The sequence below is a fragment of the Canis aureus genome, chromosome 16 (genome assembly GCF_053574225.1).
Source record: "Canis aureus isolate CA01 chromosome 16, VMU_Caureus_v.1.0, whole genome shotgun sequence".
NCBI classification, from domain to species: domain Eukaryota; kingdom Metazoa; phylum Chordata; class Mammalia; order Carnivora; family Canidae; genus Canis; species Canis aureus.
The window spans coordinates 43,070,635-43,358,992 of NC_135626.1; the positions used below are offsets into that span (position 1 = coordinate 43,070,635).

Below are 288,358 nucleotides of genomic sequence, written 5' to 3' on the forward strand. Positions count from 1 at the left end.
GGCTCTGTGAACATACACACCCCCATCCAGCCCAGTGGTCCCCAGTCCTCTGTGTGTCCACACTAGAGATGTCCATGACAGACAGGACAGAGTTTCCACCTGGATAGTGTCCCCTTTGTCTCCTCTCTATGCCCACATCCACTGCCTTAGTGAGGACCCTTGCTTCTCTTTCCCAGTGGTCTGGGATCACATGAAGTCCTGTGGTCTAATGTGGAGACTGCCATCAGACATCCCAAGTTCACCTGGTGCCACCACTCCTAGCCATGTGTGGCAGTTCTAAAACATGTCCACAGGGATGCCTGGGTGGCTCAGCGGTTGAGCGTCTGCCTTTGGAGCTGGGCGTGATCTCAGAGTCCCGGGATCGGGTCTTGTGTTGGGCTCTAGGCACGGAGCCTATTTCTCTTCCCTCTACCTGTGTCTCTGCCTCCCTCTCTCTGTCTCTCATGAATAAATAAATAAAATCTTAAAAAAAAAAAAAACACGTCCACAAATTCTTTGGCACTGCACCCATTGAGAACTGGGGTCTGTGTCTTCTCTTCTTGAAGCTGAACCAGCCTTAGAGAGAGTATGGTGACAGTAGGGTAAGATAGAAGTGCTGTGATAGGGCTTCCCAGGCGAGGTCGGGTGGACACTTCAGCTTCCTTCAAGTTCTCCAGGGACATTCATCATTGGAGCTCTGAGCTGCCATGTGAATGGTACAAAGTCTACCATATTGTAAGGAAGGCTGCACGTAGGTGCCAACAGTCCCGGCCAAGGTCTGTGCTGCCAATGAGCATCAGCTATAGACAGTGGGGGGAGCTGCACTTAGAAAGGGATGAGCCGGGAGTGCCTGCCAGGATGCTGGAAGCTCCTCAATCAGGGCCCGCTGAGGAGTGGAAGCTTGACTGGCCCTATGTGGCTTGCAGGCCCAGAAACTCAATGTTATTATGATCTTCGGAGATGGATGGGTTTGGAGGGCCAGAGGCCCCCCCCCCCAAATCTGAGCTCATAATAATGAGAGGCTTTGGCTCTGGGGGCTGCCCCCACCTCTTGAGTCAGCACCCTCCCTTCCTATGGGCTCCAGCGTGGGCAGAGTGTTCTCAGGGTCATCGGGTTAGAAGGAACCAATGATCTGGCCTGTTAAAGCACACCCACTCTCTAATCTATGTTTCCTTTATTTCTTTGTTACTTAGCTTCCAGTAGAGTAGGAACTTCATGAAGGCAGGAGCTTATAGGGGTTTATCTGTGTTGAATTCTACTACATCTCCAGTACTTACAACAGTGTCTGGCACATAGTAGGTGCTCAGTAAACACTCACGAGGGAAGTAAATGGATGGATTGTGTGTCTGTTACTGTGAGATCAGACCAACTGTAGACTAAGCACTGCTTGCTTCTCTGTGAAATGCCCCATGGATGAGGCCTATCCATCAGAGGCGTTGGTGGTGACTAGAGAGGGTGGAGTAGCGCTCATGCCGAGTATGTTGCTGAAGCTCAAGTGGGGATTATGGGGATTGTCAGCATTATTGGCTGTCACAGGTTGAGTCTCTTCAGACCAGGAAGATAAATCCAGGCTTCCTGCTGGCCCTTGGCCCAGGCTCCATGAAGATTCCCAGCCTATGAGCATATCTGGGCTTCTGGGCCTCCAAGCAGAAGGGGCACCTCCTTGGAGTTCCCATAGCCACCCCCCTCCCACCTTGTGTTCCCCAACACTGGCTCTGGCACACTGATCACTTGTCAGTCTGGGAAATCCCCCAGTTTGAGGACCGGGCCTCACCCCTTGTATCCCAGGGTCTAGCCCCACTCCTGCCCAGTGAGCGCTGGGGAACGGACAGTGAGGGGATTGAGTTGGTCAGAGCTTCCCCTGAGATTGTCCTATACCTTCCCATTCTTCAGATTTTGACTGGAAACACCAGAGCTTCAATCTGTGACACTGTAAGGATTACTGTTCTGTAACAACCAAAATGGTGGGCCACAAGGCCAGTATCTTCTCTGTTTCCTCCCCAAGCTGGAGCGCCATGGGAGCGTGTCGGGAGGAAGGTGGCAGTACTGTTAACCAGGTCCCACCTGCACACAGGGATAAGGTAGTCATGGCCCTCTGGGAGGCACCTGCTTTCTCCCCAGCAAACACAGTGGGGAGACTGCAGGGGTGCCTGATGGCTAATCTAGTGACCGAGGCTCCCCACCGACCCTCCTCGTGGTTGAGGAGCATTTCTGCACCTGCGCTGTTAGGCAGTGCCCCTCTGCTGCCCACAGAGGTTATCTGTAAAGGAGCAGGGGTGGGGAGACAGGGGGCCTGCCCTCTCTGGGCCCTTCAGGTACTTGCATCTGAGTCTGTGCAGCCTCCGGCCTGGCTGGGAGGGGACTCCCTCCCCCAAGAGTGGGGTAAGGAGGGAGGGGGCTTGGGGAGATTGTTCTGCAGTTCTAGAAAAGCTCGTTTTAACCCCTGTTCCAAGCTAGTTAACTTCTGCCCTGCTGGGGACCCTTCCTCCCTCCACAGAGCCCTCTGCTACCGCAACGCACGGTTTCCACATCCTTCTCTTCCTGTCACCTTGCTGCCCAGCTGGCTCTTTCTTCTACCTCTGTTAGTTGAGAGGTGTGCCAAATGTCCGCTTGGCCCACCTCCCTGTCCAGGCCTCTCTCTCGAGCCCTTTGCAGCCCTTTCTGGGGACCCTGGGGTTCCAGGGTATCCCCTCCACTTCCTGGCCCTGGGGAAGACTTCCCAGCATCCCCCAAGAGGAGGCAGCTCCGGGCTGGGAGGTAGAGGTGGGCATCCTTCTGGTTTTCCTATCTGTCTTAGAAACCATTCCTTGTCCCCCTTCCTCCCTCAAGCCCCTGGATCATTTGAATATGCACGATGAACCGGCAATCTCCCAGGCCCCTGCCTGCAGGTGCCAGCATCCACCACCTCCCCCCCACTCCCCTGCATTCTGGGGGTGCTCACTGCCTGCTTTCCACCCCAGCCTCCTCCCCTGTGACTCTAGCACTCACACCATGCCCCGTCAGTACCCCAACCTCCTCACCTCCAGAAACGACTTTCTCCATTCTGCCCAGCTGCCCACTCCCACAGTCACAGCCTAGACCTGTCCTCGGTGCTAACAGTACCATCCCTGGATTTCCACCCTGCCCACGCCTCTTATCCTTCCAGCTCACCTCCTCTCAGTAGGCTCCTTCTATAACCCCCCACCCAGGGACTCTCCCATTCACTCAGCGGCCATCACCCTGCCCTTGCCTTGAAGTCCAAGGTCTACCACTTTGATTATTGCAAAAAACCTGACTCTTGTTCCCTGCCCCTCCCTTGTCATTTTTGCCTGACAGAGCCTAACGGTGGTGGAAGCCAGCTCTCTGCTTTCTCCCCACCTGCACGGAGACAAGGGAGGTGCCTGAGACCCCCCCAACAGTCTGCCTGGGCACACCTTCCCTCGGATGGGCCCTCTGCCGTGCCTGGAAACTGCTCCATTTTCCTGGTGCAGACAGGGACAGAACTGGTTGGGTGTTGGTGGGGTAGAGAAAGGATAAGGTGGACTTAGAGATTTTTGGCTGGAACAGGAGGGTGTGTGGTGGTGCCCGTTTGTTTTCTGAGATGGGAAAGATGGGCCGAAACAGGTTTGGAAGAGAAACCAAGGCTTTTTGCAGATGGTTCTGACAGTCTTGCCTCCCTTGTAGATCTTTTTTTTTTTTTTTTTTTTTTTTTAAGATTTTATTTATTTATTCATGAGAGACACAGAAAGAGGCGGAGACATAGGCAGAGGGAGAAGCAGGCTTCCGGAGGGGAGCCTGATGTGGGAATTGATCCCAGGACCCCAGGATCATGACCTGAGCCAAAGGCAAATGCTCAACCATTGAGTTGCCCAGGAGCCCCTCCCATGTAGATCTTAAGCCAGTGAAGGTCTTCCACCATTGCTGCCTCCAGCTCGGCCTGTGATTTCATTGAAAACCTCCATCGGGGGCACCCAGGGTGGCTCAGCGGCCCAGGGCCTGATCCTGGAGACCTGGGATTGAGGCCCATGTCAGGCTCTCTGCATGGAGCCTGCTTCTCTCTCTGCCTGTGTCTCTGCCTCTCTCTCTCTCTCTCTGTCTCTCATTAATGAATAAATAATATCTTAAAAAAAAAAAACCCTCCATCAGAATGCATCAGCTCGCTTCCCCAAACCCTTTGAATGCGTTCACATCTCATTGTAGAATGAATCCAAATGTCTACAAGCCTTTTTCATAATCTGGCTGCTGGCTTCCTCTTCTCCCTCCATCCTTTCCACTCCCTGTTTTACCCCCATGGAGCTTTCCAGTCGTCTAGCTATCCAGAGCACCTTCTTCTGCTTCCCAATGCCCCAGGCACTGTCCCACCCTAGTACCTTTGTACCTGTTGTGCTCACAGCTTGCCATGCTCTTTCCATGGCTGGTGACTTCCCAGATGTCACCTTCTTGGAGGGCCTTCCTTGACCACACATCCAGGGCAGCCCCACCAAGTCACTCCATGTCACTCCCTGTCCATCCCCGTGTTGGTCATCTCTTTCACAGAATTTATCATAATCTAAGGCCACCTTGTGGATTTGAGTTTATCCTTCCACACACCCTGAGAGGGGGGTCTCGTGGGTCCTGCCTGCTTTATGTTCCAGCCCCTGGCACATACTAAGTGCTCAATATGTGAAGATGACTTGTGATATGTGGTAGGAAAATCACTCTGGAAACTGGCCTGCGCTGCACATGGTAGGTGTTCCACTCCAGCACCACTCTCGGCATGTAGTAGGTGCCTAGTAAGTGCTAATAAATGAACTCATATGCCACGAGGCAGGATTTAGGGTGTGAAAGAAGTGCCGACAAAGTGCCAGGAGTGGGTATTGCTCATTAGAGAAGCAGGGAGAAGGCTTTGCTGCCCTGCCTGCCCTGCCCACTTTGCCCCTCACCAGTTCCTCTCTGGCTCAACCCCAGATGTATCACATTCCCTCCCAAGTCCTGCTGGTCCTGCCTCCAGCCCTTGGGTCACAAAGCACCTCCTTCCTAGGTAGGGTAGGATACCTCCCGAAGGGCCAGCTTCCACTGATCCCTCACAGAGGTGTTCAGCAATTACCTGATACTTTCACAGACATTCAGACCATGGGAACAGCTGAGGACAAGCATGATGTCTCTGCCTTCCTGAAGCTTACACAGATCAGTAATCAAAACATTCACTTTCTTCCAGAAGGCCTTCTCTAATCTCTCCTCCCCAAATCTGGTGCCTCTTCTCTGACCACCCTGTGCCCCTCCCCCTGTGTCCCTCCTCCAGTGCCCTTCCCCCACTATAGGCCCCACCATGTACTGTGAATTTCCCTGGGGATCTGTCTCTACTTACAAGACAGGAGGACCTAGATTCATGTCTTTTCCATCTATTAGCCTGACTGGCATGGCTCTTAGTTGTAATTGTACTTTTGGGTTGCATTCCAGGGGCTGAAAAGTTGAGGTGTCCCTGCTGAGGGCCATAATGAGGCAGAGCCGCCTTGTCGCATGAGTGCCTGTGTGCTTAGGAGACTGTGGAGGGCAGGACGATGGGGTGAAGAGGCATGTGAGTTGGTGCCACATCTTAGACGGCTGTATAGGTTTCAAATGGGGTTCTGTAGGACTTGTCTTGCTAAGGGATATGTCCCGATTTACTAAACCACCAAGGAACCACGGCCTTGGTCACATCTGAGGCCACGTCTGACCAAGTTGTCCCACTTTCCCAACTACCTGGCTAAAAACTTATAATAGTTTAAAACTAAGTGTGACTATCTCACACGGCAAGTGCCTGGCGTGGGGAACCTGTTAGGCCACCAAGAGGTTAAGTAGCAGTTAGAGGCAATGTCATGAGTGACCTATCCATATAGGGTGGTAAAGGGAACTGGGATGATTTGGGGACATCCCTAACCTTTGAGGCTGACGTCATGGTGATAACCACTCACCCACAACACATCTCGTGGTGCCAGTTCTCCATAGAGGTGGTTGAGGTCCCTAATGCAGGGCTACATGGTTGATACTCTTGTGAGCACGCAAAAGGAACCAGCATAGAAATTAGAACCATTTCAAGAGCTGTTCATTTTTTAAAATTTATTTTTCTAAAATATTTTATTTATTTATTGGAGAGAAAGAGAAAAAGAGAGAGAGAGAGCAAGCATAAGCAGGAGAGAGGGAGAAGCAGACTCCCTGCTGAACAGGGAGCCCGACGTGGGGCTTGATTCCAGGACCCTGGGATCATGACCTGTGCCAAAGGCAGATGCTTAACCAACTGAGCCACCCAGGTGCCCCAAGAGCTGTTCATTTTTTCATGTAACAAGTATGTATCTACACCCTCTTGTATAGCCAGTTGCCAGAAATAGCAAACCATATAAACTATATGTGCTCATGAGTGGGATGGTGAAGAGGGGGCAGGGTTAATCTCATGTGGAGCGGAGTATCACAAAGGAGGAGGTGTTTAAGCTGGGCATCAAAGGATGGACAGTGTGATCACGAGGTGGAAGGGCATTCTAGAAGAGGGAAGAGCATGCACAGACACTTGGTATGAAAGAGCAGGGCTTGTTCAGGGGTGCAGTGGGCAGTTGGATGTGGTTCTATTTATCAAGTCCTCCTTGTGTGCCCAGTGCTGGACCACTTCATTCCATTGATCAAGCCCATCACCCTCTAAGGTGATTTTTGTAGATGAAGGTGCTGGTGCTTAGAGAGGTTACATAACTTGTTTCAAATCCCAAAGACAGCAGCAGAGCTCAGGTTCAAACTCAGATTCATCAGATCCCCAAATATGTGCTCCTAACCACCATATGGAACTGCCCCATAACATGATATAGGATCTGAGGAGCCAAGGGTGGCCAGTTGGACTTGATTCTAGAAGGCAGAGCCTCCCAAATGCTTGCCATTTGCACTCCATCTCCAAGAGAACTATCATGGTTTTTATTTTGTTAATGCTTGCCTTTAAACGTTTTAATTTTAAAAAATTTAGATGATTTTTCTTGATATATAAAATACCTATGAGGAAGTACACAGATCAATTAATTTTCACTCTTGTTAAAATCAGTAATTTTTCACCCAAGTCAAAACCAGAATATTCCGAGGCCCTTAGCAGCCAGCCTCATGCCTCCTCCCAGACACAAACCCACTGACAACCACTCTCCCGGTTGTAATGGCAGAGATTAGTTTTGTTTACTTTTGAACTTCATATAAATGAAACCATAAATACTGTTCTTTTTTTGTGTGTGTGGCTCAACATTTGTATAGTTTAATTTATTCATTCTCACTTCTATACAGTGTGCCATTATTTGCATGTACCAGAATGTATTAATCCACTCTGCTGCTGACATATAGATTGTTTTCAGTTTGGGGACTGTTATGAATAGAACTGCTATGAAGATTCTTGTACATGACTCTTGGTGAACGTTTGCACTCATTTCTAATGGAATTATAACTCAAGGGTTGAGCTCTTGGGTCAGAGAGTAGTATGGGTATGCTCTGCTTCAATAGATCTGGCCAGCATCCCAAAGTACTTACAGTTTACAGCCTACTACCAGTGAATCAGAGTTCCAATTGTTCCACATCCTTGCCAACATTTGATACTGGAAGTCTTTTTCATTTGAGTCCTAGTGGGTGAATGAGGATATCAAATTGTAGTTTTAATTCACATTTTTCTCATGACTAATGTGGTTGAGCTTTTCATCTGTTTATTAGCCACTTATAAATCCTCTTTTTATGAAGTATTTAAGTCTTTGCTCATTTTTCTCTCTCTTTTTTTAAAGATTTTATTTATTTATTCATGGGAGACTGAGAGAGAGAGGCAGAGACATAGACAGAGGGAGAAGCAGGCTTCTTGTGGGGAGCCTGATGTGGGACTCAGTGCCAGGACCCCAGAGTCACTACCTGAGCCAAAGGCAGATGCTCAACCACAGAGCCACCCAGGTGCCCCCTTTGCTCATTTTTTTATTTGATTTTTAATTTCTACTGATTTTTCTTTTCTTTTCTTTTTTTAGAGAAGGAGGATAGAGGGAGAAGGAGAGAGAGAATCTTCAGCAGGCTTCCTGCCTAGCATGGACTCGGTCTCAAGACCCTGAGATCATGACCTGAGCTGAGATCATGACCTGAGCCAAAATCAAGAGTCAGACGCTTAACCAACTGAACCTCCCAGGTGCCCTATTTTTTCTTTTTGCTAAGGAAGAGTTCTTTATATATTCTGGATGTTAGCCTTTTGATGGACATATGGTTTGCAATATATTTTCCCAAATAAAGTATTTTATGGACCAATATTAGCATAACTAAAAAAAACCCAGAACTACATGTCATAGATAGTAGGCGACTATAAAATATGTAAAATAAAAATAAGACAATGTCATTAATATCTGCTAGCAGCATGGCTAGAGTCCTGATCCCTGGTAAGTGATTAGCAAGTCAAAAAAGAAGTGTTAAAGACACTAAGGTCAGAAAGAATTAAAAAAGAAATAGCTACCTCATTCTGCAACTCCATATTAATGATCACCCTTCAGTACCTTTTGTCCTTGAACCTTCTGTAGTTATGCCATCTGCCACCTACTGTGTGAGGTCTACACTTTGGGAAACACAACAGTAGGGGATAAGAATGCAAAAAGGACCTTAAGTAAGGGTTGACATAGTGAGATGGATGTGTTAGAAAAATTGTTCAGGTGGCAACTCATATAAAAGTAAAAGTAGAGGTAAGAGCCCAAGTTAGGAGCAGTTGAGGAGGCCCAGGTGTAAGTACTAAGCACTGGGGTGGGTGTGAGGATTGGAAAGACAGGAGAGAGAATCTGAGCAACATAGTGTCTGATGGATGTGTTAAGAGAGGAAAAGATGTCTGTGTGACTCGGATTTCTAAGTTGGAGGATTGGGAGGAAAAAGGTAACAAAGACTGGAGAAACAAATTGTGGGATGGGAGGAGTTGAAACCAATCTGAGATATGTTGCTTTTGAAGGGTCCTAGTGAGATGCCTGGGTGGCTCAGTGGTTGAGCATCTGCCTTTGGCTCCGGGTGTGATCCTGGAGTCCCGGGATTGAGTCCCACATTGGGCTCCCTGCATGGAGCCTGCTTCTCTCTCTACCTGTGTCTCTCATGAATAAATAAATAAAACCTTTAAAAAAAAAACATTAAAAAAATCTTATAAAAAAGAAAAAAAAGGATGCCTCGGTGGCTCAGCGGTTTAGCACCTGCCTTCGGCCTAGGGCATGGTCCTGGAGTGCAGGGATGGAGTCCCACATCAGGCTTTCTGTTTTGGGCCTGCTTCTCCCTCTGCCTGTGTCTCTGCCTCTCTCTCTCTCTGTGTCTCTCATGAATAAATAAATAAAATCTTAAAAATAAAACATTAAAAAAAGAAAGAAAGAAAGAAAGAAAGAAAGAAAGAAAGAAAGAAAGAAAGAAAGAAAGAAAAGAAGGGTTCCAGGACCTCAGAGAGTTTCCCATTCATTCATTCCGCAAATACTGAGCATGCGCAGTTGTCAGAGGTCATAGCCATCAATCAGACAAGATTCCTACTCTGATGGAGCTTATCTTTCCTGGGAAAGACAGTGGGGAAGACAGATAAGGACAAGCAAGTTATGCAAGGGGCGTGGGGCTTTGGGCCACAGGGTGGCCTTGGGGCCTGTCGGGGACATGGTGAGTTTGCCTAGGGAGAGGAATAGAGTGGCAGGGGAGAGGGTGGAATGCCACCCATTTAGATTCAGGGAGGAAACAGCGGCCCAGGAGCGATTAGAGGAGGAAAAGATTGGAAGCAGATCATAAAGAGAGGGTTTCAAAGATCTATCAACTGATACATTCACTCATTTATTCAATCAGACTTGACTTGGCTTCTGAGTGCCAGGCTCACAGGATTCAGAGATGAACGAGAAGTCTCTGGGGGACACAGGTGTGTTAAGGATGAATTATTAGGCAAGGCTGCTCGCGGAAGATTCTGTCACGGAAGTACGCATGACATGGGTTGTGGGCACCCAGAGGCTGGGAATTCACACTTTTGGAACCTACTGGCTATTAGACACCGGGAAGACTTCCTGGAGGAGTGGGCACAGAGGTGGAGAACCGACACAGAGCCGGGCAGGAGCAGGGACTGTCTTGAGCAAGGGCGCAGAGGTGGGGAGCTGTGGGGTGTCCGGGCATCCAGGCATCCGCCAGCACGTGAGGGATGGAGCAGCCAGAGGACAAGGAGCCTGGGACCGGGCTCAGATCATGAAAAGTGGGTAGAATTCAGAAGGCAGTGGGCCAGTGCAGGTTTTGAAGACTGTGCCTGCACCTCGGCACTGTTCTGCCATGGGGGCCAGAGTCCCTGGGAGTGCTGTTTCTCTTCCCGGGGCCCCGGGCCAGCAGGTGCCACACACAGTAACTGCCCATTCTGTGTTTCACAAAGCGGGCTTTGTGCAGCCCAGCCCTGGATCAGCTTGGTGTTGGGGGGCCAGGGAATGGCGAATGGCGGGAGGCAGCTGGCAGGGCCGTATGCAAGAGAGAGACAGAGTATGGGGACAGGGGGATTAGCACCTGTTCCGGGGTTCTGGGAGAGTTCTCTGGGAGGACAGAGCAATTGTCCTGGGTGGGGAAAGGTGGTTAGGACGGGGGTGCCCAAGGCCCAGCCCAGTGCCCTGAGCTCAGAGCCACGCTGTGATGGGCAGCCTTGGGCAGGCTGAGGGCCAGAGACTCTCCCTCGGCAGCTCCTTCACTGCACCTCATCGGCCTCTTCCCCCAGTCTTGGAGCTCAGGGCAGCCCTGAAGCTTGGGGCTGGGGTCCGGAGGGGAGCAAGACTCCAGAGTTCTGTGGTTAGCACGCACAGCAAGCGGCCCAAAGTGCCCGGCAACCCTCCCTGGCGGTCCCTGCGGAGAATCACCCTTTGGACAGAAGACCTCTGGCGCCCCCTATTGTCAATTGCGCTCCAACAACCCCAATGCCTCCCCAATCCGGCTCGGACACATCTAGGGCTAGTTCCAGAGGCGGGGAGCCCCGCAGGGATGGAAGTCTGACTTGCGATATTTACCTGGACTCCAGCAGCTTCCTAACTGGTCTTCCTCCCTCCGTCTTCCACCGGCAGCTGGGAGACCTCTTTAAATATACTACTTAGCAATAACAAGCCATGAACTATTGATACCCAGGAGGACTTGAATGGATCTCAAAGGCATTACACCAAGCCCAAAAAGCCAATCTCGAAAGATTGCATAATTTATGATTCCATCTATATAGCGTTCTTGAAATGACATAATTATAGAGATTGAGAGCTGACAGGGCTGTCAGGCATTAGGGAAGGGAAGGGAGGGGTGTGGCTCAGAAGGCGCAGTGTGAGGGATATCTTTTAAGGTGATGGAGCAATTTGAGATCTTGTGGTGGTGGTTATATGAATCTTCACATGTGATAAGATGTCTGGAGTTATACACAAAGACATACAACAAAAGGAGTGCACATAAGAAATGATGAAATCTTATGGTGCTAATCCCATGATTAATCGTTCGGTGCTAATCACTTTCCTGGTTTCCATAGGCTACAGTTACTGAGTTGCCACCACTGGGGGAAGCGAGGCGATGGGCACAAGGGACCTGTCTGTGCTATTTGTGTAACTTCTTGTGAGTCAGTAATTCTTTCAAAATAAAAAGTTTATGAGAAGAAGAAGAAGAGTTCCTGGCCTTATCATCCACCTGGCTCATTTACTCAGGGGCAGCCAGTGACCCGTGGAGGATAAAGTCCATGAAAGGAAATCTGTCAACTCTTTGAGTGAACCAAGCCTTCCTCTGAGGCTGGCGACAGAAGAATGTCCCGTCTTAGAAGATACCGAGGCTGGGCCTTAGAGCCAGGATTCTAATTCTACCCGGTAGGGCTGCACTTGTTGTCCCAGTGGGTCCCCTCCTGTACTGGCCAGAGGGGGGGCGCTGTCTCCTCCTCCTCCACCTCTTCCTCCTCCTCCTCCTCCTCCTTCTTCTCCTTCTCCTTCTTTCTCCTTCTCCTTCTCCTTCTTCTTTCTTCTTCTTCTTCCTCCTCTTCCTCCAGCTCCTCCTCCTCCTCCTTCTGATGCTGCGGCCCCAAAATGGACAAAGGACCCTTCCCTTGGCTCTGCTGAGACTCAGGCTGAAGTCATGAAGAAACACTGCTCTGGACCTCTGGGAAACAAAAGGGGCCCAGTGCCATGTGCTGTCCTGCCTACCAGGTCTTCTGGCTGCACCTGGAGGCACTCAGAACACTTCTGCTTATGGCTTCCACTGGCCTCACCACCGAGGCTGGCTTACCCCAGGACCCAGGACCATCCTCAGGCCTGAGGAATGAAGACTAGCAGTGCTTCACAAGTGTTTCCTGTACCGGCTTCTGGGCTATGTTTATTGCACACATCTCATTTTATAATCATAAGAAGTCTCTGAGGTAAGCCATGAATGCCTTAACTTTACAGATAAGTCCACTGAGACGAACAACTTGCCCAAGATCACTTGATAGAAAATGGCAGAGCTAGGGTTTGAACTCTGACTGTCTGCCTTTTTACATAGTGCCTCATCGACAATTATTTATTGAACACTTGTCTGGTACTGGGCACTTTGTCAGCTGCTAGGCTTACAAAGGTGAGCATAGAAAAATGAAACTGAGGTTTATAGTATCACAGAGGGCAGACAGCAATACATAATCAGGGTCTGTGGTTGTAAAATGATAAGCTAAGATAAGAGAAGCATGTGGGTCTCAATGTATAACACAGGAAGCTGACCTAACTGGGTATTCAGAAGAGATGTCTGAGGAAAGGTTACCTGAGCAAAATGCAATAAGATGACTAAAGCAAAGGGAAGAAGAGAACTGCAGAGTGGGTACAGCACATGCAAAGGTCCTGGGGCAGGAGGGATCATGAAACACTTCAGAAACTAATGGGAGGTTAGTGTAGTTGCAGTGCAGAAACCAGGAAAGCAAGTAAGACACAGGCCAAGCAAGTGTTTACTGAGTGTTTATTCTGGGAGACTCATTCTCAGAACCTCAAAAGTAGTCCCTCCTGTAATCTTTACAATTGTGCTATGAGGTTGTTACTGCTGCCGGCATCCCCGTTTTCCAGATGAGAAGACAGGGACACAGAGGAATAAGTCAATTATTCAGAAGCATCTACCAGGGGTTTTGTGGACTTAGATTTGAATCCAGATAGTTTGGCTCCAGAGCTAACCACTAAGCAGTACGGCTCCATGAAGGGGAAGCTGAGAAGAACACAGGGGACAAAACAGGCAGAGGCCTGGAGGCCATGTTAAAACTCGTGGTCTTTTCCTAAGATGAGCCAAATGCTTTTTAAGCGAGGTGATAATATAATCAGGTTTGTATTTTTATTTATCCTTTCATTTAAAAATTATTATTTATTTATTTATTTATTTATTTATTTATTTATTAAGATTTGTATTTTTTAAAAGATTTTATTTATTTATTCATGAGATGCGCACACACACACACACACACACACACACAGGCAGGCAGGCAGAGACACAGGCAGAGGGAGAAGCAGGCTCCATGCAGGGAGCCCAACGTGGGACTGTGGGACTGTGGGACTGTGGGACTGTGGGACTCAATCCTGGGTCTCCAGAATCACGCCCTGGGCTGAAGGCGGTGCTAAACCGCTGAGCCACCGGGGCTGCCCAAGGTTTGTATTTTTAAATGAGTGTGGGTGGGGTGAGGGGGGAAAGAGGATGTGGGGAGGGGAGGGGCTGGGAGGTACTGCAGGGGTCCAGGCAGGAGATGTGAGCCTCTGAGATGAGTGGGCCCCAGTTGGAGAGATGTGGGTGGAAGTGAGAGGTAGAATGGACAGGATGTAGGCATAGATCCGGTGTGGAGGGTGGAGAGAGGGGGACAGAGAGGGAGAGGGCCTTACTCCCAGGTTTCTGACTTACCCAGCTTGGAGGATAACACAGCCATTTCCTGGGACAGGAAGGGCTAGGTTCGGGGAAGATCATGAATCCAGCCTGAGGACCATCCCAGGCAGGTGTCAGGTTGTCAGGCAGACACAGCGGCCTGAAGCTTCTAGGAGCAGATAGGCCTGGTGCTACCCATGAGTGAGTCACCGATGCCCTGGGTGTGGATAGTATCACCCAGGGAGGGAGTACAGAGAGCGAGGGGTGGCTGGGCCCAAGGACACTGACCTTTCCAGCTGGGAGGAAGAGAATGAGAAGCTGTGGCTGGAGTGGGAGGACCACCAGGAGAACGTGGTGGTGCGCAAGCCAAGAGGAAGAGGATGTTTCCAAGGAGGGGGTGGTCAGATGGGGTGTTCCTGAGGGGACAACTAATATGTCCAGCAGTTATCGATGTGGGGTCATGGGTGAGTTTTGAGGGAAATTCAGGAGTCTGATGGTGTGTGTGGGTCAAGGAATAAGGAGAGGACAGAGCTCGCTGGATGCTGTAGTGGGTGCCCTGGGCACTTATTTTCCCTAACAGGTCCCACCTGAGGGGCTCTCTAGGACATGCCTTGGGCTGAAGAGAGTCTTTTTGCCCAAATTCAAGGGCTCTCCCCTAGCCCTCCAAGGAGGTCTCTGGATGATAAAGGCAGTTTAAAGGTCTGCCCCCCTAGCCACAGTGTGGGACAACGCTGAGGCTAGCCCAGCTCTAGAGCTACCCGTGGGCTCAGTGGAGGCCTGAGATGGGCCTGCATTTGGGTCAGTTCCCCTCAGCTGGATCCTGCGCACCCCCCCCCCCCCCCCCCCCCCCCCGCCACACCAGGTGTGGTCCTGAGAGCACTCCCTCCATGAACTTCCCACATGCTTCTCTCTACTTCCTAGGGAGTTCTGCCTGAGACAGCAGTTCAGTGAGGAGGAGAGAAAGGTGGCCATGGTGGCAGATACTTTCCAGAAATGGGAAAAGATTAGCAGAGATGTCTGCTCTGAGGTACCAGGGGCAGGGAAGCAAGGGAGGATGTGGTGGGGGAGCTGCGATCTTGGCTGGTGGGATGCTGAGGGTTTCCATTATTTCTGTGAGGTAGAGGTGAGGTCATCAGGAGGATAAGAGGGAGTGGGAGAGGGAGAGGGAGAGGCAGGCAGGGCCGGAGGTTTGAGGAGAATGAATCCCTGAAACAGTGGTTGCGGAAAACGGGAGAGAACAGAAACACGCGTGGCTGATGAGAATGTAAAATGGTGTGGCCACCATAGAAGACTCTAGTTCGGCAGTTCATCACGAATTTAAGCACAGAGTGACCGTCTGACCCAGCAATTCCACTAGCAGGAATGTACCCCAGGGGATTAAAACATATGTGGATGGGCTGAATGTTTGTGGTCTCCCAGATTCATATGTTGAAGCCCTAACTCCAATGTGGTGACCCTGGGAGGTAGGGCCCACAAGGATGGGATTCCTGTCCTTATAGAAGAGACAGTCAGGCGTCAGAGTCTTGGTTTCGGCTCAGGGTCCTGGGATGGTGGTCTGAGATGGGCTCCCTGCTCAGCGGGGAGTCTGCTGGAGAGTCTCCCTCTGCTCCTCCCCCCTCGCTCAATGCACGCTCTTTCTAAAATAAATAAGTCTAAAAAAAAAAAAAAAGAAGAGGAAGAAATGAGCTCTCTCTTTCAGCCAGAAGGCAGCCTGTCTGCAGGCCAGGAAGACAGCCTGCACCAGAGCCCCACCACGCTGGTGGCCTGATCTGGGACTTCCAGCCCCAGGACTGTGAGAAATGATTTCTGTTGTTTAGGGTGCCCAGTCTATGGCATTTTGTGTTGGAAGCTGGGACAGTGTGTCCACATAAAACCTCGTACATAAATAGTCACAGCAACATTATGCATAATAGTAAAAAAATAGGAATAAGCCAAATGTTCATCAATGAATGAATGAAGAGAGAAATGTGTGTCTCCATACGATGGGGTTTACTTGGCTGTAAAGAGAACGGTGAAGATGTGCTGGCCTACAGCCTTGTGAGGAAGAGCTGGAGGTAGAAGCACACTTATAGTGCGGGGAGGCCAGTGTGCTGAGAGCTGGGGGGGTGGTGGTGAGCTGAGAGCAGCGAGGAGGAGGAGGAGGAGGAGGAGGAGGAGGAGGGGAGGAGGAGGAGGAGGAGTGGGGGGAGGAGGAGGAAGAGGGGGAGCAGGAGGGTGGGGGAAGAGGGGGAGGAGAAGTCAGCAGGTGAAAGGGAGGAAGGCAGGGTGAGTGGCAGCCCTGGGCATTGAGGCGGGGACAGCGTGGCTGGGAGCTATAGGCAGGGGCACAGCTGGTGTGCAAAGAGGTGGGAGACGGGCTGGAATGGCCTTGGAAGCTACAGTCAGATGGCTGCTGGGTGGAGGATGAAAAGGGAAAGAGAGGAGCCCATTCAGAGGCCACCGTGTCACCCAGGTGAGAGACTGAGGGGGATGGGAGGCAGATCAGGGAATAGTTAGGAAAGGATGGTGGCTGCCTGGCTATGGGGGAGGGGGAAGGAGACTCTGGTAAACCTCTGTGCCTGGGAACAGGGAGATAGGCTGGTTTCAGGGTATTGTGGGCAGGTTGCACTCAGGGTGTCTGGCAGCCATCCAGGCAGAGATGTCCTGTAAGCTGGAGGCCACTTGCACCTGGAACTCAGGAGAGTGGTCCTGGCTGGTAAGAGATTTAGGTGACCCATGCGTAGTCCTGCTGCCTGGGTCCCCAGGATGGAATGGGTGAGGGCCCTTAGGGAGGGTGGAGGGGAAAGGGCAACAGGCTGAGGCCGCCACCCAGAGGGCATCACCATTTACAGGGTGGGCGAAGACCCATGATGCTACAGGCAAAGGAAGAGCGTGTCACGGCAGGACAAGAGTCACGTGTCCACTTGCGTGAGGTTTGGGAATGTCCGCCAGACTTCACGACCAGGCGGGCACTGGTGACCTTTGCTACGGTGGCTTTAGGGGCAGATGCCAGGCTGCAGGAGGGTCTGGAGCATCTGCTGAGAGGGGGCAGGCTTGGGGACAGGGCCCTCTGCGACAGCCCTTATCAGCTGCGGCATTTATTTTTAGGTCTATTCCCCAACCAGCTGGTGCTTCACGAGGGCAGATGCTATTTTTACATCTTTGTGTTTCCACACAAAAGCCAATTTGTTCCGAACATAGTCAGTGAGCACCAACGGCGCTCCTTGAGCACTGCGCTCGGTCTTGATCTATGGCTGAGCCCACACTTCCGGTGGCCCTGACTGCAAATGAAGCTCTGGGCATGCTCTGCCACCCATCTGCCCTGTGACTTCCGGTGAGTTATGACATCATCTCTTGCAGTGTTTCCTCATTGGCAGTGGCTGATTTCTGAAACTGGTGACAAATCATGATGATTCTGGGACTTCTTTGGCTGCTGCTGCATTGTTTGCTGACCAAGGCGTTGGCAGGGTCAGAAGCCTGGGGTGGGGTGAGGATCAGACGGGGGAGCTGACACTTCCCAAGACCTCCCTTCCCAAGGGTCCTCCTGCCAGCTGTCCTGCCACAGGTCCCCATTCACCGTGGCCCACAAGGCCCCGCACACCCTGTCCCCTGCCAGCCTCTCTGGCCTCACCTCACACCCACGCTCACTGCTTATGTGGGTTCTTTTCAGATTTGTTCTCTCCTCGAGCCTTCCTGCCGCAGAGCCTTTGAACATGCTGTTCCCTCTGACTAGATACCCTTCTCTTAGTTCCTCACCTTGAGGACTCCTCTTCATTCTTTAGTGCTGGGCTCAAATGGGGCTTCCGCAGAAGCATCTCAGGTTCCTGAGGAACAGTGACCTCCGAGTGGGCATACCTTCAGAGCACCCTGTGCTTTTTCGTAGCTTTTGGAGGGTGTGAGGGCTCCTTGCCCTGCTGTGAGTCCCCGCTTTAGAAGGCTCTACTCTTGACCTTGTCTGTCTGCCTCTCCCCACAGGCTCCTTGGAGCCTGGGCCCTTCCCTTTGGACCATACCCCTAACATGCAAGACCCCAGAATTCCCTGCTCCAATGGCCCCAGGCCCCTTCCCTTAAGGATGGATCATGTGGGGTGGCCACGGGGCAGCAAGTGGCAGGGGGTGTGGCAGTTTGTGCTAGTGGACGGGACTGTCCACATATGTGTATGTGGACCTCCCTTGGGCCAGGATAGCTCTGAGGGTGGCCAGCCACAGGGGGCAGGCTGACAGCAGAGCCAGATCTTATGCCAACCTACCCACATATAGGATTCAGAAGAATCAAAGAAGTTTAGTCTTCTAGGTCATTATGAAAGTATATTTGTCAGAGTAGGAGAATAGAACATATTTTATTTAACAGTTATAACTTGATTTGTAACTTTACAGTATTGCAATGTATGGTGTGAGGCTTCCATTTGTACTCTTGTCCCGGCCCTGCTGGCATTTGCGGTGGGCTTGGGCCTACCACCAACCGCAGGCTCTACCAGTGAGGCTGCATTCACAGTACCCCTACCCCAGAGCACTGAGCCTGGCACAGAAGAGCAGATAATAAATATTGGCTGTGAGAAACAAATGAGATGATCCAAGTGAAATGCTTGGCAGGGTGCAAATGTCAATAAATATTAGCTATTATTGTTTGTTGAACAGACCAACAGTTTGTGGGGCAGGTGGGCCAAAACCCAGAAACTGAAGGGGTTTGTGCCTGAGGAGAGAAAGGGCATAGCTGCTCCTTCCTTCTTCCAGCCCTGTAGGCCTCTCCCAGCTCCCGAGGGTAAGGTGGGCACCGGGCAGGTAGCCTGACAGCAGAGATGCTGAGAGCTGGGGGCTCCTGCTACTTGCCCACCCGGCAGAGCAGAAGAGCTGGGCAGGTTTCCTGTCTGCCTCCAGCATCTCCCCAGGCCCCGACAGAACCCATTTGCCTTAGTTTCTTTTGCTCTGCCTGTGAGCACATGATGGGGTGTGGAGGGGTGCGGGGTGGGGGTGGGGGGGAGGTAGCTGAAAGAGCTGAGGTGGCCTTCCCGAGGCTGTGCTGTGCTGTGAGAGGAGCCTGTGAGGCAGTCAGGTGGCCCACAGGACCCCGAACAAGTCACTTTGCCGCTGCCACACCCTCTTCACTTGTCAAATGTGACTGCGTGTGGAAATGGTGCATGTCTCGTAGCCAGTGTGAGGGACACAGTTAATATGAACAGCCGGTGCACAGAACACAAGTGGGTCAGGGAGGGCGGAGGCCTGCCCAGAACAGGAAAGCAGGTGAAAACCGTCCACCATCAGCCACTGAGGGTGTCAAGCAGGAGTCTGGCCCCGAGACAAGGCAGGGCAGCAGGGGAGCTGTAGGCCGCTGTCCCAGGGCTGACACCGGGGACTGGGGAGGGGCGGAGGAGGGGAGGCAGGCCTGAAAAAGCCAAGAAGCCCCTCACCCAAGGCTCCTCCTCCAATAGAACGATCCCGAAAAACAAACTCTCACCCCAACACATTCTCACACGCACACAGCAGGTGTCGCTGTAATAAAGAACAGAACCCAAGTAAGCTCCGAAATAGGACAGGCCGAGGGTGGGGGTGGGAGTGGGGGTGGGGGTGGGGGCGGGGAAATCACATTTTGCAAACGCCCACCAGGGGTCTCCATACTGCACCAAGGGGCGCAGATTACACTTCCGCCTGCGGACCTGTGGGAGGCCGAGGGCCTCACCGGTGAATCTGGCCAAGCGGCCTCCAACCATCCAGCTTCTAAGGCAGGACCACTGTCGCTGCCCTCAGTCCCAGGTCTGCAGCGCCAGCCCCGAGGGTGGGGATAGGGGCCCGCGGTCAGTGCGGCGGGAAAATGTCTGAGCACCGCTGCAGGATGAGTTCCACCACCTGGTTCTGGAACACCATGGTCATGGGCATGCTGGTCTCCTCGGTCTCGGGCCGCAGCAGCGTGGGCCCGAACACTATGGCCACGCTCTGCACGGACATGCGGTTCTGATTGCCGTGGTCGATCACCCTGCAGAGGGGAGACGAGTGAGGGTGGGGGTCAGGGCCCAGAGCTGGAGGGGGCTTTGGCGGGTGTGTGTGTGGGGCGCCGCCAGTACCCGCCTCCCCATTCCCGCGGCTGGCTCTCAGGCTCACCTGCACAGGTGCTGGAAGAGCAGCCGCAGCGTGTCGTGGTTGGGGCGGGCAGCGAGCGCACCAGGTCCCGCACACACCGGCAGCGCTGGGCCTGGTCCTGCAGCTCTGGGGAAGGGAGGGTCGGCTCGGCGAGGGGAACTGAGAGGCTGCAACCCGGTGGGGGGAGAGGGGTCCGCCCAGGGGGTGGCCGCGGCTGGCCGGCCCTGTCCTAACCCCCCTCCCCTCCCCCCCAGGCGCTCACTGATGGCAGCGATGAACTGGCGGAAGTGCGAGAAGGGGAAGAGGGGCTCCGGCAGCTCTCGAAAGAAGAGCTTCAGGGCTCCGGTGATCACGTGCACGTCCTCCCAACGCCCGTCGTCCAGGTCCAGGCGCTCATCTGCGGCAAAGGGGGGAAAGGGGGTGGGAAGAGGTGGTCAGCGCCCCCTTGGTGCCTTCAGGCCCTGGGCTTAGCGGCGGGAGCCGGGCCTCACCGTGGTCCACCTTATAGCGCAGCTTCTGGATGGTGGCCAGGTTTCCACTGATGCGGTACAGGCCGTCGATGTCCAGCCCTGGGGCAGAGGGAGGCGCTGACCTCGGGCTCGGTGGGGGTGGGTCCAAAGCTCCCGCGGAGATTCCCACTCAGGGGCTCCCGTTCTCCCGCACCCCCACCGCCGCCCCCGCGCCCACCCGGGGAGGTGTCCAGGCGCCGCGCGTACCCCGAGCCTCCACCGTGCGGATGCACTGCTGCACGAAGCGCGGCACGGAGCTCCTCTCGCGCTCACACAGCGCGGCCAGCGGGCAGCCGAACACCTGGTCTGGGGGAGAGGCTGGTCAGCGCCGCCCCGCCCCGGGCCCCCGGCGCCGCGCTCCGGCTCCCTCCGATACCTTTGATGTAGCCCTTCTCCCGCAGCGACTGCAGCGTGGGCCGCTTCAGCAGGAACTTGCGGAGCCTGTGCCGGACCTTGCTCAGGTCGCCCTCCGCGGCGGCTGCGCCTGGGCCAGGGCAATGCGGGACTGAGTCACTCGCCCGCGCCGGGTCAACCCCCGGGTGCCCCGCCCCGTCGCCCCCAAGAGATGCCCTCCACCCCGCCCCCGCCCCCATTGCCCCCAGGAGATGACCCCCGCCCCCCCCCCACCCCGTGCACACCTGCACCCAACCGCGCCTCGTCCTCCCGCCAGCTTCCCAGGCGCTCGCTGGACCCGAAGTCCGCGCCGCTGCTCTGGCTCTCCTCCTCCGGGGGCAGGTCTGCGGACTGGAATCACACGGACTCAGAGAGGCAGGGCCCCTGGCCTGCCAGGGTCCTTCTAGGATGGGGCGAGGGGCCCCACGTGTCCTCCCGGCCGGCCTGGCGAATCCCAGGCAGAGTTCACGATTCCCTCCTCCAGTTAACTCCCCTGACCTCCACCAACGGACCTCAGGATGTTCACCGCCCCCAGCGGCACGGAGCCCTTCAGGTGAACACCGTCACCCTGTTCTCTCCCACTCTTTGTTATCCCGGTCCTCCTGGCCCATGTATTCCTAGCTCCTCTGTACACACTCCCTAGGTCAGCATTCCTCAATATGTGGCTCCTAGCTCTGAACTTACAGTTCCACCTGAGGCCTCAGCACTGCCAACAACAGCATCAGCATCACCACCGGAGATCTGGATTCCTACCTCTAGTAATACAGCCAAATTCTGTACTCAGTGTTGGCTCCTAGGGAATTGAGGGTCAAGAAGCCCCAGGCTGTTTCCAGGTGAACAGCTGTCAGAGGGAGCCTGTCCCATCTCTATTGTGGATATTTTGAACCTAAAAAATGGTAGACTCTTTGATTTTTACCTTCTGGTTTTAGCCTGTCATTCTAGCCTGAAACTCCTGCTCAGGTATTTCCTTTTCTTCCTGCCTCCCTTGAAATGGGACATACCTCTAGGATGTGCCCCCCAGCCGGACCTGGAGAGTCCTTCTGCAGGGCCAACCCCACAGGCTGGATTTGCATACTTAAGACTATTTCTTCAGCAGCCCATCTGCCATAAGCCGTAAGTATACGCCAGTAAGTGGAGCCTCATCTGCAAGGAGGGCCACTTACACTCTGATGTCCCATCCACAGTGGGCACAGCTGCTCTGCATAATGGCTGACCAGCCCATCCCCCCACCAGCCCTGGAGGCCCCAGGCTCTGCTTACCACCTCCTGGATGCCCTCACTAATGGCCTTGTGCCAGGTGCTGATGATGGCCTCGGAGTCGTGCTGGATCAAGTACTCTGAGCCATCTCGGCTCTGCAGCTGGAGAGACACAAGTCACTCAGTAATCTTTGATTCCCTGGGTCTGCCCTGGGGCCAGGCCTCAGTGGTGGGCGGTGGGCGTGGGGGGAGCTACAGAAATGGTGGAGATGATCTGTCCTTGTCCCTCAGGAATGGAGAGCATAATAGAGCAAGGGCTTCACCCCAGGTCAAGGCATTCTGCATCATTAAAAGCAATAAGTGACAGCATATCTGTTACAGATTGCAAATTGAGGACCTCTTAAAACATAATCAGTTCATATCTGAAAGTTTTGTACAGAAGGAAAAGCTATATAGCCACCTATAGTTATAGCTTTGGGAGGACTAAAACTGAAGTTTTCTGTGGCTCTGAAGTGACTAGGAAGACTCGCTGGGAAAATCTGCAAGGCCCAACTAACCTGGCCATGATAGACAATGTGGGACTCTTTTTTTTTTTTTTTAAGATTTTATTTATTTATTTGAGATAGGGATGGAGGAAGATAGATAGCATGAGAGGGGGTAGGGAGAGGAGGAGGAGCAGAGGGAGAGGGAGGAGCAAGCACTCCACTGAGCATGGAGCCCGACTTGGAACTTGATCCCAGGGCCCTGGGACCATGACCTGAGCCAAAGTCAGATGTGTAACCGACTGAGCCACCCAGATGCCCCTGTGAGGCTCCTAAGAAAAATCCTAGAGGTGCCTGCAGGCCACTGCCTGAGTGAAGGGAGGATGGCCACCTGCCAGCCAGGAAGCAGGGGGCTCCTCCATTTCCATTCAAGACTTTCAGCCTTTCCAACATCTTGAGTAGCTTCCAAGAGTACCATCTGCCTTCTGGTTCTTGCCAGAAAACACAACATATAAGCATTTACTCAGAATCGTTCTCCAAAGGCAAGACAAAGAGATGACATTTATAGAGCAGTGGCCGAAGGATGTCCCTCTAGGTCAGGGAAGGGACACGCCTAGCAAAAGTGATGTCCATCTTCAATCTGACACCTGTGACAACCATTGCTAATGGATCACAGCACTTGACCCTGCTGGGCCTGGATAAGGCTCCAGACTTACTGATCAGAGCAGCTCATGAGACCAAACTGGTTTTCCAGCCCTGCTCTGTGGATAAGCTGGTTCTAGAACTGAAGGAAGCTTGGTGAATCTTCACAAAACTACCCTTTCAAGCGCATTGTGGAATTGCTTTTTCTGAGACGAATTGACTGGTTATGCCGTTGAAGCAGCTCCGAGGGTCCCTTACTAAACTAGACTGGAGCTGTACATAAAAATTGCTTCAAGAGCTAAGGGTTAGGAAAAGCTTTGGTTTTGCTCAGAATTTGGCAAAGTCCCTCCTCCAGCCCCATAATAAGAGCCATGTAACTGATCCCCCTTCTCTTTTCACTTTGGGTACCAGGAAAGCTGAACAATTTTTTTTCAGCAACAACCCAGCATCTGTACATCATCTGCCCCCAATCCCTGTCCACGCTGCTTGCTGGAACTTGTGCCTCGTCCTGGCTTCTCATTCTTAAACAGCTTACCTTATGTTTTTGTTGTTGTTGTTGTTGTGAGCTTCCCCCGAACTTCTGGGGACTGAGGTGATGGTAATTTAAAACAAGACAACACGTGGAGAGTGGAGGGTGGTGGCACCAGGAGGGTCCTGGTTGGGATTCCACCTGGCCCCTGTATTCCTGCTAAGGGAGCCTGGGAAACTAGGGACCTAGCTTCTTCACTGAGAACCCAGTCCAGTTGGAAGCTGGGTTCTGACCGGCCAGAGCAGGTATCCAACCTGTCAAAGTGAGTAGCAGGGGGACAGGGGGTCTCCTGTCTAGGATGAGGGCTGCCCTGCCAGACACTACTCCTCACTACCCTCCAAGGCCAAGAACTAGTAAACTGGGTTCCTGGAGAGGGAACTGCAGATCCATGATGCCAGAAACACTGTGGACAGATCCCCAAGGTGGGCACAACTTTGGCTTTCAGTCCTGAGAATTCCAGTCCCACTTTCCCCAGGTTCCCCTTCTTGGGGCTGGCCTAGTGAGGACCTCAAGCTACCAGTAAGCCCCCTCTCCTCCCAACCCATACCACTCACCTCCAGCACATTCTTCCTGCTAGATTTCTCTTTGGGGGCCCAGGAGAGAGAGGCCCCCCTCAACTCCACTGTGTACTCAGGGGTAGAGAGCTTGGGAGGCTGCCTCTGTGGGAGAAGCATTGGGGGAAGCAGAGTTACAGGGAGCCCGCAGTTCAGACAGGCCTGCCACAGCCCCTGCCTCCAATCCACCAGGCTCCCTTGGCTCAAGGGCCAGAATGGGGAAGGGGCACCCAAGGGTTCCTGGAACCCAGCGGTCCTGGGCTCGCAGGTCCTTTGCTGCCTGCCCACCCAGGAGAGGAAAAGGGAAAGGCACAGCCCTTGTCCCGGGGAGCAGGGGCCCCAGTCCCCAGTCCGCCTGCCTCCCAGGCTGGAGTGGCCACCCTCAAGGACCGCTCCCCATGCCCAGGGTGGCTGGAAGCGCTTGTCATGGGCTGAATCCACTGTCATCACCCCCTGCCAAGGCCCGGCTCCCTTGTCACTCATGATCCACTATTGCAGACCTAGCCTCTGACAAGCCAGATCAAGTAAAGAGCTACACGAGTCAGGAGCAGATGGGGCTGGAGGTGGGGGGCAGGCAGTGTCCCTACCCTGGGAGCCTGGGCCTTACCAGGCCGCCTGCAGCTGAGGCCTTCGAGTCCTTGAAGAATGTCAGGACGCCACCCTCCAGCACCGTCCAGGAGGCACTCCAGTGCTTCTTCCTAGGTGGAGGTAGGGAAGTGGGGGGGTGGGGGGCTGAGCTTGCATTTGGCCCTGAGCTGAGGCCCCCTTCCACCCCCAGGAGCAGGGCACAGAGCTTAAGAACACAGCTCAACTTGGGCCATCCAACGGTGAGGGCTGGACTCCCAATTCTAACACTTGGTAGCCAAGGGACCCTGGGCAAGTTACTATCTCTAGGTGCCTCAGTGTCCTCATGCGACTTCTTAGCAAGCTGCTATAAGGATTAACAAGAGCCGGGAGGGGCTCGGTAAATGTCATCGTTAAGGCCCACTCTGCCGTGGTCTGGGTGCAGCCGCCTCTTACCGGAGCCGCTTCCCCTTGTCCACCGTCTTGGTGCGATGAAGCACACCGGCCTTGTCCAGAGTCTTGATCTTAGAAAGCCAAGGGGAAAGAGGAGGCAGTTAAGGGGCTGGGCCACAAGGGGGCAGAGGCTAGTCTCCTCCACAGCCAGCAACTCCTTACAGGCTGGGCCTGAGTCACCACTGAACCCTCCTTGCCGCTGGTGCAGGTGGGGTGCCAGTTCTCAGCCCAGGAGGAGAGATTTTCTCCCAGTTCCCAACCTCACGCATCCCTGGGGGGTGGGGGATGACCCAGACCCAGGCCCAGGCTAGTCGCTGGGGCCTGTGGGGGAGACATGCCCAAGTCTGTCCCGGCCCCCACAGCCTTCAGGAAGCCCCTGTGTCTTCTGTGGGGGTCCTGCCAAGGCCTACGAGCTCCTTCCCTTACCTTCTCCTCAGGGGGGCTGGCCTGGGCTGGGGTCTCACTGTCCTGGTTGGATCTGCAGATGCTTCGAGGGGCAGGGACAGGAACCTGAGGAGAGAGAGACGTCATCTATAATCCCCTCCTCTCTCCCCAAGGCTCTCCCTATCCCAGCTGGTTACCTGGGGCAGCTCCCACTGAACTGAGGTGTCTTCTGGGTTGTAGAAGTAGGGCTTCCCATGTTGGTCCTCCAACCGCACCCACTGTGGGAAGAAGGATGGTCAGGGCTCTCAGCCCACCTCATGGGAGGCAGGCAAAGTTTCCCCCTGTACCAGAGCCCAATTCAGCCCCAAGGAGTTTGGAGGGTCAGGTGCAGGCTACCGGCCCAGGAGCTGCGGTTTATGGTGTTAAGGGGAACTACTGGAACTACTAGTGAGGACGAGGTGGAGGAGTGACCGGGGGGCTGTCCGGGCACATCTGCCCGCTGCCCATACCTGCTCTTGGGTGTAGTGGTTGGTGTAGAGTGTCTGGCCCTCGGGGCTCACATGGCAAGACCAGCCCGGGGGCGCGGCCAACGGAGAGGTGGGCCGAGGCTCACTCAAAGAGCCCACGGGGGAGTAGTCCTCCTCGGGGTAACTGGTCAGCGACTCGGGGTAGTCCGTTTCAGGGGTAGGGGGCTGCAAGGAGCAGGAGACAGAGTCAGACGCTCTCCGAGCCAGTAGGGACCCTGGGCCCTGCCCTTTCATACCAGGCCACGCCCCTCTATAGCAGTCCAGGGGACTGCGGGGTGCAGGAGGCGGGGCCTGAGGCCTGAGTCACCCCGCACCCCCCGCACCCCTCCCCCCCCCCGCCCCGCGCCTCACCCTCATTCCCGGGGGGCGGGGGCAGGAGGCGGGGTCTGAGGCCTCAGTCACCCCGCCCCCCCTCCAACCCCCCCCCCCCCCGGCCCGGCCCCGCCCCTCTCCCTCATTCCCGGGGGGCGGGGGCAGGAGGCGGGGTCCGAGGCCTCAGTCACCCCGCCCCCCCGGCCAGGCCCCGCCCCTCACCCTCATTCCCGGGGAGGGGCAGGAGGCGGGGTCCGAGGCCTCAGTCACCCCGCCCCCCCCCCAACCCTTCCCCGGCCCCGCCCCTCTCCCTCATTCCCGGGGGGCGGGGGCAGGAGGCGGGGTCCGAGGCCTCAGTCACCCCGCCCCCCCCGGCCAGGCCCCGCCCCTCACCCTCATTCCCGGGGCGGGGCAGGAGGCGGGGCCTGAAGCCTCAGTCACTCCGCCCACCCGGGCCAGGCCCCGCCCCCTCACCCTGCGGTCCCCGGGGTCCAGTGGGCTCAGGCCTGGCTGCATGTCCTCCAGCGCGTCCTCGGGCTCGTCCTCGGGCTCGTCCTCGGGCTCGTCCTCCGGCTCGTCCTCCCAGACGGCCTCGCCCGTCAGCGGGTTGTAGAAGAACACCCTGCGGCTCTCCTCATCCCAATACTGGCCCCAGTCTGTCTCGAGGCTCTCGCGGCTGCCCACCGAGGCCGGAGAGGTGGCTGGGCTGGCGGCGCCCTCAGAGGCCTCGAAGGGCGACTCCCAGGTGGTCACGCCCGTGTCTGGGTTGTAGTAGTAGCGGCGCCCGCTGCCCGCGTCCCTGTGCGTCTCCCATGCGGGGGGGCGGGGGACCGAGGCGGTGCCGGGTGACGTGGGCAGGGGCTGCCTCTCGACGTTCTCGTACACGGGCTCCGGGGGGTCGTCCACCTGTGGGAGCAGGAAGGAGGCGTGACCGTCAGGGCAGCTCCGGGGTCACCCAGTCCCGACCCAGCCACTTCCCACCTGGGCGACCTTGGGCAAGTTGGAGTACCCCCTGCTTCAGTCCCGCCGCTGCACAATGTCTGCCCTGCCCGCTCCGGAAATTGTAGTGAAGAGAGAATGAGGAAATATTCGTGAAGGGGCATTGTCAAATATGAAATGTCCCAGATGCGTAGGGCACTTACATTATTTATTAGCAATAATAAAATATCGATATCTTGAGTTCTCCCAGCTGCGCACTCACTGTGCACTCCAGGGGGCCAATCAGAGGTTGGGCAGGAATAGAGACATGGCCTGGGCCCCATTCCTTTTCCTCCCCATTCAGGTCACAGAGGGGCAGGGCCCTGCTGCACTCTACAGCCCCCACCCCTCCTTCCTTCCTGTCCCTGAAATCTCTGGGACTGGAATCCGTACCACCTCTGATCTGGGACTGAAACTTCCTGAATGTGGTTTTTGCAGACCTCAGGATCAACTGCAGAGAAGGGAGAGAGGCAAGCCAGATGGGAGGAAGGAAGGAGGAGCTAGGAAAGAGGAGCCCCTCGTGCCCTCCAAAGGAAAGCGAGGTGGGCTGGAGGGTCCGGCCACACACAACATACCTCTGGTCATGCTCAACACCCCACTGCTCCTTGCGGCCTGCGGGGCAAAGTCTACGCCTTTAACAGGGCACCGGAGGGGCCTGTCGCCTCTCTGTCTACTTTATTTCCTGCCATTCCTGGCCCCCTGCCTTGAACTTTATGCTCTAGTAGCCTGGGGCTGCTGGAGGCTCCACCCTCCCTGCTGTATATCTTTTATGGGCCTGGATCCTTCAGAGTGCCTAGGCCCATCCCCACCCCTTTTTTCACCTGGCCCACTCCAATTCCTTCTTCAGGACTCAGCTCAGGTGTCAGGGTCAAGACCTTTCCTGAGATTCCTCTGGCGTGCCCACCATCGCCTAGCACCCTCAGCTGGCCAGAGGGATAGATAAGGACACTCTTAAACCCCAGGCAGCAGAAGAGCACCAGAAGATTAAGACTGTTTCTAGGATGATCTAATGCTACGGGGGAAATGCAGACTTCGACATGGGGAGCAAGTATATAGTTTCAAATCTGTGTTTTTAGAAACCCTCCAAAATGCTAACAGAGATAGTTATCTCCTCTGGGCAGTATAGTTATGGGGATGGGGTATTTATTTATTTATTTATTCTTTAAACTTTTCTCAAAATTTTGTACAATCACCCTCCCCCCCGCCCCGCCTTTTTTAATCACAGAACTGCCTGTGATGCCTTCACTAAGCTGTAAACTTCCCAAGAGGGGAAGCCGGTCATGTCAAGGTGGCATCTCCCTGGGCCTTAGGAAGGCGCCTAAAAACACACTCATTTGTCCCACAAAGATTCACCTGTCCGGTGCACGCACTGTTCTAGGCACTGGGGAACGCAGCAGTGAACAAAGGGACTCACATCCCTACTGGGCAGCCTGTGTAAATGGTCAGGGAGCAGGGAGGGAGATGAGCAGGGTGAGAAGTGAAATGCACAGCACAGCACGTTGTCCGTGGTAGTTACTGCTAGCAGGAGACAAAGTGTCAGAAAAGCAGTGGTACAGTTTTAGATCATCAGGGGCAGGTCCCAGGCATGGAGGGAACAGGAGGAGCTGGATACACCAGATCCTCACTCCTCTCCCTCACCCTGCAAGCGCTTGTGTGGCTGAGACAGAACCCCCCACCCCACTTCTCCTTTCTCTCTGTCCACCGCAGCCATCCCATATTCCACCCACACCGGCCCATGGACCCTCCCGCAAACACAAAGCCACCTCCTATCTCTGCACCTTTGCTCCAGTGGGTCCTTCAGCCTGGAACTCTCTGCTCTCATACCTGCCTACCCAGATCCTGCTCCTCTGCTGGTGCTCTGCTCCAAGCCTCCGGGAGAGGCCTTCTCCCTCAGGAGAGACGTCTGGCGCACGGACATGCTGTTCATCCCTCTGTTCAGGCCGGCAGCATTCCGCCTTGGGTTGTCCACTCATCTGCCTACCTCCTCTGACCCCAAAGATGGGGTTTTGTTTTTGAGCAGGGGACCCAGGATGATGTACTTGACCCCAGTTGCCCTCTAGCTGCTGGCCCAATGCCCTGAAGCACACATCCAATCCACCAAAAGTACTTATTGCTTGAGTACAAAAGCCGATTCCAAGCCACATTTCAGCAGCAAACAACAAACAAACACACCTGACACCACAGGAGACTCAAGTTAGCTTTGGACAAGGACTTCCTGGGAGTGGGGGTTCAGCACAGGAGTCTCTTTGGGAGACCAGGATGGAGGCAGTGGACAGAGGAAGGTGGGTGACCAGACACATCTCCCACCTGCCCCAGCTGGACCTGCTGAGGCAGGCACCTTCCCCTCCTTGGGACAGGGGCTGGGAGGTCATGTGGGGCATAGATGAGCTGAGGAAGGAGCCAGGCTCTATGGAGCGGGGATTTCCACCTGCAGGCTGCTAGTCTTGGCTGTGAGTCCATGGGGAGTCCCAGGCTGGCCAGGGTGATGGGGATCTCACACGAAGTAGCCCTAGTGGGTACAGAGGTGAGACCTAGGAGCTGGATGTTTAGGCTCTCAGCATGAGGGGGCTGTCAGAGGAAGAGAAGATGCAGAATCGCACTGTGGGGCTCCAGGCTGCAGACCAGAGGCCAAATGGGGGCAGGGCAGGGCCCCTGGGAGGGGCTGCCCCAGAGACACAGGCTGCTTCAGGAGGTAGGAAGGGGCTTTCACTGGACGTGAGCAGGCAAAGTCCAACCCCCTGTCAGTGATGCTACAGCCCTGTGGTGGGAGCTGGACCACACGCAGCGGCCCTGAGGCCCCTTCAAACTCTAGAACTTTCTCCCTGTAGAGCCCCTCCAGTGCTAGGATAAAGCCAGGATCAGACTGGAAGCCAGGCAGGGCCAGTCCCCCTGTGCCCTCTGGCCTTCAAGGGGAAGCTCGTGCAGGTTAGAGCAGGGTCTGCCACCCTGCCCACGACTCCTGGAGGTCCAGGCAACACCCAGTGACAGCCCATCAGTGGGGCCCTGACTAGGCACCAACAGCTCTCGGGGCCCAGATCCCAATCACAACAGAGACACGGGGGACAACAGTAGGAAAGGGGAAGTGGTCTCCTACCTCAGCGGCAAGAGGGGCTCTGGCTCTCACCACGCCCAGCTGCCCAGCCCCGCAGCCCTCCCCTTGCCCACAAGCAGGTGGCAGGCCTGCCTCTGCCCCTGCGCTGATCACCATCTCTCAGGGTCCCCCTGCAGCCCCTCCCAGGCAGGCGAAGGCCTTGGCAAAGGGAAGAGGAAAGCAGGGAGGAGTCCCCGAAGTCTGAGAGATGTCCTGCTCCGAAGCTCCGCTCAGCCAGCCCCTGAGAGGGCCAGAGAACAGAGGCCCACTAGTGGCACCTTGATCCAGAGCCCTCGGCCGTCCCCACCAGAGGCTGAGCTTGCCCCCAAATGCCACGGCCCCCTACCTGTCCCCGCAGGGCCTGACTCCGCCTCCTGGTCAGCCTGGCAATCATGTCCACCATCCTGTCCCCTCAGAGCTGCTGGGACGAAGCCCTGGGCAGGCTTTAGGGGTGGAGCCAAGGGGCACAACCCCAGGGCTGGCACAAGGCAACAAGGAAACAAGAAGTGGCTTTGAGATGGCGGGAGGCTGAGCCTCCAGCCCATTTCCTGTCAGGGCTGCGGAAGTGCTGCCTGAGACAGAGGCTGCCTGCTGTGGGGGGAGGGGGGTGGGGTGAAGTGGGGGGGGTCTTAGGTCGGGGGTGTTTCTATGTGTCCAGGGAAGCGCCGGCCTTCCTACTCCATACTCTGGTCACCGGCAAGGTCTGAATCCCAGGGCAGATACAGCCAGGGAGCAGGATGGCGCCAAACCGAGGTTGGGGGAGGGGAGGCCAGACAGCTGGGAGAGGGCAGAGGGGGCAGTTGGGTGCTGGGGCCCCAGGCTGGCGTAGACAGGACACGGAGTGGCCCTCAACTCCCCCAGTGCCCAGGGCGATGGGGAAGAGGAAGCTTGTGTGTGGGGTGCCGGGGCGGGGGCGCAACGTGTCAAAGAGGAAGGGGTCTGGGCAGCTGTGGCATCAGACGGAGTCAGTGTCTGGAGTTCTGCAGCCTCACAGAGGACAGGAGGGATTCTGACCACACCACAGTCCACTCGCCTGACTGCCTGAGCCTGTCCCCTCCCGGTTCGCTCTCCAAGATGCACGCATGCACCCTCGCCTGGGTGTCTAATACGTGCACAAGTATGCCTGCGTCCCCACTCTCTAAGGACCCGGAGAAGGGGACAGGGACTAGCCTCTCCACAACCCCACAACCAAGAGCTTCCCCTGGGCCTGTTCTCTCTCCTGCTTCAGGCTCTGACCCCACCTTCCACCAGGATCCCAGACCCATTGTCTCCTGCTCTTCCATTCCAGTAACCCTCCTGTCCCCAGCCCTGGTCTTACTTCCTCCCCTGCCCATGCCCCCCCAGACCACTCCTTCCCTGCACCCACTGTGGGCCCAGGGCAGGGACACCCAAGGAGAGCCAGGCGTGGTGTAGATTTGGAGTGTGGGCCCTTTGGGCAGACCGCATCCAGAACAAGCCAGGGATTCATGCCCTACTCTGCTCTCCAAGCTCCTGTATTGCTCCCCTCCCATCCCAGGTGGGACTCAGAAGCCTGGAACACTGAGGGCAGAGAGGCCTGGGGTCCTCCCACTTGTCACACACATGACACATCCCACTGCCCCCGCCCTGGGGGACATGGGCCACACGCAAAATAGGTCACCAGGAGAGATGGAGCCAGGCCCAGAAGATGGGAAAGGCCAGAAACTCTGAGCTGGCAGCAGGCAGGAGCTGGGGAAGGAGAGAGAGGACATGGGTGTGGGGACCTGAGCCCTCAGCACTGCCCCGCTGGAGAACTAGGGAGCAGGGTCTTCCTGTGGCAGGAACCAAGAGTGACAGTACAGGAGACTGGGACCACCGAAAAGGCAGCCCACGTGCTGTTCCTCCTCTGTAAGAAGCTGGGCCCCCCAGGCCTGGGGTCTTCCCAGGGGGCTCTGGCCCCCCACCACAGGGGCTGAGCCAAACCCACACAGCTCTGGCCTGCTCTTCTTGGTCAAGGAGCTTGGTTCCTCAGGCTTCCAGTCTAGGCTTCCCCTCAGCAAGAGGAGGCGTGACCACAGCAGCTCCCCAGTGGTGTCCTCCTCCCTCAACCGCATCTTCACGCCTGGCCTGGCCCTCTAGAGGCACACGGTGGAGGAGGGGACAGAACAAGCCGGCTGCTCTGTCCTCACCCCTTCTCCCCAAAACCCTCACAGGAGGCTTGTGGCAACCAGAAAAATCCTATCAGCTCTCTGAAGCCAGAGGCAAAAGAAATGCCTGCAAACCAGTGACTGGAGCCCAGAGACTGGCTCAGGGGGGCTGCCGCGGGGTCGGGACCTCCTTTGCTGACTTCAGTGCCTCCAGAGCTGAGCGGAGGGAGAGTGGAGGGTGGGTTGTGATCTTTGCCTCAGGGAGCCTTGCAGGGTGCCCAGAGCTGGCGTCCTTCCCTTCCCTGAGCACGCCATCTCCAGGACGGAGTCCGGGCCTCACTGTACCCACCCCCAGCCCTGAGCCACAAGTCCACTGATGTGCAGTGGGGGAACTGGGGGTCCCCTCAGAACGGAGGGAACCACGCCTGGAGCTGTCCCCAGAGTCTGGTGTAACAGGTTTGGGCCGGGGCTCAGACCCCTCGTTTTGTACTAAAGCCCAGGTGAGGCTCAGTGTAACCTTACTGCTCGGCCTGTAGCCTGCGAAGACGAACACAGTAGCCCGAGGTCAGGTTCCTCTGTGGGGCTTAGAGCAGAGGCATCATCATTTGATTAAAGGGGGGCGGGGAGAATGACGCAGGATTCAGAGAAATGGCTTCTTGTGTCGCTGGTGCCCTAGCTTCTCCCTGGGCAGCCCCTTGAATCTCTGCGCCTCTGTTTCTTTATCCATAGAATGGTGCTGTCATTCTCTCCCCGCTCCCAGGGCTGGCTTCTGTGGAGGCGTCAAGCCGCCCCCGGGATCCTACACCCTACACTCTACACTCAGGGACGTGGGAAAGAAAGCGGGGTGACACTTCCGTTTTTTTGGTTCTGGGTTTCGATTGAGTGCCCTCGGCTCTGGACTCTGCCCTCAGCCTCTTGGTGACCTCATGGGACTGTGTGCTTGGCCTGCTCCTCAGGGTAGGTGGGGTGGGGGGTGGAGCCCCTTTGCCACTCACATGCTCTGTGCTCTGGATAAGGCTGGCTGATGCCCAGGAGGAATCAGAAACCGTCTGTCAAGGAAACTGCTGGCTGGCAAAGGCTGTCATCGTGAGCCAACCGAGGGAGAGAGATGTGACAGGGGCCTGTCCCTCCAAATGTGTCTGCACCTGTACCCACCGCACCTCCTCACTTCCCCACTGGAGGGACCAGGTTCCCCCGTCCAAGAGGGCCTCCCGAATATGGGCCCCTGAGGATCCCACTGCCTCTTGCTCAGAAGCTGCCTCTCCACAAACCTCTCACTAACCCTCCCACTTGATGGCTGCAGGCCCTTTGGCGTGGCAACAAATTCCAGGTCTCTCCATCTTAAAAAGAAAATGTGTGCTCCTGGACCCAGCTCATCCTGCCTCCTTTCCGGAGCCCACCTGTTGAAGGTGTGTGTGTGTGTCTGCCGTCCTGCTTCTGACGTCCAGCCCACTGCCCGGGGGTCCTACAACTCCTTTGATGACAGCAGTGGTCCTTGGAGGGTCTGACTCTCCTCAGGACTTAGTCCTTACAGGCCTCTCCCTCCTCACCCTCTGGTGCCTCCTGGGCTGTGAGCCATGCTCCTCTTCCTCCGCTTAACTCCTTGATACTGGGTCTCCCATTTGCTTCTCACTCTCCTGTCCCGGGGAAGCCCAGCCGGATCTGTTAGCTTAACTACCTGCAAGACCATCTCCAGGAGCAAAAACCTGAGTGGAGTCCTGGGGGTCCTTGGTACACCCTACAAGCTGCATATCCCAGAAACCAAGTTCACCTTCCTCCTCTCCTCCTTCCCATCTTGGCATCATCTTGTTTTTGTTTTTTTCTTTTTTTTTAAGATTTTATTTATTCACGAGAGACAGAGAGAGAGGCAGAGACACAGACAGAGGGAGAAGCGGGCTCCCTGCAGGGAGCCCAATGTGGGACTTGATCCCAGGACTCTGGGATCATGACCCAAGCAAAAGGCAGCCGCTCAACCACTGAACCACCCGGGTGCCCCATCTTGGTTGTTCAAGCAGAGATCTAGAGTCCCCGAGGCTGGGGACCAGCCTAAGCCTTTCGGACCTATCAGTCCCCAGGTAACACAGGGGCTAGGGGAACATGGCAACCCCACCACAAGGAAGCAGAAATTCAAATCTAGAATAGATGTCCTATGGGGCAACCACTCTGGTCCCTGTCCAGGCAGGAGAAGAGGGAGGGAAACAGCAAGAGAGATTTAAGTGACAAATGAGATGCATGGTCCTTGAGCTGATTCTGGTTCGAACAAACTGACTGTGAGAGATTTGTTTTAGGACAATGAGGGACATTTGACTATGGCCTGGATCTTAGCTGATATGAAGGAACTAATATTAATTTTGTTAGATATAATAATGGGTATAGTATTGTGGTTATGGAAAAAAAACATTTTTAAGACATACAGGCTGGGGCACCTCAGAAGCTCAGTTGGTTAAGCGTCTGCCTTTGGCCCAGGTCATGATCCTGGAATCCCCGGGGCGCATAGGGCTCCCTGCTCAGCAGGGAGCCTACTTCTCCTTCTGTCTCTTTCCCCCCTTGCTCATGTTCTCTCTCTCACTCACTCAACATCTCTCAAATAAATAAATAAATAAATAAATAAATAAATAAATAAATAAATAAAACCTTGTTAAAAAAAGACATACAGGCTGAGTTTTTAAGGGATGAGATAGGATAAATTCTGGAATTTATTATTTCTCAGCAAAAAGAAAAAAAGAGAGAGAACTAACTTGACAAGAATTGTTAAATCTAAGTAATAGGTATAATTATATTAATTATAATATTCTTTTCACTTCTTTGCATGTTTGAAAATCTTCATAATAGGGACACCTGGGTGGTTCAGTGGTTGAGTACCTGCCTTTGGCTCAGGTCATGATCCTGGGGTCCTGGGATCGAGTCCCGCATCAGGCTCCCTATAGGGAGCTTGCTTCTCCCTCTGCCTCTCTCTGTGTGTCTCTCATGAATAAATTATAAAATCTTTAAAAAATTTTTCATAATAAAAAGGGGAGAAAACCTCCCTTAAACTTGTTTACTCTTCTGGATTCTCAGTGTTACTACTCCAAGGTGTTCACTGTTTCTTATCCAGAAAGACAGGCCCTTCCAGCTCTCCCCTACCCCTGGTAGTAATTTCTCTCCTTTATGACGCAGCTCTGGCTCTAGGAATTCTGGAAACATGGCAGCTTAAACATGTCCTGCTTCTTCTCTTCTCCTGGACGCTACCCTCAAGGAAGGGGCTGTGCCAGCTCCTGGGCAGGGCTGGCTGGCCGGAGTAGAGGGCCTGAGATAGAAGCTGGAACCCAGGAGACCCCGGGGCAGACCAGGCCACCATAGGACCCTAGGGGGAAAGCAGGGTGACCCCTAGGAGCTGACAGGGAGTCAAACAGGTGGGCTCAGCACTCTCTGCCCAACAGGCTGGGGATGCCGAGGAGGCAGCAGGCAGGGAGAATTCTTGATGGTGTCTTAGAAGAGGCTGCCAAGCCCGGCTGGCCCACTGGCAGAGACCACCATTCCTCTGCTCTAGGGCCGCGCCTAGTGGGGACACTTCAACAGCTCATCCCAGCCCCAGTGAGAAAAGACACATAAACCCCACTCCTCTGACAGGACAGTGGCTGGAGAGAGGTGGAGCAAAGAGAACAACCAAATCTACCTGGGCTGCAAGACCCTAATACAGCAGGGTCAGGACGTGCTAAAGACCAATCACCAATCCGGGTAGGAAGAGGAGTTTGTCAGTAAAAGGTGGCAGGATAGGTGGATGGCCATCCAGAAAAATAATTAAAGGTGGGTTGACATCTTACTCTGTCCACTCGGATATACCCCCAAATAGATCAAAGATTCAGACATAAAAAGCGAAACCATAAAAATACTTAAAGAGAAAAACATAAGCAAAATTGTATATTAAAAATAAAAAAGGCAGAAGGGCACCTGGGTGGCTCAGTGGTTGCGCATCTGCCTTTGGCTCAGGCAGTGATCCCGGGGTCCTGGGACTGAGTCCTGTATTGGGCTCTCCCTGCAGGGAGCCTGCTTCTCCCTCTGCCTGTCTTTGCCTCTCTCTGTGTGTTTCTCATGAATAAATAAATAAAATCTTAAAACCAAACCAAACCAAACAAACAAAAAAGCAGAGACTCAAACTCTAAAAGCCATACATTTGACCAAGTAAATGCATCTTAAGTCATTTGCGTGGCCAGAAAATAACATTAGCAAAGTCAGAAGAGAAACTTACATGACAACTCCTGTAAGAGATAGAGGGCTGTTTTCCTTCGTATGGCAAAACCTCCTAATAACCAATAAGTAAAAGACCAATAAGTCAATGGAAAAATGAGCACTGGCTCTGAACAGGTTGTTAACAGAAAAAGGAAAACAAACAGTCCTTAAATCTATGAGAAGATGCTCACTCTCACTGAAAAGAGAAATGCAAATTCAAGCTATCCTAAGATCATATATTTTACTATTGGATCAGCAGGAAACGACATCTTGTTGACACCTGGTTGGCAAGGCTGTGGGGGATCAGACACTCACATTTGTGTTGGTGGGAATGTAAATTGGTATAAGCCCCCAGGAAAGGGACAGCAATTTGGCAAAATTTAACAAATATCCATCGTTTATCCTTCCACCCAGCAATCCTACTTCTGGGATTTATCCTTGATTTATCTGCACGTGGGGTGAAAGATTATCTATTACAGGATTGTGCATAATAGCAAGAGATGGGAAACGATTCAAGGGCCCATCACCAGCGGACCAGTTGAAGAATTTCTGATACATCCGTACAGTGAAAACCATGTAGCTCTAAGGAAGGAGACTGATACTCTCTCTGCACAGACTCCAAGATATATTGTTAAATCAAAAAGGCAAAGAAGAAGCAAGATGTGGTGTTGTGTGTACTGCATGTTACCTTTACGGAAGAGAGACAGAAAAGCAAGTAATCAAATGTGTTTTCATATAGGTTTGTGTTTGCATAAAGAAACTCTGGCAGAATCGAGAAAGAATTAATGAAAGTGGTGACTTATGAGTTGATGGAGAGAACAGGGCACAGAAGCAGGTGTGTGGGGGGGAATTTTTACTATATACTTTTTAATATTGCTTTTATTTTTATTTTATGTTTTAAAGATTTCAGGGCAGCCCGGGTGGCTCAGCGATTTAGCGCCGCCTTCAGCCCAGGGTGTGATCCTGGAGACCCAAGATCGAGTCCCACTTCGAGCTCCCTGCATGGAGTCTGCTTCTCCCTCTGCCTGTGTCTCTGCCTCTCTTTCTGTGTGTCTCTCATGAATACATAAATAAAATCTGAAAAAAAGATGTCATTTATGTATTCATGAGAGACACACACAGAGAGGAAGAGACACAGGCAGAGGGAGAAGCAGGCTTCCTTCGAGGAGCCTGATGTGGGACTGTATCCCAGGATCCCAGGATCACTACCTGAGCCAAAGGCAGGCGCTCAACCACTGAGCCACCCAGGCACCCTATTGCTTTGATTTTTAAAAACCGTGAAAGTACATTATCTAATTTAAAAAAAAATCTTGCTATTAGCAAGATAGAAGGGCTGGAAAACACAGTGACTACTGGAACAACAACAAAAGGGAAATCTTCAGGAGATTCAAGTAAGACACTAAAGAAAAAAAAAAGACTACTACTTTAGAATTTAAAATATATCATGTACTACTCATTGAAGGTGAGGACAGTCCCTTTCCAGACTCAAATTTGTGGCCTGGAAGAGAAAGCAGGAGAAATATCTCAGAACTGATGTACGCAGAGGCAAGACATAGAGGGGGCAAAGCTACAAAGCTGGAGACGCCAGTCAAGAGAGCTAACGTGCAAATGAAAGAAAAAGGCAAAGACCCCAATACTCATGCAACAAAGAGATTTCTCTAAGCTGAAAAAAGACCCACGGCTATCCGGAGACTGACGGGGTTTTATGAGTTCCAGGAGGAGGAGTGTTGAGAAAAAGCATCCCTCCCTTCTGCACATCCTAGAGGGGATGTTTGATCAGGAGCCGCGGGGAAAAGCAGAAGCCACGAATGAAATGCAAGGGGTAGCAGGACAGCAGAGGAACAGGACAATCAGGAGCAACCTGATAGAAGGGGGAAAAGGAAACCTGTTAAAGATTCTGAAAAGAGTGCATTATCCCAACAAAAAGACTGTCAGTTTGGGTTTCCAAATTCAGTGGTAGGAGATATATATATGAAATAGACGTAAAATCATGATAATGTTGAATATAGAAGGATACTGAGAGATACCAGCAAGTGCAAAAAATAAAACCCAATAAAATAGAAAGAGTGGCCCTGCTTGTAACAGCAAGATGGTGATTCAGGTTGAAACCACCCACCGGGTAAAGAGGGACACCAGGGGATGATACAAAGGCACACTCTGTGATGCCAGGACAGTCAAAATCTGTGTGCACTGCCAACAAAGTTGTAGTTAAATATAAAAAGCAAAACCTGAGATGCCTGGGTGGCTCAGTGGTTGAGCATCTGCCTTGGCTCAGGGTGTGATCCCGTGACGTGATCCCGGGGTCCTGGGATTGAGGGATTGAGTCCTCCCCGCAGGGAGCCTGCTTCTCCCTCTGCCTGTGTCTCTGCCTCTCTCTGAGTCTCTCATGAACAAATAAATAAAACCTTAAAAAAAAAAAAAAGCAAAACCTGCTAAAAGTACAAGATCTTTACAAAGAAAATCTGAGCGAGAGATGTAATAAACCTCTATTGGAACTGGAGTAAAAGACAAAAACAAAACGAAGTCTACAAAGGAAACACAGGTTTCAATAACGTAATCAATCAGCTTGGCTTGATATATACCAGACCTTATGTCCCTTAGATGGAAAATATACGATTTTTCCACTATGAAAAACTTAGAAAAACCATTTATTTCTTCGGTCACAAAGGAATCCATAGAGAAATTTAAAAATGGAGATTTTGCAAATCTAGGAAAAATGAATACTTTCCTAGGAAAAAGGCAAAATGGCCAAAGTGAACAAGAAGGAGTGGAAAACCTGAAAAGACCAAACTACCGTTGATGAGAAAAAAAGTCTGCCCCTAACAAAGCACCAGGTAGGTCCAGAGGGTTTCAGGGAGGAGGCTGAATGGTAGGAACCTCTCGGATTCAGCTGCTGTTCCCCTTCCTTGGCCAGGAGGCAATCCTAAGTTTCTCTCTAGCGACTGGCGGGATTCTGGGGACTCTGGGGACAGCTCCTCCAGCGCACTCCCACGGCATCCTGCAGGCACCCCTGCCACACCAGATCCTACCTGTGGGTCTGCTAGCCCATCTCTCTTCTGGGACAGAAAACTACCTGATGGCAGGGACCATGCCTTGTTTCTCAGTGGCACCTGCCATGTACTGAATCCATGACACAGTAGGTGAAAAATCGCAGTGCCATTGTCAGTGTACCGGGATGCCCCGGGGTCTGTAAAAACTCTCCCACACAGAGTAAAGCAGAATGGATGAAAAGAAGCCAAAATGCTAATAGTCATTATTATTTTAAAAAAGATTTTATTTATTTATTCATGATAGACAAAGAGAGAGAGAGAGAGGCAGAGACACAGGCAGAGGGAGAAGCAGGCTCCATGCAGGGAGCCTGACCTGGGACTTGATCCCAGGACTCCAGGATCACGCCCTAGGCGGAAGGCAGGCGCTAAAGCGCTGAGCCACCCAGGGATTCCCTCTAATAGTCATTAGAGTGAGATTGCACATATTCGCCAAATATTTGCAATGGCGTTAAGCTATTTAAAAAAAAAAAAGATTTTATTTATTTATTTGAGACAGAGAGATAGAGCACGAGTGGGGATAGGGGCAGAGGTAGAGTTCTCTATCCTATACTAGGATCCTGATCTGAGCCAAAGGCAGATGCTTAACCTAGGGAGCCTCCCCAGAGCCCCTCCTTAAGCTATTTTTATGGGGGGGGGGGGATAGTAATTTACAAGTTGAGAAGATTCCAGGAGCACTCCAGTTTCGTGCAGCAGAGGCAGGAAGGCCCCCCTCTGGCACCTTTCTTGGTTCCTCTGGCTTCCTCTCCTAGGCCAAGTTGGCTCAGCCCCCAGGACAGACATGGAAGCCCTGAGAGGGACCCCTGCCCTGCTCACCCAATGCCTCACGGTGGACCTCCACTCGGAGGACCCATAGGAGCCCAGAGCCTGGGCTAGGCAGAAGGGTCCTGCAGGCTCTGCTGTGCCTAAGCAGCTGCTCTGGAAGTCCCCTCAACACCACAATCCTTCCTCAATTTGGCAAGAGAGCCTCCTGCACTTGAGCAAGGACCCCTATGTCCCTCAGACCCAGTCCCTGGCAGCACCATTTCCCTCAACGCCAATCAACCTCAACTGTACCCTGACCTTCTAGTCTGGAACCCTGACCATGTTTGCATCAGCTGGGCCTGGCCCTCCCCACTACTGGACACAGACAGCTCCAGGAAAGGCAGAGACAACAGATTGAGTGAGAAGCCGGCCCCTGGCGCTCAGGAAGGAAGTGGGGAGGCAGGTGGACCCGTCTCAGGGGGGCTGGGGACTGAGAGGTGAATCATAAGGCTCAGGTTCTGGGGAGATCACCCAGGGGACTCCACAGAGCCATGGGGGCTGCCAGGGGCCTGGGAGGTTGCTCCTTTCTGCCCTGGGAGCTGTGGATGGGGAGGACTACTGGTGGCCAGGAATGTGGGCTGGGTTGGGAGGGGGCTACCCAAGAAGCTGCTCTTTCATGGGTCAGACCTTAGGCTGGGCAGTGGGGCTCTAGGGTCAGCCTGGGGCTGCAGGTGAGTCATGGGGAGGGAAAGGTCAAGCCAGGTGTGAAGAAACCAGCCGGGCCAGCCCAGGGCTGCTGTTCTCCAAGGGTGGGTGGGGGGAGGTAAGACAGTTGCTGGGAGGAGGGCATACAGACAAGGGCGCTCACTGCCCCCCCTCCTTGGCCTCAGCTCCCCTGCTCCTCCTAGAGGGCCCCCTGGCTGGTCCCAAAGGGGGATTCAGGTGGAGGGATCCCTAAGGCCAGTTCCTTTGCCTTAATCACCGCTGCCTAGGGCGGCTCTTGGAGTCTGTCCCAAGGGGTGGGTGCCAGGCCTGGGATCCAGAGAGGAGGGTGAGGTGCCTGCCCGCCAGGCACCTGGCAGGGGAGTTTCAGCATGAGTGCAGGAAAAGACCAGGTGGAGGTCAGGGAAGGAGGAGAGAGGGTGGGAGAGCTGCCAGGGCACGACCCCGCCTTCCCCGGGCCCCATTGGGAGTTGAGGGGTCACTCACAGTTCTCAGCACAGGACAGGGAACCAGGGCCCCAGAGGCTCCTTCTAGTCCGGCTGCCTACTCAGGTGAGTAGGGCTGGGCTGGCTGCATAGGAGGCTGCCGAGGCCTCTGGCTGCACCTCTTTCCTCCCTGTGGCCAATGTCTGGGCAGCAGGGGCGGGCTCCCGTCCAAAGGGCCGGCCTGGGCCTTTCCACCTCAGAGGCCCTGGGGTGGGGATGGTGACCACACCCTGAAATCCCCAAGTCAGCAGGTCCCCCTCCCCCACTCCACCGCAACCACGGGGGAGGAGTCTCAGAGGCCCCTCCTCCTCCCTTAGAGGGGGTGGGGGCAGAGTGCTCCAGAAGGTGTGCCTCTGCCCTCTCCTGGGACAGCTTCTCCCACTGCGCCCTGGGTAGCTGGGTGCTGGCTGGTGGACGAGGGCTGGGAATTCCTGCCTCCTTCCCTGTGGCCGGTGCCCACCGCTGGGGACACGCAGGGTGCTTGGAAAGTGAATACTTGTTTGCCTTCCGATTGTCCTGTCCCTGCTGAGGGGAACAGGCTGGCCAAGGCTGTGGCCACCCAGCTGAGACTGCCTTCCGAGCTGCTGCGGGGATGAACCTTTGAGTGAAAGCCCATGGGACCACGAGCCCCTTTGGGACAGGATCGTGTCAGGTGTAACATGCTTTGCGTCCCCAGGGTCCAGCACTTTGACCAGCACACAGCAGGTGCTCATTACATGTTAGTTGAGTGGAAGGTGAATGACGAGGCTATAAAATGCCACACAGTGCAGAGGCTTCTCTCCTCTGGGGTGGGTCCCTGCCTCTGCTGATTCCTCCCCCCGTGCCACCCTCTCCCCTTGTCCACTGGTCGACTATCCCCAATGACCCAACCCTGATCCTATGTCACCTCCACCCTCAGATCATTGCCCCTCGCCTCAGAGGAAATGGGTCCCTCCCTCTCTGCCCGGGGCACCCCACCCCCACCCTGTTGGCCTCTCTCCCTGCGTCCCATCTCCCCAACCACCTCTTCACCATCCTCAGCCTCCCACTCTTCTGGCTCCTGACTGTTCGCTTAGATTTGGGGAGCCTCCCCCCTTGACCTCCACCTGCCTCTGGCCACAAAGCATCTCTCCCTTCCCTGCCAAGCTCCTGAGTTGTCTACGCTCAGCCGGTGTCCTTACCTCATCTCTCTGGCCCCTGCCTTGAGCCCTCAGTAACCCCTTGACCAGCTCCTGATAAGGTGGCTGCTGACCTCGCAGTCACCGTTTCTGATACATGTTTAATGGCCTTTATCTCACTTCTCCTTTCTTCTGGACGTTTCTCGGTGTCTGGACAGGCACTCTCCTGTTCTTCCTCCTTGTTGCCTATTCCTTCCTCTGGGGCTTCTCTTCCCTCCCTTTGTCTATTACCCGAATGTGGTGGGGCCTGACTGTCTCAGGTGTTCCCGGCCCCACGTCCACGCACTCTGCCCGCCCCCGGTCCACATGCTGCAGGCCACATGCTGCAGGCCTTCTGCTGGGCAGCAGGCCCCCTCTCCAGCTGCTGTCTGGACCTGGCGCCACCGAATAAACAGACCACTGTCTGCGGGGTGTGCGACTGGGAGACTGCGACTCATTCCGACTTCTCTCCCACCTTCCTCAGCCCGTCGGACACTAGATTCCAGGGAATCGACTTCCCAAATCTCCTGTCATCACTGTGTGCCTGGGAGACCATGGAGGTCTGTCCTCTGCTATTCTCAAAGTCCCAGCCACGGGGGTCTTTTCTGAACCCCCTCTCTTCTCTGCTGAGAATCTTCCAGCAGCTGCAGGATTAAGTCCACATTGCTGGTGAGAGTCCATGAGGCCCTGCCTGGCCAGGCACTGCCCATTCCCCACAAGAGCCCCAGCAGTACAGGATGGGAGTGGAGCTGCAAGGCCTCAAGGGTGCCACATCTCACACCTGCACCCATGCCTCGGCACCACGGCACGCTGGGTGTCCTTCTATCCCAGATGGCCTGTGCCACGCTGGTCTGAGGCATCTGCCCTCTTGCCAGGCTCCTGACTCAGATGGTAGCTCTCCAGGGCTGGCGCTGTGCCTCATCAGATGCTTGGCAGGCAGGTGGGAGGCCAGTTCATGCTTAGTCAAGGAGTGAATGAAGGGGAAGGGTAGGTGCTGCCTCTCCTGCCTCCTCTAAGAAGGAAACAGGGAGGCTCACCTTTCAGGAAATTCCCTTCTCTAAATTCTGCCTTCGGGTCCCCTGGGTGGCTCAGCGGTTGAGCACCTGCCTTCTGCCCAGGTCATGATCCTGGAGTTCCTGGATCCAGTCCTGCATCGGGCTCCCTGCCTGGAGCCTGCTTCTCCCTCTGCCTGGGTCTCTGCCTCTCTCTCTGTCTCTCGTGAATAAATAAATAAATAAATAAATAAATAAATAAATAAATAAATAATCAATCTTAAAAAAAAAGAAGGCTGCCTTCAATAACTAAGAGCAGACTGGGGATCCTTCCCAGGAGAGAACCAACTCCCCACCCCTGGAGTTTGTAGGGGACAGGGGGTCAGGGAGACCCACACATGACACTGGAATAAAGCAGGGTCACAGGGGAAACAGGAACAGAGATACCAAGCCTCTTGTTGAGATCGCACGGGGAATTAGGGCCAGAAGGGGGAGCAGGCTGAGCGTCTCGACCAATACCCAGGTCTCTCCGCGGACGCCCGGTTCCTCCCGGCGCGAGCACCACCCCGCCATCACGTGTGTCCCCACCCCCTCACTCCCCGGTAACTGCTGCTGAAGAAGGAGAAAGAGAATATGGAAAGGCCCCGGAATGCGCCTCCGACGGCCTGCCTGGGAACGGAGGGGCGCCAGGGTAAGGAGCGCTGGCATCCAGCCATCTGCCCCGGAGAAGCTGGCCACCTGGCCCCCAGGGACGCCGGGCGCAAGATCCCCCTGGCCCCCGCCCCCGTTCCTTCCGGGCGGAATCTGGGTCCGCGTCCTCACCCGCAGAATGCTGTTCCCCGCCATGGCCAGAGGGGGGCGGGCTGCTCCTTGCAGAAATCAAAGCGAAGGCGGCGCCGAAGGGGATGCTAAATGCGACCCGGGTCTGCCTCCGTGCGGCGCCTGCTACGTGCCAAGCGCTTCCACGCCTCACCTCGTCGAAGGCTCACAACGCTAATCCTTTACACAGGAGGACACTGGGGCTGGGGCAATTAAGGGATTCCTCAGCAGCTGGCAGGTCACCCAGCAGGGTCAAATTCGAGTCTCTCTAGCTTCAAATCCTGAGCTCTTTGCACTGTAACCAGACCTGGTGGTGGGAAGACCCAGGAAGTCCCCGAGCGGGACGGTGCCTCCTTCCGCGGGGCATCCCAGACTCAGTCCTGGCATGTGCCAGGCAACCACGCTGACATCAAGTACATCAAGGACAAAGAAAGAAACCAGAGACACAAGGTTGGGGGGTCATCCATTCACCCTTTCCACCCGTCTTTGGGCCAAGGGACAAACTGAGACCCTGAGAGAGGAAGTGAATCTCCCATAATTACCCAGCTGGTGGCAGATGTCAAAAAGATGTTTGTGCATCCTCCCTCCACGTCTCCACACCCCCCTTCCCCTGCCGCAAGTTCCTAAAGCTCAAGATGTCAGGGCCATGGAAAGGATTCTGGGGATGTAAGAGCGTTTTAAAACCGTGCTCTATTTTCGGTTGCCCAAATCAACACAACCGGATTCGAAACGAAACGAAAGAAAACAAAACAAAACAAACAACAACAACAACAAAAAACCCTCGCTGTAACCAGACCTCTTCCTGAAACAAAAAATTGGTGTGCGTGCGTGTGCGTGCGTGCGTGTGTGTGTTTAGAGGGGAACTGAAATGACTGAAATGTTGGAAGAAGCCAAAACGGGAAGCAGATCCCTGACTTTCACATCCATTATCTCATCTGATCCCCAAGCGTCTATGAGACAGGGGAGGCGGAGAGATCCTGCAGGCCCAGGATCCCGACGCCTCTCGGAATGGTGCGGCTGTCAGGCAGGTGAGGTGGCGCGCACCTGCCAGCACGGGGTGGGCGGCACACCGTACTCCAGGTCATCTGCATTTCTGCAGGAAAACGAAGTGTAATAAATAAATAAAGACCACCAACGGCTTCACCCGGGCTCAAGTCCAACTTTGTCACCAACTGAGTTACGGAAAACACTCGCGCTTCGGGGAGCTTTGGCATTTCGGAATTGCAGATGTGATTGGGAGCCTGCACCCCTCTCGTTTCGTGGTTGAGGAACGTGGGGCTCCGCGTGAGGCAGCCCGTCCAGAGCCGGCGGACGCTAAGCGGAGCGGGGCTCCTGGAGCCCGGGCGCAGCCCCCCGCCCGCCTCCTCGCTCCCGGGCGCCCCATACCTGCTGCGGGCGCTCGTCCCGCGCCGGGCCGCGCTCGTCCAGGATGGCCTCGTAGACGTTCCCCGAGTCGCTGCGCGCCAGGGGGCGCGGGCACACCCAGGAGCCCGCCACGCTGCAGGCCTTGAAGCTGCCCGCGCTTCCCAGGAGGCCGGCAGGGGGCGCGACGGCGGCGCGCGCCAGGTCGTCCAGGGACTGCGCGGGCCGCACGGGCGCCGCGGGCCGCGTGTACAGGCAGGTGGGCAGGCCGGGCCCGGGGCTGCCGTGCTGGGTCGAGGCGCCGCGCCGCGCGGGGCCGCACAGGGAGCTCACGCGGCCCCGGGGCTTGGCGGCCGTGCCGTCGGGGCCCGCGGGCGCCGGCGCGCTCACGAAGCGGTAGTCGTAGGCGAGCGGTTCGGGGGCTGCGGGGCCCGGGCGGAGCGCGGGCGGCGGCGAGGAGGCGGCGGGGTCCCCGAGCGCCGGCAGCTCGCGCACGTACTGCGCCGGCAGGTAGAAGGGGCGGCCGCCGGGCTCGCGCCGGACGTGCCCCCAGTGCTCCGTGCTCCGGCGCAGCAGCCGGTAGCGCTCGTTGGGCTGGATGGCGACGCGCCGCCCGTCCTTGCCGGGGTACTCGAAGGGATGCTCCACCAGCACGTACACGTCCCCCTCGACGTCCGCCGCCATCGCCATCGCGGCCGCGGAGTCTCCCTGTGGGCACGAGGAGGAGGGGCGCGGAGGTCAGGGCCACCCAGCCGGGAGGCGCGCCGCGCTAGGGGGACAAGAGACTTGGTTGAGTCCCGAAGCCGCGTTCCTCCTGTGCCTTAGGGCCTTGGTATCTCCAAAACGGGGCACTCGGATAAAATAATCTCGAAGGTTCCCATGCCCACAGTCGCTGATGTAATTATGCCAACGCTGATTCTGTGGCATTGCTGATAAGATTTGAGCCTGCATTCAATCCCCCGGTGGGGAGGTTGTGGGTAATACTGGTCCAACTTTGCAGCCAAGGAAGCCTTGACTCAAAGAGATGGGGTTGACTGGCGGCGGTAAGTCGACACCACACTTGCCAAAAAGTTGCCTGAACCTCAGTTTCCCTGTCTGTGAAGTGGGAAAAAGAGCTCATTCCTTCCGCGCCCGCCCGCCCCCGCCCCCGCCCCCGCCCCGACGCCACCAGCCCTCAGGAAATCCGGGTCCACAGAGCCTCTTCCCTCCAGGATCCTGCGCCCCCCGCCCGGGCCCTCGGGGTCAGAGTTGAGGCGCGGGGCTCTAGGAGCTGCCCCGGCGCCGCTCTACCCCGGGAGTGTCCCCGCTTCGCGTAGACCAAGGGCCTTGGCATGAGGCACCAGGACTGCCAAGGCCGGGGAACCGGTTCTCTTGGTTTCTCTTTTCTTCCCCAGCGGCTCTGCGGGGAACGTGAACTCGGAGCCTGGCCCGCCCAGAGCGGCCCGCACCGCCCCCGACTGCAGATCCCACCTCCAACCTCCCGAGAGAGGCTGGAGGGCCTGCCCACCTGCCCTGTGATCTCCACGTTGCCCCACGAGAGCAGAGCGGCCCCTAGAGAATGCACTACCCAGGCGGTGTCCTCCCCAAAGCTGTCCTGGAGTGATGGCCCCAACCCACCCCTCTGCATGCCAGCTTAGCTTGGCTCTGGGTGGGGCAGCCTTGGTCAGAGCCTAACTGTAAAGCTGCCCAGGTCTCACCATCAACAAGATGAATGAGTGACTTCTTGCGTGGCTGCTCCCTCCCGATCTTTACACTGACCACATCTCCTGCCCAACTGGGTCTCCCCGGGGGCAGCAGGTAGGAGCCCCTGTGGCTTGCTGAGGCTGAGGAACCCAAGGAACAGGGTCTGGCCGGCAGGGGTCCGGGTAGGGGCTCCTAGTGCCCCTTCCCCACTTTCTTAAGCTCTCCTCGATGGGGAAAGGGGTGCACAGTGGGCCCTGGAGGCGCAGTCAGTAAGCTGCCTGGAGCAAAGGCAACAAACCCTGGGAGGATACCCCTTCTCGTCACCTTCTCCTGGACCCCTGGCACTCGCTCACCTTGGCAGGGCAGGTCTCTGCGGGCCCATGGGCTAGATAGACCTTCCAGCCAGCAAACGATGCAGGTTAGGCCCCCATCTCGTTGGGCGGGGCTTCTGAGGGCTGGGTCGGGAAACCTCGGGGAGCAGGAGCTGCCAAGGGGAGCAAAGAGGCAGAGGGAGGCTCCGGAGGGCTGCCCCCAATTCTGGGAGGGGCGAGGAGGAGCCTGAAGGAGTGTCTGGGCCAGTGGAGACATTGGGAGCGGGCCCAGGGCAAGAGAAGGCAGGAGGGAGGGGCGGCAGCTGGCAGGGCTGCGACTGAAGGTGTGGTGTGCTGCCTGCTGGCAAGCAGAGCCCAAGGTGGGTAGACTCCCACCCTGCGCCCTCCACCAACGCCCCCCCACCCCCCGCGGGATTTGTTGGCCTCCAGCCTCTGTGTCCCCTGGGTGCGCTGCTCCGGGGCTGCTCCACCCCGGATCGTCGTCTCCAGGCGTCCCCTTACGGGTGAGGCCATTTGCACCCTGAATCACCAACTGCCAACCGCGAGCCCTCTCCAGCCCGATTGCTGGCACTACTCGCTTCGGGCCCACCTCCGCCCTCCCCAGGCCCTTTCCCCACACAGCTTGGCCGGGCCTGGAAAGACTCAGGGCGGGGGTCCCAAGGCAGGGATGCCCACCAGAGCGGGGGTCTCGGGCTGGGTGGGGAGGGGACCCGGACTCGGCTCCTTCCCCAACTCAGGGGAGAGCGGAGGTTCCCTGAAACTCCAGGACTGATCCGTCCCCAGGAGCTGCTTTGGGTCCACTGGCCTGGGGACGAGAGCCACAGCGGCGCCAACGCCTGGGTCGGCGCGGGGGGCCTGCACCTGGGCCCGTCCTGTCCCCGGACGGAGGGCAGCCTTTTTCATCTCCGCTCCTCGCGGGGGGATCCGAGCCGCGCGGCCCTGCTCGCGGGTCCCGCAGCTCCGGCCCCAGCGCCCCGGGAAGGGGAGCCGGCGAGAGAGAACCCGCCACCTGCAGCACCGCACCCCCACCGGCCCCCGGCTCAGCGCCCCCCGCCCGGCCCGGCCCCGGCCCCCCGGGGTGTCCGCTCACTGGCTTCGCCTCCACTCGTCCCCGGCAGGGCGCGTGGTTTCGGCGTCCGCGCTCCCTCCTCCACCGCCCAGCTCCCGCGCAGCCCGGTTTCCTGCTCAACAATACAGCGAGGGAGGCACCAGCGGAGAGCGCCGGGCAGAACTTCCTCCCGGGCCGAGGCTGGGCTGTGGCTGCTAGAGACAATCCCCGGTGTCCCGCTTCCTGTCCCCTCTGGGCCCAGGGAGCGCAGACGCCACCGCTCCCCCCTCCCCCCGCCGCCCCCCCCCCCCCCCCCCCCCGCCCTTCCTGGGCCACACCTGGCTGTCTCCCGGAGGTGTAAGCAGGAGGGCGAGGATGGTGGTGTGAGGTGGGGGCTTGGGGGGGGGCGTGGGGGGGCAGCCTCCTCGACTACTTCTGGCCAGATTTCCCTCCCACTGTTTGATTCCGTCCCCCTGCTGCCTGGATCCTCCTCTGGAAGAGGGCCACCCTCCAGTCTGTAGGGTAAGCCCAGAGCAGCCTGCTGGAGCTGGACTCCTAGCACTTGAAATTTTCTCTCCTGTAAACTGGGGACAGTGACACCTACTTCCCAGGGTAGTTGGCGAGATTGAATGAGATGCACTAAGCACAGTATAGTATCACATTATTATAGGAGCACACATTTGTTATTATGAACATTATTTTTATTAGAAGATGAGCTGTCCTCTCTGGTGTTGGGTTGTCTCCAACCCCCCATTCTCCTTCAGGCAGGAGGGGGAAGGGAGAAAGGAATGTCCTCAGAGGCACCTTGCTGAGGATGAGGCACCCAGGTCGCCTGGCCCTGGCCTCCCTGTCCCTAGGCCTCAAACCCAGTTCCTTTTGTCTTCTCAGAGCCCACTTCCTACTGACCTGGAGAGACTTGAGGCCCCTGAGGGAAGCTGGGGCTCAGGGGATGTGCAGAAGGTGCTCCCCCAGGGCCAAAAGGCATCTTCAAGGACAAGGAACTGCAGACAGAGCAGAGTGTTTCAATCACATTTTCCCACAATCTGCCTTCCCTGGAACTAGTCTGTTTCCTTCTTCTGGCCTCACCACGGGCAGTGGTGGGCTTCTCCTGGCACTTAGAGGAAGGTAGTGGCCAAGTCTAGGCCACTGGGATCCCTGATTCTGGTGCTGCTCAGCCTTTTCTAAGCCCCCCTCTTGCCTTGGAAAACCCAGTAGGAAATAGTCCCAACATTCTTCATGTTCCAGTGTCAGGGCTCTGTGCTTTGACAGGCACAGGGAAGGTGCCACTCTGGTGGGATTTCAGGCAGCAGCTTCATCTGTTATGCATGAGTGTACGTGAGGAGACCTCCAGCAAGGCCCCGAAATCTCCCCCTGGCTCCCTGGCCAGGACTCCTAGTGGCACCTCTTCTCCCCTGCGTGCCCGCGCCCCTTGCTTGCAAATGTTTACTACCAACCCTCCCTCTCCAGGCCTCCCCAGCTAATGAGGGGGGGGCATCCAACCACAGGATGGCTGGTGGCCTCCCCCAGCCAGTGGCAGCATCAGGATTCAGAAGCAAGATCACAGGTGAAAAAGATCAGGTCTTTACTGCAAAATCACCCAAAATGCACACGGTAGCAGTTCCTTCCATACATTGCAAAGCGCTGTTCAGGGCCAGCGTCCCCCCCCCCCCCCCCGCTAGAAACAGTTTATTGCATAAAATGGCATTTTAAAAATAGTGTGGGCACCACTGAGGTTCACATCAGCTTTCCATTGGAGGTGAGAGGGTAAAAGTCAACTCATTTGATTAGCAGCTTTCTGGTGCTGGGGAGAGGGTCAGTTCTAATGCTACTAGTCCCTGGGAGGGCGGCGGCGGGGTGGATACCCAACCTAAGCAAGCTCCCTAGGGCCTCACTCCTGCTGCCTCCTAGGGCACCTTCTGGTGCACATAACATACTCACGGGCCTGAGGAGCCAGGGCTGGGCCTGGGCAGCACTGCCCACCCCAGGCCAGCCCCTGTCCACTTGGGGACCTGGGGCACCTGCAGCTCTGCTTAGGCTGGGTCTGTGGGGGAGCATTAATGCCGGCTATGGGGGTGCAGGATGGGGATAAGGACCCACTTTCCCATTTAGGAGGCTTTGGCATGCTGGGCCTAGGTGTGCACCATCTTCCGTGCCGGGGACAGAGAAGTTGTGGGGCAGCCCCCTGTTACAGGCACCCCCACCCCCCACCACCTCCTCTGTTCTATTGCACAATTTATCCAGCTTCACAGGGCTGGGCAGGTGACTCAGCAGCCGAATCACCCCCAGGGAGAGGTGGGAGTAGATTCAGCTCTTTACAGTGACAGGCAATCTCCACCTGAGGCCCCCAATTCAAGCTGAGAGCAGAGAGGATGGCCAGAGGACCCAGGGCTGCAGGGTGGGGGTGGGGGCTGTGGGTCCAGGAAAGATGGGATAAGGCAGCAGAGAAATCAACCCCCAAACCCCAGGGTCTAAAGGTCACTTTGAAAACAATGGCAGGCTCCTGCTCTACCCCAAGACCCCCTTGAAAAGGCAATCATGCTCCAATGACATTTTCCGGTCTCTGGTAGGGCCCCTCCTGGGCCAGTCCAGCAAAGCTTTGTGAATTCATGGCTTTGTAAACTGAGGCTCAGTGTCCTTCCAACAGGTGGCTGCTCCCACGTGTCCCTGTGCGTCTCTGCAGCAGGGCCGGCACTCTTTGTGGAAGGATGGGGTCACCACTCCACAGTGCGGGGCCTGGCAGTCCCGATGCCCGAGGCTGGCCGCTGGCCTGGGCTTGTTGCCCTCTCTGTGGGCCCAGCCTGCCTCTGTTCCCACAGGGCTCAGTCATGCGGTGGGGGAACAGGGCGAGAGTATGTCTGCAGCCGCCCCCGGCCCATCTGGCTGCGGGTCTGTGGTAGGATGGGATGGCGAGGGGCTAAGGGGTAGGCAAGATGACCACCCTGCCCTGAGCCAAGAAAGGCTCAAAGTGCTGACAGTGCGGGTTCCAAGTCCCTCCCTTCTCCCTCAGGGACCAAGATCCCTAGCTACACGAGAGCTGGGGGGCTCTGACATGGAGAAAGGGGATGGGGCTTCCAGGTGAGGTGGACAGGGCAGGGCAAACAGAGGGAGAGGGAGAGGACGGTCATCGAGACCCATCCCACCAGCCCCCGGGCAGTTTGGCACGTCATACTTGAGCTGTGGGCAGTGAGCGCCCGGTGTAGGAGAAGGAAAGGCACCCAGTCCAGCTGGCAGGCTCTGGCCCAGCAGTGGCCTGCCTGTCCAGCCGCCCGCCTGCCTGCGGGCCAAGTGTTCCCACACATTTGCTCAGCATGAGAAGGCCTGGATTTCTTGGGTGACTTGTGTAGGGTCAAGAATAAAAAAATATTTTCCGTTGAAATATGAAGGGGAAAAAAAAACCTGCCTTAAAAAACTAGACCTTTTAATCAGGAATGTGGAATTGAGAATGCGCCCAAGTCTTGTTTCCACAGTGTTTGAACAGCCCTGATGGATGTGCCATGTCTGTGAGGTGAGCTGGGGCCTGATTAGTGCAAAGTTCCCCCTCCCTGCATCCCCTGGAATGGGGGCATCTGATGATGTCCCCATGTCCGGGAGCAGACAGGTGGTAGAGGGACTGGGTGACATCATCGAGGGCTTCCTCTGGTAGGCTCGTGCTCTGGTCACATCGGAGTCTTCGTGACAGGGGAGACAGCTGTGACACCTTGAGAGGATCCGGACTGACGCCAAACCCAGCTGAGATGGGTGAGCCGAGCTGCCACCCCGCAGCCTTGGTGGGGACAGCTCGCTGACTTAGGTGAGAGTGCTCTGTTCTTGGTACTTGCGCCGGCGGGCACAGCGGGGGCAGCCCTTCTTCACCACGGCCTGGCAGCTCTGGTGGAAGACGGTCTTGCACTCGCCACACCTGGGGGATAGCAGCAAGCACCGCCTGTGCCATGGGCCGGGGGGCTGGCCAGCCTTCCTGACCAGAACCCGCGGGGAGGCTGAGCGGCTCCCGCCACCCAAGGCACCTGTGCGCTGCCCCTGCATGGTCAAATAAAACCTCGCGACAATGCTTACCCTCCTTCACACCACAGGCACTGCTGACACTCTCTGCTCAAATTCACTTTTTAAGATGCTGCTTGAGACTCATGACATGACTTCTTGCCTATGTTGAAAACCCTCTGCCATTTAAAAAACTCAGCCTAGGGGCTGAATCTAGGCCATGAGACACCTACTGAACATGAATGAATGCTCCCACCTGCTCAGTTTTCCCCTCCCACACGGGCTGGAATGGAGGTTTGGTGGATGAATTTTTCCATTTAGAGGCTTCTGATAATGAGTGATAATCGGGTAAGATCCATCATTACTGCAGGAGAGAGGCAGGCAGGTACCACCCACAGGGTGCCCACTTTGTGTCTGGCCTGTGCCAATGCTCCGGGGCAGTAACTCATTCAGTCCCTCCTCACCCTGTTTGTAGATGACAAAACTGAGGCCCCCGCTCAAAGAGGCAGCAAGCCACCTCCTCTCTAGGGAGACAGACAGCTTCCTTGATCTAGGCAGGGGCCTTTGGAGGGCTCTCTGAGCTGGACCGGAGCCTCCGTGACTGCTCAGGGCATCGGTACCGGCACAGACAGGGTGTCTCTGTATTTCTGCACAATGGCACTGGGCCTGCCTTCCTGGATAGCTGGGGCCAGCTGTGGATAGGGGTGGGGTGGCAGGCTGGGTGTCCCGCATACCTGACTGTGGTGTCAAACTCGAAGGGGAAGATGATGTCGTGGTGATGGCAGATCTGGCAGATGAAGCCACGCTGGGTGCACAGGTCACAGTGGTAGACGTGCTGGGAGGCAAATCCAATCAGGGTGTTGAGGAACCCTTCATACACTCCGTCCGCGATCTGTGGAGGGCAAGTGCAGGCCGACAGGCCTTTCGGGTAGCTGTGCTGAGGCTGAGGCCATCTATAAAATGTGGCTCCACCTTGCCTCAAGAACTCCTATTCCCAAAGAGTATCTTCCCACTTGGGCAAGAACCCCCCCTCCCCGGTCCAGGCTGAACAATGCAGGTGTACAGCTCCCCCACATGGAGGTCACTGGGGGTAACTGGCTTAAGGATGAGACCCAAATCCACAGTGCCCTCCCTGAAGGAAGGAATGTCCTCAACTTTCAGGCCTGGGGCCTCTCTTCCTGCTGCCCTCTAGCTGGGGACGAGGCCAGAGGCAGGGAAGGGGCCAAGGCGCTCCTGTTCCCCAGGCTTTGCTGGACTGCCTGCTAACTGCAGGGGGCTGGCGCTCAGTCACCGCCCAGGAATCCTGGGACAGCCAGACACATAGTCTGAGGTGCTGAAAAGCTGCAGCCACCCCTCCCGTCTGATGTCTCCAGGAATGAGGCCCCTCTGGGGGTAGAGAAAGGCATTCTCACCTGCTGGAGGTCGGCAACACTGTACTTGTGGGGAGACTCCAAGAGGTAATTCCTGTGGTTGAGCCTTCAAACAAAACAGAAGAGGCCCCTTATAAGGGTTTCCCGATCCGGGGCAACCTGTGTTTGTTTTCATTCCTTCAGCTGCTCACTGGGTATGAATGCCTGGCCAGGGCGGTGCCTAAGAGCGCGGTCGGGCGCCCGGGTTGGGGATCTGGTCTTCCAGGTGACCCAGGGCAAATTACTCAACATCTCTACAACTCAAGCTTCCTCACCTGAGAAATAGAGCTCTTTGAGGATTAAATAATTTATTTAAAGCATTTGGCATAGTGCCCAGCACACAGTAAACAACGAATGATTATCAGCTAGAGTTGATAACACTGTATCGTATAACTGAAATTTGCTGAGAGTAGAACTTAAATGCTCTCACCAAAAATCTACACCTAAGTAGTGAGGTGATGGATGTGTGAATAAACCAGATGGGAGGAACCGTCTCACAATGTATATACATACACCAAATTATCATGATATCCACTTTCAACATGTTATAATTTTATCAGTTATGCCTCAATAGAGCTGAAGAATATTCCAAAAAAATTTAAAGGTTATAAAACATAGAACGTCTTTAAAAAAATTATAATGAGGAGGAGGATGACCAGAGCCAACATTTATACTGGGAACTGGGCTTAGAGGTTTATATCCATTAACTCATTGCACTGTCCTGTGAGGTTGGTACTCTTATAATCCCCACCTCGACAGGAGAGCTGGAGACCTGAATGCAGAAGTCAGCCTCTGGAGCCTGCACCCTTATCCATCCCAGTGAATGCCTGAAGGTGTTAGCTGTTGTCATTACTGCCACCATTCCATACTAGGGACAGTGGGACAGAAATGCATAGGAGGCAGCCTCTGCCCCCCTATAGCCCCTGGGCAAGCGGAGGGACACAGTCAAGCATCCAGTTTCAGTGCTATGTGAGAGTCATGGCGATGTGGTCTAAGGAAGGCAGATCCCATTTCACAGTGGGGTGGGGCATGGGGGAGACACGATGAGGGTGGCTCTACTTTCAACCTCAGTAGTGGCAGAGATCTGAGGGGTTCCATCCTCAGGGATAGAGAGTAAATGGCTGCAGAAATCCCCCTGGGACACCACCTGCCTGGCCTTGCTATGTGTGCCTGTGTGGGGGCTGGGGTTGGGGAGAATGCTCCAAGCCTAAGGCAGCTGCAAACCTGCCCCAGGAGCATCTGGGATGGGGGCTTGGCCATGCTCCACCCTATGGCCTCAGATGTGATCTGGAGAAACCTGGAGCAGGGTGACAAGTCCCACCAAATAGCCCGGCAGGCCACGCTATGCCACGAAAGGTGAGGACACTACTGCTCGGTTCACCATTCTGGTTTCCCCAGTAAACTTCCAGCTTTCTGGGAACAGGAAGCCGCCATTTATCACCAGGAAAACGCAGGGGGCGGGGGGCGCACAGGCCGTCCCTGAACTGGCAGGAAGGGTGGGGCTGATCTGGATGGAGAGTCATCTCTGTCATCCCTACACAGTCATGGAAGCCCTGGGGACCAGCCAGGCACAAGACTCTCCCTGCAAGCCACTGTACCCTGGGCCTGCCATACTCTCAGTGAGGCCTCACAGTTGCTTCCTCCACAGTACTCAGTCCAAGCCACAGGGGACAGAGCACTGGCCCAGGGGTCAGATGCCACTGCTGTCAGGAGAGAGGTCTACACCCTAGGGCCTCTCTAGGCCTCTGTTCTCCACCCCACAATCGGAAAGTCCTTTCTGTCCTCTCCTGGTGTGAGGCTGGAAAGGGGCCAGAGAGATCTGTAGGGAACTCGGGAAGAGAGAAAACAGAGGCGAGGTTGCCCCTTTATCCTGTAACCAGTGATGAGGTGGGAAAGGGCGCTGGCAGGGCTGGCAGGGTGGGCAGGGCTGGGTTCCAGGCCGAGGCTCTGACTCCTTTGAACTTAAGTGCCTTCTCTGCCCACTCCTCCAGGGCGTTTCTAATGGCTCCTTCCCAAGGGCAGAGAGGGAGCTCTGAGGCTTCTCTGGCCCCTGGAGATGTGTCCAGGCCTGTCTGAGGATCTCCTTTCTCTCAGAGAGCCCAGCCAGAGGGCTGCCACTAGCAGAGGGGAAATCCTCCCTGACTTCACCACTCATACTCAAGGCCTGCCCTTCCTTCTCAACCATTCCAGTCCTCAGCCTCCACTCTGGCCAACTCAGGCCAGGCCTCCTCGCTTCCCAGGGCTAATTACTACATCGGCCTCTGTGCCCCCACTACTGCCAAACACAAACACATATTTTGTGTTTAGGTAATCTCTACACCCCATGTAGGGTTTGAACTCACAACCCCGAGATCAAGAGTTGCATGCTCTACTGACTAGCCAGCAGGGCACCCCCTAAAGTGGCCTTTTGTAGACCCTGTTGAGAACATCCCTTCAAAGGGCTCCCTACTGCTGGCAGGATAAATCCAAACACCTTTAGTGTGGTACCTGGGACCTTTGAGGTCTGGCTCCTGCACCCACAGTCCAGCTGCACTGAACCCCTTCAAGGGTCCCGATGAGCCACAGTCCCATCCCTTTCCATATCACAGGTCCCCTTTGAACTAGGAAGGCTGGGCCCTCCCTTCCCCTTTCTTCTCCTAATTCTTTTGCAAAATCCCAGTTCACTACATGCCTGTGTGAGGACAGAGTTCTGGAAGCATGCCCTAATAGGACTGATGGTGGTGGGATTGGAGGAAGGGTGATTGGAACTGCCTGCTGGATTCTTTTATGCTGAATATTGACTGACTTTGCAAAGAAGAAACACCTTTTTTTTTTTTTTTTTAAGGAAAGAAAAGAAGAAAAAATCCTGCAAACCCTCAGCTCCGATGCCATCTCCTCTGGGAGTTTCCTTGGCCCTCTGGCCCTGACGAGGCTGGGTCTGGTGCTTTCGCTCATGGCACGAGCCATACTGACCCAGGGCCATCTGTCTGCCTGTGTGTGTCCTTGCTCAGACTCTGAGCCCCTCACCGGCCCTCACCACAACTCTGGAAGGCCGCATGGGCACAGGGATTATTGGCCCATTTTGTAGACAAAAAAGCTTAGGCTCAGAGAGAAGTAAACCAACTTCTCAGTCACACAGCAAGTCTGAGGCCGGGCAGAGGCTGCTCCTGAGCTCTTTCACTTGCCCCCACGTTGCTTCTAAAATGGGACTTCCACTGACTGAACCTTGCTCTCTCGAAGGCTGGTAGGCTGCACAGTAGGTATGCAGTGCTACTACCCAAAGATGGGAATAGCAGAGGCAGGGAGAAAGGCATGGCTGCCTAGCAGGTCAGCCCAGACAGGTCAGTTAGGTTGATGACCAAGCAATCTGAGCAGGGTGAGTGAGGTAAGTGAGGTAAGGTGAGGTAAGTGAGTAAGTGAGGTAAGTGAGGTAAGTGAGGTAAGGCCTCAGGTAAGTGAGGCCAGCACCCAGGACCACCCTGCAGGTACCTGGTCTGCTGAGGTCTGCAGAATATCCCCTTGACTGGAGGGTGATGACAGGGAGATTTCACCACCCTGGGCAGTGAGGGCAGACTTTCTGGGTCCCAGGATATCAGAAAGGAGGGCAGTGAGTGAAGACCCAGGCATCCAGCTAATGATCACGACAGGCAAGGCCTCCCCGGGAAGCAGACTGCTAGGGTCCCTCATGGTGGCCGCCAGAGGGGCTTTCTGTCCTTTCAGGTCCCGTGGAGACCAGGGCTCAGCTGGCTGCTCTGGGAGCCTAAGAGGAACCAGCCTCTCCCTCATGTCTAAGAGAGAGCTCCCTGCAGCAGCCCCCTTGTTGAGAGTCCTGCGGGGCCTATACTGGGCACCACTTGGGGCCTCAAGCAACCATGCAGGAATGGCCCTGGGAGGACAGTAGCCAGGACTCTAGAGCTACAGCCCATCAGAGTGGTGGTCTCTGTGCCATGCCTGTGTGGAGGAGTGGCTGGGGGCACGGGGGGAATGTGAGGGGCTTGTGAGCTGCTCCAAGTGCCCAGACACCCAGCAACAAAGCCCAAGTGAACAGGAGGCACCAGCTCATCCACCTGGGGTCTGCCCTTCTGAGGGCCCTATGGGTGAGGAGGTTTACAAAGGGCCCAGAAAGATCCTAAGTTCATGCTGCAGCACAGCATCACTTCCAGACCCTGAGTAGGTCCCTAGGCTCTGGGGGCTGAGAAGCTTCTCAAAGGACATCCTGAGGGTCCTGCCCCAGTCTTGCCCCCTTCTGAGGATTTGAGGAGGGATGCTGTGCTGGATAGCAACAAAGCAGCCCTGGATGGAGGACTGGGTAGGAAAGGGCCAGGCTACACCGCCCTTGCCTCCCAGCCTCCCAACCACACTCACTTTCCTCCTTGCACCCTCTCTCCATCCAAGTTCTCTCTGTTCTTTCCATGTATGCGGCCTTTGTTCATGGCCTGTACACACTCTTTTTTCTATCTGGATCACTCACTCTTGAGTCTCTTCCCCTTTCTAAATTTCTACTCATTCTTCAGGTGTCACCTTATTTGTAAGTTCCTCCTGGAAGGCTTCCCTGCTCTGCCCTCCTCCAATCCTCTTAAAGTGCTCACAGTGGTACTTCTAAGCATCCTGCCTCCCTCCCAGCTCCCTCCCTGTTGTAGCCATTGGCTTATTCATCTGCCTTCCCCTCTAGAGAGTAGATCCTAGGTCTGCCTTGCTCAGCGTTGAGCCCACAAGCCTGGTAACTTTGAATGTTCTCAGTAAATATCTGTTGAATGAATGAATGAATGAATGAATACATGAGCAGGTAAAAGCCACTCTCCAAGTATGTGATCATTTCCCAAACCCAATGGGAAAGTGATTTCTGCCCAGCCCTGGCATTTCTCCCAAGAGGGCATCTTGTGCTGGTGCTAGCTGTGTGTGTGTGTGTGTGTGTGCGCGCGCACACGGGCGTCCAGGATGCTCACCTCTTGCTCAGCTCTTTCAGAGCTCCGCTTCGGCACAGGCTCAGGTAATCCCCCAGAAGCTTCAGCTGCTCCCGGCATCGCCCGATGAGGCGCATCTGCTCCACATGCTCATACAGTGAGGCATTCACCAGCTGCAGGTTGATGAGGGGCTGGGCCCGGATCTGCATCAGGAACTTCAGGGCCTGCCGGCAGATCTGGGGCACACCACATAGTGGGGATGGGACAGGATGGTGAGTGCCTCTGGGACGGGCATGGTCTTACCTACTCACTCACCCAGCCACCCAGCTCCAAGGGACATGGTGCCATCTTCATTTTACAAATGAGAGAACTGAGGCTCAGGGTCGAAGTGACTGGGCCTATGTCCATAGCTCAGAAAAGTCAAGATCTGAACCCAGTTAACCTAATGCCCAGACCTATTCTCCCTCCATGGCACCAGCTGCTGCCCTTCTCCCCCTGGGCCCACAGACCCTTCCCATTCTTTCCTGTCTTCCCAGCCCCCACTTTCCTGCCTCATGGAACAGGCACTGCCTGAGGCCAAGGAGGCAGGAACCAGGTGACTGTCTGAGTCAGGCTCCAGCCACAGGAAGCCACAGATCAGAGCCGGCTTAAGGAGGTTTTCCAACTTCCCCAGCTCTTGCCAGCAGCACCAACCCAGGCTCCCCCAAGTCCCTGTGTGGAGGTGAGCGATGAATCCCAGCCTTTCCCAACTGATAGGGTGTTGCAGGTCCCACCCTCAGTCCTGACCCTAATGCCAAAGCCAGTTACTGAGAACCTACCATGTGCCAGACAGAGATCCTCAGCCCCATCCTTTCCTCATGCTTATGACAATCCAATGGGGAAGGTGTCATCATCCCCATTTTATAGATGAAGAAGTGAAGGCTCACAGAAGCTAAAGTGGCCTATCTAATCTACCTGCAGAAAGTGGAGCCCGGGTCTAAACTGAAGTGTGGTCTTTGCACAGATGGCTGTTTCATCAACTAATGAGAAGCCTCTCTCCCCTTCAGTGTCCTCCTCACTGTGACGAGAAGGACGGAGGAGCTGAGACGTTCTTCACCATCAACTTGGAGTTGGGGTTTCAAGTCAGAATTGAATTTGAATCCCAACTCTATCACTTCCTAGCAGTGTGACCTTGTGACAATTACTTAACCTCTCCGTGACTCAGTTTCCTTGTCTGTAAAGTGGGGAAAATAAAAGCACCTCCCTTATGGGATTATTTTGAGTTCAGATAAAAAGAAAATCCATAAGCTCCTGGCACATAGCATATCCTCAGGAATGGGAGCTGCCTTCAGACTCTGAGTGTCCGTGTGGCCCAGCTGGCCCCTGAAGCATCGGGAATGTGACAGGGTCCTTGGGAGATGGTCACACTGGGGGCTTAGGAGACTCTGGCCTCCTGTCATCCAGTTCCACTGCCATCTCTTGCCTTTCCCAGCAACAGACAACTCCTTTTACCATTTCTCAGAGCCCTGAAGTATCAGCCTGTGACCTGATGGGCAGTGGAGCAGCAAAGGCCCGGGGACTCCTCTCAGACTGTTCTTCTCCATATCGCCTGGCCCGTCCCATGACTCGCTTCAATCCTTGGGCGAGGCTCTGATGAAATCACACAGAGGAATGCGTGCTGAAAACTGCCAAGTGCTATGGACAGGCAGGAGCTTCCTGCTCCCCTGGACTGTTCCTGGCCTGTGGGCTTGCAGGAGACAGGCGAGAAAGAATCCCTAGTCCTGCGCTGACATGCTGCCAAGTGCCAGCCAGACCCTGCACAAATGGGTCAGCCAGCGGTAACAGTGAACAATAAGGCCCCTCACCCACGAGCCACCCACTTTCTATTTCGAATGTTCCTGTCTTTCCCAGGCCAGAGATCTCTGAGAGAGCGAGAGCTGGATATTTCCTGATCTCAGACATACCCAGAAAAGTACTGTCATTTTCTGGTAGGGAGAAGGAAGTGGCACAAGGATTGCAGCAATAAATAAGAAGATGGCTTAACCAGTGTCCGGGTGTTGTAAATAGTGAGTGTGTTTTACGGCCAAAGAATGATTTGCATTTGTGGTGGTTCTGAGTTTAATATTCTATGTGTAGTTAGTTAAATACTTACCACCAAGGGCAGGAGTGAGGACAAGGTAACCAACCAAAAAGCCAAAGTGAAGCTACTGTTCTTGGGGTTCCAGTCCCCAGCACGGTGGAGGCTGGGGTGATACACAACCCTTCCCTGCACTCTGAGGACACATCTGCACATCAAGGTTGCTCAGCCAGTTGGCCTGGAGCTTGTGAGAAGCAAATCACTTCCTTATGCTTCTGTGTCTGTCTTAAACAGAAATCTGTGCCTTTGGGGTGAAGCCAAGCTTGTGTTCTTGGAAGCAGGCCCTGACCAAGTGAACCAGGGGCCAAAGGTGTGACAGGCCTCAGGAGAAAAAAAGGGCTCTGATGTAGGGGCTCTGAGAGACTGGGCTCCTGTCTCTGTTAGTTCTTACACAACCCTGAGGCACACACTTATTAATTCCTCTTTAGAGACCAGGAAACTAAAGCTAAATAATTTGCTAATGGTAACACAGTTAGGTAAGTGGTAAGCTCAGGTGTAGAGGAAGAAATGTGAACGATCCTGGGATACATCCAATTAAAAAGCACTTGGTGAACATAAAACAGTACCCAAGACTAAGTGATGCTAAGTCGACAAAGCACGTTATAAAGCGGTATGAGTCCAGGATGATCCCAACTTTACAAACGTATGGAAACAGATCCATGGAAAAGGCTGACTGCTCCAAGGGGAGGTGCAGCTGGTTGGCCAGCCCACCCACCCACCTGTCCATCCACATCCATCCACCATCCGGTTATATATGTAATCTATCCTAATTATCCTTCCTTACCTACCTATCCTTGTCTGTCTGTCTCTCTATCCATCTGGCTGCTGGTACCTTAGTTTTGTCTGTAGCCATGGGGAGCTGCAGAGAATCATCCTTAGACCTCTACCTGAGGATCAAGGCAGACACTGACAGAGCTCTGCTCAAGGCTATAGACCAGCACTGCATTTTTTGCTTGCTGGCTCCCCCTCCATCATGGGGCCTGAACCAGTGACCCAGGCTTCCCGAGAGCCAGCCTCCTTTACAGAGATGAAGAGCAGCAGCAAAGAAGTATGATCATTCGTCTGTCACTTAGCAGCCTTGTGTGGCCACAACAGGCCGGGCTCAGGGCTTACCGGGCGCTTGGTGAGGTCCCAGTTGTGGATGATCCTGGCTGGAATCACCGAGGCATCGTCTTGGTGGCAGATGTCACAGTAATAGAGGCCAGAGAAGGCACAAAGCTTGGGTCGTACAAATGAGAAGCCAATCTGTCGGGAGCAGCCTGGGGAGAAGGACAGTGGGAGAGTGAGCAGTGGCAGGGCCAGAGTCTGCAAACAATGCAGAAGTTACTAAGCAGAAGGACCAACTCTTTAAGGGAAGGATAGATTAAAAAGGATAGAGAGATAAAACACCCTCACTCATACGCACCCCACCAAATAACCCTATTAATTAGTCTTTATAGCAGAACACCATTAGCAATTATTGTTGCCATTTTACAGCTGAAAACATTGGTGCCCAGAATGGTGGAGACCTGCCCAGTCATGGGACGATTACACAGCATAGCTGGGCACTGGATTTGGGTTAGGTTGCTGTTAGAGCCCACATCCTCTTCTGTGTAGCTGTGTTTAGTGTTTCCACTGCTTGCTCACCGGTGCCAACCTTCTGTAGGTCTGCCCCTCCACTGAGGCCCAGAAGTAGAAGCAACCAAGTCTGGGCCTCGGTAAGCAGGGTGGGAGCTGGGGACCTGGGGCCGGCCACAGGGAGTGGGTGGGGAAGCCAGCCGAAGGCAGGGGCTGTCTGGACATTGCCTGGGGCCAGCCTGGAGTCAGAGATGCCTGGCCCCGCAGGATGGTGGTGCAGAGCCCAGCTTCAGCCCCTCTGCTAAAGGTCCTTCCACAGCAGCAGGTAGTGAGAAGCGGAGTGGGGTAGGTCCAGGGTAAAGCAAAGGCCTGGCTCAAATCCTGAGTGCATGCCTGTCTCCCACAGGGCCAGGGGAGAGTCTAGCCTTGGGATTAGAAGGGCCACCTGTTCTGTTTAATAGCTGCCTCACCCTAACCCTTCACTGAATTTTTGCAAGGTTCTGTTTCAGTGTCTATAAAAGTCTGCTGTTACTTGCTTTCCTGTGGAGAGATCACAAAGTTTAAATGAGAGGAGATTTTGAAAGTGCCTTGCAAACTATGAATACAGCCAAATGTCAATGGTGGGTATCTGCTTAGCCACAGAGCTGTGCTTGCAGCAAGAAGGAAGCCCAGCTCCTCAGATTCAGTCTCGCCCCACGAGCTGGCAGGTGACAGGCACAGTAAGAGCCGCCCCCTGCCAGCATTCACACCCACTGGGGAATTCTCCTCATAAGCCTTGGGGTTCTGGCCTTCACCCTAAGCCTAACACCCACAGGCTGAAGGTACCGAGTGCAAGTGTTAGGGGTTTGCAGGGGGAGGGGGTGATCTGGGACTTGAAAATGTTTTCTGCAGGAAGAAAACCGACCACTTCCTTCCAGATGCCTGAAGCAGACTTTCCTCTCAAGTCCCACAGGCTCTAGCCAACTCTAGCCTCAAACCACTCGCAGCCATGTCTCCTGTTATGGCACTCTGCAACAGGGCAAAGTTTTCATGGTTCACCTGGAGAACCAAGGTGATGGAAATGGGTGTCTGGGTCCCTGTGGGGGCCTGGCTGGAGCAAGGTTCTGGGACTGTCAAGGTCCTCATCTGGCTCTACCATGGGAAAGGTATCGTGAGGAATAAATGAAATAATCCAAATAAAGCAGCTGGCCCAGTGCCCCCACAGGCGAATCAGATTTAATGATGGCAATAATATAGCAAGTGTACTGACTTAGAATAATATCTATAATATATTCTTAAGTAGAAAAAAAACCAAGTTGCAGAACAGTATAAATAGCTGTGCTGTCTCAAACAGTGGCCATAAGCCACAGGTACCCATTTCAGTTTAAATACCTTTATGTTAAAGTGAAAATTCAGTTCCTTCCATCATAATAGCTACATTTGAAGTACTCAGGAGCCACATGTGGCTTGTAGTTACCATAGTGGACAGCATAGATCTAGAACATTTTCATCATCAGAGAAGTTCTGTTGCACAGAACAGAGTAGCATGAGCCCATTTTTGTAGCTGAAAAAGACTGTGTGCACTTGCAAAAGCATGCAGAAATATTTGGAAGGATGCCATGTCCCTGCTCCAAAAGAAGCTAAGCATATGGTAATATGATAATGAAAGGGTGGAGACCAGAGCTCCCTGGATGGAACTCCCTAAGCAGAGAGCAAGCAGCACTTTGAAGAGCTGCCACCCACAGGTGCCAACCCTTGGCAGGGGTGCTGGCCTCCGTGGGTGCCGGGGAGAAGCAGGGGCAATTTGCCGCAACATCCCAGGGGTGGCGTGGGGGCAGAGGTAGAAAGCCAGGAAAGGGCAGAGTGCCTAAATTAGAAAGCCGACTCGAGGCAGAGGAGGTGAGTGCACTGGGGGTGGTAGGACGGCAAGCGGGCACCTGCACAGAAGCAGCCCTGGGAGTCAAGGCCTTTCTCCATGGGGATGGCCACCAGGTACTGCAGTAGGAAGCCGTTCTCCCTCGTGGCGAACTGCAGCACCTCCTGACAGTTCTCGTCCAGACTGCCGCCCAGTGTCACCGCCTCCTCGGCTATCTCCAAGTAGGACGCCAGGACCTTGCGCACCAGCTCCCTCCATAGAGTGGCCTCCTCAGCATTCCCAGCCTGCAGCTTCAGGACAGCCTTGGCCGTGAGGATTTTGAAGCAAGATGGGCCCCCAAGGCTCGTGTCTGGCAGGATATCTCGGATGGTCTCAATTCCATGACTGTCACTTAACATCTTCTCATTGTTTCTCACTCGGAAGCATTTCAGAGACTCCAAGGATAGGGAGAAAATATAGGGCATCCAAGTCCTGTCAGTGTACAGGTACAGAAGGGATTCTTTAATAGCATCTGGCTCGGGAACTTGGGCAGAAGACCAACAGAACTGTGTGCCCTGGAGGGTTTCAGGCTCGGTGAGCAGGTCTGGGCGGGAGGGGAGGCCACCCTGGGGGGTGTCTGGGGGGTCCTCAGGCTGCTCTGGATACTGGATGTTCACCCACTCATCCTCCTGCTGGGGCCGGCACTTCTGCAGGGCCTCCCGCACCCGGTCCAGCCAGTCCTCAGCTTCATCCTGGGAGGAGGCCCGCAGTGCCAGCTTCCTGCCAGAGAAGACCAGCTCAAAGCGGCCATCGCTGTGCGCCGGCCCCACAGACTCACAGCGCAGCAGTGAGCAGTTCTCCACGCAGGTGCGCTCCTCGGTGTTCAGGTAGAGGCGGAACTCCAGAGGGGAGAGCTCGCAGAAGAGCTCCTTCCAAATGCCCATTGCCCCTCGCCGCTCCACGGTGCCCAGCTTCATGAGACCCCGGAATGGGTTGGACAGCCCTGGGGGCAGAAAGGGGCACTTTAGACAGTGGGCCATCCCTCTTCCTCCTGAGGCCCTGCAGCGGTGTGGACAGTGGCTGCCACCAGAATAAATTTGAGCACTTTCATCCCGTCCTCACCCTCAGCTTGTTGACCTTGTTTCTGAATTGTTTATCTGAGACAAAAAAACACTCAAAAGATGACCTCCACAGACCCCTTGCTACAGCATCTGTACCCACACTCTGACATCCCCATTGTCACCAGAGATGAACTGACAGCTCAGTCTGAGGCCAACCCCTCTGTTTGATTGAGCAGAGGACCTCCGCCCCCGCCTATTCAGGGATAAGGGCATCTCTCCAGCAACCCATCCTCCCTCTCCCGTGTCACTGCTTTCTCCCTTCCCTCCTGGATCATTCCCACCAGCACACAAACACACTGTTATTTCTGCCATCTTTAAAAATAGCCTTCTTGACGGCCCTCACATCTCTAATTACCACCCTGTTCCTTCGTCCCCCAAGGAGGTATCACAACGATCTCAAGTTCCCCAATTCCCATTCCATCTTGAATCTGTTCCAGTCAGGCTTCTGTCCCCTCCTTCCACTGAAACTGTGCTTGGAAAGCCCCATGCCCTCCTGGTCACCAAATCTAAAGGCTAATCCTTAGTCCCCATCTGGCCTGACCCATCAGCATCACTGGACACAGCTGAGCCCTCCTTCCCTCATGAAACACTTCCCTCACTCGACCGCTGAGGACTGCCACTATGGGTCCTCCTCTGCCCCAACGGGCCACTCTTCTGTCCCCTGGGCTTGCTCTTCCTTCTCTCCCTGACATCTCAACATTGGAGCACCTTAGAGCTCAGCCCTGGGGCCTCTTCTTCAGCGATACCCACTTCCTACATGATCTTACCCACATTCAGGGCTTTATGCCAACAACGCCCTGGTTTTTATCTCCAGCCTGAACCTCGCCCTTGAACCTCAGATTCAGATCTCCACCTGCTGTGTGTACGTCTAATATCTAGCATGTAATATCCCCTCAAAGTTAACATGCCCGAAATGAATTCCTGACCCTCCCACTGCAAGCCAACTTCTCTCCCAACATTCCTCATCTCATAAATGGCACACTGCATTCTTCTAGCTGCTTGGGCTAAACACCCTGCAGTTATCCTTGATTCCCTTTCTTCCACACCCCATCTCCAGTCTATCTGCAAATCCTGCTGGCATAGCCCAGAAACCCCATTTCTTACCACCTCCATAGCCACCATATGGGCTCAGCTGGCCATCACCCCTGGCCTGGCTTATGGTGAGAGCCTCCTGACTGGTCTCTCTACCTGAGGTCCTTCAACATATGAGCCAGGATGCCCCCCCCCTTAAAGGAAGTCAGACCATGTCCCTCTGCCCCGAACCCTGCAATGGCTGCCATCTTCCTCAGAGCAAAAGCTAATGGCCCTTCTGTGGCCCGAGAGGCCCTCTGTCACTTGGCCCTCATCTCCTCAGTTTCCTGGGCATGTGCCCAGCACAGGTGCTTTGCATTTGTTTCCCTGCTTGAGACACACAGGTCGCCCCATGCCTTCTTCCCTCCCTTCCTTCACATCTCCTCACATGTCACCTTATTTATGAGGACCCCCTTGGCCATCCCATATAAAATAGTATACTCCCCATCTTGGCACTCCCCAGTTTACTCTTCTCCATGGCAATGATTATCACCAGCCCATACTGTACCTTTACCTGTTAATTTTCTTATTTCCTGTCTCTTGCACTAGGACAGAAGTCTATGAAGACAGAGACTTCATTTCACTTCCTGCATGTCCCCAGCACCTAGAACAGCCTGGCATATCACAGATAACTATCTGCTGAATGAGCACATGTAGAAATGCTCCCTGTTTCATAGGGGGTCTGCCCCTAACCGGGGATCCGAAAGACACGTAGTTTTCTCTCTCCCAGCCTGGACTAGCCTTGGAGATTTCAAACAATTGTATAGGGTCTTCCTACCCTTCAGGGAACCTGACAGCCTAGGTGTGAAGCACATTCTCTGGCATGGTTACAATTACCACATGGACATAAAGAAAAACCTAAAAGAAGCCAGCATGGAGACCAGGGCTCTACCCATACCCCTCAAGCCAGGAACCTGGCAAGAACTGTCTGTTGGGTCACTGCAAACACAAAACGAAGCGAGAAAGAGATGGACTCTAGGACTCCAGGTCATACTTTTTTGTTTATGCGGATTATGGAAAAATTAGGTTATGGTTATTGAACGCATTCTAGAATTTCACAGGGTATCACTGTAAACAGCACATAGAGGACACTAACTAGAGCTGATAACACCCCACCAGAGCCATCAAACAAGCCAACTAAGATGAAGGCCTTGGGAAGGGACATTGAGATGCCTTCAGGAGGCACGGTTTGCTCTAGGCTCCAGGTAGAACCCAGAATTTTGTATAATCATATGACTTCAGGGGAAAAGTTTCAATATTTCAATATATGAAACAGGTTTTTGAGTATTATTTTGTCGAGATATTATGAGAAAACGTAGTACTTCTCCTGAAATGCTTTCCCGAATTACTCAGCATGGGTGCTCCATATTACATTTGGGGAAGAGGTTGTGCTTGTAAGGAGAAGACACCCCCCCCCACCCCAGCTGGTAATGGATAAAGGGCCTTTAGCCCTGCTCTCTGGAAGGCCCTGTGCCTGCAGTGCGAGGTCGCAGAGCCCTGCGGCCACCTACCCATCTGCCGGCGGTGCACAACCCTGAAGTTCTTATGCTCCTGTGCAGCGGCTGCCTTGCTTCTCCTGCTTCCTGGGGAAGGCACACAGGCTTTGTCTAAGGATCCTGTGGAGAAGCTTTTCCTTGGTCCTTGGGAACAACGCCTGAGGAGACTAGGCCTTGACTCGGGCGACCCTCCGAAAGGAGCCGCAGAGCGCTCTGAGGGGCTCTCTGTGGGAGGCTCTTGGGGAGGCCTGTAGAAATCATCCTCTGAGATCCAGCTCTTGTTTTTCTAGTGGAAAAGAGTGAAGACAGAGGTTGTTTTCAATGAACATCTTTATCAAGACACAATTTGCCTATCATTAAATTAATCTTTGACACATTTGCAGTTTAAGAGTTTCAGTGTGTTCACAGAGTTGTGCAACCATCACCACAATCTAAGTTTAGGATGCTTTCATTACTCCAAAAAGAAAGCCCATGCCCATGAGTGGTCAATCACCATTTCCCCTCAACTGCTCCGGTTCTAGGCAAGCAATAATCTACTTTCTGTTTCCATTGATTTGTCCATTCTGCATGTTTCATTAAAATGGAATCTTCTAACACATGGGCTTTGCATCTGCCTTCTTCCCCTCAGCATCAGGTTTTCAGGGTCTGCCGTGTTACAGTAGCTGTGAGTACTTCATTCCTCTTTATTACTAAATGGTATCACGTGGTACAGATGTACCACACTGTTTGCTCACCAGCCGATGGGCATTAGGGTTGTTTCCCCTTTGTGGTGATTATGAATAATGCTGCTGTGAACATTCATATCCAAGATTTTGTGTGGACGTATGTTTTCCCATTTCCTTGGGCACATACCTGTAAGTGGAAGTGATGGGTCATATGGTTAACTGTGTCTAACTTTCTGAGGAATTTTTCTTTCTTTTTTTAATTATAGGAGTCAGGTCACACAGCTCTTAGAGACAAATGAACCTGGATTTGAGATCCTTTTTTTTTTTTTTTTAAATATTTTATTTATCCATTCATGAGAGACACACAGAGAGAGAGGCAGAGACATAGGCAGAGGGAGAAACAGGCTCCACACAGGGAGCCCGATGTGGGATTCGATCCTGGGACTCAAGAATCACCCCCTGGGCTGAAGGCAGGTGCTAAATTGCTGAGCCACCCAGGCATCCCATTTTCTGAGGAATTTTTAAACTGTTTTCCGAAGAGGCTCTACCATTTTACATTGTCACCAGCCACATATGAGGATTTTGATTTTTCCACATCCTCTCTACCATTTTTTGTTATCTGTTTGATTATAGCCATCCTGATGGGTGTGAAGTACCATTTTTTGGTTTAGGCTTGCAATTTCCCCAATGTCTAATGACACAGCAATCTTTCTTACGCTTAGTGGACATTGGTAGATCTCCTTTGGAGAAATGTCTATTCAAATCCTTTGCCCATTTTTAAATTGGTTTGTCTTTTGGTCCTTGTGCTATAGGTTGAATTGCATCCCCCACAAAGATATATTAAAATCCTAAGCCCCAGTATCTCAGAATGTGATCTTTTTTGGAAGTAGGGTTGTTGCAGATGTAATTAGTTAAGATGAAATCATGCTGGGAGAGGGTGAACCCTTCATCCAATGTGATTGGTCTTCTTTAAGAGGAGAAAAGACATACATACAGAGGAGAATCCCAAGAGAAGACAGAGACACAGAACAAGAAACCCATGTGATGACAGAGGCAGAGCTTGGAGTGAAGGGTCTCTGAGCCAAGGAACATCAAGGATTAACATCAAAGATTGCCGGCAACTCCAAGCTGAGAGAAGGGTGCAGAACAGATTCCTTTTCAAAACCTCCAGAAGGAACCAACCCCATCTGAATTTTGGACTTCTAGCTCCCAGAACTATCACAGAACATGTTTCTGTTGTTTTGAGCCCTCTAGTTTATGGTATTTTATTACAGAGGCCTTAGGAAACAAATACAAGTTGTAAGGGTTCTTTATATATTCTAGGGTATATGGGTTACTAGGCTTATAGCATATTTATGGTTTGCAAATAATTTCTCCAATTCTGGGGGTTGTCTGTTCACTTTCTTGCTGGTGCTTTTCGAGGCATGAAATTAAAAAAAAAAAAAGCCCAGCAACAGCTTTTCGAGGCATGAAATTAAAAAATCTTTTTTGAAGTCCAACATATCTATTTTTTTCTTTTGTCTCTGCCTTTGGTGTTTTTTTTTAATTTTTTTATTTATTTTTATTTATGATAGTCACAGAGAGAGAGAGAGAGGGGCAGAGACACAGGCAGAGGGAGAAGCAGGCTCCATGCACTGGGAGCCCATTGTGGGATTCGATCCCGGGTCTCCAGGATCGCGCCCTGGGCCAAAGGCAGGCGCCAAACCGCTGCACCACCCAGGGATCCCTGCCTTTGGTGTTATAGGTAAGATGCCATTGCCTAAGCCAAGGTCACAAAGATTTGCTCCTATGTTTTATGCTAAAAGCTTTATAGTTTTAGCTCTTACACTTAGGTCTATCATCTATTTTAAATTAATTTTTGTGTATAGGGTGAGGAAGGGGTCCACCTTTATTCTTTCACATGTGGATATCCCCTTATCCCAGCATCAGTTGTTGAAGGGCTGTAGAATTTTTCAGCCCTGCTTATCAGGTTTGAGATAAGGGAGGCATGGGTGAGCAGGACCCAGAGTCCTCACTGACCACCTGTGCTGGGGCTCCTCACTTCTGAGCAGGCTCCTGAAGCCCCAGGGAGCCAGGCCCTGCCCCTGCCCTTCTGTTGCTGTCGAGTCTGAAGTTGTTCACTGGCTGAGAGAAGTGGGATGGGTCTAGGGTCAGGGGATTGTGGGATTGGATTTTTTTTTCCCACTATTTGAAGCACTCCCTGATTTTCTGTGCCTAAGCATGGATGAGCAGAGGCAAGAAGAAAGCTGGTTGGACTGCCCTAAGTGGCTGTCTACACAGAGGAAATGACTCACACAAGGGGTGGGCTCAGCCCAGCTGTTTTGTTAAGTGTCACCAACCTCACCCTGAAGTTGCTATTTCCAACCCCTAAATCAGATTGACCGCCTTGCCCTATAGACAAGGAAGGAGAGCAGGGCTGTGACTGCCCTAGAAGGATTGTTTTGGACTGTTTAATCCACTCAGATACTATATACTATATAGCTCCTTAAGCCACGAGTGAAGAGCTCTGAGTCAGGAGCATGGGGGCCTGACAATGCTGAGTCTCCAGGGCTTCCTCTGAAAACCCTCAGAATTAGCAGGTGCTTCCTTCTGCCAGTGACAGGATAATGTGTCAATCAGGGTGGCTACTTGAGGACCATCTGCAACAGACAATTCTGAACAAAGCCTGCCTAGGCCAGAATGACCCAGGGGAGGTCCCTGAGGAAAATGGGCAGGAGGAACCTCACCGAGCCTGGGGCACATACCTGGGAAGTCTTGTGGCCTCCCAGCTCCAGCTGATGGCTCTAAAGGGAGAGACCACTATTTTTTAGTCTCAGCTCAGGGGTTATCTATCACCTCCTCCTGAAAGCTTTCCTTACTATTCCCCAGTCTACACTCCTCCCACATTCCACCTGAGTCAGGGACCCCTTTGAGCTCCCATGGCATTCTTTGCTCATGCCCAGCCTAGCACCCACAAAGCTGTTTACAAGTTTTCATTTTTCTTTTTGCCTGGCACAGAGTTATAACAGATGAGGGAATAAATCTTGACTATCCAAACATCTGTAGCATAAAAGAAGAAGGGTGGGGCGAGGGGACTGGAAGGAACGAGCCAAATGTGAATTGTGAGGTGATGTATGTTCATTGGTGAGGGCTTCTCTCTCTCAGGAGGTGAGGCTGACTACTAGGAAATATTCAGACACAGTCCAGCAGCCACAGCTCATCCACCAGGAAATGATACTCCAGGGAAACATCTTTTGTTCTCTGAGGCAATAGAGAAAAACAGTTGGAACACTAGGTCCTCGCAGCTTTTGTGCACAGGCCTGAATAGAGCTCTGTAGCTGTGACCCAGCCAAGGCTTCTCCCTCATGAAGTGGGAAGGGTGAAGTGCACCACAGTTGCCCTTCTCTCTCCCCTTCCTGCCACCTTCATACCTTCTGCTCACTCAGGGTCCCTCATCTGGCCAGTTTCCTGCCCCTTTAACAGTGGGGGAAACCACCACTGACCAAAGGTCGAAGCCCATGCAGCGCCTGCCACTAGGAACCCAAGACACAGGAATGCCACTTGAGTTACTAAAGGTACAGGATGCTGTAAACAAACAACTTTTAGGTCTCAGAGGGGAGTTGGGCTGAGGAGGGAGATACTAGGGGTCTGGATTGTTTTCAGAAAAAGTGCTTTTTGTCCAGTCTATCCTCATATCAGGCAGAAAAATGTTGCCTATACTCTGGCCTGGAGGAGGGGACCACATGCTATAGGCAGGTGGTCCATGAAGGCAGTGATTAGGATGAAGTCTTAGAATTCAGACTGTTCCCTGGAGTGAATCTGAGAAATCAATTCAAAACCTCCTAGATTCCACAAATAAAAGTTCCCCTACTCCTTGCTCCCTTCCTTCCCAGCACTAGTTGCCAGTGTAATTATGATGTGGGTAATGACTTGTCTAATGCAGTGTCTGCCCCCAAGAAGCAGGGTCCTTGTCCATCCTGTTCCATCACCATACCAAGCATGGTGCTTGGCCCAGAGCAGAGCCTTTGTGTCAAGTGAATTTAAAATAATTTTTTTTTTTTAAAGAAAGACTGAATGGCTCTCCTGGTTACACAACTGGACAGTGACCACCCTTTACTGCCCCCACTGCCCACCCCATGCTGCCAAAGTGTCAATAAATAGCAGTGACTAAGTGACAGAAGCATAGAAAGATGAGAGCTATAGAGGTGACACATAGGCCAGGGCTCCACCCTGACCAAAGGCTGGGGGTCCACCAGGCCAGTGTGAGTAGGTGCGCCGCATGGTGGTGCCCAGCAACTATCTACTGAGTGGAGGGATGAGTGGGTCCTGTAAACTAAGCAGGCTGACTCCCCTGAGGCCTGCAGGGATGCATAGCCTGCTCTGGTCAGACCAACCTGTCACCCCATGCACTAGATGGTATATTTCTCAGTGTAAACTGACAAGCTGGCACCTCGAAATCTCTGAGAGTTGAAACTACTAATTATGCCTAGACTCTCCTGGGTACAGTGCTCGGAGCTGACATTACAGAAGGCAATAGACATGTTCTTTCACACGGAACTGATATTGGAGTCCAGAGGCAGAAAATAAATCGAAAGACGATATGATTTCATACAGTGACATGTATTACAAAGAAAGTAAAGCAGGCAAATGGGAAGGGGAGTCACTGGGGACAGTGCTTTCGAGACAGGGTGCTCAGGAAAGGTAAAGACAAAGGCGAAGAAAAGGAGCCGTCTGGGAAAGGGTTCAGGCAGATGCAACAGCAAATGGAAAGGCCTGCGGCTGAAAGGAGTCTGTTGTGTCAGGAGCTGCAAGGGGGCCAGAGGGTCCATGCTAGGTGAGCAGAGCAGGAGCCTGGGTGAGCAGAGGAGGAGCCTGGGTGACAAGCTGCCCTGTCCCATCAGCTCTTGGACCCTGGCAAGACAAGATGTCTGAGCCTATGCAAGACAAGTCAGATCCTGGACAGGAGCGAAGTTGACTTGGTCAATGCCATTCTGTGGAGCTCTGCTGGTACACGCAGTCACCGACCCTAAGGACAGCCCTCTGCTTCAAGCTCAAGCCAAGGGCTGTGGAGACTTTCTTCTTCACCCCTCCGAAAGTGCTGACAGTTATCTGCTCATAACCTTCAGGGTCCTGTGACATTCTGGGCCCTGAAGCAATTTGCAGGATAGCAAAAATGGAAACTGTGACCCTCACTTATACACAGTGGCATGATTTATATACTCATAGTCAATAGATGGTGCTGATCATTCAGATATCCATAATGGAAAACATGACTTTTGATTCCTACCTCACACCATACAGAAAAGTTAATCCTAGAGGGATCATAAACTTAACTGCAAAAGGTAAAACACTAAAGCTTTTAGATGAAAATACAAGGTTTTCACAGCCTTGCAGCTTTGAGTAGACAAAGAGTTAAAAAATAGACACACAACATATTAACCATAGAGAGAGATTGATAAAGATCATTAAAATCAAGAACTTCTGTTCCACAAAAGATACCATTAAGAGATTTAACAGGCAAGCCATAGACTCAAAGAGGAAATTTACCATATGTATATCTGCTTTGTATTTTTTCTCTAGTAAAAGACCATACCCATAACACATAAAGAGCCCCTATAAATAAATAAGGAAAATACAACTCAAGAATGAAACAACGGGGGGCTCCCTGGGTGGCTCAGCGGTTTGGTGCCTACCTTTGGCCCAGGGCATGATCCTGGAGTCCTGGGATCGAGTCCCACATCGGGCTCCTTGCATGGAGCCTGCGTCTCCCTCTGCCTGTGATTCTGCCCCCCGCCCTGTGTCTCTCATGAATAAATAAATAAAATTAAAAAAAAAAAAGAATGAAACAACGGGGGTGCCTGAGTGGCTCAGCTGGTTGAGCATCTGCCTTCAGCTCAGGTCATGATCCTGGAGTCCTGGGATGGAGCCCCGCATTGGGCTCCCTGCTCATTGGGGAGTCTGCTTCTCTCTCTACCCCTTACCCTGCTTGTGCTCACTCTCTCCTTCTCTCAAATAAATAAAATCTTGAAAAAAAAAAAGAATGAAACGACTTAAACACTTCCAAAAGAAGATCAGCCAATAAGGAAATGAAATAGTATCAAAATTTTTGGTCATCAGGGAAATGCAAATTAAAACCACAGTGAGGGGTACCTGGGTGGTACAGTCAGTTAAGCATCTGACTCTCAGTTTTCGCTCAGGTTGTGATCTCAGGGTCCTGAGATCAAGCCCTGCATCCAGCTCTCTGCTCAGCACCAAGTCTGCTTAAGACTCTCCCTTTCCCGCTCCCTACCCTCTGTCGCCCCCAAAACCACTTGCATGTGCGCACGTGCTTTCTCTCTAATAAATAAAATCTTAAAAAAAAAAAAACCAACACATGCTGAGACATTACTGCACACCTGTTAAGGTGGCTAAAAGTCAAAAGACTGATGACACCACCAGCTAGGATAAAGAGCAACGAAAATACTCATATATTGCTAGTGTGAGTACAAATCAGTACATGCACTGTTAGAAAATGCTTGGCATTATCTGCTAAAGGTAAACATATGCCTATACGATGACAATGGCAATTTTATTACTAGATTATATACCCACAGAAAAGAGTATAAAGGCAAGAGCAAGAATGTTCACAACAGCTTTCGTCATAATAGCCAAAACCTGGAAACAACCCAAATGTCTGTTGGCAGGAGAATGGATAGATGCATCAGGATATATTCTTACAATGGAATATTACAGAACAATGGAAAATGCACAGGTGACTCTCACAGACATAATGCTCAGTGAAAGAGGCAAGAGTACATATTGTATGATTCCATGTACATGAAGAGGAAAAATGAATCTATGGTGCTAGAAGTCAGAATGGACACTTCCTACGGAGGGGAACAATGGGAGAAGGCATAAGAGAGCCTTGTGGTGGGCTGGAAAGGGTCTATGTTTTACTCTGGATGGTGGTTACAGAGTGTAATCGTAGATAAGTACTTACTGAGATATGTACTAAGGATCACTTTACATCATTTCTCAAAAAAACCTTCTAAAGGAGGAAATTATAGTCTTTTTAACAAATGGTGCTGGTACAATTGGATATCCCTATGCAGAAGAATCAAGCAGGACTTCATCCTTATACCATATAAAAAAAACAACTCAAGATGGATCATAGATCTAAATATAAGAGCTAAAATTATAAAAGTTTTATAAGAACACATAAGAGTAGATCTTTGCGACCTTAAATTAGGAAATGGGTATAGATATGACACCAAAAGCACGAATGATACAAGAAAAAACCCCCAGATATATTGGACTATATCAAAACTGAAAACATTAATGCTGTAAATAATACCACCAATAAAGTGAAAAGACAATTTACAGGATGGGAGAAAATAATTCCTAATTATGTATCTAAAAAGGGTAGAGAACTCAGAATATATAAAGAACTATTATGACTCAATAATAAAAGGACAAAAAAAATCCAATTTAAAAATGGGTCAAGGTTCTGAAGAGATATTTCTCCAAAGCTGATACACAAATGGCCAAAAGGCACATAGAAAGATAATACTCGGGGCAGCCCCAGTGGCGCAGCGGTTTTGCCCTGCATGAAGCTCGGGGTGTGATCCTGGAGATCCGGGATCGAGTCCCACGTCAGGCTTCCTGCATGGAGCCTGCTGCTTCTTCCTCTGCCTCTCTCTCGCTCTCTCTGAATAAATAAATAAATAAATAAACAAATAAACAAACAAACAAATAAATAAATCTTAAAAAAAAAAGATAATACTCGACATCATTAGTCATTAAAGAAATGCAAATCAAAACCATAATGAGATACTAGTTCTCACCCCTCAGGATAGCTATTATAACAATTTTTTAAAAAAACCATAAGATCTGTTGGTAAGAATGTAGAATACACTGCTGGTGGGAATATAAAATGGGGCAACTGCTTTGGAAAACAGTTTGGCAGTTCCTCAAAAGGTTAAATATAGAGTTACCATGTGACCCAGAAATTCTACTGTTAGGTATGCATCCAAGACAATTAAAAACATATATCAGGGATCCCTGGGTGGCTCAGTGGTTTGGCGCCTGCCTTTGGCCCAGGGCGCGATCCTGGAGACCCGGGATCGAATCCCACATCGGGCTCCCGGTGCATGGAGCCTGCTTCTCCCTCTGCCTATGTCTCTGCCTCTCTCTCTCTCTCTCTGTGTGACTATCATAAATAAATAAAGAAAAAAATATTAAAAAAAAACATATATCAACACAAAAACTTGTACATGAATGTTCACTGCAATATTATTTGTGGCCAAAAATGGGGAAAAACCCAAATGTTTATCAACCGATGAAAGACAAAACAGAATGTGACATGTTCGTACAAAGGGATCTACAGTGAACTATTAGTCATTGAGGTACAGACCAGCCTACAACAGGGATGAATCCTGAAAACAGTATGTTAGTTGGAAGAAGCCAGTCACAAAAGATTACATATTACATGATTCCATTTATGTGAAATGTCCCGAACTGCAAATCTATTGACAAACATTAGTGGTTGCAGGGAATAAGAGGAGTGAGGCTGGGGGAGGAGAGGCAGATGGGAAGTCACTGCTAATGGCAAGGGATTTCTTTTATGGGGGATGGAATGTTTTCAAATTCAATTGTAGTGATAGCTGTACAACCTTGCAAATATATGAAGAAAAGCTGAATTATACACTTTAGTTAGGTGAATTGTAAGGTATTAGTTATAGCTCAAAAAAGCTGTTAAGAAAAGTGTGTGTGTGTGTGTGTCCTCATCTATTTCATGGCCTTGGCCCCATCCTGAGTTACAGGATCTGGAAGCTACAGGCCAGATGAGAGACACGCATGAATGGAGCCAAAAAAGCAAGACTATAACCCAACATGAACCCCAGACAGAGCTGGGGTAAACTCGGGGCTTTGTGTGTCTATGTGCATACAACTCCTATCTGGGCTGTTCATGACACAAGAACAAATATGCAATGGCAAAAGAGTTTGGGTCCACAGCTTTGATGATTGTTCTTAAGCTTCTGACCCATGGCTCTGCTTAGAAGATTCCCAGGGTTAGTTTCCCTTGGATTATCAACAAAGTAGACTGGCTTATTCTAGAACAGCACTGCCTAACAGAAATAGAATTCCAGTCACGTGTGTCATTTTAAGTGTTCTACTAGCCACATTTTTAAAATGTAAAAAGAAACGAGTGAAATTAATTTTGATAATATATTTAAGCCAATATATCACAAATATTCTTATTGTAACATGTATGTAATAAAAAATTATTGAGATTTTTTACTTTCTTTATACTAAACCTTCAAAATCCAGTGTTTATTTTTATTTATTTATTTATTTTTTTGAGACAGAAATATTTCTATTTTATTAAACCCCTGACATTTTAGCATTTATTTGTTATAGCAACTAGGATTACTTTAATATAAAAATCTTCACATGGCTAACTCTTGTTGCAAAAGCCTCTGCTTAAATGTCACCTCCTTACAGAAGCCTCACTCAACACTCCAACTGTTTTAGATCTCCTGTCTCATACTCGGTATCTCTTTTTATTATTATCTCAAAACTTTTTATGACCTGGTGTGTGAGAGTGCATGTGTGTGCTGGATGGTGCTCTTCACCACCACTAGCACAAGAGCTCACCGTTGGTCGGAACTTTGCTCAGTTTGCACTATCTCAGTTTGCACTAGCCACATTTTAGGTGCTCATTCAGTAGCCACGTGCAGCTAGTGGCTGCCATATTGGACAGCGCAGTTCTAAATCTGGTTATGTTGCAAGATGAGTATTCTCAAAGCCTGGTATTTTAGAAAATATGAATAATAACAAGCGCTAAGGAGGAAGGCTTAGTGAGGTGAAGCGCCTGGCCTGAGGCCTTAACACTGATAAGCGGCAGTGGTTAAGAGCAGAGTCTATCATCAGATGAGAATTATCTTCTCCATGGGATTGATGCGAAATGACAAGAGACCCTCATGGGAAGGGACTGGCACAGTGTCGGGCTCACATCCACCATGAGAGATATGAGGGGCTATTGGAGAGGAGGTAGAGGTCATTCGGGGTAACTAGGGTAACTAGCTGGAGGCACCGTGCACCAGGGTAACTAGCTGGAGACACCGTGTACCAGCTCTGAGATATCTCCCCAAGATCTCCCCCCTGAAAAACTTGTATCACTCACTGGACTGGTGGGTGAAAACACTCCAAGGCTCCACATAGATCCGTCATCCTCCGGGGGCTCCTGCTGGCCATTCCCCTGGCGCACTGCTCTGGCCACCTCTCTCACACTTCTGGAAGACTGCTGGTCCGAAGCACTTCCTGAAGGGACAGCTTGGGCAGGGCCCAACTGCTGCAAACCGAGGGTGTCAGGTGCCTGCACAGGCGGCTCTTGCTTGTGGTACCCATCTTGGATCTCAGGGGATGCCTGGGCCAGAAGGGGCTCTGCGGGTACATCAAACGGGATGCTCGTTTCCCGGCTGGGGAGGGACAGCGAGGCTCGTCCTGTGGGAATCTCCACTTCTCCGCTTAGTCTGTTGGTTGGCACAGAGTTTACCCGGGCTTTGGTGAATTCCGACAACACCCTAGAAGTTTTTAAACAAAGAAACCTGTGTGACAGGTTGTCTGTGAGAATGCTCAAGGCTACTGGGGCAGTGGTTATGAATGGAAAACTGCTGTTATGTGATTTTAAAACCAAAATAAACAACACTCTCCTCATCATTCATTGCTCCCTTGTTTCCACACAGCCCTCCTCTGACACTCCTCATGAAGCTTCTCCCCAGCTGGGACTTAGGCAGAGTGGACGGCCAAGTGACCCAAGGTCCCAGGATCTCCAGTGACAAAGCTCACAAAGCTGTGGAAAGGACTGATGTGAACGGAAACTACCCATTGCTTTTGCTTTCTGAACAGGCTACTGCGGGCCTGGAGAGCTTGCTCGGCCAAGCAAATGGCTGTGTAGGCAATCATTTCCTCATGCTATTGTGGCAGAGCCCCAGGGAATAGTGTGTGAGAGCCGGGCTCCCCAAGAGCACAAACAGCTGAGCCCCAAGAACCCACTCCCCAGGAAGTGGACTTAGGTGAAGTGAGAACCCACTCTGTTCCTGGAACATTCAGTGGACAGCAGGGTGGGGGTGAGTGCAAGGGCTAGTGTACCTCAGACCCAGACTGCATGTAGAGTCAGAGAAGCCTGCTGTTCTAGGAACTGCTACTGGAGATTGGTGTACACAAGGTACACGAGTGTGTACACAAGTATATGTGGGGTGTGCACCTGCTAACTCCTCCAATGGGACTGGCTCTTCCTGCCCCTCAGTGGTGCTTCGGGGCTATAGGGAGCCTTCTGTACACATACACACACATACTCACACGCACATGAAAACATACTTCTGGGCCTTCTAAAAGGCCCACCGGCTAGTGGCTGCTCCCCCTTCTCCCGAGGCTTCTGGGAATACAAGATCTATTTCTGAAGTAAACCCATTTGCTGTTTCCTCCTCTGCTTATGAACCCAGTCGAGTATGTCATAGGCAAATGAAGATTTAAAGCTATCTGGTACCCAAGAGATTGCACATATCTGCCCTAATGGCTTAGACTAGGTCAGAAGATATGTCAAACTCCCTTTAATGTCACCTTATGGAAATTTTTTACCTTAATGTCTTCTGACTGAGCTCTGCTCTTATCTACAACATCACAACCCTAAACCACATTTCAAGACATGGTAGCTAGTCAAGTATTGGTGACCAACCCGTGCATTTAGGGGCAACTGATTTTTCAACCCAAGACATTTCAGTGGAGGAAGAATAGTCTTTTCAACAAATGGTGCTGGGATAAGTGAATAGTCTCATGCAAAAGAATGAAGTTGGATTCCTATCTCACAGCATGTAAAAAATGAACTCAAATGGTTTAAAGACCTAAGGTTAAGAGCTAAAGAGAGAAAACTCTTAGAAGGAAACAGGTATAGATTTGGATCAGGTGATGGTTTCTTATATGACATCTAATAGATAAGCAACCAATAAAATATAGTTAAGTTGGACTTCATCAAAACTAAAAACTTTTGTGCTTCAAAAGGATACTATCAAGAAAGTAAAAAGACAACCCAGAGAATAGGGAAAAAATTGTATATCTGATATATAAGTATTATCATATATCTGATAAAGGTCTAATATCCAGAATATACAGAGCTCTTAATAATTCAACAGCACTAGAACAAATAATCCAATTGAAAAATGGGCAAAGGATTTACAGAGACATTTCTCTAAAGGTATACAAATGGACAGTAAGTACATGAAAAGATGCTCAATATCATTAAATAGTAGTAAAATAAAAATCAAAACCATAATAAGATACTACTTTGTGCCACTTGGATGCCAATGATTAAAAAAAAGAGAATACTAAGTGTTGGCAAAGATGTAGAGAAAGTGAAACTCTTACACACTGCTGGTGGAAATGTGAGATGATGTAGCTTTTGTGAAGAAGTTTGGTAGTTCCTCAAAAAGTTAAACAAAGAGTTACCATATGACTCAACAATTCAACACATGGGCATATAGCCCTGAGAATGAGAAGACAATGTCCACAGAAAACTTGTACATGAATGTTCATAGCAATATTATTCATAATAGCCAAAAAGTGGGAATAAAATAAATGCCCACTAACTGCCGAACAGACAAACAAACTGTGGTATATCCACACAATAGACTATTCAATCATGACTATAACACAGATGGACTCTGAAAACATACTAAGTGAAGGCAGGCAGTCACAAAAAGCCACATATTGTATGATTCCATTTATATTCAATGTGCAGAATAAGTAAATCAACAGCTAATGGGTACGGGGTTCCTCACAGGATGAGGAAACTTAAACCACTGAATTGGACACTTTAAAATGGCAACTTTATGCTATGCGAATCATATCTCAAACAAGTGAGTGACCTATCAGATGACAGTGTAAATGTTTTGGTAGAATAGTTATGGGGGAAGACAGGTCGGTACTGGTTCTTACTCTCAGCATCACTCTAAAAATAGACCAATGAGAATCCAAGAGCACAGCTTGCAGCAAACAGGCACGGGACACAAAGGGGTAATTTCCACAGGCAGCGAAGGAAGGGACATTTGCTAACCAATTGCATGTGTCCAAACCATTGTGACAGAATGAGGCCAGTTTCTGAAATGAACTAGGGAGGCAGATTTTTGACAGATGTCCCCTGTGAGGTCCCAGGTCCTCATGAAGTCCTGAGAGGTTGGGTGGCAACTGGTTAAAAGCAGAGCCCCAGCATCCTGGCTTTGGCTGGCACACTGCTGTGGCCCCACATAGGTTCCTTAGTTCGTGGACTTTATTCCTTTACCCATAAAACAGGCATATTAACAGCATCCACCTTTTGTGACTGTGGTAAAGGCTATGTGAGATAACAGGCAAAATGCTTAGGAGAGTGTCTAGCACAAAGTAAGTACTCAATAAACAGTAACCTCAATTTGTTTCTGTGGCTGTTCTTATCATCACTGGTAAAACTGCTTAGCTTCCATGTTCATGAATATTAAAATGTAAGGAAAGGAGAATTATGGAAATATTCACTTGCATTATGAAAATGCTTATCAATGAATCCTAATCTGTAAGACAAATTTTATTTATTTTTATTTGTATTTTTATTTTAAAGATTTTATTTATTTATTCGTGAGAGACACAGAGAGAGAAAGGCAGAGACACAGGCAGAGGGAAAAGAAGGCTCCATGCAGGGAGTCTGACGTGGGACTCGATCCCAGGACCACAGGATCATGATACTGCCCTGGGCCACAGGCAGATGCTCAACCGCTGAGCCACCCAGCGTCCCTGTAAGACAAATTTTAATGACAGAGTAGACTGGGTGTTGGAATAAGAAATGCCAAGCTTGTGTGATAATTTAGAGCTTCTGACAAATCAACACCAAGGTCAAGGTCAAGTTCACAGAGCCTCACCAGAATCAGTGCCAGTTGTCAGGACCCAAAGCGAATAAGAAAGATATACATCAAGTGGAGAAAAGTGCTAGAGATGAGGGTCTTTTTTGTTTTGTTTTTTGTGTTTTTTTTAGAGATGAAATTTTGAAGAACAGGCAAAAGAAAGAAAAATTTCAAGACCTTTGAAGAAAATGCAACATTGGACTGAAACCACTCCAGTCCTTCCACTTTTGTTCTGTCTAGCTCAGGGCAGTGTTTTTCAAAAACTGTCTATTCAAAAATTCGAGAGTGCCTGGGAGGCTCAGTAGGTTAAACATTTGCCTTTAGGTCAGGTCATGATCTCAGGATCCGGGGACTGAGCCCCACATCAGGCTCCCTGCTCATTGGGCAGTCTGCTTCTCTCTCTCCCTCTGCCCCTCCCCCCTTTATGAGGTGGTCTAGCACCACTGCCATGCTCTTTTCCTGAGCATGTGGACTAGCGTGTTGCAGTTCATGGCACTGTCTGGTGGTCAGGGGCACTAATAAAAGCACAGAGGAGGGCTGCATATGCAAAAAATCATTTCCCCCAAGAGCAGGCCTTATAACAATGACATTTGACAAATACCACTACCCACAGTTTTGCAGCTGTGTATATAGAGATGAACAGTGGGAGAACTGATGTCACAGGATGCCAGTAGTAAAATGACAATGATACCACCTACTGGAGCACTCATCCTATGTCTGACACTGCTCTAAGCACTTGACATACCTTAACTCATTAATTCTTCTTAGCATTCTTATCCCCATTTTGCAAATGAGAACATCAAGGTCAGAAAGGTTGAATGAATGCCTTGCTCAAGTCAGGGAGCTGGTTGATGGAAGACTCCAGTAGTGTGGCTCTGACTCCACACTCCTAACCTTTGGACTGGAGTCGTGCTACTCAGTGGTCGCTGTAATTCAGACCCAACCAACACAAAAGAAGCCATTCAGGGCATCAATCCTCTATTCACAAAGCAAACTGCAATTTGATTTCCAGAAAACATTAAATTAATACATCTCATTTAGAATGTTACATGTTTTATACTTTATGTTTAATTTGTAGAGTCGTGATTTTAAGGTTATAAGAGTTATAAGCACATGGTATACATGCCTAATTTTAAGTCACAAATATAATAAAATTAAGTGAACTCTTAAATGTTGATGACAATCTTTACCCTTAAGACATACCCTCTAAGAAGAGCTGGTGTCTGGGGATACGCAAAGACCAACTTCAAGCCCAGCTCTCAGAGGGATGGTGCTGGATGAGTATTTGTTCATTTGCATGTGTTCAGTGATTGCTGCTTCCTCACACCACTGCCCAGCACTGGTCTGTACATCCTGACCCTCTTCCCTCGAGTTTTCCCATCACGCCCAGGACAACACTTCCCACCCAGGGTGGACAGTCACTGATTCAATGAGCTGCAGCTGGAATTTTCCAATCACAAGACTCATGAAAGATAAAAGCCAGACACATGACAAAGACACATGGCTGGCCTATGGGAGGAGGGAGGGAGAACGAAGGGCTCCAACAGGTGAATGAATGCCACCAGCCCAGTGGATAGGTAGAGATTGCTCCTTTCCAGTATGTTCTATCTAAATTCTCCCATTTAGGGGTGCCTGGGTGGCTCAGTGGTTGAGCGTCTGCCTTCAGCTTAGGGCATGATCCCAGGGTCTTGAGATTGAGTCCCACATCAGGCTCCCTGCAGGGTGCCTGCTTCTCCCTATGTCTCTGCCTCTCTCTGTGTCTCCCATAAATAAATACATAAACTATTTTAAAAATAAATAAAATAAAAAAATTCTCCCGTTTGATGTTCAAAAGTTCTATCTCATGTGCTCAGTGCTCGGAAGCCACTTCAGGGGTCTACCAGACACTGTTATGTGTGCAGCACACTCCCAGGCATCTGACTGGATTCTCAGACAGTATGAGGGAGTCTCCATTTTAAAGATGAAGAAACAACTTTGTAGAGTTAGCAGTTTTCCAGCTGTTATTGAACTTGTAGGTGATGGAATAAGGTTTGAAATTAGATGCACTGCAAGCCAGTCCATACCAGCACCCAATTTGGTGTTATTTCTACACCAGCTGGGAACCCTATGAAGACCTGAAGCAGGAGGGTGGGGGCACCCAGGAGTAGGTAAGAAGGTCCGAAACACAGGTGGGGGAGCATGGGTCTGGCTGAAGGAAGTACTCAATAAAATACACCATTATCTACCTATTAGATGAACAAATATCCAAAATTTTTTTTTAATATCCAAAAATTTGACAAAACCTTTTGCTGACGAAGCTGAGACAACACAGGTACATTCCTAATGGAGAGTAAATAGGCAGTATCTGTGAAAATCACAGATTAATGTATCCTTTGGCTCAGCAATTCTGTTTCTGGGAATTTACTGAACAGAGATCCTTGCATAGAATCAAAAGATCACATGAACAGAAAGATCACATGAACAGGCTATTTATAGAAATGGTGAACTCCAATGTCCATTAAATACAGGGCTGGTTAGATAAACTAACCAGTGATAGAAAAATATGCAATAAAAAAAATAAAGAAGCTCTGATATGACACTCCAAAAAAAATACTCTGATATTATCTCTTCCAAAACAAGGTGTCAAACAGTGTATTTAAGATAGCTTTTGGAGAAAGGGGTCAGGGATAAGAAATAAAAAACATTAAAAAAATCTGTATATTCATATTTGTTAGATGCATTTAGAAACATCAGAAGAAAATGTAAGGAATTAATAATTATGGTGACAGAGGTGTGAAAGGCTTTTCACTGTATACATTTTTAGACTTTTTCCAACCATAAAAATAGATTATCTATTTTAAAATTACTGTTTAAAAAGCCTGGATAAAGAAGGCTCTGCTTGTGGTAAGCATGGCATAACATAGAGGGATGGTGAATCACTTTGTATACCTGAGACTAATACAACACTGTATATCAACTATACTTAAATAAAAAAAAATTTTTTAAAGAGAAGGCTCTGCCCAGGCTCCCCCTCTAGTCAAGTTCATTGCTCCATACACTCTTCCTCCACACATCTGCTTGGCTCCTTTTGTCTACTATCTCCTCATCATTCAGGGTGTGTGTCCTCCCAAGGCCTTCTGGGAGGTCACAGAGGAGTACCCTTATCCATCATGCTCCATTGCATTTTTGGAATAGTATATATAACTCTGAACTGTTAGTTCAGTCACTGTGCTTCAGAGAAATGAGGTAACTTGCTCAAGTTCACCCAGGGGCAGCGCTGGATGGAGCCTGATCCAGGTCTGAGCCCCACCTAAATCCATTCTCCCCACTGCCCTATATGGCCTGCAGTTACAGGTCCCAGAGACTCTGGTCCCTGAGGGAGAGAGACGATGTCCTCTGTCTCTCTTTATGCCCTTATAGAGGTCAGTGCTCAGTAACAGACAATCACATGCTCGAGGAAGGGAGAGAAAGAGGAAGAGAAGGAGGAAGGAAGGAAGAAAGTGGGGGAAGGAGTGGGGAGGGACACTCACTCTTGCAGAGAGGGGTCTGAATCATCGGCATTTGTTGTCCCCAGGTCTGAGTCGTAGGACATGGGCTCCTCGGAACGGTATGGGTCTGAGCTCTTGGAGCCATTCTCTTGGAGCAGACAGCTATCAGAATTTAGGCTGCAAGACAGCTGGGACGAACTGGCTGTGTCCAGGCTGAGGGAGGAGGCAGTGAGCTTCCTATTCCGTCGGGTCTTATGGCCCGAGTGCTGGACTTCGATGTCCTCTGAGCCTGAGGAATGGGAAATTGAATCCAGAGACTCTTTCCGCTGTAGTTCTGTCCCGGAGGCAGTGAGGGGGTCAAGCTCAGAGAGTGGGCACAGCCCAGAGAGAGCCAGTGGGGTAAGCGTCCACTCGTTCAAGATGGCAGACTTGTAGGAGAGCTCGAATGATAAGGATGTCAGTCCCTGCAGGAAGCTGAGGAGGAACTCCCCCTCCTCGGCATCTCGAAGCAGGGCTGTGGGTTGATAGTACTCGCACAGGCGGGCTGGCTCCTGGAGGAGCAGCTTCAGGTAGCACTCCATCAGGCCATCGTTGAGGGCCAGTCTCAGCCAGGCCCGGCAGCGGCCCACGTCCGTGCTCACGAAGATCAGGTGCTCCAATTCTGAGATGATGTGTCTGGGGATGGGGAGGGCAGACTTGTTTTAAGAAATGATTTCCAATCACTGAGGTCTTGTTTTATCCACTGGATAACAAGAGCCGATAATAATAACTGTAAATATATAGAGGCTGGAAAAAAATCTTGGATAATAGTGCTCTACAAGGAATTTAGAAATAATAAGCCATAACCCCCAGCTTTTTGAGGTCGCTGTCAGGAAGGATAATTGCCATTTTCATTACAACTACCTGGGGGCCCCTGACGTCATGCGCTCTTCCAGCAGATGTCTGATGAGCCCTTAAGTACAAGATCTTTGGAGCTGTGAAGATACAGGGTAAAGACATGGTCCTGCCCTCAATCCAGGTAACTACTTCTCACGGGCACACTGAGGTGAACCATGTTGTCAGGAGGGCTGGGGTGGGAGCCAGCAATTATTTCCAGGTCTTGGTAAGAGAAAGGCCATAGAAAAGGTAGGATCTGAGCTGGCCAAGGGGATTTCGTGAGGTGAAAATGGCAGTGTAACCTTCTAGGCCCAAAGGACTGACAGGAAAAAGGTACCAAGGGCAGGGGAGTGACAGCTCTGTAACAGGAGCGGCGAGCACTCCGATTACAACATGGGGAGGTAGGAAGGGTGGTTGGGTTGCAAAATCAGGTAACACAGGGTCTTGAGTACCCAACTGGTGGGGCAAAGCGGAGGCAGTGGTCCCCATGCCCGGCTGTGCATCAGAATCACCTGGAAACTTGGTCAGGATACAGATTCTGTGGCCCCCAACCTAACCAATCAGACTCCAGGCTAGCATTTGAGAGCCTGAGAGTTTCTGTACAGGAAAGTGATTCAACCACAGTGGTGTGCCACTCTGGATCAGATCAGATCCTACAAGTACCAAACTGAGTTCCTGAATCCTCGGTCTGATGTAAACGCCCCTCAGCGTCCTGCGCATGTCTTGCCCGTGAGAGTGCAGACCAGGTTCCACAGTGCTCAGTGAATGAGCTTGGGTTAGCTGAAGCTCAGTCAATGCTGCCCCACTGACTGAGCTAAGGAAAGACAGAATGAGATAAAGAGGACAATTAGGAAGCCACTGTTACCCAGGAGTGGGGTAAGAGCCTGAGAGTGGGGAGTGGCAGTCAGCAGGAAAAGAGAGATAAGACTGACAAGGCACCTTCAGGCAGAAGGTAGCATTAAGTAGCCCGGGGAGGAACAGTACCAGCTACTTGCTCCACAGCCCAGGCACTTAGCAGCAGGGCCACAGAGGCAAGTGTCCTAGGGTCAATATTCAGATACTCTGGATTCCACTTTTTATAAAAAATGCCATACCTTGTCCTGAGTATAATATAGCTGTTGAAACATTCTAAGGCAGGGTCAGCAAACTTCTTTTGTAAAAGGGCCACATGGTAAAGGTTCTAGGCTTAGTGGACCACACATTCTCTGTTGCAACGACTGAAGTTTGCTACAGTGTGGTATAGAGGTGGCTCTTGCTAAAGGTGACCAGCCATGGGCTTGAAGCACCCCGAGCCGTTGCTGAGGGCTAAGGGGCTTCTGAGGCTTAGTCTAACAAAACCCCTACCTCGCCCATCTCCGTTCTAGAACACAGAGTGTCTCTGTTGCTTTCCCATGCAGCTGGACAAAGGAAGCCCCAAGTCCCACACTCTGAAGTTCCTCCCCCACCCACAGGTCCCCAGCTGATCTCACTTGTGGGTGACAGCTTTCAGGAGGGGCCAGAAGACAGGCTGAGGAAGAGGCTTCTGGTGGGCGCTTTTCTTCCTTTTCCCTCCAGTCTCAGCTCGGATGTGCTTGGCGAGCAGGCCGTGGATAAATACGGCCTCCAGGGCACTGCACATGGTGTTGGCATCTCCATCCTCGCTAGTGACCACTGTGTCCGAGGACACGTACTGCTTCTGCAATGCCTTCACGGATCCCACTAGCTTCTTCTTGATGACCTAATCAGTGTCAGACATAACACAGGCTTTAGAAGATCCTGCCATGTAACTGCTTATTGCCAAATACACACCCACAAATGTGTATGCATCTATGCAGTACATAGACATGGAGCAAAACTTGCATGGCTAATTATAGAAAACAAAGACAAGGCATGGAGAAAAAAAGGAAAAATCACATACTTATATCATCCAGAGATAGTTTTTTTTTTGCAAAAATATTTTATATTTTATATTATTAAACTGAACTTCAAACAAAAACAACAACAAAAAAAGGAACTGAACTTGAGTGAATTGATAGCCATACATCCTGTGTTTAAGTACTGGTTCCATCACCTTTACAGCTATTGGAGCTCAGGCAATCCACCTACGGCAGTGGTGAGGCTTTTTATGACTGACTCCATCAAGAGGCACCAAGTGCTGTTTTCAAACATGAAAATAAGAGCATAGGGACGACACCTGGGTGGCTCAGTGGTTGAGCACCTGTCTTCAGCCCAGGGCATGATCCTGGAGTCCTGCGATTGAGTCCCACATTGGGCTCCCTGCATGGAGCCTGCTCTCTTTCTGCCTATGTCTCTGGCGCTCTCTCTCTCTCTCTCTCTCGCATGAATAAATAAATAAAATCAAGAAAAGAAAGAAAGAAAGAAAGAAAGAAAGAAAGAAAGAAAGAAAGAAAGAAAGAAAAGAAAAAAGAAAAGAAAAGAAAGAAAAGAAAAGAAAAGAAAAGAAAGAAAAGAAAAGAAAAGAAAAGAAAAGAAAAGAAAAGAAAAGAAAAGAAAAGAAAAGAAGAGCATGGTCTACACTGAGAAAGATCCAACACCTGGCATAGGCCCAGGTTAGTGTCAGCTTTGTCTGTCACCAGCTGGGTCACCTCAGACATTTCACTTAACCTCGCTGAGCTTAATGTCCTCATCTGTTAAATGGAAAAAATACCTCCTGAACTTCAGCACTGCAGGGGATTACCCTGAGGGCAGGACTTGGCTTTTAATCATCTTTGTGTTCTCGACACTTGGCACAGTTCCTGGCACATATATAAGTACTCAGTGAATATTTGTTGAGTAAGTAAATTTTAAAATACATATACATAAAATCCTTTGGAAATTTAAAGGCAGTTCAGTCATAATCTGAGCATGTCAAAATGTCCTGAGTGTTTTGAAAAGGACTAGAAGGGAATGCAGAAAAACTGGTTGGAATTATTAACTGATAGAGTTATGGATATTTTACTGTTTTGTTTTTATTTTAGCCCAAACAGTTCATGTTTTCTGAAAAGTCCAATGTTCTTTTTTTACAACAGCTTGAATGAGGCATAATTTACATAGCATAAAATTCACTCATTTAGAGTACACAGTTCAATGGTTTTGCTATATTCACAGAACTGTGAAACTATAGCCACTACCTAGTTTTAGAACATTTTCATTGCCTCAGAAAGAAACACTGTGCCCATCAGCAGTCACTCCCTGTACCTCTCTCCCCCCATCACAAGCAACCACTCATTTACTTTCTATCTTTGTGGATTTACCAATTCTGGACAGTTTCCCTAAGTGAAGTCATACTGGGTGTAGCCTCCTGGATCTGGCTTCTTTCACTTGGCATGTTTCCAAGGCCTGTCTATGCTGTGGCACATAATAGGACTTCATTCTTCTTTACTGCCAAATAATATTCCATTGTGTGGACACCCCACATTTTATTTACCCATTCATTGATTAATAGACATTTGGGTTGTTTCCACTTTTTGGCTATAATGCTGCTATGAACATTCAAACAAAAGTTTTTGTGTGGACAGAAGTTTTCAGTTCTCCTGGGTACATACCTAGGGGTGGAACTGCTGGGTTGTATGTTGACTCCAGGTTTAACTTTTTGAGCAACTGCTAAACCTTCCCATAATGGCTGTACCATTTGACATTCCTGCCAGCAGTGTGCCAGGGTTCTAATTTTTTCTACAACATCACCACTTACTATTATGTCATTTTGATTTGAGGCATCCCAGAGAGTGTGGAGATGTCTCTTGTGATTTTGAATGCATTTGTCTAATGTCTAGTGATGTCAGGCATCTTTTCATGTACTTATGGGTCATACCTAACTCTGCTTTGGAGAAATCTTTGCTCTTTAGGTTCTTTAGGTAGCCTATGTTGAATCACCACCATTTTTTTTTGTAAATTCCCATTTTATCACCAAAAAGATGTTCTAGAAAGGGCAGGATATCCTCAGAGCCTGCTCCTGCTATAGCTTTCTCAGCCTAAGGCCTCACTTTCTGGACAATACTCATTCATTTCAAAGTGAGAAAAATCAATGAAATGGCTGTCCTGGGCATTCTTCCCCACCGTTGAGCCTCCCTTGCTGCCTACCGGGATGGCAGCCCGGGGGTCCATTCTCCAGCACTGAGAGCATTTCCACTCACACAGCAGCTCCCTCGGAGAATCACATGATACCTGCAGAGACAGATGGTGGCCAGATGAGCAAGTTCCAGCTCACCACCCCGAGCCAATTCTTCCCTCTACCCGGAGCAGGTAGCAGCAGGTCAGCCCATCTTCCTCAAACTGCAGTGCAAGGGCCTTTGAATACAAAAGTAAAATCTAAGAGTGGATTTGAAGGAAGGAAATGAGGAAGGAAAACAAATCTGAGGACTTGGTACACTCCAAGTAATCACGGAAAGGGCTGTGGACTCCACACCAAATGGCTGCACCAAAGGTAGGCATGAAAGGCTGATTCAGACACAGAGCTAAGGATGCAAGGGGGATACTGCAGCAGAAGGTGCTGAGAGCCCACAAGGACCAGGAAGCAGGGGCTCACAATTTATACTCGGGGCCTGGGCCCTGCAACTGCCCCCTCTGACTCCTGTCCCAGTCTAGTGTCTGCCAGCTCAGACAGCGACAGGGACAACTGAAACAGCTTCTGAAGGTGGGCGGGGAGAGGGGGGCTCTCTTGCTACACATCTGCCTCTCCTTTAGGCACAAGGGTCTAGGCTTGAGCAGCACAGCGACATGTCTAAAGGGAAAAATATGGGTCTGACTCTCAATTTGCCAGTGACCAGCACTAGGCATGCTGGGCCACCGATAACATCAGACCTCTCAAATGCAGATATAAATGCGGAAGATGCCTAGCACAGGGCCTGAGGATACCAAGGAGAAATGCCATCTACAACCCTAGTGTACGTGGCCATCCCAACCTGCAGGCAAAAGAATGCCAGTGCCTGAAAGAGTAGGTGCAAATAATTGGAAGTAGATCCCTCAGGGTAAATTCCTCAGGGCTCCAGCTTCCTGGGGTGGGGGTGGGGGTCTTTGAGGTGGGGGAGACTTTAACCTGAGCCTGAGGAGGCTGCTGGCTGGCCTGGCTCCTCCCCAGCCACTTGGATTGACCAGGATGGGGCAGGCACCTTCCCTTCTACATAGATCACTAATGACCCCACAGCTGAGCATGAGGGGGCACAGAAAGATAAGTCATCGCTATCTCAAAAACTCATGGCCCAAATAAGTTAATAAAACCAAGGCATGGTTAATGGATTTTGTACTCTTTACGTATATTGCTTCTTGCATTCCTCCTAATCACCCTAGGAGAGCTGTTTTATTATCTTGATCTAGCAGATAAGAAATAGAAGCAGACTCAGGTCAAGGAACTTCCCAAGGTGCCAGGGCTGATAAGTAGCAGGTTCCAGCACCTCCCACCAGGGCAACATCAATCCTTCTGGAAGAGATGAGTGTGAGCCGGGGTAAGGGGTGGGTGGGATGAAGCAGAGGGGTCTGGAAGGAGGGCTTTTCAGTTGGGGGCCCAGGTGAAGGGGTGCAAGGGAATACCAAGGTCAGTTTGGTGGCAAAGATTTACAGAACAGTGGAGCAGATAGAACAGCAGAGTGGCCCTAAATGATGTTAGATGCTCTGACTCAAGCCCTGGCCTTTGGAGCTGGCCAAGGACCCAGAGCCAAACTTCCTAAGGAAGGACACACAGACGGAGGAGGTGTGTGTGAAGGATGGCCCCCACAGAATTAGCTCTGGCCAGCACATGACAGACCACCAGCAACCTACCCTCCTCCCCAGCCACATCCCCTGTCTGACTGCCTCTCCCTTCACCATATTCCTGGCTCCTATTCACCTGGAGTCCTATCCTCCTCTGCAGACCAGCTCCATGCTCTGGGCACCACGGCGATGGGAAAAGAGGATGGGCTGCAGTCTGAGTCCCTCCTGAAACTGTGTCTGATCCTAGAGGCAGGGTTCCTTCAATGCTACCCCGTGCAGCCCCGCATCAAATCAGGTTCTCGGGCTCCAAGACCCTGGCATCCAATCCCTTTCAGCAATTTCAGAAGGCTAGGGCCTCCCTTCAGGCCTGTCCTTCTAGACAGAGACTCAAGTTCCAAAGATGCCATTCCCTCAGCCAGCCTTATGACTTGGACCTCAACATACTGAATAGTAGGTCCATTAAGGGCTCATTAATTAATTAACCAAAAATAATAGAGTATTCATTGGAGGGATGGAGGCTTATTAGTGAGTGCATGCTCTGGCCAAGACAGGGTCTGCTAAACAAACAGAGTCAATTGATGATGAGAGGTCAGAGCAGGACTGGATAGGAGACAACTGCAGCCTAAAACAAAGTGTCAGAAAAGTCACAAAATGACAACAGCACAGAGAAATCCAGGAGGCCAGCCACTTGACAATTCACAAAATAGGACTGAGACTTTGGGGTCAGGCAAAAGTTAAGGGTGTACCTTTCTTTGCAGGTAGCCAAAGCACCCTACCTAGACCTGTCCCACAATGCCTCAGGGAGGCAGGAAACTGGCTCAGAGGCAGGAACGTGACAATCTATGACGTGAGATCTCTGGGCTTTGGGTCTCCTGACTGCTAGATCAGCATTCCAGCAGGCTCTTGGGTGGCCTAGACCCCCAATCTACCATCCTATGAGACTAGCACCACTTCCTATCCTCAGAATAATCTTCACTAACACCAAGAACCAAACCAAAGAGGGGGTGTCTCTTCAGGAGACCAGAGCTTCAAACATACCTGGTGCCACCCTAAGTCTACCTCTGCCCCTCAGTACGGATTTGCCGTGGCATGGGATCTCATTCTCTGATATTTTTTAATTCTTAAAACAATCCTGTGAGAGGAGGATGATTATCCCACATTTCACAGAGGAGAGAACTGAGGCTCAGTACAAACAGGCCTCAGGTAAGGGACAGAATTCTCTGATTTCCTCATTCCAGGTCCTGTGCCTTTTACCAGATCAAACTGTCTCAGGTCCTTGGTTCAAAGAGTTGCAGGCAAATTTATTACTCATAGACCCTTTAGAGGCACTCAGAAGCTCCATTTTATCAAAGAAAGCCTAAAACCAACAAGAAACAATCTTGCCCATCAGATCTGTAGCGTACCAAAGGGGCAGTCCCAACACACTCAGGTGCCACATCTCTAACAGGAGGTTTTATAAATGGAAACTGGCACTGGGACCCCAACTTTCCCAGAAAGGACCACGGAACTTGCTTCTAGATTAGTGGAGCTTGCTTCCAAGAACTGCCCTGTTCCCAGGCCAGCCCTGTGGACACTCCCAAAGTCCCCCTGGAGCACAGGTCCTTTCCGTGGTGGCTAGGTTTAAGAGCTGTCCTTTCTTAAATGTTCCAACATGAAGTTAGGAAGGAAGTATTCTGCATGATTTTGTTACATAACTTATATAAACATCCAATTTCACTTCCTCCAGAGACTAAGGAAGAATGAAAAGAGGAGAAGGGCTCAGATGAGACTTACTTTAAAAGAAGAAAGGGATGACCTGGCTTCACCGCTTTTGAAACACTCCATTCATCAGTAAACAGCAACCTCCTCTTCTCGGAGACTTCCCCGCCATCCGTGACAGCCTCGTCTCTAAGGCCTGAATCTGATCCTGCACCTGGCTGTGCAGAACAACAGGCTGGTGTTTAAGCCCTCCAGCTGCTTTACCAGGTGATGAGTCAGGGTTTTCAGTTGGAAATGAATGACAAAGTTATCATCTGATTCAGAAAGGCAGCTGATCCTTAGACGTGTGAGTGCTGAGTGAGTAAACAGTACCTCCTTCTACCTGAAGAGAGCTGGGGTTCTGGACAGGAGTCCTGTGAGGGGTGGGATGGGTGTGTGTGTGTATGGGGCCAAAGGCAACTAGGCCTTTGAGGCAACTGAATATCAGCTGGAGGGCAAGAAACTTGTAGCTCATGATTCCCAGTCTAAAGGCTAGTGGGTGAGGCCAGAAATGTGAAGTCTATGAACACTGGGTATCTTTCTTTCCTCCTTCCCTCCTCCTATTCAACAACACCGACATCTCCCATATTCTTCTTCTCCTTCTCCTTCTTCTTCAATATCTCTTTATTTGAGAGAGAGCAAGAGCGAGCACACTCACATGAACGGGAGGAGAGGCAGAGGGAGAGGCAGAGAGAGAATCTTAAGCAGGGTCCATGGCCAGCATAGAGCCCAATGCAGAGCTCAATCTCATGACCCATGATATCAAGATCTGAGCCAAAACCAAGAGTCAAACACTCAACTGACTGAGCCACCCAGGTTCCCCACATCTCCCCCATATTCTTGTTCCACATCCCTTAGGATTCTAGTAAGGACTAAACTCTGAATGAATGAAAGCAGAAACTTTGCCTGACTCATTCAGCATTGCATTTCTAGTGCCTAGAAGAGTGCATGGCACACAGTGGTGCTCAAAATATACTTGATGAATGAACAGATGAATAAAATAAAAAGGCTCAGGGCAGGGTATCTCCATTTCAGACACTAAGAAGTGGAGGTATACAACTTTTCAATGGTAGGGTCACTGTGGAACCCCTGCCATTACACCAACCTGCCAACTGGCTGAAGACCCTTTCAGATATATCACGCCTCCACGAAGGGATACCGAAGGTAGACAGGCATTCAATTTTCAAAGAAGTGAGACTATAAATGGCAAGCAAAGACAATGGGTCCTCTTTGGGGCCCTTTACAATTACTGTCAAACAGCCAATCTCTTGGGGCCTGGTCACCAGAACTTAGAGGGGATGTGAATCCAAAAAGCCCAGGAAATTATAAATGTTAACAAATGGGCCTGGGTGCCTCAAGAATGTCTAGCTACTCTGGGGGAACTTGGCTCTCTCAGTTCAAGGGCAATCAAAATGGTCAAAACTTAACGATCCAGCACCTACAAAAAGAGGAAGCAACTCAAAAGCCTCCAAACCCACCTAGCCATCAGCTTCCCCAGGATCCACTCACCTACACTCTTCACAACATGTAACATCACGTCTAGTACTGTGTTCCCTGTGTTCAGTACTGGGACTAACTTGCAATCAGCTCTGGCTGGGAGGAGCCCCGGTGAGGGTCGTCTCTAAATGCCAGGAAAACCTTCATGGGCATGGGTCTGTGACCACAGCCAACCCCACATAGTGCAACCCCCTGGGTTTCTACAGATTACAGTCCAAAAGGAAGTGATAAGCTTCCAGTGTCCCAGGCTGAATGAGTAGCCATCCCTCACCTTCCAGGTATTTGGATGATAAGGTACCATTGCAGCAGCCAACACAAGTAACATAATATGAATGCTAGAAACACAATCCTTGAGGACAGGTGCAGGAGAGCAGACATTCAGGAAAACCTCTTGAACCACGGGACATAGATCTCTACTCCTCCACACTTACTTACCATCTGAGGCCCTGTAGCAATGGAGCTACTCAGTAACTACCCGGCTCTGAAAAAGCACCTGGATTGGCTGTTGGGGGGCAGCAGGTGGAGCTGGCAAGAGACTGCACTAAGTTTTCAGATCAGATGGGGACCGCATTAAGGGAAGAATGGGCACAGAGCTGAGAGGAAGAGATGGGGGCATGGAGGCCTCATTTTAAGAAGATTGGGTTGGGGTGGTAGGAACTGGGGCGGCAAGAGTCGGGGGCAGTTTAGCAAAGATGAAGTGTTCTCAGGATGGCTGCAGGTGGAAAGAAAGCATGTGGTGGGCTGGGAAGTGAGGGCTTGAGTCGGTGTGGACAAGAAGATGCATCGAAGACTTGGGATAGGGCAGAGATCAGAGCTATCAAGAAGGGGGTGAGCTCAACAGGGCATCCGCTTGGATGGCAGGCATTGAATAAGGGTGGGTGGAGGTGGGTGTTAGGGCTGAGCAGACCTTCCGGGACTGGGATAAGAAAGCTGGGTCAGAAAAGGGGAAAGCCATAGCGGTGGGGCTCAGGGGAGGTTGGCGTGGAGCACCGGGATTGCCACAGGGGTTGAGCAGGGTGAGGATGTGATGCCTCAGAGGGCGGAGGAGGGATGTGTCTGCGCTCGGGGTTGGAACTGGACTCCCAGGGGGTCAAGAGTGTGGCTGCATTTACGCGACGCCAGGGGCGAGGGGGTGGGGGTACGTGCTGGGCTCGGGTCCCCGTCGGGAGAAGATGGAGGGGGCGGTCAGCAGGGGCTGTGCGGGCTGAAGGCTCGGCTCCGAGGGGGTAGGGCGCGGGCTTACAACGGGGAAGGCAAAGGGTTCTGAAGCAGGACAGCGCAAAGGCGACCAGGGGTCGGGACCACGGAACGCGCCCGCCGCCCGTTCGCATCTCGACCCCGCCCCCCTCCCCCCTCCTCCCCCTGACCCCGGACTCACCAGAGCGAGCGGGGAGGGGGCGGGGTCGCTCCTGGCCGCTGCAGCCTCTCAGCCTCCGACCCGACGCTCCGGCCTCTCCGCCACCGACGCCCGGAAACTGCGCTCGAGGCGCCTGACGCCAACCCGGCGGTTGGGCGCTCGGCCCCGCCCCCGGCCCGCGGAGCCAATGGCGGGGCGGGAGGAGCCGCGGGGCGGGGCCAACGTTCCCGAAGCCGAGTTCCCCAACGGCCAGCGGGTGAGCGGTCTGGGAGGCTTGGACTCCACTAAGGGGAGAGGGAGATCCGCCTGCAGAGGTGAGGCCACTAAGCGAGGTCACCGACCTAAGAGGAGCTTGGCCCAAGGCCCGCCTCTAGCAGTGTCTGCGTCAGACTAGATCCCGGCTTCTGGGTCCGTGATCTCGCCTGGCCGCAGCGCCATGCGTGTAACGTTGGCCTCCTGAGGGGTAGGTTCCCACTGGTAAAATCAGACCAGTGACGTCTACGCTATTTTTGCCTCCCTGAGGGCATGGGCGCTGGTGGTGCTTGCAGCCCGGGGGCTCTGAGGGAAAAAAGTATACGTGTTTTGACCCTATCTTGTACCAACAGGGCGTCTTCAGCTCACCGCTCCCTCCTCCTCGGGACTTTCTCAGGTACCTGCCCATCAGCCCCTGAGGCACAAACCTGGAGGATCTGGTTCTTCTCATCTAGCCAGGTACTTGTGTGTCTGCTTTCCTCGGTAGAGTTGACATTTCTTTTGCAGGTGGACTCAGAACAAAAGGTCCAAAGTGTGTGAGAGGGGGGATGTCTGCTTTGGTCACTTCTCACCTGCAGGCTTTGGTCCAGCGGGGAGCGTAGGGCCTGAGTGTGGGGACAGTGCCCAGAGGCAGAGGTACTACTAACTGCATGTCCAGGGGGACTTTGGGAGTATTTATAGGGCTGGCCTGGGAACAGGGCAGCTCTTGGAAGCAAGCTCCACTGACCTGGGCCAGGGGTTCTGTGACCGTTTCTGGGAAGGTTCGGGTTCAGTGCCCGTTGCCGTTTATAAAAAAAAATGGCTGGTGGAGATGTGGCACCTGAGTGTGTGGGGGCTGCTTCTCTGGTAATAATCTCTCCGGGAGTGAGAACCACTTCTCGGTTTCAGACTAGATGAGGCTGAGTGCATTCAGTATGGGTAATAGTTGAGGACGGGGAGCCTCGGTGTCCATCGGAAGATGAATGGAAAGAAGAGGTGGTTCATGTATACAACGGAATATTCCTCAGCCATTAGAAACGACAAATACCCACCATTTGCTTCGACGTGGATGGAACTGGAGGGTATTATGCTGAGTGAAGTAAGTCAATCAGAGAAGGAAAGGGAGGTGGGCGGGGGGTGGGGGTGACTGGGTGACGGGCACTGAGGGGGGCACTTGATGGGAGGAGCACTGGGTGTTATTCTGTATGTTGGCAAATTGAACTCCAATAAAAAAATTTAAAAAAAATAAAATAAAATAAAAAAATAGTTGACGTGTGGGTAGCCCGGTTGGCTCAGCGGTTTAGCGCCACCTTCAGCCCAGGGCCAGATCCTGGAGACCCGTGAATGAGTCCCCATCAGGCTCCCTGCATGGAGCTTGTTTCTCCCTCTGCCCGTGTCTCTCATGAATAAATAAATAAAATATTTAAAAAAATAGTTGAGGAGGAAGTTAGAAATAAAGAGATAGAGGCAAAGTATTTTCTGGGTGTTGAACAAGATGGAAAGTAAGGGATTTACTAGGGAAATCCCATTTCCTAGGCAAAAGGATAGTGTTTCTGGTAATAATTAGCACATTCAATACCATCAGTGTCTTGACTCAAGCATGCCCTCCCCCAAATGGAGCAAGCAAGCAATATTCCTCAGTTCTTCCAGTTTTAGTATGTGTGCTGCCGAAGTGAGCACTATTCCTCAGTTCTTCCAATGAATTTTTGCACAGCCACTGTCTGCAAAAGCTGTGGGAACCCCACATAGTAATCTTTTGTCTGGTTTTTCAGGAGCCCAGCCCTTGTCTCTTGGTCTTCTCTTACTTCTCCGGCCTCTCAGCCCCGCTGCTTGTCTTCCTCTCTTCATCTTGCTCTGTTGCACATTTTTACCATTCATGGGCCATGAGTCCACGAGGTAGTTTCCAGCCAGAAAAAAAAATTCACACTGCTCTATCATTTGAACAGTAATAAAGTCACATGCAAAGAGAAGAGAGCTTGAAGGTTATCCTGGAAGAGGCAGCTTTTATCTGAGTCTTGCAGGTGGATAGAGGAAGGGGCATTGCAGGTGAAGAGACTGGCAGAGAAGTGGCTGGTGGGTAGGAGTGCAGGCTGAGCTCAGGGGAGGTCCCCAAGAGTGGAGAGGAAGTTGGACTTAAGAACAGAGTAAGGGGATGGGGCTAGGATGGGAGGGGAGATAAAGACAGATTGGATGAGGGGGGAAAGGAAGGATGCAGACACAGCTGGAGGCCTGTGCAGGAAGGGCTCAAACACTAGCAAACTCAGCTCACAGGCCACTGGTCTGTCAGCTTAGATTTCAAGAACTCCACAGACTTATTTAAAAAGCCAGGTAGGAGAACTGCAGGTATCTGAATTCCCTGCAGACAGGTCCAAGGTGTAGATTCCTGAACCCCATCCCTTCCCTGGAGAGTCACTCTGGGATGGGGTCCAAGAATTTAGGCCTAACCACCTCTGCTGTCCTCTGCCCTCAGCACCAGCGGATCCAAAGCATAAGAAAATATAAGAACCTTTGTCTTATTTTAGGAGCTGAGGGGTAAGGGATTATTAACATTTGGGCAAAAGAGAAGCTTCTATTGTTTGCTAGATAGGAATTGTGATTGGTCCTTGTCAACCACTGGGAAGGTAGGTTGCCATTGTTATCTTCAATAGCACAGATAAGAAAACAGGCTTCAGAGAGAGGCTAAGTAACTTGGGGTCCCAGGGCCTCAGAACTAATAAATAAATGGTAGAGGGAGGACTCTCACCCAACTCTAATTCTAATTAGAGAGTTAGCATAGTTCAGTGGCAGAGCAAGTGGGCTTGGTAGGCGGTAATGCTTAGGTTTGAACACCAGCTCTACCCCATACTGTTTACAGGACCTTCCCTACACTAGTGTGGGCGTTCAGGACAACCAAGCAATGTGAAGCTATGGTTTTCACAGGCCCCTTGAGATATAGCACTGAAGATTGGCAATTAGAAAACAGAAGTAAAGGCACAACACACTATGGCCTCCTAGCCTCAGGCAGAGGGGCCAGAGGGTGTGACTTCAGGTAAGTTCCCAAAACTATCTGAGCCTCAGTTCCTCATCTGTAAATTGGGGAAAATATCAGTTGACCTGAGGATTAAGATAATATCCTTAGGAGAGTTTCTGGCCTGCTGGAAGCACTTGAAGATGACTAGCTATAGGGCACCTGGGTGGCTCAATTGGTTAAGCCTCTGCCTTGGGCTCATGTCATGATCCCAGGGTTCTGGGGTCCAGCCCACAACAGGCTCCCTACTGAGTGGGGAGTCTGTTGCCCCTCCCCTGTGCCCCCACCCTCGCTCGTGCCCTCACTTGCTCTCTCAAATGGATAAATATTTTTTTTAATGATTTTGTTTGTTCATGAGAGACACACACACACACACACACAGATGCAGAGAGACACAGGTAGAGGGAGAAGCAGTCTCCATGCAGGGAGCCTGATTTGGGACTCGATCCCGGGACTCCAGGATCACGCCCTGGGCTGAAGGCGGCGCTAAATCGCTGAGCCAACTGGGCAGTCCTGGATGAATAAAATCTTAAATAAAAAAAAAAAAGACTAGCTATATTATTATTATAGTTTGGGCTAATTCTCACCTTCCCAATCCAGTCAGATCTGTTTTTAACTGCTTTCTGAACACTGGAGTGGGAGTTTTTTTTTTTTTTTTTTCCATTTTTTGAGAGCCTTTCTTATTTGAACCCCAGATATATCCTTACTTGGCAGCTGACTAAAGTCATCAAACAAGGACTAATGCAACCATTTCTCTCAAAAGTGGAATAGCTAATGTTCCCCCTGGATTCTGTTGTAGGAAGTTGGTTCTTCCCACTCTTTTAAAATATGGCAATTAGAATTAGGTGCCCTATAGCTAGTCATCTTCACTGCCCTAAAATATATTTTCCACCCACATGCCCATGTCTGGAATTCAGTGGTGATGGTGGCATTCTTTAGGATTTATCCTGGCTCTCTTTTTAATTATTAATTTGTCAATTATACCTCAATAAAGCTGGACAAAAATAATGAATTTTTAAAATTCCCCAATAGTTATTATTATTATATATAGTTTACAGTTCAAATAGTATGACATCAAATGGTGAGGAAACATAATGACCCACAGCAGTTTCTTCCCCTTGACCATCCCCACCTTCCCTCCTGAGCCAGCTCACTGGGCATGCTTACTTCTAGCTGAATCTTCTGGTGCTTATCTCCCCACCTATCTTGGTAATTCTAGCTTTGGATTTATCCATTTTAGACACTGTCTGTGGACTTCCTATTATCACAGGCAAGGAGTTAGTTCTTTAACACCCCTGTCCGTTCTTGGGGTTTAGTTATGCCACTCTTTCCTGATAATTGATAGTGTTTACAGAATTGTGATTATGTAACTATTGTTCGCCTCCAAGATACAGCTCCAAGCAACCCAAAAAGATGACTTTTGAGGATGGGCTTTCTCTACTTTGGTGTAGAGTTAGAATGATGAATGACCATGTTTGCAGTCTTGGAGTCTGCGTCCTTCAGAGCCTGAAGCCAAAGGAAAGCACAGTTGAGGGATAGATGGGGAGAAGATGACTTGTTTGAACCCTAGATGCAGGCAGCTTTAAGTACTTAGGCTTCCTGGTTATATAAGCTAATTCACTGTATGACATTTTTGGTTCAAACATATTTTAGTTGGATTTCTTTCACTTGGAGCGTACAGAGCAGTGACTGATACATATGGTCTTCATAAATTTGGGCAAGTTATACAAAACGTATATGTATGTATATATTTACGTATGTATATGTGTATATGTATATGTATGTGTATATGTATGTGTATATGTATATGTATATGTATATGTATCCTGACCAGCACAGCTCACGACACTAGGTTCCCTCTCCCTCTGCTTTTATCAGCCAGAGCCTGAGGTAGCTTGACATTGAATAGTACCATTTAGGGACTGGAGGAAGCAACTTACCATGAGTCACTGCCCTAAAATATATTTTCCACCCACATGCCCATGTCTGGAATTCAGTGGTGATGGTGGCATTCTTTAGGATTTATCCTGGCTCTCTTCAAGTGGTTCTCCTTTGCAGTGAGAAGTCTGCAGGGAAAGGCAGCATTAAGGTAGAGCATCTTGGGCCAGTTCTGCTTTTGCCCTGAGATCTAGCAAAACAGATGATGAGGGGGCCAGGGACCTTGTGGAGCCATGGGAGCTCTGATGGTCAATTTCACTGTTCTTCAAATTGTCCCAAGTCCATGCAGATCCCCCACTAGAGTCGTGCCTTTTGACAGCCTCCCTCTGAAGATATTTCAGGCAATCAGAATCTTTCCAGTTTCAAAAGACCTATAGAGAAAGAAATTTCACTACCCTGTTGTTTAAGATCCATTCATTCATTTATTTATTTATGTATTTTGAGAGAGAATGTCAGGGGAGGGGTAGAGGGACAGAGAAAATCCTCAAGGAAACTCCCCACTCAGTGCAGAGCTCCACACAGGCTGATCCCAGGCCCTGAGATCATGACCTAAGGTAAGATCGCTCAACCAACTGAGCCACCCAGGCTCCCCTCACTACCCTGTTTTGATGTTTAACTTGTAGAAGCCCTTACTTCTGGAGGTCCCTGTAGGAGGCAGTGGATACAGTTTTTGGTGTAGACAGGATCTAGGTACAAATTCCTGCTCCTAATGGCACAGTCCCTATGCAGGCTATGGGGCAAACTCATAGTACTATGTGTTGACCTTTAGGAGGTCAGTCTGTATTTCATAAGGAAATCATATGTGGAGAATGAAGAAATGGTCTAAAATTCATCCAGTAAGATCCCTGAGGCATCACGTGGGCAGGGTCCACTACTAGGCATTGGGGAGAGGAAGATGGGATTCTTGCCTCGTCAGGGTTCCTGACCTAACAGATAACTGCGGTGGGGCCTTCACATTGATGGGTGCTATCTTTCACTCTGTTGCATTTACAGGGACACCTAGAAGAGCGGGGCCTTGGTGTGTAGTCTCTAAACCAGGACTCAGTCACATCCTGAGTAGACAGGATTATTGGCCCTCCCTGCACCCACACTCTTGCTGTGTCTCTCTGTGGGCAGAGTGTACTTTCCTGTCCCCTGGCTCGGGGATTGGCCATGTGACTTACTTGGACCCATGGGCTAGGCAGAAATGAAAGTATGACAGTTCTGTGTCTAGGCTTGGAGAGGCCCAATGAAGTTTCTGGTTGGCCTCATATGCTTCCCTCGGGTTGCCGCTGCCTCTTCAGCCTGGGCCCCAGAGCCCACCCAGGTGGAAAAGAGCTAGCTAGCCCTGCTGATCTGCAGACTAGCACGGAGAAGCAGTGCTGACCCAGCCAGCAGAGCATTCAAGTACAGCTGGACCAGCCATCCTGTGAGAACCGGTATTCCAGTTCACTGAGTTTGGGAATGGTTTATTAGTTAGCATTGTTGTGGCGAAAGATAACCAATACACGTTATTGGTTATAACGTTATTGGTTAACCTTTATTAGGCTATAGGTTCAGCCACTGTAGTAGAGACCCAACACAGCAGTGGGTTAAATAAAAAAGAAGCTTACTGATCTCTCATATAATGATCTGGTTAAGTACTGTAATCCAGGGCTAGTTTGGTGGTTCATGTGTCAGGGAGCCAGGCTCCTCCTATTTTACTGCTCCACCATTGTAGGGTGTAGCCCTCTCTACATGAAGCCTTTGTATTGTTCACCGGTTGAAGTCTTCATTTCCCTTGGCCCTGTAAGCTGAAACACTCCACAGTATGGCGCCAGACCCCTCTCCAGTGCTACACTGGAACACATTAAGGCTCACCTTGAAGCACCATTCCTGCTTCTGCTTCAGACCTCAGGACCTTTCCTCTTCTTGAATGGGTGTGCCTCCTCCCACACCCCCAGGGGGTGCCCCACCACTGTCGCCCAGGTCTCAACAACATCTCACCCTGACTAGGACCTCAGGAGCCAGAGCTGGTCATGCCTGGCGCTTCCCAGGACTGAGAGGCCCTGATTTCCATAGTGGCAGCAGCCAGCCAGTGTGACTCTTTGAGATGCCAAGGGTGAGAATCTCAGTCGTGCCTTTTGGTCATCTTCAGTCTGTCTTGCCCGCCTCTCACACCCTCAAATCCCTGCTGACCTCTGGTCCTGAAGAAGCCAGGGAACCTCTGCTCCACCTCCTGGTTCTCTTTGCACTAACTACGCCAGTAGTTTGGTGAGCATAAACAGTCTTGTTAGAATGGTCCCTCTGTTTTGGAGATCAGCTCAGGAGGGGTGGGCATCTGAATGGTAACAGATTCTTTCTCTAAACTCTAGCCAGGCTCCTCTGAGCCCTCTTCTTGATTCAACCTTATTTGGCCTGTGAAGACTTGAACAAACACTAACGTAGTTTTCAGCAGCTCATGACCACTGCCCTAGTAAGACCCCAGTCTCCCTTAAAGTGCCTGCCCGTGAAACTCAAGGCTGTCTAAAGAATTTGTTGCTTATTCCAGCCACCACCTGAAGATAAGGCCCCTGTTTCCCAGTTTCTGTGAGAGAGTAGGAGTCTAGCTTTGGTAAGTGCCAGTTAGCAAATCCAGATGGTTTCATATGGGCTAACCCCCTTCCTGCCTTTTGTAATCTTTGGCTTCTGACTATGGAGCCCCTACTCATTCCCTTCCCTAGTCCCTCAATCTCCCTGTGCAATACTCAGTCACCTCTGTACTTATCCCAGTTGAGTTCTGTTCATGATGAACTCTTTTCCCTGTGCCACTGCAATATTCTATTACTTTGGAAATCTGTCTGGACCACTTTAAGTATGCCTGGTTTGGTTTGTTTTTGACAGGGGAGATGTTCAGGATCAGCTTTTAAAATTAATTTGCTTATTTTTCAGGATCAGCCTTTTATTATTTTTTTTAAATTTTTATTTATTTATGATAGTCATACACACACACACACACACAGAGGCAGAGACACAGGCAGAGGGAGAAGCAGGCTCCATGCACCGGGAGCCCGACGTGGGATTCTATCCCAGGTCTCCAGGATCGCGCCCTGGGCCAAAGTCAGGCGCTAAACCGCTGCACCACCCAGGGATCCGAAGATCAGTCTTTTAAATAAGCATCCCAAGGATGTTTGAGTTTAGAGGTCCAAAGGCCATATTTTTTTTAAAAAGATTTTATTTATTTATTCATGTGTGAGAGAGAGAGAGAGGCAGAGCACAGGCAGAGGGAGAAGCAGGCTTCATGCAGGAAGCCCGATGTGGGACTCGATCCCAGGACTCCAGGATCACGCCCTGGGCCGAAGGCAGGCGCTCAACCACTGAGCCACCCAGGGATCCCCACAAAGCCACATTTTTAGAAACTCTATTTCCCTATGGACACCGTTTCCTCTGGCAGCCCTTTTGAATGGGGGCTATGTTTTCTCAGATACCTCACTGCCATTAGTCCATCCAGCTTTCATTCCAGTGAGAACATTCTGGAGGCCAAACTAAGAATCAACTCCAAGTGCTTCTCCAGTCACCTCTGGGGATGACTGCATGTGATTGGTATCCAATATCTGGTACCTTAACCTGCTGCCCAGCTAAAATGACACCTTTTGTGTTTCTGACTTAGCTAGCTCTCCACCATGTTACTACTCCATGTAGACAACACCTTCCTTTTAGAAAGACTTTAACACCCACCCATTTGTTAGATAGTATTGGTTGGCTCTAGCTACCCACTTCTATCCCTTTCTTTGCAGGTGCTAGAAGCCCACAAACCACATTTCACAGATTCCCTTGACAGCAGAGTTCTGCCATAAAATCTAGGGGGTGAAAAGGAGGTGGAAACCATTCTTTCCTCCTCTGCAGTAGCAGATGCGCAGGCTACATGTTGGGACTCCATGTTGCCAGTCACAGGCTTGGGACCATGGAGTGCTGCAGTGACTTCAGCAGTGGGTTCCCAAAATGTACTGACTTTTGAGTGGCAGCAGCAGCTTTGAATGTATGGAAAGCAGCTGTGGTAAAGTAACCTGAAAAAAAAAAAAAAAAAAAAAAATAAAGTAACCTGACATTCACCACTGCTAGCCCCACAGTGGTGAGCATCCATTCCTTGTAAGACATTATGACTGGAGCTGATACCAAGGGATGGATGCTTAACCATCTGAGCCACCCTGGCATCCCAGAAGTGGAGGGAGTTGTGCTTCTTCCACAGATTGTGCTTCATTATCCCTGTGCTTCATTATCTGTGTTGGTTGAGGAAGGCAGTAGTAGGTTTGGTGGTGGGCGGCGTTGGGAGAGAGCCTGGTAGCACACATCTGACCCTTAATGGAGTCAGGAGAGGCTAGTAGGGTGGTCCATGAGAATGGGTAAGTGGCACCACCAATATATTTTCTGAAATAAAGGAGTGAGGAGGGCAGTCTTGGGTAATTACCACCCTCACACATTTTTCTTTACCCTAGCCCTCCAGCCCCTCCCTGCTAGCTATCCAAGGGTTGGGATTATTATTTTTTTTTAAAGAAAAGGAACAAAATACCCCAATGTGAATTATCTATAGCTTGTAACAATGAAGAACCCCCTATGCCAAGACAGGGCATATATTTTGTGTATGAGTTTGAGTGCTTGGGAAGAAAAAGAGGTCTTAGCCCTACTGTGGAGCTAGGCTCAGTGATCCAAATATTCTGGTAATGCTAAAAATCTTACAAGAGGGGCCAGAAACAGATGATCTTCTATGGGCAGGTCAAGCATGTTGTGAATAACTTGTATTTGGTGAACCAGGGGGGAGAGCACCAGAATAAACTGCCAATTGATTTAATAGATATGTTTTCCAGTTTTCAGACACTGGTTTTATTGGGGAAACGAGGGGAAGATACCCCTATTCATCCTTCCTTGCGGGCACTGCCTCTTGTGGAAGTACAGTCTCCCACGAGGGATTCTAGATTCAGGTCTGTTTCTCTCACCAATGTCCCCTGTTACCTGTATATACATGTTTATTTCCATTTTAATTCCTTACCACATGGCTAGAATTGGTTATTAATTTATACATTTTTAATATGAGAAAAATAAGTATTTTACAAGCAATGCTGAGAAGCCATTATCAGAAAATAAACTTTATGGTGGGAATGTGAACTAGTGCAGCCACTCTGGAAAACTGTGTGGAGGATCCTCAAAGAGTTAAAAATAGATCTGCCCTAGGACCCAGCAATTTCACTGCTGGGGATTTACCCCAAAGATACAGATGCAATGAAACGCCAAGACACCTGCACCCCGATGTTTCTAGCAGCAATGTCCACAATAGCCAAAGTGTGGAAGGAGCCTTGGTGTCCATCGAAAGATGAATGGATAAAGAAGATGTGGTCTATGTATACAATGGAATATTACTCAGCCATTAGAAACGACAAATACCCACCATTTGCTTCGACGTGGATGGAACTGGAGGGTATTATGCTGAGTGAAATAAGTCAATCGGAGAAGGACAAACATTATATGGTCTCATTCATTTGGGGAATACAAAAAATAATGAAAGGGAATAAACGGGAAAGGAGAAAAAAATGAGTAGGAAATATCAGAAAGGGAGACAGAACATAAAAGACTCCTAACTCTAGGAAACGAACTAGGGGTGGTAGAAGGGGAGCTGGGCGGGGTGTAGGGGTGACTGGGTCACAGGCACTGACGGGGGCACTTTATGGGATGAGCACTGGGTGTTATTCTATATGTTGGCAAATTGAACACCAATAAAAAATAAATTTTTTAATAAAAATAAAAATAAACTTTATAGACAGCCTGAGGCAGGACAAAGTCACTTGAGGACGATGACGGTGCGGAGTTCACTGTCGCTCTCCTCACCCAGGTCTTCAGCAGCTGAATTTGTAGCCTGAGGCTTCTCTGCTGGCGCATCACCTTTCTCTCTGCAAAAAAGAAGAATGCCTTTAACTCTGTAAAGGAACAATTAAACTTTTCATAATTAACTCATTTTAGAAAAGAAGTATAAATTGTCCCCAATCAGGTACCCTGGTTCCTTGTTGAAAATCTCATCCTCATCAGAAGAATCCCTGTCGTGTAGCTTCTGTGCCATGTTTTTCTTCCGTGTGGCATTGAGAGGTCTGTACATGTCCCGAAGCCAAAGTGGCCGCCTTCTCCAGAAAAAGCCCTAGAAAACAGAAAGGACATTGTTAATTCTGCATTTCCCCTGCTCTCTCCAGCCATGGGACTTTATCTTCCTCAGATTTACCTGATTCTCCCGTTGGATTGAACATCTCTTATGCAGCAGAGAATTAAAGAAGAGCCTTGGAGGAAACACATATGCAGACAATTAGTGATTCACGCCATTTCCCATGCCTCTCACAATGTGTATCTCTGGTCCTATTAGGACATCTCAGTCCATAATCACAGGAAGCAAAATCACTACAGACCTCGGATCCTGAAAATAATCCCACGCATGCTACACTTCCAGAATTTTCCCATGTCTGTCCATAATGGCCCCACAATTTCTCTGGGGAGGCCTTTGTATGTGGCTTGGCATTGAGTATAAGCAAGATTTTCATCCTGCTCACCTGGGCCTATGGCCAAGTGCCCTCGTGCAGTGAACAGACTGTGCAACTATAACACAGAAGCACCTTACTCTCTCCAGAAGCAGTTTACTTTGGTCCCCTTTGGACTTTGTCTCATAGGCATCATTTGCTGGGGAGGAGGAGAGAGAGGTGTTTCTATTTTCCTAGCTGCTTTATCCTACAAGTTGATTCACACCAAATAAATGCACGAGTCCAACCAACAAAGTTACCTAACTCACTGACTTTCTCATTGCAGGCAGTGGCTAATGAGTGAGTGAGGAAGGTCACAGCCAGCACTAAAACACAAAATATTATTTTTGAATATAAACAATATAGAAAGAATCAGAATGTATAGTAAGTTTGTCTTAGAAACTGCTTATGTTGGCTCGCCCAGGTGGCTCAGCAGTTTAGTAATGCCTTTGGCTCAGGGCGTGTGTGGTCCTGGTCTGGGGATGGACTCCACATTAGGCTCCATGAGAGGAGCCTGCTTATCCCTCTATCTCTCTGCTTCTCTCTCTGCGTCTCTCATGAATAAATTAAAAAATATTTTTAAAAACCTGCTTATGTCTTGACAGTATGTATGTACGGAGTTGTGACATAAAATGTAGCTCGCAGCCCAAGAACAGTATAATCAGAGGAGAAGTGCCCCTCTGGAAAGGAACCATCTTCTGACACTCAGTAGCAGTATGCCCATGGGGCAATTTACCTTCCCTTTCTTCTCCATTTCCTTATTATAAAAGGAAGAGACAAACTATTACCTAAGGCCTCTCCCAGTTAACAGTCTATGGAGTCTGGACAAAGGGAATGGAGAGTGGTGGGTCAAAAACTAGGAGGAGGAGGGAAGTTTTCCTGCCACTTTACAGGAAGGAGTCCTATTTTTCTGCCTTCCATCAGCCTTGAAGACTAGGCCTCTTAGCCCAAGACTCTGTAGCCAGGCCTGATGGTCACTACCAGCAGGAACAGGTGCACCCAACCCCTCTCCACCCTTTTTCTTTAAAGGAGTACTGACAGTAGATGCTCTGTGTCAGTTCCATTCTAACTCAGATTTGTCTGGGAAGCTAATTTTGCTGGATCCAGGCAAAGCATTAGACCAAATCAATATTCTTTCTGCCTTTGGTAGTTTCCTGGGTGTAAAACAAGGGGAGTGAAATAGGAGTTCTAAAATCTAGTTCTGAAATTCTGCTTTAATAATTGCCAATTTACCTTGAGCCTCCTTCTTCATCTTCCACTGGTGCTGCTCTATGAGAATAAATCTGTTTTGGAAGAAAACATATCACAGGTACCCATCTCAATAACCATGCCTCCAAATCTGTATTCATTCCTTTGTATTTTAAGTCTTATTCAGCCTTTTTGGAGAGCAGGAATTCTATTTTTTAGTAGTCCTTTGACTCTTCCATAGTCCCAACTTGGGAACTTGTGTGCAGCTGGCAATACATTTTATTGACTGTTTTAGATGACATCCAACAGGTAATTCCTAATAAAAATTCTTAGAAGTAAGAAAAGAAAAGTATCTACCAGAAACCTAAATAGCAACATTGTTTTAAAGTCAAGGACAAGAGTTCAATGCCTATTATTCCTGTTACTATTCATCACGTTGAAGAGGTCCTAATCAATGCAATAGGAAAACACTTCTTTTAAAGATTCCAGGCATCTCAATGCAATAGGAAAAATTAAGTATTGGAAAGTAAGAAACAAAACATATTGGCATATGAAATTATGGACAACCTAAAAGGCCCAAGAGAGTCAACTTAAATTTTACTGTAGTGGGATGCCTGGGTATCTCAGCAGTTGAGCGCCTGCCTCTGGCTAAGTGCATGATCCCAGGGTCCTGGGATCAAGTCCCACATCAGGGTCCCTGAATGGACCCTGCTTCTCCCTAAAAGGCCCAAGAGAGTCAACTTAAATTTTACTGTAGTGGGATGCCTGGGTATCTCAGCAGTTGAGCGCCTGCCTCTGGCTAAGTGCATGATCCCAGGGTCCTGGGATCAAGTCCCACATCAGGGTCCCTGAATGGACCCTGCTTCTCCCTCTGCCTGTGTCTCTGCTTCTCTCTCTGTGTCTCTCATGAATAAATAAAATCTTTAAAAAAATAGAAAAATAAATTTTACTGGAAGTGCTCTGAGAATTCAGTAAGATGGCTAAATACAAAATCAAGAGCTCAACATGCAAAATGCAATAGCTTTTTTACGTTCCACAAATAACTAATTAACAAATGGAAGAATGGTTCCATTTATAATATCAATAAAAGGAAGGATACCTCGGTGGCTCTATAGTTTAGTGCCTGCCTTCCGCCTAGGGTGTGATCCTGGAGTCCCGGGATCGACTCCCACATCAGGCTCCCTGCATGGAGTCTGCTTCTCCCTCTGCCTGTGTCCCTGCCTCTCTCTGTGTGTGTCTCATGAATAAATAAATAAAATCTTAAAAAAAGATTAAAAAATATCAATAAAAGACATAAAGTACCTAAGAATAAACTTACAGCAAAGAATGGGGAAGACCTTTGAGATGAAAACATTAAAACTCTTCTGAAGGACTTTAAGAAATGAATACATGATGATACCATGTTCCTAGAATATTGCAAAGATGTCAATTCTCCTCAAACTCAATGCAATCCTATTCAAATCCCAAGATAGTTTTTCTTTTTTTTAAATAAAAACTGGCCAGCTGACATTTGGTAAAGGGATATGCAAGTCTAGCTATGAAATGTATGAAAAAGGAGATCAAAGAGCATGAGCGTAACTCTACCAGACATCAAAATAGGTTATTATAAAGCAATTGGAATTAAGTATATAGTGTGATATGGGAAAGGAAACTGGACTGATAAGAATCCAGATAAGAAAAGTATTTTAGAGACGCCTGGGTGGCTGAGTGGTAGAGCATCTGCCTTTGACTCATAGGGTGAACCCGGGTCTGGGGATCAAGTCTCACATTGGGCTCCCTGAGACGAGCCTGCTTTTCTCTCTGCCTATGTCTCTGTCTCTGTGTGTGTGTGTCTCATGAATAAATAAAATCTTACAAAAAAATAGTATTTTAGATCTGTTAAGAAAGAATGAACCATTCAATAAAAGATTTTAAAGTAACTGGGTATTTCTTTAGGGGGAAAATGTTAGATCCCCTACCTCAACCATACCTAAAAACAAAACAGATCTATACAGGTTGAAAAATATAAATTATAACAAATATAAGTATAGACGAAGACAGTATAAAGGCAACAAAGGCCTCGCTAACAAGACCCACATCCCATAGGCCACAAGGAAAGAACTCGCATATATGGTGACAGACTCAAAACATCTCCCATTTCTTGTAGTCTCGCCCCCTTCACCCTTGGATTGTTGGTCATCTTCTGGTGACTGATAAAACTCTTTTCATATTAAATATATTAATCCTTTCAGTGGCTTCCACTGAATTTCAGTGTTTCAAATGCTGGCCAGTGTTTTCATCTTTAAGGAGACAGAACAGTGGAATAAGAGCACAGGATTTGCAGTTAAGTAAAACTGGGTTCTGCTTTGGGTTTTGCCACTGGAGCCTTAAGCTGATCCCCTTTTATGTATGAAAGAGGGATGGTAATATTGTCCTCCCAGGGTTGTGGGCATGAAATTGGATATGGAAAATTCTTCTTCCTATGCTTGGCATAAACCAGTGCCAAGTCATTATGGAACTGAAGAAAAGGTAAACAGGCAACCTCCAGCACAGGTGACTATAAACATGACATGCTTTGGAGTAGCCTGATGCAGGATTTTAGCTACAGTATTTTAACCAAAACTATTCACATAATTCAGTGTGTGGAAAAAGCTGCTGAGTAAATCTAATTAATCAACAAGATGATATTTTTATCTTTAAGCCATGTCCTTTTTTCCAGGATGACTGATATAGCTCCATGAGGGTGGATACTATCTCTCATCATTTCAACCAAGGAAAGAAATCAGTGGTAGTCTGAAAGTGGCTGGTGAGTACATCTAACCACAGAATTTTGAGTTGAGGAAATGTTACTATCATGTTAACTTGGCCTTCTTAAACCTAACGTCCCAAAACAGTCTAATGGCTTGTTGCCTTGTTTATAATCCATAAATCACCTGGCAATGGAAAGTTCCTTTAAAAATCCCCAGAATAGGGCAGCCCCAGTGGCGTAGCAGTTTAGCACTGCCTGTAGCCCATTGTGTGATCCTGGGGACCCAGGATCAAGTCCCACATCAGGCTCCTTGCATGGAGCCTGCTTCTCCCTCTGCCTGTGTCTCAGCCTCTCTGTGTCTCTCGTGAATAAATAAAATCTTAAAAAAAAAAAAGAATTGCTTCTCTTTAAAAAAATAAAATAAAATAAAAATCCCCAGAATATACTTTGCAATAAAAGAATGAAGTACATGTCAGTCTGTCAGACAGAAGAGAAATACCAAGTATCAGTAAGTGAGAAAGTGGCTTTGATTTTAAGTTTGTAAATTCTGAATCTATTATAAAGACAAAAGATTTTCTGGAAATCTGAATTAATGGTTGTTCTTACCTCAATGAGACAGAAAACTATAATCAAAATCATTACTACTACAGTCACAGATATTGCCAAGATGAGTTTGTTGTTATAGCCATAACCTGGAACTTCTTTTGTTGGCTAAAAAAACAAAAAACAAAAAACAAAGAACAATTTTTTAGAAATCAAAGAAAAGGATGAAAGCTAACTATTCTTAAGCTACTCTAAAACCTCATTCTTTCAGTGGAGTGGCGTATAGGTTCTTAAGAAATATACCAAATCTAATGTGTTATATAATTTTATCATTGGCCCTTTCTTCAATAATATATTTATCTTGTATGTTAAGTCCTCTTCTCATCTACCTGGGAAGAGTGGCACCATTCTCTAAATGAGCAAAGTGGCAGATCACTGTCTCAGCCAACATTAATGGCTAAGACAAGACCCAGACTGGGAGGCCCTGGTCCTTGTGCATGGGTGCTTTAATTGCATGTCCTAAACTGACTAAAAGTTCAGACCCCATCTTTCAGGAGTTATCCTCACCTCACTTGACTTCTGCTCTTTCTGTTCACTCTGGGCTTCTGTGCTCTCATTGATATAGTTCTCAGTCTTCCATTGGTCTGTATCCCACTCTGCCTTGGACACCTTTACTTCCTGCTGCTCGCTGAGAAGCTTCATCAGGAGGCCTGTTCTGGAGATAAGCTTGGCACAGGCCAGTTGCACATTGGTCTCAGAGCAGTCCATTTTCAAAGTCCGGATAACATGAGAAATGAGCCTTCTCACGTCATTATTCGGGATGAGGGACCGTAGCTGCTGGTTTAGCTGAATTTCAAATAGATCACCTGCGGATGAGAGCTTTGCAACACTGAAGCCTGTGGGCTTTGGGGGCAAGTCAGTGACCAAGTTGTGGTATTCCCATTGTGTTTCATTGGTTTGTTTAACAGTCGGCACAAAGTTGTCTCTGGTGGTAGTAGAATATGTATTGGAAAGATTCCTACGGTTTGTGAATTCAGGGGGAGTTTGTTCTGATACAGTAGTGCTTCCTGGAGAAATAATTTCTTCAGAAGCATTCTGTGCAGTAGTGTTTTCTACAGTAGTGTTTTCTTTAGAAGGTTCTGAAAGAGTAAATAATTCTGGAAAAGGATTTTCCTGAATTCGTTTTTCTGAAGATGAAATAGCCTCCTGTGAAGGGGAATCGATGAGGCTCCTGACGGCAGGCAATGGAGGCCTCTGTGCAGGCATCAATCTATTCGAGAGTGAGTTTTTCTTTCTGAACTTTTTACTTTTTTTGGTCTTGGGTGTTCTTTGGACTATACGTGAGCGAATTTTATGGAAAATATACTTTTTTCCAGAATGCGAGACTGGTCTGGAAGCCTCCATTTCCCTAACTCTAGCATTCGCATCTTCTAAAACAACAATGGGGTAGGTTGAGTCTTCTGATTTGTTTTTCACCTTAGGTAGGGATTTTGGAGCAGTGGAGGCAGAAGGCTTGCCCATTATGTTTTGCTTCGGGAAAGAAGAGGCTGCTGCCTTGTGCTCCTTTATGAATGAAGACTCTGTGTGGACGGAGTTTCCCACTAATTTCCTGGGCCTCTGGGCCATGTGAAGCTCCTCCAGCTCCCTTGGGGATGGTCCACTGAGCCTTCTTTCTTTGGCCATGTTCTTCACAAATGACTGGGCACTCTGTTTCCCTTGGGTGCTCTGAACGTCCACTTCCTTGTAGTGCCTTTTCTGTAGGTCCTTGGGGCCCTTGAGAACACTGTTTTTTCTAAACCACCTCTTCCGTAAATTCTTAGCCTTGGGAAGGGTCTTTTCCTGTCCTTGGGCAGTTTCCAATTTCTTAAATTTGGGACCTAAAATCCCGGGAGGTATAAGCATGGCAGTTTTTTCTTTCTTTTTTACCTCATCAATTTTTTCTTGAATTTCTGCATCTAACAAATTTTCCAGGAAAGAGAGTTTCCTCAGTTTATTTTTGTAAGTTGAATTGTTGGGTCCAGGTTCAAGAGAAGGGCTCTTTGTGTTGTTTTTCAAGTAACCCACAGGCTTGTCTCCATCTTGAACATTTGAAAACAGAGTTTTAATGAATGGTAGTAATGTTGATTCTACATCTTCTACATTTCCCTCTGAGAAATAAGGTAATATGTAATTCAGCGCACTGATAACATCACTTTCATCATTAAAGTCTAACTGCTCATTCATAAAGGCTGACAGACCGATGCCATTTTTGTCTGAGGATGCCTTCTCTGGCTCAATTGTCAGCTCAGTACTGGTACTCTTCTTCCGGGCTTTTAATACCTTCATGAATGATCCTTCTACATTCATTATAGATGCTTTTTCATCTGTCAGAAAAAGAAGAGACTAGTTTTGATAATGAAAGGCTGATAGCACAGTTTTTGTCAGTCCGCAGTCATACATCCCAGTCATAAAAATTAAGAACCAGCAAATATCTGAGTACCATTATCAAGGACACAAACTCAAACTTGAACCTATATTGGCAACAACAAAAGGAGAAAAGGGTATTTTTTTAAATGGCTATTTCTTCAGAACCTTTCACAACGTGAATGACTACATTTAGGATTATTCCATAATCCTTGGTCTCCAAGGGCCAATTATCTAGTACTTAAGAAAAGCCAAGTCTGGAAGACACTCAGCTAAACTGTCTGCAAATCTACTGTGACTCCTGGTATTCATATACCCTGTCCTGTACTGCTTCAGATGCAGTGGGAGCAGGGGGTTTCCTCCTTCTATCTCTTCAGTGTGCTTGTTTTCTTGCTACTATCACAGATGCCCATGAAAACACCCACTGCTAGTAGGGCCTCATCTGGACATGCCCTCTCCATCTACCCATCAATTACTATGCTTGGTCCCTGCTCCCATATATTGCAGCTCACACAAAACATAAGCTCTAGACAGAAAAAAAGCACTAAGTCCACCCTGGCTCTTTGCTTAAATTGGGCAGGGAACGAGTGTAGGCTAAGAGATTTTCCAGGTATGAGAGATATGCCAATGTGGAATGTTCGATAAATCAATGGAATAATACTTGAGGTTTTAAAATGCAGAAGGGATAAAGAAATTTTTTGTCAGAATGTGAAGAAATATACTTCACTTTCATTTCTAATATTTCTAGCTTTAGTTATTAGGGTACCATCCAGAGCTTCCCACTACATGAAAGTCAGCATATGGCTTGTGTACATGCACAGTATCATCCAACCGAGTTTCATTTCCAGAAGAATTAGAAGTATTTTCAGCGGTGTTGATGAGAGTCAGAGGAGGAGGTAATAAAGGTCACAAGAAAGGAGGAGCAACGGGCTTGTAGAGAGCCCTAAACGGGACACTTGAGTGCTAGGCAACAGTACTTAACACCTCTGATCTAATTTTTCCTCACCTGTAAAAGGAGGCTAAACATGCCTATTCTGCCCACCTCTAAGAGATAAGGGAGTAATTAGTAAAAAATTGTTTTGAAAAATAAGCAACATTGTATTTACAGAGGTAGCAAAGTGTTATTTATGATGTACCCTAGATCATTGATAGGGAACCATATTCAAGCTATCTGGGTGCAGAAGCACATTTTGGAAGTCATGAAGTTAGTGCCAATAAAACATAGTATACAGAAAAATACTTAAAAGTATCTGAGTGTTTTTGGATAGAAAAGCTGAGGATTCAGAAAAAGTTCAGAGTTGGACAGTCCAAGAATAGAAGAGTGCTCTGTATCCATAAGAAGGCAGCAGCTTCTGGTTAGGGAACAGGAACTCTCAGGCTCTGAATAAACTTTATCTATAAATCAGCATCACTTTTACTCTTGATAACTTGTAAAAACAAACAATAAACAAAAATATATCTCCACCTGTCATATAAGACAAGGGGGACCTGAGTTCTGATACATATGAAATTAGTTTACAAATTATGATGCATATGTTTTCATTTGGGAGTAATTAATTTAATAATGTAACTGAGAATCTGACTTATAACAAAGGAATAGTTCTTATAAATTTAGGGATTTTAAGGGTGCCTGTGTGGCTCAGTGGGTTAAGCATACAACTCTTGGTTTCAGCTCAGGTCATGATTTCAAGGTCATGGGATTGAGCCCTGCAATGGGCTCCACACTCAGTGGGGAATCTGTTTGAGATTCTCTCCCTCTGCCCCTCCTTCGACTCACATCTCTCTCTCTCTCAAATAAATCTTTGAAAAAAAAAAGAAATTTAGGGGTTTGAACTGTAAGTGAATAAAAATAATGCAGTGACATCATTAGTTAAAAATTGATCATTGTTGATTAAAAATAAAAATTAAAACATAAACAAAATTTAAAATATATCATGAGGTGATTCCTGGTTGGCTCAGCGGTTTAGCACCTGCCTTCAGCCTAGGGCGTGATCCTGGAGTCCTGGGATCAAGTCCCACATCAGGCTCCCTATATGGATCCTGCTTCTCCCTCTGCCTCTCTCTCTCTCTCTCTCATAAATAAAATCTTTAAATATAAATATTATATATATATCATGAGGCAATTCAAACTCACCACAACGTGTGGCATTTGTCAAACATTCACCGTCACAATGCAGCTTGACTGTCTTGCAAACAACCTCAATATTATTTTTGAGTTGGCAGAGACAACAGGACATACGGCTAGGTAATATCCTATAAATGGAAACACAGAGCATTATATTAGTGGTAAAGGGGTTACTTGAGTAGAAGATTCAGGCCAAGGTCTTCACAGGGCTCTGCATAAAGGAATTCTTGTGGCATATGATGGTTGGGTAGGGTTGAGTAGGGACCAGTTGGCCAATTGTTGCTCATGAATATTATAAATAAAGAGAAGGACAGAGGTGCTCAACCAATAGGTAAGGATGGTAGGGGGTATGATATACCTAGAATAAGACAGAGATAAGAACTGGGTGACATTGATCAGTAGTTCAGTTCAGAAGTATCTCCTTCTGACCCAAAAGTCTCACTTTGGGTTAAGAGCATACAGGAAGAGGGTAGACTTCTAAGAAGAGTCTGAGTAAGTCTAAAATATGGCCCACATCAAGGATAGAAAGCAATCAATCAAAACTAACCCAAAATCTACACAGGTGTTACAACTAGCAGACAAGGATGTTTAAAAAGTTACTATAACTGGGGTGCCTGGGTGCCACTGTTGGTTAAGCATCTGACTTTTGGTTTCAACTCAGGTCATGATCTCAGGCTCATAAGATCAAGCCCCTCACTGGGCTCCTAGATCACTGTAAGTCTGCTTGAGATTCCTCTGCCCCACCCACGTGTGCTCTCTTCTTTCTCTTAAATAAATTATAAAATCTTTATAAAAAAAGTTATAACAATATTTCTTATGTTAAAGAAAACCAGACTGATGAGGCACCAGGGTGGCTCAATCAGTTAAATGTCTGCCTTCGGCTCAGGTCATGATCCCCGGGTCCCAAGATCGAGCTCCACATCAGTTTTGCTCCTCAGCAGAGAGCCTACTTCTCCCTCTCCTCTGCTCCCCCTGCTTGTGCTCTCACTCTCTGTCAAATAAATAAAATCTTAAAAAAAAAAAAATCCCAGACTAAGAAACCCATGTCTCTACTTAGTGAGTTATACAACAACTTCAAGTGGCCTAATATATGCATACATAGAGTCTACAAGGGAGAAGAAATATAATTTGAAAAATAATAGCCCCCAAATTGTCCAAACAGGTAACCCTAATAAACCCACAAATCCAAGAAGGTCAATGAACTCTAAACACAAGAAATATGGACAAAACTATGCCAAAGCACATCATAATCAAACTTCTCAAGCCATCAATAAAGAGAAAATGTTAAAAATAAGCCAAAGGAAAAACCTCCACACAACATATAGGGAAATAGAGATAACAATGGTAACATATTTCTTGTTGGAATTAATGGAACTCAGTAGAGCAACATCTTTAAAGCAGTGAAGCGGAGAGGGGACCAACAACTATCAAACTAGAATTCTATATCCAGATCTTTCAAAAATAAAAGCAAAACAAAAGACTGAGACATACAAAAGCTGAAAGAAGTCATCATTAGTAGATTTACACTGTAGAAAAGCTAAAGAAAGTATTTTCAAGCAGAAGGAAAATGATTGCGATAGAAATGTGGATCCACACAAAAGGAAGAAGAACATTAGAACTGGTAACTCCAAAGGTAAATACATAAGGTTTTTCTTACTATTTAAATATCTGAATACAATATGATTTCACTTATATGTAGAATCTTAAACAAATGAAAACTGACAACAAAAAGAAGAGAGAAACAGATTCATGAATACAGAGAACAAACTGGTGGTTATTAAAGTAGAGGGCGGGGATATGGTCAAAATGAGTGAAAAGACGTAAGAAGTACAAACTTCTAGTTATAAAGTAAGTCTCCAGATGAAAAGTACAATGTAGGGAATATAGTTAATAATACCGTAATACACTTATTGTGGTATTAATTCTTCAATCACTATGTTGTACATCTGAAACTAATTTAATATACATCAACTATACTTCCTAAAGGAGTTAACTTATTGTTTAAACAAAAAAATAATATAGTGTGCTGTTTAGAAGTAAAGCAAAATGTATGAAGACATTAGCACAAAGGCCAGTAAGGGAGAAATGAAGTACACTATATATTGTAAGGTTCTTATGCCAATCATGAAATCATATATTATTTGAAGATAGACTGTGAAAAGTTAAAGATGAACACTACAAGCCATTAAACTACTGCTAAACTAACAAAACCTGAGTTGTAATTAACTAGCCAACAAATAAAATTTAATTTAATTTAATTTAATTTAATTTAATTTAATTTAAAAGTGTACTCAGTCATCCAAAAGTAGGAAGAAAAAGAAAAAAAATAGCAAAACAAAGAACAGATGGGACACATAGAGAGTTTAGTAGCTTTAAATGTAGTCATGTTAATAATTACATTAGGTGTAATGGTATAATCACCCTAATTAAAATATAAAAAAGCAAAAGCCAACTATATGCTGTCTATAAGAATCATCTGCAATAGAAATATACAAGTAGGTTAAAAGTATAGAAAAAATTGTGCTATGCTAACAGTAATCAAAAGAAACCTTGGGTGGCTACATTACTGTAAGACAAAGTGCATTTCAAAGTAAAAAAATATTACCAAGGATAAAGGAGGTTATTCCATCATTATAGGAATATCAACTAATAAAAAAGACATAACCTAAAAATTTATGCATCTGATAACAGAACTTCAAAATATATGAAGGAGAATGGCAAAGAGAGACAAATAAATACACAATTATAGTTGGAAATTTCAATATTGCTTTCTAAATAATTGACAGAAAAATATATAGAAAATCAGTAAAGATATAGCAGACTTGAATAACACTATCTACATACTTGACCTAACTGACATTATAGAATGCTCCACCCAAAATCAGAGTACTCATTTTTTTCAAGTAGATACATAATAGTTACCAAAATAGATCATAGGCTCATCTAATACCAGAATTCATGGGTATAACACAAGCCTCAATAAGTTTAAAAGGATTTAAGTCATTCAACATATGTTCTGTGACTACAATGGAATTAAATTAGAAATGAACAGATTTGAAAAATCTCCAAATTATTTAGAAACTAAACAACATACTTCTAAGTAACCCTGCCAGTCAAAGAAATCAAAAGAGAAATTAAGAGCTATTTCGTACTAAAACTGAAACCATGTCAACATATGGGATGTTGCTAATGCGGTGTTCAGCTTCCCCAGTATCCACTTTTAAGAAATTAAAAAAAGAAAAGAAAATTAATCATTGAATAAGGAGAAGAAATAGCATAATAGAGATCAAGGCACAAATAAAGAAAACGGAAAACAAAAATAGAGAGGCCAGTGAAATGAAAAGACAGTTTTTATTTATTTATTTTTAAAAATTGTAATTATTTATTCATGAGAGATACAGAGAGAGGGGCAGAGACATAGGCAGAGGGAGAAGCAGGCTCCCTGTGGGGAGCTTGAAAAGGGACTCGATTCTAGGACTCCAGGATCACGACCTGAGCCAAAAACAGATGCTCAACCACTGAGCCACGCAGGTGCCCCAAAAGACAGTTTTTGGAGAAGATAAATAAAACTGATAAACCTCTAGGCAGACTGATTAAGACAAGACAAGAGAAGACATAAATTATCAGTATCAGAAATGAGAGGGGTCAGGGATCCCTGGGTGGCTCAGCAGTTTAGCGCCTGCCATCGGCCCAAAGCCTGATCCTGGAGTCCCGGGATCAAGTCCCACATCAGGCTCCCAGCATGGAGACTGCTTCTCCCTCTGCCTGTGTCTCTGCCTCTGTCTCCCCCCTCTCTCTCTCTGTGTCTCTCATGAATAAATAAAATCTTAAAAAAAAAAACAGGGGGTGACATGTCCCTTGTTTCTTTTCTTTTTTTTTTTTTTTAAGATTTTATTTTTATTTATTCATGAGAGACACAGAGAGAGGCAGAGGCAGAGGCAGAGGGAGAAGCAGGCTCCCTGCAGGGAGCCTCATGTGGGATTCAATCCCAGAATCCCGAGGTCATGAGCTGAGCCAAAGGGAGATGCTCAACCACTGAGCCACCCAGGCATCCCTACAGATATTAAAAGGATAAGAAGGGAATATTATAAAATAATTTGTCAATCAATTCAAGGTGAAATGAACAGATCATAAAAGATGTAAACTACTCAAAAATAAATATGTAACTTAAATATCACTATTAAAGAAATAGAGTGTGTAATTTGCAACTTTCTCACAAAGAAAGCTTCAAATACACAGGGCTTCATGAGTGATTCTACCAAACATTTAAGGAAGAAATAATGCCAATTCTACACAAACTCTACCAGAAAGTTGAAGAGAAAAGAATATTTCCCCACTCATTTTTAAGGCCAGCTTTTCCCTTATCATAAGTAGGCAAAGACAGTACAAGAAAAGAAAACAATAGACCGGGATCCCTGGGTGGCGCAGCGGTTTGGCGCCTGCCTTTAGCCCAAGGCCCGGTGCATGGAGCCTGCTTCTCCCTCTGCCTGTGTCTCTGCCTCTCTCTCTCTCTCTCTCTCTCTCTCTCTCTCTGGGTGACTATCATAAATAAATAAATAAATAAATAAATAAATAAATAAATAAATAAATAAACAATAGACCAATATCTCTCATGAACACAGATGCAAAATTCTAAACAATGTTTCACCATATCAAACAATATATGAAGTTTCTGTATAGTAAAGGAAACAACCAAAAAAAAATAATAAAGACTACCTATCAAATAGGAGAAGATATTTGCAAGTGACATATTCAATATAGGTTTAGTATCCAAAATATATAAAGAATGTCTACAGATCAACACCAAAAACCCCCAAATAATCCACTTAAAAACTGGAAGACACAGACATTTCTCCAAAGAAGATGCACAGGGGTGCCTGGGTGGCTCAGTTGGTTAAATGTCTGCCTTCAGCTTAGGTCATGATCTCAGGGTCCTGGGATCGAGCCCTGAGTAAGGCTAGGTACTCAGAGGGGAATCTGCTTGGGATTCTCTCTCTCTCCCTCTTCCTCTGCCCCTCCTCCTGCTCATGTTCTTTCTCTCTCTCTCAAATAAATAAATAAAATCTTAAAAAAAAAGAAGACATGCATATGGCCAACAGACACATGAAAAAATGCTCAGTATCATCAGGGAAGTGCAAATAAAAACCACAATGAGATATCACTTCACACCTGTCAGAATGGCTAAAATAAAAAACACAAGAAACAACAAATTTTAGTGAGGATATGGAGACATAATAACTTATGCTCTGCTGGCGGGAATGCAAACTGGTACAGCCACTGAGGAAAATGGTATGGAGGCTCCTCAAAAAATTAAAAATAAAACTACGGTATGATCCAGTAATTGCACTTCTGGGTATTTAACCAAAAATTACAAAAACACTAATTCAAAGGGATACATGCACGTCTATGTAGCATTATTTACCATAGCCAAGTTATGGAAAGCAGCCTACCAGTCCATTGATAGGTGGATGGATAAAAAATAGGTGGTATATATAAACAATGGGATATTATTCAGCCATAAAAAAGAACGAAATCCTGCCACCTGCAACAACATTAGAGTACAATGCTAAGCAAAGTAAGTCAGTCAGTGAAAGACAAATACCAGGTGATTTCACTTATATGTGGAATTTAAGAAACAAACAAAAAAAATGAGCAAAGGGGAGAGAGAGAGTCAAGAAACAGACATTTATTATAGGGAACAAACTATAGTTGTCCCCAGAGGGGACAAGGGGTGGAATGATGGGTGAAATGGGTGAGTTCATCAAAATTTAAAAATTAAAAATTCTGGTCTTCAGAGATAGAACAGAATGAAGACAAGCCACAGCCTGGGAGAAATTTGCTAAACACCTGAGAGAAAAGACTTTTTCCAGAATATATAATATACTCTTAAAACTCAATAGTATGTATCCAACTGAATGATGGATTTGGAGGCACCAGGGTGGCTCAGTTGGCTGCGTGTCTGACTCTTGATTTTGGCTCAGGTTATGGTCTCAGGGTTGTGGGATTGAGCCCCAAATCAGGCTCCAAGCTTGGTGAGGAATCTTGAGATTCTCTCTCTCCCTCTCTGACTGCCTATACCCCCCACCCCCCACCACATTTGGTCTCTCTCTCTCTCTGTCTGAGATAAATAAATCTTTAAGAAAAAAATAAAAGGAAAAGAGATTTCAATAGACACATCATTTAAAAAGATATTGGTACATGAATAGACACTCAACATCATGAGCTATTAGAGAAATGCAAATTAAAGATACAAAGTCTAGGGATCCCTGGGTGGCGCAGCGGTTTAGCGCCTGCCTTTGGCCCAGGGCGCGATCCTGGAGACCCGGGATCGAATCCCACGTCGGGCTCCCGGTGCATGGAGCCTGCTTCTCCCTCTGCCTATGTCTCTGCCTCTCTCTCTCTCTCTCTCTGTGACTATCATAAATAAAATTAAAAAAAAAAAGATACAAAGTTTGAAAAAATTTTTTAACTAAAATATAAAGATGTCATACACTGCCGCTTGGAATGCAAAATGGTACATCCACTTTATTTTTTTTAAAGCTTTTATTCATTTATTATGAGAGACACTGAGGGAGGGAGAGAGAGGCAGAGAAACAGGTAGAGGGAGAAGCTGGCTCCATGCAGGGAACCCGACATGGGACTAGATCCTGGGTCTCCAGGATCACGCCCTGGTCGGAAGGTGGCGCTAAACTGCTGAGCCACGGGGGCTGCCCTACATTCACTTTAGAAAAGAGGTAAGCAGGTTTTTTGTTTTTGTTTTTGTTTTTTTTTTTGAGAGAGAGACAGCAAGCACATGTGTATGAGTGGGGTGGGGAGGAGGGGCAGAGAGAAAGGGAGAGAAAGAATCTTAAGCATGCTCCACGTTCAGCATGGAGCCCCACTGGGGGCTTGATCTCACAACCCTGAGATTATGACCTAAGCCAAAATCAACAATCAACAGTTGGACACTTAACTGACTAACCCCCCAGGCACCCCTAGGAAGCATTTTCTTAAAAAGTTAAATATACACTTAGCACATGATGTAGTAATCCTACCATTAAGTATTTCACCTCCCCCAGAATGAAAGCATATGCTCACACAAAGGCCTGCACGTGACTGCTTTTAGCAGCTTTATTCATCATAGCCAAAAGGAAAATCAGAACAACTCAAATATCCATTAAGTGATGAATGCATAAACAAACTGATATATCCACACAACTGTAACACTACTCAGTAATAAAAAGGAGTGAATTACGGGTTGATGCAATCACATGGATGAATCTCAAAAGGATTATGCTGAGTCAAAGGAGCCAATCACACAAGACTGCATACTGTATGATTTCATTCATAAGACACGGTAGAGGGGCGCCTGGGTGGCTCAGCAGTTGAGCGTCTGCCTTTGACTCAGGGAGTGATCCCGGAGTCCCGTGATCAAGTCCCAGCTCAGAATCCTTGTATGGAGCCTGTTTCTCCCTCTGACCTCTCACTCTCTCTCTCTTTGTCTCTCATGAATAAATAAATAAAATCTTAAAAAAAAAAAAAAAAGACATGGTGGAAAAAATACTATAGGGACAAAAATGAGGTTGATGGCTGTCAGGGGCTGATAGTGGCAACAGGGGATTAACTACAAACAGAAATGTTCTGTATCTCAAACGTGGTGGTGGTTACACAACTATATATTTACCAAAGCTCATTAAAAACTGCATACTTAAAAAGAGTACATATTAACTGAAAATTATGCCTCAATAAAGCTGACTTATAAATAAAACAAACCTAAATACACAACGAAGTGATAATAAACATAAGAAAAATCAACTTACAGTTTTTCCAATTCAAGGGTCATCATGAGAATGCTCTCAATTGTTGAAAGTGACACCTGTGTTGTTCCCATGTCTCTGAAAGAGAACGCCCAAACATGCATGATACCAAAGACTAAAATTTCACACCAAGTACAAAAAGGTACTTAATAGTATGTGATTATTTAAATTCTGGCTTCTCTGTCAAGCTAGCTCAAGAGTTTACTTGCTATGGAAGATAATTTCAGAGCATTCTTATTGAAGAAATTAAAATTTATGTGCATCACGAACATAATCACCTTGGTGCTAAACAGTACAATCTCCTTTTACCCTTTTTCTACTCATTCTCAGTTGCATCCACCTTTCTTGATTAGTCTTTTGTTTTAAATAAGGTATACCTTATTCCAGTTTGCTTTTTGAGATAAATGATATTTCTACATATGTGGTAAATATTTCGCTATACACCTGCATGTTCCATATCTCTATGTGTTCTTCAATACTGCTCTCTTCTACTACAGGCTGTCTTGTCCATATACATTCTTTCTTTGCCAATAATTCTTATTGCAATAACCCAGCTAAAATTTAAATTATGACTTTTTATTCAAAATGCAAAAGATTTAATCTTTGACAAAAGTAAAAAAGAGCAGAAATCATCTCATGAGCCATGAGATTGTTGTAATACTTACAAATATTTTAATGCTGGCAATTTAAAAAGATATGAATCTTCAACAGTTGTCAGAGGGTTATGACTGAGAATTCTGAAAAATGCAATGGAATTAAAATTATCTGCATTTTAAGTAACTAGATGAAAATTTATGTTCTTTTTTTTGGTATGGAACTTGAAGTTTAAAAGCAATCATTTTCTGCCTTTGCCTATAAAATCACCCTTAGAATCTGTAAAACATTCTTCCTTTGGGCACTACCCAGGTCTCTGAATGATAAAGCAGGAAGAGAAAGAGAAAAAAAATTTTTTAAGTGGATGGCAAAGAAAAAATATGCCAAAGAACATTTCAGGTTGAAAACCTCAGAAGTGACTATACCAGTAGGAAGTAATTTCTGTAGGAAATACTATTTCTAGTGTCCTCCATAATTCAAAGTGCTTTTCTTTTATCTCTAGAAAGTTTAAAAATCCTACAGTTTAAACCACCCAGTTAAAGACAAAATGGTAACCAATTCTTCAGTTTTGGAGCCAAACAAGAAGGGCTAAATCTATGAGCAGCCGGTGAAAGCTATATTCCCACCACATAGCCTGTGTGTATTCTTGCATTACAGCCTTTGTCATGGCATGTATCACCTGTTTCCTTATCAATCTCCTGGATTCTCGGCTCCTGGAGGGCAGGGACCATACTTTATTGTCATGTTGTCCCTGTGCCTGACATAGTATAGTGCTTGTTATTGACTATTTAATGTTTGTTGAATAAAGGACATCTTGTCATCTTTTTGACACAAGCTTTTATTCCAAAATGCTGAACAGACCTTCTTCCCAACTCTTTAAAATGAAAAAAGGTAAAAGAAATAGGAAGAAAAGAAAAGACAATCTGCCTTGAGGTTGACTCTACTCAAGAATCATTAACTATACTTTTACCAAGTATTAGATAGATAATCTTCATAACCAATACTATTATTGGGCTGTAAGGCATCTGTGATCAGCATTTCACATTTAATCCTTATAATAACCTTATGTGATAGATACTATCATCACCTCATTTTACAAATGAGGAAACTGAGGTACAGAGAGGTTACATAATTTGTCCGAGTTTGTCAAGCCAGTCAGAAGCAGAGCTGGAATTTGAACTGAGTTCTGACTCCAAAGCCTGTGTGTAACTCACATGAAGAAAAGGGGGTTTATAAAACAGCTGTTACCATAAACTTTGAGAGCGCTAAATATAGAAACTGTATTCATGTTGAACTTCATCTCTCCACCTGGGAGAGCTCCTCTGAGAATTACATTTTCTATTTTTATTCCTTTTCTCTAATCGACTCCCATGATGAAGTATTTAATTAGCTGATGGTCATTGAGACTTTAGGTATTTTAAACCATGTTATAGGCGAATCAGTGAAAACGGGAAAGTGAGGACATTTGAAACTTCATCCCTCCATAAAAGCAACGACAATGACAAACACTGGCAAACATAGAATCAATGTTTTAATCATTTTGGAAAATTTAACCAATGGGTCTACAGCAACCCAGAGAGCATTTATTAAGGGAAAATGTATTAATTTCTATAAGAACAGTGAGATCTGTTGTTTTAACTAGTTCTAGACCTCTGCTCTGTATCCTGATGGTAGCCTTGAAAAATAGCCCACATCCCAGGGGAGCAAAATGGAGCTGGAGTTCCTTAAAGCCTCCTTCCCAAAGAACTGTCATTGTTTTACCTGTCTAGTGAGTTTCCTGGAAGACCTCAATTGAGAACCTTGTCCTTGACCTCACTGAGAACTGCACAATGCTAGAAGCCTCTTCTTCTCAAGGGGCATTTTAAAAATATCATTATTTATTTATTTATTCATGAGAAAGACACACAGACAGAGAGAGAGAGGCAGAGACACAGGCAAAGGGAGACAGAGAGAGGCAGAGACATAGGCAGAGGGAGAAGTGGGCTCCCTATGGGGAGCTGGATGTGAGACTGGATCCCAGAACTCCAGGATCATGCCTAGAGAGGAAGGCAGACACCCAACCGCTTAGTCACCTAGATATCCCCAGGAGCATTTTTAAAAACACTTACAGGTAAATGTTTTAAACTGGCAGCTGTGTAAGGCAATGGATAACAGTTGGGACAAAAAAAAACAAAAAAACAAAAAACAACAACAACAACAACAAAAACCCTAATCTAAAAGTTTAAAAGAAAAAGCTGAGAAATGAGATATCCACAGAGAGTTTGAAATGCTCCAACATATTCCTGAGAAACTAGAAGACCACAAGACATATTCCTAGGAATGTAGAAAAAAACCTTAGCACTAACAAATGGGTTCAGCAAGGTTGCAGGAAACAAGATCAATATATAAAAGTTAGATGTATTTCTATGTATTAGCAATGAGTAATCCAAAATGATATTAAGAAAAAATTTCCATGTATAACAATATTAAAAAGAATAAAATACTTAGGAAAAAATGTAACCAAAAAGTATAAGATCCATACACTGAAAGCTACAAAACATTGTTGAAATTAAAGAAGATTGAAATAAATGGAAAAAATGCCATGGTCATGGACCAGAAGAAAATATTGTTAAAATGGCACTATGCCCCAAATTGAACTATGGCTTCAGCACAACCCTTATCAAGATCACAGCTGACTTGTTTCCAGGCTAATTCTAAAATTCTTATATCAATTCAAGGGACCCAGAATAGCCAAGAAAAATCTAGATAAAGAACAAAAAAGTGGGAAGATTCACATGCTCTGCTTTCAAAACCCAATTCAAAGCTACAGTAATCGTAGTGTGGCACTGGCATAAAGATAGACATATATAATCAGAGAAGGACAAACATTATATGGTGTCATTCATTTGGGGAATATAAATAATAGTGAAAGGGAATAGAAGGGAAGGGAGAAGAAATGGGTAGGAAATATCAGAAAGGGAGACAGAACATGAAGACTCCTAACTCTGGGAAACAAACTAGGGGTGGTGGAAGGGGAGGAGGGCGGGGGGTGGGGGTGAATGGGTGATGGGCACTGAGTGGAGCACTTGACGGGATGAGCACTGGGTGTTATTCTGTATGTTGGCAAATTGAACACCAATAAAAAGTAAATTTATTATTTAAAAAAATAAAAATAAAAATGCTAACACTGGAAAACAATGTAAATCTCTGATGTTCTGTAAATTAAAAGTGAATAAACTGAGGCTGAAGATTTTAAAAAAAAGGATAGACATATAAACCAATGGAACAGAACTGACAGTCCAGGAATAAATCCTCACATTTATAGTTGGCTGATTTTCAACAAGAGTGCCAAAGCAATTCAAAGTGGGAAGACTAGTCTTTTCGAATGGAGCTGGGACAACTATATATTCATATACAAAATAAGGATTCCTACACTTCATTCTATATATAAAAATTAACTCAAAATGGATTAACCTAAATGGAAGTGCTCAAGCTATAAAAACTCTTAGAAATCTTTATGACCTTGGATTAGGCAAGAGTTTCTTAGACATGCCACCAAAAGCACAAATAATAAAAGGAAAAATAGACAAATTGGACTTTATAAAAAATTAAACAGATTTTTGTGCTTCAAAGGACATTATCAAGAAAGTAAAAGACCACTCACAGAATGGGAGAAAATATTTGCAAATCATATGTCTGATAAAAGTCTAGTATCCAGAATATCCAGAACACATAAAGAACTCTTACAACTCAATAAAAAGACTAATAATTGAACTTTTAAATGGGCAAAGGATTCAGAGAGACATTTCTCCAAAGAAAATACACAAATGGCCAATAAGCACATGAAAAGATGTTCAATGTCTTAAGTCATTAGGGAAATACAAATCAAAGCTATAATAAGATACTACTTTATACTCACTAAGATGGCTATAATCAGATGGAGAATGATAAGCGGTAGCAAGATTATGGGGAAAGTGGAATCTTCATACATTGGTGAGAACATAAAATGGCATAGTTACGTGTGGAACACAGTTTGGCAGTTCCTCAAAAGGGTTAGACATAGAGTTACTACGTGACTCAGCAATTCCACTCCTAGGTATGTACCCAAGAGAATTAAAAACATATGTCCACACAAAACCACGTATGTGAATACTCATAGCAGCATTATTAATAATAGTCAGAAGTGGAAACAACTGAAAAGTCCAATAACTGAGGAACAGATGAACAAAAGGTGATGTGTCTATGTAAGGGAATATTATACAGCCTTCAAAAAGAATGAAGTGCTGGTATATATGCTACAACATGGAAAAACTTTGAAGCTAACAGTTATGTGAAAGAAGCTAGACACTCATTTGTATGAAATGTCCAGAAGAGGCAAATCTAGGATACAGAAGGGGAATTAGTTGTTGCCTGGGAGGAGGGAAGAAGGGGGTGGTCACAGCTGATGGGTACGGTATTTATTTTGGAGGGTGATGAAACTGTCCTGGAATTAGGGTGGCTGTGGTCTATCGAAGTATACCACTGGACTGTATACTTTACAATGTTGCATAGTCTATTATGTGGATTATATCTCAATTAAAAATAAAGAACTGGGGATCCCTGGGTGGAGCAGCGGTTTAGTGCCTGCCTTTGGCCCAGGGCGTGATCATGGAGATCCGGGATCGAATCCCACATCGGGCTCCCGGTGCATGGAGCCTGCTTCTCCCTTCTCCTTATTAAAGCCAAAGAAAACAAAAACCTCCAAAGGTGGTACCTCATTAATAAGCTCTTGGCATGTCTTTGAGGTGGATTTCAGATTCAAAATAGACTTTACCACACTGCTAACTTGTTCAGTCAGTATTTATCAATAACTTAGAGGCTTCATTCAAGAAGCTTACTGAGTTATAATTACCTGAAACCCAGGGTCAATCAAGGTCTTGTGGGGCCTGAACCTCATCTACTTTGGGAAATCCTGTCTAATAAAAACATGCAACATTATGAATATAAAAATTGCTAGGACTCCTCTCAAGACCTTTGAAGGGGCCTATGGAAGTGAGGAGCCCTGAAGTTAAAGCTTTGGTCAGTTCAAAATAAATCCACCTCAGCTAGGGCCTATACATTTTACAGACTTCTTTAATGCCAGAGAAAATATTGTTTCAACTTATAAACACCTTGGTAACATGTCACACAGGTAACATGACTAATTCAAAGGGTGGCATCTTCCCTTGGCAACTTGCCTTTGGAAAGAAATGCAATGAAGTTTATATTTCACTATGGCAGAGATTTCCTAAAGCAGACTAGCTTTGTCTATTAGAAAAATTTGACCTCAAACAAAAAAGGAGCCTAACCCCCAGTACACACTTACTGTATCGTGATAATCTTTCAGAAGGAACTGTGAATTAGTTTTCGAAGCTGTATTCAAGTCCCATGACATGAGTATTAATTTATTATCAATACTGGCTAGCTCTGGTTCTTTAATTACCTTTTTCTGTTATTTAAGATGCACACAGAAACTCAACACAAACAAGCTGTTGCTTCATCCATTAAGAGTCTTTTCTATCCCACAACCTGTTTGTTCCCTACTTTGTCAACCCCCTACCTTGTTACCCTGCTGCATGGATGCCCGCACGGCTCCCGTGTGTTTTCCTGTCAACATCTTTCTCCTTCCAGTATGAAAGTTTCTTGGGGACAGTCCCTGTCTTATTCTTTGTACCCCCAGTACTTAGTACAGTGTTGACATGTATTGGACATGGCACTCAGTGAATGTTTTTCAATGAATTCATTGATTTTTATCAACTGATTCCCCCATATTCTTTCTTGTGTTGCCCATATAACTATAATGAAAGTCAGATTCTTTCCTTTCCTTTCTTTCTTTCTTTCTTTCTTTTCTTTTTTTCTTTCTTTCTTTCTTTTCTTTCTTTTTTGGAAATTCAGATTCTTCTAAGAGACTCTTGGTGTGATAACATGCTTAGAAATAAAGATGGTGAGTTTAAGACAGTATATTGATGCACCAAAACCTCCTGGTGCAGAAACCCAATGAGCCTTTTCTCCGGGGTGTTCGCAAGCAAAAAACTGACCCTCTGTAGTCTTTTTCCAAGTTAGGCATCAGCAAATTAATGGGAGGAGAGAGGAGCCTTCAACAGATAGGCATCTGCAGGAACTGTCCCTCTAGCTCCAGACACACCCTCAACACCTTCATCTATCCTAAAATAAACTGTGTGAAATAATATTTCTGAACTACAAGACAGGTAAGATAATCTTTTCCAAAGTCACGTTTAGAGGAAGATCTTCACCTTGAGTCTAAAATCCCCCTCAGGCCATTGAACATCCCCCACTATGATTTGTTTATATCACCAGGAAATCACAGAATTTTCCAGCCGAAAGGGAATAACACACTTCTTATTGAAGAAGAGTCAGGAAATAGCCACATGGAATTATGCTACAGCAATGTATTTCATGAACATTTTTCACACAACTTAACACAAACAATATCTTTTACCATACCTCAAAGGTTCTTATGGCCCCCAGATGATTTACTCAGAGGTATACATTTTTTGAAAACTAATGTTCTGGGTAACTGGTGAGAGAAGTGCCCTGTGGCAGGTTCTCAGCAGTTCTTTCTGCTTTACCATTTAAAAGAAGCTGATGGCTGAGGAAGCACCCACACTTTTGCTCCCTGGAGAATTCCCCTACACTTAGTTCTTTGAAGCTTTATTTTGCATGCATTGAAGCAGTTAGGAACTTTGCCCATTAGCAGGAATCAAAGTTAAATTCAGAGGTGGAATTTGAAGGACCATGCCCCTATTGGAGAAGCATCATTGTCATGGATTCCCAGGATAGTGTTGACTTGGGTGTTATTTGCTTGGGGCCTTTTATTGCCCATACCAAAGCTGAGTACAGGGAAAGCTGAGAGTGCCATTTATGAGATAGACAAGCCTCTTGGCCTCTTTGTACCTTAGTTTCCTCATTTGAAAAAAAAAAAAAGAATGGATTTTAAGACATACTTTTCAGAGTTCATACTGGGCTTAACATCCACTGAACCAATAAATGTATGATGTTTTTACATATTGTTTGTCTGTTTATTTTTTACATGTGTTTATTTTCTATTTCACTTACAGCTTATGTAAAAACTGCATTCCATGCCAGGCCTGAAATGTTCCAAAGCTCACTTCTGTCAGTACATTGCAACTAACATTTCTACAAAAAAAGACACAAGCAAAAGAAGAAGGAAAAAAGGTATTCTTTCAGAACATTTATCCTTTGGCAGTGATTCCAATTTATATAGGATGAAACATAATCTCAATACCCTCTCCATATCCTGAAACTATCTCGCTATGGAAGATATGCCTTTTAAAATTTTTTTAGAAATTTAAATTTAAAAAATTTGCATGAAAGATTTATATTTTCATGTTTCTACATGTGTTGCATTAGATACAAATCTGTAAATGCTCAATAAATACTTGTGTTAGGTAATCTTTATTTCTCTAGAAAAATATTTCACATCAGCACTATTGACATTTATGGTTGGATCCTCTTTTTTAAGAGGGGCTGTCCTGTGCATTATAGGGTGTTTAGCGCCATCTCTGGCCTCTGCCCACTAGATGCCAGTAGCATATCTACAGTCTGACAACCAAAAATGTCTCCAGACACTTCAAATGTCACCTGGGTGCAAAATCACCCTAGTTGAGAACCACTTCTCTAGAATGATTCAGTCTGATCTGTATAATAATTCTTACACTAATCTTTGCTACAGACAAAAAAGATTCGCTACATAATTTTAGTAGCTTTCTACTAATAAAATTACAATCATATTTCAAAATGATTGTAGCAAAGAGGTTTACAATTAAGTTTAACAAAAATCCCAAATATAATGAAATTTGTATTTGTAACTTACATAAACTTCAAAAAAGGTAGTGGTTCAAATGTCCGTCTTTCAATAGATTGTATCTTATTGCAGGATAAATCTCTAGGAAAAGTAAAAGGAAAATATTGCCTCAATTAGCTATTAGATACCTAACTAGTAGGCTGATAGTATTGAATAAGCAGCTTTTGCCTAAACTCTGAACTTAAGGACTTGTTATTTGAACCTTCCAGAGCCCCTAACTCTCCTCATCTCTCTTAAAAGAGTCTCACTTTCATAAATGAAAGAAGTAACTACAGCTCTTGATAGATTCTGGAAGTAATCTTTCCTGAGAGCAGAAGAATTAATTAGAGGACATTTGAGGCCTCATCAATTTCTAGATTATGAGCTCAAAGTTTTGACCTCCACATAGAATTTCTTTCTTTATTTTGTAAAAGATTTTATTTATTTATTCATATAGACACACAGAGAGAATGAAAGGCAGAGACACAGGCAGAGGGAGAAGCAGGCTCCATACAGGGAGCCTGACATGGGACTGGATCCAAGGTCTCCAGGATCACACCCTGGGCAGAAGGTGGCGCTTAACCGGTGAGCCACTCGGGCTGCCCCTATAATTTCTTTTTAAAAAATATTTATTTATTAGAGAGTGTGTGTGCATGCACATGCACAAGTGGGAGGAGCAGAGGAAGAGGGAGAGAGAATCCCAAGCAGACTCCTCACTGAGTGCAGAGCCCAACAGGGGGCTCCATTTCAGGATCCAGAGATTGTGACCTGAGCCAAAACCAAGAGTCAGATGCTCAGCCAACTGCACCAACCGGGCACCCCTATAATTATAATTTCTAATATTAAAAGGGATATTCTCATTTTGGAACACCTTTTTGGTTTAGTTCTATTTTTCTAGGCCAATTCAATACCAGAAAAAATAAAAGATATCCTTTCATTTAAATTGAAAGGAAGTTACCCCTCTAATCAATACATAAATTTGAACTAACTCAGAATCATATCATCATGTTAATAGAAATTCATTTTTGGTTGTACATTTGCCTTAATATTCCATGAATTTATTAACTGCTTCAGTTGCAAGTGGTGAGACAACAAAAAACACCACATAGTACTGGATTTTTATTTGAAAACACCCATTCTTGATAATAGTTGACCCTCAGACTTCCATTGATTCCAGCTTAGTCCCTTATTTTCCACCTACTCTTCAGACTGGCATTGCCATCTCTAGTCTCTCCCTTTCTAATCCATCCTGCACACAGTCACCAGAGTAATTCTCCACAAGTGGTTCTCGAATGCCAGCATCACTTGGGCACTTACTCAAGATGCAAATTCTCAGCCTTACTCTATAGACTGAAGGAATCAGTAACTGTGGAGGTGGAGCTTATTTTCTGACAAGCCCTCCAAGTGACTCTGTTGCAGATTATTTATTTATTTATTTTTCTATTGCAGTTTAAAGCTTGTCCTGGAGCACTGCTGTGATAATCCAGTAGCGTGGCATGTTAATCCACGGCCTTCAAAATCCTAGAAGACTAGCTCTAATCTCCTACTCTACAGGTACTCAAGATATTTTTCCTGTATTTTGCCTTTCTCCCAGTCTCCTTTGTAAGCTTATTCGCCCTACAATGTCTTTCTGATGATACCCAATAGCTCTTCAAGGTCCTGTTGAAACAGCATTGCTCTAATAGCTTCCCTGATCCAATGTGAAGTCTTTTCTTCCTCATCTGTATTCCAAAACCAATTTATACCTCTCGTTGCCCATATCCATTTCTTCTTCTTCTTTTGAAAAAAACATTTAAAGTAGGCTTCACACCCAACCAGGGGCTTGAAATCATGACCCTGAGATCAAGAGCCACATGCTCTACCAACTCAGCCAGCCAGGCATTCCAATTTATTTTTAATATAGTTATTTTTGCATCCTTTTTCCTCTGAGCATAAAATGCTTGAAAGTATGGACTAGTTGTGTTCATCTGCATTGTCTACCATGTTTAAAACTGACACATGTTTCTTTCGTGTTGAGTTTAATGAGTTCTTTATAGATCCTGGAAAACTAGCCCTTTATCTGATACGTCATTTGCACCAAAGAAACAAACAATCCAATCATGAAATGGGCAAAAGACATGAACAGAAATCTCACAGAGGAAGACATAGACATGGCCAACACGCACATGAGAAAATGCTCTGCATCACTTGCCATCAGGGAAATACAAATCAAAACCACAATGAGATACCACCTCACACCAGGGAGGATGGGGAAAAGTAACAAGGCAGGAATCCACAAATGTTGGAGAGGATGCAGAGAAAAGGGAACCCTCTTACACTGTTGGTGGGAATGTGAAATGGTGTAGCCACTCTGGAAAACTGTGTGGAGGTTCCTCAAATAGTTAAAAATAAACCTGCCCTACAACCCAGCAATTGCACTGTTGGGGATTTACCCCAATGATACAGATGCAATGAAAGGCCGGGACACCTGCACCCCGATGTTTATAGCAGCAATGTCCACAATAGCCAAACTGTGGAAGGAGCCTCGGTGTCCATCGAAAGATGAATGGATAAAGACGATGTGGTTTATGTATACAATGGAATATTACTCAGCCATTAGAAATGACAAATACCCACCATTTGCTTCAACGTGGATGGAACTGGAGGGTATTATGCTGAGTGAAATAAGCCAATCGGAGAAGGACAAACATTATATGTTCTCATTCATTTGGGGAATATAAATAATAGTGAAAGGGAAGAGAAGGGAAGGGAGAAGAAATGGGTAGGAAATATCAGAAAGGGAGACAGAACATAAAGACTCCTAACTATGGGAAACGAACTAGGGGTGGTGCAAGGGGAGGAGGGCGGGGGTTGGGGGTCAATGGGTGACAGGCACTGAGGGGGGCACTTGATGGGATGAGCACTGGGTGTTATTCTGTATGTTGGCAAATCGATCACCAATAAGAAATAAATTTATTATTAAAAAAATAAAATTGACACATGGACATAAAACAAACTCAAATATTTAAAAAATAAATATAAAGAGCTGGGTAGTGAATAGCAGAAACAAAATGACTGTGTAAAAAGAAATGTGGTTTTATGACTTTATGGCTCCCTCTTCTGCACCTCTTCAGCACTTTGTCATCCACTTAGTGCTTAGTGCATTATGGTTTGAGCTTCTGTCTATTTTCCTTGTGAGATCATGAGTTCCTATAGGGGTAGGAAGCCTGTCTTAATCATCTGAGTGCCTATGATACTGGGCATAGTGCCTGTCATATTAGCTTTTGATTGACCTTTTTTTTTTTTTTAAATGAATGAGAACACTTCAGCTAACATAAAATAATTGGCTTACAAAGTATTTCATAGTAGTAGTAATGAAGTGCCTAATCCTTTGAGCAGTTTATCTCATTTGATTTTCTACAAACGGTGTTTGTAAAGTTTAGAGTCCAGATCACAGAAGTAGCCAAGAAAACCAATACAAGAGTGGCTGTCCCCTAAGACTTGGAAGGTTTGATAACTTAAAGGACTATTCTTAGTGTTTAATCATGCTCTTGCTCTTTTTTACCCACTATCCTTAAACCTTCTACATTTGCAAGAAGACTCTATTTGCTCAAGAGCATCATTAATAGGGATTAATGACTTACACAGCTCTGGATGCCACAGACAAAGATAAAAATTGAACCTTTATAGCAAAGAACATGGTATCTCTGTATGTATACCTAGAAATACTAAAGAAGCATTTCCTCCTTGACAATGAGGCTGGAGAGATTTTATTTTATAATTAGTTAAATCAGGGGCATTTCTGATATGTTTGCTTAATGTAAACATTTCTAACCATAATACTTAACCATCATTTTATTTTACTTTAAAGATTTTATTTCCTTAAGTAATCTCTATACCCAATGTGGGTTTCAAACCCACAACCTCAAGATCCGAAGTCACTTGCTCTATCAACTGAGCCAGCCAGGTACCCCTTAACCATCATTTTAAACATCTATTTTTAATACTGGTGCTAGAATTCCCACTGAAATCCTTAATCTGCTCTCTTGGTAACTTAATAGGTACTTGATGATACTGCTTACATAATTAACCTGCTTAAATATTTAATATTTAAATGTTTAATTTAGATTAAATATTAAAAACATTCTGGGTTAATGGCATTCAAAATAATGTAAGTGTTCTATATTTTCTTGTCCTGTAGGTGACAATTTGAGGTTAATTTTAATTCCTCTCATTTTACTAAACCAACTTTTTCAAACCTTTTCTGTAAAGGCCAGATAGTAAACATTTTGGGCTTTGCAGGCCATATATGGTCTCTGTCATATATTCTCTTTCTCTTCTTTTCTCTTTTACAGCCCTTTAAGAACGTAAAAATCATTCTTAACTCATAGGCTGTATAAAGACAGACCTGAGCATGATTTGATCCATGAGCCATAAATTAAGTATAAATGTAAGCACACGGTATATGAACACTTACAAGACAGGTTCATATGTGCATCCATAATTGCTCAGACCTAATTACCCCTTTTGCTCTATAACTGAAGGGTCTTTTTCTATCTTTATCTTGTCTATAGAATTAAAAAACTGAAAATGCATATGAGATATTTAATAATAAGGTATATTACCCAGATATCAGTATCACATAGACATCTTGTATGAAATATTTTGTTGAAGAACTTTTCTGTAACCCTAACCCTGAATTAGGGATTAAGTTGACAAAGTAATTTCTAAAATAAAATGCCAATGTTCTATATATTGAATGTTAAAAAAAAATAAATAATAGGAGCAAAGAATGTGTTTCATGTCATTAAGAACTTAATTTGGGGCTAGAATTCTGATTATTTAACTAACTCCGAAGTTGCAACATTTGTTTTGAAAGGAAGAGAGTAGAGAATGAAAAGATGGTTACTTTCTGAAAAAGCATTTGAAGTTTTGTCTGTGCAAAAATTCTTCTAATTCAATTTAAATCAAGCCAGTCAAGGAAATTTCAGACTTATCCAAGTTTACGCTTTAAGAAGTCTAGCTTCCTGTGAAATGTGAGAGAAAGAGATTCAGTATTGATGCTATAGATTTCAGAAACCTGACTCTAACAACAGATCCATTCCTAAATAAGACCAGTTATGGAATTAGTTCCATTTAAAAACCATAGTATGTGCTAGACACTGGGAATAGGATAAAATCCGTTCTCTCCAACAGCCCTGGCGGCGCAGCGGGTTAGTGCAGCCTGCAGCCCAGGGTGTGATCCTGGAGACCCGGATCGAGTTCCGCGTCGGGCTCCCTGCATGGAGCCTGCTTCTTCCTCAGCCTGTGTCTCTGCCTCTGTCTCTCTGAATAAATAAATCCTTGAAAGCAAAGCAAAACAAAAACCTACGTTCTCCAGAGCTTGTGCCAGCCCATAAACACGGACTAAAATGAAAGAGATTATAGAAAGGACAGTGAAGGAAGTAAACGGGGCGCTAGTTACAGTATTTCCAGAAAGTTTAACATGCTGACCTCAACATTTTAAGTGCCTTCTCCATGCGTGCACACAGGGTAGACCTCAAGGTTACTTGTTCTAGATTGACAGGTGTGTTGAGTGTAGGTGGGACGCGGAAGTTTTCCATACTAATGTAAACGGAGGGCTAGTCCCTTGGTTTCAGACTCTCACTCCCAGAATGAATTGCTCACCTCTCCCCTCCCCCCATGCCCCCAAGCCCCTCCCACAGGAGTTTGGAGCCATCGCTGATTCAGTGGTAGGTAGCCTCCTCCTAACACAGTAGTGAATTAAAACTCAGACATGCGTATTGAGAACTTAGAGGAGTCTACGGCCATACCACCCTGAACGCGCCCGATCTCGTCTGATCTCGGAAGCTAAGCAGGGTCGGGCCTGGTTAGTACTCGGATGGGAGAACTTAGAGGAAATGGCAACATTCAGAGTAACCGTGAAATGTGCTCCCCTCCCCACTGTCCCTGTGCTTATTCTTCAGGTCAGCCTCTTTTCTTAGAAGCAGTACAGCCAGGGGGAGGAGGAATGTGTCTCGGATTTAAGCTTTGAAGAGGACAAGTTCGATCCGCCAGAAGTGGACTAGCATTTTGAATCTCCGGGACGCCAGGTCTTCTGCTTCCTGGGGAAACTGCTCCACACCCCGACCCTACACCTCAGAGCGGCTGGAGTCTGGGTCCTTGCAGACTCCAGCAGCCCAAATCCTTCCCTGTAGCTCGGCGGGAGGTAGTGGTGGCCTTTGCAGGGGAAGGGAGGCTTGGCCTGGGGATTCTGGGGAAGAGGCTTGAACCAGGGGCTTCGGAGCCCAGCCGCACCCCAGCTGTGCCAAGCTCACAAAGGTGGTAAATAAAGGGTGGGACGCAGGCGGGGGAGGGGCGCGCAGTTGCTAACAATGGGGGCGTCACCGGGCTCCCTGAACATTTCGGTTTCTCTGGCGAGACCGAGCGCCCCACTGGCTTGGGTCTCTGCTCCGCAGAGTATCATGTCCAGGCTTTGCTTCTGCGTTTTATTACTTCTCTTTACCTGGTAACCATTGTGATTGTTGGGCCAGGAAGCTCCACTTCCCGCGTGGGCCCGTCGGACCTCCGGCCCTCGGAGATCCCCGGAACCCCCGGAACCCCCGGAACCCTGGTCTTCGCACTCTTCTGAACTCCTGCATGAATCGCTCCAGGCACTTACCCACCCCGCAGAGGCGGGGGGGGGGCTTTAATAACTTGAGGTCCTCTGCTCCAGCCCAGATGTCGGCCCCGCCTAAGCAGTTGACTGAGACTTTGGTTCCATTCCTGGACACGGATTCAAATGGTGAGCTGCCCCCAGAGACAGATCAGTATCTGAATGACAAGCCAACCCTGCACGAAAGGCTCTTACAAGTGGTTCCAGCGTTGGGTGATGAGAATCAGGCCATAGTTCTGCCTCCTCCACTCAAAAGTAAGATGAAAACTGGAGATGAGCCAGAAGATCACCAGTCATTGGAAATACTTGCTCCACCTCTGGACAGTCAGAGTTTAAACCAAAGAAAATTTTGTTTCATCCCCAAACCTGGACAAAGATCTAGTTCAGCATCGAACACTTGCCAAAGTTGTTATTGGAACTCCAAACCAATTTGCAAATAAAGAGCTCCTAGAACAACTGCAGGACGATTATTCAGATTCTGGTATGGATATCATATACCCTGAGGAAAACCGACCAATGGATTTCCCAGGGGGACCAGATCAACCCCCAGAGCTCCCTGAGGAGCTTGAAATTTCTTCACTCCTGCAGGAGACCCCTGCAGGACCTCTCCAGTCCACTGTAGAGGAACCTGAACCTTTTGTGCCTGGAGTGGAGGCCCAGGCCAAGCATCCAGAGTCCCCTGAAGAGACAGAAACACCTCCACTTCTTCAGGACGCTCTATCTCAGCCTCCAGAGATCCTTAAGGAAGCTGGAAATTCTGTAAGCCCACAGGAGGCCCCAGCTGAACCTTCAAGTACCCCTGAAGTCCAACAGGAAGCCTCAGCTCAACCTACAGAGGCACCTGAGGAAGTAGAACCTTGGACCCCTCAGGAGGCCCCAGCTCAGCCACCAGAGGAGAAGGTACCACCTCAGGAGGTAAATGTGCCATCTCTGAGTCAGAATGAAGCTCAGCGGCCAAAATTACACAATGTCACTGTTAAACCTGTAGATTTGGCACTTACTGTAACTGTGACTCAGCCTCCACAGCACCCCAAGAAGGCTGAGCCTGCAATCCTGCAAGAACAACCAGCTCAGCCACCAGAGCTGTCTTTGGGGGAGGTGGAACCTATTCCAACCCAGCAGGAGCACCCAGCTCAACCTCTAGAGCATCATGAGGTGAAAGTTGCACCTCCAGGTCACCATCAGGTTCAACAGTTAAACCTGCCCAATATCACTGTTAAACCTGCAGGCGTGCAGGTTACTGTAACACCAGAACCCACTACAGAGGTGGGACCTTTGCCAGTTCAACGTGAGTCTGTCACTCAGCCCTCTGTGCCCCTTAATGTGGAACCTTTTGCAACCCAGCATGAAGCCCCAACTCTGCCTCCACAGTCCCCTGAGGAGAATGAACATTTGCCATTTCAACAGGAGACTCCAACTGAGTCCCCAGAATCTCCCACACAGGAGAAACCTCCAACACAGCAGGAGACCCCTGTTCAGACCCCTGGAGAGGTTAAACCTTCCACAACCCAGCAGGACACCCTGGCTCAGGATTCACAGGCTCCTGAGGAGGGTGAATCACCTTCAACCCAGGAGGAGGCCCTGGCTCAACTTCCAGGGACTCAGGAAGAGAAGGAACCTTCTCCACCCCAGCAGGAGGCCCCTGCTGAGCTTCCACAAATCCCTGAGGAGGGTGAACCTTCCTCAATACAGGAGGAGAGCCAGGGTCATCATGCACAGACTCCTGAGAAAGCTAAACCTTCCTCAATCCAGCAGGAGGCCCCAACCCAGTATCCACAGGCCTCTGAGGAGGGAGAACCATCTCCAGGTCAGGAAGAGGCTTCCACTCAATTTCCACAGATTCATGTGAAGAGTGAATCTTTAACCCAGGAGGAAAGCCAGGGTCAGCATCCACAGACCTCTGAGGAGGTTGCACCTTTTCCAATCCAACAAGAAGCCCCAGCTCAGCACCCACAGTCCTCCGAGGGGATCAAACCTCCTCTAACCCAGGAGGAGTCCCCAACTCAGCACCCTCAGACCCCAGAGGAGGGTGAGCCTTCTCCAACCTAAACAGAGACCCCAGCTAAGTATGCAGAGTCCCTTGAGGGCACTGAACCTGTTCCGGCCCAGTCAGAGGCCACAGTTCAACATCCAAATCCCCTAGGGGAGGTTAAACCTTCTGCAACCCATCAGGAAGCCCCAAGTCAGCATCTACAGACCTATGAAGAAGTTAACCCTTCTGCCACTCAACAAGAAGCCACAGCTCAGTATCCAGAACCTTCTGGTGAGGTTGAACCTTCTCCAATCCAGCAGGAGTTTCCAGAACAACATCCAGCCCCTGCTGAAAATGTTGAACCTTATCCAGATCAGCAGGGAGTACCAACACAGACTGGAGATCTTCCTGAGGAAACTGAACTTTCTCCAAGCCAGCAGTGGAGCTCATCTCTGCCTCAGATGCCTGTCGTAGGTGTAGAACCTTCTCCAGTCCAGCCTGAGCACCAGGCTCAGCCTCCAGAGTCCTCTACAGATATTGTAGCTCAGCCTCCAGTACATCATGAGCTTCCATTTATTTGATGTGTCTTCAGCTCAGAGCCACTGATCTGGAGCCTCTTTCCCCTCCCACCCCACCCCTGCCTCCCCACCCCCACCCCACAGCCCTCCCGCCCCAGCAAAGTGTCACGCACTCTCTTTGCCTGGCATTCTCCCAGACAGCTAGGGAAGCAGCGTCCCTCTTGGGTTCACCCCATCTCTGGTGTAACAACTCTCTTAGAGGTCGTGCGCAGCCTGGATCTCTCTGGCAGGGCCCATCTCCCTCCTGTCACCCCCCACGTGTTGTCCCTGCCCCTGTGGCTCACCTGTGTCATCCTCCCTTCTTGGAAGCCCGACCTGGTGCACACCAGCCACCCATCAGCTGGTGCTCCTGTCTGCTCTCACCTCCCGCATGCCATCCTCAGCTCGTCACCCACCGCACCTCCTGGTAACCGTGGCCATCATCCCCCTAACAGCACCCCACCCAGCACCCCTGTCCCGAGTGCTTCGTGATCATTACCCCATTAATCCTCATAAGTGTGTGTGCTAACTATAATCTGCCCATCGTACAAGTGAAGAGACAGAGACAGAGAAGCTAAATACCTTGCCTAAAGGTGCACAGCTAATGTCTAGATTGTACACTTGGAGAGAGTGTTTCGACTTCTCTGACTTACGTAATATTTCATTCATTCAATGGGCATTGACGTTTCTGAAGGAAGGGAAAGGACTCCAGATGCATGCAGGCTCTGCACTGTGCCACCCCGGACTATTATCCCGGCCTTGCTTCCATCTGGGGGATGCTGCTTCCACGTGGTGGCCCTCCTGGAGGGCCTGTCTCTGCTTGTAAACTGGGGACAATCTGACCTACCTCCCAGGGTCCTCTGGGTGCTCAGTGAGATAACGCTTCTGAGCCCAGGGCTCAGTACACCACAGGTGCTCAAACAATGCTCACTCTAATTACTACAGCTGCTCACAAAGGCCAGTCCCCAGCGCAGCCCCTCCAACAGCGCAGCCCCTCCAACCCTTCTGGTGGCCTCAGAAACCTACAGGTGGGGCAGTCCAGTTGGCTGAGTGGTTTAGCACCACCTTCGGCCCAGAGTCTGATCCTGAAGACCCGGGATTGAGTCCCACGTCGGGTTCCCTGCGTGGAGCCTGCTTCTCCCTCTGCCTGTGTCTCTGCCTCTCTCTCTCTCTCTTTCTCTCTCTCTCTCTCTCTCTCTCTCACACACACACACACACACGAATGAATAAAAAAAAAAAAAAAAAAAGAAAGAAAGAAACCTACAGGTGTCATCCCTAGGAAGATGCATGGCAGAACGACCAGTCTGTGTTTGAGGCTCATACCCTGTTACCTTGGAGCATCAAAGGAGGAGTCATCCTTCAAGTCCATACAAGGAAAAGACACCCACAGGTAAACAGAGGCCCTGGGACCCCCCGCACCCTCTGCCAGCCCCTTCCCAGAGCTGCTGTTCCCCCCAGGCTTGGTCTCCTAAGGGGATTTGCGAGCCTCATTTACTGCATAAAATAGAAAGAGTAGCCCTCACGTTTTAGTCAAAGGCATTCATTTGGCTTTTATTTATAGTCTCGCACATGTTTGCACACAGATATGCCAGCCAGGAAGCATGGGCTCAGGTGTACACACACACACACCAGGAGCAGCAAGATTCGTGTGTAGATAGGCACCGTTAAAGATAAGTCCATTCATGGTTTCTGCAAAACAAGAAGCTATCAACCCGCGCACTTTCCATTCTAGAAACAACCTTAAAATAAATACCGAGTCAACTTCATCAACTCTCAGAGCCACCCACGGTAGTGGATGTGCACACACTCCAGCGTGCTTCCTCCTTTGCTCTTTTTTATTATTAAGATTTTATTTATTTATTCATGAGAGACACAGAGAGAGAGAGAGGCAGAGACTCGGGCAGAGGGAGACGCAGGCTCCCTGCGAGGATCCCGACGCGGGACTTGATCCCGGGACTCCGGGATCACACCCTGGGCCAAAGGCAGATGCTCAACCGCTGAGCCACCCAGGCATCTTTCGCTTTGCTCTTACTTAACCTGATAATTTGGAAAATGGAAGGACAGTGAAGAGAGTAACAGGTGGCCTCTGAAACATGCCCGAAGCTGCCCGACCCTGGCAGGACGAACCTCCCGCCCCTCGTCTCTTGTCCCTCTGCTATTTGGGAAATGCTGGGTCTGCACGGCCCACCGAGGGACCCAGTGAGACTCGGTGTTTAGATCATCTCACAGGGGGGCTGGGGGACAGAGAAAATATTCCCTAATATTTTTTTTTTCTGCTGTGGACCAAGAGGCAGCAGAAGAGATACACCAAGCGGAGGGAGGACGCACATGAGGTTATTCTTTGTACTGGAAAACACGACTCCCCCATTGGCCCAAATCCTGATGCTTCAAAGTAATTCTCTGTCAATGCATTTGTTTCTTTCTTTCATTTTGATTATCTTGCAGGAGGTGGACTCCCTGGCCATCCTGTTCCTTGCATTTCCATCTCGCTCCTTTCAAGAGAAAAGGGAGGTCCTCTCCCTTCCACCCACGCAGGCACTTTATGAACAAACAGACAGACAGACAGACAGACAAAGTCTCTTTGCTGGAGCTAATCTGGAGCCCCAAGATGTTAAGAACGAAGCCCGAAACAATGTTGCCGGTTGCGGCCCATAAGTCACCCAAACGGTGGGAAGATTTTTGTTGAGTGGCAGGAGTCAGCTGAAAGAAAAGGAGAATGTTCTCTGGCTACGAGGGTCCCTGCCTTTTAATTAATTAATTTAATAGAGAGGGGAGGTCAGGAAGGAAGCGCCCTTTGCAACTTCTCAGGCGGGGCTGGGGTTTGGGACAAGAGGGCACTGGAAACACACAATGGGTATACTGTGAAATGTGACATTTCACGGGGGAATAGGTTGCAGAATTCCCAGGAATTCTGAGAATCAATAAAGGTGACTTCCAAGAAATAGCCAAGGCTGCAAAGAAACAGCCAAGGCTGCAAAGAAATGTCCGGGCCAAGTCGCTAGACATCCTGAGACGATCCCTGCCTGTCCGTGTCTAAAAATCTCCCAGGAGGCTTTCGATGTTAAAATTTGAAAATCAAAAAAAAAAAAAAAAAAATTGAAAATCATTTAAAGGAAGAGATGGTCTTCTGTACCTTGGCTGTGTGTCTCAATTTCAAGCTCCCGTCGGATCCACCCACTCTGGCCTGTCCCTCGACCTCAGCACCCCCCAGATAAAGCCCCCCCCCACCGCCCTCCCAACCCTGAGATACGTAGGAACGCTTTCTGAGAGGTTATTAGCCTAACTCAGTGTGCGTGAGAGCACAGAAGGCGTGAGAAGCAATTTAAAAACACATTTCTTTCTTGCGTCCAAGCCCGCCGGTCATCCGTAATAATGCCACGTCTCCAAAACTCGGATCCCAGCCACACTTTATCACCATCGCTCTCGAAAGGAGACCTGTCACATCCGTCCAAAACAACACACTCCGTGAACATGTTCAAAATACATCCGAAGTGTCACGAAAACAGTACTGATGTCAGGTTCTCTCCTTTGACAACGGTCATCATAACATTTCTCGTGTTATCACAAAAAAGTACGTTAGGGGTCCAAAACGAAGGAAGAAAAACTCTGACGGGATGGCTCAGTGGCTGAGCGTCTGCCTTTGGCTCAGGTCATGATCCCAGGGTCCTGGGATCGAGTCCCGCGTTGGGTTCCCTTCGAGGAGCCTGCTTCTCCCTCTGCCTATGTCTCTGCCTCTCTCTGTGTGCCTCTCATGAATAAATAAATTAAAAATCTTCAAAAAAAAAAAAAAACCTCAGACAAGTGGTGAAGAGGGAAGGGATGATGTTATTTTAATAGCAGAAAGATGGTAAAAGCAGACCTTTCTTTAGAGCATTACTTCCTAGGACTGCGCTCTGCACTTTACCTGCACTATTGCGTGTTCTCGTCCCCAAAGCTGAAGCTCGGGCGTTCCTATTATTCCACTCACTATCCCTTAACCTCTCTTCTAAGCCCCGGGGCCTCTGCACACGCTGTTCCCTCTGCCTGGAATGCCCTTCCCCTACTCAGTTCCTCCATCCAACACTCGTGGAACACTCTCGTCCTTTAGAGCCCATTGAACGAAACTCCCTGGCCGCGTCTTCCCGCTGACCGCGTCCCACATGGCCGGGCGGACCCCCAGGAGCCCCACACTTCCCTCCCCAGCCACTGACCACACACCACTTTCTGGCCCACAGGTCTGCCTACCGACTATCTGAGCCCTGCCCTGGAGGGCACGTATCTGCATGCATCTTTGTAGCCCGGGCACACAGCACCTGCCAGGCCGATAGTGCAGGCCCAACAAATATTTGTTGAATAAATTAACAAATGAATAAATTCCTCTCGTGGAGATCTGCGGATAAGAGGTTTTCTTTCTCAAACACAAAACAGGTATCCAAACTCATTCCAGGTGCGGATGTTTACAAGTGTCAGACCTGCACCCCCGCCCCGGGGCAGTCTGCGGGGTGGTGCTGGGCCACGAGTTGCTCAAGCAGAGGCTCCGCTGACAAGCTAGCTCGCCCCGCAAACAACTGGTCTGCCTTCCACTCGCGCTTACTTGCAGTCTGCAGAAGGTGACCTCTACTACGTGAAGGCTGAAGGAGCTCGGGGAGAGGCAGGCCGGGGTGCAGGCCCACGTGTATTCACCCGAGGCTTGAGTCCGAAGCCCAAGCAAGGTCATCTTGGCTTCTCCGTCCCTCGCTCCGAGGAGAAGAGAGGCTCCACAAGCAGGAGAACCCCGGGCAGGTGAAGTCAGCCCCCGGGACCCGAGGCAGCAGGCGGGAAGGAAGGCAGCGAACTCTTCCTGTTTGCGACATCCAGGGATGAATGGACTCAGGTATGTGCACATGGCTGTCACCACGAGGCAGGTCAGTGGGTTGTGTCTTAGACACCTTCCGGCTTGCAGATCCCATGGGGAAGCAGAAACCCCAGAGGGGTCTGACCACAGCACGTAGCTGTCCGGCTGGTTTTTGAACAACTGCCAGACAGCAAAGATCAGATCTCAGAAGACAACCACATGCTCCTCTGTCATCATTGCCCAGAGGGCTAGCTGACACTTCCCTCTTCCTCAGCATCCCCGGGGAGCAGGGCAGTGGGCTGCGGTGTCAGTCCCACGGGGCATTTCTAGCTGCAGCAGGCTCTCAAGGGGGTCAAGTTGAGCATATGAGCCCTTCCGGTGGGGGGGGGGCAGACCCCTGGCTCTGGCCCCCAGTGTCACCTGGCACTGAGCAGGAAGGGCACTTTCTCTCTGGAGAGGCAGACAGATAGATGAGAATCAGGTTCTCAGTTCTGCCCGAAACAAGCTGTGTGACCTCAGGCCAGTTGCTTAACTTCTCTGAATATGCTTCTGCATTCCCACCATGTCAATGATACCTAGCCATCCGCCCGGAATTGTGAAAGGTCTCAGGATAACCCATGCAAAACACCATCTGGGCACAGCACACGGGCAATAAACACAAGCTATTGCTTATGGGATTTACATGAGTGTTTGACTCTAAGCCCCAGGAGGGCAGCCTCTCACTGTTTCTATGAAGTACCGTTCTGGGCATCACACGCAGCATTACTGGAATACCCTGCATCACTGACACACACCTGCTGATGTGTGTGTCAGGGGTGCCCAGGGGTCTCCGGGAAAGGCCCGCGAGAGGCTCCTGCTGACACAACAGCAGCCTCAGCCTCACCACCCAAGAGCGATAGGAAATGCCAACATCCCCCCAGGACCACTTCCCTCATGCCTCCCCAAATTAGCACCGGTGGGGGGGGTCATTTTTAGAGCTAAAAGAAAGGCCAGGAACTCCAACCTGGCGGTAAGTCCTCAGGCCAGCCACCAGCATCGTAAGGATGAAAGAGGTGATGGTCCCCACTGAGCAGAGTCACCTGTGGGAACATCAGGGGAATGTGGGGACCCCCTCCAACCCCGACGTGGGTTTTCAGGGTGGGACCTGGGGGTATGCAAGGGGCCATCTCCATCTGCCACCTGTGGCTCTCACAGGCTGTGGCCGCCTCCCATCTCAACTGGAGATGAATTGTGTTAACAACCCGTGTGGGTGTGTGTGTGCACACGTGCGTGTGCCCTAAAACTGAGCTCTCTCCCACGCTTTGTCACACAGGATGGAGAGACCCCTCAGACAGCAAGTCCTAGGGAGAAAAGCACAGTCCGGTGGCCAGCTCTAGAAAGGAAACAGCTCTCTCACCGGGTCTATCAGAAAGTCCCTCCCCAAAGACACCTGGCCCAGCAGAAAGTAAATAACGTCACCCTGGCCGAGTCGGGTCCCCACGTTTGCCATGTGCCTGCCTTCTCTCTTGCCTTCCAGCGGGCAGCAGCAGCCCTTCATCGCCACCGTCATCCTTGCCACGGCTGGGCCTGAAGGCACGCATGCTCCCTCCACCAGAGACACTGCTTCAAGTGATACCCACTGGCACTCAGGTGTCACCGCAGGCACTGCCCTGGGGGGCCAGCCCCTGAGAGTCAAATGAAAGGACCTTTTCTTCTTTGAAGGGTCTGAAGGGTCGATGTTTCTGGACTTACTGGATAAGAAAACCACAGCAGCAAGGACGCAAGAGGCACGTAGGCAGGGGAGCCCCAGAAGGCACCCCAGGCCTTTCATCCTGCCCTGGAAGGCTTGCTCTGCCGCCCTGCTTCTCCCCACCTGCCCCCTGCACTCCCCCACCCCACCCCTGCCTGCCTTCTGGAGTGATGCTCCGTCTCCCAGCATCGCCCCTACCTGATGCCTTGGGTCACGCCATCTGGCTCCGGTGCTCTTTCCACCTGCAGGGCTGAGGATTCCCCACCTACTCAAGTGCATGTTCACACACACACACACACACACACACACACACACGTGCATCCTCAAAGGTTTGCTCTTCCTTAGTGGAAACGAGATACGGCGGAGACGTTTTTCATGTCTTATGACCACAAACGTGCATATCCACTACCGAATACGCTGCTCCTTTCTTTATTCAAAGCTCCAGGGTGGTTTCTTGTGGAGTTTCAGAAACAGGAAGTGGATCCCATGACTTCTGGAGGAAGAAACCCGCAAAGCTCCAAACCCGAGGTCCTTGGCAAGGGGTGGGATGAGCCGCCATCTGACTGGCTGCCTGCCACGCCGGAGCACACGGGGAAGGGGCATTAGAGGAGAGTGGTGTTGGGGAGGCGGCAGGAGGGGGGGCACAGCCACCAGGCAAAAGGTGTCAGGGTCGAGCTCGGAGGCTCCAGGGCCTGGCATCTGGGGGACTGTGGGCACAGCGACAATGGCCTGTCTGGGTGTCAGGTCCCCACCACAGGGACCATGATAACATGTACGTTGTTGGGGTCTTGTGAGGATTAACATAGCATGTGGCTCATGGGAGGCATCTGGTAACTACCAGCTTTTTTTTTTTTTTTTTTTTAACTACCAGCTTTTAAGAAGGGATTCTCCAGGGGCGCCCAGGTGGCTCAGTGGTTGAGCGTCTGCCTTCAGCTCAGGATATGATCCCAGGGTCCTGGGATCGAGTCCTGCATCGGGCTCCCTGCATGGAGCCTGCATCTCCCCCTGCCTGTGTCTCTGCCTCTCTCTCTGGGTCTCTCATGCATAAATAAATAAAATCTTTGAAAAAAAAAAAAAGAAAGCGCTCTCCATTACTTCAGCTGTCCTCACATCAAACCTATGGATTGGTCGATGTTTCTGGACTTTCTAGATAATAAAACCAAAGCCAAGAGGGTTGTGGGATTTCTCCCTGCCCCCAGAACACAAAGCTAGAGATGGGCCAAGCTGGGGTGTGAGTTCTGGTCAGTGTGGCTACGGGATGCTGTGCCCCCACCACCCCCATCACCCTGTCCTGCTCCAGGGCCACTGCAGGCACAGAGGACCTCAGTGTCATCCGGGCTATCACAGCTCTGATGACCACAGTGCTCTGTTTCCTCTATCCCTGTCCCCTGCGGTTTCTTCCCTGCGTCCTGAGAAACCACAGGACCCATCGTGCCTCCAGGGGCAGCCAGGCAGGGTGGCATAGAGGAGTAGGAGCAGGGGGAAAACAAAAAGAAAGAAAGAAAAAGAAAAGAGAGAGAGAGAAGACAAAATGAAATTTCACTTCTCCTGGAGCTAAGTGCCCCGCTGCCCTCAAAGCAGGGAACCAAGGGGTGCCAGCTCCAGCCTTTTCCTGCCCCTGCGCTTTGCTGCTGCTCTAGGTGGGGCACACAGGCCGGTCAGCTCGGGCAGCCTTGCTGCTGCCCCCGCCTGGGAGAGGAAGCCCGACCTGGGACAAGCAGCCCGACACCCCCTGCGACACACACACACACACACACACACACACGCACGCATGCATGCACAGGCACGCACACATGGGTCTCCTGCCTCTGCCCAGGATCTTCCAAAGGGACAAGGGCCTGAATCGGTGATCCCTGAGCCCCGCCCCTCGGTCCCCAGACCTGGGCAGCCTGGAGAAGCTGTGGCTACACACCAGACCCCGGAGGTTCTGCGAGGCAAGCTCAAAGCCCGGAGGCCTGGTCACCCCGCTCCGGGGGCTCTAAGAGCTGCTGAGTTAAGTGGGGGCAGCTCGCTTTGCAAGTCGAAACGGGGCAAGTGGGGCCTTCACCACGTGCCACATCTCCCCAGCTCTGCCCCCCGGAAGCCACACTTCCATCACCCTCTTCCAACCGTCTGAATCACGGCTTCAGGGAGATCTTCTCGCACAGACACCTAGCTGAGAGCCGTCTGCACAGAAAAGCTTCAAAAGTCGACCTGCTTGAGTTCAGCTTTCAAAAAAAGCCAGCTTGCCAAGGGGGGAAATAAAAAAAAATAATTAAAAAAAATTAAAAAATGTACTTGATGTATTACATTAAAAAGCAGACAACCAAACCCGGGAATCAATGGATCCAATTTGGGGGATTAGGGAAGGCAGATCCGTGCGATTGACAATATAGCTGAGAATAAGATACTGAAATAGAAGTCCGTTCGGGGTGAAAAATCATGAAAGCTTTCTATTTCTTCCTCCGTGTTTTTCACGATTTTATAAAAGCGCCACTGCAGCATGTTTGGAGTCAGATAAAAAGTCCTCTTTTAAAAAGCTTCCTTTCTTCTTAATTTTTTCGCTTTGCATTCCACGCTAGACAGCTCGCTTGAACTTTATATTCAAACACCTTTCTCTCCCAAGCACCAGCCCTAAGAAGGACTTTTTTTTTTTTTTTTCTCCTTCCTTGGAGCAAAATCAGAGCCACAGAAAAGCTTGAAAAGAGGAAATAGGCCAGCCCGGCCATTTCTTCCTTCCATTCCTCCACCCCAAATCAGAGCAGAGATTAAATGAAATTATAGTTCTTGAGCAGGCCCCGGGGCTTGGGGCAATGGACCCGGTGAAGAGCTATTAGTGAGACCGCAGAAACGTGGTGCAAGGAGGCAGGTAAACAAAACAAGAAAAAAAAGAAACATGGTTTAAGGAGAATAAAAAGTCCGGGGTGAGCTGGGTCGTCTCTGCCAGGCCGGGGCCTGGGCCAGGGCACCGAGGCCGGGGCTTCTTGCCTCGCGGGGCGGGAGCGGGTGGTGCTGGGCCAGGCCCGGGTCCACGCCGGGAGCCCGCAGAGCCACCGGCCCCGCCGCCCGCCGCCCGGTGGAGCCACAGCTCCATCAAGCGGCCTCCCGGGGAATGGCCACACGGGGGCCCGGAAAGAGGTCCCCGACGGGCCCTGGGGGAGGGTCTGGAGCGCGGTGGCCCGGGCCTGCCAAGCTGTCACTCCAGGCCCCGCAGGCAGGAGCCCGCAGACGGACACCAGCTGTCGGGGTGCGCTCCACACCCGGGGCCGGCCAGGAACCGGCTGCCCTGAGGATGCTCGGGGGCTGCGTCTGCAATCGCAGACCTACCCTCTCCTCCAGAAACTGGCTCCAAGTGACAAAGGATTGTTTCCCCCAGAGCTGCGGGGCCAGAGGAAAGGGGGAGATCTGATGGGCAGCAGGGCTGCCGGTCACACCCCTGGGGGTGGCGCAGAGGCACACAACCGCAGTGAGGAGGGACGTGGCCTCGGGCCTGTGCGACGGGCCACTTGGTACATGTGATCCCAGAAGTGGGCTTGGGTGGTCGCCCACCACCCTGCAAGGGCCACATGTCTCCTGCGAAACAGTGTGTGCCTCCCAGGACAGGATCTGACGCTCCCAAACAAATCATGGGGGAACACAAGAGGCCCTCCATCCACGGACCACAGCAGGACCCCAACACAGGAAAATTACAAATCCTGAGAACACCAACCAGGGAAACACATTTTTTTTTTTAAAAAAAAGATTGATTGATTGATTGATGAGAGAGAGAGAGAGAGAGAGAGAAAGAGGCAGAGACACAGGCGGAGGGAGAAGTAAGCTGTATGCTGGGAGCCCGACTCAGGACTCGATCCCGGGACTCCAGGATCACACCCTGGGCCAAAGGCAGTCGCTAAACCGCTGAGCCACCCAGGGATCCCCCAGGAAATACATTTTAACAAGAATATTCTATAACAGGAAATCAGAGCAAAGGCACGGAGTGTTTGCTACGTGCGAATGATGGCGCTAATTCCGTTATACACATTATCTTATTAAACCTTGCAAACCGCCCGAGGGGATGAGCACGTTCGTGATTTTTGTTTTACAGAAAAGGAAGCACGCAGAGGTTCAATGACTTGCCCAAGGTCTGCGGCGGGTGAGTGGCAAAGCCTCGCTCGCCTGGATCTCAGAGGCCAGAGCCCCCCACTCCCTTGCTTATTGCCTCCTGAACCCCCTCTTTCCACCCAGCCCCTGTCTCCCAGGGGTGGATTCAGGTTTTGTGGGACCTGAAGCTTGTACCGTGTTCTGGAGGGCGGGGCAGTGCCTTTAAGAGAAATAATGAGGTTTAAAATACACATGAGACGAGAGACACATAGTTCGGTGCAGGGCGTAGAGGGCCCAAGCAGGTGAGGGGCTGCTGCTTCACCACCTCCAGGGTAGGTCCCCCTCTGCTCCCCCCACCTCCCCTGCAACTCTGCATTCCCGTCTCCCAGCCACTGCTCTGGCTTCTGCGATCCACCGCCACGCCCCACCTGTCCCTCAAAGCGCTTTGACTCGAGGTGGCCAATGACACCCCAACTGCCAAGTCGAGGAGTGCTCTGCCGCCCCTCCCCCTGGAAGAACTGTACCCCTGGCCTTTCCCCTCCTACACACCCCCTTCTCCTCCAGCATCCTGGACACTACATTCTGGTTTCCCTCTCAACGTCGCCCACTGTTTCTCTATGTTCCTCCCTGGTGGAGCTCCTGTCACCTGCTCCTTCCACACCAGGTGAGCCTGACAGAGGAAAGAGCACAAGCTCTGAGAGAGCCAGACCCAGGAGGCTTTGACCCCCTCGTCCCCACGTAGGAGCTGTGTGGCCATCAGCAAGTCGGTCACCCTCTCTGAGCCCATTTTCTGCTCTGTATAATTGGGATGAAACGCCGTAAGTTATTTAAAAGATCAGATGACATCATATATGCAGAGTGCTTAGTAGGATGGCCGGGCTCCATGGTCACTGAGAGCCAGTGTCACCCCGAGGGCCAGTCCCTCTCTCTGTCCAAGGAGCTAGATGACCAGTTCCAGGGCCTGCAGAGTCGCCTCATCCATGATCCCCCTGAGGACCTCGTCTTGCTGGGAGTGCTCGCGCCACCGCCCTCAAGCCTGTGGCCTCCTCCTACAGATTTTTGAATGGCACAGGTGTCACTGCGTGGAGACAAGAAGTCTAGGCTCCATCCTGGACCCACCTTCCACTGCACCCACAATGTCCCTGGCATTCATCAACCGTCCGAAGATGTCCCCCATCAGCCGCGCCCTCCTCTCTGGTGGGTGCCCAGGTCCTCCTGGTCTTGCCCAGACCTCTGCACAGCCTCCTACGTGATCCGCATTCCCACGGCCCCCGCTCTGCACCGCCCCCAACCCACCTGCCTCCCCAGGAGGGCGAGCTTCCTCAAACACATTTCAGATCATGCTGTTTCTCTACTTGAGTGAGATGCACTGTCTTCCCTCCTCCACCAGGGTAAGGGCCAACCCAGCCACAAAGCCCAGGATTATCGGACTCCTGTCGTCCCTGTGCCTGCCTCATTGCCCCCCAAGGCCCCCTGCACGGCGACGATTCCCTCAGACATCCCAAACTGTCTGCATTTCCCAAACATGGCACCATGTGCCTCTCCGCTCTGTGCCTGTGCACACTCGATTCCACCGCCTGGAAGGCTCACCCCTTTTCTCTGCCAACTACCGTCGGAGCCCGGTGCAAATGTCACTGCCTCCTGGAAGCCCTCCAGGATGCCTCCTCAAAAAACTAGACCAACTCCCTCTGTATCCTGCGCATGCCCCAATCACAGCACTATTCGAAACCTACAACATTAGTATTTATTTCCTGCTTCCCGGGCTACACGGTGAGCTTTCTGAGAGCAGTGAGATCTTGAAAGGCAAGAGAATGCAGTGGTCAGAAGGGTGAGTTCTGGAACCAGACACCCTGGGGACAAATTACAGCACCTCTCAGTGCCTCTGCTCTGTCATCTGTATCATGGGATAAGGGTGGGTCCCCCTCAGAGTAGGGGTGGGGGATAAACTGGCGTAGGAAGACCTCACATAGGCCAGCAGTGAACAGGAACAGCAGACCATGAGCCCCACACGTCATTTAAAATGTTCTAGCAGCCACTTTAAAGGGCTCAAAAGAGGGACGGCCTGGGTGGCTCAGTCAGTTGAGTGTCTGCCTTTGGCTCAGGTCATGACCATGTCCTGGGATGGACCTGGTGTAGGGCTCCCTGCTCGGCGGGGAGCCTGCTTCTCCATCTCTCTCTGCTCCTTTCCCCCCAATTCGTGCTCGCTCACTCTCTCTCGCCCACTCCCTCTCTCTCAAATAAATAAATAAAGCCTCAAAATAAAAAAGAAAAAGCTCAAAAGCAGCAGCCAAGGTTAATTTTAATAATGTTCATTTAACCCAGATATAATGGTATCTCACATCTTATCACCTCAATATGAAATCTATTTTAAAAAATATTCATGGGCTACGATGCTCTTTTTTTCATGTGACTCTGAAATCCAGCGTGCATTTTTGCACTGAGACCACCTCTCGATTTGCATGTGCAGCTCCTGCCTGCTGCCCTGGGCTGCGTGCTCCGGGTGGCTACCCTGGGAAAGGATGCTGGTAGCCTGTGCCTGGTCTCCCCCAGACTGCACACACACCCGTTTCCCTTGGCTGGTTTTGCTTTTTCTCCTTTCACTGAAATCATGCGTAGCTGTGAGTGCAGCTCTATGGTGAGTCCTGCGAGTTCCAGTGAACCACTGGGAAGGGGGTGAGGGGTGCCCGGGTGGCTCAGTCGGTTAAGCGGCTGCCTGCAGCTCAGGGCATGATCCCAGGGTCCTGGAATCGAGCCCTGCATTGGGCTTCCTGCTCAGTGGGGAGCCTGCTTCTCCCTCTCCCTCAACTCATGTTCCTGCTTGCTCTGTCTCTGTCTCTCAAATAAAATCTTAAAAAAAAAAAGAAGGAAGGAAGGAAGGAAGGAAGGAAGGAAGGAAGGAAGGAAAAGAAAGAAAGAAAGAAAGAAAGAAAGAAAGAAAGAAAGAAAGAAAGAAAGAAAGACAAGGGAAAGGGAAGGGAAAGGGAAAGGGAAAGGGAGAGGGAGAGGGAGAGGGAGAGGGAGAGGGAGAGGGAAGGGAAGGGAAGGGAGAAGGGAAGGGAGAAGGGAAGGGAAGGGGGAAAGGAAGGGAAGGGGGAAGGGAAGAGGGAAGGGAAGGGAGAAGGGAAGGGAAGGGAGAAGGGAAGGGAGAAGGGAAGGGAGAAGGGAAGGAGAAGGGAAGGGAGAAAGGAAGGGAAGGGAAGGGAGAAGGGAAGGGAGAAGGGAAGGGAGAAGGGAAGGGGAAGGGAAGGGGGAAGGGAAGGGGGAAGGGAAGGGAAGGGGGAAGGGAAGGGGGAAGGGAAGGGGAAACCAGAGGTGGTCTAGGGGTCCTGGACTCAGCTCCCCTGCCAATGTCCGGGTACCATGTTCACCAGGCAACCATCCAACCCCCAGTGCAGCGTCCCAGGGACCCTGACTTTGGGGGAGAATCTGTACAAGGGAGTCTCCCCCTTTTAAGTGAATAGGCAAGAATCCTTCTCTCTTCCTTGGTCACTGCAGATTTAGATAGTTTTCCTTGCGTGTCCAGAGTCCAAGCAGCCTACAAGTGTGTGCAACGTGAAACACAGAGCATAATTCAACGGTCGTGGCAAAGTCACTTGCAACACTCACTCACTCAGTACCTCCTAAACGCCAAGCACACGAGTCCCTTCCTTCATCAAAAAACAGACAACTGGCTGATACGGTGTTCAGCTCTTAAAATTGCCTTATCTTCTACGATGTAGTAATAGAGTTGCTGCGTCATAGGGACCTTCCACGAGTTCCTCCGCGGGGACCAACCCTAAGGCCATGTGTACCTTCTCTGGGTATTCTCGAATTTGACAGTTCTAGACTTTCAGGGCCGGGGCCACCTCAAAGGCTAGCATGCACTTACGGGGCTGCATTCTGACGCTGGTACACACACTTCTGGCTCTCAGGGCCATCTCTGTCATTTAAAAAAATTATTTTAAAAAAACATTTTAATTGTATCTTATCACTGTGTTGGTTACATAAAGGTAATCCAGGTTGGCTGCATTACTACATATAATGTGCTATATTCACTTTTCCTCTGATTTTGAAAGAAACTGAAATATTTTTGTGGCCCTTGTAAAGTATCATGAGCCCTGAGCACCAGGCCTCCTGCACCTACGGGATGCACTGGGCCTGCCCAGGTAAGGCCCTTCCCGGGTGGGGGACCCTCAGGTTGTCATCTGTGAGTCAGGTTTTTACAGATGGAAAAATGTACGTATTTCAACCTGCGTCCTCTTGCTTTCCCACCACACGGGAAGCCACAATCCTACCGACGTCCTGTGAGTCATACAGGAGCCCCGTGAGGCCACGACCCAGTCCTTCAGGCCAATACACTCAGGTGAGGCAGCGGGGGGTCACATCCCCCCATCCCTGAAGCCTGCAGGTGGACTCCTCACATTTGGGTTTTTCACGAGGATGGCGTTTCCGTGCCGGTCTGCAAAACCAGTCGGTCCCTCCTGCCTCTGTGCGCTCCCCAGGGCTGATGCAGAGCGGAACCGCAACGCACACCATCGGGTGCAATAATCCAATTAAATATCTGCCTCCCCCACCAGCACGAGCTGAGCATGAGACACGATTTCACTTTTATTCATCTCTGCTTCCCAAGGCCCAGCCCACCATTCAGGAAGGAAATGAAATATTTACTACGTATTGATTATAAATGCTCTCTAATTACCTTTCTATGTGAAGATGTGATAAGTGAACAGAAAAGTTTTTAGCATTACGGTGCCATCAGCCAAAATGCCTATCATTTCTCTCCAAGACACACACGGCAGTCTATTTTACACCCGAGGTCTCTCAGTACATCCTGTCCAAAATACGTTTATTACGTGGCAAACGCTAATTACTCTTATTTTAAAGCATGCAAAAGGAGAGCATTTACTGTCTACTAGCTGTGCGGGATTCCGTGAACGCAGGTGCCAAGAACGCAGCCCCGAGGCTGTGGCTTCCATGGTGCTGCTCCTTCTCTCACGCTCTCTCCTGCTCCCTTAGCCAGCTGCCACAGTGTGACCAGACCTATTCAGAGGCCCGTGTGACAAGGACCCAGGGCCCTCCCTCTAACAGCTCATAACGAACCAAATCTGGCCGACAACCTTCGAGTGAGCTGGGGAGTAGATCCCGCCCCACTTGAGCCTTCGGATGGCTGCAGCCCCGGTCACTACCCTGACTGCAACCTCTGGAGTCACCCTGGGTCAGAGGACACAGCTGCACCACACCCAGATTCCTGCCCCATAGACACCTGAGAGGACACATGTTGTTTCGAGCTGCAAAGTCTGGGGTGACTTGTTACTCAGCCGTGAGGTTACGAATATAAGTAAGTACTGCGAACAGTGCCTGGCACATATGAGCCACTTGGATATTTGCTGAGTGAGTAAAGAAAAAGAAAATTAGATGCGAAGGTGATGACTTATGACCTCGACTCTCTTTTAGAGGAAGGTGGTTAACAATTGTAGAAATACGGAACTCTGCACCAGATCTGGACAACCCCCAACATGACGGCCAGCCTGCCCGGTTGCTACTGTCCTGGTTACGGTTTCACACTGCTGCGTGGCGACAGCAGCATCTGCCCAATTCCCTCACCTCTCCTCATCCCCAACCCACCCTCACAGACCGGGTGCTGGTTTATCTTCCCCAAAACCCCTTGTCCAAAGCCTTCCCGGTGCCTCCCAATACCAGCATCATCAAGGCAAAACTGTCACTCAGCAAGGAAGCCCCTCCCAATGCTGCCCTCACCGCCCTCCTCCCCGCACTGCCCAGCAGTGTCTAAAGCGTAAAATTCTACATTGTGCACCAATTCTTCTGCCACAACCTACTGTATACAATTGAATAAGTTATAAGTCTACTATATACTCACGGAGCCCACTTAACCATGGAAATCTGACTCTTTTCCTTGGGCTGGCAAGCTCACTCCCACTCCCACTCCCACACTGACCCTCACCTTTCGGTCCATAAAGTTAAGCAGGGCAGCTGCGCCTGACACTCCTCCCAGCTAGTGATCGTCCCTCTGCTCTTTGCAATCTGGCTCCCTTGCTCAGAATGGCCTAAATGAACATATTTTTATGGGCCCCTAGCCAGGACACCCTCTAAACTGCTCTCCACCTCCTCATTTAAGTCTTTCCTGCTGGAAGAACAAATTCCTTGGTGAGGCCTGAGAGGCGACACCACATCACCTTGGTCAGTACTGGCCCTTCCACTGTTAGCCAAACCCTAGCAGGACCTTCCCTTACACTGCTTGCCCTAAACACCTTCCCGATCACCTCAACCCTAGGCCTCCAGTGTCGCCCCTAGATAAGTAGTCTTGGGGGATGCCTAGAGGACCATCCCTAACATCCATGTCCCTAACCCCACTGCACACGCAAAGGTCCCCGTTGAAATACACCAGCAGGCTGTGACTTGATTTCCCCTCCCATCAACCCCATAGAAGCTCCATACCTATTGGCTCCTCCTTCATCTCCCCACTGAGAGAGGTCAGCCCCTTCTCTCCAGCAAATTCCTAGTGCGTTTTACATGACATGTCTGTGACTATGTCGGCTTTAGACCAACCATCCCATAAGCTCCTGGGGAGCTTGGAATCCCTTTCCAACTCCTAAAGCCCCTGCCTCATCCAGTTCTTCCCTCACCCCCTCAGATCCACCTAACAGCATTTCCTCCTTTCACACTCACCTGCACGTGTGGGGGTGCACACGCACACACATGCACACCTATGCACACAGGCCCCACGCTGTCTCTTTCCCACAACTTATGAGCCAATCAAGAAGGACATTAGCATATGCCCATGTGTGTTTAGTAGAAGGGAGATTTTAGCTACAGGAAAATAACAGGGCTCGGGGTGGGGGGAAACACCTCTGTGTAAGTGACCCAAGGGATGGTCACAGGAGGTACCTCCCAAGAACCTTGAAAACAATCAAGAAGAAATGTTTCTGGTGAAGTCAAACTCATTAAATCAGCAGATGAAGAGAAAAGACAGTCCTCTCGATGAGTGGGATTACGACACCTGGGGGGTCACACGGATGCATCTAAAGAAGGCACCACGTGGAAGCGGTGGCCTTCAGACCACAAATCAGACACACGCAATCACACATATATGCACACAGCCCACACATGCACACGTCTACACAGCCGCAAGTATGCACACACATATACCTGCACCCATACAAACTCACACATGCATGCACCCGTCCCCATACTTGTGAACACGCCCCACATGCATGCAGGCTGGCGCACGTGTGCACACCTGCATGCTCAAGCACTCATACTCAAAGCACATGCCTACACATTCGCACATGTGCACGCACACACTCATATACCTGCACTCATGCACATATACTCATGCCACATATACAGGGACACACCCATGTACACACTTCAATGCGTATGCCTGTACATCCCCTGCACACATGCAATCACAAAAACACACCTGTGCACACGTGTACTCGTGCTCTACATACACACACACACACACACACACAGCTGCTCTCTGCACACATCCCCACCCTTACACACACTCACCCCTGGTTCAAAGAGTTGACTGAGGCAGTGCCTGGCCAGCTCCACCCAATAACAATGAGGCGGACTCCTGGACAGAGGGTCAGGGAGAAGGACAAGGGGAAGGGGGAGAGGTGGCCCACACTTATCCGAGGTCAGCAGCCCCCGCAAGTTGCCACTGTGGGTACCATGGAAACTGTTCAGGCTGAAATGTGATAAATGAGTGACGGTCCAGATCCAGTCCTACCGCGGTTCGACTGTGACGGTGCAGGGGCCCCCGAGCAGTCTGACCTATTGGCCCTCTGCCTTTGCGGGTGACAGAGCTGCAGCAGGGCGGTCACCCACCTAGAGGTACACTCGGTCGGAGCAGCACCAGGATTTCTGTGCAGGAGCAGGGCCCATGCCCTGCAGCCTCCCCCAAATGACATGGCCAAAGCCCTCAACCACTGCAGGGGCCCCGCGTCGCCTGCCACCAACAGACCCCCATACAAAACCTATTTCTCATTTTACCAAACAACCCCACAAGTCCAAATCCAGGTGGTAATTATCCATATACATTATCGTGAGTTTTTTAAAAATACGGCACTAAAAGAAATGCTAAAGCGTATTCACCCAAAATCCTAAAACCAGAGCTGGGGTTACTCTCTAAGCTTGGAAAGAGTTAATCCATGATCAAGACAAGGAAAAATGCGTTTCAAGAGGCATTCATGAGCCCATACTGGTCTAAAAATAAACAACCCAACAGATATAATAATGGGAGGGGGAGGACAAAATTCTCTTAGAGAAGATTTCCAAACAATATATGCAGGTACTTCCCCCTCCAGGAAACGAGCTGGCTTCCCCTCCTGCGGAGCGTGGGCTGAACGTGGGGACTCTCCTCTCATGGACAGAGTGTGGGAGGGAAAAAGAGCAAAAGTGCAGTGGAGGCACCTGGCCGAGCCGCCTTATCGAGTGATGAACGTCAGTGTCTCCAGGGAGAAATCACACTGATATCACGTACCCCTGATGGGAGGCAAGGAGAACACTGCACCTCTGTGCTACTCTGCCCCAGACCAGTCTATTGTTAAAAAAAAAAAAAAAAAAAAAAAGAAAAAAAAAACGGTTGAGCCAAAATTGAAGGACATTCTTCAAAACGCATGACGGGCACTGTCCAGAATCGTCAAGGTCATTCGAAACTGCCCAGACCGGAGAAGGCTAAATGCAGTGTGGGATTCCAGACTGGATCCTCCCCCAGAAAAGGGTTATTGGGGCAGCCTGGGTGGCTCAGCGGTTTGGTGTTGCCTGTAGCCCAGGGCCTGATCCTGGAGACCCGGGATCGAGTCCCACGTCGGGCTCCCTGCATGGAGCCTGCTTCTCCCTCTGTCTGTGTCTCTCATGAATAAATAAATAAAATCTTTAAAAAAAAAAAAAAGAAAGAAAAGAAAAGGATTATCGGTGAAGAAACGAAGGAAATGCAGATCAAGTCTGTAGTTCAGGTGCTGGCACTGCACGGATGTTAGTCTCTTAGTTTGAGGACTACCCCAGGGTTACGGAAGATGTTACGAGAACTCTCTGTACTAACTTTTCAAATTCCCCGGGAAACCCAGAATCATTACAGGACGATTAAAAAGTTTATTTTAAACACTCTACTTGATCCGACAGGTGGATAACTGGCCCAAACCATTATCCACCCTACTCCCCACCCCAGGAATGATACAGTAGGATGGGGTCAGCAAGCTGTATACGCACAGCTTCACTGGCCCCAGGTCCACGGGCCATCACGAAAGGCAGTTGAACAGCTACTGTGTGCCAGGCAGTTTATTTCCTCTAATTCCCAAACCACGTCGAGCACCAGTTTGCCTATAAATGGGAACCGGGCGGTGGGGGAAAGTTAAGGAACCTGACCTCCAGGTCACAGGGCGCTCAGGGGTGCCTCGGATCCAGGGCTGGCCCTGAAGCACCGGCTGTCTTCCGTGAGCCTCCTGGCCCCTTTCAAGACCGGAACCATAGAAGACCGCCCCCTCGCCCTATCAGAGCCCTTGGGGTCCTCTTGTAAGAGATGAGCCCCCCCCTGGAAGGGGTCCCAGTCAGACAAGTTCCTCCCTGTCCCAAACATCCCGGTTATTTCAAGAGCCGATACAGCACAGGACCACTAGGTGGCGACAGACCCCACCCATGTCAAGGAGAGGTGCACAGGTGAGGACAGAGGCCACCCCTAGCTCGGACTCTCTTCTTTGCCTGAGACTTCCCAAGAGCCAAGCTTCTTATAGGCCACTCAGTGCACCCCCCTCACCCCTGAGATGACCTGTAGGCTCACCCTTCAGAGCCAGGGCTAGCAGAGCTCATCTCGACAAGCGTGCTAACCATCCCCACTGTGGGGAGCAGAGCTCCTGGCCCCCATCTTTTAAACCTCAGAGCTCCAAAAGCAAACAAACAAACAAAAAAAAAACAAAAAACAACCAAACAAAAAAACCTCAGAGCTCCAGACAGACAACCCGACAGCCTGGGCTTGAACCTCAGCTCGGCCACTCCCTATATGCATGACCCCGGGGTCCCTGGCTTAGCAGAGGGCCTGGCCTTCCTCATCCAGCTCCTGGATCTAGTGATGCACAGCAACTATTAAGTAAGTTAACAGGTGTGGGGAGCCTGGGTGGTGCAGTCGGGGAAGCATCTGACTCTTGGCTTCGGCTCAGGTCATGACCTCAGGGTCGTGAGATAGAGCCCCATGTTGGGTTCTGTGCTCAGTGGAGAGTCTGTTTGGAATTTCTCTCCCTCTCACTCTGCCCCTCCTGCTTGTGTGCTGTCTCTCTCTCCCAGATAAATAAATCTTTAAAAAAAAATAAGTTAACAGGTGAAAGTCATTTAAACCAGTGCTTCAGAAATGGTCTGCCAATTTTTGGTGGTGGTTTCTCCCTCTCGACGGGGTATGCCTACCCACCCCCCTGAACCCCCAACCCCTATTCCGTTATATGGAGAGGATATGATCTTACTGTGGTAACCATGGAAGGAGCCCTAATGGACACCTGCCCTGGTGTGTATCCAGTTCCAAGAACTGAGGACTCTGTTTGTGGGAGATTATCTTGACCTCTAACCAGTTTCAAAGAACCCACATGGCGGACCATCCCCTTATGCAGGGAGGTCATTGGGCAGCCTGCATCGTGAGGAAGACACCAGGAGTCTGCATGGCAAACTTGCTTTACTGAGATGTGGGGTTTCATTTCCGTTTCTGAAAAGGTCAAGGTGAATGTTTAGGAACAACAGCTTTAAAGCTTTTTCTAGGCTCTGGGGGCACTGGGGTGGCTCAGTAGGTTGGGCATCCGCCTTCAGCTCGGGTCACGATCCCAGGGCCTGGGATCGAGCCCTGCATCGGGCTCCCTGCTCAGTGGGGAGTCTGCTTCTCCCTCTCCCTCTCCCCCTCCCCTTGCTCTTTCTCAAATAAATAAGGCTTTTTAAAAAATAAATTAATTAAATGAAATAAAATTTTTTTTTCTAGGCTAAAATACGACAGCCTGTAGCCAAACCTTGGCCCTCGAGCTTGTAACTCCTGTTACTCGCGTGTGCAACAGCTTTCTGGTGACCGTCAAGCTGCAGCACAGCAGAGACAAGGCCTCCCATTCTCGTGAGTCCCTCCATCTTCACATGAAGGTGGCAGCCCCATCTCAGCAGGGCCCTCCGCTTTAACACCCGCATGGAAGAGCCACCCTCCTGGGCCTGACAGCGCAGAGCTTTAAAAGCTTGTGCCAGCGAGTAGTCACCAAAAAGCTCTGCTGCCTGCAAGCATTCATGGAAAGATGTGGATTGACCTGTTCCCAGTGGGATCCCTAGACGGGCAGCATGAGCATCGCAGGAGCTTATTAGAAATGCAGATCCCCGGGCCCCACCCAAGAACTACCGCATCAGAAACTCTGGGGGCAGAAGAGGGATCTGTGTTCTAACAGCGCTCACGTGGCCCAGATGCACTTAGGCTGGAGAACCACCACTCTGGATATTCAAGAGCATCCTTGGTTACACCGGGCTGGCCCTGCACCATCCCGCCTTCCTCCGAGTCACAGACCTGCTCTCTGATGCTTACACCTCCGTGGAGAGATGTGACAGGAGATGAACCCAAACGTACCTTGAAGTTCCAAAGTCTCTGTAAGAATATGGTGTTTTGGGGGGTGGGGGGAGCCCAGAGGGCTGGGGCATCTCTACCAAAGCACGTAGACAATGTCATCTACCGAGAATTGACTGATCTGGAAAGCTCTAGACCACCCTAGACCATATCCATGCCACATTTAAGGATTATAGCAGACCGTTTTATCCTAGCTTTGTTCGTGGTTTCATCTTATTTTTTTCTACCTTTATTTGCCTTACTTATAAAAATAAGGTTGCAAGCAAACTGCCTTACGTTCATTTGGCGACAAGGCCAAGCGTACTAAGCCTGTTGAACATTCTGCAAAGACCCACAACGTCTTTAAAGCACCGTCCAAGCCGGGGGAGAAAACGCAGTTTGGATTTTCAGGTCTTCAGCCCCAGCCTCCAGTTGGTACAATGTGGAGAAGCGCCTGCGATACTCTCGATACCCTCGTCTACGCACTAGAGGGCACCCTTGCCCTAGAGTCGGGCTGGCCGTCACCAGGCCCTGGGCAGGCTCCAGGGGCCGAAAAAGTGGTAAGAAAAAGACCCACTCCAGACCCCAGAACCATCTGAGCTGCAAGATGCTGCGAGATGCAGGCCCCTCTCAGCCTGGCTCAGTAAGCAGGGACCTGGGGACACCAGGAGCTGCAAACCCGGGCCACTCGCTCTGCATTTGTAGAGATGCCCACGCTTGCCGAGTGCTATGAGGATAAAAAAAGACGGTACCGCTGAACATCTGAGATCACATCACTTTACAGAACATTCTCCCCCCACACGCAGACATGCACAGGTGCTCACCACCTCGTGACAGCAGCCCCAGCCCCCTGGATGGCTAGTTCCATCACCCCACTTGCAGATGAGGAGTGTAAATCCCCAAAGTGCAAAGTGACTTGCACGACCTGATGTCTGGGCCCATTGCTGGCAGAGCCTGGGGAGGTGTCACCCGGCCAGGGTGGTTTTCATGTTAGCACAGCACCTCCCCAAAGGCAAACATGAGCCTGTTCTCAGGAGCGCCGGCCTCAGTGACTCGGAGCTGGGATAAACCTGGGGTGAGTGTGGCTGACGGAGCCCAGGGCGCGTCCCCAGGAGCCCTGGCCCATTGCACACAGCGGTGGGGGGAGTCACGGCTGGGAGGTCTGCAGCCCCTTTCTCTGCCTTGAGACTTCCCTCCGCTGTTAAGAACCTCATCAGGTTATGCTCCACATTATGTTACATCTGCTGCTGTATCTCACCCTATTACCAAGTGAGGTAGGAATGGGTGTGGGCCTCAGAGCATGTTGCCGGTGGGCCCCGAGGGACCTGCCTGCACCCCCCTCCCATCCCGGCATCACCCAGCAGGGTCCTGCCCCGGAGGAGTTTGGAAAATACAAGAAAGAGACAAGGCACCTGCCCCAAATCCCCAGAGGCCTCCCCGCCCAGAGGACAAGCGACCCCTCCGGGTGGTGTTCCTGCCCCAAGGCCGACGGTAGAGCGTGGCCTCCCTGCCACCCAGCCCGACACCCCCGGCACCCCTGACAGCGGTCCCTCCAGGCCAGAACTGCCCTCACACAAATGGCCCAACAAGGAACAGCCGCCAACTTGCACAGCCACTTCGCATCAGGATCAAAAACATGGGCTAAATACACCAGCCCCAATTTTTCTCTGTACTTACCCCCTTTCTGTCCTGTCCTAATAAATATTTTATGTCAAAAGCAATCCCCAACAGGGTTTCTGGGCAGACAATGACAATGTGAGCCTTTCCTACATCCACAAGAAGGGGGAGTCTGTTGAAACCTATGTACGACCCCAAGGATACGTCCCCCCTTCATCACGAAAGCTGCCTCCGTTCCAGCCCCGGGTGTCTGTGAATTCCTGCCTGGTCCACACGGGCGGCCCGCAGCGCACGCTGCCTTCAGATTCCAGCTCCGTCGGCGAGGACACACCATCGTCCCTGCAAGGCGGCAGCCCTGCCTCTCCCTGTGTCCCCCGTGGTGTGTGAATCCAAATGCTGGGAGAAAGGGATCTGGAAATAAGCTTTGCTTTGCGTACATAACTATATTCTCTGCCCCAGGAGAACATCCACCCAGTGAGTGAGCCATGGCTCAGCAGGGCTCGTGCGTGGAGCCGTATGAGCATCCCTTCCCAGCCACCACCCTCGGTTTTCCCCCCTCGGTTGTCCCTCCCCGAGGACGAGAACTGGAGGGGGGGCAGGCTCCGTGGCTGAGCCCCCGGGGGGAGCTGTAACCACTCCTTGGGGGACCTTCATCTCGGGGCAAGAGGCCTGGTCATGGTAACTGAGGCCGGGGGCACAGAGGCAGGCCCCATGGTATTTTTAAGGGCCATGAAAATGTTTTAATTTATTTTAAAATCAGAAGAGATAAAAAAGAACACGAATTTCTAGGCTGAAGGAAATGTCTTACTATATAATGTCAATGTGGTTGTATGGAAACCAACACAGCTTTTGGTTCTGTTATACAGTTTTTTGTTTGTTTGTTTGTTTGCTTGCTTGCTTGCTTTGTTTTGTTTTTTTTAGGAAGGAAGAGGCCCATGAAGGCCAAAGCACCTCGGACAGTCTGCATGAGGCCGGGAGCAGCCCCGGAGGAAGGGACCTGTGTCCCCAAGCAGGATCCCTTAGGCACCCCTGCAAGTGGGCCCCAGGAAGCCCCCCTCTCCGTGGGAGCCCCTTCTCCGCCCTGAGGGTCGAGCTTCTGCACCCACCACCCCAGGACGTGGGTTCTACATAGCTCACGTAGTTTCCCTTTGCCAAGAGACTCTTGAAAAATTGGGGGAACTTTGCAAAGGGCCTCCTCCTCCAATTCTGGGTCCCAAACGCTTTCCTACGAGGCACAGAGGGCCGGCCAGGTGCAGAAAGCCGGGTAGATGAAACTCTGAGCCTTTCCCTGAAACAAATCCTATGGCCAAGCCCCAGGCGTACCCTCCTTTCCGTCTTTCTTATGATAATATTCACCTAACAAAACTCTCTAGGATTCAGCGGCACCGAGCCTGGCCACACTGTGGTGCTGCCCTCCCCACTCTCTGTTCTAGAACATTCTCACCCCACTGAAAGGAAACCCCGCCCCCATGAAGCAGTGGCGCCCTCACCCCCACCCTATTCCAGGCCCTGGCGATCCTTACCCCGTTTCCTGTCCCCTTCATAGCCGCAGAATCATACAATACGTGATCCTTTTGTTTCCAGCTCCTTTCACGGGCATAATGTTTTCAAGACTCAACTACCCTGTAGCATGTCAGGACTTCACTCTTTGTAGGGCTGAGGAACATTCTACTGTTCCCTTCCTTTTATTTTATTTTTTTCCCTCCCCTTTGTAGGCAGGAGAGCACTCAGATGGGAAAGCGAAACCCTCCGTGACGGACACCGTCCAAGCCCACTGGCAAGCCCTCAGCTTGGGACATAGGGACAGGGACACAGGTCCTGTCAGCCCCAGGACGGCGGCATGCACAAAATCAGACGCACGTACATGCACCGCAGGATCCTCCCCTCTGCTCCATTCTCCGGGGCCCAGGAGTCCAGGGCTGATTCAGCACTGACATCAGAGGATTCTAGAAGCAGCATGGCAAGCGGGGTCTCCAGGGTCTTGGCCATCAACCCATCTTACTGACCCTCTGGCAAACGCTGGGGCCTGGGCTTCCTGTTCCCCCTCCTCCATGAGGCCAGGGAGGACCAGCCTTGGGTCCTGGGAGAGGCAGACTCAGGAAGGGGGAGGCAGGAGGGAGCCGAAGGAAGGGGACGGCCTCCCCAGGAGCTGAGGGAGACCAGGGGATGGGCAAGCGGAGGACCCGGCCCTCCTGGGGCTCAGTGTGCAGTGCTGGGGGAGCAAGGGCAGCAACGAGGCTCCACGCTTTGAACACTGCGAGAGCTTTCCCCGCAAGTGAAGGAGGGTGAAGAGAGGGAGAGGGCACGGCCCCGCGACGGACAGCCCCCCAGGCCTCTCCGGCCACCGCGAAGGCCGCTTCCCGTTGACCAGGTCCCACCGCCGCCCCACCTCCCAACGGCGAGGGAGCAGGGGCCACAGCTCTGCTCCTCTTCCCAAACTCACCACAGTTTCAAAGCAACGGGGACAAGGGATCTCGAATTGTCAAGTCAGGAGACTCAAGTCACTGCAGATGCTCGTTATTAAAAAAAAAAAAATGCACAAAAGTACAAAGATGTTCATGACAGCCTTGGGGTGAGAAATGGAAACCCAAAGACCCAGCACTGGGGACATGCTGAGGCAACAATGGTCCACTGAGTCAGTGGTCCTCGTGCCACGAAGGATCGTGAACAAGGTACACTGTGACGTGGGTACGTCTCCTGTCGTGTAAAAGTGACGGAAGAATGGAAGGGACCCGCTACTGTGGCTCTGTCACATTGCTGTGATACGGATATCCGGTCGAGCGTGGCAAGGGGACCTCAGACATATTTCATCCCCAGGCCACTGCCAAAGGCTCGAATTTTCTGACACCGTTTCAACGTGTCCCTTGCGTGAAAATGAACAGTAACAGCCTCCGTGCTCCTCGCTGTCACGTTTACCTCCGTGACGTTTCCCATCACCTCCCCTCCTTTCGGGACAGGATTTGGAAGAGCTTTCCTGGAAGAGAAGCTCGGCCACCCCTACCACAAACGTGTTCGTGTGTATCCACGTGCACATACACACACACACGCACATGCACACACGTGCGCACACGCACTTGCATCCTGCAGGGCCACTTAGCAACTCTCAAGTCAGGGCAGTTGGTGGCACTTGGGGCCAGGCCATCAGTGCTGGGAGCACACAGCAGCTCTCCCCTTTCAAGGGCTGTTTGCTCAAGGCTCAGAGCTGCAGGGCAGGGCTACAAACAGAGGAAGACTCTTCGATGCCCAGAAGGAATCCCTGTTTTCCATCCCCTCCCACACGTGCCCAGTGGTCCTTGGAGGATGGGAAGGCAGGAGGAGAGGGGGAGAGAGGGGTGCAGCCAACATGGGAACATGGACAGAGGGATCCCCCCGGCGACGCGGAGCAAGGCTGAGACTCCAGTTTCTCCTCCAACTGTGAAGATTTCCACACCCCACCTTGAACCTGGAAATCCACTTATGGGGACCAACGGTCCTTCGGTGGCAGCTGGGTGCCAGGCAGGCCCAAGAACATAACTGAAGAGTCTCCAGGTATCTCCAGGATGTGCAGCTCGAGAGGAGAAAAAAAAAAAGTGGAAAGCGGAGGCCAGGAATGCACCTGCACTTTGCATCTTACGACTGAAATGCCCAGTCTGACCGAAAGGTAAAATGGAGAAAAGGCGGTTTACAGGCCTCGTCTATATGAGACGAAGCCAAAGCCGGTGGTCGTCTGCTGGGTACTGCCATTCAGCAAACCGTGATCCTGGGGTTTTTTTGCAGGTATTATTCGGGCGAGGAAACAGAACAAGACGAGAGATGTCGGAACAGGAGAGAGAAAAGGAACACGAGAGGCTACGCTGGAAGGAGGATCAAACCACCTGCTGTGAGATCAGGACTCTCCAGGATGTAACGTGGGCCTGGAACAGGGGCCGGAAAGTACAAGCTGATGGCAAGGAGGCAGGATGCTGCAGAGAGGGCTGCCAAGTGCCAGGGGGTTCGGAGCAGCGAGTGCTTGGAACGGTGCTGGAGAACAGAAGGAAACCCACCGGAGCACCCCCGAGGGATGGCAGCTGGGAAAAGCATGGACTGTGTGGCCAGGGGTGCTTGAGGTGGGGGTGGGGGGCTTCCCCAACAGCCCACACCCACCTCGAGGTTGCCACCAGGCATCTACCCCCCTGCCTTCTCCCCCCGATGGCAGCAGCCACAGCCCTGCGGCCTCCCTGTGGCACATCTGTGGGCCACCGGCCTCGGAGCAAGGGCTTGGTCACCTGCTCTGGCCACACTGTGGCTTTGCCCCCTCTCCCCCTCCGGCCAGCCCGCACCCCCATGCCCTGGCTTCTGCATCCACTTCCTCCTGGCCGTTCCGAGCAGCAGCACCCCGGTTGCTCCCCTATCTGGAGCGGGTGCTACCGTCCACCCAGCCTCAAGCTGTCCACCTTGTATATTCCCTTCCCTGCCCCTTGGGGAGCCTCCGAGAACCAGACACCCCAGAATGTGCTGGCTGAATGAATAAATGGCTCCTCTCTGTCTCCCTGCCTCCTTGGATTGGGGCTGGGGAGGGAGGAAGGGAGGGAAAACCCTGAAAATACATCTAAATGGGAAATTTAGAAAATACATCTAAAATAAAAAAAATTTATTTTATTATTTTATTTTATTTATTTTATTTTATTATTTTATTTTATTATTTTATTATTTTATTTTATTTTATTATTATTTCTTTATTTTATTTTATTTTTATTTTTTATTTTTTATTTTTTATTTTTTTACCTTTGCATAGAACAGCCCTGAGAATCAGCCAGGGAAGAGAAAAATCAGCTGCAGCCATGGGGAGCGTCGGAGAGAGGAGGGAATTTGCCAACATCCTCCCAGATGCTCTCTGGGGAGCAGGAGCGAGGCCATGGGAGGGTCAAGTCCTTCCTGGCTGGGAGGAGGGTTGGCACAAGTTCCAATCTTCCACTTGCTTTAATTGCCAGGAAACAGAGCTTCTCCGTCTGTCATTATGACTTAATTAAGCCGAAACCGCCCGGAAGGAGGAAGCCAGGTCCATTAAAGCTGGCTGGCAAGGTGGGGTGTACAGCTTGGGAGCCCCCGGCGGGAGGCACAGAAGACAGGGCTCAGACCCCCAGGTGGGGCCCCCGTCCCTCCCAGCACACCCCCCAACCAGGTGCATGCTTCTGATCAACCCATATTGGGGCCCGCAGTTAAGTCTGGGGACACACACACACACACACACACACACACACACACACACGACTCAACGAAAAGTCAGTGGTGGCCCCTTGGCCACTTCTCAGAACCCCCGAGTGAAGGAAGCCAGATGTCCTATGACTGCGTGGACACAAGATGCCCCCATAGGGCAAATTTGCAGAGCAGATGACCCAGGGCTGGCCAGGCAGCAGGAAATCTGGGCCCGTGTGAGGAGGGAGACAGAAATGTCTCGAAACTGCACTGTGGTGATGGTCACACGACTCTACCTATCGACTGAAGTTCACGGAGTCAGACCTTTACAGAGGATGAATTTTACTGGATTTAAGTTATTTCTCAATAAAGCTGTTCTTTTGTTTAAAGGTTGGTGTCCACGTAGGCGGCTCATAGGAAAGAATGAAGCTTCATGTTCGGAGCCACCACCTGCCCCCCAGGTGCCCAAGTCCCCCGCTGACGGTCGTGGGCTGCACAGACCGCAGGCTCCCAGGTCAGCTGTCTGACCTTGGGTGCGCTTCTGGGTTTTCTCAGCTGTAAAGTGAGGCTAATAATAGTCACCTGCTGGTGTAATATCACCAGAAGGTGGCATGTCATACACACGCAAGTGCCACTTCAGTGCTTTTCCTTCCAAGTTAGCAGGTACTTAAAGAGATCTCTGCGGTGTGCCTGGCCCTGTGTCTGATGCTCCGGGCGACAGTCCTGTTAGAGAACGTGCTCTGGATTTTCAAGTTTGCCGCCTTGTAGATGCACTCAAAAGGCAACTCAAGGTAGCTGAGAATAAAACCTCGTAACCAAGGTCTAAGGAGTCAGGGCTGAAAAATCCAAAGGTCGAGCCACGGCCTGGAGGAGACGGGTCCCCAGGAGAGGCTCTCAGGGGAGCTGGGGGCCGAGCCGGCTCTGAACAGAGGCCGGAGCCTCAGGGAAGCACACGGCCTTCCAGTCCTGGTTTAAAATCCCCGCTCTGCCCCTCACCAGCCGTGACGGTGGGCAGGACAACACTGAACATCTCAAGCCACATCAGTAAAACCAGCTGCAGAGTGGAATCCCTCCCAACGTTGATGTCAGGAGCAGTGACGCTGCACGGGCAGAGCCCGACACGCAGTAGGTGCGCAGTTACCATCTGGCATCTGTGCCTTTAAGGAGAGGCAGCATGCGAGGGTCAAGGAGGCAGGGGGGAGGAGGAGGGAGGAGGGAGAGGGAGGACAAGAAAGGGGAGGGAGAAGAAGGAGGGAGGATGAGGGGGAGGAGGGAGGGAGGAGGAGGGAAGGGGAGGAGGGAAGGGGAGGAGGGAGAGGGAGGAGTTGGAGGGAGAGGAGGGAGAGGAAGAGGAGGGAGGATAAGGGGGGAGGGAGGAAGAGGGAGGAGGAAGAAGGAGGACCCCTTAAAACAGTGAAGGAGGCCCCTCCTAAGTGGGGCAGACTCCAAAAGATAGGGAAGACAAGACAATTTCCTTCAAGGCACAACGGGTCCCCCTCGGCACCGTCTCAGCCGCTTCATGAGGCGGATGCGTCGTCAGCAATGATGAAAACTGAGGGCGGCCCCCCAGGGTGGGGGCAGCATGCCAGGCCCAGGGCTTGGGGCCTGCGGGGCCCGTGGGGGCTGGGCCGGGAGAAGAGCAGGGGAGAGCCCCCCCGAGCGAACCCCGTCCTCCTCGCACCACGCCGGCCTCTCGGTGACACGGGCAGGGACACGCTGGCTTCTCCAGGCCCTCTGTCAAACACAAAACATACTGATTTACTGATGCAAACTCTCCCGCAAGGTGATCTGCTGACAGGTGGCGGGAACCACACCGAGTGTCTGCGAGGGAGCACCCGCCTGTAGGGTCAACGGGGCCCCACGGGCCACCGGGTGACCCTGAGCAAGTCACTAGACCTTGCTGAGCCTTGGGCTCTGCTGCTGCAAACTGAGGACAAACAAAGCCCTTGCAAGGCTACGCAGCCTGGTGCTTGGAGCACGACGGCTGAGCCCAAGAGCTCGTCTGGGGCCCCTCTCTGCATCTGACCTTGCTCCTTGGTAAAACCCAGATGATGGCTATGCCTTCCCAAGGGCCACCGTGAGGACCGTGAGCGTGCATGTCTGTGCAGCCACGTGTCTGAGCAAGCTTCTACGGGGGCCGATCTGGGCATGGGTGCCCGCGCACCTCACCGCGAGAGGCGCCTGAACACGGAACGAGCTAGTGTGTTAGCAAGTGCCCCGACCACCCAAGAGTGTCAGCACAGAGAACCGACGGCGCAGAAACTCCTCTCTCAGAACGGGGTGAACGGGCCCTGGTGCGATGCTGACCCCCTGCCTGCCCCCCGACGTGCCCCCTGCGAGGAGTGGCTCAGAGCCGAGTGTCCACACCTGCCACCAGGATTCTCCATCACGGCTCCCGCGGGCAGGTGGCTGGCAGTCCAGGTGACCCAGCTCCGGGCTCCTGGGGGGCCGTGAGGGCTGCCGTCCTGGGAACAAGACCCCTCAGCAGAGAAGGGGCTGTGCCACTCTCCCTCTCCCCGGGACTGCTGCACCTGTGGGCCCCACGAGCTGAGGTCTACAACCAGTTGGGGGTCTACAAGCCCCTGTGGCTAAAAACCAAGAGGTCGGGGTGCCTGGGTGGCTCAGTGCTTGAGCATCTGTCTTTGGCTCAGGGCGTGATCCTGGGGTCTAGGGATCGAGTCCCACATCAGGCTCCCTGCATGGAGCCTGCTTCTCCCTCTGCCCATGTCTCTGCCTCTCTCTGTGTGTCTCTGTGTCTCTCATGAATAAATAAATCAAAAAGAAAAAAAAACAACCCCCAAAAGCAAGAAGGCATTAGTTAGAAACCAAAGTGAGTCACTGGGTTTGGGAAGACCCGTCCACAGAGGACAGCAGGGCGTCTGCAGAAAAGACGCAGCTGGGCAAGTGCACAGGGCTGGCCGTGGAGGGTCCGAGGCGGAAAGCACTGGAGCAGGAAGGTCTCTGCACGGCCCCCTGCCGCCCCCAGACACCCGAGGTCTCCGGCACTATAGTGAGGACAGGTGAAGGGCGCCCCACCCCTTGCCCCCACGTCCCCCAGGGCCTGCCTCCACTGGGAGGGCTTCTCTGCTCGGTCAGACCCCCCCCCATTAGGCTCAGTGAAGGAAGCAGAACCGCAGCCCACCAGGAGCCCCCAAAGGAAGACAGAGCCCTCTCTCCATCCTCCCTCCCAAACCCCAGGGAGACTCTCATGCGGGATCTTCTCTCGGGCCACCCTCACGGAGCAGAGCAGATGAGGGATCGATTCCCCCAAATCTGGCCCAGAATGCAAACCATCAGGCCAGCCACCCCGCCAACTCCCACGCAGCTGGCCGTCCTCGCAGGGGCCCAGGACCCCGACACAGAGGCTGCAATCCGTCCGGCGCGGGAGTCCTCCTCGCACGCCCTCTCCCTGCCTCCCCGTCCCTCCTCGCCCTGACCTTCCTAAACAAAGGTGCTTTTTTCCCCTGCTCCTCGGGGTCACCACATTTTCGTCAGACCTGTGCTTGTTTTCTTTCTGCTTGGGCCCATCTTGGCTTGCCTCCCCAGGCACCACCGTCCCCTGGAGACAAACCCCGTATTGTTTTCAGGGACCTAATAAATGACAACACTCTCCCACCCCCTGCCACTTACCCCACCAGCCCGCCCAGCTCCCCCTTTGCCCGGTGAAGCCTGCCTTGTACTACGTGTGGCCCTCCCCGCCGCCCCCCCTCCCACCCCGATGCAAGAACAGGAGGCTTATGTCCAGGGGAGAGCGAAACCTGCCCGGACTAAGGGCACCTCCCCAGCCGCGTGTCGTGCCGTGAAAGGTGCAGTCCAGGGAGAGGCCACGGGGGCGGGCAGCTCCAAAACTCAGCCCCCCGTCCTCCGGTTCAGGCCGAGAACCAACGGGAACACACAGACATGGCCCTTAACGGTGCGGATGATAAAACAGGAGGATGCGCGGTCCATTTTCCAAAATGCACCTCTCGTCACCCAGAAGGCTCCCTCGCCCGCTGAAAAAGTCAATGCCAGGAGGGATTAAACCGAGCACAGGCCGACTTTTTTCCTGGTCAAATTGTTGAGGTCGACCAGGCATGCTCTGGGAGGGTATGTGGGCGCCCAAGGAAGGTTGATCACCGGTTAAAAAAAAAAAAAAAAAAAAAAGGCTTCTGAGCTGCTTGAGTGTGGGCTGCGTCAAGTGTGCAAGAGCAATGAGCCAGTGACAGACACACATCATCCTGCTTGAACATAGACCCGCACGTGCGTTGTTCCAAGCCTCCAAAACAATCCCCAGAGCCTCCAGCCTTCCTTGGGTGTGAAAGAAGCCGGAAGGGGACAGCAGCCCCACCACCCTATGCCCTCAACCACGTGCTCTGAGCCCGGACCTCATGCTCGGTGCTGCCTCGTTGACCAAGCACCCAGCAGGGCCGACACAAGAGCTCAGCCACCCAGGAGACCGGCATCTTGACTTCTGACTCCCTACCCTTCCCTGCCGTTGGCCTGGCTGCCTGGGGCCAATGGGTTCTCGCATTTCCACTGGTGGCAAAGGTCCCACCCTCCTCTGGGCAGGGGTCGAGAGGTGGGATGACATCCTACCAGGGCAAGGGTGACCTGGGTCATGGGGAAATGTGCACGAAGAACCAAGAGACAGGAGAGTCCGTGTGCACACCCAGGCACACAGGGCCGCGGGTATGCCCATCGTAAAACACGTGGTTGCATTATTTCTAGAGCAGGATGGACTCTGGGACACGTCCTGGTTCTCTGCCTACAACACAAGCCAAGGCTTAGAGAGGCACGGCAAGCTCTCCAAGATCTCCCTCCTGGGAGGCAGCAAGCTGATACAGAGACCCTGGACCCAAGACAACGTGCGCCCTCCTTTAGATGGCCCATCCGTAGACGGTGGCACCGAAACCTCTGTGCTCTACGTCCTGCAGTAAGTAGTTCCAAAACACTCACCTGTAGGAGATGAGGGCTCGCGTTGAGGCAAAGGTAAAGAAATAACCAGGGCACACCCACCAGCGCCGCTGCCCTGCCCGGAGTGACCCCGATCCCCCAGCCCCATCGGTGCTAGTTGTCACTGTGGTGTGAATGTTCCCTGGAGATTATTCTGGATCCCATGGCTGGTGGCGACTTCAGGCCGGTGATGCTCATTTTCTCCATCCAGTCCTGGGAGCCTGGTCCAGGAACACACCAGGGATGCAGAGGCCCACCCTCCGACTGTCCGAGATGGGGCTGTTGCTTCCCCTTCTTCCCCACCCCACCCGTGCCCAGCGCCTGCTTCTGAGACCCACCCAGCCTCCTCTTGCAGGAAGTCCACCTGCAGAGCCCGGAGCTCCTGCTGTCTGTCCGCAGAAGGTCAGGTTCTCACCAAGGTGGCCCCTCCATCACTTTAGTCCCAGCGATCCGGGGCAACTGTTGCCCTCCTGGTTCACACTGTAGGCAGCCTCAGCGGGGAACCAATGGCCCATGGGCAAGGCAGGCTCTGCCACGAGGGGAAGGCCCAGGAGCCTCCGGCCCTGGGATGCGGGTCCCCTGATTGCCCTGGCAGCCGTGATTTGTGAACAGGGACCTCACCTGGGCCACGAAGCCCTGCTGGAAAGGCCTCTCCGGCTGCCGCTGCACCCCCACCCGGCCTCCCGCAGGCACCCACTCCTGGGGCGGGCAGACATGAGACACAGGCCACCTGGGAATTTCAGGAGCCGACCCTCCTGCCTTCCCCTCCTCTCACCCCGCCAACCCCCACCACCAGGGTCCACCACCCCGAGGAAAGAAAATGGGGAGACAGTCACAGATTTAGGGTTCAGGGGGGCGCTGGGAACGGGGTCAGGGATCCTCTCTCTCAAGACATTCGTGGGGAAGGTTCCTTCTCGACCACAGCTCCCTCCAGCAAGGGCCCTTAACTCAGCTTGTTTGCTGCAGCAGCCAGGTGGGCAGCAGAGGCTCCAGCCTCTCTGCTGTCTCCCCGCTAGGAGGGGGCACCCGTGCGAGACAAGCACTCCGAGGGCACGGGGTACAAGGGGTGCGAGAGGCTCTAACGCACAGCTTCGCTTTGCAGCGCTTCAGGAGCAGCTTTCCAGCCGGAGCCACGTAAAGGGAGCGAGGAACAGCAAAACCCAAACCAAAGCCAGGCCAGGAGGCGAGGGCCCGGCGGCACCAGCACCCTCATGCTGCTGTGACCCCGGCGCCCTCAGCTTCTCCCCTGCACCCCCTTGAGCTGTGCGGGGGGGGTCCTCCTGCTGGGCAGCGGGCAGAGGCTCGAGGCACAGACACTCCCTTGGTGATGGGAGGCCCGGCGCTGTCCTCTCGGCCTACGTCCCAGGTCTGCAGAGCACTCAGTAGCTGTTCAACTAACAAGACTCCAATTCCAACAACCAATCACGGAAACGTCTGGCTTACATGACTGAGTGAAAACATCTCGCCACGCACAACAAAGGCTACGCCCGAGTTATGGCAACGGCCACACGTGAGGGGCCGGGGGTGCCCGCAGACCCCCAGATGGGGTGCATGCACGCAACCTCGCCCAGATGTGCAGGCGCATGCACACAGCTGGGGCCTGGCCCACCAAGTGCACAAGCGTTGCCCTATCCAAATAGGCTGAAGAAAGAAACCAGGGATTCCTCTTGGCACAACCAAGGCGAATCCGCCCAAGGGTTTCTCGGGGCGCTGCAGGGGACAGCCAAGGTGGTTCCAGCAGAGTCACAGCCCACTGTCCCCTGCTGAGAGTCCCCCTAAAGATAAGCTGATAAGATAATGGCCCTGGAGGCTCTCCACTCCCCCCAGCCCAGCCCCACCACAGACCCCTCCTCTGTTTGCTCAGACCCCTGCTCTCAGCACAAAGTCCTTATTGGTCTCCCCGCAGGGGTGAAAATAAAGGGGGTTTTGTCCTTCTCCCCGCGGGTCTGAGTGAGTTTATCTGACGCTGCAGCGGGCTTTGTAAGCTGAGTGTCCCAGGATAAACGCTCCCTTAAGAGTTGCTTGGCTTGGGACAGAGGGACCCTCTCCAGAGGAGAATGGGGAGCTTGTTCCGATGGTCTTTTAATATGGGGGGCGGGGTGTCACGGAGGACAGGCCTCCAGCAGACTCTCACAGAAGGGTCTCTGTCCCGGGGCTACAATGCAGGGAATTCTTAAAGACACAGATGCAGAAAGGAAGAATGATTTTTTTTATTTTTTTTTCCTCCCCTCCTAGGAGGAGGGGAGGGTGAGGAGGGCGGGAAGGAAGAGGGGGTGTGGCGAGGACTTCTCCCTCCCAGAGCAATTCAGGTTATTACCAGGCAGCTCTGCCTCCAGGATAACAGAAATGCAAGCAGGGGGAGCAACCGCTGCAGAGCAGGATTCTGGTGGTGGGGCGGGGGGGGGGGGGGGGGGGGGGGGGGGGGGGCGCTGTGAGCCCTGCAGCGGGGTCGGCCTCCCAAAGCCAGGTCGGGAACCCCCAGCAAACAGGAATCTCATGTTTTTTTTTAAGATTATATTTACTCATGAGAGACACAGAGAGAGAGGCAGAGACACAGGCAGAGGGAGAAGCAGGCTCCATGCAGGGAGCCCAATGCAGGACTCGATCTCAGGACCCCAGGATCACACCCGGAGCTGCAAGCAGATGCTCAACCACTAGGCCACCCCAGCGTCCCAGAAATCTTATTTTTACCGAAACGAAGGGCCTCCATTCCGTCGTCATACTAAGAGGATCAATCCCTCGAAGGCAGTTTGAGTCCAAATGTTGGCTGTGGAAAGCGGGGAGGCAGGACACCCCCAGGCCCTTCAATAAATAAAATTCTCTCCGGCCCCAGGGCGAGGGGGGTAATTTACTCCCCCCGTTGTTGTTGGTTTTTTTTTTAATAATAAATTTATTTTTTATTGGTATTCAATTTGCCAACATACAGAATAACACCCAGTGCTCATCCCTCGTTGTTTATTATGGCCCAAGGTCACCCTAGCTTACGTCTGAAGACATCCCAAACTATCATCACAAGTGATGTTTTATAAAGAAGGGCCCACGAGACGGCTGCGTGTTATTTCGCTTATAGTTTCACGGAGCCCTTGTCCAGGAAGCTGTGCGGTCCGTACGGCAGAAAGAGCTGGAGCGACGCGTCCGCCAAGAACAATCGGGCGTTTCTTCTTGCCCACCTTGCTCCCGCGCATCTGCCGAAGGCAGCAGGGGAGACAAGGAGACGCCTTCTATGCCGGGATTAATCAAGGAACCGAGTGTACACTCGAAGGTACACAGGCAGGAGGCTGAGGCCCCAAGATGTGGTAAAACCCGTCCAAAGCCACAAGGCAAATTAGTAAAACCAGCCCCCTTGCCGAAGCCACCAATTCTAGGCACAAGGGACGGAAGCGTGCAACGGCCAGGGCCACTTGGAGCAGAGACCTGTAACCCCTCCCCAAACCAAGATGCGTACCCATCTTCCCAACGCAACGTGTCTGGGGGGCCTTGCCAGTCCATGGGTGCAGCACCCAGGGCCACACACAAAGGGCAGAGTGGCGTGGGCCTCTGACCTGTCACCTCCCCAAGATATAAACTGCTTATACCAGAGTCGGCCTCAGGCCAGGTGCCGTGAATGGACGCTTCTGACTGTGCCGAAGGAGAAAAATCCACGTATGTGAACCAATCACCGGTACATGTTACATTGTCAGTCATGCAGACATGAGGGGAAGGGAAAGATTGGGTAAAAGCAAAAACAGAGAGTGAGTTTAACCCGAGGAATGACTGGACAGCAATATTGGATTCTAGGGTTCTTGCCCCCCCTCCCCGTGAGTGTCACTAAGTACAGGGAGAGGGACACAGCCCCTTGGGAAGGTAGTGACTAGCAGGTTGCAGGGAAGAGTGAGGGCTGAGTGAGACGAGCCCACTGCAGACCCCAGGAAGGAGGACCATCGGGGGCACCTCACTGCACCCCAGTGCTGTCTGTCCACTCAGGCCAACAGAGCTCGGGGGGCTGGTTACACTTGCCTGCACGTCCGAGGACACAGGCCACCTTCACATAGTCACCGCACTTAAGCCAATGGAAGCCCAATCTTGCGCTTCCCAAATCCTACCCTCTGCAGCCCAAGCTCTGGGCTTCCGAGAAGAAAACCCAAAGTGGACTGGAGCTCTGGACTAGAAAGTGGAATTTTTTTTCTCCCAAGTTATATCCAGCGACATTGGAGCAGAGAGACAATGGCAGCCGAAGCACATAGAGCCATGAACATGCTCTCCATTTCTGTAATGCTTGCACAGTTTTATTTTTTTTTAAGAATTTATTTATTTATTCATGAGAGACAGAGAGAGAGAGAGAGAGAGGCAGAGACACAGGCAGAGGGAGGAGCAGGCTCCATGCAGGAAGCCCGACATGGGACTCGATTCAGGGTCTCCAGGATCAGGCCCCGGGCCGAAGGCAGTGCTAAACCGCTGAGCCACCCTGGCTGCCCCTGTTTACACAGGTTTTGTTTTGTTTTTTGTTTTTTTTTTCACACAGGTTTTAAGCCAAGAAGAGGCAAGCAAAGAAGTGGGAGGAAGAATCCAAGATTCAGTCCACGCGATCCGCAAACTAGACACACCTCGACTGCCACCCCTCCCCAACCCCAAGGCCACACAGGCTCCATTCTCCACTTTCCCAATGACATCCTGTGAGCAAAGGACAGAGCACGTGGTGGCTAACGGGAGCGCGGCCCAGATGGGCAAGGGTCTCTCACCTGCCCTTAAACCCGGGCGGAGGTGACGTTGGCCCAGCCCTGGACGACTCTGTCCAGTTTCCAAGCACAACATCAGAAGGGCAGGCCGAGCCGCAGGTGTGGTGTGAAAGCTCAGCTCAGCTTTGAGCTCAAGGAGTAAAGCGCACAGAACACCATCCGGGGGATGAAGCGTCACAACCCTTCAACACAGCATTTCCATCGGAGGCCTCCATCGTGGGCCAGTCTGCCTCCCTGTCCCGCTCACACGTGTGCACCCAACCTCATAAGGTTCCTCTAGCGAGGATGCTAGACCACCCCTGAATCACCGCTCTAAATGCCAACGATCGCAGGAGATGGAAAATGCGACAGGACTCCACCTGGGCGGGCCGAGGCCTGAGCATCCCTCCCGGGATTTCAACAACACGGGGACTGATGACGTCGACGCACGCCCGGGACACGGGCATCTCCTAAGTGCACAGACTCAGGACAATACTGGAGGGAAATGCAGGGGTTTAAAAACGAAATAGACCTGCGTCCGGATCCCGACTCCACCCTTGCCAGTCGGGAGCTGGTGCGCAATGACTTGTAGCTCTTCCAGCGGGATTTTACACCTGCAGGGAGCAACGGGAGGATGGCAAGACAGGAGGGGGAAGGCGAGGAAAGGCCTGGAACCCGGGGAGCAGTTAGTGATCGTGTTTTCCTCGGGGTAACTCTAGATGAACCTTTCCATTAATTTGGTGTAAATTTGTTTTAACTCTTGACTTCACTGAGAAGGGAGAAGGAAACGCTGTTTTAAACTTGTCCGTGGTAAGGAGGAAGAGGGGAAGGATGAATCATCGCTATCGAGATGTTATCAAGTCCATGTGTGACTTTTGGCATTTTCCAAAAGAAGCTGGGACGCAAGCTGGCAGCCAGAAGCCAGGTGGATGCCGTCATGTGCCAACCTGGAAGCAGATCAAGGTTGGGCTCCAGGAGGGCAGGGTGACTTCGGACAAGTGACTTAACTCTTGGGAGTCTCAGCTTGCCCATCGATTAAATGGGGGCAATACTGAACGAAGCAGCTAGCACACGTCCTAGGACATGCATCACTTGAAGACACGACAATCACCCCTCTCCTCCACTGCACCACCCTTCCTAAAGAGGCTATTCACATTCCAGCTTCAGAGCAGAAATAATTTATCGCCATGATAATGAACCTTTTTCCTCGCAATAACAAATGAGGCCAGCTGGGAGCACCTGCCAGGACAGCATGGCTGCCTTTAAGAGCTCACACGACCCATGAGCATGAGTCACTGCTCCCCAGACAAAGCCTACCTGTGTAATGTGCGGACAAAGCAAGCAAGGAGGGCCCCCACCTGGAGCTCAACAGCCTGGAGAGCAAAGCCATCCCTCTAACACGGAGCCCCCAGAAGCTGGGCCACAAGCTGGCACCTGTACCTGTGAACACATTGGAGCCATCTACATCAGTCTACGTGTGTGGCTGCTCCAGGTCGAGCCCTCTGTCTGGTCTGACTGGGTGCTCAGTCTCCTCCCCAGGAGCTCAGCGAGAAGCCTGTACAAACCCACTAGCCCCTGTTCCCATCACTGGGCTTTTCACACCAGGAATAGGACAGGATTTGCCTCTGCCAGGTAGGCCAGGAGCAACATCCCTAGTCTGGAGGTGCTCAGAATGGGGGAAGGTGTTTTCCTTCATTTTAAAGGAATCTCAGGCAAGAGCTGCCATTCCAAGCATCAACTGGCTATGCAGGTAACAGCCCTTTCATGCAGGTAAATGAAAACCCAGCCGTGAGTGATCCCCTGCAAGGCTGGTCTTGGAGATCCCAGAGCCAAAGCCCTAGCTCCCTGATGGAGCAAGATGATGTCCCCTGAAAAAAAACAGACTCTCGGGTTCAGAGACTCAGAGGAGGGAAGAACTGGTAAGGTTCATCCATTTGCCACCTGTCACTGAGCATTACCATACCTTTCCACCCTCCTAGGTCCCTAGCTAGACAGTGGGAAACACAATCAATTCCCTGCCCACCATTCATTCTGGTGGATTATCCACTGGTCCAATTCATTCGTAGCAAATCTGATATTTCTCTGTATCCCGCCCTGCTCCTAAGGCCCTAATTTCCGTCTGCACATCCCAGTGGCTCTGGGGAGGGAAGCTGCCTCGACCCACAGATCAGCTGTGAGGCATGTGACCAAGGACAGCTAATCAGGGCATCCCACCTCTTGGCACACGGATGGATCACCTCCCAGGGGTGAGCTCCCACAGGGTCAGCCCTCTGGAAAGCTGCGATCAAGGCATTCTCTTACTCTGGGTCTGTGGAGGCAGGGGTCTGCAAATACTCCTGCCGTTCTGCTTCTACTGGGAAAGTAAAACACAAGAATGAAACGAATTGGAGAAGAGCACCTAGGTGGCCCAGTGGCTGAGCGTCTGCCTTTGGCTCAGGTCGTGATCCCAGGGTCCTGGGATCGAGTCCTGCATCAGGCTCCTTGCAGGGATCCTGCTTCTCCCTCTGCCTGTGTCTCTGCCTCTCTCTGTGTGTCTCTCATAAATAAATACATAAAATCTTGAAAACAGATAAAAAAGGAAAAAAAAAGAATTGGAAAAAAAAAAAACCAGAGAGCCCAATCACCCCCCAAATCACCCAAAAGCATAATGCATAGACTCTCCAGTCAAATTAACAACCCAAAACTTGATTATTTAAGCCCATTAGAATTGGTTTCTCTGCAATTTGCCACCAAAATCACTCAACCTAAAAATAGATTCGTTTTTTAATGAATGAGGAATAGAGCCCAGAGGGGCCCGGTGACTCATACAATGTCACAAAGATGTTGGTGACCGGGCCAGGATGGGACCCCAGGGTTGGGCACGTGTTAAGACCCGAGTCTGAACCACGGCTCCATCCTGCAAAGCTCTGGCGTCTTAAGGACATTGCTTAAAGTCTCTAAACCTTTTAAACCTCTGATGTCAGAGATGATGATGCCCACCCACAAGCAGGCCTATGAGGATGAAGAAAGAGACGCTGGAGCCATCTGCTCCCAGCCTGCAGAAGGCGGGCTTCTCTCTCCTTCCCGACGTAACACTGCTGCTCTGGCAGCCGGCACGGGTTGGCGGCTGTATTTGTTGAACCCTCATCCAGGGAGGCAGAAGGAACAGGGCAAAGGCCTGCTTTAGGGCACAGGTGATATCAAATGGCCATTCTGACCACCACCCATGAAGGCAGCCACACAGGCATCTTCCCCAAGTCATCTTCCCCTACAGACAGATGCCAGGATGACCAGGACAGAGAGAAAGAATCTGGAAACGAGGAAAGGCTTTAATTCAAGTACAACATGAGGCGGGTGGAGGAGGAGGACAGGATACAAACAGGTCAGTGGAAAGTGACCAGAAAACAATTCCGGGAAAGGCGGAAAAGCCCAGTGGCCAGGGTGGAATTAGAAACTGGGACCATCTCAGCTCTTTGGTTAACCACATTCCTGGTTTCTACTTAAGAAATTTAATTAAAAACCCAAACATCTAAATTTCCCAGCTGGCTTGCCAGGGGCCACGGATGCCCTCAGATTCAGAGAAGCCTCCGCCAGGGTGACCCTGGGGCCACTAGACGTGTCCTGTGTGAAGTCAGAGGAGGAAGGGGTCACAGGCCGGGGCCGGGGTGGGGCGATGCCATAGGCAGGCACCTCCTCCCTTTCCCTCCGAGAGAGAAGAAAGCCTCCTCCTCGAGCTTGGGAGCACCCTGTTCTTTCACCCCATCCACAGGAGTAAGAACTTTGGTTCTTGTTGCTTCGTTTTAAAAAATAAAAAGAAACATCAGAATGGAAAAAAAAAAATTGAAATGAACTAGAACCACATTCATGATGCTTCCAGGGACACGAGGTCGCTTTCTGTCTGCAGACACAATCGGTCCCCAGGCCACTAAGACCACTTCCTGCAAACACCTAACCCCCGCTGAGGCTGGATGCACGCTGGGGATGTCCAATAACCAGCCGGAAAAGAGTGAGCTTTGGGGGATCACACACAGTTTCAGGAAAAAAAACCCAAAGAGGGAGCTGGGCAGCTGGGCATTCTGACCCAGCCTCGAACCAGGGCTCTCCACGGGAGCCGAGACGGAGATCTATCACGGCACCACGGTGCTCCAAAAGATGTTTCTTAACCCATGTGGCTGTGCAGAAGAGTTTCATAGAAAAGTTAATTTTTTTTTCCCAAAAACAAAACAAAACAAAAAACCACGGCCAGCAAACTTCATATATGAAATCTGGCCACCTAAAGAAGGCTCCCCCTGGAGTTCCCTCCAATGGAGACACCAATCTCCATCTTCCCAGCACCCACCCCCACCCCCATTGTACCAACACTTCCAAAATCCTCCCTGTGCACGGTGTGTGCCAGGTGAGGAGTCAGGAGCTGGCTCCTCTGGGTCAGTGTCCACCTCCGGCACATCCTTCCCTCACCTGTGCCTTGATAACCTCTTCCGTAAAATGGGGAGGACACCTGGCTGTTTCGCCGGGTTGGGGGTGGTACCAGACGCGATAGGGACACAAAACCACTTGTAAAAACTCCCATGGCAAATAATCAGGATGGAAAGAACTCACTAGATCATCAATCCTTTTAATGCACAAAGCCGACTTGGGCCGAGCGCTGCCCACGTAAACCCCACTGCTCCTCATTTCCCCGGGGTGCTTAGCTCCCAGGGAAGATTCTCCCTGGGAGAGAAAAGGAGATCCACAGGCATCCCCGAGTGTAAAACCAGGGTGGGAAACATTCTCACCGTGGGGGTCGACCTGCCTTTATAATTAAAGTGCCACTTCACACTCGGTGGGATGGCTGTGATCAAAAACAAAAGCCAGGGAGTGAGTGGGGAAATCCAAACTTTTCTGCCTCACTGCTGGTGGAATGTGAAATTCTGCAGCTGCTTTGGAAAACAATCCGATGGTTTCTCAAAAAAAAAAAAAAAAAAGAAAAAAAAAAGTAAAAGAAAAAAATCACACATGAGATGACCCTAGAGTCCAGCAACCCCACTTCTGGGCATAGGCACAGAAGACCTGAAAGCGGGGACACCAACAGGTTATTTGCACACCCATGGTCAGGGCGGCAGTGGTCACAGTGGCCACGAGGCGGAAGCAAATCCAAGTGCCCATCGATGGACGGGTGGATAAACAAAATGCGGTCTCCGCACGGTGGGAAGGTTTTAAGCTTTAAAATGGGAAAGAATTGGGACACCTGTTACAACATGGGCCAACCTGGGGGACGTGATGCTCAGTGACGTAAGGCAGACACGGGAAGGACAAATGCTCGGTCCCCGCACTTCCGCAAGGTCCCTATCGATGGAGACACCAGAATGGTGGCCGCTGGGGTGTGAGACAGGGGGACAGGGAGTTGGTGTTGGGAGGGCAGAGAGTCTCGGTCGGGGTCGGGGCTGCTCACCAAGCTCTGGAGACAGATGGATGGTGGCAGGACGGAGAGGCAGCGTGAGCGCCGTTAATCGCACCCATAAGAAATGGTTACCCTGGTAAAATCTGCCACCATAACAAACAAAAGGTGAAAAATGTTTAAATTAGCTAAGGGAGGGGGACGCCTGGGTGGCTCAGTGGTTGAGTGTCTGCCTTCGGCCCAGGGCGTGATCCCGGGGTCCCGGGATCGAGTCCTGCATCGGGCTCCTTGCAGGGATCCTGCTTCTCCCTCTGCCTCTGTCTCTGCCTCTCTCATGAATAAATACATAAAATCTTTAAAAAAAAAATGAGCTAAGACAGGAAGGTAGGACAGCCGAAACAGTCATGGTCCCGGGAGCTCCTGAGGCCTTCACCCACACGCTGAAGGTTGGGCCCCCGAAGGCCAGGCTCTCGGAGACCCTCCCTTCCACACCCAAGAAGCACCGCAGAACCTTCCTCCGCAAAGTCAGCGAAATCAAGCGCTTCCCGCCAACCCGAAGGCCACGGGAGAAGGCGGCAAGGGGCTGCGGCAGTGTCCAAGGAGGCGTCCAGCAGGCACTCAGCACCTGCAGAAGTTGGGAGGGAGGCAGGGCGTGTGCTGGCGAATGACGGGCCACGCGCCGACGGTGAGGGTAATGGGACAGGACGGTCCCTCGGTGGCTCCAGCCGGGCGCGGGCTGACACGGGGGATCTCGGGCCGGCGGAGACGCTCCGTCCTGCCCCGTCCCTCTCAGGCTTCCCGGCCAGCCCAAGGAAAGCACAGACCACTCTAAAGTGGGACAAGGTCACCCTGCAGGACATGCAAGGGGGTGGAGACCACACCACCAGCTCCCGTAAGGGTCATTTCCCAAACGACGGTGGGGCCTGGCGAGGCGGTGGGCCAGGAGGGTTGGGGGGGGGGGGGAAGCTCACAGACCCCAGGGGGAGACTGAAGGTCTGACTCATCTCTACGGACCCAGAACGTTATCATCCGTCCCAACGCAGCCACTTCTGTCTCAACCAACTGCAAAAAAAACACCTGGTTTCGAGATTTCTATGTGAAAACCTGTACCAACAAACCAAATGCGGGAGGAGGCGATGATTCACATCACAAACAGAATGCTTAGACAGAAACCAGCCTTTTCAGCATTCCTGCGCTTGGATGCTTCCTCCAGGCCTTTCGCATGTCACGTGACCGACCACGATTGGTTCCGTACAGACCTTTCTCCAGGTGCAAACCTAGTCCGCAAAGCACGTGATTCTGAACAGGGCGTCTCTAGCCAACGACACGGATCAAAGTGAGCACATTCGTCCAGGACCTTTGTCTTGCTCGTGGAAAGTGAGCTGGGAGCATGTGCCACATGAAGAACGGGGGCTACCTGGCCGCGGAGGACCCCGACCAGCTCCGTGGGGACGGTGGACATTGCCTAAGACGACAACGTCCAGAAACAGGAGGAGCAGTGGTCTGCGTGGGCCCGACTAACAGAAGCAGCGGGAAGCTGCCTATCGCGGGGCCTCTTCTTCCAAGCTCCCCGGGAACTCGCAAACCCAGGGGTAGAGCCTGCAGATCTAAGTCGTCCCCAAAACCCACAACTGCCCAACCTTTATCATCCAAACACAGCCATTCCTGTCCTAACCAAGCACAAAGGATACCTGATTGCCAAGACTCAGATTTCAAAAGATGTACCTACAAACCAAATAAGTGCACGTGAGGGCCCCAGCCCGGTGGAGGTAGGCCTGGAAGGCTTCCTGGAAGAGAGAAAAGATGGTTTTATGGCTGGGTAAGCTTCAGCGGGGGGGAAAGTCTCAATGCAGGGTTTTGCTGGCCAAGAAATCAGTCAACACCCTGATCCTTAAAGTGTCCATCTGTACTGGAATGGCCTGGGGAGCCTGTCAAAAATGCAGACCCCCAGCCCCCACACATACCCAAACAGAGCCTCTAAGGCAGGGGAGGGCAGGATGGCTGCTGAGTGCTCATGAAGAGTACTCCTTCTTCTCAAGTTCCCCAGGCAATCCGTTCTCGTGCAAACCACAACTTGGGGAGACTGGGGGAGCGGCCCAGCGAACAGTCTGGACCGGGCCCACGTCCAGCTAGGGGACAGCAGAGGCTCCTGAGAAGGGAGGGCCCACAAGGAGTCACTGAGGAGAGGGACAAGGCAGGTGTAGACAGAAGAAGCTGTTCCAGAAGTAGAGGCAACATCCCCAGCCCGTCTCCCACCAAGACTTCCCTGTTATGCTCCTCGCCGAGCTGCCGGGTTACGGAAACCGTCTGGGCCCGTGTGTGCGCACCGGGGATGGTGGGGGGGGGGGGGGGGGACGGGGAAGGAGAGGATGAGTATCCTCCAGAGCTCAGGAGGTCTAATAGGAAGGCGGGAAGGGCTTCAAAGAGGAGGAGAAACATCCACGCTAGGCGACCAGACCCCCAACAACACCCCCAAAACTCTCTCTGGACAACTGAAGTCTGTTGTGTGGAGACTCAAGTAACTCAAAACTTCCTGATCCCGAACAAACATCACCTCCACTCGCTCTGGGCAGCCGCCCCCAGCAGGAGGGGACGGCCCTAACTCGAGCATACGTAGGCTGTTGACGACACTGAGGCTAACGTGGTCTCTGCTGGAGGCGCAGAAGGGCCTCTGCCGTGGGCTTCCTCACTGAACGCAGGTCTTCCTTCTCTCATGCAAGGACACTCGGGCCTCCATCCACATCAGCCACTTCCAAAACCCCTTCGGGCTGGCTCTCCGCAGCCCTCTTGGGTGAAAGAAGCCCCCTAAAGAAAAGGGGGATCACTCCCTGGCCCTTGGGGCTGGGCAATCCCCAAAATCCAGTCCGAGGTAAGAGTAGAACCCATTGTTCCTTCAAACCTGCCAAGATAACCAGGAAACACGGCCTCTGCTGGGTCTGCACACTTAGCAGCCCGGCACACCTGCTACTCGGGCCGGCGTGAGTCACCCACACAGGCATTGCACGCCGGACTTGTCAGCAGCGGATTCGGTGCTTGGCGGCTCGCTCTCACGCACACCGGATGTCATCCATCCACCTACCCCTTGGAAGACGTGTCCGGACAGATCAGGCTATAACCCAATTTTTACTCAACGACTCACTCCCAGTGGAGGTGTCGGGGGAAGGAAGGAGGGGTACACAGAGAAGTTTCCTGCCATTCCCGGCGGGGGCTCCCCTTTCCTCTGGGCCCCGTCGGGTCTCAGCGGCTCCGCTGGCCATAAATAGGGAGGGACGAGGGGCAAGTCAACCTGGGCAAGAAAGTGGAAGAAGTCTCGACTCAAAAACCTTCTCCGGAATAAAGACGCTCTGCTGAGCTGAATAAGGCCTAGTGTTCTCCTGTACAGCGCAGCGTCCACAGTTAACAATACTGCATTGTACACTTAAACATTTGCTAAGAGGGAAGATCTTCTGGTAAGTGCTCTTATCAACAAAATAATAATGATAATAAAGAGGGTGGGAGGGAACTTTTGGAGGCCACGCAGGTTTATGGCCTAGGCTGTGGTCAGGGTCTCACGGTGTACACTCATTACCGAGCTCATCAAGTTGTATACGTTAAATTCGCACAGCTTTGTGTATGTCAATCACACCTCAATAAAATGGTTTAGGAAAAAAAAACAAAGAGGAAGAAGAGCATCTCCTGAATCCCTCTCAACTCCCGCTTTTTTTTGTTACGTCAGAATTTTCTGCAATGCAAGATTCTGAATCGGCTCCTGAGCCCGGTAAAGGACATCAGCGGGACCTTAGGAGAAATCGGAATAAGGCCCAAAGAGGAGTTCAAAGTAGTCTGTGAATGTTAATCCCCTGGCTCTGACCACCTCGCTGTGGGTATGAAAAATGTTAACATTCAGGGAAGCTGGGTAAAGAGTATAGGGGAACTCCGTGTACTATTTTTGTGACTTTCCTGTAAATCTAGATCTCTATCAAAATCAAAAGTGAATTCTTTAAAAAAAAAAAAAAAAAAGGACAGCAGTTTTAATCCAGCCGCCTACTAAATCTTCACCTGTGGCCTTGCTAAAATAATTTACAAGGTAGTCGTGGACGCAAAGCATAAGTTACTCTCATGCCAATGCTGGCCTCAGGAAAACCGAAATGAACGAAACACTGCATTTACTCAGCAAGTGTCTTCCCAGCGCCCACTGTCTTCTGGCTCCCAGGTGCCAGAAGGTGTGTCACGGATTAAGTGGGGATCTCTTCCTCCAAGCCCAGCTCCGAAATGTCCACCCAGAGGGGCATTTCTCCAGCTTCAGACATGACTCTGACTTAAAGCAAAGACAGTGATTTCTGGTAATTTTCCAAAGGAAATAATCCAAAGGGTGGACAAAGCTTTGTGTAGAAAAGATGCTCACCGAGGCTCTACTTCTAAGGGTAAACATCTAGAAATACCTTCGTGTCCAACAAGAGGGGAATTGTCAGATTAGGATTTGATGCCGGCAGAGGAATACAGCCATTACCTGGGGAACTGTTCAAGCAAAATCGAGAGGAAAAAAGCAGTAAACAAAGTGTATACATTGCAGGGCTTCAGCAATGAGGAAATGCATCAAACTGCCAGCACTACTGGAACTGAGTATTTTTTTCCTGCTTTTTACACTTTTTTTGTGGTTTTCTTTTACATTTTAAAGACTTTTTTAAATTTATTCACTTGAGAGAGAGAGAGAGAGAAAGGCAGACAGAGCCCCAGCAGGGGGAGAGGCAGAGGAATAGGGAGAAGCAGACCCCACACTGAGCAGGGAGCCCGATGTGGGGCTCGATCCCAGGACCCCGAGATCATGACCTGAGCTGAAGGCAGACCCTTCAGCGACGGAGCCACCCAAGCCCTCCAAAGAAGAGAGAGAACACGGAATACTTTTAAAATCGAGTGAGGTGCAGAGGTGGAGCTGTGCGTGAATGGTGGGACAATTTAATATTTCCTCTCTGGGGGCGGCAGGAGGCTGCCAGGGGGAGAGGGTAGGTATAAAGGCCACAGGAAAAGGTGCTGCGTCAACCTGAGCATTTCCAGGGACCTGGGTGCAGCCAGAGGCACAGGCTCCAGGGGGGAGGGGACAGTACTAACACAGACCACCTCTTCTCCTCCTGCGGTGCCTGGCCCTCCCTCCTTCCCCCCACCCCCAGCAGGTGCTCACTGGAGGCACAGCACCTGAGAACACCCCCAGGGAGGCCCCCTTGACAGCTTCCAGAAGTTGTCTTTGCAGGAGGGACTTCTGGGCTGGAAATGGATCATCAGGGACAGGCTGCCAAGGTGGGGGTGGGGGGGGGAGTGAATCCCACATCTGGGAAAGCATCACCAGGAAGCCCATCTTCCGGGTTGGGGGGGGGGTGTCCTGGAGTTGAGCCCTAGTGGCAAGGAGGGAGAAGGTAAAGGAGACCCCCGCTTCTCTGCACATCAAGACGGACTAGCTCAGTCATTCATTCAACAAACATCTATTGGGTCGCCCACTCAGTGACAGGCACGGGAGCTGCCCCAAACCGTGGCCTGGGCGGCCGACACAAAAGGACAAGGAGAGGATGCGGCTATAGATTAAAACTGGTTTGCTTTTAGCTCAGGGTTCAAGACTAAGCCCCCTCCCCACGCTGACCTGGAACCCGGTGCATGCACGGCGGACGGTGGACGCGGTGCCCCGGGATCCTGCCGTCTCCCATCCTTCGGGAAGCCTTGCCCACAGCACCCTGGGTGGGTGGCCCTGCAGTTAAGCCGCTCACCCAAGGCCCGGCCACAGGGACCTGGGGAGACGCCGCAGCCCCCACGCAGCCCGCCGCAGTCTGGGTCGGCGAGGCGGCAGCGCTCCCTCCCGGGGTAACGGGCCCCGGGGCGGCCACGAGGGCGGAGGTTAGGGCGACGGGCCCCCCACCCCCACCCCCACCCCCACCCCGGCGGAGGGTCTGTCCCGCGGGGGGCCGCCCGGAGGGGGGCCGAGGGGATGTCTCTGCGGAGATGTCAGTGCGAGAGCAGAAATTTCCGTGCAAACCCCAAGAGCTCCAGAAAGCGGCGCGGGGGGGGGGGGGGGAGGCGGGGAGAGAGGAGCGCACCAAACCCCCTCCCTCGAAACGCAGGGAACACTTACCTGCCAGGTATGCGCCCCGACTGCCAGGTGGAAGGAAGCAAGCCCAGGACGCAGACGAGGTCGCGGGGGTGGGGGTCGTCTGAGCCCGGCTGATGCACACCAAGTAATCCACGTTAGGGGGTCCGGAGCCCCTCGCCCCGTTCCCCGCACTTTCCACCCGAGGCCAGCCCCGGGCTGCGCGCTCCGGCCGCGCGGAGATGGCGGGAGCTCGCCGCGGGGGTTCCCAAGTGCCGCGTCCCGGAGCTCCAGGGCGCGCAGCCCCGACGCCGCGCCTCGCCTTTCTTTGCTGCGCAACGCCGGCGCGAGCCCGAGGTCCCCGCCGGCATCCCCTCTGCAGGCCCGGACAGCGCCCGGGGCAGCTCGGCCCGCGGCCCGGAGCTCGTAGGTGCGCGGGGCCGGGGAGGCGGAGGGAGAAGCGCGGAGCGGCGGGCGGGCGAGCGGGCGAGCAGCAGCCTCCTCCGGCCCCGGCAGCCCCGCGCGCGCCCGCGCCGCCTCCGCGCTCTGCCCGCCGCCGGGCCATTCGGCCCTTATATACCAGCCGGCCCGGGGGCGTGGCCGGGGCGTGGCCGAGGCGGGTGGGGCGTGGTCTGGGCGTGGCCTGAGCGGGGCAGCCAGGGAGCCGCACTGCTTCCTGGGAACTGTAGTTCCCTCCACCCCATCCCAGCTAGTGCACAACAGCTGTCGGCATGGTTGCCGCTCGCCCTCAACAGCGGTGCCCCCTTGCGCCCTCCCTTCGCAGGGAAGGCTGGGATTCCCGCCTCGCTGTCAACTCCGTTAGATCTAGGCTGGTCCTTGATGCACAAGGTGGGGGACCTCAAGCCCCCTAAACGCCTCCCGCGATGACAAGCCTGGAGTCAGACAAACTGAGCTAGGTTGCAGTCCCAGCCTGCCATGAACCGCCCGTGTGACCTTCAAGGAAGCGTGTGACCTGCGAGGCTGCAGAAACTGAAGTCTGATCAAGAGCATGGCAGCTCCTCAGATTCTTCATCGGAAGCAAAGGATATTAGAGTTTGCTTCCACCGGGTTGTAGAGGGAGGTGACCCCTGCACAACGCGGCCTGATCTCTCCGCCTCTAACACGAACTGTAATTCTCTAACGCTTGTTAAGTGCTGGGCAATTTTGGTTTCGGGGTTCCGCTCCTGCAAACCAAATGCCACCTTGGGACCCTCCTAGAATAAAATTCTGGAGCTGCCATGGCCTTCATCAGGCTTCAGTTTCTGCAGCCTTCTCCTGGTGTATGGGACACCTGAGCAGCTGCACACCCTGGGAGCCAAAGGCGGAGTCTTCCCTCAAGGAGCGCACAGTCAAGTGAGAGGCGACAGCGACATCGCAGTAACTATGTGGACACGCAAGGGGCTGTATGGACCAGGGCACCTAACTGTGCATGGTGGGGGGGCATGCCAAGGCAGCCAGAGGGCTGGTGTCTGAGTGGAATCTGGAAGGAATGGGTAGGAAGTAGCCAAAGAGACACGAAACAACAAAGGCAGGCAGACAGCTGGCTGTGCGGAGAAACTGTGAGGGTATAAAAGAAGGAAACGGGGAGGGAGACTCACTGCAGAGGAGGGGAAGGGTCTTGTATTAATTTCCTAGGGCTGCTGTACAAACTGGGTGGCTTAGAGTGACAGATGTTTATCATCTCAGAGTCCTGGAGGATTGTTACAGTTTTGCATACGTGGGTTCCTATCCACACACATTCCTCCAGACAATGACCCCCCAGCAGTAATGAGCATTAGATCTGTGGTTTGTTTCTCATACCGCTGTCCAATAAGAGGAACCAGGGCTCCTCAGAGAAATGGCTGGTTTTAGGATTGGGGTAGGAAATATACAAGATGAGCCTGGAGCATCTGGAGTGCCAGAAAGTAAGAAAGTGTGAACACACACACACACGTGCACATGTATACACACACACCCTCACATACAAGGATAAGGGTGCATCAAAGGCATACAGAATCCCTATGAATTCGGCCTGAGATTTAAAGAGAGACCAGCTGGAACGCTACAGTGAGAAGAGTTCGTGCATCTATCAAGGTAGGAAGACGGGGAAAAAGAAATAAAGAAACAAAGGCCTCCAAGGGGGAGGGGCCCCGCGAGGAGCCGGGCTGAGGCCGGGGCGAGTGTCCCCAGGACAGGAGAGCCCCGTCCCGGAGGAGCAGGAGCTGCACCGACCTTCCCGGGCGGAAAGGGGCTCGCAGGGAGTTGGAGCAGGACCCAGGAGGGCGAGGATGCCCTCGGGCTCCCCGGGACAGTAACAGCAACTGCGCGCCCAGGAGAGTGCGCCGAGCTCCCTAAGGGCTGCAGCGCGCACGGCGGGACCCGGCGGGACCGGCGGGACCCGGAGCAGCTCGGGGGGCTCGGGCGGCGGCTCCGCGGAGGGGGCTGCGCGGCCCCAGGAGCAGCTCGGAGGGGCTCCGGCAGAGGAAGAGGCTCCGTGCAGAGGGGCCTGCGCGGTTCCAGGAGCAGCTCGGAGGGGCTTGGGCGGCAGCTCCGCGGAAGGGGCTGCGCGGCCCGGGAGCGCGAATCCACCAGCGCAGGCTCCGGAGCACAGGGCGCCGGGACACAGCCCAGGATCCGGCCTCCCCCGGGACAGGCAGAGGCCGGGAGGGCCCAGGACAGCAAGGACGCTCCTGCCCCAGCTGAGCAGATCAGCGGCCCCGCCCCGGAGCCTCCAGGCCCTGCAGACGGAGTTCCTGCCGGAGCTGAATCCAGGTTTCCAGAGCTGCCTCGCCACTGGGGCTGTTCCTCCTGCGGCCTCAGGGGGTAAACAACCCCCACTGAGCCCTGCACCAGGCAGGGGCACAGCAGCTCCCCCAACTGCTAACACCTGAGAATCAGCACAACAGGCCCCTCCCCCAGAACACCAGCTAGACTGACAACTTCCAGGAGAAGCCAAGGGACTTAAAGAACACAGAATCAGAAGATACTCCCCGGTGGTTCTTTTTTTGTTTGTTTGTTTTTGTTTTTGTTTTTGTTTTTGTTTTGTTTTGCTTTTTGATTTGTTTCCTTCCCCCACCACCTTTTTTTCTCCTTTCTTTTTCTTTCTCTTTTTCTTCTTTTCTTTTTTTTTTCGTTTTTTTTTCTTTTTCTTCCCTTTTTTTTTCTCTTTCTCTTTTCTTTCCTTCTTTCTCTCCTCTCTTTTTCTCTTTTTCCCAATACAATTTGCTTTTGGCCACTCTGCACTGAGCAAAATGACTAGAAGGAAAACCTCACCTCAAAAGAAAGAATCAGAAACAGTCCTCTCTCCCACAGAGTTACAAAATCTGGATTACAATTCAATGTCAGAAAGCCAATTCAGAAGCACTATTATACAGCTACTGGTGGCTCTAGAAAAAAGTATAAAGGACTCAAGAGACTTCATGACTGCAGAATTTAGAGCTAATCAGGCAGAAATTAAAAATCAATTGAATGAGATGCAATCCAAACTAGAAGTCCTAACGACGAGGGTTAACGAGGTGGAAGAACGAGTGAGTGACCTAGAAGACAAGTTGATAGCAAAGAGGGAAACTGAGGAAAAAAGAGACAAACAATTAAAAGACCATGAAGATAGATTAAGGGAAATAAACGACAGCCTGAGGAAGAAAAACCTACGTTTAATTGGGGTTCCCGAGGGCGCCGAAAGGGACAGAGGGCCAGAATATGTATTTGAACAAATTCTAGCTGAAAACTTTCCTAATCTGGGAAGGGAAACAGGCATTCAGATCCAGGAAATAGAGAGATCCCCCCCTAAAATCAATAAAAACCGTTCAACACCTCGACATTTAATTGTGAAGCTTGCAAATTCCAAAGATAAAGAGAAGATCCTTAAAGCAGCAAGAGACAAGAAATCCCTGACTTTTATGGGGAGGAGTATTAGGGTAACAGCAGACCTCTCCACAGAGACCTGGCAGGCCAGAAAGGGCTGGCAGGATATATTCAGGGTCCTAAATGAAAAGAACATGCAACCAAGAATACTTTATCCAGCAAGGCTCTCATTCAAAATGGAAGGAGAGATAAAGAGCTTCCAAGACAGGCAGCAACTAAAAGAATATGTGACCTCCAAACCAGCTCTGCAAGAAATTTTAAGGGGGCCTCTTAAAATTCCCCTTTAAGAAGAAGTTCAGTGGAACAGTCCACAAAAACAAAGACTGAATAGATATCATGATGACACTAAACTCATATCTCTCAATAGTAACTCTGAATGTGAACGGGCTTAATGACCCCATCAAAAGGCGCAGGGTTTCAGACTGGATAAAAAAACAGGACCCATCTATTTGCTGTCTACAAGAGACTCATTTTAGACAGAAGGACACCTACAGCCTGAAAATAAAAGGTTGGAGAACCATTTACCATTCGAATGGTCCTCAAAAGAAAGCAGGGGTAGCCATCCTTATATCAGATAAACTAAAATTTACCCCAAAGACTGTAGTGAGAGATGAAGAGGGACACTATATCATACTTAAAGGATCTATTCAACAAGAGGACTTAACAATCCTCAATATATATGCTCCGAATGTGGGAGCTGCCAAATATATAAATCAATTATTAACCAAAGTGAAGAAATACTTAGATAATAATACACTTATACTTGGTGACTTCAATCTAGCTCTTTCTATACTCGATAGGTCTTCTAAGCACAACATCTCCAAAGAAACGAGAGCTTTAAATGATACACTGGACCAGATGGATTTCACAGATATCTACAGAACTTTACATCCAAACTCAACTGAATACACATTCTTCTCAAGCGCACATGGAACTTTCTCCAGAATAGACCACATATTGGGTCACAAATCGGGTCTGAACCGATACCAAAAGATTGGGATTGTCCCCTGCATATTCTCAGACCATAATGCCTTGAAATTAGAACTAAATCACAACAAGAAGTTTGGAAGGACCTCAAACACATGGAGGTTAAGGACCATCCTGCTAAAAGATAAAAGGGTCAACCAGGAAATTAAGGAAGAATTAAAAAGATTCATGGAAACTAATGAGAATGAAGATACAACCGTTCAAAATCTTTGGGATGCAGCAAAAGCAGTCCTAAGGGGGAAATACATTGCAATACAAGCATCCATTCAAAAACTGGAAAGAACTCAAATACAAAAGCTAACCTTACACATAAAGGAGCTAGAGAAAAAACAGCAAATAGATCCTACACCCAAGAGAAGAAGGGAGTTAATAAAGATTCGAGCAGAACTCAACGAAATCGAGACCAGAAGAACTGTGGAACAGATCAACAGAACCAGGAGTTGGTTCTTTGAAAGAATTAATAAGATAGATAAACCATTAGCCAGCCTTAGTAAAAAGAAGAGAGAGAAGACTCAAATTAATAAAATCATGAATGAGAAAGGAGAGATCACTACCAACACCAAGGAAATACAAACGATTTTAAAAACATATTATGAACAGCTATACGCCAATAAATTAGGCAATCTAGAAGAAATGGACGCATTCCTGGAAAGCCACAAACTACCAAAACTGGAACAGGAAGAAATAGAAAACCTGAACAGGCCAATAACCAGGGAGGAAATTGAAGCAGTCATCAAAAACCTCCCAAGACACAAGAGTCCAGGGCCAGATGGCTTCCCAGGAGAATTTTATCAAACGTTTAAAGAAGAAATCATACCTATTCTCCTAAAGCTGTTTGGAAAGATAGAAAGAGATGGAGTACTTCCAAATTCGTTCTATGAAGCCAGCATCACCTTAATTCCAAAGCCAGACAAAGACCCCGCCAAAAAGGAGAATTACAGACCAATATCCCTGATGAACATGGATGCAAAAATTCTCAACAAGATACTGGCCAATAGGATCCAACAATACATTAAGAAAATTATTCACCATGACCAAGTAGGATTTATCCCTGGGACACAAGGCTGGTTCAACACCCGTAAAACAATCAATGTGATTCATCATATCAGCAAGAGAAAAACCAAGAACCATATGATCCTCTCATTGGATGCAGAGAAAGCATTTGACAAAATACAGCATCCATTCCTGATCAAAACTCTTCAGAGTGTAGGGATAGAGGGAACATTCCTCGACATCTTAAAAGCCATCTATGAAAAGCCCACAGCAAATATCATTCTCAATGGGGAAGCACTGGGAGCCTTTCCCCTAAGATCAGGAACAAGACAGGGATGTCCACTCTCACCACTGCTATTCAACATAGTACTGGAAGTCCTAGCCTCAGCAATCAGACAACAAAAAGACATTAAAGGCATTCAAATTGGCAAAGAAGAAGTCAAACTCTCCCTCTTCGCCGATGACATGATACTCTACATAGAAAACCCAAAAGTCTCCACCCCAAGATTGCTAGAACTCATACAGCAATTCGGTAGCGTGGCAGGATACAAAATCAATGCCCAGAAGTCAGTGGCATTTCTATACACTAACAATGAGACTGAAGAAAGAGAAATTAAGGAGTCAATCCCATTTACAATTGCACCCAAAAGCATAAGATACCTAGGAATAAACCTCACCAAAGATGTAAAGGATCTATACCCTCAAAACTATAGAACACTTCTGAAAGAAATTGAGGAAGACACAAAGAGATGGAAAAATATTCCATGCTCATGGATTGGCAGAATTAATATTGTGAAAATGTCAATGTTACCCAGGGCAATATACACGTTTAATGCAATCCCTATCAAAATACCATGGACTTTCTTCAGAGAGTTAGAACAAATTATTTTAAGATTTGTGTGGAATCAGAAAAGACCCCGAATAGCCCGGGGAATTTTAAAAAAGAAAACCATATCTGGGGGCATCACAATGCCAGATTTCAGGTTGTACTACAAAGCTGTGGTCATCAAGACAGTGTGGTACTGGCACAAAAACAGACACATAGATCAGTGGAACAGAATAGAGAATCCAGAAGTGGACCCTGAACTTTATGGGAAACTAATATTCGATAAAGGAGGAAAGACTATCCATTGGAAGAAAGACAGTCTCTTCAATAAATGGTGCTGGGAAAATTGGACATCCACATGCAGAAGAATGAAACTAGACCACTCTCTTTCACCATACACAAAGATAAACTCAAAATGGATGAAAGATCTAAATGTGAGACAAGATTCCATCAAAATCCTAGAGGAGAACACAGGCAACACCCTTTTTGAACTCGGCCATAGTAACTTCTTGCAAGATACATCCACGAAGGCAAAAGAAACAAAAGCAAAAATGAACTATTGGGACTTCATCAAGATAAGAAGCTTTTGCACAGCAAAGGATACAGTCAACAAAACTCAAAGACAACCTACAGAATGGGAGAAGATATTTGCAAATGACATATCAGACAAAGGGCTAGTTTCCAAGATCTATAAAGAACTTATTAAACTCAACACCAAAGAAACAAACAATCCAATCATGAAATGGGCAAAAGACATGAACAGAAATCTCACAGAGGAAGACATAGACATGGCCAACATGCATATGAGAAAATGTTCTGCATCACTTGCCATCAGGGAAATACAAATCAAAACCACAATGAGATACCACCTCACACCAGTGAGAATGGGGAAAATTAACAAGGCAGGAAACAACAAATGTTGGAGAGGATGTGGAGAAAAGGGAACCCTCTTACACTGTTGGTGGGAATGTGAACTGGTGCAGCCACTCTGGAAAACTGTGTGGAGGTTCCTCAAACAGTTAAAAATAGACCTGCCCTACGACCCAGCAATTGCACTGTTGGGGATTTACCCCAAAGATACAAATGCAATGAAACGCCGGGACACCTGCACCCCGATGTTTCTAGCAGCAATGGCCACGATAGCCAAACTGTGGAAGGAGCCTCGGTGTCCAACGAAAGATGAATGGATAAAGAAGATGTGGTTTATGTATACAATGGAATATTACTCAGCTATTAGAAATGACAAATACCCACCATTTGCTTCAACGTGGATGGAACTGGAGGGTATTATGCTGAGTGAAGTAAGTCAGTCGGAGAAGGACAAACATTATATGTTCTCATTCATTTGGGGAATATAAATAATAGTGAAAGGGAAAATAAGGGAAGGGAGAAGAAATGTGTGGGAAATATCAGAAAGGGAGACAGAACGTAAAGACTGCTAACTCTGGGAAACGAACTAGGGGTGGTAGAAGGGGAGGAGGGCGGGGGGTGGGAGTGAATGGGTGACGGGCACTGGGTGTTATTCTGTATGTTAGTAAATTGAACACCAATAAAAAAAAATAAAAAATAAAAAATAAAAATAAAAAAATAAAAAAATAAAAAAAAAATAAATAAATAAATAAATAAATAAAAAATAAAGAAAGTCTTTTAACTCTAAAAAAAAAAAAAAAAAAAAAAGGCATACAGAATCCAACTGAAGTTATTCCTATAATATCCAAAGTCGGGAAACAATCTGAGTATAGTCGCAGTGGATTTTAACCCAAAGTAAAAAAATAAATGTATAAATGTTCATGAATCTATCTTGATATAGATAATTGAATAACTAAATATATGAGGGGAAAATAAACAAATCTGTGCTGAAGAATTCCAAAAATTTATGCAGGTATTTTTGCCCTCAAGGAAGTAGAGCATAACTTTCCACAGTAGTGTAGGCTGCCCATAGTGACTGACTTTCTTTCTTTCTTTCTTTCTTTCTTTCTTTCTTTCTTTCTTTCTTTCTTTGTCACCCCCACCCTTTCAAGAGTAAAGTATGGATGGGGGGAGTGGTTGTCAACTCCTCATCATCTAATCAAGAGTAGTATTCTAGCGGAGGGACAATCTACAAAATACCTGATCGGGATGCCTCAAAAATGTCAAGGCCATCAAAAAAATGTTAAGATCATCAAAAACAGGGAAAGTCTGAGGAAGTGTCACAGCTCAGAGGAGCCCAAGGGGACATCCTGGCCCAGAAAAAAAGATATTAGATCAAAACTAAGAAAATCTGAATAAAGTGTAGAGTTCATTCAATACTGTATCAATATTGAGTCACTAATCGTTACAAGTACACCACATTAATTAAAGATGTTAATATGGGGACTGGATGTGAGGTATATGGAACTCCTGGTATTATTTTTGTTCTGGAAGTCTATTCTAAAACTGAGACATGGGGATCCGTGGGTAACTCAGTGGTTTGGCGCCTGCCTTTGGCCCAGGGTGCGATCCTGGAGTCCCGGGATCAAGTCCCACATCGGGCTCCCGGCATGGAGTCTGCTTCTCCCTCCTCCTGTGTCTCTGCCAATCTCTCTCCCTCTCTCTCTCTCTCTCTCTCTCTCATAAATAAATAATAAAATAAATCTTAAAACAGACATTATTCAAAAAGTTAAAAAAATTTTATTTTTGTAATAGATTTTATTTATTTGACAGAGAGAGCACAAGCAGTATTAACCTCACGTTAGAGACAAAAGCAAAGCTGGGAACAGTTAGACAACTTGCTTAATGTCACAGAGCAAACAACGGAGTCTGGACTCGAACCGAGAGTTCTCTCAGAGACATCTCCACTTTCTCCACAGTTCCAGATGGTCTGTCTATAAATCCCCCTGCAGCAGGACTGAATCCCCTCACTCTTGTGCTAGCTGCACTAGGGTTCATTTCAGGAAGAGCGGGTGCTCTGCACAAGCTGGTATAAGAATGTGGCTGAGGGATGCCTGGGTGGCTCAGGGGTTGAGCATCTGCCTTGGGCTCAGGTTGTGATCCCCGAGTCCCAGGAATGTTGCATTTAAGATGCTACAGAAATGCTTAGGAGGGGCAGTCCAGTGGGCAGCAGTTAGAGATATGGCCCTGGGACATTAGAGGAAAGTGAAGGCTACGGGTAATCGACAGTATTTCAAGCTATGGGGCTGGATGTCAACTCTAACAAGATAAAGATGCCTAAATATAGGTGAGGTTAATGTCAAGGAAAGGTTTCCTGGGGATATGATTTTTAAGTATCAGTTTAAAGACAGATTTTCTAAGATGATGTAAAGCTGTATCATCTTTGCAAGCATTCGATCTAACACTGCAGCCACACATTCACTGAAGGACAAATATAACAGAATACAGTGTAATGAAATACACTGAGCTGAAAGACTGATTTTACCTTATGGAGGTCAGGAGTCATGCTGTCCTCAACATGGTTAACAGCCCAGCAAAGGTGATGGGGACAGGATGAGTTCGGGTGTTCCTGGGTCCAGATCTTAACACTGTTACTAAATAATTATTACCTTAGTTAAGTACCTTAAGCTAAGTTTCAGCATATTCTTTGATAAGTAAGCATACCATGGTTATGGGACAAGAAATAACGTATGGGCTATATGTCTAGCACATCTTATGCATTCATTAAAGGAGAGTTGCCATTATTTATTTTCATTGTTATTTTTGTGACTGTCAGTATTAACCAGGTTAAAGCTACATTTCTACGGATAGAACAATACTGATTTCTATCATCAAAGTGACATATGTCAGAGAGAGAAACATTTCTGATCTGAGACACTGAAAGATCATCCCATGGCTTTTCTAGGTGATATGGGCTAACTCCATCTGTTTGATGTAATTCCAACCAAAAAAGGGAGCCTAACATTAATTATTCACTTAAAATACTTGACTATTCGTGGACAATGTTACAGGTCAGTAGAGCTTCATGTACACAAACTTTACATAAATATGGCCTGAAACTAAAAGGAATGTATAGTTCTAAGTTTAAGTCTAAAGGAGAAGCGATGAAGAAAACGAGTAGTAGAAGTAAATTGAGGACTCTTCTAAAACCTTTATTTACCTAGCGAGAATAATTCATTTCAGTAAAACATAAGGAGTTAAAGATTGGTAGGCTTTTTTTTTTTTTTTTAAGATTTTATTTATTCATAGAGACAGAGACACAGGCAGAGGAAGAAGCAGACTCCATACAGGAAGCCTGACATGGGACTCAATCCTGGATCTCCAAGATCACACCCCGGGCTTCATTAAACCTCTATGCCACCAGGGCTGCCCAAGATTGGTAGGCTTGATGCTTAAATGCATGCAGAATATTTTTTAAAAATACGATTTTTTTAATAACCACAGAGCCACATAAGTGGAGTTGTACATGATTTCCAGAAATGAAAGAAATAAGAAACTTGTAGTAGGTAGAAACTAATAATGCCACTTTTAAAGAGGTACAAGTAAAATAATGATCATGTACGTACATGTTGCTGAGAAACGTATTTATGCTTCTATTGGTGCTATTACACTCAGATAGCATAGCAGCTAAGAACATGCTTCTGGATCGATATTTCCTATAAATAAATCCCAGTTTCTGGGCAAATTACTTAACAGTAGTGTGCCTCAGTGTCCTATTCTATGAAATAGTACCTAACCCGTAAAATCTGTTAGGAGAAATAACTGAACTAGTACACATAATGAAGTTAAAGAGTTTCTAGAACATGGTTAGCATCCACAAGAGGTTAATTTTTACATTATTTATTATCGGTATTATCAGCATTTTTATGTAATGGAATAAAAGTACCTCAGTAAGCTTTTCTCACTTTCTAAATGCACCTCATCGATTGTACTATTTATGCTCTGAATTGACATCTGATGTTAATTAGTATTATAGGCTCTTAGTTGATACAGGGCGGTAACTAAAATTTAAGCAAGAATTTTCTCAATATTGTTTAAAGTGTCTTACATCTGGTAAACATGTATGGGAAGAAAAAAGGCAGGATAAAGACCCTATGCTAGAAAAAAACGTGACAAAGTTCAAAAGATGAAGATCTGAGTGAATATGTATGGGAAGGAGGCAATGTGAACCCTAAAGTTTCTATTGGATATTCTAATAAAGGATGAAGGACCAATTTCTGGTTTGGGGCTGTTTTCTCCATCTTTGAACACTGGGCAAAGAGCCGCCTAATTTACATATGTCTCATCTCCCATAAGGGACAGAGAAGTCCAGCCAGGCTTACAGAGCCACTGCAAGCATCTGTTGGCATTTGTGGCATCTATTGACTATCCAGACATCCCAGAGTTGGCCTGGGTAGTTGTTCTCTACCGTCCTCAGGCTGAGAGGTCCAGGGACAGACATACTGTTAGGGCTGCTTAAGAAGAGTGCAAACCAATCCATGTACCTTGGGACCCCTCCTGCCTAGCCCAAACTCACAAACAAACCAAACCCAATTCCTTATGTCTAATATATGAATTGAAAGGAATGGTGCTTTCTACATTTACTATGACGCCCAATTAAATAAATTTCTAATTTACAAATAAATGTATGTCAAGAATACTTCATTTGATTTGCCTTATACAGAGTAGAAATGCAATAGAAACCAACGATTCAGGCCCAACCAAGGGCAAATATTTTATGTTTTTAGCTGTAAGGTAATCAGTAACAAACTCTGTAACTGCTTTTTGATCTCCAACTTTGTTTTTTTGTGATTACTGCTTCCACTTGGCTGAATCATTTTGCTTCTCATATCAAAGATAGCTAAGAAAACTATGTACTACCAACTTAATTCAAAATCCATTACATAATGAAAAATAAATATTTTGACAAAGATATTTCAGAATCAGAACAGAAAAGGTATCTAATTGCTTGAAAATTACCTATAGACCTATAAATTGCTTTCCTCTCATATACATTTACTTAGTTCTTCACCTTCTGAACCGCATCACATTTTTTTCCGGCACAGGGTCTTTAGTAAGCAAGTTACATTATGTACAATAGTGATCTTTAGCATTTATATACAGAAATTGGTGATTGGTAGGAACAGAGCATAAGTTTTTCACCATTGCATTTATGGAGGAGGCTGTCCTCCTCTGAGAAATCAAGATGAAATCACTTTTTAAGGTTTTACACACTGATTGGAATAGATTAGATTTTGGTCTCCCTATGTTTGAGGAAAAACATTTTTGTAATTAATAATAATATATTAAATAATAATAGTATATTTCCTACAACTATTTTGATGTCTCTATTTTTAATTATCATTGTACAGTTTCTATAGTGACGTAGTATTTTAATTTTCATGCTCTATTATTTTTATCAACATTTCATAAGCTTATTTCTTAACCTTCCTTATTCATAATTATGAATTATGTGGGGCAGCCCCCGTGGTGCAGCAGTTTAGCTCCACCTGCAGCCTGGGGTGTGATCCTGGAGACCCAGGGTCGAGTCCCACATCGGGCTCCCTGAATGGGGCCTGCTTCTCCGCCTCTCTCTCTCTCTCTCTCTCTGTCTCTACGAATAAATAAATAAAATCTTAAAAAATAATATGTATGAGAAGTTCATGTGTTAACATTTTTTTCAAGAGCTTTTCAGTTCTTAGATTTTCAATGCCTACTAGTATGCTGTTATTAAAAAATAAATAACTAATAAAACTTTGGAAATTTACTCCAAGCTTAGAGGCTATAAGAATGCCATAGTTAGGGCAGCCTGGGTGGCTCAGCAGTTTAGCGCTGCCTTCAGCCCGGGGCGTGATCCTGGAGACCCGGGATCAAGTCCCACGTCGGGCTCCTTGCATGGAGCCTGTTTCTATCTCTGCCTCTCTCTCTCTCTCTCTCTCTCTCTCTCTTTCTGTGTGTCTCATGAATAAATAAATAAAATCTTTTAAAAAAGTATATAAAAAAAGAATGCCATAGTTTTGCTTTAACATTTAATCATAAGTAATGTAAGGAAAAAAAACTAATTTTATAATTATAATAAAATTTGGCACTCAGTTAGTAATAAGCACAAGAAAATAGCAAAGCCATACCCTTGTGCAAACACACTTTATATCTGCCTGCTCTTCTTTATATATGTGATATGATAGATCATAAATAAAAAAGATAACAAGCCTTTTCCTTGTTCAAGGGTAGGTGCCTTTACGAAGTCAATGTCTAAAGATGCTTTCTCCACATTGCCAGATTAGATAGTAAGGGTGGAGAGAAAAATATACAGACATGGTGTAGCTCTAGTCATTTTGAGTACAGTGTTCATTGAAGTTGTTAACTAAATCACATGAAACAACCTCTTTTTCCAGAACAGTGAGTATAGTAAGATTTCTAAGGATAGATTTTACCTAATTTTAATTAGCAAAGATCCCAGAACTTTATACAATCATATTCATGACTTGTAATATTTTCTAAAATGTAGAAATAGTTCATTAGATTTCTATTAATACTGTGTATATGAAACAAAAAACCGAGGAACATAAACTAATTGGTTTATATGTCGAAATTAAAACTAATAAAAGGGATACAAGAATTATGTCCTTTCCATTTGATATTAGAATCCTCTCTCTCTGAGGTTAACTATAATCAATCATACATATAAATATGTACATATGTTAAATGACTAACCTGGTGTTACTACTACTCCATTTCCATTGACCACAGGCCTCTCTTCCTCTTCTTCCTCGGGAGGCTCTATACTGGCTTTCTCCATGTTGCTCACTGATTTATTCCTCTTCCGTTTTCCTTCAGCACTTGGAGTGGCTCCCGGAAGTATCTGGTCTGTTACATTTAATAATAATGGTGCTGGTTCTGCTGGAGGCTTTGGCGTGCCGTAGTAAATGTCTGCAAATGATACCAAAACTTCAGGGAGTTAGATATTTCTCTTACTGTGTGTACAGTCTGTAAAAAATAGAAATTATATTGATAAATGTATATCCTGTTTCTTGCACATACGTGTATTTTACATGCATACAGATATATGGCTTTGTCTCCTTTCACATTTTTATATGCATCTTTATTTGTTGCTTTTACTATATTGGGCTTTAATGCTTAAATAAAGATACAGATTTATCTTCATTTTCACCTTTTGCCAAACCAAAATATAGTCTTATGTATTAGTCTCATATTGTTCAAAGCTATTTCAAAAATATTTTTAAAATTTGATATGCCTGATTATAACCTTTTTAAAAATAATTATGTCTGATTGAGGGTGCAGATAACTTTTTTTTTTAAAGATTTATTTATTATTTGAAAAAGAGAGAGAGAGAGTATGGGCAGGGGGAAGGGCAGAGGGAGAGGCAGAGAAACAGAGGCTGTACTGATCATGGAGCCAGATGGGCAAGTCTTGATCTCAGGAACTGAAGATCGTGACCTGAGCTGAAACCAAGAGTCAGATGCTTAACTGACTGAGCCTCCCAGAGGCAATTCGTAGTTTTTTTTTTTTTTTTAAGCATATCTCACAACAGTCTGGAAAGGCAAAGTATATTGTGCTTTTTCTGTAGCTTTCAAAAGGCTTTGACTGTTTTCCTTGATGTCCACAGTGACCTGCCCAGAGGGGTATCACCAGGCCAGTTCAGTGGTTCTCATGGCTGCTGACTGTGGGCCTACTGCCCTAATCATAGCTCTCATGATCTGAGCTATGGAATATCTGTTCCTCCCATCAGTCTGTGAGACCTCTTAACAGGGGAGATGAATTCTTATTTCTCTCTGTAATAACAGCCTGACACATAGTAGCCACGGAATCAATGCTTACCAAGTGAGCATCTTTATATATTTAAGGAAATTATTTATAGTTTAAGATTTTGATTGGTAAAGAACATCGTGGTGTTTTGTAAAATCAGTGTTATACTTTTAGCATCAGCTTCAAGCCCACATTGGTGTTTTCATTTAATTGAATAATTTATGCACTCATTTGCTACTCATTCATTACAATCTTTATTTAGTACTGACTCTGCATCCAGGCACTCCAATATATGTTTGAGGGAAAATGATGACTGTAAAACAATCCTTGTCTTCCAGATGCTTAGCAGCGTGGTGTAGAAGACAGGCACTGCTGACATCAAGCAGATAAGCATTGTAACAGGAAATGGGACTAAGTACTGCAATCAAGAAGCAGTGGAGGAGGAAGCACGTCTCACTATCTGTTGAGGCCACTGAAGGCTGCTGGGAAAACAGTGTGTTGTGAAAGAAACAACCTATGATCTGGAAGTCATGGGTTCTGGACTTGGCTTTTCTACATGATTACAACTCAGGGAGTTACTTAACCTCACTGAGGGTAAATTTCTTCATCTATATATTGGGAATAGCAGGACTTGTTATACCTATGTTCTGGGTGGCAATAACGAAAACCTACTATAGTTTTGGTTTTTTAAAGGTTTTATTTATTTATTTATTTATTTATTTATTTATTTATTTATTTATTTATGAGAGACGGGGAAAGACAGGCAGAGACATAGACAGAGGGAGAAGCAGGCTCCTCATGGGCACCCCAATGCAGAACTCGATCCCAAGGCCCTGGGATCATGACCTGAGCCAAAGGCAGACACTCAACCACTGAGCCACCCAGGTGCCCTCCAAAATCTACTATAGTTAAGTTAAACATGAGAGAGAAATATGAGATGGTTAGTTAAGGGAAGAGGCTGAACAATCTTGGGGGAAATGGGCAGAAACAAAGGAGTCTGATCAAAACATGCAAGTTGCATCTGTTTGGCCTGGACTCTGAAAGCCCAGCTGATTCCACTGCCATGGGCAAAGGCTTCACCTGCCTTTCCTTTGGCTGGAGTGAGGCCCAATCTCTCCTCAGGAGCGCTGATTCATTCATTTCCAAGAAAACACTCGGGCAGGTTTGTCTCATTGGCTGAGTCTCAGTCATGGGAGAGCCTGTGAGCCGCCGAATTAGAGCTGGAGAATGGCTGCTCTCCTTTGGTTTCAGGAGAGGGAGGCAGAGCCGTACCTTCCATCCTCATCACAGGGCTTTCCCCCAAGAGGGGATGGTCTTGGGGCGCTGGGCCCACAGAAATGACCAATATCTACCTACTACACTTGTCCTCCTCCTTGGGTTACTATGAAGATGAAGAATGTAAGAGGAAGTGCTTTATAAACTGTGAAATTGAAATGGTTTTAATGGCAGTGTAAACCTCATGTTGGCACTAAGTGAATATTCTGAAGGCTAGCTGTAACACTAATGCTATTGCTCATTTTCATGGCTATTCACAGTTGTAAGAGAAATGCAAGAGAAAAATATCATCATGTAAAGTGGTTCTTATACATGTAAAACTTTTATACAGTAGTCTGCAAAGTGGATGATACACATTTTGCTAAATGTTACTTTCTAATTTAATTTAGAGCATTTCGAATGAATCAGACTTTTTAAATGTACTTGCTGAATTCTGAGCAAACAAAAACTGCTAGTTACTTCTTAGAAGTCTATGAATTATTATTATATTTCAGCATCCCTAAGGGCTTGCACTATTCTCAGTGTACTGCTATGCTTTCTATGAAATCTCAATACTTAACTGCTTATCTAATAAACATAAAGTAAAACTAGTCAATAACCAACATGTCCCAATAAATAATATACTTGTTAGTAGTATTCTGAGAATCTTAATTCCTTTAAGTATATAGTATTGAGAAAAATGGATCACATGTCAGTGTTTTTTTCCCCCAACTTGTCTTTTATAGTTTAAATCTCCCTGAAGTAGAAACATAACCTTTTATTAATTAGAAATAAATTCAGGGATCCCTAGGTGGCGTAGCGGTTTGGCGCCTGCCTTTGGCCCAGGGCGCGATCCTGGAGACCCGGGATCGAATCCCACATCAGGCTCCCAGTGTATGGAGCCTGCTTCTCCCTCTGCCTATATCTCTGCCTCTCTCTCTCTCTCTCTCTCTCCCTCTCTCTCTCTCTGTGACTATCATAAATAAATAAAAATTAAAAAAAATAAATAAATTCATAGTTCAGGCTAAAAATAAGTATGAAGTAACAGATCCTGTGGAATTTATATTGCTAAATAATGTGATTATAAATTATATAATAATATTCTATTTCTACTATTTGATTTATGAAAATAAGACTTCAGATTAAATTCTAGATGTAAAACTGTATGAATCATTAGTTAAAATGTTAAGATTATCTTCATTAGCAATAATAAGAAAAATTTAGAAGAAGCACAGAAATAACCCATATAGTTACTACACTTGAGGAATATAATTTACTAAGAACATGCTATTATACCAAATGCAATGCATAAAACCAGGCAACCAGAAATACCTAAACTAAGTTGAAGAATTAGCCAGGTAGTCAGTTAGCTAAGTCATTGAAGTGATTCCCTGATGTAAGTGTACAGAAACCCATATGCTAAGGGTAAAATGTGCCTTTTAGGTAACATATCAGCATGTTTTCAAAAGAAAATGAACACCAAAACACTTTCAAATATAATTTGAAAATAGTGTCCCATTAAGAATGAGATGCCTTTATGCACAGTGCCAACATTTAGCAAATCTAAAATCTCAAAATATCCTAACAAAATGGCATAACATTTAATGGCACAGATCATGCTGAAATAAACCTGTCTTTGAATCCCGTGTCCCCTAAACTGGCTACCTCATTATATCCTTAAATTTCTTCGGTTAAACTGGGAACATGGGGCTGTAAGATGATCAGGGACAAAGCAGCAACTGCAATGACTAGTATTATTACTACCATCACCACCACCACAATTTACTGAGCTGGGCACTGTAATAAACATTTTACCTAAGCACTCCTGGATCAAATGGGGGCTAGAATAACTTTTACCCTCAGTGCTGTTATAAGGATTAATGGTAACAAAGGGACATGTAATGCGATTGGTTCAGAACACGTCTCAATATATGATGGCTACCTTGGACATTTATTCATCAAAAAATGTATGAAATAATTCTGTCTCTGTAGTTAAAAGAAAATGGAGGCTCTAAAAATTAAACTGTTTGCCAATATTACAAATGAAGCAAGTGGAAAAACCTGTATGACTTAAGAACCTCATCTCTTCAAAATATTATGTTGCCTCCCAAGAGGGAAAAAAAGGGGGGCGGGGATAGAATTTGCAATCTACCCAGAACTGACAGGAGAGAACTTCATTCAAAGCCACAACCAATGGGGGGGGGGGGGGGGTGGTGTGGAGGGGGAGAGCTGGCTGGTTCATTTGCTAGAGAATGCGACTCTTGATCTTGGGGTGGTAAGTTCCACCCTACATTGGGTGTAGAGATTACTTTTTTATATATTTTATTTCATTATTTATGAGACAGAGAGAGAGAGAGAGGCAGAGACACAGGCAGAGGGAGAAGCAGGCTCCATGCAGGGAGCCCGACATAGGACTCGATCCCGGGTCTCCAGGATTAGGCCCTGGGCTGAAGGCAGCACTGAACCGCTGAGCCACCAGGCTGCCCTAGAGATTACTTAAGAATAAAAATCTTTTTAAAAAAGCCACAACTATTAAACACAAATCATTACTTTCTAAAGGGAAAGGTAATAATTGCTACCAAAAAATAAAGTTGGGACATTTTTGGTGACTTTTTTCCCACCCCCCTTCCAAAAATGTACATGTGTGCATGTGTCCAAGCATATGTGTGTTTTTTTCGGAAATGAAGTGGGATATAGGCTTTTCTAGTCTATTTTTCTCTGAATACATCTGCATTTGTAAAAAATGATGTATTCATTAGAAGTTTCATGTAAATTTAATATAAGATTTTAGTTATTGAATATGATGGCAAAATCAAATGATACATAGAATTGCTCACTTATTTCTATTATAATTAGGATTATCTATACATTACGTATTCTTCTTTCTAATCAATGCTTGAGGGAAAAAAGACAATTATTTGAGGAACTTGATTTATTCCTCAGCTTTTTGAGCACTTAAAAGAATGATTTTTTTTCCCATAAACTTATAGTTCTAAAGAGTGAAACAGGGTGGATGCACCTATTTCTGATACCATAAACATGGAAAAGCTTTCTAGAAATATGAAAAAATAATACTCTATTAAAGTCAATAATTGGTTTTATAATAAAAAATTCATACATGCCCATTTATAATGGACAGTGTACTAATTTCTTGTAAAGGAAGAGAGGCAACATAATTACATTGTTACGAACTAAGCTTGCCTAGTGTGTCCCTGGAAAATCTAATCCATTACCCACTTTTATGCAGATCCATTCCTAAGTCATTCATAAGAGATGAAAATAGCTTTCTTTCTTTCTTTCTTTTTTTTTTTTTTTTTTGAAAATAGCTTTCTAAATAACTTTTCGCATGGTATACTTGAAGACTACCACAGGAATTATTTCTCTTCTTATCAGACTAAATAACCGTTTCAAATAGTCTTAATCTAAGTTTTCAAAATAATGTTTGGATCCATTTTCTGACCTTTCCCAGGTGTGTGTTTGTTTTTTCCACATTGATTTTAATGGCAGATTCAAGGGTGAAAAAGAATAGACTATTTCAATGAATTATAAACTCTTTTCTTTTCTGTACTGCTGGTTTTTATTGAAGGAGAATAGACACCAAAATAGTATTTTCTGAGGCATACCGTATTCTTTATGCCTGTAAGTTCTGATACTATGATAAAAAGTAGGAATGACACTGAAAACTAATATTAGGTACGAGGAAATGCAATACTCCAAAGTGGAATATCTTGAAATGCTTTTACTTATTTCCGACATGTTCTCCCTTTAAATAAGATCAATTTTCATGATGGGAACATGTGATTTGTTATTTAAGTGCATTTGGCTTTTTAAGTAGTATACTCAGATGCTGACTCTGTTGTTTCAGTCCTTTGGGTATATAATAACGTGTAGATTTTACATCAAATGGTCATAGTTCATTCCATTTTGCACCCAAGTGGAGCTGGATTTTAGAAAGATAATATTCTTGTCTTCAACATACCTCACAGATTAAAGTCTTGACCCTCATTTCTCCCCAATATTCTCAGTGCTTTTAGTCCCTTTTGGGTAACCAGAAAGAATCAATTTCAGATAATGGTTTAGTAGAAGAGAGATGATTGCTTACAGGGACTCTAAGGCATGCATACAACACAGCCCATCACTGGGATCCCTAGAGCTTGAGAATCTGTCCTTGTGCTGGAAACAGTGTATGGCAAAATTTAAGAGGTTGGGAATCTCATCATTTGTGTTATATAGTTTTATAAATGGAGCAAGTAGTTTGATACTTAGCCTCCTTAATGACACCTACAATATTTGACTCTGGCATCAGACAGAAAGAAAACATTCAGAGTTCGAGATCTACTCATAATTAATTAATTACGTTGGAAAATTTGCCAAATTGTAAATAAACATTTTCATCCACATCAACGATTCAGATTTTTATTATAGAAACACAGATCATGAAAAGATTCAAATTTTAAGATGTTTCATATATTACACAAGGGATATCAATGAGTTAAAATTAGTATCAAAACTCTTAAAAAAAAAAAAAAAAAAAAAACTCTTGTCAGCCAAGGCAAGAATCAGTCATATGGGCACAGAGTTAGTGTTTTAGAAATTCTGTAAATACAAAACAAAGTTGGTAAATGCAATCTAAACAATATTCTCCTCTTCTAAAATTGCATGTCCTAAAGTGCAATTCCTAAAATGCACGTCCTAAAATTCCCAAAGAAAACAAGACTCAGCGTCACACTTAAGAATGCTTTTGTCAGCTGGTTTTTGAAGTTATTTTGTAAGCAGCTTTAATATTTAACTTTGGTCTCCCCCCCAAAAGGTCTCATTTCCTCATCATGTCATATGTAGTTAGTAGCCTCCAGCCAAGATGCAAAAACTTCATGAACTCAAAAGATAACGTCTTGTTCTCTTGCAGAGAAGAGTATTAATCTCATATGTGCTGGGGATAGGAACAACATCCCAAATGATATTTTGTCACTGATACTTACACTGAACAGTAAATTGCTGAATTTTGTAGAAATTCAATGTTAAATGAGACAGTAGTACAAACAATGTGAAAGTTTCTGTTTTTTCAGATGCCAAGTTGAATTATTCTGCAACAAACTCTACCTAAGAATTTCAGGTTTATTCTAAATTAAATGTTTATTGGTTTTACAACACAATATGATCTCCAATGACAAACATTCTAAATTTTACTGTCTTCAATTGCCTATCAATGCTCTCCAAAAATCACATAGATGACTTCATCTAACATTTTCTGAAACTCGTCTGCAAGTTTTTGTAGGTTTCCTCTGGTCATTCTGACCAAACTTTCATTTATTTATGTTAGCCAGCGTGGACAGGCACAAGATAAATCTTTGCCAAATGTAACTGTTCCCAGACTGGGGAGGGTAGGTGGTTCGCTTATTTAAAGGGAATCACATACCCTTCTCTTTTGTGACTCTTCCCTTCAGGCATTATTCGGAAGAGTTCAGAACATTTCCCTCCTGTGCCAAATAACATACGGACAGAAGTTATGCAAGGAAATCCTCAAGAGAACAGAAGGACATTATATGCAATTTCTCAATGTCAAATATACATCTGCTTTCAAAGTAAAGCATTTGAACATTTATAATTATAGCAACATCAAAAAGTGTACAAGCCCAGTTCACAAGCATATTGCATTTAAATAATATTAGATCCCTTAGAGCAGTATTGCCTGTAAAAACGTAATGTGAGCCACAAATATAAGCTACATATGCAATTTAAATTCTTCTACTTATCCACTTTTTTAAAAAGAAAAAAAGATGAAAGTTATTGTAACTGTAATATATTTTTCTTTGTCCAATGTATCAAAACTATTATCATTTCAATATATGAGCAATATAAAAGTTATGAATGCAACATTTTTACTTTCTTTCTTACCAAGTCTTTAAAACCCAGTGTATAGCTTACACTTCCAGCACATTCTACGTTGGACACACCCCATTTCAAGGACTCAATATCAATATCTGAATAGTGGCTACTATACTGGACATCATAGCCTCAGATAATTCCTTTTAACCAATAACATTTTAGATTACCATATTATCACTTGACTGATTCATTTTTCTTGTAAATAATAAAGTGAAATCTCTGCTTTAAATGATTAAGAAAACTGAATAAACACCAAAATATGGTAACAATTTCAAGTGGCATTGTGTCAATGATATTTCTCTTATATAAATGCTTTGCTGCACTGAGGACATGTAAAATATTATTAATCACCAAACAGATGTACATTTCCTAGCAACGCTCTTCCATCCTGCTTCGCAATCATCCATTTTATCACTTTATCTTGTCTTAACTTGAAAAATCCACATTTGACTTTATTATCAAGTTACAGGTTAAAGGAGGTGAAACACAACCACAAATGCTTCATGTAAATAATGTAAATATGAACTTGCATGAGGACCCTGTTCTCATGTTCGAATATAAGACTAAAGAGTCTCTTTATAATCAGTCACAACCTACAGAGAGAGGAATTGATGACTCATGGAAGTGATGTTAAAACATAAATTATTCTTATTTGTTGTCCTCTCTCTTGTTATCTCTCTAGTAACAGTCTTATTTTGAATATCCATACTATTTGGTACCAAGTGCCTCACTTTTCTTTCAATTGGCTTCCCCTTTCATATCTCATGTTCATAATCATTCAAATTTTCTTTTTTCTCTATACAGTATGTTTCCCATTTCCAATTTCTTTTGGGTCTTATGTGACTGGGTTTTAACACTCTAATAAACTAATTTAAATGAAAATACTGATGACTAACATTGGCATAAGATATCCCATTTAATGCTTGTATTTTAACAATATTCAAAACTATATACTAAAAGGTTAATCATGAAATTTGGGCTATAACTAGTCAATTCAGTGGTCGAACAAATTTTCAGAAGTACCTTGGATGCTATCAAGAAACACAAAAGAAGTGTTTTTCTGAGTAGCCCAGGCACTCAGTGGGTAAATGTGATGATCTTTGGGGAACAGACGCAAAATGTCAAAGATTTTTGGAAAACAGCACTGTGAAAAAAAATTATACTATGATTCCACTTAGTAATAAAAATTTACATGTCTGGAAACCATGAGCAGAAATCATTTTCAATTGTGTTATTAATTGCAATTAACTGTTTAAAGTTTTTAAGGTGTCTAGTGAGCTCAGTGCGAAAGAGACAGCCACTTCACAGCTCAGTAAATAAAAAAGTAGACATGAAAATTTAATGAATTTTTAAATGGGCATTTATACAAAGCTCAGTGGATGCCTGGAGATAGTTATCTTGATTAAATTTACTTTTTCAAAAATTGATAAGAGAACCTGCACTTTTCAAGGACAATATTATTTTTCTCAGACAACATTTATGGCTTGTCATATAACTTTCTTCTCTCAGTGGTGCTATTAACTGTGATACTTTGAGATTACTAAGAAATTAAGAGACCTCTAAGACTTTATTTTGTCACTGTCTTACAAGTACAATACCCAGGGAAATTGTGATTAATTTTAATTTGATTGTTGGTTAATGATGAAAGAAATTTACCAAACATCTAATTTCTAATCCTCAGTTGCTAATAAAAGTCAGAAAAACAATATGAAAGAATTTTACTTCTCCTTGGAGAATTTGTCTGTTGGATTTTTCCAAGCTTAGTATAGTGGAAAGAACTCTGCACACAGTAGACAATCTGGGTTCTAACTGAGGTTCTATCGCTAACCCCCTACAAGATCTTGGATTAAGCATTAAACTCCTCTAAACCTTAGTTTTCTTGTTTGCGAAATGACAGAATTGGGTCATAGTTCTGAAGTACTCATCTCCAAAGTTCCGCAATGAAAAAAATTTAAAGGCTCTAATGACCAGGTTATATTTCCTCACCATCATATTAGAAAGTCCTGAACTGAAAATAGAAAATGGCACTAAAATGTAGCCAATAGTTTCAATTACTCGAGAGCCTGGACTCATCTGCCTTCCTGACATAAATGTGAAGAACTGTCATTTTACTCTCTATTTGTTTGCACATTCCCTTTTGGGAAGGTGGTTGTGGCTGCAGAGTATTTCTATTTTTGTTCCAAGCCTTTCATTTGCATCCATCCCTGTTGGTGAATTAGATAGTCCTTAAATATATCCCCACAGGATGTGAACTGTGATTACTTTGTGGAAGGCCATATACGAAGCACTTCAACTTTATATTTTAGTCCACGTGATGCTTTAAAAATTTCTGACTTCTTTAGAGTCAGCATTTTCATTGTGATCATCTTGTGGGAGACATTTACGGACATAAATCCTAAGTGTTGGAGTATGGCTAAAGTTAGCAGGTGTAATTTAGATGTACATAGAACCAATTTATAAGCCAAGAGAACCAAAAAGGCTAAAGAAAATAAGAGTCCTTGGTATCTAACTATAAGGCTTGGTCTGTACAATAATAACACAGATTTTTTTTTCTCTGAATCAATATATACACGACCTATGAAAATCAATCTCTTCACAAAGAAAATTGTCAGAACTACTGGCACTTCCTGGTTAAAAAGCCAGAAACCAACCATTAATTCTTTAAAGATTTATGTTTTATTGGGGTGGACCTCCCCTACTCCTCGAATTTTTACATTATAATTTTGCCTGTCACAGGATCTTCCTTATTTGTAGTAAATTATGAAAGTACCAGAAATACAAGTTTATTTTCTTTTTTAAAGATTTTCATTTATTTGAGAGAGAGACAGAGAGCATGAGCAAGGGGAGAGATAGAGGAAGAGGGAGAAGCAGGCTCTCTAGTGAGCAGGGAGCCTGACATGAGAGGCTCAATCCCAGGACCCCAGGATCATGACCTGAGCCGAAGGCAGATGCTTAACTGACTGAGCCACCCAGGCACCCTGCAGAAATACAAGTTTATTGTCGAATAATTGTTGCATTAATAAAAGAAAAAAAAAAGAGGGAAGGATATGAGTCAAGAAAAGTTCAGAAAAGAAGTAGAAAGAAATGAAGAAAAAGGAGAAAAAGGAAGAGGAAAATAAAGAGAAGAATAGGTAGAAAATGAAGAAGAGGAAGAGGACTAGAACAAGGAGCAACAAGGACTAGATACATGTGATGTATCTTCCCATGAAGCTGTAGAGTTCTAAAACAATCCCTGAGATGACATTCTGGCCAAAGCCATGCATATATGGCCATCCGTCATCACATAATAGCTGATAACATAGAAGTTACACTGCCTAATATCGCAGGCTTTTGCTACATCTAGCCATTGATGGAGTTGAAATGTGGCCAGTTTTGCTTTGAGATGTGCTGTAGTATAAAATCCATGCTAAATTTTGAAGACTTAGTATGCAAAAAAATAAAGCATCCCCGTAATCATTTTTATGTTAATTACATGTCAAAATGATAATGTTTAGATCGCATAATGCTGCAATTCCTAGCCTAGTTCTGAAAAAAGCAAGACTTAATAAGTAGTCAATTACTGATGGCAGATAATGACATCCATAACTAATAAGAGTGGGTGAAGAGGAGGGTGAGAATCAATCCAAAGGTCCAGGACAGTAAGAGACACATGACGAACAAGAGGCTCAGTCAGGAAAAGGGTTCACTGCAGGGTGAGATTTTCATCAGCTAACCAAGCCAATGAGAGCTGAGTAATGGACAGAAGGACATCCAACTGTTCATCATTCATTCAGCAAATATTTAGAGGCCACCCACTATGTGTCAGGCATGTATTACCGCAAGGCACAATGGTGAACAAAACAAGCAAGTCCCCTCTGAAACATACCTTATACTGGAGAGACATAGTAATCAAAATAATCAAACAAATACAAAATTACAAGCTGTCAAGAGCTATAAAGATCTAGTAGTGGTATTTTTAAGAACTCTGAGAAGAGCTCAAATTAGGATAGTTAGGGGGAAAAAATGAATTACGATTGAACACCCAGTCCCCTTCCCCAATCTGAGCCAAAAATATTTCTGAATCAGCACAGATCTTTAAAGAAATGTATGTGGCTTTTCTAACAATAAGAAATAAAATTTCTCTATTATTCCCAAAACTTGTCCCAAGGACATCTCTGAAAATCAAATGGCTCAACTATATGCAAGCTGACTAATGTGTGTGTGTATTTTCTCCCAAAACAAACCAAGTTGCTTATAAAAATTAATTTCAAAATTTCTGCTACCTAGTCATCCAGATAAGTTCCTGCTTTCCTAATTTAACTCAAGACATAATCTACATTGTAAAATACTTTAATATTCCACAAACTCAAAGGCTATGTGGTATGAGATCTAAAGTTTGTTTTTTGATGATTTAAATGCATTCAAGATAGAGTTGATGGCAGGTTTAACATGATGACTGACCTTCTCCCACATTGGTACCACAACAGTATGGCCTCCGTTTCTAGACTGATTACTAGTGTGGGTAAGTCCTTCTTTCCTTCTGACAGCAGGGAAGGGGGTGGAGTCAGTGAGAGGACAGCTTTGCCAGGGCACTGATGTCTATGCTAAGATGAGAAAGGTGAGTAGCATCACTCAAGTGATGTCTCAGTAAATGTCTCCACTCAATAAAATCTCAAGCGGTACAGGCAGAAGAGCATTCCAGGCTGAAGAAATAAATCTCCAAAGCCTTGACTCTGGAGGAAGAATAGTTTTTAGGAGAACTAAAAGAGAACAGTATGGTTGGTGCCAAAAACAGAGTGAGCCCTGAAGTTAGAGATCAAAAAGCTTTGTTAAAGTCTTGGGTTAATTTTCAAAAAGTAAAGGGAAGCCATTGAAGGTTTTAAAAGACATTTGAATTTGTTTCTTAAATGGATTGCTAGGCTGCAGCATGTAGAATGGACTAGAACGGGCAAGAGGGAAAGTCTTCAAGTCAATGAGGGATTTATTGCAGGGGTTCACTGATTGTAATTGGCTACTGGGAGGTGATGAACATGGGGACAACAATAAGATTTGGTTAGTTTTCAGAGGAGGAAAACAAATGGAATAAAGTTTGGGTAGGAACTAATATTAGCCACTTGCTTGAAGGACTGTAAGCCTTTCCGTGATGACCTCCCTTTCTTTCTCCTTGAAAGAAATATTGGACAGAACTTCTAAATTTGCACCCAATACTCAGGATTTAAGAGATGCTGTGAATTGGCATAACCAAAGTGACATATAGACTTCTTTCTTAAAACATTACAGAATTCTCTAAGCCTTAATTTTCCTTCTTAAAAGTTTTTATAGATATTCAGGAACTGATTGGTGCCCCCATTAGAATTTGTTTCTACCTCTTGTTATAGCTGTTATCTTTATGGTAATTATTTATTTAATGTCTGGATAGCACTGAATTTTGGCTTCTTAAAAGAAGCTATTTATCATTTAGCTTTGTTTTCACAGCATCTAGAATAATACTGACATCTAGTCAATACTGAGTAAATGAATTCTCACACTGACAAAACACCCACATTCTGTAAAGAAAGATGCAATCCTTCTTGCTCTTTCTTGTTGTAGGATCTTGCAGGACATGCAAATTCTCAGGCCCTAGTCCTCCACCATCTAATCAGAATCTCTGCTGCCTGGGTCACTCCAGCTCATTCTGATGCACACTGAAGTCTGAAAACCCACTGTTTTTTTCCTCAAAATCCACTGCTTTTGTCTCAAGGTCAGGTAGACCAATCAAATGGGGTTTATTTTGAAAGTCAAGCTAGAATAAGAAGGATTCAAGTAGCCTATTTTAGAATCTCTTACCATTCTTTCTTCCAAATAATCTTTTTTTGCTTCAGGACAATGTAAGTGTTTTTGGTGTTGAAATTCTGGGGTGCTTGGATTGCTCAGTCAGTAGAGCATGCAACTCTTTTAAAAAAAATTTTATTTATTCATGAGAGACACAGAGAGAGAGGCAGAGACCTAGGCAGAGGGACAAGCAGGCTCCCTTGATGTGGAGTCTGATGTGGGACTCAATCCAGGGACTCTGGGATCGCGCTCTGAGCCAAAGGCAGACGCTCAACCACTGAGCCACCCAGGCATCCTGAGCATGCAACTCTTGATCTCAGGGTTGTGAGTTTGAGCCCCATGTTGGGTGTAAAGATTACCTAAAAAAATAAGATCTTTACAAAAAAATTCTAATTCTTTACAAAAAAAAAAAAAATCTGTCTATATGAGAGGTCAGCAAACTCTTTCCTGTAGAGAGCCAGAGAGTAAATATTTTAGGGTTTCCAGGACATATGGTCTCTTCACAATTACTCAATTTTGCTCTTGTAGTATGCAAGCAGTCACAGCCCATAAATGAAGGGCATGTCTGGGCTCCAAAAAAAACAGTATTTTAGAGACTAAAATTTGAATTTTATGATTTTCAGGTAACACAAAATACTGTGCTGCTTTTGATTTTTTTAATGCTATTTAAAATATAAAAGCCATTCTTATTATTTTGTGGGCTGTACAAAAATAGGCATTAGAGTGGATTTGGCTCCCAGGATGTGGACTGCCACCAGATGGTCTATGTAATAATCAAATACTGACACAATCTTCCAGGTATAGACTAAAAGACTCATTAATCGAGCATTTAATATGTGCCCAGTAAATAAGCAATATGAATAAAGTACTTGTCTTTGGGAACTTAAGAGTCCAGAGGAGAAAAGATATTAAAATTAACCAAATGAAGAGATAAGTAAAGAACATGACAGAGGACTGTAAGAAATAGTCACAGAGAAACCTACTTTAAGCAGGGTAACAAAGGTTTATCTGAGGAAGTACTGTTTAAATTGAGACCAGAAGAAAGAAAATTACTCATTGTATGAAAAGCCAGGAGAACAGAGTTATGGCCCAAAGAATAAAATATCACTAGGACAGGGGAGCCTGGGTGGCTCAGTCAGTTGAGCATTTGCCTTCAGCTCAGGTCATGAGCCGAGGGCTCCCTGGATCGAGCCCTGTGTCAGGCTCCCTGCTCAGTAGAGAGCCGGCTTCTCCCTCTCGTTGGCTCTCTCTCACTCATTCAATCTCAAATAAACAAATAAAATTTAAAAAAAAAAGATCACTAGGACAGAAGGGTTTGACATATGTAGGGAGTGATGAGTATCATTGAGTCAGCATCACTGAAACATAAAGGGCGAGGAGGAGAGGTGCAGGATTCAACGAGAAGCACAAGCAGGAAGCAAATCCTACAAGGCCTTGTCAGCTAAGTCAAGGGATTTGGGAAGAGTTTCACAAAGCGGAATCATGATTCTATTAAATGTTTTAAATGGCTATTCATTTTTGCTATTATGTGGCAATAGATTTGAAGGGGAATAAGAGAGATGGGAAGACTGGAAGAAGAATGCGTGTGTGTGTGTGTGTGTGTGTGTGAGAGAGAGAGAGAGAGAGAGAGACAGAGATAGAATGACAAATACACATCAGGTTTTATTAAAACTGAAATACTAATAGCAAAAATAAAATCATTTTACAAACCTAAACTGATAAGCCTAATTGTAGAATTTAATAAAACGTTCAACACTAGAGAATCTGAGCAGTAATTTGGAGGTCAATGGAGTGAGATTTGACCTAAATACAGAACCAAATATTCTAGGAAGAGGATAGAAAGCTTCATTCAACATTTTCCATCAGCTAAACAATGATATTGTTTATATGAACGTAGATAAGAGAAAGAACTCCGAATGAATAGGTAGGTAGGCCTCATAAATGAGTAAGCTTTGATAGTTTACTGCTCATCACAGTGAACAGTTATTCAATCCAGCTCCGTAATGACATTTTTTCCTATTACCAAAGGCATTTATCTAATAACACGACCCTATTAGTAGATCTGTCTAAATTGATATTGAAAGGACAATTAAATCTGGCACTCAGGCCACGACCACTACTCACTGCAGTAGGTTGGAAGGTATTGAACGTCATTTTTAAAAAAAGGTATACTGTTAACATTGGGAGCATTAACGCTAATTAGAGTAATGACTTCATTCAGCAATTTCCTTTTTTATGAGGCCATTTGGATCAGGCTCTCTCCTCCACATAAAAGGGCAAATCCTCACTAATTTAGATGATTACCTCATAGGAATGAATACTAAATGAAAACAGTACCACAGGCCCAGCCTATCAGTTTTTCCTCATTACGCCATGTCCCTATTACAGTGGAAACGAGATGAGAACACAGAAAGGTCTTCTTCTTCAGTGATTCACACACAGGTCTCCAGTCATCTTCCCTGACAACATTTTTATGCTCAGAAAAGAAAGCCTACTTCATGTTTGAAAGTTCAGTTTTAAGAAACAAGTGTTGATAAATCTTTATTTAGATATACTAGGAATCCATTGTCACTAACTGAGGTAGATAACTGCTCATGTAAGTTTTGAGTTTTGTATTAATCAATTAAAGCATTGCTTAGGGGAAAAAAAGGCAACTTAAACCAAATTTTTCCATCAGTCTCTTAGATTTATGTCACGAGCAACAGACAGCCTATGTGTGACTGTTAGTTTCAAGAAACAATTGCTGTGCTTTGGGCTAGAGGCAGCATGCTGAAATTCATGAATTACAACTCTTCCGACAGGAGTCTTTGATGGCTCCAGGGACTGGAAATAGAATATGAAACTTTCACCTAAAGGTCATTGGCTCCAATTTGGCCTAAACTGGTAGTGACTAAAAGTTATTATCGATAGACAGGTGTTCAGCAAGTGCTACAAAATGAGTCGGTGGTTTCAGTGTAATTTCTAAAAGACAGGTTTCTATGTCAGGAACTCATGATTACCTCATGCCCTAAGGTGGATAGTTTTAGACAAGAGTCAGGACACTGACTGCAAGGAGATATTCCACTGCCTTCTAGCCTTTTCAAATGGTGTTTTTAAATGGGAACAGCCAAAAGTTTTTGGGCAAGTAGCAAGAATGTTTGTCACTTGGTAGTTTTGTGCTTGATAGATGTAGAGATATATTTATATCTAATAAAGTCTCTCTAAATATCCTCGTGTATGTATAAAATGTGGCAGGTTTTAATGAGAAATGATAAAAAAGATTTTATTAAGACAATTTAATACTCTTGCCTTTCAAAGTGTGATCTGCAGATCAGCACCATCAGCATCACCTCGTTTATTAGAATAGCAAACTTTCGTGCCCACTCCAGACACATTGAATCAGAATCTGCATTTTAACAAGGCCTTCAGGCTATTCAGAGGCACAATAAAAATCTGAGGAGTACAGTGTGTCTAGAGGGCACATTGTACAACTGCTCACTGAACACAAAGTGTACTCAATGAACATATGTTGACAAAAATAAAGACCTGAATACTGTTTCTGTATGTTAGTTTCAGAACCTAGTATCCTGGGCTGTTTATATTACTTACGTTGTCACTTTTAAGACTGGCTGCTTGGGGGATCCCTGGGTGGCTCAGTGGTTTAGCACCTGCCTTTGGCTCAGGGCATGGTCCTGGAGTCCCGGGATCGAGTCCCACATCAGGCTGCCTGCATGTAGCCTGCTTCTTCCTCTGCCTGTGTCTTTACCTGTCTCTCTGTGTCTCTCATGAATAAATAAATAAAATATTAAAAAAAAAAAGACTGCCTGCTTACCTACTATGTTGGCAACCCCAGTAGACTTTAAGCTTCTAGAGAGCAGGGGCCCAACCAGACATCCGTTTTGACTCCAATCTAGGTTTTATCAGTTGAGTAATGGAACTTGAAATTATGTGTCTTCATTATCTTACGTTAAATTAAGTCATGCTAAATAGTCCTATTCTCATGCAACACTAATTTAAACAGACTGTGTTTACCTGAGAGATCTGAAGAGCTATCGTGATGCCCTGGATCATTACCCAGCAGTAAATTGCTAAACCACTATTTAATGACATTGATGGCTGAATACATGGTAAGGGTATTTTGTCCACTCCACTAAACTTGTTAGCAGCCACCAGATTAAATACTCAGACCAATTTTTAAAATGGCTTTGTGTGGAACATGTTGCTATTTAATACATTTCATTAAATTTGGTCAACATGAGACTGATTAACTGGGAAATATTAAAATTTGGATTATTATTTTATTTATATGAATGTTTATAGTCACTATTCCCAAAGGAAAAATCTAAAACACATTAACTTTATGAGGCTCTTAAATCATTTAGCTTGAAGTTCAGCTGCTCCCTAGGATCTGGGGCTTCTATTCTAAAAATAAACAAAAAAATTTAATGCTGTATTGCACATTTTCCCCAATATACCTTTAATTGACCTTTTCAAGTTATGCAAATAAAAAGTTTATATATTTGGGTGCCCAAGGTTTTCATGAGAGGCTCTCAAGCCAGCTAGATACGTCAGCTGGGCAAGTTCCCTAAATTCTCTGAGCCCATATTTCAACATTTGTTGGTTTATGACCAACTTGATAAAACTACTCTGAGTATTTAATGAAATGGACATTAATAAGTTTTTTGGCTCATACGTACTTCAGGGATGTTTGCTACTCATTTCTGTTACTATTTCTACTATTACTATTTCCATTTCTTTTACTACTATGGCTACTACTACAACTACTACTTATAATACAATATTTGTGTTGAGATCCTTGGGTTTTAAAATAATTGAATACAGAAGATCCACTCCCACACAGTTCACCAGGTAACATCAAAACATAATGCTCCTCATTAAAGAAAACCTTAAAGATATTTAAGTCTACAGGCATAATCATCTTTTTTCTATTAATGCTAAAGTATCTCTATTACATTTAATCTGATCTTGGCGTTTCTCTAAGCATGGAAAATTAAACATTTGATTTTGATGATTAAGATATTGCCAACAACAACAACAACAACAACAACAACAACAAATATTGCCAACAACTGTGGCCCCCTACATCCTTTCTCTTTATAGAAAAGAATGGTCTTTTTATTAGAGCCTCATTTTTCCTTCTACTTAGAAGCAGTATAACCTAGAATGAAGACCACAACTTAGACAAACAAAGGTTAAAATCTGGGCTCTGTCACATAGTAGCTGCGCAACCCTGAGCATGCTATAACATTTATAAAACATACAGAGATAATAATAGTACCCTTCCCATAGACTCATGAGGATATTATATGAGTTGTTGCACATTTTATTTGCATAACATTCCACATGGTGCAATGGTCATGACTAAGTAACTGATAAATGCTATTTTTATTGCCTACACCTAAAGTATTAAAAGGTGAAGAGCAGAGTTTCTGCCCAGTGGTCATACTAATTTAATTGCATGCTCAGTAGAGGACACATATCAATGGCTTGATTTTAGAAACTAGGGAACCAAGACTGCCTCAACCTTTTAGGTTATCTTTTCTCTCATCTCCAGTATTGGGTTCTCTGGAACCCTGACAAATATGATGGCCTTTAACTTGCCCTAGATCATGGTAACTTACTAACTTTCTAACTCCATTCTCTTACTCATTGCTTTTGCCGTCAGAGTCAGAGAGGGTCTTGACCAACCATGTAGTTCAAACTCTCATTCCAGATGTTCCAGTTATGTCTGCTTTTTCTGTGTTCATTCAGCCTCTGTTTTTAACATTTTCAATGTTGGACATTTCACTATATAATTACGTAACCCATTCCATTTCTGGGTAGTTCTTAATTATGAGACATTTATTCCTACTGCTGAACAGAAATCTTTGTTCCCTATTACATAAAGCTAATGATACTGATTTTGGCTTTTGGAACAGAATAGAGTAAGTCTACAGGTTCTTCTGCATGATGCAGCTTTAGATATTTCAAAATTGCTGTCATTATTTTATTCTTAAAATGTAGTGTTAAATAGAATTGAATATGGTGTTGGAGATACGGTTTTATCAGTAATGAAAATGGGACTATTACTTTCTTCTCTGATTTAGATATTATCTAATTATCAAATAAAATTTGAATGACTATGTTGGGTTAGGTAGAAATAATTTATTTTTAATCCAAGTTGTAAGATGAGATTGCCAAAAAGAGTATGATGGTTTTCAAAATTTATGTGCCCCTTTATGATCCATGGACTTTTTTTTAAAGCATCAACTAATTCAAGAAAAAGGTTTCCCCTCTTGTTTTCTGTAAATAATTGCTGATAATTTAAAAAATATTTTATTAGCATCTTGTACTACAAAAGTGGGCTTCCCTTTATAAAGGACCAGTTTAACAGGGTCTCCTGGTAAACAAAAGTTCCTGGACTGTGTGTGAGAGAGAAAAGATGACAGATGAAAGCTAACCTAGAGCTATCAATTAGGTCTTGTTGGTAAGTGCTGGCCTGGAACTGACAGCTATACCTTGGTGTTCTTCTGCCAAACATCAACAATTTCTTAGCACACCAACTTCAGAGAAGGTCTCTCTATGACTGATGATATCAAGAGAAAAAACAGACCACTCTCTGCTGTATCTTTCCTATTGCAGCTTTAGCCTTGCTTCATCTTTTCACCTTCTAGGTAAGAATTACTTAGAAACCCTGTCAGAAAATCATCCCTGCCCTTCAGAGTATTTAATCTATAAAGAACTCTCACTTCCTTGAACCCTCTTAAAAAACATCTCTTGGAAGACCAAATTCTAAGGCTTCCTACTGAGATGTCACACAGTTCCCTGTAGGTGTGAGCTTTCCCTCATTGTGATGAGTCAATGAACCCACATTGGTTCAACGATATGTATGTTCCTGCTGATTTTGGCTGCAAGGTGCTGATATCTTGTTATGGAAGTGACAAGTAAAATGAGAAAGACTACCTAGAATTTTACCAAATGTAAACCTTCCTATAAATTTCTTATGGCCTATGAAACCAGGTATAATAAATCTACACACAATGATACCAATTTGGACACTATATCCTTTAATAAAGGCCCATTTATGCATGTTACCATGAACTGAATGAAAATCATTTTCTGATGGGAATCCTGCTAATGCTTTCTCTAGAGGCTCATTCTTGACATTCCTCAGAACAGAAAGTAGATGACCTTTTGTTCAGGCACCTGTCTTCTGGCACCTCAGTTTTTATAAGAGAATCAATCCTATCTTCCACTCAGCTGATAAAGCATTTAATGCTCCACTTGACTGGCAATAAGGGCACCAGTACATCAGGTACACGTCAGAAGGATGATCTTGGACTTATGGCTGTTCGATACATTTCAAAAGCTTAGCCAAGAAAAACAATATTTATAAAGGGATTACTGGAAAGATACATAGTGCATATATTCTTCTAGATACTCTAAAATATACTCCTAGAATCAGTCAAACCAATAGAAAACTGTTAATACCTGGATTTCATGATATTGATCCTCCAGATAAGAGCTTTTACTCAGCTGCACTTTTGTATGATCCACTGGACCACACCAAGAAAAATACTAAGTAACAGCAGCTCTGTGACACTTGATGCTGACGTCATCCATTACACTATTCTACGTCCCCTCCATGGACTCATGAGAGAAAATTGTTAGCATTTAGTGTGTTCAGAGCTACCAGTTTGCTTTGACTCATGACCATTGTGGATCTTGTAACTAATCATCCTTTCTTAATGTCTAGTTTCCTTAGAGACAAGTTGATGATCTAATTCTAGGACTATATAAATTACATATTGCAATTATACAGTTTTCTAAGTATGCTTTTAGGGTACCTTTTATATTATTTTTCTTTCAAAATTGATTTTTTTAAATTGTATAGATCTTTGTAAGCTCTCTTAACTCATTATGGATTGAAATAGAGGAATAAATAAATTAAATGATTATTGCAAAATGAATTTCAAGACTGAGTTGATAGAAGCTCAAATACCAATCACAGTATGAGGAGCTCACCAGTCCTGACATTACGAATGAAGTTCATCTGACTCCACATGCACTTTTCCATTATATCTAAATAATGCGGGATCCCTGGGTGGCGCGGCGGTTTAGTGCCTGTCTTTGGCCCAGGGCGCGATCCTGGAGACCTGGGATCGAATCCCACGTCGGGCTCTTGGTGCATGGAGCCTGCTTCTCCCTCTGCCTGTGTCTCTGCCTCTCTCTCTCTCTCTCTCTGTGTGTGTGACTATCATAAAAAAAAAAAAACTAAATAATGCTTCCCTGTATAATATATAATTTTTAGGGATCCCTGGGTGGCGCAGCGGTTTAGCGCCTGCCTTTGGCTCAGGGCTCGATCCTGGAGACCCGGGATCGAATCCCACATTAGGCTCCAGGTGCATGGAGCCTGCTTCTCCCTCTGCCTATGTCTCTGCCTCTCTCTCTCTCTCTCTCTGTGTGTGACTATCATAAATAAATAAAAATTTAAAAAAATCTAAAATCTTAAAAAAAAATATATATATATATATAATTTTTATCATTTGCTTAGCCAAATGAATATATTTTATACATCCATTTTGGAATGTTCACTAGAAAGCTACCTTATTTTTTTAAGAATTTATTTATTTATTCATGAGAGACACAGAGAGAGAGAGAGAGACAGAGACAGAGACACAGGTAGAGGGAGAAGCAGGCTCCATACAGGGAGCCCAATGTGGGACTTGATCCCGGGTCTCCAGGATCAGGCCCTGGGCGGAAGGTGGCGCTAAACCGCTGAGCCACCTGGGCTGCCCGAAAGCTACCTTCGTAATTACTTTAGTAAATTATTTAAATGGCCAAAGTGGTAAACTGAAAGCATACTCTTTAAATTTTTCTAGACTGATGCATACTGAGTTTATTTTTTTTAAGTAGTCAGATTACATAAGCTTATAAACCATGAAAATTTCTGAGTGTCTTCCACAAGATCTGTTGTCAAGCCAGATGTCCTGCTTTTGCATTATCTTAGTGGATCTTATTACTTGCTTACTTAGTGAAAATATTCCTCTTTACACCAACTTTGCTTCTGAATTCTATACCCAGCATGGATAATCTGAAAGCCACAGACATAAATAATACTCCTATTGCATGTCAATCTCCAAAGGAGACCATTCTGAGGAGACTGTCCGGGCAAGAACTTCCTAGGCTTTCATGACACATTAAGAGGGTTACTTCCCATCTAACTATGTTATGTACTTAAAGTGAATTATATGAAAGTTTAAAATGCATTCTGAAGCCAAGTAGAAGTGGTTTTTGGAGATTCACCAGTTTGCATTGTCAATGATATAAAAAGGCTAATTTGCTTTGAGCAATTTGAGTTGGCAATTTGTGTTGAAGAAAATCCTAAAAGGTTTAAAGACTATAACCACAGAGTCTTAGGTTAACATTTTCTTTTCCTTTCATTATTTATTTATTTTATTTTATTTTTTAAAGATTCTATTTATTATTCATGAGAGACACAGAGAGAGAGAGGCAGAGACACAGGCAGAGGGAGAAGCAGGCTCCATGCAGGGAGCCTGATGTGGGACTTGATCCCAGGACTCCAGGATCATGCCCTGGCCCAAAGGCAGGCGCTAAAGTGCTGAGCCACCCAGGGATCCTCTATTTATTTATTTTAAAGATTTTATTTATTTATTTATTTATTTATTTATTTATTTATTTATTTATGAGACAGAGAGAGAGAGACAATGAGAGAGAGAGAGAGAGAGGCAGAGACAGGCAGAAGGAGAAGCAGACTCCTTGTGGGGAGCTCAATGCAGGACTTGATCCCAGGGTGCTGAGCCAAAGGCAGATGCTCAACCACTGAGCCACTCTGGCACCCTTTTTTATTTTTTTAAGCTTTATTTGCTTATTTTTATTTTTTAAGATTTACTTATTTGAGAAAGAGAATGTGGGTTGGTGGGGGAGGGGCAGAGGGAAAGTTCCCTTTGAGGATGGAGCCCAACAGTACCAAGAGATCATGACCTGAGCTGAAACCAAGAGTCCGATACTTAATCACCTAAGCCACCAAAGCACCCCAACATTTATGCATTACATAAAATCATGTAAGCCAGCAGGACAATAAAAGCAACCATGTTAAACTATAAAGGTTAGGGGCAGACACAGATTACTTGTGTTTGAGACACTATAGAAGATAGGGGTACATCAGGATTGATCCAGCCCAGGAGCCCTGAGCCAAGGTGGATCGCAAAGCCAAGAGCTACTGCAGACACAAGATTGAACTGCAGGACACCATAAAAACAAGCAACAAATCCAAAGGTCCAGAAGTAAGTTCAAAGGTGTAGTGACAGGGCCAAAGGTCCAAAATTAAGTAAAGTGGCAGAACAAGTACAAATTGGCTACACAAAAGCTGTGAGTTCTGGGCAATTTCTATGAATAGCAGTGGGTGTTTATGTTTGGTTTTTAAGAGTTGTGGCTAGCATGGCACGTAGGAGGGTAAGATGGTTTCAAACAGTATAAGAGGCAGAAGAGGAAAATTCAGTAGTTCGCTACAAAATTGACTTGCAATGTAACAAATGCCAAAGTGCAGGCCAAAAATCAGTTTTGTCCTTTCATAGAAGAGTGACAACTAAGGCTTTATAAGGTAGCAAAATGTTGTCCATACCCATCTCTTAACCAACAGTCTTGCAATGGTAATATAGTTTGACTATGTTAGCATTTTTCATTGCTTTCTTTTTATTATCACTACACAGTTAATCATTTAAAAGTTTTCCATATTATATGATCCACACTATCCTAAATTTTCTCATAAATGAAAAAAAGTACATTCACAGCAAACTATGTAGAAATATTTGAAGTCACCTGGGAAATGCAACTGACTTGCCTGCCACAACTGATATCAACAGGAAAATAAAGTAAGTTAAGATAAATGTAACTGTCCTTCAGACAAATAAATGATTAGGAGATCTCTGTCTTTGGATATATTTAATATGCTACTGGTGGAAGGAAAACTTATGCAAACAAAATAAAAACTGCCTTTAAAGTTGTGCCCTCAATTCTAACAAGTCAGACTATTCAATCCAAAGATAAAATAGATAATTATCTCATTATAGCTATTGAATATGAAGATCCTACCATGCTCTAGACAGTTGTGTCCACAGAGCTGCAATGAGAAATGTGATAATATTATTATGAAATTAAAATGGCCAAAGACAATTTTTAGAAAGCTATCGCAATGTCAATTAAATAATTTCTGAAGGCTTATTGTTTACATTTGGAAAGTGAGTTTATATTACCTAGTTATGTTGCTACCTACTGATAAAAGCACAGCACATTATTATTTATAGGATGTTAAAGAAAAAAAAGCTTACTGTTACCACATTTGAGAAAGTCAATAAACATTTTTCACAGATGGATTTTAAGTCAATGACTGCTCTTAGATCTAGCATTTTACAGTACTCAGTTCCAAATACGCTTATCTAAACACTCATCTCTACCTGCATATTTCTATTGCATCATCACACATTTTTACAACCTCTACCTCCATTCACATCGCTAACCACTGGTGGGTGGGGAGAAGCCTCAATGTAATAAGAGCGTATAATAATTGGAAATGTTTTGGGAAGAGTACTGCAATAAAACTAGTAAAGTTATTACTGTTTTAAAGAGAAAATCTAGCAACTACCATAAAGCATAAATTCAATATATGTGAGCATATCTGGAAAACTCCTTACCTGGCTTAGCACTTTATGTTTTCCAAAAAAGTTTCCATGTATATTGAATAGTTTATATTATGCCTCAAAAAAAAAAAAAAAAAACATCTGAAAGAGTCAAAGACAATATTGTCCTATGGAACGTGGGAAAACTGAATCTCAGTGAGACCAACCAACATACCTGAGGGCAGAGCTGGATAAGACATAAATACAGGTCATCTGATTCTTTGCCTAGCGCCATGTACACTTCGTTCACAAGCCTGACCCTCAATTCACCGAAGACCTACTAGGTGAATCTAGGTTGGAACATGTGTGATGTTTCTTGTTGGCACCAACATGGGCTGTTTTCATGGGCTTCAGCTCTGGATTCCTTCATTTACTTTGGGGCTATGCTTATCCTATCCTGAAGTTGTGATAACAACCCTAGAAATGCTTGGATTTGAGGCTTGTAATTGTCCCAAGATGCAGACTGAAATAGGAACATGTGTGGGAGGGAGGAGAGTAAGAAGAGGCAATGCCCTGGATTTGTAATTGGGAAGCTATTTGGAGACCGGCTCTGCAGGGTGCGGGGATGTCTACAGCCAAGGCTAAGGACAGACTGCTTTGCACCCTAGGCTCCAAATAACTTTACACATTCCTATGTCCATGCATTTCTTAAGCCTTTCCCCCTACAGATACACACTCCCTTCTCCTTTTCTCTTGAAATGCCATCCTTCCTCTGCTGGGAGCTCTTCACTTCAGCAAATGCAGGCCTGGAAGACTCTAGTCCAAGCCTCTTATTTTACAGCTGAGGAAATGGCATCTAGAGGATTTTTACTTGCCTAAGTACATACAAAATCAGAGTCTGGTCTCTTAACTCAGTTGTGTATGTCTTGCCGTCTCTAGTGAATTGCCAGTTTGTACACCCATCTTTCCTTTTACAATTAGTTTACATCTCCATATGTACTTTATTTTTTAAAAAAGATTTAGTTATTTATTCATGAGAGAAAGAGAGAGGCAGAGACACAGGCAGAGGGAGAAGCAGGCCCCACGCGGGGAGCCCAATGTGGGACTCGATCCTGGATCCCGGGATCATGCCCTGGGCTAAAGGCAGATGCTCAACCGCTGAGCCACCCAGGCATCCTCCATATGTACTTTATCTGTCCTGCCAGGACAACACGATTGGAAGTTCTCCAAAGAAAGCTACTTGATATGATACATCCTTGCATCTGCCTTTAGGGAGCTGCACAGCCTTCTGGTCATAGCATAATGAGATGGAATGCTAGCAAATGGCCATCTTCCTTCGAAAGCAATTTCAGAGGGAAGGAATTTCTTAGATATCCCCTCCCCCATCTCACATGAAACTATTCCCTTGTCTTTTGTGTCTTTAGCCCCATAGCCAAGTGATATTGTTATGAAATAAGAGTTTCCCAGGGCTTGCCTGCCCTGCCAGCAAACCCTCACTTCACCACTTTGAAACCACGCACAGATGTTGGGTTCTGAAAGCCAGAGATAAAATTAGAGGGGCATTTCTATTTGGAAATACTTACTAAAAACTCAGTTATGGCTATACAGATATGGGAAAAAAGTTTACTAACTATAGCCCTCTATGAAAAAGAGCATTAGTAGGTTTTTTTTTTCCTCTTAAAAATTATTCACATAGCTCAGAGCTGATTTCAGGGCATTCAGAGAGGTACACTTGTTATTTATTGCTTATGATAAAAACAATTGAACATGCATATGTAAGAAAAGGATTTCAAACTTTTAGCTCAAATCTCATTGTCTCCGTAACATCTCTGATTCTGGCAATTCTAAGGGGTCTCTTTCCAATGAACTTTTCTAAAACTTTACTAAAACTCTTAAGATTTTCCTTAAAAAAAAAAAACAGTTTGTTGGTAGGTGACTAAATTCTCCTACTTAAATATGAATTATGTGGGGGTTCTATTCTTATTTATCTGAGTATCTTCTACAAGATCATGGTAAACATGGCATATCCTTAACATGGGTCTGTTGAATATACTAATAAAATAATTACTTTGAATCTGCAATTATTTGTGTTATAAAGTCGGCATGAAATAAATGGAGTATAAGAGGTTTTTGGTCTAAATATATTTCTGAATTACCACATAAGGCCAACCAGAGAGAATATGCAAAGAGACAAACATTAATTTAAAAATAAATATGGGTATCAGGTCAGCTAAGTGGGCCAAAGCAGTGTGTAGATATCATCTGGTTCATTTGTGATCAAAACTTGTGGTAGCAAGAAAGGAAAGTACTGAGTTTTTATTTTGAATTCAAGTATTTCTGCTTTCCTCAGCATTATTGTGGTGTGTGTGTATGTGTGTGTGTACTTTCCAGATCTACCCTCTTAGCAACTTTCAAGTACATAATACAGTACTGCTAACTATAATAACCATACTCTATATTGTATATTAGATTTTTAGAACTTACTCATTTTATAAGTAAACGTTTATAATTTTCGATCATCTTCAATAATTTCTCCAAACTCCCTGCCCCTGGCAACTAACCAATCTACTTGTTTCTATTTAATCTTTTTTTATTTCACCTGTAAATGAGATCATATAGTACTTGTCTCTTTGTGTCTGACTTATTTCACTCAGTATAACGCCCTCAGAATACATCTATGTTGTCAAACATGCAGATTTCCTTCTTTTTATGGCTGAACAATATTCTATTGTGTGTATGTGTGTATATACACCACATTCTCCTTATCCATCCATCCTTTGATGGTCATTTATGCTGTTTTCACATTTTGCTTATTGTAAATAATGATACAACAAACACGAATTGCAAATATCCCTTCAAGATAGTGACTTTATTTCCTTCAGATAAATACCCAGAGGTAGAACTGCTAAGATGGTATGGTAGCTCTACTTTTAGTTTTTTTTGAGAAACTTCCATACTGTTCTCCACAGTGGCTGCACCAGTTTACATTCCCTCCAACAGTGCAAGAGGGTTCCCTTTTCTCCACATCCTTTCCAGCACTTATTCTCTCTTGCCTTTTTGATAAGCTTATCTAACAGGTGTTCAGTGATATCTCATTATGATTTTGATTTGCATTTCCTTGGTGATTAGTGATACTGAGCACCTTTTCATGTATTCATTGACCATTCGTATATCTTCTTTGAAAAAAATGTCTGTTCAAGTTCTTTACCCATTTTTTAATTGTTGTTGTTACTGTTGTTATTTTGCTATTGAGTTGTATGAATTCCTTATATATTTCGGATATATTTAATCAGAATATGATTTACAGATATTTTCTCTCATTCAGTAGGTTGCTTTTGTTGATGGTTTCCTTCGTTGTGCAGAAGTCTTTTAGTATGATGTAGTCTCACTTGTTTATTTTTTACTTTTGTTGCTTGTGGTCTTGGTGTCATACCCAAATAATTATCATCAATGTCAAAAAATCAAATAAAGAAATCAAGACTAATGTCAAGGAGCTCTTCCCTCTTTTCTTGTAAGAGTTTTATGTTTTCAGGTCCTTCAAATATTTCTTCAACATCACTTACGATGATAACATCTTCCCTACAAAATTTACAATTGCCAAAGAGAAGAATGGCTCCTGGTGGCTCAATGGTTGAGCATCTATCTTCGGTTCAGGGCGTGATCCTGAGGTCCAGGATCTAGTCCCACATCCAGGCTCCCGCAGATATCTTGCTTCTCCCTTTGCCTATGCCTCTGCTTCTCTCTCTCTCTCTGTCTCTGTCTCTGTCTCTTATGAATAAATAAATAAAATCTTAAAAAAAAACAAAGAGAAGAATGAATTTTAAAGCTCACTTTTATTTTTTAAAGATTTATTTATTTATTTGAGAGAGAGAGCGAGCACTTGCATGAACAGGGAAGGGGCAGAAGTAGAGAGAGAGAGAGAGAATCCCAGACAGACTCCTTGCTAAGCAGAGAGCCCAACACTGGACTCCATCCCATGACCCTGAGATCATGACTTGAGCCAAAATCAAAAGTCGAATGCCCCACTGACTGAGCCACTCACTTTTAAAGTAATTTTTTAAAGTTACACTTTTAGCAAACACAAAACAGTGAAAGTGGTTGCTATAAATTCTGCAAGATGTTAGAAACATTGAAATCAACCTAAAGCCCTCTTCCAGGAGGTCAAAGTGTAGCTCTGTGATAATTTACAACTTTTCTTCCTTCACTGACTTTTCGGGTCCTATTATCACCAAGAGGACATATGAGAAGATTATCACCTCACAACTGTGCCAGTAACTGTAATAGTCCCAGCTGTGACTTGGTTTCAATAACTACCCAGTTGGCCTACTTGAAGGTATCATACAGTGCTTCTGCTGCTATTTTAACAATGGATCTTCTAGAACACTTTTCTTCTCCGCAAAGCCTTACAGTCAACACACCAAGTTGACTTTAAAGTGTCATTCATTTAATAATCAAGGTCATGTGCAGGGTGCTCTTACGCAGCCATTTAAATATACATAATGCTAATTTTAAATTCCCAGGACCCAGTTCCATTTTAGCAACTTAACAGAATGTGCTGTGTTCTCTGATAATAGAGGGACTACTTCTGTAAGTGTCCCTAAGTTATTACAGGAAATATATTCATGATTACAATTCTGCTTTTAGGACATTGCAATCTAAGTGGAACAAAAACCAAAACCAAAGAAGTAGTGGTTGGATCCAGGAGAGAGAAATGGCTTTTATTTAGTTTGTTTTCAGTTGTAAGATTTACAGGTATCTTTTGGAGTTTCTTCCCTCTACTTCTAGTTTGACTTTTGTATTAGGGAGTTTATTATCTGACTAATTTAATAAATTCTTCACATTCCAGAAAGAAAAAGGAAAAGAGAAGGGGATTAGTAATAGGTGTCTTAGTTCAGAAAATATTTGTTTTTTAGAAGTAATGGTGTTTCCTATACTGCTATGGGGCTTATTTAAAGTAGTTACTGACTTTTTAAACATAGATATCTGTGAACATAATAACTAAACATGGTATCAAATAATTTCCCATGATGATGCTCATTAGTATTAGGTTCAGCTTAAGCCTGTCCTGCTAAAAGGGAATCCACTAGGTAGAAAAGTACCTGAGGATCAGTTTAAATGCTACATCCCTCTCACACTGAATCTTTGTACTGATGCATCACTCTGTGCCTCAATTTCTTCATCCACAAAACATATGTGCTTCGGGGATCCCTGGGTGGCTCAGCGGTTTAGCACCTGCCTTTGGCCAGGGCGTGATCCTGGAGACCCAGGATTGAGTCCCATGTTGGGCTCCCTGCATGGAGCCTGCTTCTCCCTCTGCCTGTGTCTCTGCCTCTCTCTCTCTCTCTCTCTGTGTCTCTCATGAATAAATAAATAAAATCTTAAAAAAAAATATGTGCTTCATGCTTACTGTCACATCCAGTTTGAGAAATGTTTAGTTTTAATAACACTGATGTGAGGAAACTTGGAGAGATTATAAATATAATTCTTACATATATATACATGTATACAAACACACATAGAATTTGCCACCTACAGTCACCTCTGAGCTATTTCAGTAATATTGAAAAACAGAGTACAAAGAAGAAAATGGAACAAGAGTGATAAGAAAATAGGGATCTACATAGAACAGTAAATAAGAAATGAGTAATGATATCTACTTGTAAGTAAAAGGAACTATTCATCCAGTTTGCAGCTTGAAGGATGGAAGAAGAGAGATGGTACATGCCACTCTCCACACAAAGTGGGGGTAAACAGGAGAATTCTGAAAGGAAGAAAAGGAAGTATAGCTTTGGGAGACAGGAAGAAAGAAAATGAAGATTAATATTAATGATTGAACTTGGGATATAGTACAGAAATACGGAAGTCAGCAAACTGAATTGGAAGGGAATAGGAAGGCAAATTAGTTTTCAACATCTTAAGGTTGAAGTGACAGCAGGATACCCAGGCACAGATGTCCAACTGACATTTGTACAGTTGAGAGTGAAGTTCAAGATAGAGGTGAGAGTCACAGATTGGTTTTGGGGAGTATTTTGGAGGTGATAATTGAAGCCATGAACGTGTACAGGGTTTCCAAGGGAGAATGAATAAAATGGCATGGAAAAATGCCAAATGTGATGTGAACACTTAAATGGTCATGTTCTAAAATAATTTGTGATTCAAGTTTTAATCTAGATATTTTTTCAGACAAAAATTTCTAAGAGTATGAAAAACAATATATACAAAATTCTTTGGCAGTTTCAGGAGAAAGGTGTTCTAGAAATCACTTCTTTCTTCCTATGTCAACATCAACAATGATATACAACCAGAAATTCTTCTGGGGTTTCAGACATAGACAGAATGTTTGAGTTCTTGTTCTTCCATTTGATAGCCTTTGTCTGCTATCCTGATAGTGTGCTCCTAACAATTCCACCACCGTCCTGCTCCTCATAAGGCTGGAGTATCTACTGAGAGGGTCAGGCACTGCCGTCTAGGAGAATGAGAGAGGGAGCTGCCGAAGCATAATGTACAGCCTTTGTGGTTGGTGGAGCGAGGGCTCAGGACGAAGATCTTGTATTTATGAAGATACGAGTTTCTCAGGCATCACACACTCAGCTGTTCCAGGGAAAGACAGAGGAGGCAAATAGTAGCATCAATTCAAGGTTGGGGATCTTGGACAGGTGCAACAGAAAAATAGAAAAGCAAGACTGAGACAGGGGTTCACAGAGGGGTAACAAAAGGCTCAGCTGGGAAGCAGTAGTGATGTGTGTAAAACTTTTGGAAGAGGTGAAGGAAAATCAAAGGGTTAGTGACAGAAGAGACAAGCAGAGAAACTAGGACGTTTCTGGGATCAAGAGATGAAGGTCTCTAAGAGATGAGAGATGACATGTGCTAGGAGGGAGGTCGTAAGAGAAATGGATTCATGTTTAGATGTCTGGAATTCTAACAAGTTCAAGGTCCTGAGCAGGTGAGGGAGTAGCTGAAATTGAATGGCCCATGAGACTAGATTATTAGCTGGGTCACTTATATGAATGTTGAAATCTAGGTTAGCATGAAGGAAGCCTGCAGTTCTGGCTCCAAAGTCTTTAATGAATAAAGGGAATGATCAGGAGGCAGGCGACTATGGCAGGTAGGGTCAGTGACAAGATGAAGTATAGAGCTGAGAAGATTCTAGATCAAGATGGAACAGCAATGTCTAGAAGACGTGGCAGGGATACAGAAGACCAGCTCATCCTCCCCCTGGGATAGGGACCACACGGTTTGAGGGAATGGGCAGTTGTCTCTTGGAATAACTACGGAAGCAGCAGCCTTCTCGGGGGGGATATTCGGATTTCAATCAAGGGAGGAGACAAAGAGATCACTATATTAATTATTAACTAAGAAATAAATATTTTGGAGAGAGCAAGAAAGTTGCAGGGGATAGTTTAACGTAGGAGCAAAGAAACTTAGAAAAGGACATGGACGTAGGTGAGAGACTAGAAGAAAAGGATGCGGGTGGGGGTAGCACTTGGGGATGAGGATAGCAGACCCCAGAGCTGAGAGGCAGGCTGCCTCTAATGTCACTAGTCTCAGGACACACCTGCTCCCTTCTCTGGAAAGTGATGATGGCTATGATGAGGTCTGTAAAAGATTGGCACGGGCTCTCTTAGGTAAGTGCCACCAGGGGTTTCACTGAGGGGAAACAGGAGACCTGGTCCAAAAGTGACAGTGAGAGACATAAAGGTACCCTCTGTTACTGAGAGTTGCACATACACATCCAACTGTGTTCCTAATACATAAACAACAACAACAACAAAAAATCAATCACCATGAAGGTGCTATTTAAAAGGAGTTCTATCTCAGGCAGCCCAGGTGGCCCAGTGGTTTAGTGCCGCCTTCAGTCCAGGGCGTGATCCTGGAGACCCAGGATCAAGTCCCACGCCATGCATGGAACCTGCTTCTCCCTCTGCCTGTGTCTCTGTCTCTCTCTCTCTGTGTCTCTCATGAATGAATAAATACAATCTTTAAAAAAAATAAAAGGAGTTCTATCTCTATTATTTTTCCTGTTTTGTTCATTTATGTTCCTTCTTCCTTCATGTTCTATTCCTGATGTGTCTCTCTGTAGCGGACTCAATGTGGCACAGATGTCCCATACACTGCAGTGAAAAGGAAATGGTTTCCTTAGCAACAATAACCACACAAAAGACTGAAGAATTTTCTTTGCTACTCATGTGACGTTTTAACAGTTTAAGGAATCCAAACAGTAGAAAAGAATAATAAACATCCGATTGGAACATATTGCAATGGGGATACGTAGAATGAATGTAAAAAGGCATTTACTATTTATAAACAGTTGATGGAGTGATTTTAAGTGACCTGAACTTTAGCATCAATGTTTGATTTTTTTTTTTTCTCAGCAAAACAGGTAAAATCACACCATATCTAGCTAAGCAGTCTGAAATATATTCTTTCAGGATAATTTCACTGTCACCTGAATCTGATAATCATAAACAAATAAGTGTTTGATCCATTACACAATAATGTCCTGAGCAATAATGGGATGTATGTCAGAGAGAGCTTTTGAAGAAAGATTTTGTTGTTCAAAGAGCACTTCTATGAACTTATCGGTCCTAACCACTCCCCTAGAAGGGATTCTTAGAATTTATAATGCCTCCAGGCTTCTGCTACCAAATTTTTGCTTTTCAGTTTTCTGTTTTAGCAGCTCTAAAGTAAAGTTTAGAATCATCAGAATTGCATCTGAAAATACACCCACTTTCCTCCAGCTCTCTTTTTCGGTAAGTTTTTTTTTTTTTTCCAATGATCATTTGTTTAGAATTTCTTGCCAGAATGTTTACCTGCTGACAATATGGTAGTAGTGTATTAAGACTGTGGGCAAGAAAATGAGAGAGTCTGCAAATATGTGCAATTATTAGAATTTGGTAGGAATGTTTTTAAGTTGTATTTAAAGTCAAAATGTCCTGTTAAGACATCCTGGCAAGAGGATGGGGAGTATAATACACAGTTTTCATAATTTGACGGAGGAAAAGTTCAAAGATAATTGCTAAGCATGCAAGACAATTACTAGTTTAGGGAGAAATTTCATTTGGGTTCTGAAGGGACTGCTGCCAGGAGACCATCCACGCTCTGTTCAAGCCTCTGTGAAGCCACGTGGGGATCACACACCTCCCTGAGCCTGGCCACTGTGACAATTAGTGGAGTCTCCTCAAGCATTTGGCCATTAGGTTTATGATGCAAAGCAACATTGATTCTAGGATTATGAGTTTTGAAAAACTAGGAGCATGAAAAAACGATAAACTAGAGCCACTCAAGAGAGTCAGGAAATGAGCCAGAGCTGAGGACTTGAATAAAAATTAACTTGGTGCCATATGACCTCAGCCATCCACGGCCATGTTTTAAGTCCCCGGGCAGATGGCTTTTCTTAGAGGCAACTCTAAAAGCTGTGATAAATTCTGTTGGTAGAAGTAGTAAGTGCCCCTTCAAAGACAAAATGCCCACATTCCTTTTCAGGTCACACCTTTCAAATCAAACTACCCATGCCCATGTCGAATCTGATCTCCACAGATGTAGTCACTGGAAAGAAAGTGTGTAAACTTGATACAATGACCAAGATTATAGTTAAAATAGTAAGCAGTAGTGCATTAAATCCACGGTTTCTCACCACAAATACAGTACTTGAGACTGCAAACAAGTCTAAGTCTATAAGACACAAATTCAATTTAATTCATAGCACTTGGGGGTTGAAATTACATGTCAAAGTAATATGTTAATACGTGGTGAGGTTTTTTTTTTTTAATTGGCAACATTTAAATTAGCAGAACATAATTCGTATGATAAAAAGGAAACTACAATTTTTTTGTCAAATTTTGTAGATACGGGAGATATATTACCTCTAAAAGATCACCACCAAATATGCTATACATAAGCCAGGGGAGTTGGGCTGAGTTGCTGCAGAAGGACACTGCATACTTGCTGGTCATCTAACCAGACGCTCTTCTAAGAAGAGACTAAGCTCAGGAAAACTAGCTCTGTTGTGGCGGCTGGGTGGCTCAGTCAGTTGAGCATCCAACTCTTGGTTTGTCTCAGGTCATGATCTCAGGGGCACGATCTCAGGGTCATGACATCTTGGCCTGCGTTGGGGGCTCTGTTCTCAGTGCGTGATCTGCTGAAGATTCTCTCTCTCCCTCTCCCTCTGCCCTACACCTGCTCACACAGTCTCTCTCCCAAAATCAATCAATCAATCTTTAAAAAAAAAGAAAAGACTAGCTTTGTTTTCACTCTGCCCAATATTTCAATATTATAGGAATTAACCCTATTAATCTATGGGCCTGAATCAATTCTGAAAATCAACATCTTACATTTCACATGTATTAAAATATAAGGGGAAAGTTTTGCTCTGGATCAACTTACATTAGAACAACTAAATACTTGGAAGTTTTGTGATGATGACAAGAACTTTAAGTCTGCCTAAGGATGCAGTTATTTAACAACTTTAATGCTGATACAGTTTCATTTACCAAAGGAATCTGGCTCACTTTTTTTCAGTTCTTTGAAGTAAACATATCCTTTGATATGGGATTTTTAATATAAGCAATTAGGAATAATGGTCCTTATTGTCATTAAAAGCCCTAAGGCTATCTCCACTTTTGTAAGGGAACACAACTCAAAACACAACTCAAAAATATGTTATCCTTTGTCTACACAATTTTTACCATTCAGTTAAATCAGTGACAGCACAGACTGCTGTCGTTTATCTTGGAGTTCCAATTATAATGCTAATACTAACCCAGGGCAAGTTACCTCAAGCCTTTGGCCCCCTTTTCTTCAAGCATAAAATGGTTGTGGCAATACTTAAACTGCAGTATTGGTGTAATCGCTAAATGAAAAATTAATAACGTAAGAGCTCCCAAAATAGGTGCCCCACACTACGTTCTTAATAGCTACTCTTCCAGGTTATTTCCAGATGTTTATTTTCTTACACTGCATCATTAAAACATTTAGCAGAAAGATTTAAACATCTGTTTTTCAGTCTATTTTCTTGTCACAGACAACACGGCCTTACTGTTGGCCTTCTTTCAGAAATTCCTCATATTTTCTCATTTTTTCAGCTGATGTCACTAACAATCTACTTTTTTCCTAGTCCTGCAAGACTGTTAGTGACAGAGAAGCACCATTTAGTACTACTCAATTTTGCATTAAGAAAAATTGAAAATGACAAATTAGTTTACTTTTTCATTCAGTCAAAAAACATTTAGGAAGCAGCTGAGTGCCCTAAAACAGTATGGCTTTGGCATCCCGGGCTGCCAATATTAGCTCTGCGGCACAGCCAGATCATTAAACCTCCCGGAGCCTTGGTTTAGTCATCTGTAAAATGAGGATAGTGCTTGGCTGGGCAGTGCTGAGAACACCCGGCAAGGGAGGTGATTCCAGGATGGGACATCAGGCTGAGAGTGAGCTGACACGTGGGATGGCCCTTCAAGGATAAGGAACATTTAGAAAGTCAGAGATGTGGGAGGAGTCCCCTGATGAAATCAGTAGGAATTGTCCTTTGATGTCCCACTTGTGGTTCTGTGAGCAAAGGCTTGGAGGTAGGAAAGTTGAGAGCATGTTCTGGAAGTGGTGAAGGGTGAAGACCAATGTTTTTGGGCATACAAGGTGAAGAGAGAATGGAGAGAAAGCGCGCTGGAATATCAAGCAGAGGACAGGATGGATCCTGTCCTGACTTTGTTCTTTTCTTTTTTCTTTTTTTTTTTGCTCCAGAGTGGGAGAAAAGGCATGGGAGCTAAATGACATAAAGGTATGAAAAGTCTAAACAAGATTGATCCTAACCTAGTAATGGTAGTTTCACAGGTGAGAGAAAACTAACAAGGTTTTCCAGTCAGGATGACAGAAAGGAGAGTACTATTATCAACAGCCAGAGTAGATAAAAGGAGGATAATAAAAATTGAAGGGATTTGTCCTGTAGGTACACCTAGAGGTCAGGAGAGAGGAGACTCCCAAATTAGCAAGCTATATATAACAGAATCCACGCAATATATAATACCGCACTCGGAACACCTGAAGACTTTAATGAGAAGTTTCAGATAACATATCTTCACCATCTTTTTGATAATTTAAATGACACAGTTGATTTTAAAAGTTTTTTTCATTGATAATCAATCATACATGAGTCTACTATTTGCAACATCAGGGCCTAGAAAAATTTATGCAGTCAAGCAAAAGAAGCTTAAAAATAAGGTGTAATGACTGAACCCCAAGGCTGAGATTTAATGCTACTTCTGTCATAGGTTTCTTGTGTTAGATATGGAAAGTAACCAACTATTGTTCTGAGGCCACTTCTCCTTTTTACAAGATGAATTGAAGAAGTTTGACGTAATATGAAACATACAGTTAATACTACTGAAATAAAATTGATATAAAAATGAGAAAACATGTAGTTCACAAAAACAAAGGTTTTTCCACTACCCTCCTTTATTCCGGCATTTCAAATAATTTGCTCCTTTGAAAAAGTAAATTCAGAATTGATAGACAACCCTATCAAGTTTTTATTTTCTGCATTGTTCTTCTATGTCCCCTTTTATTTACCATCTCAGAAGAGTGAAATATCAAACAGACTCTTGAATATCAAAATGCCAATGGAATTGTTTTATTCTAGGTAATGAGTGAATGCTACACAGAAAGAGGTACAGCCACGTTGTCCAAATGACTTGACAGTCTCAGTAGGGGTGCCTGAGTGGCTCAGGTGATTAAGCATCCCACTCTTGATTTTGGCTCAGGTCATGATCTCAGGGTCATGAGATCGAGCCCCACATTGGGCTCTGTGTTCAGTGTGGAGTCTGCTTGAGATTCTCTTGCTCTCTCTGTCCCTTCTCCCCCCTTGTGTTCCTCTCTCTCTCTCTTTCTCTCTCTCAAAAGCTGAGAAGAAAGGGGGGAAAAGTCTCAGTAACAACAAACAGTCCATCAATAGAAACCAACCACAATGCATGCCAAATGAGTTGCTTACATTTTTCCTCTTTCACAGAAATTTCTAGTTTAATTGGTAGCTTATGCATCAATTATCCAATAAGTCACTTAGGTTTAAAGGAAAAGTAATTGCAGAAAATCAATCTTTTAATTAGGTTTTATGTTCATTTGTAAGAGTAAACATTTTGTAGATGTCCCTGACACCCACCTTCCTTCTTCTTCCAACCTCAAGAGCATCACCCCACCAAGTGCCTCTAGTTTTCTTACAGAATCAGTTCTACTGCTTTACTGCACCATTTCAGCCATATTCACATATCTCAGAATGTCTGCCATCATTTTAAAAAGTCCTACTTCCACCCCACACCTCTCTCTAGCAAATACTCAATTCTCTACTTCTCTTAGAATAAAACCTCTTAAGAGTAGTTCATACTCAGTTGTCTCCAGTTCTTTTCTTCGGATCATGTCAAAAACCTACTCCATCAGGCTTTTGTCCACACCATTACAATATAGTTCCCCTTGTTCTGGTTACCAAAACATCTATAAGCGTACACAGTCCTGGTTCTCTTCTTCCTTTATTCATTACTGCTTTTCAATCACTTTTTCTGCTTCCTTTTTATCTTCTCAAACTCTAAGTGTTTAAGGTCCCCAAGGATTGGTTCTCAGGCTCCTTCATTTCTTTACACTCATTTCCTATATGATCTCATTCAGTCTCACAGCTTTAAATGCCATCTAGAATGTAACAACTTTCAAATTTATATCCCCAGCTCCAACCTGTCCTCTGAACTCCAGATTCATACATCAGCTGTCAGGTTCAAGCTTTGCGGGTCCCAGACCGAGCACTTGATTCTCCACGTTCCACCTCCACAACCTGCATATTGCAGTGTTTCCCTTCACTAAGTAATAACTATAATCCATGTAACAGTACTCCATCAGGCCCCAAACACCAGGGCCATCTTTTGATTGCTTTTTTCCTCATATACCTCATATCAGTATATTACCAATTCTGTCATTTTACCTTTGAAATAGATCCTGAATATGACCACTTCTCCCCTATTGCACACCCACCCTCCAGGTTACCAGAGGATTTCTCACCAGTCACCCTACTTCCACTCTTGTCCCCACTGCCTAGTTTGTCTCCACACAGAAGCAAGAGTGACCCTTGTACACAGTGGGTCAGATTATGTCACTCCTCTGACCCAGCCCTCCAAAGGCCTCCCTTCTCACTCCAGGTGGGAGCCAAGTGTCTGCTCCCATTCTCCCCTCTTCTTGCCCCAGCCACCTTGTTTTGCTTGCTGTTTCTGGAACCAACAGCACATGCTCTATCCTCAAGCCTTTCCACTTGCTGTTTTTGCTGTCTAAATTTATCTTCCTCTAGATATGGGTCTGGTAACTCCCACACTTCTTTCAGGACTCTACTCAGATATCTCCATATCAGAGAGGTCTCCCCAAACCAGGTACTTAGACCATAGAAAGTGATCTCTTAAAAAACCACACACACACACACACACACACACACACACTATCATCTTACTCTTTTATTTTCTTAATATCACTTAACCCTACCCAACATTTTATTGTTTTTGTTTGTTTCCATTCATTTATCTATACAGGGTTTCACTTCTCTCTCGTTTGCCTAAAACGCAAGCCCATAAGATCTGGGACTGACTCTGTTCTGTTCACACATATATTTCCAGGGCCTAGAACAATCACTAAATGAACAAATGAATGGCCAAATAAACTCTATCACTTATTCCCATATAGTACATGAATTCATTATACACATACACATACAGGCACACCCACACACCAATGGCAAGTTATTGTTAGCTCTAAAATACATGTGAACTATCTCGGCATATGGAAAATAAGACTTTTTAGGGGTAGATTTAATTTAAGTCATGTTCAATATCATGTGTATTAAAAAATTGGAGGGTAAAAAGGAAAGAAATATATAAAATTAATCATTCTGATAACACTATAAAGATGATCTATTTAAACTTTTAATTCATTTAAAATTGCTTTATGATTTGTGTGCATATAGAAAATTACATAATCATTAAATGTTCAATCTGATGAATTTTCACAAAGCAAACACCCAAATGAAGACACAGGATTCTATCAGAACCTCAGAAGTCTCCTCTTGACCCTTCCTAGTCAGGACACCCTGCCCAAATCACTACTGTGATTTCTATCACCATTGGTTACTTTTGTCCTTTTTCAATTTTAAACTATCGAAATGGATTTATACAGTATATATTCTCTGTGTCCAGCTTGTTTTGCTCAGAATTTTGTTTTAGGGTTTTTCATATGTTTGCAAGTAGTAGTACTTCATTGTTCTCACTGCTATGTACTATTCTATTGTATAGATATTTCACAATTTATTTTTCATTCTTTTGTTGATGGATATTTGTTTTATTTCCAGTTTGAAACTATTAAGAACGGAGCTGCCATGCCCATTTCTGTTCTTTGAACATACATGTGTATATTCTGACAGAGTAGAACGGAAAAGCTGGGACACGGTGTGGGCATATGTTCAGTGTTAGGAGATACTGCCAGTTTCTCAAAGCGTTTATGTCGTTTGTTTCCTTTTCAATTTATTCTCACCCAATTCACTAAAATCTGGACTCTGCTACTTCTAAGTGAGTAAATCTTGAGAATATTCTTGAGACATTAATAACTTTTTATAGCTTTGAGACTTAAAATCATCTATACAAGCAGGATTCCTGAAGTGTAGCCGGGGGTATTAATTCTGAAGACAGTCACTGGATTATTGGGGGGTGCGGAGGGAAGAAGAAAGAAAATAAGTTTCACAGACAAATAAAATAGGGAAACAGGATCAACTAATAAAACAGAAGTCTTTTAAGGCAAGAGTTCTCAGATTTGCCAATGTCTAATGTGTGTTGACAGTTACAAGAGTGGACTGCCGTGTGCAGTGCTAGGATAGGAACTCTATGTGTGACAGAAAACCTTTATTCTCCATGGAGTAACTTGTGGGGCTGTGGTTCCACAGAATACACTGTGAGAAATACTGGGCAAGAGTGTTTGCCTAGTGATTACCAGAAATATCCATAAACCTTAAAGACTGCTCTGACTCAAGCACTAGCAACACAGAATACGCAGTGAAAATCTTTGCTACAGATTATTTATATGTCATTATCCTTTTGGTTTTGGTTTAATCCAACTTTGAGTTCCTTTTTCCATTGTTCTGTACCCCGAATCAATTTACAGAGTCAACATCCATGCTGGTTTTTAGTTTTTGACGTTGCAAATCTGGTTGCAACAATTCGATATGGAACTTTTTTTTTTAATGAAAGATAATAAGACTGGAGCAAAATTAGGTTACTTAAGATATCACATATTTTAACTTGAATAAATAAATTTGCTAAAGATTTTGTCATGTATCCATTTATAGGCTAGTCTTTAAAAATCAGCATTATCTCCTTGATGTGAAATGAGCTTAGTCATGTTGATTAGTTTAAATGAACTTGTTATTCTGATGTGTATTGAAATTATTATCACCTTCACTCTTCACTGTGTAAATTATAGATAAAGAAGTCTCCTAAAGTTTAGTGCAGAAGTAGCATCACAACTGAGAGAGAAAATAATCTAACCAAATGTGATCTCCTGGATCTAATTCTTTTCATTAATATAAGAAGGACTGAGGCAACAGGGGCCCTTCTGGCTCCTATTCTCAGTTAACTTGAATTCAGTGTAATATACTTTGGAATGAATACTGGATTTCAATAAAGAACATTTGGGGAATTTGAAACCCAGAAAGCAAGGAAGGCATCCAAATTTATGATGGCTCAAAGATGCTTGAAATAGCAATTTATGCCAGATCAAATTCCATTTAAATGGGTTGTAGACTACTGGGAAAAAGTGTTTATGGAACATCTTATATTAGCAAAGTGCTTTCTGTCATTTTTTAATAGTCATGTTAGGTGGAGGGTTATAATTGCCACTGACAAGGACAGCTCAATATGACAACTGACATTAAAGAGACTTTATAAAAAAATCAAATTATTTTAAGGTGTTTTATTTGATCATGAAAATAATAACAATAACAAGGGGAAAGAAGAGGGAGAAAATAAAGTATAAAAGGAAAAAAAACGAAAGAAGAAATGTATGGGGGAAGCAAGGATAATAATTCTTGATATTGAATTTTCTATCTGGCAAAGTCCTGGCATGTAATTAATGTCTGATATATATTAGTTATTCCTACTATTAGCCCACTATTCCTCAAATTTTCTGGAACTGTATATAGATTGCAAGTTAAAAAGACAGAGTGTTATAACAAATGGTTTCTAATACAACAAATCAAAAGAAAATAAGAGACATACTCTTAACACCAAACAAGAGGTAATAACAAATGATCAATGGGAAAAGTAAATCTCTTTACTTTGCAGCCTTGGGTCATTAGTGGTTCAGCAAAGATTTTTAGTGGCTTTCATGTTGCCTCTCGCTGAGCTCCTCCAAGCTTATGGCTCGTCTAATGTATATAATTAATTATGAAGGGAATCAGGATATGTGGTATCCTTTAAATTATGCCAACTCTAAAGAATATTCATATAAATCAAAGATTGAAAGTAGTTTAAGTCTCATTAAGTAAGTTTAACTTTAATCCTGGTGGAGAAGATAAAACATGTTAGACTGAGGCAAAAATCTATAAGGTGCTATTTTGTTACACTGGTGGCCCCCAATGAACCACGTCTCCTCATATTCATATACTGGCACTTACCCACACGACTCTGGTTTGGCCATGGGACTTACTCTGGTCAATGAGGTTGGCAAGCGTGCTGCAAGCAGAGGCTCCGTAAGTGCTTGCACGCTGGGACAGGTCTTCTCAGAATACTCTGTCTTAGATCTAAGCCAGGATGCCAAAGGAAATCCAAACTATCCTGCTAGACTCTAAGAAGGCATTCTTCAAGCCACATAGAGGAAGACTAGGCTCCCCAGCCAATCACTCCTGGGGGATGTGATTACATGACTGCCTCCCGTCAAACAATATTGAACAAACAACTGTCCAACTGACTCCAGCCAACCCACAGAATCACGAGAAATAAAATCTTTGCTTTAAGGCACTGGGTTTTGGAATGGTTACATTCACAGCAATCAGTAGATAAAACAATAATAGTCCATGAAAATCATAGCATTGGTTTATCATTATACATCACTCAAACTGTTTTAAATTTTTTTTCTGAAAGTGATATATTCACATCATTTAAACAGCCAAATTGTCCTACAGTGCTAATAAAGGGGAGTCATTTCCTTACATAGCCCTAATTCCCCTCCCTGGAGGCAATCATTAGCTCTCTGATTTTGCTTTTTCTATTTACTTGAATATATATCGCCATTTCTTATATTATCTTGATTTATCCACTTCAGACATAGCATACTGACAGCATATTATGGCAGAAGAGTGTCCATCCCTCTTATGTAATTCGTCAGTATTCTTTCACATTTCTCATTGAATTAATATCTTGTATTTTTATACTATGAACATATAAATATTGTTCACTACTAGGGAAAGTAGTTTCATTGTGTGAGATTTCCTTTCTTGAATAATCAAGTTTTGTTTTACCTTTTTTGTTTGTTTTGCTATTCTTGTTTTTTTACTACTAATTGTTCTTTCTTTCCAAACTCTTTAGCAATACCTTTCAATTGGGTCCCATATACTCAAACTTGTCAAGTAATTCAGAAGTTCCCTTTTTTCTCTTGGAGAATGCTTTGCTAGAGCCTTCCATTCTCTCTTCTTCTGATCTGAAGTGTTCTTGATCTGCTACACAGCTGAAATCTCAGGACTTCCCTTTACAATTACCAGAGCATTTCCTGGACTCATTCCTTCATTGAAGGCCCCATTTCCTAGAACTCCTGGTTCTACTTCTTTTGGAGGTTCAATTTTTCTGTAGTTTCTTAAGAAATGGTATTTGGAGGCAAATGTTTACATCTTGTATATCTATCTGAAAATTTTTACTTCCTTTACATTCTATTAATAATTTTATTTGGTTTAGTATTTCTAGGTAGAAAATTGGTTCTTTTAGAGTTTAAAAGGCCTCACTCTAATGTCTTCTGTTTTTATTTTATTTTTTTAAGATTTTATTTATTTATTTTAGAGGGACACAGAGAGAGTATGAGCAGGGGGAGGGACAGAAGGAGAGGGAGAGAAAGAATCTCAAGCAGACTCCACACTGAGTATGGAGCCCAATGCCAGACACCATCTCACAACCCGATATCATGACCTGAGCCAAAATCAAGGATTGGATGCTTAACCGACTGAGCTACTCAGGAGCCCCTCTATTGTCTTCTTATTTCTAGTACTGATCAGAAGAAGTATGATGACATTTTATTCTGATTTTTTTGATATATGCCCAATGTTTGTCTCTCTGGAAACTTTAAGACTCTTTTCCTTTCCTTGTGTCCTGAAATTTCATAATGGTGAATCTCGATGTGTATGTATGTGTGTTTCATTCTTTTTGATGGACAGTGAATCTTTAAGTAACTAAACTTAAGCTTTTAATTTCTTTTTTGACTCTTTCTTCTTCTGATTTCCATATTGTCTCTGGGACTTCCAAGTCAAATGTTGACTTCCTGGATTATCCACTCACTTTCTACTTTTTGGTAAACAGCACTAAGTTTTATCTCATAATTTTTAAAATTTTAACTTTCTAAAGTGTTTAATTCCTATGATCTTTATTATTCTGAAGCTATTGCTTCTTTTTTATAACATTAAGTATTGCTTTTTAAAAAATGTCTCCATCATTTGCTTTCAATCTTTCTGAGTTTCTGTTTGGAGTTCCATTTTGTTCCTTTCAGGTTTGAGACTGATTCATCATATGTTCAGTGGTCCTTGCTATGCTTGAATTTAAAGTTGGATTAGGGGATCCCTGGGTGGCTCAGTGGTTTAGCACTTGCCTTCAGCCCAGGGCATGATCCTGGAGACCCAGGATCGAGTCCCACATCAGGCTCCCTGCATGGAGCCTGCTTCTCCCTCTGCCTGTGTCTCTGCCTCTCTCTCTCTTTCTCTGTGTCTCTCATGAATAAATAAATAAATCTTAAAAAAAAATAAAGTTGGATTAGATAAAAAGTTGATTCTATAGTTTGTGTGAGTGGATGGGGCTTGTCGTTTGTGGGGTGAGCTGGCTTTTTACTGGGGGTGTGGGGGAAAATCCCCCAGTGCCAGATATATGAAGCTATTTTCTTCTCCACAGAAGAATCCTCCAGTTTTCTGTATGACTTCTTTTAAGTCCAACTGGAAGCTAGGCTATAAACCTTTCCTTAAACCTATTTCCAACCTGGCACCAAGCCCCTGCCATGGCTCTGCCTCTTGTTCCGGATTCCTGTGTCTTAAGTGAGATTTCCCATCTAGTATTTGGATAGATTGAGGAAGAAGAGTAGTTAATTGGTTATATGTGGTAGGTATGGATACCTGGGAATCAACTTATCTCTTTTCAGATTTCTAACCATTCCTCCTGCTTTGAGCTCCAGATTTCACCCGGTCATCGGCAAGCCCTAGTGCTTCCAGTTTACATGACTGTCCAGGATTCTGGAAGGCAACAGAATGGAGGAGGCTGACTTGTTCCTACCTGGTATCCCTTACTACAGGCTTTTACATTTCATTTCATTACTATTTCTTTTGCTCTCATCAGTCAGATACTCTTCTCTATCTACTTTCCCAATTCTGAAAACGTGTGGACCTCACCAGTCTTCTAATTCTTTTGCCATCTTCCTTTTCAACATGAGTTTATATATTTTCCCACTTATACTATCATCTCAGTGATATTGGGGGAGTAAAAAATTAAAATACATGTTCACTGTGTCAAATGAACGGCAAGACCTTTATTTACTTTTTTTTTTAAACAGGTAAAATTTCCTCTGGCAAAAATGGAGTTTTAATGGATTAGGGCTACTTAATGGAATGCCTGACTTGCTTAATATATAGTCAAATCTTGACACTGGGTAAATACTAAACTTCATCATCGAGCAACTGGCAACAACTATAGCTTGGTGAAGAAGAAAGCATTCTGGTTCAATTTGAATTCCTGCTAAAATAGAATTATAGTCCTCACCACAAGCGAAAGAGATAAATGGGATCTACAATGAAGTGTTATGAGGCACATTGATTACAGGGAGGAATGTGGTTCCAAATACAGTGTTAGGCACTGGTAAGATGATGATGGTGAATAACTGCTTTGTATGCAGAGAAGGCTTATCAATTCCAATATTCAACTTTAGTAAATGTATTAAGTGCTATCTTTAAAAAAAATGCTCAAAACCATGCTTAAATCACACTTTTTCGAGAACGTCATCTCCCAGACTTGTCAGCCAGAAATTACCTTACCCTCTTTTAATAAACATTTGCTATCAACACCTGTATTTTCTAGTATTTTTAATTTCATTGAATGAAAAACGCATCCCTCCTGGGTCTCTCTCCCCTAACTGGAATAACAACACAGGATTGCCAAAACTGTTGGCCCAGTAGGGATGTTAAACAAATAGACAAAAACAAACACAAAACAGTAATAAACTATCACTATCATTCCATTTAAAAAGGGCTGTTAACTGGAACAATTTGAAAAATTAAGTAAATATCCAAGTGTTTAATTATAGCTCAAAGTATGAAACAAATATCCATGAGTCCATATTGATATAAATGTTTGAATAAAATAAATTAAGGGGAAGAGACAAATTTGCACAGAAGAATGTTATGTGACATTCCCCTCCCTCAGTGAGGTAACGTAAAACTTCCTACCCTCTGAGTATGGGTGGCACATAGTAACTGTCTTCCAAAAACTACAGTATGAAAAGGGGATGCGATGGGAAGAATAACCTTGTGGTGGAGAAATCCCAAAACAACCACCACTCAGTTATATGATCAAGCATAACATCAATAGTGATAGGGCACCTGGGTGGCTCAGCAGTTGAGCCTCTGCCTTTGGCTCAAGTCATGATCCCAGGGTCCTGGCATCAAGTCTTGCATCAGGTTCCCCATAGGGAGCCTGCTTCTCCCTCTGCCTGTGTTTCTGCCTCTCTCTCTCTCTCTCTCTCTCCATGTCTCTCATGAATAAATAAATAAAATCTTAAAAACAATATAAAAAAAACAGTGATAAAGTTAAAAGTCATGTTGATCATATGTACCCTAGATATGGTGTGATAAAAATAGCACTTTATCTCCGTGAACTTCTTTCTTAAAATCTATAACCAAGTGTAAGCATGAGAAAAATATCAGACAAATTCAAATTGAGAGATACGGTATAGAATACTGGACCAGTACTTCTCAAAACTATGAATCATCAAAAATAAGGCAAGTCTAAGAAACTATCATAGCTTAAGGAGATATGACAACTAAATGTAATGTTGTAATGTAATCTGGGATGCGGTCCTAGAAAAGAAAAATGATATTAGGCAGAAAGTAAGGAAATATGAATAAATTATAGACTTTAATTAATAACATACATCAAAATGGGTTCAGTAGTTATAATAAATGTACTAATGTCATAGCAAAACAGACATTAGACGTGCGTATATTAAGAACTTTTGTACTATTTTTGTAACTTTTCTATAAATCTAAATCTACTCTAAAGTTAAAAGTTTATACAAAAGCTACTACAACAGGAACTCCTGGGTGGCTCAGCAGTTAAGCACCTGCCTTCAGCCCCGGGCGTGATCATGGAGACCCGGGATTGAGTCCCATGTCAGGCTCTCTGCATGGAGCCTGCTTCTCCCTCTGCCTGTGTCTCTTCCTCTCTTGCTCTCGCTCTCTCTCTTTCTCTGGTCTCTCATGAATAAATAAATAAAATCTTAAAAAAAAAAGCTACTACAACAGTAAAATAAAGACAATCTTTTAAATTCAGTAGAGGCCTTTTATGAAAAACAAAGCAAAAAACAAACAAAACAAAACTCTCCTCTATAATGCATTTATTATTTTTTGGATAACATTCTGGCTTCTGGGACAAAGAGATCTTTATCATTCTGGGTACCTCAATTGTGATACTCTTGTGACATGTACAATTTTCTCCTTCCCTTAAGAAGTTTACCAATTAAATGGGATTTTATATTTGAATCTATCATTTTCAATATTTAACACTATGCCTTCAGAGGTGGGAAGCAAAGGCAAAAGAAAAATTAAATTCCCTTACTACTTACAGTCCATTGACAAGTCCTTGAAACAGGCAGAGTGACATTCCCTTAGGAACTCAACTGCCTGGATATTGACACTTTGCTAAGGACAAAAGGCAATTTCAGTCCTACCCACCCAGGACTCTGTAGGTCTTTTTTAACATATAAAACTTCCTTTGGAAACTTCCTTTATCTCTACCCTCCCAAGATACATGTTAGCAATCATCCCCCAAGCATAGGGCCCACCATATACATCTGAAGGGTCTACTGACTAAGGTTTTGTTAGACATAATAAACGACCTTTTCCCAAAAATACCTAGGCCTCTTAAGGTCCTGGAAACCTTGTTTCCAAAATATCTTAGAGGTCTGTGCTGTCCTTACCCCCTCCGAACTTCAAAGTATATAATCAGTCACCTATCACAACCCCGGTGCAATTCTTTCTGCCCACAGTCCTGTCCCTGTACTTCAATAAAACCATCCTTTTGCACCGAAGACATCTCAAGAATTCTTTCTTGGTCATTTTCTACATCAACTTCCACATTATAGATTCTGAAGAAATAAGATATCTTCGATGCAACTTATTTGTATTGTTTTATCCCATTAAATTGGACAAATAAAAAATACACCTTCGAATGTGAGTAGGTGCTCTTGCTAATTGTGTGGAAAACAAAGTTCAAAATGACAGATGTGATAAAAATCTAAAACATGAGAAAGCTAGAAATATGCAGTCATTTCTCTTATCAAAATAGGAAAACAAAAACAACAAATAAGGGTTGTTTTGATAAATAATGGGGTTATATAAATAATGTTTTTTTTTGTGTTACCTGCTAGACTCAAGATCTGACTTTTACTGTTCACTGGACTATACCCACAGACCGTTGTCCCATGTTACTCCTTTATCTAGTCTTCCAGGCTTATCTCCTAACTCATGCCAAAGACCCAGGAGGAGTACCATCCTGTGATGGAAACTGAAACTACTCCTCCAGCATTAACAACTATTCAGATGAGCTCTGGCCAGCCTAGACCACCCAGACCAGTTTGAACTTAACCTCTAATTCATATCTGTGCAGATGGACCACAGAGTGACCTCTGGGATGATCTACGATTACTTTTACCTCATTATAATACTAAAATCTCTGCCCCAGGAGGAGCACAGGCCTCATTTACATAACACACAATGCCTTTATAGGCATGTTTCCTTAAGAGGCATGCGTGACTTATGCCTGCCTCTATACATGATGACAAGGCTCCTCTATCTATATATTCATCCTAACCCTAAATGAAAGGAACCTATTCACCTTTGCTTGGGCAGTCACGGCTTTGAATGTTATTCCTGGAGATCTTATTTATTTGCACCAAATAAAATTTCCTTTGTGTGACAACTCCAGCTGCTGTAATTTCTATCTGTGACTCACCAATAAGCAAACTCACATTAGTTTGGTTACATTAGTTGTATATAAGATTAATATGAGTCCGTACTATATTGTTGCTAAGAATTAGTAATAGGTAGGTGCCTGGGTGGCTTAGATGGTTAAGCCTCTGTCTTCAGCTCATGTCATGATCCTGGGGTACTGGGATTGAGCCCCACATCAGTTTCCCTGCTCAGCTAGGAGCTTACTTCTCCCTCTGCCTCTGCTCCTCCTCCTGCTTGTGCTTTCTCGCTCACTTTCTCAAATAATAAATAAAATCTTTTAAAAAAGAAGAAATAGCAATAGGCAATATCATAAAGACTGAATTAAATTTTAAAAGGGAAAACAATTGTTGATTTTATGGGTGTTTTGATTTTCTTCACTATATCTTATAAATTATCTATACTGATCATGTAATATCTCCTTAATTAGAAGATTTAGATTTAATTTAAAAAAGAAAATAAATCATATCACAAGGAATTTTTTAAATTGAAGTTATGTAGAAGAGACATTTTTATTCGTGTTTCTTGTTTTGGGGTTCACTAGTATGTTGGGAGCCAGTTATCATTGCACATAAAGGTCCAAAGAAAAGGGTATTCAATTGCATTCTCTATATTTGTATAGTATATTGGTTTTCATCTTAAGCATGGAAAATTTGGCATATGGTAGGTAAATTTCTTAGGATGATCATAAAACATGGTTAAATATTACTAATTTTTATTTATGGTTGTGCTTAAGACAAAAATGAAAAACTCAAAATCCATAAACCCCAAGAAAGAGGCTGAAGACCTAAGACCTTGGGTGGGGGGAGCTGTTTGGTTTAAGACAAGAAAGAACTTGAAGATAAAAATATTAGATATAATAAAAATAGGACTCATGCATGCACACACACACACACACACACACACACACATATATACATATGTATTATACAACAAATGGAAACCATTTGTTGTGACTGTAAACATAGTCACATAGTAAGCATATTCGTTCGGTTGGCAAACGGATGCAGAAAGAAAAGAAAATACATTCTTAAAATAGAAAACTAAAAAAAATAGAAAAAGTAAGTGATGATAGAGACAAAAGGGAAATAATTGAGGAGAAGGAGAAAAAGATGGAGGATTTATGCACAAAATCAGAAAAAGATACAAAGGAAGAAAGAAAAAGAGGGAAAAAAAGAGGACTCCTCTGGAGATTCTAAATTGAATGTATTGTCACACTGTTTCAGGAACTGTAGATGTAAGGGTGTTAACACCTTTTATTCCTCCATTTGAAATGTTAATTAGCTCATTAACCACTGTTCCTTGCCTCTCACTAGGGGAGCAAGCAAGGCATTATCCCTCTGGGCTGAGTAGTTATAAGAACAGAACAAGAATGCCCCCGAGCATCCAAAGAAACCTCTTTCCAGACCCAATAGCCTCATCTGCTTGGTTGGATATTTATATATTTGGTTTTCTGGAGATTTTTCCAAGTAACTTTTTGTCTCCACTGTAGGTTGTACTGCTTGGAACATCCTTACCAGAAGGCTCATAGGCAGGCTTCTGCTTATTATACTTCAAGTCTCATCTCTGTGGTTAACTCCTTTTGAAGTTTTCCCCAGATTCCATAATGAAAACTTCCAAACTTCCTGGTAAACCATAAGCTCCATGGAGATCAACAATGTTGATCTTGTTCACAGCTATATCCCCAGTAGCTGGTATAATGACTGACATCAGGAAGGTGTCATTCATTATCATGAATGACAAGACGACTAGCAGATGGACCGACGTCTCTTTCCAACTAGATTGTGATGTAGGGACCAACTACTTAACTATGAATCTCCAATATCCAATTGTACATACAGCAAATAATTAAACTTACAAGTGAGTGAATAAACTAATGGAGTTACTACTGATATTCTCAACAAAATAATTTATAAAATATAATTTAAGATTAACATTTTCAAGAAATATATATTTTGTAAGTAATACAGTAGAGAGTGTGTGTGTATTATGTAGGTATGTGTTTTACAATGAGATGCTTCTCAAAAACTCTCAAGGAAATTATTTTTCTTTTTGAATTTTAAAATTTAAATAAACAGATTATGAGATTAAAAACACATATGCCACCTTAAAAATCACTTACAGTGTAAAGCAATATTATCATATAACTATTTAAAAGGAAATAGATGAATTCTATTTAAAATAGAAATAGATGAATTGAAAAATAAGGGAGGTAGTGATTACTGCCTCTTTCTATTGCAGTGCTAGAATAGGTCATTCAAAACAAGGTGACGAGTTGCATGTTCAGTTACATGTTAACTCATAGAACAACCTACAAATGCTATTTGACAATTGTTTCCTATTGGTGAATATAATGCAATCCAGACAGACTGTCAGGACATAATAATAAGAACCGGGATATTTCATTCCAAATGGGGCACAGGTAGTGTTCAGAATATCAAATTTTAGAGTAATCCACATATATCATAATGGGAATGGTCCAATACCCTTATGATCATCCTTAGCTGCCAAGTGTGGTTAGAAAACACTTTAGTTCAGCAAATGACTCTCAAAGTACTCTGTAGGAATCTTAAATGGATTCTGATGCCTACATATAATGCATTCAGATCAGAAATACAAAAGAGGCTGGGTTTTATCTATTTCTATCAAACATCTGATGAGGATAAACTTTAATAACATTGTTCATTCTTGATTTGAAATTATTTTTAATCAAAGACATAAAAAAGATCAGTGAGGACTGCCTATTGATTAGACAAACATCCCATTTCCTTCCCCATGCCAACCTAGGTAATGTCAACATGAGTGCAGATGGTGACAATTACTACTAATTTCAACAGGATTCCTACTTTATTGCCAAAAACAAACAAAACAAAACTAACCCCCAATTATAGTGTTTTGAATTGTGATAGTGGGTGGCGAGGGATACATAATTTCAACTTTTACTTTTTTCAAAACATGTTCAAGAAAACACACAGAGACATGAAGTTATATTAGCTGAAACACTTGGTATTTAACAAATAGTTGGTGAAGACCAAGAGAAATATCTACTAAGAGGCTGTGAGGCAGAGCTGTAGGCCCAGGCTTGAGTGTGGCAGATGTACAAGCACCTTGACTACAAACACGACCTCAGGGACTTCTGGTCTTCTCCAAACAGAGAAGGTAAAGATAATCTCTTGTTTCTCTCCATCCATAAGAAAGTTGCTTCCTGATGCTCTCAGGGCCATTGTACGCCTACATACCCTCACTGCCAGTAGTATCCTTTTCTATTTATTCAAAGATTCATACTCCCCAGAGTATGAATTCATACTCCCAATTCCACCCAGAGAGGAGAGATATACATAGCTAGTATATGGTCAGAACTTTGGCTATAAGTCATCAGCCAGAAGGGCAGAGACAAAAGGGACTCTTTAAGAACACTGATCTTTAAAGAGTAGTAACTTTTCACTTAAGTATTTTTTTTTAAGATTTTGTTTGTTATTTGAGAGAGAGAGAAAGCAGGAATGAGGGAGGGGGCAGAGTGAGAAGCAGATTCTCTGCAGAGAGGGGACCTGACTCAGGGCAGATCCCAGGACTCTGGGATCCCAACCTGAGTCAAAGGCAGACGTTTAACCAACTGAGTCACCCAAACACCCCCACTTAAGTATTTTTCAGGAGAAAAATTACAAACTAAATACTGCAGTGATGCACTTCCTTCCCATATTTACATGACTAGGTAGCAAAAGCAGAGCTTTCTTGCTCAGTTCAGCAAGATAACTAGACTTAAAAAAAAAAAACGGCTTGACATTAGAAATGTAGCATGGAACCAAATCCCTCAACTAGGCTTCAGGCATAGGGCATGAAAAGATTCTAAGAGCAACGAGGTGGAAAGTGAAGGTGAACAGAATCATTAGTGGTAAACAAACACTAGGTATGAAAACCTCACATAACAGAAAAATGGTTCTGTAAACTTAGGACCTGCAAAATGGTTTTATACTTAAAAAAAAAAAAAAAGGAAAGAGAAAACGATTGAACCCTTAGTGTAGAAGACAAGCATCTTCTGGAAATGGAATGTGGATGAAAGTAATGTATGCTATTTCCAGGCCTTATTCTTTTTTTTTTTTTTTCCTGGGCCTTATTCTTAACAACTTCCCAGGCAATCCTTACTTCTCTTTTCCCTGACAGCCAAGTGGAGAAAACTCCAGATTGGAAGGCATATGCTGTAGATGGTGAAGATGCAGGATGGAAAGTCTGATCTCTATGTGAACACTGGAGAGAGTGCAATCTAACCAGGAACACCTGTATTCAACTACTGCCTGAGCAAGAAATAAATTTTTATTGTGCTATTTCACTGAGATTTTAGGGCATATGTATTATAGCAGTGAGCACAATGTTAACTATACTACCTTATATAGAAGCCTTGGGGAAAAATAGGGCCAGTGATGCTGTTAGATTTTGGAGGAGGAAGGGGATGGGGAATATGATACTTTAGACCGATCTGTTTCTGAACATTCTGTAATTGCTTTGCTGGGATGTGAATAAGTCACTTATAATCCAAGAGTGTGTTTCCTTTTTGTTTGCAACAAGTTGCCCTAAATTAGTTGCTGTTTCTTTCTTCAGACTTGAAATTCTGTGATTCGTTTATCAGAAGTGAGAACTCCAATATCAGATATCACTCAAATCAGCAGTTAAAAAGTGTGAGTATAGAGAAAAAGTAGGGGATATTTTCAATAGCCCATCTTGAGTTGACTTGTTAAAAAGCTTTGTACCAAAACACATGTGAATCAGAACTTAGCCTAGTCAGAGTTAAAATAAGCCTCTCTTACCCAAACAATTATTATGAGAAGTGTAGGCATTTTTAGAAATGGATAAACACAAAAATTCTCCTTCAAGTATATCAATGAACTGAAAATACATCTCCTTGAAAACATCAACCAAGGCACAGTGTGATGAGAGACAAGGTTAGATTCATGCTCAATACTTCAAGGAAGAGCCAAAATGTCTGAGTGTACTGACCCGATCCCCTTGGGGGAAAGTATAAATGCAGACCTGTCACTTGATTCATTTATAATTTGAATCAGTAATACTCTGGACGGTATTGAAGAGAACAATCATGTATAGGTAGGAATGAATGAGATGATAACCTAAAGGTCACTTTCATTTCTCTTGTCTATGCTAATTGAGCCCTTATGATGGAGAATTCAGCAGGAGCCAAATGGAGACAACTGCACCTTCTACTGAGCCTCGATGCCCTTACAGAATGTTACACAAGTGCTTCTAAATAGCAGAGGTCACTAAGCAGTTTTAGGAGAGGAAGCTTACGTAACCTGAGTGTGATGGGAAAAACAAAACAAAATATAACCACAATTAAAAAACATTTAAACATGAGAGTCCTAGTTCAGTTGAATAGCTTTGGAATAAACTCAGCCCTGGGGGACATGTGGATCTTCTGGATGGAGGTTTTTCAATTAGAGCAGAAATCAACCTTGAGAACAGGGTGTTAGCCTCATGGATGTGAGCACTCAGAAAGGAAACTGTGATTTACCCACATAAAACCGTGAAGGTCTGAAACGCTCCTTGCATGGCCTCAGCACAGTGCAGGGCGCAAGAGACATGTGAGCCATGAAGATCTAATGTGATGTAGATGTAACGCAGCTGTAATTTAGGGGTGGTGACAGCCATCATCTGAGAAATGGTAGTGCTGAGCTGTGTGAGCAAAGCAGGCAGCAGGTACCTGATAAGTACTGCACAGGGCTTGGGAGGTGAGCCAGGGCGGTGACCAAGGGCCTGGGCTTTGGCCGTTAGCCAGACCTTGGCGCAAATCTTGATTCTGCTACTAACTACCTGTTTTAATATTTAATGTTAATGGCTTAGCTGTTTAATGACAGGTTACTGAGCCACTCAATTTCCTTATCTATAAAAGAGAGATAATAACACGTACCTCACTGGGTTTTTGTGAGATTAAATGAGACCGAAAATATGCAGTGAGATACCCAGGCTGCCTGGACCTAAACTGTACCTGCTATGAGGATTTAAATAAACTTGCAAAAGTCTGATAAAATGGTGAAGTAAGGTATCTGGGAAACTATTTGTATGAAGAATAAAGAAAAAGATTTTCTGAGGAAAGAGCTAACTTGAACTCATAATGGTTTCAGATCCAGTGGGGAGGAATGATGTTGCATCGAGCTTGATGTCCACCATTGAAATCTATCATAGGTTAGGCCCCTAGCTTCATGCCTGTGATTAAGGACGCCAGAGGGCTGTAAGGGCAACGTGAAAGGGCTCTCTTACTAAAGCCCTTCTGGAACAGAGGCTACCTCACTTTGGAATTCATCTAAAAGGGCTATGCAGAATGGAAGAGAAGATATTGCTCTTCCAATTAAGCATTGACCATCAACTATTGAAGACTCCAGTTTAATGGTGGCTGTGGAGAAAAAGAACTACAGTGCCCAATGAGATGAGGTGGCACTTCTTGCTGTGGGGTCCTTGCCTGAGATTGTAGTTAAAAGTGGAAGTAGCAGCAGTTTAGGTACACGGGGGTGGAGGGGGCGGTGGCACCTGTGATAGGAGTAAAAGCATTCACAACCAGCGGCTGTGCAGCAGGTGTGGCCACACCTGTGAAGGGTGGCTAGTGCTGGTGGTGTGTGGCAGCTGGCAGACAACCAGCAAAGGCACTGGCAGTGACGGCAAGAGGTGGCCAGGGGAAGCACGCTGGTGTGTGAGCGTGGACGGGACACCACGTGAGTGCCACCAGAAATCCTGGGGGAGGACGGTGGGGGCGTATGAAGGAGCAATGACAGGCTGGAGTCAAAGTCCTGCATGATCAGATGTGGGCAAAGGCCCGTTTCATGTAGTTTATCAGCATTGACGTTATCTGGATCCAGGGAATGGTGAGTCTGGGAAATCTGTGTCAGAGATTAATACATACCATCAGAGGCACTCAATTAATGATAATCTTCTATCTCTTTACTCTGTTCTTTCAGGCATTTTAAGAGGATAATATGGATTTATCATCAAATTGTGTCTGAATGCAGCAAATTACATAACCTTGGTCAAGTTCTGAGCCTTTCTTGGCTTGTTACTCTATTAGCTACATGGGAAAAGTGTGATCTGCTTTGTAACCTAGAGATGGAATATGTAGCATATTTTTCCAACACCTGCACATGGTAAGTACGCAGTGATGTTAGTTTTCTCCATTTTTCAACAATTGAAGAATTCTATGCAATTAGCATCTCAGAACCGACCTGGACAGGAACTGAGCTCGCAGAGCTGTGGTAACTACAAAAGCAGAGAAGACTGGGGACTCACATCAGGAGTTCTAGCTAAGAGCTTTTGCCCCCCCTCACATCCAAGAACTGATTTGATCCTTCCAAACAAATGTGAATCTGGCGCTATGATTAACATTTACTTATGAAGAAACCAAAGCTCAAAGTTTTCACACTCTTAAACTGTGGTTTAGGTAGCAAAGCAAACTGAGCTAATACTGACAATCCCTTATGTCTTTTCTTCTGCCCAGGTTCCTTTATTTGTTTGTTTTTGAGGGGCTTTTTTGGGGGGAGGGGAATACATAAAATGTAAAAGTTATTCTAAATATTTTTTCCAGTTTTACTGAGAAATAATTGATGCACAAATTTAAGGCATAGAGCATGATGGTTTGATTTACTTATATTGTTAAAAGATTATTGTAACAGGTTCAGCTAACACCTATCATCTCACAGAAATACAATAAAGACAAGAAAGGAGAAAAGAAAGCATGGAACATCTTTTCCCCTTGTGATAAGAACTCTTAGGATTTGTTCTCTTAACGTTCCCATATACATCATAAAGCAGTGTTGGCCACAGTCATCATGCTATACATTATATCTCTAAAATTTACTTATCACTGGAAATTTGTACTTTTGACTACCTTCCTACAATCTGCCCTTTCTCTGGCTGCTGCCCCTGTAATCATATTCTGAACTCTCTTTCTAAAAGCTTGATTTTCTTTTTCTTTCTTTCTTTCTTTCTTTCTTTCTTTCTTTCTTTCTTTCTTTCTTTCTTTCTTTCTTTCTCCTTTCTTTCTTTTCTTTTCCTTTTTCTTTCTTCTTTCTTTCTTTCTTTCTTTCTTTCTTTCTTTCTTTCTTTCTTTCTTTCTCTTTCTTTCTTTCTTTCTTTCTTTCCTTCCTTCCTTCCTTCCTTCCTTCCTTCCTTCCTTCCTTCTTTCCTTTCCTTCCTTCTTCCTTCCTTCCTCTTTCCTTCCTTCCTTCCTTCCTTCCTTCCTTCCTTCCTTCCTTCCTTCCTTCCTTCCTTCCTTCCTTCTTCCTTCAGATTCCACATAAGTGAGATCATATAGTAGTTGTCATTTTCTATTTGATATTTCACTTAGCATAATGCCTTCAAGTACATCCATGTTGTCATAAGTAATAGAATTTCCTCAATTTTTATGGCAGAATAATCTTCCATTGTGTATATATATAATTTGTATACTCCATATAACATATTATATACCTCTTTAGCCATTCACCCATCAGTGGATGGTTTGGTTGCTTCCATGACATGGTTGTTGCAAACAATGCTGCTATGAACATGAAAGTGGAAACATCTTTTTGAATTAGTGTTTTTATTTTCTTTGGATATATTACCAGCAGAATTGGTGAATCATATGGTAGTTCTATTTTTAACTTCTGGAGGAACCTCCATACAGTGTTCCATAGTGGCTGTTTTTTTTTTTTTTTTTTACATTCCCACCAACAGTGCACAAAGGTTCCCTTTTCTCCACATCCTCACCAGCATTCGTTCTTTGATGATGGCTAACAAGCTTAGGTGCTGTCTTGTGAGTTTACGCTGCATTTCTCTAATGACTGGGAGTGTTTCATATACCTGTTGGTCTTTTCATATTGTTCTTGGAAATCAGGTCCCTTGCCCATTTAAAGAATATCCAAATTTTATTTGGGTATTTTTTTGCTAATGAGTTATATGAGTTCTTCATATGTTTGGGATATTAGCCACTTATCACATGTATGGCTTGCAATTTTTTTTCCTATTCTGTAGGTTGTCTTTTCACTTTGTTGGTAGCTCTTTGTGCAAAAGCCTTTAGTCTGATGTGGTCTCATTTTTTAATCTTTGACTTTATTGCTTGTGCTTTAGGTGTCATATCCAAAAAATCATTACCTAGGTTATTGTCAAGGAGTTTTATCCCTATGTTTTCTTGCAGGAGTTGAATGGTTTCAGGCCTCACATTTAGGTTAATTCATTTTGAGTTCATTTTTGTGAGTAGTTTTAAGATAGGAGTCCAGTTTCACTCTTTTACATGGGAATATCCAATTTTCCCAGCACCCTTATTGAAAAAAAATGTCTTCTATTTAAGTATTCCTGACTCTTTTGGTGAATATTAGTTAACCATATATCCTTGGGTTTATTTGGGGCTCTCTATTCTGTACCATTGGTCTATTTATCTGTTTTTACACCAGTGATGTATTGTTTTGACATCCATGGCTTTATAGTATAACTTGAAATCGGAGAGTGTGATGCTTCCTGCTTTGTTGTTCTTTTCAGTATATCTTAGGCCTTTTGGGGCCTTTTATGATTCCGCACAAATTTTAGGAGTATTTTATTCTACTTCTGAGAAAAATGCCATTGGAATCTTGGTAAGTATTGCACTAAATCTATAGATAGCCTTTAGTAGTATTGACATTTTAACAATATTAGTTCTTCCAAGCCATAAACACTAAATACCTTTCATTTATCTGTGGTTTTTTTGTTTCATCAATGTCTTGTAGATTTCAGAGTACAGATCTTTCACCTCTTCTGTTCAATTTATTCCTAAGTATTTTATTGTTTTTGATACTATCATAAATGAGATTGATTTTTTAATTTTTTATGACATTTTCAGAGAAATCCCTTTACTGTATAGAGACACCACTGATTTTTTGTTTTGTTTTGTTTCAGAGGTAGAATTTAGTGATTCATCAGTTGTATATAACACCCAATGCTCATTACATCAAGTGCCTTCCTTAATGCCCATCACCCAATTACCCCATCCCCCACACACCTCTCCTCCAGCAACTCTCAGTTATTTTCTAGAATTCAGAGTCCTTTATAGTTTGCCTCCCTCTCAATTTTCATCTTATTTTACTTTTCCTTCCCTTCCCCTCTGTTCAGCTATTTTGTTTCTTAAATTCCACATGAGTGAGATCATATGATAATTGTCTTTCTCTGACTGACTTATTTCACTTAGCATAATAACCTAGTTCCATCCATGTCACTGCAAATGATAAGATTTCATTCATATATATATATGAATATATATATATACATACGCACACACACACACACAAACATATCTACCACAAACCACTACTGATTTTTGTGCGTGTCAGAATTTATTTTTAAGGTTGAATAACTTTTCCATTTTATGTATATGATAATTTTTAAAATCCATTAACCTGTTAATGGGCATTTGGGCTGCTCTTACCTTTTAGCTACTGTCAATAATGCTGTTATAAATATGGGTGTACAAATACTTATTTGAGTTCCTGCTTTCAATTCTTTTGGGCATTTATCAAGAAGTGGAACTGCTGGAGCCTATGGTAATTCTATTTTTAATTTTTTGAGTAACTGCCATACTCTTATCTATAGAGGCTGTACCAGTAGTGCACAGGGTTTGGATTTCTATGTCATCAACACTTGTATTAATTGGTTTTTGTTTGTTCATTTGTTTCTTTGTTTTTAAATATTAACTGTCCTAATGGGTGTTCTAGCTAACAGTTTTTGCCAATAGGAACAACGATAGAAAGGTAAAAAAAAGAATCACAGAATACTAATACTTGTATATTTTTCATAAATTGATGCATATATTTTAGTCATCAAAACTCAATTTATTTAAAAATATTCAATTAGTCCTTCTTAGTATTTGTCTGTTGTAGATTTCCAGTTAAATCCATTTCAGTTATCATTTTTTTTAATAAGTATCTGAAATGGATAGCTCTTCTGGATTGCATTTGCAAATAAAATTTAGCACCTTTATAAAGGCCAACTGAGTTTTCCTCAGGTAGGTGGAGTCAACCAGTAAATTAAGCTTTAGATATCTGATTACATTTTATTTGCTGGGGCCAGGTATCATTCTTTACATTTTGTTTGGATTACAATTGTAGGCCGCAAATATTTGACAGTAGCACAAAAGAATCTTCCCCAATTTGAAAATCAGAAAGATGTGGTAATTCAAGCAATGTTCCTAACAAAAAGATAACTTTTTTTTAAAAGGTCCCAGATTTATAATCTTATTGGTCTGGAATCTTTGTGGAACTTTAAAAACAAACTGTAAACTAGTGAATACAGTGCTTATCTTCTATCAATAAAATAAAACATTGTCGAGAAACATCTAGTATTAGAGGACCCCCAGAATAGGTTCTTGTTCAATGCTACGCTTCTTTTCTCTCCATCCTACACTTTAATTATCATCTTTGTTATATGACAATTATCCAGAGGAACATTTTATCTCAATTATCATATTTCTTCCCTTTTCACTTTCTCTGGCACAGAAAAATTAAATGTTTACTTTCAAAGCATGAATTGCAGTGTAAATGTATGGGTTTCCCCCTAAGCAGTAAACTTAATTTAATTAATAACTTCAAAATCCCTTAGGTAATATGAAATATGCATAGTTATTACAAGCCAATGTGTGTGGGGTAGGGGGTGAGGGGAAGATGACTCAGTTGGAGGTAGAGGCAGATAAAATATGTGCAAATGGAAGCTAGAATCTGGGCAACACTCCAAGAGTGAAGGGTGCTAAGTTAGTTTCAAACAACTTGCACCGCCCAGGTGCATTCATGTCTAGCTAAGGGAAGGCTGCAAGGTTGCTGTAGATGACTGGTCCAGCTCCTATTAGAGCATCTTACTTCCTGCTTTGGGCATGTGTGGGATATCAACATAGGTGTGCTGGCTGTAAGTAAATTTGATTTTTGAACAACCACATTTACAAGCCAGAATCAGCAGGGAGGATTTGCCATAACAAAGTGCTTTCCAGGCATCACGGTGTTCTCTTTAAAGTGGGAAATTTCCTCAGTGCACTCCAAATGTGATTTGATTTACAAACCGTTGATTGAAAAGACAGGACTGTGGCACTGAAAATACTCCAGAGTTCATCGAGTACAATAACTTCATTTTGCAAATAAAGAAACTGAGGCTGACAGAGGACAAACGACTGGACCAACACCAGAAAGTTGAACAGGCTGGAATTCCCAAGCCTCCTGACTACCAGGGCAGGGCCCATCCCACAGGCCACACCAGTGATTTCTCAGAGCAAGATTCATATGTATTCAACCCGGAAAGAATCTGCATTCTTTTCCCAAAACTCCTAATCTACATCAGAGATGATCTATGGTCTGGCCCATAGCATTTTGAGGTGGACTCTCGAAAATTCACCAAGCACATATTTTTCTAACCTTAATGACTATAATAATGAAAATAATAATGTTTCACACTTCCCCTAGGCCTTATTTTATGCCAAGCACTAATATATGCATTTTATATCAACTAACTCACAAAAACCCTTATGAAGAAGGGACAGTTATCCACATTTTACAGATTAAGAAACTGAGAACAGAGTAGTCAATAAGTTTGTACATAATGTACATGGTTGATAAGTAATGGATTTGGGATTTGGGCACAGCCAACATGACTCTAGAGTTTGCGCACTTAAATACAATGCTGTATTTCCTTTGGAAACACTGTTATCCTATACCACTACTTCTCTATGATAAGGATGAGGAGATTTTTCTGGTGGCCACAGTAAAGTAATTTATTGAATCTAGTTTCTGTCCCTTTTGTATGGTAGTCCCTATGGTGGGAGATCTGGCAGGGAAGGTTTGAGAGTCAAAAGGTACCAGGTATGATCTAAATTTCACTGTAAATGTTCCTCAAATGAGGCCATCTTGGAAAAGGCAGAGGTTACATTTTCTGCAGTTTTATTACTCTTCAAGAAATACAACATTCTTCGATTACCTTATGTGCAGGTCTTCAATATGGAAAGAGCAATGCAGGCTAAGTAAAACTGAGCAGTTCCTCGAAGTCAGGTAAAACAAGCAGCCTATTATTTCATAAATGACATTTTAATTATCACCAGGAGGCCATTAAGAATGCATCATGGCAGTTTGCTTGGTTCCTTTTAGAAAGATAATATTGACAAACTCCTATGAAATTGCAGTTCAGAAAACAGTGTAAATTGAGATTGGTAATAAAACACACATTTGCTTGTGTACCCTAAAGCAATGATTAACAATTTGAAGAGAGAAGACAAAGTTAAAATTATATTTTTCTTTTTTAGTGAGAGGCAGAAGATAAAGTCATTGGCAGGAAGACTGTTAGGTCGGTAAATTTATTACCTATTTGAGTTACATGATGTGTTTAGCATAGTAATGTGAAGTGTCAACCATCCAAGCACGAGACACTCAGTTGCCAAATGCCCTTGAATGCTAATGCTGCTTTATTCTCCAAAAAGTCCAGAAGATTGTGTTTAGTGACCTCCAGTCTGGAGGATTTCAAGAGAGGAGCTTAGTTTTGGATGTAGTCCGGAGTCTCAGCAAGGGTGACTGACATAACTCTAGAATCTTTGGTTATCTTTACAAATTCCATAGTTTCCTCCCTCAGTAACCACATGACATCAGGAAAGTTTTTCATATTTAGTTTTCATCCCAAAATTGAAGTCCTTATTGCTTATCATGACTGGTTTTCCTCATAATTAAAACCAGTCCATATACTTGTTGCAAGTGATGTGGGTGGTTTCTCTAGATACCACAGGAAAACCGTCCAAACCACTTACCTTTTACCTTTTAACTCTTTCCTCTAGGTAAAACTTTTTGTATTGGTCTCCTTGGTTATTAAACCAAAGAGGAAGAACTGTGGTGACTGGTTCCATTATAGGCTAACCACATAAAATAAAGAAAATTTTTGAGACATCCTTTAGGCACAATGTAATTTACTTTTCTTTCCTTAGAATTGTTCCAAAGGTAGGGATATTGCTAGCATCTAGAGATCATTAGTATTCCTAGGGGAACTGTGAACATGAGTGGTAAATTGCAATTCAGTAGCCACAAAGCAGGTTCTATTTTTTTCTTCAAGAGACTCTTCTCTCCAACACCTGGGTGGCTCAGTGGTAGAGTGTCTGCCTTTGGCCCAGGTCATGATCCCGGGGTCCTGGGATCTAGTCATTGGGCTCCCCGTAGGGAGCCTACTTCTCCCTTTGCCTATGTTTCTGCCTCTCTCATGAATAAATAAATAAAATCTTTAAAAAAAAGACACTCCTCCCTCTCACCGCCTTCTCTATATTCATTAATCTATTTCTTCAACACCAACTATTAAAGAAACACTTTCTGTGCCTAGATTCAGCTATCTCCAAAGAGAGTATGGTCTAAGGAGGAAGTAAAATTAACACAAAAACAAACAGAACATGAAGAAGAAAGAAAGAAAAGCCATGAAAGCAGTAGATAGAAAATGCTTTCAGAGGTTATATAGGATATCAAAAAATACCCAGCAACTCTATTTCAAGACGGTATATTTTTTTAAAGAAAATTTTTAAAAATATTCATTTACTTATTCATGAGAGACACAGGGAGAGAGAGAAGCAGAGGGAGAAGCAGGCTTCATGCAGGGAGCCTGATGTGGGATTTGATCCCGGGACTCCAGGATCACGCCTGGACCAAAGGCAGGTACTTAACCGCTGAGCCACCTAGGGATCCTCTCAAGACAGTATATTGAGTACACATGTGTATCCCCAGAAATAGACTTCATTAAAAAGATCATAAAACATTAAAAATGGGTCTTAATCTATAACAATAAAGATAACAAAACTGAGCAAGAGATCTCATTAAAATTCTGGAAGGTAGAATGGATATAATGATAGTTAATGTAGTCACATATAGCCATGAACCAGAATAAATTAAAGAAAGGGCTTCATCCAAGTAGATAAGTGGAGTCTTTGACACACAGAACTCTAGAGAGGTTTGGGGTTCAGAGGACACTGGGTAGATGAGATCAAGATGACACATGAAGCTAAAAGTAGAACCCTAATAATCATTTAGCCCATAGCCAAAGAAAGAAGTACATAGACCTCTCTGATGAAAATTAGAAAGGCAATATAAGAGTTAGAACATGAGTAAATCTGTCTTAAATGAAGCATCTGGGACCTGAAAGATTAAAGCTGGCTCCCTAAAATGAGGCTACAAATATGTGGGCAGAGATCATAGTCAACTTCTAATTTGTAAATATAACTAGGCAATGAAGAATAAGCCTTCTTTGCAGAAAAAGTCTGAAACATAAAATATGAAGAATAATGATAAGAACGTAAGAATCAGGAAAATTTAACACAAGAAAGACATTACAAACAATAAAAATCAGATAATAAGATTTGGAAATTAAAAAATATATATATATGATATATTTATTTACATCTTTAAATTTTATCCATCATAAAGATATTTAACTGGAGAGTTGGGTGATAAGAATAAGGAAATTCCTCATATTAGGGAGCAAAGGGGCAAAGAGGGAAAATATGAGGGAAGATAAATGACTCAGAGGGTCAATCCAGGAAGACCATATCTGACCAACAGAAGTTCCAGACATGAAAGATTAAATGTGCAAAGAAACTTTAAAAAAGGAGTATTTTCCAGAGCTGAAAAACTACCTTCAGATGGAAGAGATCCATTTCAGGTCTGGCACAAACACATTTTTTGAAAAGTAATATATGTAGACCTTTCATTGTGAAATTTCAGAATACCAGGACCAAGGGTCAACAAACCTCCTGTTAAGGATCAGAGAGTAAATACGTTAAGTTTTGTAGACCATACAGTCTCCGTCACATCTATTCTACTCTCCTGTCACAGCACAAAAGCAGTCATAGACAATATGTCAGTGAATGAGCATGGCCGTATTCTAACAGAACTTCGTGTACAGAACAGCTGGTGGGCTGCGTTTGGCCCATGGGCTGTAGCTCATTGACCCCTGAACAAAAGCAGAGAAAATGTCAAAGAAATGAAAAGAATCAATGAAAATGAAAACAAGAAAATAGAAAGATAACCTATAAAGGAATAAGTATCAGAATGGTATGAACAATATTGACTAATAAGATATTAGAATAGTGATTCAAAGTTCTGAGGAAAATATATATAGTTGTGCACCTAGTTAAACTAGCAAATTTGAGAGCAAACCTTCAGACAAGGAGTCAGAAATTTTACCTTGCAAATATCTTTTATGAAGAATTTACTTCAAGGTGAACTTTAATAAGACCAAAGAGAAACCAAATAGAAATAGGACGGACACACACACACACCCCAAAATAGAACTCAGAAAAATAATATATCCAACCTATAAGTAACCCTGAGTGAAGCAAGGGAACAGAAGGCATTGTAAAGATGGTATTTGGAAACAAAACAAAACAAAACTTGACCAAATATATGACATGATGTAGCATTTGAAAGGGAAAAAAAAAAGTACAAAAAAGGCAAATAGTGATAGTAGAAAAATCAATTAGAAAGAGAAAATATTTAAAACCCAAACAGGAAAGGACACATAATCATGCCATTCTTCTTGTCTATGTAATGACCAGATGAATATCTGCATGGATTATCAGGAGAGGAAACTCCAGTCCAGCTCCAGCAACCTGAGAAAGCAAGAACTGGAAGGGGATCTGAAATCACTTTGGGATGGTGAGAGCACAGGCTGCATTATAAGAGGCTCCATCAGAGAGAGTCTGTGTATTATACGAGAAATTTCTGGTTTATTTTGTCTTCTTATTTTTTGGAATTAGAGGCTACTGACAGCTTTAAACACAGAAGTAACAAAAGTTCAGTTACTGACATATCGCTCTGGTGGGGGTAGTAGACCAGAAGTAGATAAGAGTGAAGGCAGGGAGACCTCACAGGGGGGACGTGCGACTGGCCAAGTCTATCTGGCCTTTTGTTGCAGAATTAGAATAGCAGGGTAACCAATAAAGAGGTATCAATACTATGCATCTTAGAGCTCTTCCATGAGCTTTCTTTTGAAGATGACCAGTTCTTGTTTATCTTCCAAATGGGGAAAGGAATGCAGAAAACATTCTGGGTTTGATATCTTCAAGAACACCACAGAAGCAGAAGATACTTGCAATAGAATAAGTAGATTTTTTTTTTCAAAATTCAAGTTTTTATTACATAGTTCCCAAACTTCCACACCTCCAGTAAACTAAATACTGTCCAAGGTCTGAGAACTTTTGTTCTTGTTTTCATTCATTATGGTTTCAGAATAAATGCACTAAAAGTGGGGTACTAAAAAGATAGGGCAGCTGTTCTCGGTAAGGGTATATAAATGTCAATCTCCAAAGAACGTATCAGATCCAGGAGTCTGGGTGGGCAGACACTTGGAAATCTGCATTTTTTAACAGATGTTTGGTAGCTCTGGCTTAAACTATACTAACAGGGCTATATATACTTAGTCAACATCCCTTCTTTTAGTCTACCTCACATCCACTTTACATCCACGTTCTTTGCCATTCGTTCTTGCTATCAGTTTGTAAGATGAGCCATGAAACTCTTATAGAAGCTCGTCATTTTTAAGATAATGTCCTCAAATTCTACCATATAATTGCTACCCTTTGTTATCCTGTGTTATTTAATTTGGCAGAAGACTCTGGGCAACATTTTCCATAATTTTTCTCCACCAATTTGGTGCCATGGTGTTTGGAGTTAGAGTAAAAACAAATTATCTTAATGTGAAACTATATATAACCTGTGGAAAGGCAAATATTTAATTGTGCCTAAATTTAAAGTGGTATTTGATTTCAGTATAAAATTAGGTACAAAAAATTGTTCTGTTTTCTGAAATTATCTTTCCTTTTAAGCCATCTTTGCTGAGATTTCTGTTTACTCTCTTATCAAGTTTAATTACTGCTTTTAAAAAGCAAAGAACACTCTGCTGCCAAAGCTGCTTAAGAACAAGTTTCAGATAGATTGTTGTACATGAGTTTGACCTAGAATAGAGGTATTCATTTGGTTTCTATGCTGTTTCCCTTAAAAGAAAACTATGCACTCAGTTCAGATACATTTTAGTATTGTAGTCAGTTAGTATAATGGGGATTATTTTCATTTTTTTCAGTGTATACACCACTAACATTCATTGAAGAATAAAAAATGCAAATAGAAGGATCTGTGATGAGGTACTCAAAGCTTAATGATGGGTTAGGGAAATGTAGAATCTTGGGAAGCAGAAGATTGGTAGGCTCTCAGACAAGAGCACTTGCAGCTAGAGACACTACGATATTCTCGAGTAGAGTGATGGGTCAGAGAGTTTATTTGTCCCTAGGATTCTTCACATACAGAGGAATTCTAACCTAGTAATTCTGTAATGCCTTTCTCCTTTGGTGCATTATGGATAGAGATCAAAAGTAATGTGCATAAATCTGGATCTAAACCAAGAATTTTCCCTATTGGGAAATGAGCCTCATAAGGACAAAGACTGCCTAGTTCATTGTTCCTTCAATCAGTTCCGAGAACAGAACAATTGCTCAAAAAATACTTGTATTTGGAAGGCAGGAAGACACTAGGAAGGAACCACACCAGTGGGGTATACACCTTAGTATTATTAGATCAGAAGCCCTGAAAATGAAGTGTAGTAGATTCTGATGACACAAGATCTTTATCAGTCCTCTAGCCCCAGAAGTTCCATCCTGAAGGAGAAAACAGATATCATGTGATGGCTATTTCAAGGATGTGGGCTAAGTACTATAGAAACAGGAAAAAAAAAAAGTTAGAGTTAGTAATGAGTAAAAGTGAGACTAAAATCTAACTTTGAATCTTATGCCCTTTACATGAAGATTCTGTATTCTGTATTCTTTATGTCCACCTTGGTGGAAGTATTATTAGTTTTCACTCCCAATTGCTTCAAGTTTTAAAACCATACTGCAGGTGATGTCTAGCACACCTTTTAGCAAGTTATAAGAACAGACTCTTGAGGATGCGTAGCAAACTAGGATCCTTTCTTCTCATTTACCAATTACTTTCAGAGCCCTGATTGCCATCCAAATGTCATCAAGAAATTTTGATCTTGATCCGGTGTCCAATAGCATTAACAACGCTCAGCCCAGGCATCTCAACAGGCACATGGACAGCTCTATCATGTAACAGAGAATCGGGGTGGAATATAAGCTAGTCCTCAGGGAACTGTATAGAACTGTTTTACTCTATGTTGCAGCGGAAATCTGGGTGTTTCCACATGTACTGCACATGTGAAGGTACCTCACCTGTGTGCTGAAGTGGAAAGAAAGTTGGAGCACTGCCATGATACAGAAAAGCCTATTTTAGGATGCAATAAAACTGTGAGACACAATTCTTCAAGTAGGAATTGCTCTTGAGTTGTTGTTGGAGGAGAAGCTAACCAAAGAGACAAACCTAAACAATGTACAGGTAAAAGAAGGGATAGGACTTTGATTACAAGATCCAGTGAATTTATTTTGTACCAAGGACTCATTTCTGGGCATCCTCCAGTTTGAGAAGCACACATTTTGCTATTTTTATTTAATATTATGACATGTCTTAAGATTATTGATAATCTGATACATTTTTGTAGTGCTTTACATAAAATAGCTAAATTAAGCGAATTGCTCTGTGGTCTAATGACTAATTTTAGAAGATTTAAGTCATAATGCTGCTGAGTCTTGACAACTTAAAATATAATCATGGGCACAATATGGCTAACCAATTCAACTCCATAAACAAATTATGTTTGCTCCTCCAAAGCAAAAAAAAAATTAAAATAAATACAAAATAAATTAGAGTTTTCTTAACTCATAGGATTTCAGTCAAAGACTCTATGCAACGATACAAGAAATAAAGAAATAAAGGAAGAAGTAAGAAAAAAAGGAAGAAGTAAAGATAATGCACACATCATTAAATGGTTTAAATACTGGTAGACTCTTGAGATTCCTAAACTGTTTTCACAATTCTCATCTGCATTTAGCTGTAAATGCAATTGATATTGGATAGCTTGGTTTCTTAATGGTTAAATTCACATTTATTGCAGTAGGGATTTGATAACAAGGCTTTTAAAGTATCAGGCTATTTTGGTTTTGCTTGCCTATATCTTTACAAGGTTTCTTTTGGAATCTTCAATTCAATATTCCTAGAATCTTTGTGATATGTGACACTCTGTTTTCCTCCCCCATACAGAATCATTCACTTGGTAAAATTTGCATATGTCTATTTAATAATCAAAGAAAAATAGATATGTGACACTTCTTTATTTTTTAATCACCATATTAACTGACATAGAATACAATATAAAAACAGTACATTCTAAAAACCACTTCTGAATATTGAATTATTTTGGATTTAACTGTCTTCTTGGGATTGTATTCAAAGAACTGTTCAATGTTAAATAACTAAATTTGCTGGCACATTAATTTTTTTGGATTTTATTTATTTATTCATGAGAGACAGAGAGAGAGAGGCAGAGACATAGGCAGAAGGAGAAGCAGGCTCCCTGCGGGGAGCCTGATGTGGACTTGATTCCAGGACCTTGGGACGATGACCTGAGCCAAAGATAGACACTCAAGCACTGACCCAACCAGTCATCCCTATTTGCACATTAATTTATTTTTTTTTATTTTTTTTTAATTTTTATTTATTTATGATAGTCACACACAGAGAGAGTGAGAGAGAGGCAGAGACACAGGCAGAGGGAGAAGCAGGCTCCATGCACCGGGAGCCCGACGTGGGATTCGATCCCGGGTCTCCAGGATCACGCCCCGGGCCAAAGGCAGGCGCCAAACCGCTGCGCCACCCGGGGATCCCTGCACATTAATTTAAAACATATTTATTGAATGCCTTTTATGAATATGGTATGTTAAACTCTAGGAATATTATAGTAAAGGAAACAAACTATATTTTCTCAAAGATTGTATAGTGTAGTGGCCATGGAATTAAATAGAGATTTGCAATAAGGTATGGTGAATACAACAAGAAGAGTTTAGTACAGGGATATGGTATAGGTATATTGGGCAGTTGAGGAGAGCTGCCAGGAGAAGTAGCCTCTAAGCGGAGTCCTGAAAAGTAGAAGCAATTACTTTGGTAAAGAAAGGTGGTGAGGAAGTAAGTATGTGAGACGAGCCTAGGCAGAGGGAAAAGAGCTATGAGAGGGCATGGCCCATTGGGGGAAAATGACGGATTAAAACTCAATGTCTGGAAGAGAAGACATGACATTACAGAGGACAGTTGGGTTAAATAAACTTTATTAAGCAGTTTCAACTTCCTTTTGAAGGGTAGAAAGAGCCCTGAAGGATGTTTTTTTAAGATTTTATTTATTTATTGAGAGAGTGTGTGAGAGAGCACAAGCGTTTGGGGAGGTGGGTAAGGGAGAGGGACAAGCAGGTTCCCTACAGAGTAGGGAGCTAGATGCTGCTGGGCTTGATCTCAGAACCCTGGGACCAGGACCTACGCTGAAGTCAGATGCTTAGCCAACTGAGCCACCCAGGCTCCCTGCTCTGAAGGATTTTTAAGCAAGGTAGTGAATGATTGGATTAGTACTAGAGAGAAATCACTATGGTTACAGTGAACGATTAAAGTGTGGCAAGTTTGGGAAAATGGGAAAGGTTTGGTAGTGTTGCTTTTGATTTGAATAAAGATTCTAATGACCAAAAAAAAAAAAAAAAGCTGTTGGAAAGTGAGAATGGAAAGTGGACATGTTTAAAGAATAATTTAAGAAGTGGAATTGCCAGGATATATAGTATTTGGTTATTTGGAGGAAAAGAGACACCAAAGTCGATAGACATTTTGTCTTGGGATATTAGCTACCATTCACAGGGACAGATAGGTACCCCAGGACAGGTTTGGAAGAAGATGATGATCTAGCTTCAAACATACTGAGTTGAATTCTTATGGGGCATCCAAGTGGAGATGTCAAAAATGCATTAGATCCATGGCTCCAGAGTTTAGGGCTGGAAATGCAGACTTGGTGCAATTAAATGAATATAGGCTTCATATGTAACAGTTAAAGCACAGAAACATTAGTGTTGCGTGCACTCATAGAATATGACCTTGTTCTTGAATACCTCTAAAATCTGTTCCAGTAAAAATCAAGTTTTGAAAATGAAAACTTCCATATAGCTATTCTTTTTATGATTTGCATAAATTTTATACCCTATCTTTTCACTATCCCTTTGTACTTTTGTATACATTGAGGACACCATTTCACCTTCATTAAAATTCTTTCCATATCTGTGTAAAAAACCATTCATAGGGCAGCCCGGGTGGCTGAGTGATTTAGTGCCGCCTTCAGCCCAAGGCCTGATCCTGGAGACCTGGGATTGAGTCCCACGTCAGGCTCCCTGCATGGAGCCTGCTTCTCCCTCTGTCTGTGTCTCTGCCTCTCTCTCTCTGTGTCTCTCATGAATAAATAAATAAAATCTTAAAAACAAAAAAACCATTCATAATCTAGCATATAAAAGTAAACCAGAATCTCCCTTATCCATTGGAGATTACCAATGGATTGCCATTTCATTCCTCTCCTCAGTCTCTGACAAATATTCAGAGTCCAGGAACCAAGAAAGGCCAGAATGAATAAAATAGACAGGTTTGAACTAACATAAGAATTTTATAAAGCTATTTTTTAAACATTTTAATTGCTACCAAAACAATGTGACTATTTCTTTCACTCTACTCTTACAGTGAACAATAGCCCTAACTGGCAAACTCCTAGGCAGTCTTCTGAAACCCCTAGATTTGGAATGAATACTGCTATATGCCCTGTCTGGCTTCCAGTAATTCCTGTACTGAGGTCTCAGATTCTCTCCTTTTTAAAAAATATTTTATTAATTCATTCATGAGAGACACAGAGAGAGGCAGAGACACAGGCAGAGGGAGAAGCAGGCTCCATGCAGGGAGCCCAACGCAGGACTCGATCCCAGGTCTCCAGGATCACACCCTGGGCTGAAGGCAGCACTAAACCGCTGAGTCACCTGGGCTGCACCCTCAGGTTCTCTCCTAATTTGAGATCTTGAATCCTTCTCCAGAGTGACACTGACAGTTGCATAGACAGGCCTTGTTACTCACACCTACTGGGAGGATAAGACTTTACTCCTGCTTGCTCTTCCTGTATGGGGTTGTCACAGGGCATTTTCTGAACACTGTATTTCTCAGAGAAATTCTTTCCTATGAACTTTGGACTTGTGCCTCTTCCTATATAGGATACAGAATTTTCCACAGAAGTTGAAGAGTCAATCAGAATCCTTTAAGCAGAATGCTTACATACCCAACCTTCTATCCTAACTCCTCAATGCCATAGGATATCTTTTTTCGTAAATATCTTGGTAACTCCATAAAAAATGTTATCATATCTTTATAATCTTTTAAATTTACCTAGATAAATACATGGATAATTGAGGACAATTTTATTGTTCCAAAGCCTTACTATAATTATATCAGAGGAATAAAGAAAGGGAGAAAAAAAAAAAAAAGAGGAAAGGAGAGAAGAGAGGAGCAAGGACAGCGGCACAATTTTAGAATAAAAAAATAGAGTTAACTAATCTTAGCAGAAATCTACAGCCTGCATAACGTCACAGAAGAGAATCAACCTATATATACTGTGGACCCCCTGAAGGTAGCTGGGTTTAAGCGCAAAGCTGAAACAAGACAGTTAAGCAAAGTTTGCTCACTGAAGCGCTTGACTTGTCAGCAACCTTCCCTCACTCTGGAGCACCCAGGATACAGGCAATAGGCATAAACTCCAAGGCAAGAGGCTTCAATACTCTTCTCTGGAGAAATCGAATGGCCCTAGGCAAATGTACCTACCAACACTGAAGTTTGAAGATGCTTCCTTTCCCCACTGAGAGGCACCAGGCTTCTGGCCGGTCCCCCTGAATAAAGCCCACCGGTCCAAACAGCCCTCTTCCCTAACATGGAGAGGTGTAAGACCTCAAAACTAGGTCTCACAGCCTTGTATTAGAATACACACAACCAAGAATCACATGGCCTGTGTAGAAATCTCTAATATCTAGAGACCAAAATAAACAGAAAAGCACAAACCAAGGGAAGGAGAGACTGTTCTGGGAACAGAAGAAAAGTGTTTTAAAATAAACATGGTATATTCATGAAATAACATAATACCATACAAAAGAATGATTGGCAGATTGAAGCAGGAAGGGGAAAAAGATATCTATAAATCATCCTATGGGTTTATGTCAAAAGTAGTATCCACCAGCATGTTGTAAAATTATTAGTACATCTGAAAAATTTAGCATTACATTAGAAAGTGAAGCAAATGCGAGGCGCCTGGGTGGCTCAGTCGGATAAGCATTTGCCTCCGGCTCATGATCTCAGGGTCCTGGGGTCAATCCCCATGTTGGGTTTCCTGTCTTAGCGGAGTCTGTTGCTTCTCTCCCTCAGCCCATCCCCCTGCTCATGCTCTCTTTCAAAAACAGAAACATCTTTATAAAATTTTTTTTTAAAAAAGAAAATTAAGTTAGTGGTAAAATAAGTTATTAATTCAGGAAAAAAGAATATATAAAATCATATATACATACAAATACATACATAAAAAATACATTCAAGCATACCACTTGTCTTAGGAGTGAATCATACTTACATAAGCATAATAAAATAAACCATGAGTAAATTTAATTTTAAAAATGTCATTACCTATGAGGGGAGGGGGGAGGTAAATGTGGTATGTAAATGGAAAAGAGCTAAAAATTCATACACTAGATTAGGAATCAAAATATAATTTCTAAAATAGATAAACCAACAAATAAAAGTACATGAATATTACTTTAAAATATATAGTCACATATCAGATTGAATTAATCAGCTGAAAGTGATATTCTTAAAAGAGGAGAATGTAGGTTGGTAACAGGTATAATAGGTCACACTTGTTATTGAACATTGGCCTTTTTGCTCTACTTGACTTTTTTTTTTTTAAATCTACTTGACTTTTTAAACATGTTCATACACTACTGTGTTAAAATAAAAATAAAATAAAATATACTTATCTGGCAAAACCTTATGGAAAGATGCAAATTTAATTCATTTTAAAAAATATTTGTTTACTTTGGGGGTGTAGAGGGAGAGAGAGAGAATCTCAAGCAGACTCCTCACTGAGCACAGAGCCCAATGTGGTGTCCAGGGTCATCACCCTGATATCATATCCTGAGTAGAAATAAGAGTCTGATATAAAACTGACTGAGCCACTCAGGTGCCCCACAACTTTAATTCTTGAATCTGATTCATCCTTCTATATTGTATAGTAAAGCAAATGTGTATTTTAATAAAGTAAATATTCCCCTCAATGGTGTCAAAAATTTGAAAATGTGGGTTCTTGGGCAATCAGTCTTGTTTTTTTTTTTTTTTAACAAGAATATTCTTGGCATCCTTTCTGAAGTTCATCTGCTGAGAACCAGCATTTCATATATTTTGTGTAAAAAGTCTTAGAAATCTTGGCTGCCTCATTTCAGGAAATGTTGGTTGTTTATTTTGAGATAATGCAAAAATCCTGTTTTCTTTCAGTACTTTGGAGCATCTTTTAGATATATTCAAATTCTGACCAAAAGACCAAAAAAAAAAAAAAAAAAAGGATATATTCAAATTCTGCATCCTTACTGGATGCTAATGTAATTTCAACTTCTAAAAATGTTAATGGCTGAATGTTTGGGGCAATGATAGCTCCCCTTTACCCTGGACACAATCAGTTTCCCAAACTTTCTTCTTCCAAAGCAAAGAAGTTCAAATCTTTACACTTTGCAATCTAACCTATGAAACACTGTAACACATTTGAAGGATTTACATTAAGGAAACAAACAAACAAACAAATACAAGCAGGAAATATTAAGCTTAAATTGTTTGTAAATCATGTAGGCTTGTTCCCATGCACATATAATATAATCAGCACAGAAACTGCCCTCTTGTAATGAAGAAGCAGATGAGCTAGATTCCTACTTAGCTGAATCTCTTAGATTTGAACGAGGAATTATCAGAATCCATCTCACAATCAAAGCTACATAGATAGTTCTACTGTCAAACTGTTGTAAGGATTTGAAAGGTAACTCTATCATACTCTAACCCAAATTCTGCAAGAATATAATCTTTTTCTCTTCTCTCCTTCCTTTCCATATATTGTAAGTTCCAGAAGATCAAAAACCTTTTCTCACCTTTTGGAAGATTTCTTGTCTTGAATACTTTGAAGTAAGTCTTTGTGAGCATTTGACTTAGTCTCCATTCAAAACTGAGTGGAAATGCTATGTTCTCTTATTTAAGAGCATTTTCACAAGAATAAGACAAAGGAAAGGGACAGGAAATATAGGCAAACTGACTTATTTAATGAGATTGGACACATTAGGAAAGAACCAGGCATATAATTATGTGAGATGGGGGAGCACAGACAGAAAGAAATGGAGAGAATATCTTTTCATAGAATGTTTTTTATGCTTACTTTGATCATTTAAACAGATAAATTTTTTCTATCAAATATATCATTAGAAAAACAATAAACCTGCATATAGGTTAGGAACATCATTTTTAAAAGTAAGTCATATCATTTAGATTTTGTTCATCAAGTTTCATTTATTCTTCGCTTTCACCTCTAGAAAAGGAGTTGCAATTAATTGTTCAACCAAGAATTACAATAATGAGGAAAATTAATGGTGATTTTAAGAGCAATCTGATCAAAGCATTAGCTTCCTGACTTTGAAAAGCCAGCTCCTTTTACAATAAGCAATCCCAAGCACCAGTTACTGGGTGTAGGGACTCAATCTTTCAGTCATCAAAGACCTCCTGTACTTTTTCTAATTAAACTGACAGAAACACTGAGGAGTGCCAAGAAACCTGATAATGAAAAGTACTAAATCCTTTACAAAATTTTAAGCTGAACAAGGCATAGTATCTGGCTCAAAGGCAAAGGAAATATTAATTTTCTTATACATAATTAACTTAAATTTTTTCTTAAAGGAGCAAGTTAATGAATGACAGGAAATGATGCTCTAATATAGGTTCCTCTTAATTTAAAATTTGAGTCTGTTGCCTTCTAGCTCTACTAGGTGTCTATTCTGGGGAAATCTTATCTAGGCTGGTGATCTTGATGTCATTTCCAATGAGACAATAAGACCTGTATGAAGGTCATTTTAAAAGAAAGAGACCTTGAAATAGACTAAAAATTCCAAAAGGTAAAGCGTTCCTGATTTACGGGAATTATGGCAGACAACATTTCTATTTTCTTAAAAGCTACAAAGAAATATATAAATCTTATGAGATTTATTCATTCAAACGGCTAATATGTATTGAATACCTACTGTGTGCCAGGTAGTGTATTAGGCACCAGGAATATAATAATGAACAAAACCAGTAACAGTTCCTGACTTTGTATGGCTTATAGACTGGTAAAGAATATTGGAACTAATGAAATGACTTAAAAATGAATGTCTAATGACATTTGATATGTAGATATACAGATAGCCAAAGACATAGGATGGATTACAATACTCCATGGCAGCATTGTAGACTAAAGGAATCAGGAACGATTTCTTGAGGAAGTGGCTTTTGAGTGGGTGTCTAAAGGAGAAGTAGGATTTAACTGGAGCAAAGAACTACTGGGGAGAGGAAAGTGTGGGTAAGGAAAATTCTGTAGACAAAACAATAGGCATGGTAATCCTGGGGTGTCAGGAAACAGGGCATTTCAGGAACTGAGGGAAGGTGGCTGAAATATATTGGTGGGTGGGCAGAGCACTGGGAGACATGATGCTTCAGACACAGGTATAGACTAAAGGGTTTTGAAGATCATCCAAGGATTTTCATCTCCTCTGCCCTTATTTATTGTTCATTTGTGTCATTGACAATTAACTGATTATCTTTTATCTTCATAGTGACTCCTATTTTTCCATACATACACTATGGTCAAATATTTTAATGTATCAAATAAAAATTCACTCATTGGACTGATATTTATTGAGCGCTGTCTTTGTGCCACTTATCACTCTAAGAATTAAAAAAAAATGGTAGTGAACCAAACAGATTAAAGACCTTTATGGTAGCTTACATTTATAATGAGGAAAACAGAGAAATAATGACATAAATAAGTAAAACATAAGTTGATTAGATGTTAAGTGCTAAGGATAAAAAAAATAGGGAATAGGAGCTGGAAGTATAAAAATATACATTCGTGTTTGAATATATACTTGTTGATATTCACGTTGTTTTGTATGAATACAATTTAAAGTCATGAAAATGGTTTTGTGCTACAGATTTTGTTTAGTTTCTTATATTTTCTACTTAGAACCATGTTCTTTAGATCCTTTATATTATTAGGAGTACATGGAATCTGTTTTTTCTGTTGCATAATACTCAGTGTTTCTCCACATTTTATGTATAAATATTCCACATGATGGAAAACCAGATTGTTTCCATTCCTTATTCTAAGTCATAGATCCATGGATTTGTGTGTGTTTCTGGTGTGGGTGGGGTGACAGTGGAAGAGCAGGTGGGCCGGCTTTGCGTTTTGAAAAAATGCTGGATGCTACATGAAAATTGGAGTGGAGGGAGTCTAGAATATATGTAAATAAATTATTTAGGAGACTTACTGTAGCAATCCAGGAAGAAATAATGCATCTTACACTAGGTGGATGGTAATGGTGGAACTAAGGAAAAATTAGAGGACCTAAATAATGTTTAAAAAGTAATGTTGATTGGCCCTGGTGTTAGAATGGATATGGAGGTGAGGGAGAAAGATATTTCAAGAGTGATCTCTGGCTTTCGAGTTTAGGGAAATGGATGGATAAAGAATTGTTCACTAAGATAATGAACACAAACATGATCCTTTAAAGAAAAAGACTACATGGAACTAACACTGGTTAACATATATAATCACAATACAAATGGCCAAGAGACACGTTAAGAAATGCTCCACATCACTTTGCATCAGGGAAATACAGATCAAAACCGCAATGAGATACCATCTCACGCCAGTCAATATGGCTAAAATTAACAAGTCAGGAAATGACAGATGTTGGCAAGGATGTAGAGAAAGGGGAATCCTTTACACTGTTGGTGGGAGTGCAAGTTAGTACAACCACTCTGGGAAACAGTATGGAGGTTCCTCAAAAACTTGAAAATAGAATGACCCTAAGACTCAGCAATTGCACTACTAGGTATTTACCCCAAAGATACAAATGCAGTGATCTGTAGGGGCACCTACACCCCAATGTTAATAGAAGCAATATCGACAATAGCTAGACTATGGAAAGAGCCCAGATGTCCTTTGACAGATGAATGGATAAAAAAGATGTGGTCTATACATATATACAATGGAATATTAGTCAGCGATCAGAAAGGATGAATACTTACCATTTACATCAATGTAAATAGAACTGAAGGATATTATGCTGAGTGAAATAAGTCAACCAGAGAAAGACAATTATCATATGGTTTCACTCATATGTAGAATAGAAGAAACAGCACAGAGGATCATCGAAGAGGGGAGGGAAAATTGAATGGCAAGTCATCAGAGAGGGAGAAAAACCACGAGACACTCTTAACTATAGGAAACAAACTGAGGGTCGCTGGAGGGGAGGTGGGTGGCAGGATGGGTAACTGGGTAATGGATATTATGGAGGGCAAGTGATGTGATGAGCACTCGGTGTAATACACAACTGATAAGTTATTGAACACTACATCTGAAACTAATGGTGTACTATATGTTGGCTAATTGAATTTAAATAAAAAAATACAATTACACAGTGAAATATTCTTTAACCATTCTATGCAGCAACAATTCACGGAATACCTACTATATCCTGTTAACTGTACTGAGAGTATAAGTCTGACAGAGAGACAAAAAGGACAATGAAAATATAATTTTATAATTACTATGGACAACAAAAATATAATTTTGTAATTACTATAATTACTATGATGAAAACCATAAGAAAGCACAGGTACAAAGCATATTGAAATCTGTTTGGAGATGAACAGAATTTTGCCACACCCTAGAGGAGAGCAGAAGGAAATCCAAGCACAACGTCATGTTCATGTGGATGACAGTAACATTTTAGAGCAACTTGAAGGAATCTGCATATGTTGGAGGAATTAATGAAGTGGAAGCTGCCAGGGATGAGAAAGATCATATCCTTCTATAGCATAAAAAGAATTTTACGGAAAAGTTGATGGAAGCTATTTGAGCCGAGAAGTAACCCTATTAGATTTGGATAAAAGATTACTCTAGTCCCAAGAGAAAAAAAGCCAGTAAGGGTACTTTCGGTGTTCTCTGACACGGTTAGAATGTGAACAACGACAATGATACTGGGAATAGACCAGAGGATGAAGATGTTATTTAGGGGGTTAGGATTGGAAGGATTGGATGATTACTTGAATGTTGTG

At 46.2% G+C, this 288,358-nt stretch overlaps 4 protein-coding genes and 6 long non-coding RNA genes across 57 annotated transcripts; 6 read left to right on the forward strand and 4 right to left on the reverse strand.

The window, feature by feature from the left end:
- Positions 1-16,069: 16,069 nt before the first annotated feature.
- Positions 16,070-20,878, forward strand: LOC144286752 (uncharacterized). The gene is made up of 3 exons (XR_013354704.1): positions 16,070-16,204; positions 16,840-17,065; positions 20,060-20,878. It is a non-coding gene; the product is annotated as an uncharacterized LOC144286752 (long non-coding RNA).
- ARHGAP27 (Rho GTPase activating protein 27) lies at positions 18,052-49,352 on the reverse strand. Its single transcript, XM_077853606.1, is given in 18 exon segments — positions 18,052-19,701; positions 19,827-19,872; positions 19,875-19,931; positions 20,068-20,202; positions 20,297-20,374; positions 20,522-20,620; positions 20,691-20,798; positions 20,953-21,058; positions 21,967-22,065; positions 24,111-24,215; positions 24,718-24,808; positions 25,131-25,198; positions 25,554-25,637; positions 25,709-25,789; positions 26,021-26,203; positions 26,825-27,256; positions 46,066-46,749; positions 49,147-49,352. Coding segments are annotated over 17 exon segments (2,616 nt in total). The 5' UTR covers positions 46,732-46,749; positions 49,147-49,352; the 3' UTR covers positions 18,052-19,523.
- LOC144286751 (uncharacterized) lies at positions 20,937-23,566 on the forward strand. The gene is made up of 2 exons (XR_013354703.1): positions 20,937-21,260; positions 21,351-23,566. It is a non-coding gene; the product is annotated as an uncharacterized LOC144286751 (long non-coding RNA).
- Positions 46,533-53,179, forward strand: LOC144286753 (uncharacterized). The gene is made up of 3 exons (XR_013354705.1): positions 46,533-47,084; positions 47,436-48,415; positions 52,748-53,179. It is a non-coding gene; the product is annotated as an uncharacterized LOC144286753 (long non-coding RNA).
- PLEKHM1 (pleckstrin homology and RUN domain containing M1) lies at positions 50,670-91,565 on the reverse strand. Its single transcript, XM_077853605.1, is given in 12 exon segments — positions 50,670-53,002; positions 53,817-53,974; positions 54,495-54,558; positions 59,417-59,610; positions 62,604-62,749; positions 64,964-65,884; positions 68,585-68,855; positions 79,379-79,778; positions 86,630-87,262; positions 88,933-89,180; positions 91,523-91,544; positions 91,546-91,565. Coding segments are annotated over 12 exon segments (3,189 nt in total). The 3' UTR covers positions 50,670-52,890.
- A 41-nt stretch (positions 91,566-91,606) lies between these two features.
- Positions 91,607-99,392, reverse strand: LOC144286750 (uncharacterized). Its single transcript, XR_013354702.1, has 3 exons — positions 97,740-99,392; positions 94,901-95,043; positions 91,607-91,729 (listed from the first exon to the last, which is right to left on the reverse strand). It is a non-coding gene; the product is annotated as an uncharacterized LOC144286750 (long non-coding RNA).
- Positions 97,449-143,288, forward strand: LOC144286748 (uncharacterized). 41 transcript variants are annotated; one of them, XR_013354684.1, is made up of 8 exons: positions 97,879-98,181; positions 98,324-99,048; positions 100,804-100,977; positions 107,697-107,810; positions 113,272-113,358; positions 133,839-133,956; positions 135,042-135,169; positions 136,034-137,635. XR_013354684.1 is itself a non-coding variant. In XM_077853627.1 (5 exons), exon 5 carries the CDS (start codon positions 141,702-141,704, stop codon positions 143,265-143,267), a length of 1,566 nt encoding a protein of 521 aa, XP_077709753.1. In that variant the 5' UTR covers positions 97,453-98,032; positions 98,324-98,367; positions 98,859-99,048; positions 100,804-100,977; positions 140,530-141,701; the 3' UTR covers positions 143,268-143,288. The 41 variants fall into 41 exon arrangements, 15 of the variants coding, with proteins under 15 accessions (XP_077709756.1, XP_077709757.1, XP_077709753.1 ...); XR_013354675.1 differs by lacking the exon at positions 135,042-135,169 and having other exon boundaries at positions 97,898-98,181; XR_013354693.1 differs by lacking the exons at positions 100,804-100,977; positions 135,042-135,169 and having other exon boundaries at positions 97,854-97,974; positions 98,324-98,429.
- Positions 106,765-134,654, reverse strand: LOC144286746 (leucine-rich repeat-containing protein 37A3-like). 8 transcript variants are annotated; one of them, XM_077853607.1, is made up of 12 exons: positions 134,615-134,653; positions 133,837-133,917; positions 126,834-126,905; positions 126,172-126,246; positions 118,382-118,500; positions 114,412-116,207; positions 113,908-114,012; positions 110,619-110,668; positions 109,097-109,151; positions 108,876-109,015; positions 108,712-108,773; positions 106,765-106,898 (listed from the first exon to the last, which is right to left on the reverse strand). In XM_077853607.1, the coding sequence occupies exons 2-12, from the start codon at positions 133,854-133,856 to the stop codon at positions 106,780-106,782; spliced, it is 2,613 nt and encodes an 870-aa protein (XP_077709733.1). In that variant the 5' UTR covers positions 133,857-133,917; positions 134,615-134,653; the 3' UTR covers positions 106,765-106,779. The 8 variants fall into 8 exon arrangements, with proteins under 8 accessions (XP_077709733.1, XP_077709736.1, XP_077709734.1 ...); XM_077853610.1 differs by lacking the exon at positions 113,908-114,012; XM_077853608.1 differs by lacking the exon at positions 134,615-134,653 and having other exon boundaries at positions 133,837-133,928.
- Positions 143,289-145,010: 1,722 nt separating the features above from the next.
- On the forward strand, positions 145,011-150,414 carry LOC144286742 (uncharacterized). Its single transcript, XR_013354673.1, has 3 exons — positions 145,011-145,137; positions 147,962-148,599; positions 149,873-150,414. It is a non-coding gene; the product is annotated as an uncharacterized LOC144286742 (long non-coding RNA).
- Positions 150,415-170,732: 20,318 nt separating this feature from the next.
- Positions 170,733-172,027, forward strand: LOC144286743 (uncharacterized). Its single transcript, XR_013354674.1, has 2 exons — positions 170,733-171,162; positions 171,279-172,027. It is a non-coding gene; the product is annotated as an uncharacterized LOC144286743 (long non-coding RNA).
- Positions 172,028-288,358: the final 116,331 nt, after the last annotated feature.

What these genes read in the sequence shown, in the direction of transcription:
- LOC144286746 (XM_077853607.1), bottom strand. Translation starts at nt 133,856, where the DNA reads ATGCAGTTTTTACATAAGCT. An exon ending in ATGCAGTTTTTACATAAGCT is followed by an intron (nt 126,906 to 133,836) that starts GTAAGTGAAATA and finishes TGCATTTTTCAG; the next exon opens with AATTCTCAGTCATAACCCTC. An exon ending in GATGAAGAAGGAGGCTCAAG is followed by an intron (nt 109,152 to 110,618) that starts GTAAATTGGCAA and finishes GTTTCCTCCAAG; the next exon opens with GCTCTTCTTTAATTCTCTGC.
- LOC144286748 (XM_077853630.1), top strand. Translation starts at nt 141,702, where the DNA reads ATGGATATCATATACCCTGAGGAAAACCGACCAATGGATTTCCCAGGG.